Source organism: Pongo pygmaeus, chromosome 1 (genome assembly GCF_028885625.2).
Source record: "Pongo pygmaeus isolate AG05252 chromosome 1, NHGRI_mPonPyg2-v2.0_pri, whole genome shotgun sequence".
In the NCBI taxonomy this organism is placed as follows: Eukaryota; Metazoa; Chordata; class Mammalia; order Primates; family Hominidae; genus Pongo; species Pongo pygmaeus.
The window spans coordinates 194,278,043-194,537,656 of NC_072373.2; the positions used below are offsets into that span (position 1 = coordinate 194,278,043).

A 259,614-nucleotide genomic window follows, 5' to 3' on the forward strand; every position below is an offset into this window, starting at 1 on the left:
AGGGCAAAATCCGTCTCAAAACAAAAAGAAAAAAATAAATGATTGGGAGGTCTTCGGAACAGCGTCGAGGAGGAAACTCCCCAGAGCCCCCAGCGCGCATCCTCTGGGAGCTGGACACACGGGGACGGACGGGACTAGTTTGCTTCATGGAGTATGAAACCAGGAGGGGCTTCGCTTCAAGTAAACTTTGGGGAGGCGATGCAAATGACTCAGGACTTCTGATCCTTCCCCCGTCTAAAAGAAAAGTCAGTTACCATTTTTACTGAGTGCTTTCGGGGCCTTTCCATGATCTCACTGATTCCTCTCAGCCGCCCTGTGATGTGAGTGCCAGCTCCATGTTACGTAAGAGGAAGCCAAGGCTCAAACCCTGCCCGAAGTCACACAGCAAGAAATCACGAGCCGTGATTCCAACCCAGGTCCGTCTGACCCGAGCCTGCTCTAATGCCGTTCTGCCTGGACTTTCCTGTTATGGGAACCTGAGGCCCCGCGCCAGCGGCCGGGGTCCCAAGCGCCGGGCTGGCTGTGTCGTGACCATCCCTAGCCCTGGCCCGGCCCTCGTCCTTTCGAGGGAAACCTAGTCTCAGAAGGACAGCTCCCCAGCCGCGGCCAACGACGCGCCGGCGTCTGGCTCGGACCAATCCCCCCGGGACGGTCAACCACCCAGACCAATTAGCTCCCGTCCTCAGGGCACCTCCCACCAAACCGCCTTCTGATTGGCTGGCTCTTCCCGTCGCGGCGTTGCCCCAGCAACCAGACTATTGGGACGCTGCGGCCTGGCCTTCAGGCCACCGGCTACCGAACCCCGGGGCTCTTCACCAGTCCAGCTCGTTTCCAGCACCATGTCGGTGCGGACGCTACCGCTGCTCTTCTTGAACTTGGGCGGGGAGATGCTTTACATCCTGGACCAACGGCTGCGGGCCCAGAACATCCCGGGAGACAAGGCCCGCAAAGGTGAGAGGCCCCCGGCCCGCTCAGCCAGACCCGCAGCCAGCAGCCCGGCCCTCTCATCATCGCCCTAACACCCACAGCCAGACCCGCACCCCTACACACTTCACTCTTATAACCAGGGACCTTTCTTACAAGCCACATCCATTTGGAGCCCCTCGGGAGTCAAATCCCCCAAAAGCTCTTTTCACAGCAGAGGAACTTAATACTCCCAGTGGACACTAGGGTGCCTGATCTCCCTAATTTCCCCATCTCTTCAAATGGGAGAGGTGATTTCTCAGTCTCTCTTGTCAATCAGTCCCTTCCAAATGTAGGGGTCCCAGCTGCCCACCATCTAGTATCATACCCCTTGCTAGTCCAAGCATCCTCTTTACCCCCAAGGAACAGGTTCTGATTCTTTTTTTTTTTTTTTTTTTTTTTTGAGACAGAGACTCGCTCTGTCGCCCAGGCTGGAGTGTGTGGCACGATCTCGGCTCACTGCAACCTCTGCCTCCTGGGTTCCAGCGATTCTCGTGCCTCAGCTTCCCAAGTAGCTGGGATTACAGGCATGCACCACCACGCCCAGCTAATTTTTGTATTTTTAGTAGAGATGGGGTTTCACCATGTTTCCCAGGCTGGTGTTGAATTCCTGGACTCAAATGATCTGCCCCCCTCGGCCTCCCAAAGTGCTGGGATTACAGGCGTGAGCCACCGCGTCCAGCCCAGGTTCTGATTCTTCATTCCTTTATGGTAGTATCTTCCCACATAAGCTGGAGATTGGTCTTACTCATCTCAGAAGTATTTCTAGAAATTTGGTGTTCTAAAATAATATAGATAAATATGAAAAAATAAGAAGGTTATAAATCTCCTCACAAGTGTTGGAGGGGAATACAATTGTAAAAATAATTCTATGAGAGCTTCGAAAATGCAAAATCTGGCTCCCATGGACACCACACTAATCCTCAGAAAAATGACGACTCAGAACACTCTGCCACTCTGTTCCTTTTCCTCTTTTCCTCCTTTCTCGGCAAACAACTTGCTTATACCAAATTTCCTAGGATTAAGTATGAAGGAAATATTATATTTCACAAATTTCCTAGGATTAAGTATGAAGGAAATATTATATTTCAAAGTAAAGGAGGAAAAGTTGAAAAGGCAATTGACATGGCCGCCAATTAAAACATTCTGTCCATTAATCTTTGTATGCTCAATTGATATTCAACATACATATTCAGATGCTAAGCATACATATTCAGATATTAACTATTGTGTGTGTGTGACTGAGTGCGAGTCCATGCATAAAGAGCTGAAAATAACTCCCTATAACATACCCCCTCCATTCATTCTGCACATTGCCTCCAATGAGCTTTCTAAAATGTGTATCTGTCCATACTTACCCCTGCCTAAAACCCTTTGTCAGCTTTCCACTGCCGTCTGGGTTAAGACCAAGTCCTTGCACAGGCCATTTCAGGGCCCTTCCTGATCTGATTTCTGTCTTCCTCTGCAGTCCCTTCTTCCACCACTACCTGCCTCCTGTTTCTCAATAATACCAAACTGCTCATAGATCTCCACTTAAACCATGTTTGTTCGTGTTTCTGTGCTAGTAATTCCCATCCCTACATTCTTCCCCTTCAATCCTGCATTATTTGGCTTAAGAATCATCTCCTTCAGGAATCCGCCCCATATGCAGAAAGGGCCTGTGCATGCTCTCATAGCACCCCGTGCTCCCATAGCACCCCATGCCTGCTCCTCGCTACCTTATCACTGGCCATGCTATACTGAAATGATCTGTGTATATGTCTATCTCCCGCTTGATTGTCTTATTCATCTTTGTACTCCAGCACCGGCCATAATTCCTAGACCAGAATAAATTAGTGATCAAAAAATGTTTTTTGAACTGATTATCTAAATTGGCAGTTTTATATAGCATTGTCATTTTTCCTTTGAGAGGGTTCTGTTTTCCTTGGTGCCTGTGTGATCTGATTTCATTCAGGCTAGTGGCACCAATGAGGTGACATGCTGGAGTCCTCAGACTGGTAGGTAGTCTGCATCTTGGGAGATAGTGTAAATTAGCAATTAAGAACGTACTCTCTAGAGTCTTACAGACCTGGGTCCCAATTCCAGCTTTACCGTTTAACTAATTGCATGACCTTTGGGTGTAACCTCTATAAACTTGTTTCTCCATAAAATGGTAATAATACATATATGTTAAAGCAAAGTTAACACAATGAGTAATAAGTATCTTTCAAGAGGAGGGCTGGACAAGGCCCTTGGAATACTAGGGGACAGCTTTACCTTTAGGAGTTAGTTATAGCCTTTATTCTGGTTTTGCTAAATATGGTTTTAGGGAGTTTCGGCCATCTTTAGTAATTTACATTCGCAAACTCATTCATTCCACAGATTTTGACTGAGTGTCAAACACTGTGTGAGATACTGTATGGAGCCTGATGCAGCCCTTCTGGACATTCACTGGAGGTAGGACTATTGATCAGTCCACTCCAGTAACTGATTCTAGTGACAGCAATCAACAATAAAACAATGAAAAATCAAGCACTTACTTTGTACCAAGGGCTCCTCTTAAACACCTTAATCCTCCCAACTATTGTAACACATAGGTAATATTACTATCCCCATTTTACAGATGGAGAAACTAAGGCTAATTTGCCCAGAGTTACATGGCTGGTAAGAGGAAAAGTAAAGGATTTGAGCCCAAGGCATCAGGCTCCAAAGCTCATACTCAGCCAATGTCCCCTTAACCACTATACTCTGCTGCCATACCTTGGGGACTATATCAGAATCTTTGTGGGGGTTGGTAGGTCAGGAGGAGAGGGAGGAGTTTGAAAAATATATATCCAATATACCCACTGATTTTATCAAATAAATGACAAAGTAGTTGGCTGTTAGAGATCTGTAGAAGATAGAGTGAGAAAACCGAGTAGAGAGCATAGGATTCAACGGGCTGAGAAACACTCATGTCTTCCACCTATTCCACCATTTAAAGTTGTTGTGGCCACAGGAGCAAGAGCCCCGGTAACAGATCCCTGTACACAGGAGCCTATAAAACACTAGACTTGGTAAACTAGTCCTCTTCGAAGCTTTGAGTGGAAATCATATTTCTTCTAGATGTTTTCATTATCTTATATAACTAATTGGTCTCCTGGAGGCCATCCCTATTCCCACAAGGCTGAGGCAGATGTTGCAGCTTCCCCCACAACGCAGCCTCTAGTTTAGCATTCAACAGAAAGGAAGTGCTCTCTCTATGAGGCAACTATCGAGTGTTGCATATTGAATGTCGTCTCCTGTTTTAAGCAATGGCGAGAATAATAAAAGCTACCTTTGCCTCTTAAAAATATTTATAAATAAGACCTTATTATCTTTTGCTTACATTCCTCATTTTACAGGAGAGGAAACTGAGGCATGTGGCCACAAAGTGATTTTTCCAAGACATGCCAATCACCGTGTAGCACAAGCAACCAAAGGGCAGTGAGACTCTGGTTTTATTTTTCTAGTTCCAGTTTAACGACTAGCTCTGAATAGCCTTGGGCCTGCCCCCGCTCAAAATAGAACTAAAGTGGAGTTGTCACAAATAAGTCATCTGGAGAAATAATAGAAAAAGAGAGTGTTTCTCTTCCCTGTATTCTCAGGAGGAAAGGAGTAGGGGAGCACACAGCACTACAGAGACCCCTGCTGGCGTTCAGCCTGCCTGCCTTCGGGAGCATCTGCCAGTTCCATTTTATCAGCGAGAGTCACTGTCCTTCAGAGATGACCCCCTTGCAGCACCACTATTCCCCAAACACACCTGCAAGGGGATTAAAACTCCACCTCCTTGAATTCCCACAAGTCTATCACACTATACCACCAGTTAAATAAATGCTGCAGGGGCCAGGCACAGTGGCTCACGCCTATATTCCCAGCATTTTGGGACGCCAAGGTGGGTGGATCACCTGAGGTCAGGAGTTCGAGACCAGCCTGGCCAACATGGTGAAAACCCATCTCTACAAAAAATACAAAAATTACCCAGTTGTGGTGGCAGGCGCCTGTAATCCCAGCGACTCAGGAGGCTGAGGCAGGAGAATCGCTTGAACCCGGGAGGCAGAGGTTGCAGTGAGCTGAGATCGCGCCACTGCACTCCAGCCTGTGCGACAAAGCAAGTCTCCCTTTCAGAATAAACAAATAAAAAATAAATGCCAGGCCGGGTGTGGTGGCTCACGCCTGTAATCCCAGCACTTTGGGAGGCCGAGGTGGGCAGATCACCTGAGGTCAGGAGTTCAAGACCAGCCTGGCCAACATGGAGAAACCCCATCTCTACTAAAAATAAAAAATTAGCCGGCATGATGGCAGGTGCCTGTAATCCCAGCTACTCGGGAGGCTGAGGCGGGAGAATCGCTTGAACCCGGGAGGTGGAGGTTGCAGTTAGCCGAGATCACGCCACTGCACTCCAGCCTGGGCGACACAGTAAGACCCTGTCTCAAAAATAAATAAATAAATAAATAAATGCCACAGAAAGATAGATGTGGACATTGTGCCAAAGAAAACAGTAACTGCCAAACTTTTGGTGCTGCTCTCCCAGTATTTTCTTTTCAAAAGCCCATGATTCTTGGTGGGCGAAGATGGTGAATTTTCCCAGAGGAGTGTGATCTTGCAATGGAAACCCTTTGCAGCCAGTTAGGACATGGCACTGGGCATGCTTTCAGACTGCTCTCTTGGGAGCTTTTGGTATTATGTATGGAAGCCATGTGTATACTTTGATTATAACTTCAGAAATCACCCCTAATACCACAATCTAGTAGCAAATGTTTCCAAAAGAAACTATTAATTACAAAATGGTTTTGGGTTTTTTGCTTGTTTGTTTGTTTTTGTTTTTTGAGACGGAGTGTTACTCTGTCGCCCAGGCTGGAGTACAGTGGCGTAGTCTCCACTCACTGCAACCTTCACCTCCTGGGTTCAAGCAATCCTCCTGTTTCAACCTCCCAAGTAGCTGGGACTATAGGTGTGCACCACCACACCCAGCTAATTTTTTTATTTTTTGTAGAGATGAGGTTTCACCATGTTGGCCAGGCTGGTCTCGAACTCCTGACCTCAGGTGATCCACCCACCTTGGCCTCCCAAAGTTCTAGGATTACAGGCATGAGCCACTGTGCCTTGCCAAAATGTTTTTGAAATACAGATGTGTATAGAACTTTTTTATCTAGGGGTGGTTCTTCTAGATTGAAATCTCCACCAAAAATTAAGGAAAGGAAAAAAAGTCAATCTTCCATCCTTTGTGGGTGGTGTCTAATGTCCCTCAGTAGAGGAAACAGAACTCAAAGGGAAGCCAGCTAAGTATTTGATGTGTGTTATGCTTTATCCCCACAATAGGCCTGTGAGATAGGTGCTATTATGATCCCTATTTTACGAATGAAACTGAGGTCAAACAAGTTGCTTAAAGTTTATATAGCCAGTAAGTAGAGCTGGGTTTCAACCCATAGAGTCTTGATTCTCACCGATTTCTCTAGCCAACTGCATTTTTCCTTATTTGGTCTCCTCTTGGTATCTCCCCAACTGCATTTGTCCTCAGAAGCTTTCTTCATAGTGGTCCCATAATTATTCCCTTCTTTTTACATGGAAATCATGCATCTTTATATATAAAAAGTAAAACAGAAACAAATGCTGACATTTTCCTTTTAATTCACATTTCAAGTTTTCTAATTTGAGCAGATCCATCTGTCCTCTAGAAAGGGAAATCTTACATTAATAAAAAAAAAAAAAAAGAAAAGAAAACTCAGATTGTATACAAAGAAACTCTTTTCTCTGCCTGTTCTTGGAATTATTCTTCCTCATGGAGGCTAGCGTCTTTAAAAGCCTACAACTGAATGATATGTATTCTTGTAGCATTAGAGATTGGGGCTTCTTGGGCCTTTCAAGATGAACCACAGAATAGCTAATCCTCCTCAGTTTACTCTCTTCTTAGGCAAGTCTCTGTAAGACATAGCCTTTCTTGAGCTTTTTTGAAATATGTTGTTTATCCATCATCCTTTTAAAGGTTTCAAATAGAAGGCAGTGTGCTCACATTAGACATTAAATGCCAACGTGAAAAGTAAAGTTTCATAGATAAGATCATTGGAATTGGTATGTTTAAAGCCTCCTTGAAAATAATGTTCTTGCTTCATGAACTGGTGTTTTCTTTTTGTATGCTTCATGTAGATGAATGGACAGAGGTGGACAGAAAACGAGGTATGCTATCTCTGGGCTGCATGTGTTCAGTGTGCATCCACAGGTTCACTCAGGCCTTTATCAGCAGGGCTTAAAGTGGGACCACTTGAAACATTTCAAAGTCAAAGTAAGAAAATAGGCATGAGTTTGTATTTAGCTGAGATATTGGTTATACATTTGAATCTTTTACTTAAGAGGAATAAATATAGCATGTAAGATGAAAACTAAGCAAACTCTGACCAAAAAGCCACACTGTACCTAAGGGATCTATCTCCTTTTCTCAGTTCCAAGCTTTGCTGGGACAGCTGGGGCAATAGCCATACTTTGGGGTATGTCATCCTATTTGGTAGTCCTTAAAACAACTTTGTTAAAGTGTCATGTAACCAAAGAATTGTGCTTCAACATGAGTGACCCTCCTTGAGCCATTCTCCTAAGCTCACAGAGCAACCGAGAAAAATTGAAGCATGTAACTGCATGGCTGCCAGGACTGTGGGCAGAAGGCATGACATCATGCATGCAGTGTGGCCTCATCATGTGAAAGCTTCAGTTTCCCCTTACCTACTGCAAGCAGGAAACCTGAAAAAGTTGTCGACTCCTCAGAATAAAGCCTTAGACTTTCTCAGCCTTTAAATAAATCTCAGGTACCTTCTGTCATTTGACATTTGGGTGTGGTGTGTGCTTATCATCAGTCATCCTCCTCAATATTTTAAATGCTCTCACCACACCAAGTATGCTGAGAAGATAACCTATATAATATTTAAGAGGCCAGGTGCAGTGGCTCACACCTGTAATCCCAGCACTTTGGGAATCTGAGGCAGGAGGATCACTTGAGGTCAGGAGTTCGAGGCCAGCCTGGCCAACATGGCGAAACCCTGTCTCTACTAAAAATACAAAAATTAGCTGGGCGTGGTGGTGGGCGCTTATAATCCCAGCTACTTGGGAGACTGAGGCAAGAGAATCACTTGAACCTGGGAGGCAGAGGTTGCAGTGAGCCGAGATCATGCCACTGCACTCCAGCCTGGGTGACAGAGCGAGACTCCACTTCAAAAATAATAATAATAATAATATTTAAAAGCACAGGCATTAAATCAAACACCTAATTCTAATTTCAGCTCCATCACCAGCTGTGTGGCCTTGGACTTTAAACTCTCCGATTCAGTTTCCTCCTTAATAGAATGAGGAGAATATAAAACGATAAGTGGTCTGGCAGGAAAAAAAAAAAAAAGAATGAGGATAATAATTCAGAGTTGTCTTGGAGTTTAAATGAGATAATGCATATAAAGTTCTAAGCCCAGTGCCTGGGACATAGAAAGGATTCAAACCTGGTAACTATTCAGGAGGGTTTCCTAGCCTCTCTCTAAATTCTTGGCTCCAAATTTCATATTCCCATAAACAAGTCAATTTAGAGCAGAGGTAATTGGTAAAAACTTGATTGCTTTCATCAAGATAATTATTTCATCAGACCAGCCTCGAAAAAAAGCCCAATTGAAGTACTTGGTACACTTTATTACATTTCACAACCATCCTTTGACACTTCTCCTTGAGCAATTTTTGACCCATCCCTCCCTTGATGCATGGCAGAATTTCAGGTATGAAGTGTGGATTTTGAGAGCTTTTCATATACATAATTGAATCATTGAAATTTATTTTAACATAAATGTTCAAAAATAATGAACAGAAACTGGCTTCATAATCTGAACCCAAGACTAGAAGCTTGCTATGTTGAGAACCCAGTTACCAACTTTCTGAAGCTCCTGTGAAAAATCCCTTCCCTCCCCTGTGTTAGCCTCTTGCTTTTTTTTTTTTTTTGAGACGGAGTTTCGCTCATTGTTGCTCAGGCTGGAGTGCAGTGGAGCAATCCCAGCTCACTACAACCTCCCGCCTCCCAGGTTCAAGCAATATCTCCTGCCTTAGCCTCCTGAGTAGCTGGGATTACAGGCATGAGCCACCACACCTGGCTAATTTTGTATTTTTAGTAGAGATGGGGTTTCTCCATGTTGGTCAGGCTGGTCTTGAACTCCCAGCCTCAAGTGATGCACCCACCTCGGCCTCCCAAAGTGCTGGGATTACAGGCGTGAGCCACTGCGCCCGGCCCCCCTTAGCCTCTTCATATTGAAATCCGGCTCCTAGTATATTCCGGCCTCGTGAAAAGTATGCAGAACTCATTTGCATGCCAAAAACCAACACTTAGACTAATGGGCGAGTCTGATTAAAACTATTTCTTCAGGGATGTTAGGATGAAGGGAAAAAAATTAAAAACAAATTACTTTTTTTTTTTTTTTTTCAGCCGGAGTCTCGCTCTGTCACCCAGGCTGGAGTGCAGTGGCGCGATCTCGGCTCACTGCAAGCTCCGCCTCCCGGGTTCACGCCATTCTCCTGCCTCAGCCTCCCAGTAGCTGGGACTGCAGGCGCATGCCACCACGCCCGGCTAATTTTTTGTATTTTTTTTTAGTGGAGACGGGGTTTCACAGTGTTAGCCAGGATGGTCTCGATCTTCTGACTTCGTGATCCGCCCGCCTCGGCCTCCCAAAGTGCTGGGATTACAGGCGTGAGCCACCGCGCCCGGACACAAATTAAATTTTTTAAAAAAACTATTTCTCAGGTTTAACCTAAAGATGATGTGCTGCTTCTCTAGGGCCGGGATAACATCTCCTTCCTCTTTGTGCCTGTGGTGTTTATTTCAGTGTCTGGTACCTAATAGGTCTGCCTCAACCAAGGGCTGGGTGAAGCAAATTGTAAGACAAAAACATGTTAACGTGTGCCTCCATCTTATTTCCAAAGAATGAAACGAGAAGAGGGAGCCCTAGGTGTCGTGGCCCAACCATTAAGCAGCCATTTCCTCTTTGGGGGCATTTGTACTCACTGCTCTGCCCACAAGGACAGACCCTGCCGTCCTCTTCCCAGCAGGTAAACTTCTGGATGCTCCGGCGCCAGGGGCCATGGTGCTCCAGAGCTTCTTCACTTCCCACGGGGAAAGACTTCATTTTGCTTTTCACTTGGCCTGAGTAGCTAACAATCACCTTGGGGTATTCTTTCGTCCAGAACTGATTTATCTGAGTGTAAGCTATTTCCCTAGTTCCTAATAAGGGCTCCAAGACCCCAGAGAAATGACTCAGCACCTAGGTGAATAGTAGCCCTTTGTAAGCATTAACCTAACCAGAGTTGATGTGGTGCTTTAACTTGAATTCTTCTTTGGCACGCCTCCTCCCTGGCTTACGTAAGTCTGTGGAAAATTCTTCATATTCTCTCTTTTGAGGACTTATGTGTGGCTTTTCAGTTGTGCCTGTTTCCTTGCAAATGCTGCATTTTATGTAGGCTATGGTAAGAAAAAGGTTGGAAAACCCAGTTTATTGCAGGTTCTTTCTTGTTTCAGTCCAATGGAGGTGGTCAGGCATGAGGCAAACCTGACAGAGTTCTATGTCTCTCCCAGCTGTCCACGGTGGGGAAATGTTAGGGCACATCAAGGGCAAGCTGGGATGGTTTGAAATTGTCAGATGTCAGGGACAACCTGTGTTGGTAATGGATTTGGTTCTCCCTCACTGAGTAATAGGATCAAGTCTAGAGTAAAATCTAAAGGTCAAGTGTGAGTTTAGCATTTCTGTATGGAGCCACAGTCAGTTCATTTGTGTCACTGGGGGTGTGTGTGTTGGGGATGTATCCCCTCTCCCCTCTCTCTGTAGCTCTTCCATTTAAGATTTAAGTACAACCAGCCCTCAGCTCCCCTTTCCCCCATAAAATGTGTTGAAATGCTCTAAAATGCGGGCCTGAGCCCTCCGGGTACTTCTGTCAATTACTTACAGGTTGAGAGTGCCTAAAATAATCACTTCACTGCTCTACCTTGCCTCTGCTCTAAAGAGACATGGCCACAGGCAATCATCTGGAGTGTCCTTTGTGTTCAGCAAAAGAAGGAGGAATTTCTATATTTCAATAATAACCACTCATGTTTAATAAATGATTTTGTATAATTATTTTAAGTAACCCAGTTTTCTTTCAAATTTGAATTTCTATAAGTGTATGTTCTCGGTATCCACATATGTTCACATTTAGGCCAGGATAACTGGTTTAATTAAGGATAATCTATGTTCAACCATATCTCTCCCTATTTCTCATACCTGAGGGTTTTCCTGGCCCTTAACTAGTGATATTTCATTTCAGTAGTGCAAAATATCTAGATGAATGAAGACCTAAAACTATGGACACTTTGGTTTGTACACTTCTTTCTCACCAGAGGGAAATTTTCCATTTGAACAGCAGTGTGAGATATAGCACTACACTGTAGTATCAAGATTATAGATCAAATGTGGAAATTAAGGCATTCAAAAATGGTGCTATTCAAAGTACATGTCTTGTAGCAACATTACAAGTGTTTTAATCTCTAACCAGTGGGTAGACTTGTCTGTTTTCAGGAGGTGTTATTAAGAGTCAATTACCATTGTTGGTCCCATTTTTATAATATTTAATTTTAAGTAAAAATGTTTAGATTTGCTTTTAAAAATTATAGGAATTTTTATTTTTATTTTATTTTTTTAGACAGGATCTCCTTCTGTTGCCTAGGCTGGAGTACAGTGGCACAGTCAGAGCTCACTGCAGCATTGAATTCCTGGGCTCCAGTGATCCTCCTGCCTCAGCTTCTAGGCCCGCCACCACACCCAGCTAATTGCTTTCAATTTTTTGTAGAGACAGGGTCTAACTGTGTCGCCCAGGCTGGTCTCAAACTCCTGGCCTCAAGTGATCCTCCAGCCTTGGCCTCCCAAAGCGCTGGGATTATAGGCGTGAGCCACCACACCCAGCCAGTAATCTTTTTTAAAGAAAGAAGAAATATTCCCCTTATCATCAAGTGAGATAATATTTATATAAGGAGTTTATAATCTCTGAAGCACAACACATTAGTGCCTTGTCTTCATTTATGTCTTCCCTGAAATGGTGTCATAAAGCACTCTCAGAGCCCTGCTTTCTACCAGGACACCTGTGTGGTCCCCTCAGGGAGCTGATCTCACCAAGCATACAGCATCCCAATTCTGTACTGTACACGCTCAGCTCCTGTACCTGTACACAACGAGCATTTCGGGATAGGCTTGCTTCAGTACTTTGCTCAGCTGTGTTCTCTCTTGTCTCTGCAGTTCTGAATGACATCATCTCCACCATGTTCAATAGAAAGTTTATGGAGGAATTATTCAAGCCTCAAGAGCTCTACTCCAAGAAGGCCCTGAGGACTGTCTATGAGCGCCTGGCTCATGCCTCCATTATGAAACTGAACCAGGCCAGCATGGATAAGGTGAGCAGACAGCTGCCTTTGTCATCTTGGTTGCATTTTTTGTACCTTTTGTGGATGATCATAGACTGGGGTCACATGAGATGATGTATGCAATGGTTCCTTGCAAGAAACAGGCATGTGTAAATACTAGTAGTTGTTGAGTTTCAGAGTGGGAAAGACCTCAGAAATCATCCACAACAACCCGTCTGTTGTTTATGTCATTCCACCCGCCCAAAGAGAGTGCTGGGTTTTATTTGTTTGATTTGTTTTGGGTGTTTTTTTTGTTTTTGAGATGGGATCTCACTCTGTTGTCCAGGCTGGAGTGCAGTGGTACAATCGTAGCTCACTGCGGCCTTGATCTCCCAGGCTCAAGCAATTCTCCTGCCTCAGACTCCCAAGTAGCTGGGACTACAGGCACATGCCATCACACTGGCTAATTTTTTTTTTTTTTTTTTTTTTTTTTGAGATGGAGTTTCGCTCTTGTTGCCCAGGCTGGAGTGCAATGGCATGATCTCGGCTCACCACAACCTCTGCCTCCTGGGTTCAAGCGATTCTCCTGCCTCAGCCTCTCAAGTAGCTGGGATTACAGGCATGCACCACCACGCCCAGCTAATTTTGTATTTTTAGTAGAGACAGGTTTTCTCCATGTTGGTCAGGCTGGTTGCGAACTCCCAACCTCAGGTGATCCACCCGCCTTGGCCTCCCAAAGTGCTGGGATTACAGGCGTGAGCCACCGCGCCCGGCCACACTGGCTAATTTTTAAATTTTTGTAGAAATGGGGTCTCACTTTGTTGCCGAGGCTGGTCTCGAACTCCCAGGCTCAAGCAATCCTCCTGCCTCAGTCTCCCAAAGTGCTAGGATTACAGGTGTGGGCCACTGCACCCAGACAAGAGTGCTGGCTTTCATGCCCATATTTATGAACCCCTGGAATACATGCCTTAACACAATAAAAGCACTCAACCCTGACTGGGCGTGGTGGTTCACACCTGTAATCCTAGCACTTTGGGAGGCCAAGACAGGCGGATCACTTGATGTCAGGAGTTCGAGACCAGTCTGGCCAACATGGTGAAACCCCATCTCTACTAAAATTACAAAAATTAGCTGGGTGTGGTGGCACGCACCTGTAATCCCAGCTACTCAGGAGGCTGAGGCAGGAGAATCACTTGAACCCAGGAGGCGGAGGTTGCAGTGAGATGAGATCACACCACTACACCCCAGCCTGGGCGACAGAGTAGAACTTCATCTCAAAAATAAATAAGTAAAATAAATAAAAAATTTTAAAAAAGCACTCAACCCTAAAACTTTAATTCTGCTCATTCTTCACAAATCTCAGCTCTGCAATGTAGAAACCAGATATTTTTTAGAGCAAGTTCAAAAACAGTCTTTACTCATAATGTGAACATATCTATTTCTTTGGGAAACAAAGTATTGGGATGCTGTGATTTTTTAAATAATAATTCCTTCAAGAATATATCTACCTCTGAATAACAATGATAATAATAATAATAATAACAATTCCACATAAATAAATGGCAGATGACAGACAAGTCTGTTTAGAAGAATTCCAAATGATTTATGCAGATACTCTGCCCTCAGGGAGGGAGAGTGTAACTCCCCCTCCTTAGGTGGGGGCTGCACTTCAAAGAGTACAGTATGGAAAGGAGGGAAGAAATAATTAGCTTTACAGTAGAGAAACTTGATAAACTACCCCAACCGGATGGTCAAGGTAACATCAACAGTGATGAGTCATGTTGCCAGTATGTACCCTGACATGATGTGATGAAAATGGAACTTCACCTCAGTGGTCTTCCTCCCCGAAACTCCAAACCCCAGGCTAACCATAAGAAAAACATCACACAAATACTGTTTGTTGGCCATGCTTACAAAATACCTGACCAGTACTCAAAACTGTCAAGGTCACCAAAGTCAAGGAGAGTCAGAGAAACTGTCACAGCCAAGAGGAGCCCAAGGACACAGGACAGCGGAATAGAATGTGGTGTCCTGGATGAGATTTCAGAACAGAAATAGGATGTCAGGGGGAAACTAATGAAATCTTTGAAGTTTGGTCTTTACTTAATGTAAAATATAATAATAATTCCTTTACAACTTCCCCCCCCCAATGTGAAAGAGGACTACCAGGCACAGTGTCTTGCAGCTCTAATATCAGTGCTTTGGGATTGAGGCCAGGAGTTCAACACCAGCGTGGGCAACATAGCAAGACCAAATCTCTACAAAAAAATTTTAAAAGGCCAGGTGTAATGGCGTATGCCTGTAATCCCAGCACTTTGGGAGGCCAAGGCAGGAGGATTGCTTGAGCCCAGGAGTTCAAGACCAGCCTTGGCAACATAGCAAGACCCTGTCTCTAAAAAAATAGAGAGAAGGCCGGGCGCGGTGGCTCACGCCTGAAATCCCAGCACTTTGGGAGGCTGAGGCGGGCGGATCACGAGGTCAAGAGATCAAGACCATCCTGGCTAACATGGTGAAATCCCATCTCTCCTAAAAATACAAAAAAAAAAAAAAAAAATTAGACAGGTGTGGTGGCAGGCACCTGTAGTCCCAGCTACTCGGGAGGCTGAGGCAGAAGAATGGCGTGAACCTGGGAGGCGGAGCTTGCAGTGAGCCGAGATCATGCCACTGCACTCCAGCCTGGGGGACAGAGCAAGACTCCGTCTCAAAAAAAAAAAAAAAAAAAATAGAAAAATTTTAAAAATCATGGTGACTGATGGTGGAAGTTAGATTTGCAGAGTCAGCACTCACTTATTACTGGTACTTAGAAGACTCAGGGAGACAGACTGCCTTTAACTGTGCCCTCTTACCTCTTGCCACTTACCTTTGGAAAGTCACTTTAACTCGGCCAGGCGTGGTGGCTCATGCCTGTAATCCCAGGACTTTGGGAGGCCGAGGCAGGCGGATCACAAGGTCAAGAGATCGAGACCATCCTGGCCAACATGGTGAAACCCTGTCTCTACTAAAAATACAAAAAATTAGCCGGGCATGGTGGCAGGCGCCTGTAATTCCAGCTACTTGGGAGACTGAGGCAGGAGAATTGCTTGAACCCGGGAGGCAGAGGTTGCAGTGAGCCAAGATCGCGCCATTGCACTCCAGCCTGGGCAAAAAGAGCAAAACTCTGTCTCAAAACAAAAAAAAAAGTTACTTTAACTCTCTGAGCCTTCATTTTCTTATCTGTAAAATGAGGATAATAAATGCTACTTCATCAATTATTAGGAGAATTAAGTGAGAAACATACCTAGGCCTGGCATATAGCTGTTCAATAAATATTAATTATATTTTCAGTTCTGCTTGCTCTTCTCTCTCTGCCTTTAAAAAAGTTTAGAGACTGAGCACAGTAGCTCACACCTGTAATCTCAGCACTTTGAGAGGCCCAGGTGGAAGAATCACTTGAGCCTGGGAGTTCAAGACCAGCCTGGGCAACATAGCAAAAACCCATCTCTAATATTTTTTAACATATTTTAAAAAACCATAGTGAGACCTCATCTCTACTAAAAATTAGAAGAACTAGCTGGGCACAGTGGCACACAACTGTAGTCCCAGCTACTCAGGAGGCTGAGACAGGAGGATAGCTTGAGCAGGGGAGATTGAGGCTTCAGTGAGCTGTGTTCACGCCACTGTACTCCAGCCTGGGTAACAGAGTGAGACCCCCATGTCAAAAAAAAAGAAAAGAAAAGAAGAAGAAGTTTAAATTTCCATAGAGGAAGGACACAGAACTTAGAATTAAAAAACTGAGTTTAAGCCTTAGCTCTACCAGTTACTAGCTGTGAGACCCAATTTACTGAATTACTCTGAACTGGCATTCCTTTCATCTTATACCTGTTTTTATTCTTTATTTCTAGCATGGTTTCCTATATACGAGCACTTAATGTTTGACAATGATGGCAGAGTCTCAAATCTGTATCTCCAGTATTGTACTTTCCCAACCCCCACGCACACACACCAGGCTATTCCTGTTTTCTGGGGCTTGTTTTAATTTTTTTTTTTTTTTTTTTTTGAGACAGAGTCTCACTCTGTCACCCAGGCTAGAGTGCAGTGGCACTAACTCGGCTCACTGCAACCTCTGCCTCCCAGATTCAAGCAATTCTCCTGTCTCAGCCTCCTGAGTAGCTGAGATTACAGGCACGCACCACCACGCCCAGCTAATTTTTGTCTTTTCAGTAGAGATGGGGTTTCACCATGTTGGCCAGGCTAGTCTCGAACTCCTGACCTCAGGTGATCCACCCGCCTCGGCCTCCCAAAGTGCTGGGATGACAGGCGTGAGCCACTGCACCTGGCCAGCTATTCTGATTGTATGCCACCTTCTAAGTGGAAATGTTTGGCTGCAGGTAGGAGAAATGGGATTGTGTAGCAGGGTCCTGGCAAGTGCCTTAGAATCTGATAGTCTTGAGGTCAAATATCATTCTGCGCTTACCAGCAATGTGAAATTAGGCAAGTTTCCTCATTATTAAACTGGGCTAATACCTACCTCATAGAGTTCTTGTGAAGAATAAATGGGATCAAATGAGGTAATATATATCCATGTGCTTGGCATGACACTCAGATGGTAGTTGTTTATCGTTTCAGTCCTGCCCCAGACATGTCCTTAAGTTAACTGTCCATCTTCTCTCCTGGCTCCTCCGCTCCCACATCCCTCAGACGTCCTTTCCTCCATCAATAGCATCATCCCTCCCCACCTGCACTAGGCTAAAAAGGCTGCAGTCCTTCTGGACAACCCTGATCATCATCCCCTCAATCTAGGCAGTCACCACCTACTGACAGCTTTTCCTTCTAAATATCGCGTAATCCCCAAATCTAGGCAGTCACCACCTACTGACAGCTTTTCCTTCTAAATATCGCGTAATCCCCAAATCTAGGCAGTCACCACCTACTGACAGCTTTTTCTTCTAAATGTCACGTGATCTTCCTTTCCCTGACTTCTCCGTTCCCACTATCTTTTTTCCAGGCCTTAAGTCTGGATTGCTCCAGCAACATTTCTTTCATTCATGCAATCAGTAGATATTTACTGTAATCTTTTTAGGAACCAGGTGCTAGCTACTGCCCCTAACTAGTCTCTCTCTTCTGTCACAGCTCATCATTGCCAGATCTCGTTCAGTCACCACTTTGATCATGTCAGCTCAGAAAACTTTAACCCCCTAACTTCTACTACATCTAGTCTAAATCTGATTGTGTATCTCCCCAAAAACTTTATTCTATTTTTAATAATTCAGCTTTTGTTTTATATTCAGGAGGTACATGCACAGGTTTGTTACATGGGTATATTGCGTGATCCTGAGGTCTGGGGTACAATTGAGCCCATCAGTCAGGTAGTCAGCATAGTACCCAATAGTTTTTCAACCTTTGACCCCTTCCTCCCTCCCTCCCTCCCCATTCTTGAAGTCCCCAGTTTCTATTGTTGCCATCTTTATTTGCCATACTTACCCAACTTTATTACCTGCCATCCCCAACATAAACTGTCCTCAGGCCATTCTCCTCTTTCTCCCAGAAAAATAACATACTCATTGCTGCCTCCAGGCCCTCACGTGTATTGTTTCCCTCAACTGGAATGCCTTTCCTCTGCCCTCAGCCAATTTAAATCCTGCAGCTGCCTGGAGGGCTATATAAGGCCACTTGTGCCACAAAGCTTGCCTTCACCACTTTGGTCCCCACCAGTTCCTCCCTTCTGATCTTTCATGTATGGTCATACCACACCTATGTGGAGATGGCTTGTTAATATCCACATAGTTCATCACTTAAAATGATTCTTATAAAGTTGTAGAACTCTATACTTGCCACTTGCACACATATTGCCTCATTTATTGCTCTCAGCACCTCTGCAACATTGGGAAATTAGAGAGTATTTTTTTTACAGATGAGAAAACTCAGGCCCAAAGAGGTTAAGAAACTTGGCCAAGGTTATACAATAAGTTAGGAGGAAAGGAGTACTTAAATTTGCATTTTCTTTCTCCAGATCCAGTGCTCACTTTGGGACTCTGCTGCTGCCAATATTATTTCAGACGTATCCCATTAACAATACATATCAGGTGACCAGAAATCCTGGTTTGCCCAGGAATGTGCTGGCTTACTCCTGTTTTCCTGGCTTAATTATTAAAAGCACCCGCTTTGACCCTCAGAAGTGTCTTGGTTTGAGTGATAAGTGATATAGTCCCCCAAGCTGTATGGCAAGCCCAGAGTTGGTTTTCAGTAAATGCTTGACTGAATCACTGGAGATTCTCACACCTGATTTTGATATGATCCCATTTCTTTTGCTTGTGTGTGGGTTGGCAGCTCTATGACCTGATGACCATGGCTTTCAAATATCAAGTATTGCTGTGTCCCCGACCCAAGGATGTGCTGCTGGTCACTTTCAATCACTTGGATACCATCAAGGGATTCATCCGAGACTCCCCAACCATCCTGCAGCAAGTGGATGAGGCTTTCCAGCAGCTGACAGAAGTAAGAGTGCCATCAGTTTCTCGCCTCTCAGCCCCAGTACTTTTTCTCATCCCTCTGTTAAGAACAGGTAGATTCTATGACAGAGAGAACAGGATGAGGAATGGCAAAGCCTGCCACTCTCCCAGAACATTCTCAAAAGCAATCCGTGTCCATTTTGGTAATATAATAGGGATCATCATCTTATGTCTTCTTACTGATGCCTTCACAATTGGAAAAGCAATATACAGAACATAGCCATTTTCTCCTCACTTCTCTGAAAGGGATTTGGTGGTGGATGTTCTGCTAAATCTTGGGGAACAGGCTCTCCAGGTCTGTGGAGAATGGGAGAGAGGAAGTGTACCCCTGCTCAGGTGTGGGGTAACAGGCTTTGTCACCGTGGAGAGGGAGCACTGCTGGTCTTCCCGCTGCCCCTCCTGCCCAGCAGCCCAGTCCTCTCCTTACCTATCTGGCTTCCATCCCTGAGCACCCATCTGCCCTGCCTGTGCGTATTACTCATCCCTCTTGGAAAGTGAAGTGCTGCTTTCTGCTTGCCTTTGGCAGATATATGGTGGTCTCTCTGCAGGGGAGTTCCAGCTTATCCGGCAGACACTCCTCATCTTCTTCCAAGACCTGCACATCCGAGTAAGTCAATGGGCAGCCCCGGGAACACTCAGGAGCTGCTGTACCAGGGAAACAACCCTGGTAGTCATGAGGGCAGACAAGGACGGAGATTTTGCCCAGTTAGTGATGTCCTCAGGGTTTGCCTCTCTAATGATAAAGATATTGATAATACATCTCAGCAGTTTTTAAATGGACCAAGGAAGACAGTGATGCTGCCATTCTTTTTTGATTACCTTGTGAGTTTCTTGGAAATATAGTTTCTTCTGTTACTTCTCCAGAGGAAATATGCTCTCAAGTCACCAGCCTGATCTCAACTGCAAAACCTTTTCTTGAGCTTTATCCTCCTTGACCTCTCCAGTATCTGACACTGTCAGGAGGCTGCCCCTATTCCATGGAATTCTCACCTTTCCAGGTCTTTCATGGCTCTGTACCATCCTGGGCTTCTCTTCCCTTCCCTCTCCCATCTCAATGCCTTTTACTCCTTCCTCTCCCGCCATCTGTCTCCAAACCTTCCTTCTGTCGCTATCCACCTCCTGCTAATTAGGCATCTCCTTCCTCACCCTTTTGTCTACCAACTCCTCTGCCTGTGACTCCTGAGTCTAACCTCTACTCTACCCTGGCCCCACCCCTGCCCTCCAGACTCACATCTCCACCACCTTGCTGAAACCTCCCACCAGGATGCCCACCAGTGCCTACAAGTTGATGTCTGTAGCTAAGCTAATCCCCACAGTTCAGGTGCTGGCCTGGCTTTCTCACTTCTTTTGAGGCACCACCACCATTCTCCCACTCACTTAACCCAGAACCAGATTCCCCTTCCGTGATCTTTCTCCAGTTGCTTCTAAGACCCAGAACCAGAATGTCACCTTTGATTCCCCTTCCGTGATCTTTCTCCAGTTGCTTCTAAGACCCAGAACCAGAATGTCACCTTTGATTCCCCTTCCGTGATCTTTCTCCAGTTGCTTCTAAGACCCAGAACCAGAATGTCACCTTTGATTCCCCTTCCGTGATCTTTCTCCAGTTGCTTCTAAGACCCAGAACCAGAATGTCACCTTTGATTCCCCTTCCGTGATCTTTCTCCAGTTGCTTCTAAGACCCAGAACCAGAATGTCACCTTTGATTCCCTTTCCGTGATCTTTCTCCAGTTGCTTCTAAGACCCAGAACCAGAATGTCACCTTTGATTCCCCTTCCGTGATCTTTCTCCAGTTGCTTCTAAGACCCAGAACCAGAATGTCACCTTTGATTCCCTTTCCGTGATCTTTCTCCAGTTGCTTCTAAGACCCAGAACCAGAATGTCACCTTGATTCCCTTTCCGTGATCTTTCTCCAGTTGCTTCTAAGACCCAGAACCAGAATGTCACCTTTGATTCCCCTTCCGTGATCTTTCTCCAGTTGCTTCTAAGACCCAGAACCAGAATGTCACCTTTGATTCCCCTTCCGTGATCTTTCTCCAGTTGCTTCTAAGACCCAGAACCAGAATGTCACCTTTGATTCCCCTTCCGTGATCTTTCTCCAGTTGCTTCTAAGACCCAGAACCAGAATGTCACCTTTGATTCCCCTTCCGTGATCTTTCTCCAGTTGCTTCTAAGACCCAGAACCAGAATGTCACCTTTGATTCCCCTTCCGTGATCTTTCTCCAGTTGCTTCTAAGACCCAGAACCAGAATGTCACCTTTGATTCCCCTTCCGTGATCTTTCTCCAGTTGCTTCTAAGACCCAGAACCAGAATGTCACCTTTGATTCCCCTTCCGTGATCTTTCTCCAGTTGCTTCTAAGACCCAGAACCAGAATGTCACCTTTGATTCCCCTTCCGTGATCTTTCTCCAGTTGCTTCTAAGACCCAGAACCAGAATGTCACCTTTGATTCCCCTTCCGTGATCTTTCTCCAGTTGCTTCTAAGACCCAGAACCAGAATGTCACCTTTGATTCCCTTTCCGTGATCTTTCTCCAGTTGCTTCTAAGACCCAGAACCAGAATGTCACCTTTGATTCCCCTTCCGTGATCTTTCTCCAGTTGCTTCTAAGACCCAGAACCAGAATGTCACCTTTGATTCCCCTTCCGTGATCTTTCTCCAGTTGCTTCTAAGACCCAGAACCAGAATGTCACCTTTGATTCCCCTTCCGTGATCTTTCTCCAGTTGCTTCTAAGACCCAGAACCAGAATGTCACCTTTGATTCCCCTTCCGTGATCTTTCTCCAGTTGCTTCTAAGACCCAGAACCAGAATGTCACCTTTGATTCCCCTTCCGTGATCTTTCTCCAGTTGCTTCTAAGACCCAGAACCAGAATGTCACCTTTGATTCCCCTTCCGTGATCTTTCTCCAGTTGCTTCTAAGACCCAGAACCAGAATGTCACCTTTGATTCCCCTTCCGTGATCTTTCTCCAGTTGCTTCTAAGACCCAGAACCAGAATGTCACCTTTGATTCCCCTTCCGTGATCTTTCTCCAGTTGCTTCTAAGACCCAGAACCAGAATGTCACCTTTGATTCCCCTTCCGTGATCTTTCTCCAGTTGCTTCTAAGACCCAGAACCAGAATGTCACCTTTGATTCCCCTTCCGTGATCTTTCTCCAGTTGCTTCTAAGACCCAGAACCAGAATGTCACCTTTGATTCCCCTTCCGTGATCTTTCTCCAGTTGCTTCTAAGACCCAGAACCAGAATGTCACCTTTGATTCCCCTTCCGTGATCTTTCTCCAGTTGCTTCTAAGACCCAGAACCAGAATGTCACCTTTGATTCCCCTTCCGTGATCTTTCTCCAGTTGCTTCTAAGACCCAGAACCAGAATGTCACCTTGATTCCCCTTCCGTGATCTTTCTCCAGTTGCTTCTAAGACCCAGAACCAGAATGTCACCTTTGATTCCCCTTCCGTGATCTTTCTCCAGTTGCTTCTAAGACCCAGAACCAGAATGTCACCTTTGATTCCCCTTCCGTGATCTTTCTCCAGTTGCTTCTAAGACCCAGAACCAGAATGTCACCTTTGATTCCCCTTCCGTGATCTTTCTCCAGTTGCTTCTAAGACCCAGAACCAGAATGTCACCTTTGATTCCCTTTCCGTGATCTTTCTCCAGTTGCTTCTAAGACCCAGAACCAGAATGTCACCTTTGATTCCCCTTCCGTGATCTTTCTCCAGTTGCTTCTAAGACCCAGAACCAGAATGTCACCTTTGATTCCCCTTCCGTGATCTTTCTCCAGTTGCTTCTAAGACCCACAGAGTCGGCTGGGCACAGCGGCTCACGCCTGGAATCCCAGCACATTGGGAGGACGAGGTGGGCAGATCACCTGAGGTCAGGAGTTCGAGACCAGCCTGGCCAGCATGGTAAAACCCCATGCCATCAGCATGGTGGCAAGCACCTGTATTCCCAGCTACTCAGGAGGCTGAGGCAGGAGAATTGCTTGAACCCAGGAGGCGGAGGTTACAGTAAGCCGGGATCGCACCACTGCACTCCAGCTTGGGCGACAGAGGGAGACTCCGTCTCAAAAACAAAAAAACAGACAAACAAAAAAAGAGAGTCGGCCTTGTCCATATCTACACCCTCTTTTCCTTTTTTTTTTTGAGACAGTGTCTTACTATGTTTCCCAGGCTGGTCTCTAACTCTTGGGCTCAAGTGATCCTCCTCCCTCAGCCTCTCAAAGTGCTAGGATTATAGGTGTGAGCCACCATGCCCTGGCACACCTTCCTCTCCATCCCTGTTGCCACCATCCTGGCTCAGGCCCTCATACTCTTGTGGGCTATGCTTCCCAACTGGGCCCCTCTCCTCCTGCCATGCCTACATAGCCAGGCAATTCTACATCCTAACTTTTAAAAACACATTTTCTAGCCAGGCACAGTGGCTCATGCCTGTAATCCTAGCACTTTGGGAGGCCAAGGTGGATGGATCACTTGAGCCTAGGAGTTTTGAGACCAGCCTGGGCAACATGACAAACCCCATCTCTACCAAAAATACAAAATTAACTGGGCATGGTGGTGCGTGTCTGTATTCCCAGATATTTGGGAGGCTGAGGTGGGAGGATCATTTGAGCCCAGAAGGTCAAGGCTGCAGTGAGCCAAGATCATGCTACTAGGCTGGGCACAGTGGCTCACACCTGTAATCCCAGCACTTTGGGAGGCCGAGGCGGGTGGATCACGTGGTCAGGAGTTTGAGACCAGCCTGGCCAACATGGTGAAACCCCGTCTCTACTAAAAATACAAAAATTAGCCAGGCGCCTTTAATCCCAGCTACTCGAGAGACTAAGGCAGGAGAATCGCTTGAACCTGGGAGGCAGAGGTTGCAGTGAGCCGAGTTAGTGCCACTCGCACTCTAGCCTGGGCGACAGAGCAAGACTCCATCTCAAAAAAAAAAAAAATCATGCTACTGTGCTCCAGCCTGGGCTGAGACCCTGTCTCAAAAAAATAAATAAATAAATAAAAATAAAATAAAAACACATTTCTGAAGCCAGGGCAACATGGTAAAACCCCGTCTCTACAAAAACAAAAATTAGCCAGGCATGGTGGTGCATGCCTATAGTCCCAGTTAGGAGGCTGAAATGGGAGGACAGCTGCAGTGAGCCATGATGGATCCATGATTCAGACCAGGTGTCAGAGCAAGACCATGTCTCAAAAAAAAAAAAAAAAAAAAAAAAATTCTGAGCTTCTGAATTTTGAATCTGTCTCTCTTGGACAGGGCTTTGTTTCTTGCCACAATTTAACCAACTGATGTGGGAAAGATGGTATGATATGGTAAACAAGCCCAGGCTCTGGAGCCAGACATGTTTCTCTCTTTTTTTTTTTTTTTTTTGAGACAGGTTCTCATTTTGTTGCCCAGACTGGAGTATGGTGGCACAATCATGGCTCACTGCAGCCTCAATCTTATGGGCTCAAGTGACCTTCCACCTCAGCCTCTCGAGTAACTGGGACTACAGGAGCATGCCACCACACCTGGCTAATTTTTTGTATTTTTTGTAGAGACAGAATCTTGCTTTGTTGCCCAGGTTGGTCTTGAACTCCTGAGCTCAAGCAATCTGCCTGCCTTGGCCTCTCAAAGTGCTGGGATTACAAGTGTGAGCCACTGTACCCAGCTTCACCTTTCTCTTTGAATCTCAACTCCAGAGCTGGGCACAGTGGCAAGTGCCTGTAGTCTGAACTACTTGGGATATTGAGGCAGGAGGATCACTTGAGCCCAGGAGTTCAAGACCATCCTGGGCAACATAGGGAGACTCTGTCCTTAAAATAAAATGTTTTGTTTTTGAGACAGAGTCTCACTCTGTCTGGAATGCAGTGGCACAATCTCGGCTCACTGCAACCTCCACCTCCCGGGTTCAAGCAATTCTCCTGCCTCAGCCTCCCAAACAGCTGAGATCACAGGCGCCTGCCACCACGCCTGGCTAATTTTTGTATTTTTAGTAGAGATGGGGTTTCACCATGTTAGCCAGGCTGGTCTCAAATTCCTGACCTCAGTTGATCCGCCCGCCTCAGCCTCCCAAAGTGCTGGGATTACAGGCATGAGCCACCATGCCCAGCCAAAATAAAAAAATTTTTAATTAAGAAAATGAATCCCAACTATAGGACTAGCTCCATGACCTTGGGCAAATAACTTCTCTTAAGTCTTAGTTTCTTCATCTGAAAAATGAAAATTATAATACCTAATTTTGTTGGCAGGATTAACTGAAACAGCATATGTAACATATATGTATTTGTTTGTACATATACAGAGAGAGTGCTTCTGGAAGCATATGCAAGAAACTGTTCACAGTGTTGCCTTCCAGGAGTGGGGAACTATATGGAGGACAGGAGAAGGAGACTGACTTTCCATTATGTATACCCTTTTGAGACCTTTGAGTTTTGTACCTGGGCAAAATAAAATTTAAAAAGGGGAAGAAATGCAATGTATTTAGTGCCTTATTGTATTTCCCCTCCATGGACAAAGGAAGATAAATAGATTTCAATTCTGATGCCAAATTTTTCTTTTTCTTTTTTTTTTTTTGAGATGCAGTGTGGCTCTGTCGCCCAGGCTGGAATGCAGTGGTACCATCTCGGCTCACTGCAACCTCCACCTCCCTGGTTCAAGCAATTCCCCTGCCTCAGCCTCCCGAGTAGCTGGGATTACAGGTGCACACCGCCACATCTGGCTAATTTTTTTGTATTTTTAGTAGAGACGGGGTTTCACCATGTTGGCCAGATTGGTCTCAAACTCCTGACCTCAGGCAATCCACCCATCTCGGCCTCCCAAAGTGCTGGGATTATAGGCGCGAGCCACAGCGCCCGGCCTTATTTTTAACTCTCATGAAGAATTGTATTTGCTATGGATGAAGCAATAGTAACATCAATATAAATTAAGATCTCTGTCATTGATTAAAATAAAAAATATGAAAGTACAAATAAGATTAAGTTTTTCATTAAATTTAAAATAATTTTGAAATATTAAAAATTCCGTATCATATTGTTATCAGGGCTGCATATTTGGGTATTATTTTATGAATTGGTAGTAACATAAACAGCCATATTGATTTCCCAGTTCCGATAAGATAAAATTCATTATAATGAAAAGGCTTTCAGCTGGGTGCAGTGGCTCATGCCTGTAATCCCAGCACTTTGGGAGGCCAAGGTGGGCGGATCACAAGGTCAAGAGACGGAGACCAGCCTGGCCAACATGGTGAAACCCCGTCTCTACTAAAAATACAAAAATTAGCTGGGCGTGATAATATTCTGCCACTGGGCATGATGGCTCATACCTGTAATCCAAGCACTTTGGGAGACCAAGGCCGGAGGATTCCTTGAGCCTAGGATTTCAAAGCTGCAGTAAGCTACGGTCATGTTCACTGAACTCCAGTCTATGCAACAGAGCAATACTCTGTGTCAAAAAAAAAAAAAAAAAAAAAAGGCCAGGCGCCATGGCTCACACCTGTAATCCCAACACTCTGGGAGGCCGAGGCGGGTGGATCATGAGGTCAGGAGTTTGAGACCAGCCTGGCCAAGATGGTGAAACCCCATCTCTACTAAAAAATACAAAAATTAGCCAGGCGCGGTGGCGGGCGCCTGTAATCCCAGCTACTCAGGAGGCTGAGGCAGGAGAATCGCTTGAACCCAGGAAGCAGAGGTTGCAGTGAGCCGAGATCATGCCACTGTACTCTAGCCTGGGCAACAGAGCAAGACTCCGTCTCAAAAAAAAAAAAAAAAAAGAGGCCAGGCACCGTGGCACACACCTGTAATCCCAGTACTTTGGGAGGCTGAGGCAGACAGATCACTTGAGGTCAGGAGTTCGAGACCGGCCTGGCCAACATGGTGAAACCCCGTCTCTACTAATAATACAAAAATTAGCTGGGCATGGTGGCACACGCCTGTAGTCCCAGCTATTCAGGAGGCTGAGGCAGGAGAATCACTTGAACCCAGGAGGCAGAGGTTGCAGTGAGCCGAGATTGCACCACTGCACTATAGCCTGGGCTACAGAGCAAGACGCTGCCTTAAAAAATTAAAATAAAAAAATACAGCAGGCAAGAAGGAAGGCAGGGAGACCAGACAGGAGGCTTCTGCAGTGGGGCAGGCAGAAAACAGTGAAGGCCTGCGTGGGGAGCAATAGTTGGGGTGGAGAGGAAAGGCTTGGCAACTGAACAGACATGGGAAGGGTTGAGGAAGAAACAAAGATGGGCCCTGTTCTGAGCAGAGGGAATTTGAGGTACATCCTAGGGAACCCGTAGATGGAAATGTGTGACAGGCAGTGGGATGGATGGGTCAGGTGCCAAGGAAGGAGCTGTAGTGGGACCTTGAGATCTGGGAGCCATGAGCTCAGAGGTGAGCCCTGGAGTATGGGAGGAGACGAGATCACCTGGGAAAGGAAAGGGTGGAGGGAGAAGAAAAGGCCAGCAGAGGGGCTAAGCAAGCAGACAGACCTAACAGTCCTCTCCAGCCACTGGCAGAGTCTCAGGCCAAACACAGACACACACATGACCTAAATTTGTACATTTCAGATCTACCATGCCATAGACAACTTCATAAGATTAAGCTAACAGAGGTTCTAGCACATATAAATATTCTCAATTCTCCCTCTAAATTTTCTTTCTCCTTTCCTGTACTCACATCCCTTGGTCACAGAATCTTGAGGCTAAAAATGTCTTAAACGTCATCCAGCAAACCCTCTGACCAAACCAGTTTACACATTCCCCTGAAAACGTGACTCATACCTGCTCATCTCCATCTCTGAAGTGTCTCTACACCTACCTTCTTCCTCCAGGCTCAGCTCCAGACCCACAGTCACGCCTGCCTCCCCCCAGACTCCTGGCATGCCAGCAGTCATTCTCCTCAGCAAGCTTCTATGCACCTGCTATGTAGCATGTCCTGCTTTAAAGTGTTATTTTTCTCCATTTTATGCTTGTGTCCTGTGTCTGTGTCCAAATAGACTTATAATACCATTTATTGAGCACATAGTCTATGTGTCAGCCTTTGCTTTTTTTTTTTTTTCAGATAGAGTCTTGCTCTGTTGCCCAGGCTGGAATGCAGTGACAAGGTCTCAGCTCAATGCAACCTCCACCTCCTGGGTTCAAGCGATTCTCCTGCCTCAGCCTCCTGAGTAGCCAGATTACAGGCACATACCACCACACCCAGCTAATTTTTTGTATTTTTAGTAGAGACAGGGTTTCACCATGTTGGCCAAGCTGGTCTTGAACTCCTGACCTCATGATCCGCCCGCCTCGGCCTCCCAAAGTGCTGGGATTACTGGCGTGAGCCACCGCACCCAGCCGGCTTTACTTTTTATACATTGTCTGATTTAGTTGTCACAGTAACCCACCAAGTTATCTATTATTATTACTGTTATTACCCCCAGGTTACCAAAGGGAAAACTGATGCACAGAAAGGTTGTGTAATTTCCCAAAAACCCAGAAGTGGCCCGTCCAGTATTTAAGCCTACAGAGTCTAACATCAGTATGCCAAGCTGCCAGCTCACACATTCTTACCACTTTGCATTTTCACTGCCTTTCACACAACAAATGTTTATTCTTTCCTTTTTTTTTTTTTTTTTTTTGAGACAGAGTCTTGCTCTGTTGCCCAGGCTGGAGTGCAGTGGCATGATCTCGGCTCACTGCAACCTCCACCTCTGGGGTTCAAGCCATTCTCGTGCCTTGTCCTCCTGAGTAGCTGGGATTACAGGCATGAGCCACCACACTCTGATAATTTTTTTATTTTTAGTAAACACAGGGTTTCACCATGTTGGCGAGGCTGGTCTCGAACTCCTGACCTCAGGTGATCCACCCGCCTCAGCCTCCTAAAGTGCTAGGATTACAGGCGTAAGCCACCACACCCAGCCTAAGATGCTTATTCTTGATTATGTTACTAATATAACCTTATAGAATATTAGAGTTGAAGAGATCTTCAAGCTCATCTCTTATTTTACAGATAAGGAAGCCAAGACCCAGTAAAACTGATTAACTGCTACTATCTTTATGAGATTTAATCTGTGAGTGACCGAAATCTCTATACAGGGTACACGAACCCAGGAGAAGGAATAAGTGTAATGTGTTTTCAGTCACCTAAAAGACCCTCAAACTTAAATGCCAGCTGGATCCCCCTGCCCCAGCCCCATCCTTCTTTCTAGTCCAGCATGTGGATAAGGCTCGGGCTCCAAAGTCAGAATCACAGGAGTTTGAATCCTCAGCTCTGCCCCTTACCAGCTGGCTGACCTTGAGGAGGCGTCCTAACCTCTGAGCTGCCTCATGTAGAAAGTGGCCATATGAGGTTCTTACAGCTCAAGGCCTGCAGCTGCATGGAAAGTAGGCAGGGAACCAAAGAATACGGGTGGAATTTGGAGTCACCTTTGGTTTTGAATCCTGGCCCTGCCTCTTACTGCTCTCTTTGGGCAAGTCACTTCACTCTCTACTTTAGCTTTCTCGTCTTTAAAATGGGGGTAATAGGACTCACCTGGAAGGTTTGCTGCGCTGCTCAAAAGTAGTTCTGTTTGTAGCCGAGCACGGTGGCTCACGCCTGTAATCCCAGCACTTTGGGAGGCCGAGGCAGGCAGATCACTTGGGCTTAGGATTTTGAGCCTGGCCAACATGGCAAAACTCCATCTCTACAAAAAAATATAAAAATTAGCTGGGCACAGTGGCTCACACCTGTGGTCCCAGCTACTTGGGGGCTATGACAGGAGAATCGCGTGAGCTGGCGGGGCTGAGGTGGCAGTGAGGCAAGATCGTGCCACTGCACTCCAGCCTGGGTGACAAAGTGAGTCCCTATCTCAAAAAAAAATAGTTCTGTTTGTTAAAATACAGTTAACTCTGCAAGTGTAATTTTTTCTCTCTCTTTTTTTTTTTTTTGAGAGGAGTCTTGCTCTGTTGCCCAGGCTGGAGTGCAATGGCACGATCTTGGCTCACTGCAACCTCTGCCTTCCAGGTTCAAGCAATTCTCCTGCCTCAGCCTCCTGAGTAGCTGGGACTACAGGTGCCCACCTCCATGCCCGGCTAATTTTTTGTATTTTTAGTACAGACAGGGTTTCACCGTGTTAGCCAGGATGGTCTCGATCTCCTGACCTCATGATCCACCCGCCTCAGCCTCTCAAAGTGCTGGGATTACAGGTGTGATCCACTGCACCCGGCCTCTCCCTTCTTATTGTTATAAACTCATAGGTCATGTTCCCAAACCATTACGCACTTTCCACCCTCAGAATATTGATGTCTATGAAAATATACCAAGAAAAATGACAATAAATATATTTTTTCCAGGTATCCATGTTTCTAAAGGACAAAGTTCAGAATAATAACGGTCGCTTTGTGTTGCCGGTGTCCGGGCCTGTTCCCTGGGGAACTGAAGTTCCAGGACTCATCAGGTGAATTCCCAACAATGATCAGAGCTGTGTTTGGGGTGCTAGGAAATCAGCACATGGGCCGCACACAGAATGCCGCACTGCCAAGCCACTCACAGTCTGCCCAGCCCTTCTCTTTCTTCAGTAAAACAGCTATTGAAAAAGTCAGGTTCTAATCCCCACCTTGTCACTTAGTAGAGGGACTTGAGGCAAGTTACCCAATTCCCCAGGACTAATTTCCTCATCTGTTCAATGGTTACTGTGTGGATGGATAAGATAATAGCGCTCTAACGTGTTTACAAAGCAATTGGCACATACATATGCTCAATAAATATTATTGTATTATTATTATTATTATTATTACAACCAGCACTTTTATCTTGAAGGAGAGCATATATTCCTTTTTTGTTCTGTAGTACAAAGAATAAAGAAGCCTTCAGGACTACCTAAGCTTGGAGAACATTCCATCATGTCATACTTTGTATTGTAGAATGTTCAACAACAAAGGTGAAGAAGTGAAGAGGATAGAATTCAAGCATGGTGGAAACTATGTCCCTGCACCCAAAGAAGGTTCTTTTGAACTTTATGGAGACCGAGTCCTGAAACTGGGAACTAACATGTAAGCAAATTCTTCTCTGAGTGAATTCGAGTCCAAGGGAGGTCACTTCATTTAAAAAAAAAGAAAAACAGCCAGACTTCTGCTATGAAAATCCCTGCCAACAATAGGGGTAATTTCCCTTTAGGTACACTGCATACAGAGGCCTGACGTTTCAAAGGGCACCCAGGAATGCCAAACATAAGGCAACTCAACAGAATGAAAAGATACATGATGTTCAATAGCCATGCAAGAGAACTAGCCAAAATCTGTGTTGCAGTGGAAATCCAGAAAGACTTACCCGTTCTGTAAAGCTGCATGTCTTTTCAGTGATGCGTGTTACTCTTCACAAGAGGAGGCATTGCCACCCAGACTCCCCAGGTGTTTTTCTTTAGGAAGAAGTGAAATGTGAGTGGTTAACACGCACTCAGTTGCATTCTGTACCCACAGCACCTTTCTGGATGCTATTTAATGTCTCAGAATAAAAGCTACAAACTATGCTTACGAGTTAGAGGGAAGTCCGTGGAAAGGGGCTGGATAATGTCACCATTTTCTATTGACACACCAGGTACAGCGTGAATCGGCCTGTGGAAACCCATATGTCTGGATCATCAAAGAACTTAGCCTCACGGACCCAGGTGAGCTGCTGCCTTCCTTGTCTACCCTCACAGCTTCTCTCTAGATATAGAAGTCTACATAAAGAGAGAGGTGAGAACGCTTTAGATTCCAGATCTAGCCAACATTTCCCCTGTTGTGTGCAATCTTCTCCATTCCACCTTATGAGCACACAGGTTTTCATTGTAGCTTTTCATGGAGACTTCCAGTGATCTCACTAATTAGGTAATTTTAGGCTTGGCTCAGCCACCATAATTAAGAGGAGCCACACACCAGGACATATGCGGTAGCGTAGGACCAATGCCATTAGGTCCGTGATTGCTGACATCGGCACTCGTGTGTATTCTGATCATTAAAACATTTCTTTTGAATGTTGCCCTCTATAGCGCCGTGGTAGCTAAGTCAGAGTGGGGGGTTTTAGTTTCTCTGAATTCCATCCTGACAAGTTTTTGCTGAACTGGCTCCCAGCTAGCCGTAGGAGAGACCACAGACTATTACATTATTCAGCAAACATTTATTCAACTGCTTCTATGGGCTGGGGACCCAGGGACACGAAGCCGACGTAGATGTGGTCCCATCCTGAAGGGGCCTGTGGTACCCTGGGAAAGACGGCGAAAGAAACAACTCAAATGAGGTGAAGGAAGGACTGGCTGGGGATCCTGAACAAAGTGCTGTGCCAGAGGAATTCATGTCTGTCCAGTGGACAGGGATCACAGGGATCAAGAAGACATTTCAGAGGCGGGGATATTGAAGTGGGGCTCTAGAGTAGGTAAACCATGAAACAGCAGAGAGGGAGAAATGGGCACACGGACCAAGGTGACAGAGGGGCAAGAGTGTTCCCGGGAGGACGATGGCAGTGTCTCCCACGAGGCTTACGTAATGGATCACAGCATCATGGAGGCTTGCTGGCAGAGACTCACCTGGACAGGGACACTGGGGCCTGACCAGGAAGGGTCGTAAACAGTTTGGGCTTTGTTCTTTCGACAGGAGGCAGAGGGGTTTGTTTCAAGCCAGGGAGAAATGAGACAAAAACTGCATTTAGGTAACTGGTGGCAGAGTGAGGGGAGAGGCAGAACAGGGGAGGCCAGTCTAGAAGGAAGAGGGGTGCAGGATGAGGCAGGATGAGGACTGTGAGAGGAGGGAATGGACTCGAGACTGTGTTCCCGGCCGTCACCACCTGAGGGCAGTGTGGCAGCGCCTCTGGAAGGAGACTGGACTGAGGCGACTTGTAAATGCTGAGGGAACCCGATTGACAGGAAAGGAAGCCATACACTTCTCCTTCAAGGAGGAAGGTAGTGAGAGGAGAAATGTGGATCCCGGGGGCTTCCACTCTTGCGGACAGTATGAAAATCTCTGGTTTGCAAGGTTGCTACATTCCCTCTGCTTCTAACGTGATTGTTTTTCTTTTGGTTAAGCCTGCTTTCTACACTTTATTTGGACCCAGAAATAATTTAAATAGCAATTGTTCCACCTTATTTTATAATACCTACCTGTGTCTCTAAGGTTTTAGCAGGAAATGTGATTGCCTTCATGTGGCTAAAAATCATGCAACTATTTCTGCAGGAAAGCATTGCTCCAAACCCTCTTGCTAAAGAAGAGCTGAATTTCTTGGCCAGGCTGATGGGAAGGATGGAGATTAAGAAACCCAGTGGCCCTGAGCCCGGATTCCGGTTGAATCTCTTTACCACCGATGAAGAAGAGGAGTATGTGTTAAACCTGTTTTGTTAAAGAGAGATAAAAATCCCAAGCATGACAAGAACACAAAATGGCTATTACAAACCAGTGGCACTTATAAATATTTGTGTAAATATCACAAATAAAATACCAACAAATTTAATAATCTAAATAGCCCACCAGGATGAAATGGCCTGAACCTTCCAGAGTCATTCAAAAAAAGAGATGGGGCCGGGCGCAGTGGCTCACGCCTGTAGTCCCAGCACTTTGGGAGGCCAAGGCAGTGGATCACAAGGTCAGGAGGTCGAGACCATCCTGGCTAACGTGGTGAAACCCCGTCTCTACTAAAAAAAAATACAAAAAATTAGCTGGGTGTGGTGGCACGCGCCTGTAGTCCCAGCTACTCGGGAGGCTGAGGCAGGAAAATCACTTCAACCCAGGAGGCGGAGGTTGCAGTGAGCCAAGATTGCGCCATTGCACTCCAGTCTGGGAGACACAGCAAGACTCTGTCTCAAAAAAAAAAAAAAGAGATGGTGTGATGGTGCGTACCTGTAGTCCCAGCTACCCACAAGGTTGAGGCAGAAGGATCGCTTGAGCCCAGGAGTTTAAGGTTAAGCAAGCTGTGATCATGCCACTGCATTCCAGCCTAGGAGAGAGAGCAACACCCTGTCTCTAAAAAATGATAATAAACAAAACAAAAAAGGAGTTATATGTTTTACTTATCAGAGAACAGCTGAATGAGCAGTGTTAGAAGCCAGGATGACCAGATTAAGACAGTGTGTTAAGAAACCAGAGTGAGGTTGGAGCTTGATTTCCCTGTATTAGACAGTATCACCCAAAACCAATAGCAATAGTAAATCACCCACGGTGATTTATAGTGCTTTACAGTTTACAGAGCACTTTTGCATGCGTTATCTCATGTGATCCTCCTCAAAACCAAGTATTTGGCGTGAGTGTCACCTTTCATTGAACTATTAATAACTTCTTTTGTTTACTTCTGTGTGACAGGTACTATGTAAAGTCCTGGGGATGCAAAGATGGAGTGTAAGACCTAGAGCCTGTCCTCAGGAAGCTCTCAGCTTAGTGGGAGAGTGAACATGTACAGATATAAGTTATTTCAGTGCCGTGTCATGAATGCGCTAATTGAGGACAGTGACTGACTTTGCACTGGCAGATTGAAGGGGCTGGCATTTGATCTAGGTCTTGGAGTTTGCCAAGCAGAGGAAGGGAAGAAACATCCTTGGCAGGGCTTATAATGTGCAAAGTCACAGAGACATAAAAGAACTTGACTTTCTAGATCATAGGGAACATTGGTGGGAGATGGGGTAGAAAGTTTAAGAGAAATGGCAGAAGATGAGGCAGAAAAAATAGGTTGCCAACTGATCAAGAGCCAGTTTGCCATGCTGGCAGGGAAAGAACCCTAACCTTGCACCCATTTTCTTTACCATCTCATCCAGACAAGCAGCGCTAACCAGGCCAGAAGAGTTATCCTATGAAGTTATCAACATACAAGCCACCCAGGTACGTATAGGGGATTACACAGGGTCCAATCTTATTCCCTTCCTCATCTTTTTTTTTTTTTTTTTTTGAGACAGGGTCTCACTCTGTCACCCAGGTGAAGTGCAGTGGCTCGATCTCAGCTCACTGCAACCTCCATCTCCCAGGTTTAAGCAATTCTCATGCCTCAGCCTGCCGAGTAGTTGGGATTACAGGTGCCCGCCACTATGCCCAGCTAATTTTTTTTTTTTTTTTGTATTTTTAGTAGAGATGGGGTTTCACCAAGTTGGCCAGGCTGGTCTTGAACTCCTGACCTCAAGTGATCCACCCGCCTCGGCCTCCCAAAGTGCTGGGATTACAAAGGTGAGCCACCGTACCCAGCCTTCCTTCCTCCCTTCCTCATCTTATATAACGTTGAACTTCAGAGACCCTCTTTTTCAAGCAGGATTCAGACTACAATATAGCTGTTAAGTGCTGTATTGTCATTCCCCCTGCTCAAATTAAAGTTGTTTCTGAACTATACCCATCTGCTATTCTGTAGCAGCCAGGGATGCTTGGTCACATACATGTTGATTAAGAAAAAAAAAAAATAGACCCTCTTCTCTCTGATCAGCCTGTAACTACAGTCCCTTTTCGGACAAACAGGTGTGCAACTGAAACATAATCAGTCGTGGGACAAAAAACTAAGTGCCTAGTGCACAAAGAGGCGTCCTGCCAGCACAGCCTCTTCATGCCCTTTTACCTCTCATTTGCCTCATAGGATCAGCAACGGAGCGAGGAGCTGGCTCGAATCATGGGGGAGTTTGAGATCATGGAGCAGCCAAGTCTGAGCACCAGCAAAGGGGACGATTTGCTCGCCATGATGGATGAGTTATAGCTGTTCTGACCAGGCGTCCTCTGCCCCCAGGGAGAGGCTGCTGGATGGTGACCCCTGGGGAATGCCCCATGGCCCAGAATGATGCTGCTAGTTTTCTACTGAGTGAAGCCATTACGTCTAGTTCTTGTTTATGCTGTAAGGAACTGTGTGAGTCTCCCTTGGGGAGCACTCACTCTTGAAGGCACACACATACACATATTTTCAGTGAAATATATTCTGACTTTTAAACTTGACCTTTCCCATTTTATTCTTAATTCTGTGGCAACCACCGAAAGCCTCCTGAGCCATAGGTTTGAGCCCCAGAGTGGGTAAGGGGTCACCCCTACTGTCATTATCAGGATTACTATTTCAGCTTTCCTGTGGGGATCTACAAAGGCCTGTAAACATTAACAAAATCCTCGGCTTTCTGGGATACATTCTGCATGTAGGCAAGTTTGAAATCAATGACTGTTCGAGGCAGTTTTCATAAACAGTGAGGGCTCAGTGTAAAAGACCCTCTTCTCCATGGCTCACTAGGAACAGTAACCTCAGAGGAAGAGTAAGCAAGGCCAAGATGGGGAACACTCAGCTGGCCCCAGGAAGGACATGCCAGCATCAGTACTTCCCACACGTCCATCTATCCATGCGGTGTCAGTTTATCCCATACTGACATGTATACCAAGAGAATATTTTCTTCTTTTCAGCATGACATGTACTTCTTACCCCCAGGGTCTTCCTCTACCCCTGAGTGTGCTTTGCCTTCTAAAGACACCCAGCATAGGTCGGGCACGGTGGCTCACGCCTATAATCCCAGCACTTTGGGAGGCTGAGGCGGGCGGATCACGAGATCAGAAGATCGAGACCATCCTGGCTAACACGGTGAAACCCCTTCTCTACTAAAAATACAAAAAAAAATTAGCCGGGTGTGGTGGCAGATGCCTGTAGTCTCAGCTGCTCTGGAGGCTGAGGCAGGAGAATAGCATGAACCTGGTAGGCAGAGCTTCCAGTGAGCCTAGATCACGCCACTGCACTCCAGCCTGGGCGACAGAGCAAGGTTATGTGTCAAAAAAAAAAAAGATACCCGGCAGGATGCACTGTGACATCGGTCTCCTCTGCGTCACCGTGAGTCACCAAACAGCACCCTAGATTGGGTGCATGGGAGGCATGTGTGGTATGCCCCTTTCCCTTCCACATTCCAGCTGAGCCGCTTCCCTGGGCAGGAGCAGACTTTGCAGGATGCAGCAGGAGGCCAGGTCTCACTGGAATCCATGTAAAATGTCTCCAGCCAGGGCTGCCCTTACTGCTTCAGAAAGGCACAGCAGCCCTCTGCCATGGGCTCCCTCCCGGGACTGAGTAACTGGCAGGTTCAGACCCATTCAGTCCTATGGAAGGAATATCCAGAATGGCAGAGGGCTGGAGAGAAACTAAGTTGAGCTGGTCATTGCCTGAGATTGGGCCAACTACAGGAACCTCTCCATCCCCTCACACCTGGGACAGATCAGGTGAACATCATTCTAGAATGTAATGGAAGCTGCCCTTTGGCTTTTCCAAAGACAAAGTGTTTGGATACAGAATGTAAATCACCAAGGGCTGGGCATGGTGGCTCACGCCTGTAATCCCAGCACTTTGGGAGGCCGAGGCAGGCAGATCACTTGAGGTCAGGAGTTCGAGACCAGCCTGACCAACATAGAGAAACCCTGTCTCTACTAAAAATACAAAATTAGCCAGGCCTGGTAGTGCATGCCTGTAATCCCAGCTACTCGGGAGGCTGAGGCAGGAGAATCGCTTGAACCCAGGAGGTAGAGGTTGCAGTGAGCCAAGATTGTGCCATTGCACTCCAGCCTGGGCAACAAGAGCGAAACTCTGTCTCAATAAAAATGTATATATATATAAATCACCAAATAAATGTTAATTGCTCCCTACCCATTAAAGTTACACTTCCTTACCTATAAAGACACCCTCCCCCTCCACATACTCACGAAAAGTCTGTTGGGGAGGAGAAGCATATTGTGCTATAAAACACCTGTTGCATCAGAGGTACAAAGTGCCTTTCGTTTTAGTCTCTTTTCAGCAATCTGGCCACCATTCAGGGGGGCCTGACTGGGTGACAGATGAATGGGAAGGTTCTGACCTGTTTTGAGTCCGGCTCCCACCTTGCTGTCACATGTCGGAATGTCACCGCTCTGAGTGTGTCCCAGAGCCTTGGAGGTGGGCCATGAGGTGCCGAGAAGTAGCCGCAGCCTCCTCCCTCCACCAATCCCAGAGCGATGCTGGTGATTTCAAACGTGTCTGTCCTATCAGTAAATAAACAAGATGCAGATCTCTGGTATGACAGCTCCATGATGAGGCAATCTGTGAGTTTCATGTCTCTAGACTTGCACAGATATTAAGAAAAACACGTTTATGGCCAGGCACAGTGACTGACGCCTGTAATCCCAGCACTTTGGGAGGCCGAGGTGGGCAGATCACGAGGTCAGGAGATCGAGACCATCCTGGCTAATGCGGTGAAACCCCGTCTCTACTAAAAATATAAAAAATTAGCCGGGTGTGGTGGCGGGCGCCTGTAGTCCCAGCTACTCGGGAGGCTGAGGCAGGAGAATGGTGTGAACCCGGGAGGCGGAGCTTGCAGTGAGCCGAGATGGTGCCACTGCACTCCAGCCTGGGCGACAGAGCGAGACTCCGTCTCAAAAAAAAAAAAAGAAAAACAAGTTTATTTGCTTGGTGGTTCAGGACTTCCAGAGAAAGCATGGGAGTCAGTAGGAGGCAAAGTAGATAAAAAGTAGGAGGTCGAGGCTGCAGTGAGCCATGACTGTGCCACTTACTCTAGCCTGGGTGACAGAATGAGACCCCATCTCAATAAAAATAAATAAAAATTCTAAAAAGATTTTATTTTCTGCCTAAAATGTGGACAAAGTACTAAAAAACACATATATTCATTTAAAACCATGGCAAAGGGGCATAAGCATGTAATCCACCAATGCCCAGTGAACTTAAGAGGAAGGTATATGATCAGAATCACGACACTGCACTCTGGCCCCATCCCTGCCCCCAATTCACCATGTCATCTTGGACCACTAACCCTCACCAAGCCTCGGGTCCCTCAACTATTAAAAAAGAAAAAGAATTCAAACTCAGCTTGCACAGATAAGTTCCTGAGTTTATAGCTTCCTGGGCCCTGCCCCAGGCGGGACCTAAGAATGGGAGTCTTACCCAGGCTGCCCTCCCCCGCTGCTTTGGGGTATATCTGCTCTCTTTCAGCTCTTCTGTGACTGTAGCCTCTTCTCAACTAAGTATCAAACCACCCCACTCTTGTTCTTAGGGTGTTAGAATGCCCTGTTGATTAAGTAAAGCAATGCTGTAGAAAAGCCAAAAACCAAAGGACTTTAATGGCTCCCAGAAGAAAGAAGTAATAAAAATCCAGAGCGGAGGAGGAAGAAAAAAGGAGGAAAATGTATTTATCTCTGAATTCTAAGAAGAAAGTCATCCCATTGTTCCCGAAACACCAGGCGTTTGGTCTAGGTCCTGCTGCTCACCGCACAGAAAGCCGATCACTGAGATAAGTATTGCCAAGGAAGAAGCCTTTAATCAGGTGCTGCAGAGAAGATGGGAGCTCAGTCTCAAATCCATCTCCCTGATTGACTAAAGCTAGAGGTTTACATAGCAAGGAAGAAATGTAACAATGTGTAACAAAATAAGAACTAGGGAGGAGCAAGGGGGCATCTGGTGCCCCCATCTGGTAAGTTTCAGTTCTCTGATCCCCTTTTTTAGAGGCCTGAAGGTCCTTTCCTGAGAAAGGAACTTGGATAAAACAAATACAAGTTTCAAGCTTTTACAGCAGAAGGATCAATGTCTATGTTTATCCAAAAGAACAGTCTATGGGCCCATTTCACCATGTAGTCCCCGTGAGTATCTAACAATTTTTATTTTTGAAACGAGGTCTCATTCTGTCACCCAGGCTGGAGTGTAGTGGCACAATCACCGCTCCCTGCAGCCTCGACCTCCTCAAGCAATCCTCCCACTTCAGCCTCCCGAGTAGCTGGGACTACAGGCACGTGCCATCACACCTGGTGTCACTGTGTTGCCCACGCTGATCTCAAACTCCTGGTCTCAAGAGATTCTCCTACCTCAGCCTCCGGAAGTGCTGGGATTACAGGCGTGAGCCACCACGCCCAGCCTTCTAACAGTTTTTTTTTTTTTAGATGGAGTCTTGCTTTATCACCCAGGATGGAGTGCAGTGGTACAATCTCGGCTCACTGCAACCTCCACCTCCTGGGTTTAAGCAATTCTCCTGCTTCATCCTCCCGAGTAGCTGAGATTACAGGCACGCACCACCATGCCTGGCTAATTTTTGTATTTTCTTAGTAGATATGGGGTTTTGTCATGTTGGCCAGGCTGGTCTCGAACTCCTGACCTCAGGTGATCCATCTGCCTCGGCCTCCCAAAGTGCTGGGATTACAGGCGTGAGCAACTGCACCCAGCCCTTCTAAGAATTTTTAAATTCTTCCCTCAGATATCCCAATAGGAGAGAAACAGACCAGCATAACCAGATCCTGGAGATGCCCAGATCTAAACTGGATCAGATTCCGTCATCCACATCCACCTAGTCTATAACCATCTGGTTTGTCACTCTGGATTACATTCAGTATAGAGCCACACTGTCCATTCTGGAACCATCTCAGTATAGAGCCACACTGTCCATTCTGGAACCATCTCAGTATAGAGCCACACTGTCCATTCTGGAACCATCTCAGTATAGAGCCACACTGTCCATTCTGGAACCATCTCAGTATAGAGCCACACTGTCCATTCTGGAACCATCTCAGTATAGAGCCACACTGTCCATTCTGGAACCATCTCAGTATAGAGCCACACTGTCCATTCTGGAACCATCTCAGTATAGAGCCACACTGTCCATTCTGGAACCATCTCAGTATGGAGCCACACTGTCCATTCTGGAACCATCTCAGTATGGAGCCACACTGTCCATTCTGGAACCATCTCAGTATGGAGCCACACTGTCCATTCTGGAACCATCTCAGTATAGAGCCACACTGTCCATTCTGGAACCATCTCAGTATGGAGCCACACTGTCCATTCTGGAACCATCTCAAGCTACCGGAAACCATAGAAAGAGAAATGCACATTTTAGGAACTATGTATTTAGCATAATACCTAATCTTAAAGACCCAAATTAAAATCAGAAAACTAATACCACCTTTACCTACCTCTTATTCTCTCCAAATTATGCCCTGGATAACTCCTTTTCAGCTGCTAAATTCCTGGACAGGTGACAGTAGAGGGAATTACAGGACAGGCTTGGGATAAGGAAACCTCCACATTGAATCTTCCCTGTATAGCTTCCTGATTTGGTGTGAAGTAAATTCTCAGATCATAACTTACCCCTTTGCAAGTGAGAATGTCAAGATTCATTCCAAGGGTCAATGGAAATTATTTTTGATTATTTGATTACCTTAACACTTCCACCACCACCACCTCCATACACGTGTACATTCTAGATTCTTTTTGTTTCTGGCCCGTGGTGCCTCTGCTGACAAAAATAACATTACCTTCTCTGTTAGTTCCTAAGACAGCATGAAAACTCAACTGCATGGCCGGGTGTGGTGGCTCACGCCTGTAATCCCAGCACTTTGAGAGGCCAAGGCAGGTGGATCACCTGAGGTCAGGAGTTCGAGACCAGCCTGGCCAACATGGTGAAACCCTGTCTCTACTAAAAATACAAAAATCAGCCAGGTGTGATGGAACATGCCTATAATCCTAGCTACCTGGGAGGCGGAGGCTTAGGCAGGAGAATCACTTGAAGCCGGGAGGCAGAGTTTGCAGTGAGCCGAGATGGTGCCACTACACTACAGCCTGGAGGACAGAGCGAGACTCTGTCACAAAAAAAAAAAAAAAAAAACTCAACTGCATTAGGCCCGATGGAGCCACACACCACCAGCAGTGCCAGCAGTGCAAGAGGCAGGCCGCAGGGCCTAGATGTGCACAATCACCTCAGATCACTGTGCCCTTCATTCTCTTTATAGAGCTCCCTCACTTCCTTTTGAAACATCGAGGCCAGCAGGTTTCCCAGCAGGGGGTCCCGTGTCAGCAAAGGACATTTGACCCCAGTTTTCTGGATATCCTCAAGACCTCTCAGCTTAGGTTACAACTGACAAGAAGCTAATATTTGTTTTATACTGATTAATATTTCATGTGTCCCTCATCTCTCCTCCCTACCTCAAGTATATTTTGCTTCAGGTGTTTATCTGAGTGGCTTCTAAGGCTCTCCTCCTCCTGTACAAACGTTCCCAGCTGAGGCAGGAGAACAGGGTCTGGAGACAGGAACCTAAGGCCAATTTGCGCTGACTTCCTAGAACTGAATCAAAACGAAAACCCCACCTCTCCACACCCAAGTAAGGAAAGGATCAGAAGCTACTCCCTTTGCAAGCCCCCGTTTCCACTGCCTCACAGATGAAAAATGGAAAGTACCTCTGATTGGTCCCCTCCCACAACCAATCTGACTGGTCGTGGGGCAGGTTTCATTTACATAGGGTGTAACCAAGTAACCAATGGGAAACCTTTAGAGCATATTTAAACCCCAGAAAATTCTGTAACCAGGGCTCTTAAGCTGCTAGCTCGAGCCCACTCCCACTCTGTGGAGTGTACTTTTGTTTCAATAAATCTGTACTTCTGTTTTGCTTCTTCTCTCGTTGCTTTCTTTGTGCATTTTGTCCAATTCTTTGTTCAAAATGCCAAGAACCTGGATGATTCATAGTCAAGACCCTCAACCAGTAACACAGCTACTCCTTCGGCCCCTGCTTCTCCAGGGGCTGCTTCTCTCCATCTTCATTGTTCTAGCCATTTTCCTCTGTTCCTCACCATGTACTCATCAGCTTCTCGGCTATGGGGCCAGCACTGCACTGCACAGATCTCAACTCTCAGGTCTCCAGGTGCCAACATTGCTATTAATAGATCCAATAGCCTTTTCTCATCACCATGCTCCTTGGCTTTTTGGTTTTCTGTTTTGTTTTTGAAGCAGGGTCTCACTCTGTTGCCCAGGCTGGAGTGCAATGGCACAATCATAGCTCACTGAGCCTCCAAACTCCTGGGCTCAAGTGAACCTCCCGCCTAGGCCTCCCAAAGTGCTGGGATTATAGGCATAAGTCACCACGCTTGGCTTCTTGGCTTTTTGAAAGCTCTTGGCCCTGCTAAACACCCTTTTCTTCCTAAAACTCTCTCAACCGTTCACCTCTGTGGCTCTAATCACATCACTTTCTTTTTTTTTTTTTTTTTTTTTTTTGAGAAGGAGTCTCACTCTGTCGCCCAGGCTGGAGTGCAGTGGCGCCATCTCGGCTCATTGCAAGCTCCACCTCCCAGGTTCACGCCATTCTCCTGGCTCAGCCTCCTGAGTAGCTGGGATTACAGGCGCCCACCACCACACCCGGCTAATTTTTTGTATTTTTAGTAGAGACGGGGTTTCACCGTGTTAAGCAGGATGGTCTCGATCTCCTGACCTCATGATCCGCCTGCCTCGGTCTCCCAAAGTGCTGGGATTACAGGCGTGAGCCACCGCGCCCAGCCTAATCACATCACTTTCTGACCATACATCCTCTCTCTCCCTCAGTGCCTTCTGATTGAGGACTGCTCTGTATGATACAGAGTTCAACACAGCCATTTTATAAAGTCTGTCAAAATAGCCAAGTCAATGGCAGAGGATCATTATTTCATCCCTGGCTGTCTTTCCCATTCCTTTCCCACTCCTTCACCTTACCTGTCACTGTCACTCCATTTCTCATCCTCAGCCTATTCCTTATTCTCATCCCATTGCTGATCCCAATGTCTGATGTGCCCAGCAGGGTTTACACCCCTTCTGAAAGTTATTCTGCATCACTTATTTTTCAAAAATGTCACTACCTTCAACACTTACCTCTGTGTTGTCATCCCATGCCCACCTGTGCTGCAGGCTGTCTTTCCCCGGATGGTCCACATCACCTCACACTCCGGTGTCTGAAAATGCAGTCATTTTCATTGATTTAGTACATTTACTTCACTTTCAAAAGGCCTGAAGAGGTCAGGCGTGGTGGTTCATGCCTGTAATCCCAGCACTTCGGGAGGCTGAGGCAGGCAGATCACCTGAGGTCAGTAGTTCAAGACCAGCCTGGCCAACATGATAAAACCCCGTCTCTACTAAAAACACAAAAATTAGTTGGGTGTGGTGGAATACACCTGTAATCCCAGCTACTGGGGAGGCTGAGGCAGGAGGATTCCTTGAACCCAGGAAGTAGAGGTTGCAGTAAGCCAAGATTGTGCCACTGCACTGTAGCCTGGGTGATAGAATGAGACTCCATCTCAAAAAAAAAAAAAAAAAAAAAAAACTTGAAAAATTTTTAATTAAATGTAATACAAAATAGGACAGTTTTCCATAGAAAAGAACTAGAAGCAGCTGCCAGAATAAGTGTCTTTCTCCCTTCTTAGAACAACAAAAAAAAAATGATAATGCTCACATTTGACATTTGTGCATTGGATTCCCTTCTGAATGAATAAAAAGGAAAGGGTTTGATATAATTCCTGTTGGGTGTGTGTTGTTTTTCATGCCACCGTTTGTCATTGTGGTTTCCCATTTTACTGTCATAACTGGACAGACATTTTTGTAAATTCAATAAAAATATAAAGTAGGTTTTAAAAAACTGGAAGCACATGGGTAGAAGTTACCAAAAGCTTCCTGACCATGAAGTAGATCAGCTGGCAAAGAAGCGAGTTGCTGTCACTGGAGTGGTTCAGATAGAGGTTGGGGGGAGCATCACAGAATGTCATAAAGGGTATGTTGGTACTGGGTGGTAAATTGGAGCAGGTGACCTGGGACTCGACCCTAACTCTCAGGATTTTGTGATCTTCTGACAATTAGAAACAGAACCACAACAGAGCTCACCTAAAGAGAACAGAGAGGCTGGGCACGGTTGTTCATGCCTGTAATCCCAGCACTTTGGGAGGCTGAGGCGGGTGGATCACGAGTTCAGGAGTTCAAGACCAGTCTGGCCCAGATGGTGAAACTCCGTCTCTACTAAAAATACAAAATTAGCCAGGCACAGTGGCAGGTGCTTGTAATCCCAGCTACTCGGGAGGCTGAGGCAGGAGAATTGCTTAAACCCGGAGGGCAGAGGTTTCAGTGAGCCGAGATCGTGCCACTACACTCCAGCCTGGGCGACAGAGTGAGACTCTGTCTCAAAAAAAAAAGAGAGAGAGAATAGAGAGGCCGGGCATGGTGGCTCACGCCTGGAATCCCAGCACTTTGAGAGACAGAGGCAGGCAGATCACCTGAGGTCAGGAGGTCGAGAGCAGCCTGGCCAACATGACAAAAACCCGTCTCTACTAGAAATATAAAAATTAGCTGGGTGTGATGGTCTACTCCTGTAATCCCAGCTACGTTGGAGGCTGAGGCAGGAGAACTGCTTGAACCTGGGAGGTGGAGGTTACACTGAGCCAAGATCACGCCAATGCACTGCAGCCTGGGTGACAGAGAGAGACTCTGTCTCAGAAAAAAAAAAAAAAAAAAAGAGCAGAGAAATTCAAGTCTCCTGGAATGAACTCATTTCAAGTGCACCTTGTACTAGTTAGGATTTTGGCTACAACAAAATGAAACCAATTCTAGCTATTTCAATAGAAAAGGAATTTACTGAAAGGACATCAGGCAACTCAAGGGTTGTCAGTAAGACGGGAGAACCATCAGAAAATGTCCAGGAACCAAGGAAGGGTGGGCAGTGGAGGGAATAATTCCAGCACTGGAACCACCATCAGGAATGCAGCTCTGGATGACGCATACACCAGGACAGAGCTTGAACAGTTCCTGCTGGTTTGTGTCACTTGCTCCCGATGTAAACTCTGATAATGCTTGAATTTATGTCACAAGCCCACATCACAGCACACAAGAATCAAAGACAATATCTGGCCTTTAAATCATCTGTTGTGATGAGATTCTCCCACTGAAGTCCATAGAACGTCAGATTTCCCCAAACATAGGGAAGGAGTTCAGTTGCTGAGTAGCCAAACAGTGAGATCTCCTCCACAGGCAGCAACCCCAACTCCGCCCCTCTTATTACTAACGATCTCTCTGGATACCCAGTGTTAATTTTTTTTTCTTTTTTTGAGACGGTGTCTCTCTCTGTCACCCAGGCTGGAGTGCAGTGGCGTGATCTCGGCTCACTGCAACCTCTGCCTCCCAAGTTCAAGGATTCTCCTGCCTCAGCCTCCTGAGTAGCTGGGACTACACCGCCACCACGCCTGGCTAATTTTTGTATTTTTAGCAGAGACAGGGTTTCACCATATTGGTCAGGCTGGTCTCAAACTCCTGACCTTGTGATCCGCCCACCTCGGCCTCCCAAACTGCCAGGATTATAGGCGTGAGCCACCAGGCCCGGCAATTTTTTTTTTTTTTTTTTTTTTTTGAGACAGAGTCTCACTATGTTGCCCAGGCTGTAGTGCAGTGGCGCAATCTCGGCTCACTGCAGCCTCGACCTCCTGGGCTCCATCAAGTGATCCTTCCACCTCAGCCTCCTGAGTAGCAGGGACGCCCAGCTAATTGGCTAATTTTTTAAACTTTTGTAGAGATGGGGTTTTGCCATGTTGTCCAGGCTGGTCTCAGCCTCCTGAGTGCTAGGATCCGCCCATGTCATCCTCCCAAAGTGCTAGGATTACAGGCATGAGCCACCGTGCTCAGCCTCAGTGTTAAAATTGATTCCTCCTGCTTCCACCCACATTCCAGATGTGATCAGCCTCCAAGGATTCTGACTGGCTCTTGTCATGGATCTTTAACATTCATCCCTCCTTTCCATTCCCACTGCAACTGACCATCTTCATTTAGATCCTGATCACCTTTTCATCACATTCATAAAACTAGTGTTTCTCATACAACTGCAGTTTACAGTGTGAAGCATCTGAGCCTCCTAAGGTCTTCTCCCTGACCCAACATTCAGGAGACTAGCAGAGGAGGCATGATTTATGTATTAGCTGGGCATAGTGTTGCGTGCCTGTAGTCCCAGCTACGCAGGAGGTGGAGGTGGAAGTATCGCTTGAGCTGGAGAGGTTGAGGCTGCAATGAGCCGTGATCTCAGCCTGGGCGACAGTGAGACCCTGTCTCAAAAAAAAAAAAAAAAAAAAAAAAAATATTTGCGTAAACAACTATGGTGAATCTGCATGCAACAAGCAAACTAGGAAAGGTGTGAGCAATATGCTATAGGGGTCAGAAGACAGACATCGCTCCCAGCTCAGGCAGCAAAGGCAGAGGCGAGAGTGTCGGGTTCCTCTGTGGATTGCTGAGTGGCTGAGTCTGACTAGAGAGTAGGTCAGTGGGTTTCAAATTTTAGTGTACATTGTTAGATGTGCAAATGCATAGGCCCTACTTCGGATTCCATAGGTCTGGGATTGGGTTAACAAGCATTCCAGATAGTGTTGAGGCAACCCATTCTCCTACCACACTTTAAGAAACACTGAATCCCAGCATTTTGGGAGGCCGAGGCAGACGGATCACGAGGTTAGGAGTTCGAAACCAGCCTAGACAAGATGGTGAAACCTGGTCTCTACTAAGAATACAAAAATTAGCCAGCCATGGTGGTGGGTGCCTGTAATCCCAGCTACTTGGGAGGCTGAGGCAGGAGAATCGCTTGAACCCAGGAGGTGGAGGTTGCAGTGAGCCAAGATCACACCACTGCACTGCAGGTTGGGCGACACAGCAAGACTCTGTCTCAGAGGAAAGAAAGAAAGGAAGGAAGAAAGGAAGAAAGAAAGGAAGGAAGAAAGGAAGAAAGAAAGGAAGGAAGAAAGGAAGAAAGGAAGGAAGGAAGGAAGGAAGGAAGGAAGAAAGGAAGAAAGGAAGAAAGAAAGAAAGAAAGAAAGAAAGAAAGAAAGAAAGAAAGAAAGAAAGAAAGAAAGAAAGAAAGAAAGAAAGGAAGGAAGGAAGGAAGGAGGGAAGGAGGGAAGGAGGGAAGGAGGGAAGGAAGGAGAAAGGAAGGAAGGAAGGAAGGGAAAGAAGGAAGGAAGGGAAAGAAGGAAGGAAGGAAGGAAGAAAGACTGGGGAGTTTGGGCAGAGAACCTAACAGAGATCCAGCTAGAAAATAAAATCAAATTATGGAGGGCTTACTTAAATGTCAGCATTAGAATCTATTCTGCTAGTAAATTGAAAGTGTTCTTAGCAGGTAAACGATAGAATCAGAACTGCATTTTGAATCTGTTGGCAAAAAATTGTAAGCAACACAAAGACCAGTGAGATGGTTTTGATAATAAATTAAGGCCAGGCACGGTGGCTCATGCCTGTAATCCCAGCACTTTGGGAGGCCGAGGCGGGTGGATCACCTGAGGTCGGGGGTTCAAGACCAGCCTGACCAGCATGGCGAATCCCCGTCTCTACTAAAAAATACAAAATTAGCTGGGTGTGGTGGCTCATGCCTGTAATCCCAGCTACTCGGGAGGTGGAGGCTTAGGCAGGAGAATTGCTTGAACCCAGGAGGCAGAGGTTGCAGTGAGCCGAGATTGCGCCATTGCACTCCAGCCCGAGTGACAAGAGCAAAACCCCCATCTCAAAATTAGCCAGGCATGATGGTGTGCACTTATAGTACCAGCTACTCAGGAGTCTGAGAAGGGAGGATCATTTGAGTCCAGGAGTTGGAGACGGCAGTGAGCTATGATCACTCCACTATACTCTGGGCTGTGCAGCAGAGCAAGACCCTGTCTCTATTAAAAAAAATAATAATAAATAAGTAAATGATGGCAGAGATACTTCAAAGAATTTGCAGGGCTAGTGACTGAGTGATTGTGACAGGTATGGGGGAATCAAGAAATTATAGAAGTTATCGGCTGGGTGAGGTGGCTCATGCCTGTAATCCCAACATTTTGGGAGGCCGAGGCAGGAGGACCTCTTGAGCTCAGGAGTTTGAGACCAGCCTGGGCAATGTGGTGAAACCCTGTCTCTACTAAAAATACAAAAAAAATTAGCCAGGTGTGGTGGTGCATGCCTGTAGTCCCAGCTACTCTGGAGGCTGAGGTGGGAGGATCACTTGAGCCTGGGAGGTGGAGGTTGCAGTGAGCCAAGATCATGCCCCTGCACTCCAGCCTGGGTGACAGAACAATAACTTGTCTCAAAAAAAAAAAAAAAAAGGCAAGGAAGAAAAAATTATAGAAGTTATCAAGGTTACTCAAGGTGCCCAACTTAGGTAGCTGAAAAATGGTGGCAGCAACTGCAGAAATGGAAAAATTCAGAGCAGGAACTGATTTGGAAGGGACTTGATGAATTTTTCTCATAGACCTATTGGGTTTTGAGTAGCAGTAAGACATCTGGGGAATGAGCAACGTAAGACATGGGAAAATGGAGATCCAGAGAGCAGTGTGGGCTGGGGCACAGACCCGGACTCAGCAGCATAGGAGGAGACAGCTCAAGACAGCTACCCTCAGGTAGAGGAAATACAGCCCCAGAGGAAACACGCACGTTAGGGGACAGGAGAATGAAGTGGGCTTAAAAAGAGAGAGACAGAGAAATGGAAAAGAAGCAATCAGAGAAATGCATGAAGATAAGTGACACAATGCCCAGAAAAAACAAAATACCAAGGAGGAGGGTGATCAGAATGCTTGAGCACTGAGGGGGATGCCAGAAGTAAGGACTACAAGAGGGGATATGGGGTTTAGGAACAGGGATATTATTAGCAACCTTTGCTGAAAAAGTTAGTGGGGTCTTGGGAGTAGAAACCAGGTTCCAGTAAGCAGAGCCATTGGTGTGAGAAAGTGGAAGCCTCGGCCAGGCGCAGTGGCTCACGCCTGTAATCCCAGCACTTTGGGAGGCCGAGGCGGACCTGATTACGAAGTCAGGAGATGGAGACCATCCTGGCTAACACGGTGAAACCCTGTCTCTACTAAAAATACAAAAAATTAGCTGGGTGTAGTGGCAGGCGCCTGTAGTCCCAACTACTCGGGAGGCTGAGGCAGAAGAATGGCGTGAACCTGGGAGGCGGAGCTTGCAGTGAGCCGAGATCCCGCCACTGCACTCTAGCCTGGGCGACAAAGCCAGACTCCGTCTCAAAAAAAAAAAAAAAAGTGGAAGCCTCACTGTACAGCAGCAGTTCTCAAACTTCTTCCTGGTCTTGGAACCTCTACATACTCTTCAAAATGATTGACAGCTTATGTGGGTTATATATATTTTCTGTCATATTGGAAATTAAAATAAAAACGTAATATTAATTCATTCAGAAATTAACTCATGAACATAAATTTATATTATATATAAAATATATAAACTCACTAACATTTTATATATAAAATATATAAACTCACTTACAAATTTATATATATACATGTATAAAATATATAAACTCACCAGCATAATTTCATATATATATAAAATGTATAAACTCACTAACATAAATTTATATATATATATATAAAATATGTAGGCCTGGCGTGGTGGCTCACGCCTGTAATCCCAGCACTTTGGGAGGCCAAGGAGGGTGGATCACGAGGTCAGGAGATCAAGACCATCCTGATTAACACGGTGAAACCCCGTCTCTACTAAAAATAAAAAAAAATTAGCCGGCCCTGGTGGCCGGCGCCTGTAGTCCCAGCTACTCGGGAGGCTGAGGCAGGAGAATGGCGTGAACCCAGCAGGCGGAGGTTGCAGTGAGCCGAGATGGAGCCACTGCACTCCATCCAGCCTGGGCAAGAGAGCGAGACTCCGTCTCAAAAAAATTAATAAATAAATAAACAAATAAATAAAATAAAATATGTAAACTCACTAGCATAAATTTATATACATAAATTATGTAAACTCACTAACATAAACTCGCTAACATAAATTTCTATATATATAAAATATAAAAACTCACTAACATAAATTTGTATATATATAAAATATATAAACTTACTAACAAATTTATATATATAAATTATATAAACTCACTAACATTAACTCACTAACATAAATATGTATGTATATAAGTTACATAAACTCACTAACAAATTTATATATAAAAAACATAAACTCACTAACATAAATTTTATATAAAATATATTAACTCACTAACAAATTTATATATATAAAACATTAACTCACTAACAAATTTATATATATAAAATATATTAACTTACTAACATAAATTTATATATAAAAATATAAACTCATTAACATAAATTTGTATATATAAAATATATAAACTCACTAACGTACATTTGTATATATATAAAATATATAAACTCACTAACATACATTTGTATATACATAAAATATATAAGCTCACTAACATATATTTACATATATATGTATATATATATATTATATGTATAAAATATAGGCTGGATACAGTGGCTCATGCCTGTAATCCTAGCGCTTTGGGAGACCGAGGCAGGTGGATCACCTGAAGTCAGGAGTTCGAGACCAGCCTGGCCAACATGGTAAAACCCTGTCTCTACTAAAAATACAAAAATTAGCCAGGCATAGTGGTACGCACCTGTAATCCCTGCTACTTAGGGAGCTGAGGCAGAAGAATCGCTTGAACCTGGGAGATGGAGATTGCAGTGAGCCAAGATCACACCACTGCACTAGCCTGGGCAACAGAGCAAGACTCTGTCTCAAAAAAAAAAAAGTATATATATATATATATACATATATACATATATATAAACATAAACTCACTAACATAAGTTTAAAACTTATGTAAGTAGCAGTATTATCAACAATGAGGTTTATCTGAGGCAAAATTCTCACTCACTGAAAAATCCCAACACCCAGCCATGAAAACTCGCAATATAGTCGGCATTGGCAACTTTTGACAGTCTCTATGAAGACTGAATATTTAAAAGAAGAGAAGCAAATCCAGTCTCACATAGATAGCTGGAAAAGTGATCATACTTGAGGAAAGGCTGGCATAAGGGCCTTTTGAGAAATTTGACTGTGGAAAGTAAGAAAACAGTAGATTGCATGGAGGAGAAAGACAATTTTATTTTTAGAATAAGAAGAGCCCAACTGTGATTGCTGATAAAAAGGGAAGCCTCCTAGGGGAGATGGAAATCAGTGAATGAGAGAGTGAAGGAATGAAAGAAGCCTCTTTTTTTTTGTTTTTTGTTTTTTTTCGAGACAGGGTCTTTGTCACTCAGGCTGGAGTGCAGTGTGCAGTGGCACAATCATAGCTCACTGCAGCCTCAACCTCCTGGGCTCAAGAGATCCTCCAGCCACAGCCTCCCACATAGCTGTGATGGCAGCAGCGGCCCATCTGGAGCAGCCAGCTTCAACCACTTCATGCCAGGCAGAGGTGCAGCTGGGGCTGCGTGCTCTGTGGAGCCAGCAGGGGCCAGAAACAGGTGATACCAGCAGGAGCCCCACACCCTACCAAGTTGGCGGGGCATGGAGCCCTCACTCCTGGGCACAGCTGCAGCAACCCAGCCATGGCTCCAGACCCGGGCATCCCTGTGCTCTTGAGGGCCCAGAAAGCCCCTGCCCCCGCAGGCTCAGAAGTGCCTGCTCCCACTCCCTGGCGTCTCCCCACTCTTGGCGCCCACTCCAGTGCAGAGCAAAGTTGTGGCTAAGCCCGGGCACTGTTGTGACCCAGCTTGATGTGCGTGCACTTTGGGCGACACTGACACACCAACCCCTGCTGCCTCAGCACCCCCCCAGACTTTGGGCGCCAATAAGCATGGGATGGAGGCCAGGGGACTGAGGGTGGCTTGGTGCAGACCTGCAGGCACCCATCAGCACAGGCAATCTGGGCACCAGCCGACAGCATGTTAATAGTTCCAGGAGGCAGTCAGGTTCCTAGGCAGAAGGGGCAGATCCCCAGTGAAGCCCCACCTTCAAGCCAGGAGTGGCCTGAAGCCTGGGGGTGGGGCTGCCAGTTCCAGGTGGACTCCAGGACAGGAGTAAGAACTTCATTGATGCCTTCCAGCCAATTGGATGGTACTTTTTCCAGGCCCACCCATGGCCGCCCATGGGCCAACCAGCATGCACTTCCTCCATTCTGCGCACATGAAAACCCCAGACTCAGCCAGCCTCAAGACACTCCACAGGACCTGCCTGCGGAAAGCAGCCACCCGCTTCAGGTCTCCTGAGAGCTGTTCCGTCACTCAATAAAGCTCCCTCCAGCTTGCTACCCTCCAGTTATCCACATAACCTCATTCTTCCTGGATGCCAAACAAGAACTTGGGACCTGCCAAACAGCGGGGGTGAAAGGAGTATAACATATTCCCGGCCAGCTCACTGGGCTGCGGGTGGTGACACACTCCCAGACTGCAGGAGTGAAGAGTGGTGACCCTTCCGGGGGCCCACCCTCCACCAGCGGGTAGCTGCGCCACATGACAAGAAGCGGTGGCTGGGCCCAGCCAGCCCAGGAGCCACGGGCCAGAGCAGGGCGGCACAGGGTGGTGGGACTGAAAGAGCTGTAACACATATGGACTGAAACACGCCCCCGCCCCCCAAGATGCCCCGTCCCTGCTCCTCGTGTGGTGAAGAGCTGCAGTCCTTCTTGGGGCCCAGACCTCCGGGCTCCACAAGCCAGGGCTGTGACACACTGTAACACCCTCTTTGTGGCTCTGTGGTTCCTGGTGTCTCTGAGCTTTCGGCCACCACTGTGTTCCCCTTGTCCAGATGCTGGTGCCCACAGCAGAAGCCACTTACGGTGTGTCTGGTCCAGCCGCAGCCTTGCACAGAGCCAAAGCCTGTGCCGGCGCCTGGAGCTGCCAGTACTGGCGCTTGGAGCTGCCCACCCGCTGCAGCAGCCGGCCTATCTGGCTGTGTATAGTGGTCGGACCCTGTGCTCACTCGCTCACACATCCCTCACTGCTCCACACCTGGCACGCCTTTGGCAGGCGTGGAATCCGAGCCCGTAGTGCAAGCTGAGCCCAGCCTGCCAGACTGAGTGGGCAGAACGAGCCCAGCAGGCACAAGCAAAAGTCAAGCACAGGCGCTGCTAGCCACAGAGGTTTCCGGATGGCAAAGTGACACCCTAAGTTTCTTGTGACAGCTGGGACTATAGGCACACCCACTACACCCAGTTAATTTTTTTTTTTTTTTTTTTTTTTTTTGAGAGGGAGTCTTGCTCGGTCACCCAGGCTGGAGTGCAGCGGCGCGGTCTCAGCTCACTGCAAGCTCCGCCTCCCGGGTTCACGCCATTCTCCTGCCTCAGCCTCCCGAGTAGCTGGGACTACAGACGCCCGCTGCCACGTCCGGCTAATTTTTTGTATTTTTAGTACAGACGGGGTTTCACCGTGTTAGCCAGGATGGTCTCGATCTCCTGACCTCGTGATCCGCCCACCTCGGCCTCCCAAAGTGCTGGGATTACAGGCGTGAGCCACCGCTCCCGGCCTCACCCAGCTAATTTCTTAAAACATTTTTGGCCGGGCTCGGTGGCTCACGCCTGTAATCCCAGCACTTTGGGAGGCTGAGGCGGGCAAATCACCTGAGGTCGGGAGTTCGACACCAGCCTGGCTAACACGGTGAAACCCCGTCTCTACTAAAAATACAAAAAATTAGCCGGACGTGGTGGCGGGCGTCTGTAGTCCCAGCTACTCAGGAGGCTGAGGCAGGAAAATTGCTTCAACCCCGGAGGCGGAGGTTGTGGTAAGCCGAGATCAGGCCATTGCACCCCAGCCTGGGCAACAAGAGCGAAACGCCATCTCAAAAACAAAAAAAAATTTAGAGACGGGGTCTCACTATGTTGCCCAGGCTGGTCTCAAACTCCTGAGCTTAAACAGTCCTCTTGCCTTGGCCTCCCAAAGTGTTGGGATTACAGGTGTGAGCCACCACCCCAGCCAAGAAGCCTAATTTACTGAGCTGCTTCTCTGTGCCAGATGCTTTCACACATTAATGAAGGTCACTTAAATCTTACAGTTCTCTGAGAAAGGCCTTATTTTTTGTTTTCATAACAAGCAAATTGAGGCTGAGGAAGAAAGTAATTTTTCCAAGGCTATAAAGAGTGACTTTTAAAAAATGTAAATCAGGTGGGGCACAGTGGCGTGTGCCTGTAGTCCCAGCTATTCTTGAGGCTTGGGTAGGAGGATCACTTGAGCCCAGGTAGTTGAGGCTGCAGTGAGCTATGATCACACCACTGCACTCCAGCCTGGGTGACAGGGTGAGAGCCTGTCTCTACAAGTAAATCAAATCACGTCGCTCCCTTTCAATAGCCTGTCATAGCACTTCTAGTACTAGATGAGAAGATTGAGGCACAGAGAAGATAGCTAACTTGCCCAAAGTCACAATTAGCCAGGAGTAGATTTGAACCTAGGCACTGTATCCGGAGGCTGCACTCCTAATCATGAAATCTAAACTCCTTACCTTGGCTCACAAAGCCCTATATGCTCTGGCTCCTGCTTCCTCTCTGGCCTCTTGTTATACCACTCTCCCCAGTTTCCCTGGCCTTTCCTGTGTTCCTAAATTGTCAAGGTCATTTCCCCCAGGTTCTTTGCATGAACTGTGAAAAGAAAAAATTTAACTTTTAATTGGTGATTTGACTTTTTTTTGCCAAATTTGTTAAATTTGACTTTTATTTGCAACTCTGGAATCGGGCAACACTTCGTTCTATAAAATGGAATGAGTGTTCACATGAGCTGAGCAGAGGAGACTGGTTTTACAGACAGAAAAGGGCTGAGGAAAGTAGAAACAGAAAACAAAAAGATTGGTTGTTTCAAAGTTACTTTCCTTGTAACTTTGAAAGCTAAAGCAGAGGGGACTTCCTTATCCTGCCAGCTAAAACGGGATGGTTTGGAGATCTAGCTATCTCTCACTCTTCTGATTTATCGGAATACCAGATAAACAACTTAATTTCCACTTGGTGATGTAGAACTTTAGCATGAGTGACTCCATTTTGGTTCTGTCTGTTGGGCTTGGTGCAGGAGCCCTGTTCAAACCAATGGCCTCCAATTTTTTTTTTTTTTTTTTTTTTTTGAGACGGAGTCTTGCTCTGTTGCCCAGGCTGGAATGAAGTGGTACTTTCTGAGCTCACTGCAGCCTCCACTTCCTGGATTCAAGCAATTCTCCTGCCTCAGTCTCCTGAGTAGGTGGGACCAGAGGTGTACGCCACCACGGTGGGCTAATTTTTTCTATTTTTTGTAGAGACAGGGTCTCCCTATGTTGCCCAGACTGGTCTCGAACTCCTGGGCTCCAGTGATCCTTCCGCCTTGTCCTCCAAAGTGCTGGGATTACAGGTGTGGGCCTCCGCACCCGGCCCTGCCGCCTATAAATTTTATTTAACAAACTGTTCCCTCTAATTGCAATGCTCCTCCCATAGTTTTCACAAGCTTGGCTTCATGTCACTAATCTCAACTCAAATGTCACCTTCTCAGGGCACCCCTGACAATCCAATAAAAGACCACCTAGTCACTATCACATCACACTTTTAATCTTCTGAAGAACTTTTTCCCTATTTTTCTTCTTTGTTTTCTTAAGACTCTCTCCCCTGCAGCGCCATCAGCTCAGGGAGCCACTTGATCTTGGTCACCGCTCTATGCCGGAGCCTGGGAAGGAGCCTGGCCCAGGGTGCCGGTTCAATGAATGCGTGCGGAATGAATGAACGATTCCAGTGAAAGAGACTCCAATGACGCAGGCCAGGAGTTGCGGAGCACGAGCCCCGCGCCGCGAAGCATTCTGGGGATTGTAGTTTCTCCGTGCCGCTGTGACTCGCAGAGCACTGACGCACTCTGCGCCCGGAGGACAGAGCGGCCTGGTCGCCGGCATGGTTTCTCTGTCCTGCTGCAGCCGGCGGGAGTCAGCCAGTCCAGGCGCCCGCTAGCTTCGGCGGCGACCCAGACGGGGAAAGCGGAAGGAATGTCGCGTGGTGGGTCCGGGTCGGCGGTGCAGGGAGCCCCGGGGCGGAATGCGGGGGATGCCAGGACCTCCGGAAGGAGGTGCCGGAGCCCAGGAAGCGTTTGCTTCCCCATTTACCGAATATAGCTCATTTCCCCAGACCCGCTCCCGCTGCTCTGAGTAAGCGGTGCTCATCCTGTTTTACCGGTAGCTTAGCTAGCTTGGAGAAGCTAAATGGTTTGCTAAGTGATCACCCTCCTAGGAGGTGGCAGAGCCTGTTCTAGAACCCGGGCCTGACTCGAGGTCCGGTGACTGCTCTTTGCAGTCGTAGCAGTAGGCTCATACCTTTGCTTGATCTCAGATTCGTCAGGCTGTAGCCGGGTGGCTGGTCGTTAGGCCCTGCCCAGGGACCTAGCTCCCAGCCCCCCTCATCACTGGCCTAGTCTGGCTTGCCACGCTCAGTGCCACACTGCACAGCCCTGGACGGGATGCTGAGTGAGGTCGTAAAGAGAGAGCGTTCCACCCCCTTTAACTCAGGGGTTTGAAAATAAGGGATAGGTAAGACATAGTGCACTAATACAATATCAGGGCATGTTGAAATCAAAGGAGAGTACCTTCAGTGGAGCGTGATTCTGGTAGCTTTGTTTTGCCTGTAGTTGAATAAATGTGGAAACAGGTTCAGAGACATTAACTTTTCTAGGTTTTCATAATTAGGGGTGGAGTGGGGATTCCAACCTAGGTTTCTCTACCTTCAAAACCTATGTACCTTGTATACTACCGGTTGGGGGGTTTTTCCCCCAATTCATTATCTAGATTTATTTTCTTTTTTTTTCTGAGAGTCTCGCTCCATCACCCAGGCTGGAGTGCAGTGGCACAATCTTGGCTCACTGTAACTTCTGCCTCTTGGGTTCAAGCGATTCTCCTGCTTCAGCCTCCCAAGTAGCTGAGATTACAGGCGCGCCCATGCCCAGGTAATTTTTGTATTTTTATTAGATACTGGGTTTCACCATGTTGGCCAGGCGGGTCTTCAACTCCTGACCTCAGGTGATCCACTCGCCTTGGCCTCCCAAAATCCTGGGATTACAGGCGTGAGCCCCTGCGCCCAACCTCATTACCTAAATTTCTATTTAACGTAACAGCCTAATGGTGTAAACCAATAGTTCCCAGAGTGTGGGCCCCTGACCAGCAGCATCAGCATCAGCATCACCTGGGAACATGTTCCAAATGACTTTATCTCTGGGCCTCACCTCAGACCTGAGTCAAACTGGGAGTGGGGCCCAGCAAGCTGAGATAACAAGCCCCTCAGATGATTCTGATACACACTAATGTTTGAGAACTACTGGTGTCAACCAATGATTCTCAAAGCTTAACGTGTATCTAATTCACATGGGGGTCATGTTAAAATGCAGTCTGTTTCCAGCCAGTGTGGAAGATGGCAGTCAGCCACTCAGTGAAGGAGTGGATTATCTCAGAACAGGCCTGGGGAGAGACCTGAGATTGCGCATTTCTAACCAGTACCCCTCAGCACTTTGGAGTTACCTGGGGAGCTTTCTTTTTTTTTTTTTTTTTTTTTTTTTTTTGAGACGGAGTCATTCTGCTGCCCAGGCTGGAGTGCAGTGGAGCGATTTTGGCTCACTGCAAGCTCTGTCTCCCAGCCAGGTTCACACCATTCTCCTGCCTCAGCCTCCCGAGTAGCTGGGACTACAGGCACCCGCCACCACGCCCGGCTAATTTGTTGTATTTTTAGTAGAGACAGGATTTCACCGTGTGAGCCAGGATGGTCTCGATCTCCTGACCTCATGATCCGCCCGCCTCGGTCTCCCAAAATGCTGGGATTACAGGCGTGAGCCACCACGCCCAGCTGGGAGCTTTTACAAAATAGGATACCTGGGCCCACCCCTCTAACCAAACGAATCAGAATCTCTGGGGTGGGGAGGTTGGGTTAAAAACTCGCCAGATGATTCTAATGTACACCTGGTATGAGGTTTGGAGCCAGACGGCTATGGATTTTTTTTTTTTTTTGAGACAGAGTCTCTCACTGTTGCCCAGGCTGGAGTGCAGTGGCGTGATCTTGGCTCACTGCAGCCTCCACCTCCCGGATTCAAGCGATTCTCCTGCCTCAGCCTCCGGAGCAGCTGTGATTATAGGTGCTCACCACCATGCCCGACTAATTTTTGTATTTTTAGTAGAGACGGGGTTTCACCATATTGGCCAGGCTGGTCTTGAATTCCTAGCCTCAAGCGATCCACCCACCTTGGCCTCCCAAAATGCTGGGATTACAGGGGGGAGCCACCACGCCCGGCCTGTGGCTATGGATTTGAATTCCAGCAATTCCACTTATTTACTGTGACCTTGGGCAAGTTACCTCTCCTAGCCATATTTTTCTTTTTTTTAATTATTGATTTTTTAAATTAATGTATTATTAGGAATTATACTGACTTTTGTTGTTAGTCCTAATAATTTGTCTTGCATTCTCAATGTAGATAATCATATAATTGACAAACAAGGACAGTGATCTTCCTTTATAATTATTGTTTCTCTAAATTCTTTCCTTTCTTTCTGTAATTGTTTTTCGAACATTGCATTGACCATTACCTACATTTTACTGTTGATTAGAAGCCATAAAAGGCATCCTTTTCTTGTCTCTGACTCAATAGAAATGCTCACCATTTTCTTTATTTTTTGAGACAGAGTCTTGCTCTTGTTGCCCAAGCTGGAGTGCAATGGCACGATCTCAGCTCATTGCAACCTCTGCCTCCTGGGTTCAAGCAATTCTCCTGCTTCACCCTCCCGAGTAACTGAGATTACAGGCGTGTGCCACCACTAATTTTTTTGTATTTTTAGTAGAAACAGGGTTTCACCGTGTTAGCCAGGCTGGTCTTGAACTCCTGACCTCAGGTGATCCACCCGCCTCAGTCTCCCAAAGTGCTGGGATTGTAGGCATGAGCCACCGCGCCCGGCCAGTGCTCACTGTTTTCTTATAGGTTTTTTTTTTTTGAGACAGAGTCACTCTGCCGCCCAGGCTGGAGTGCAGTGGCGCGATCTTGGCTTACTGCAAGCTCTGCCTCTCAGGTTCACGCCATTCTCCTGCCTCAGCCTCCCGAGTAGCTGGGACTACAGGCGCCCGCTGCCACCATACTCGGCTAATTTTTTTTTGCATTTTTAGTAGAGACGGAGTTTCACCATGTTAGCCAGGATGGTCTCAATCTCCTGATCTTGTGATCTGCCCGCCTCAGCCTCCCAAAGTGCTGGGATTACAGGCGTGAGCCACCACGCCTGGCCTTCTTGTAGGTTTTTTTAAAAAATTAGAGCTGGGGTCTTGCTATGTTGCCCAAGCAGGTCAGCAGAGCTCTTGGGCTCAAGTGAAGCTCCTACCTCAGTCTCCTGTGTAGCTAGTACCACAGGTGTATCCCACTGCGCCTGGCCATGCTAGCCATATTTTTCTCATTCATAAAATGAGCATAAGTAATCCTTGGCTTGCAAGTTGGTGTGAGGATTCTATGAGACATGTGCGGAAAGCATCTGTGTCCACAGATACAAAAATTGCAGAGGTGGTCTGTGCTGGGAATTTTGTTTGAGAACCTGGTGGAGGTGAGTTGGCAACTGTACCCCCTACTCTGCTATAGCTGCCATCTGTGTGCTCCTATCCACAGCAAGCAGGCAGCTGGTGTGGAAGAATGGCGGTGAGCCATTCAGTGAAGGAGCGGACCATCTCTGAGAACAGCCTGATCATCCTACTGCAGGGCCTCCAGGGCCGGGTAACCACTGTGGACCTGCGGGATGAGAGTGTGGCCCACGGACGCATAGACAATGTCGATGCTTTCATGAACATCCGCCTGGCCAAAGTCACCTACACGGACCGTTGGGGGCATCAGGTCAAGCTGGATGACCTCTTTGTGACAGGCCGCAATGTCCGCTACGTCCACATCCCAGATGACGTGAACATCACCTCGACCATTGAGCAGCAGCTGCAGATTATCCATCGGGTGCGGAACTTTGGTGGCAAGGGCCAAGGCCGGTGGGAATTTCCCTCCAAAAACTGTAAGTGAGGCCCTCAGCAAGCCCTGGCCCCAACTCGGAGTCCTCCAGTGGTCTCCGGAGCCAGCTCCCTGCCTTCACACCCTGTCTGGAACCCGAGAAGAGAGCAGGGCCAGGCCAGAAGCTGGTGTCCAACAGACACCACCTGTCAAAGCTGCCTTTCACAGGGTTCCACCTCCCAGACTCACTCTGGGACCCAGAATCCTATCTATCTGTGGCCTTGGGGTAGGTGACAATCCCTCTTTTTGATGATCTGAATCTCTGACTTATTGATAATGGAACCTGTCAAGTAGTTTTCAACTCTCCCAGTGAGGATAATTAAACATGCTCAGCCTGAGCCACCTCTCAGTGTCTCCATTTCTCTTGCAGTTGTGTTCATTTTCTCATGAAACCCAACTTGGATACAAACAGGTCCATGCCCCAGGCTTTGCCTTCTGTGTGCTGGGCTTCCAGACCGTCCTGTGTAGTCGGGGGCAGACTCAAGCTTGGCTGCACATTGGAATCACCTCTCCCACCCTCAGAGATTCGTATTTCATTGGTATGGGGTATGGTCTGAGGGCCAGGAGTTTTTTAAATTTCCCAGGCAATTATAATATGTAGCAGTTTGAGAATAATAGGAGAGTACTTCAGTCTGGTCAGGTGGAAAATGGCTTTTCTATTCAGAGTCCCTGTTGAAGAGGCTGTTAGTCTCGTTGCTGTTTCCTGAAGGAGAGAAGTTGGAGTATCCTGGGCCTTCTTCCCCTGGGGTGTGGGAGCTTGGCCAACAGCAGGAATTCCATCTCTAATCTGAGAGTTATTGGGTTCTCAGGGTTAGAACCCACGTCCTTGTAGTAGCTGCCTTGTTGTCATTCTAGGCCTGCCACAGGCAAACAACCGTCTTAGTGAAAGTGGCTCACTTGAGGTCAGGAGTTCGAGCCCAGCCTGGCCAACATGGTGAAACCCCGTCTCTACTAAAAATACAAAAAAAATTAGCCAGGCGTGGTGGTGCACACCTGTAATCCCAGCTCCTCAGGAGGCTGAGGTGGGAGAATCGCTTGAATTGAACCAGGAGGTAGAGGTTGCAGTGAGCCGAGATCGCACCACTGCACTCCAGCCTGGGCAACAGAGGGAGACTCCATCTCAGAAAAAAAAAAATAAGAAAGAAAGAAAGAAAGTGGCTTTCTTCTGTGGAACCAGAGAGTTTGAATTCATCAGATATCCACACCACACCTGCCATGTGCCAAGGCCTTCTGCTAAGCACACATCATCTTTTTGTTTTGTTTTGTTTTCAATAGAGACGAGGTCTCACTATGTTGCCCATGCTGGTCTTGAATTCCTGGGCTCAAGCCATCCTCCTGCCTCAGCCTCCTTGAGTGGTAGGATTACAGGCGTGAGCCACCGGGTCTGGCCAAGCACACATTATCAAGTGAGATTTGAACCTTTTTGCATAGGAGCTTATACCCTAGTGGGGGAGGTGGTCAAAGAAAACAAAGATGAGGCTGAACACAGTGGTTCACGCCTGTGATCTCAGTATTTTGGGAGGCTGAGGCTGATGGATCACTTGAGGCCAGGAGTTTGTGACCAGCCTGGCCAACATGGTGAAACCCCATCTCTACTAAAAATAGAACAATTAGCCGGGCATGGTGGCATGCGCCTGTAATCCCAGTTACCTGGGAGGCTGAGGCACAAGAATTGCTTGAACCCAGGAGGCAGAGGTTGCAGTGAGCCAAGATCACGTCATGGCACTCCAGTCTGGGCAACAGAGTGAGACTGTCTCAAAAAAAAAAACAAACAAAAAAAAAACCGAAGATGAAATCAATCTAGCTTGAGAACTGCTGTGGCAGAGTTTTGAATAAAGCAGGGCCCCTGACCTTAAGATGCTGTCATTCTTGAGGGAGATTTGAGAGGAATGTTCATGTGGACGTTAGCAGCCCAAGGGCACTGCATTCACATTCGACTTCAGTCTGTGTCAGGTGTTGTCTGCAGACCACCTCATCAGGACCAACTGGGATGTGTGTAGGAAATGCACTTTCCTGGCTCCTCCTTATCCAGGCTTGAACTGGAGTCTAGCACCCAGGAATCTGCATTCACATCCACCCATCCACCGTGATTCTTTTGCATACTGTATTTATTTTATTGCCTACAGGTCTAGAAGCCCCTTAACTCTGCCCTTTGCCTCCAGGGAGAACAGAGGGTCCTAGCAGGGAGAACTTCTGAATTTTCCAGCCCCTCTGACAACTGGAGTTAAGAGGACTGACTGACACCACAAAGTGACTGCTGGAAAGAGAAACCAGAGGGCAGGTGCAGAGGGAAGGCCTTCGCTGTGGGAACGTCACCATACCCTCGCAAGTGGGGAGAAAGATGAGGAACTGGTAGGAGTCCCACAGCAGCTTCCCTTGCAGACCTCTTCCACATGTGTGCCCGTGTGTGAGAAATGGAAGAGGGCTTAGCTGGGGGTTCGGCTTAGGGATGCAGGAAAGGTCGAGCTCTGAGGCTGTGATGGCACACCAAGGGCTTCTCCGTCTTCAGCAGAGCAGCAAGGGAAGCAGTAAGGCTAGTGTGGGTTGCTGAGAAGAGAGGCTCAAGACATGTTCCTTAAGTGTCGTGTGCCAGACCCCAGTGGCCCTCTGTCATTCCTAGGCAAGGTCTTGGGAAGACAGATGAGAATGAGGGGAACCAGGCCCTGCAGAGACACATTTTTGCCAAGCCCCTGGGTTAGAGCACAGCTGAGTCTTTAAACCCCAAAGATGGGTCTTTTGTAATCTGGTTTTGGCTTGCTGGAAAAGGCTATCAGGGGCCCAGGAAGGGGTTGAGGGAGCCCAGTGCCCACCAGCCTGTGGGAAGCCAGGAACTCCCCAACTGCCACTAGTCAGCCATTCCACAGGTCAATCTTGAGCACCAGCTATGTACCAGGCACAGTGGTAGCAACTGGGGAACATCAAGATGAACAAGGGTCTTGCCTCAGGAAGTGAACATTCTAGTGAGGGAAACAGATAAACTAAAAAAGTAAAAATATTTACAGGTGCCCTGAAGGAAATAAACAGGGCCTTTTGAGAGACAATAACAGGTAGTTTTATTTTGGAAAATGTAGTCTGAGGAAGTGAAATTTTTTTTTTTTAGACAGGGAGTCTTGCTTTGTTGCCCAGGCAAGAGAGCAGTGGTGCGATCATGGCTCACTGCAGCTTTGAACTCCTGGGCTCAAGCCTCAGCCTTCCAAGTAGCTGGAACTACAGGTGCATGCCACCACGCACCTGTGGTGTCTTAATTTTGTAACTTTTTTTTTTTCCCCTAAGAGACAGGGTATCACTATGTTGTCCAGGCTGGTCTCAAACTTCTGGCCTCAAGCAATCCTCCTGCCTTGGCCCCAGTCACTGGGATTAAGAGCTTGAGCCACCCCACCCAGCAGGAAAGTAGTTAAACTGAGAAGGAGCCTGTCATTTAAAAAGCCAGGACAAGGCAGAGGAAACTGCCTGTATAAAGGTCCTGGGATGGGAAAGCTTGGGGATTTGGGACAATAATAGTAACACGGTGGCTATTGGGGGAGAGAGAGGCAGATGAAAGTGGAGAAATGGGAGGGGGTGGGGCATATGACACAAAGCCTATGGACAGAGTGTAGCTGGTTCCAGTTTCTGGTGTGCAGGAAACAGAACTTGAATTTTCTTTAACTCACTTGAATTCCTGTATTTTGCCCTACTCAGCCAGAGTGGCAGAAAGTTAATTGCAGTCAATTCACAGTTTCCCCATTTTCCTTGGCATTATGTTGGAATTCTAGGGCTCTTCCTTTCAAGGTGCCAAAGCATGGGAAGCATAGTCTGATTTGGTCATCCAGTCACACTAGCATCCACTGAGATGTTCTCATTTGGTTGTGACCTTTTGTCATCAGCCCATGAAGGTTGCTGCTGAGTTGCTCCCCATCCCCCCACCAAAAGACCCCTCCAAGTGTAACCCATACCCCTCTCAGGTGTGCAGAGTTTTGTTTTGTTTTGTTTTGTTTTTCTGCTTTCCCCAGGCCATGTTAGGCCTAGGAAATTCTTGAGTCTTAGGGGAGTTAGGCCCTGTTTGTCCAAAATGCAGCATGCAGCCATTTCTCCAGAGGGTTTTGTGACTTCCCTGGTGCCCCACCCAGGAAAAGGAGCACAGCTCCTCTCTGCTTCTCAATCCCTTGGACCCAGATGATATTCCCAGTTACAAGACTGAGGAGAAGCTTCTCTCTTCTCAGGGACCCCCCTCCTCAACCTCAGACTCCCAGATCCCCGTTATACAGTTTTCTAAATGTGTATCTGCACAGAAATTCTGTCCATTCCTCGCTGAAAGCTAAGCTTTTGGAATTCAGAAGCTAAAAATGGGCTCTGCATTCTGTTGTATCATTTGTTTCCCGAAGTAATGAATACAGAGTAACTTATCTGTGTAAGAGAAGGGAGAAAACCAAGGAAAAGATGAAAATGCAAAGTGTTACTGTCCCACCAGATTCTGGATAGTGTGGAGGCAGAGGGAAAAAGACTAAAAAAGGCTTTGAAGGTGGGAAAGTTGGGAACTGCTGCTACTGACCCAGTCCAACTCTGTCATTTTACAGCTGAGGAAACTGAGGCCCAGAGAGGGAAAGGGGCTCTCCCCAGGTCCCATGGCTAAGTTAGAGGCAGAGTGCCAAGATGGGCACCATAATGGTTATGAAAAATAGCTACTGGCCAGGTGCAGTGGCTCACACCTATAATCCCAGCACTTTGGGAGGCTGAGGTGGGAGGATCACTTGAGCCCAGGAGTTCAAGACCAGCCCTGGCAACACAGTGAGACCCTGTCTCTATAAAAAATTTTTTAAAAATTAGCAGGATGTGGTGGGACACACCTGTAAGTCCCAGCTAATCAGGAGGCTGAGGTGGGAGGATCTCTTGAGCCTGGGAGTTTGAGGGTGCAGTGAGCTGTGATTGTGCCACTGCACTCCAGCCTAGGCAACAGAGCAAGACCCTGTCTCTAAAATAAAATAAATAAAAAATAGCTACTCTTGGTTGAATTTTACTGCTTGCCCTGTGCTGGGTGCTCTGATGCTCCGCGAGGGCAGAGCTGTTGTCTGGTTATGCCGAATCTCCGGCATCTAGCTCAGTGCTCTGCACATAGTGGGCACTCCATCAATCTTGTGGAATGAAAATAATCCTTTTTTTTTTTTTTTTTTGAGATGGGGTTTCGCTCTTGTTGCCTGGGCTGGAGTGCAGTGGTGCGATCTCGGCTCATTGCAACCTCCGCCTCCCAGGTTCAAGTGATTCCTCCCACTCAGCCTCTCAAGTAACTGGGATTACAGGCACCAGCCGCCACGCCCAGCTAATTTTTGTATTTTCAGTAGAGACGGGGTTTTGCCATGTTAGCCAGGCTGGTCTCGAACTCCTGACCTCAGACGATCCACCCACCTCGGCCCCCCAAAGTGCTGGGATTACAGGCGTGAGCCACTGCGCCCGGCCCTGAAAGTCATCTTATTGTATCATTATAAAACCCCCATATATTAATAGTACCATTTTACATTTGAGCAAACAGGCTCAAGGAAGTTATGTGGCCTGCTCAAGGTGAACAACAGAATGGGGATTTGAACTCAGGTCTGTGTGACTCCAACTCCATGATCTTAACTGCTGTGCTATTCTGTTTCCCAGCACTCTTGGCATCATACTGATGACAGAGTATGATAAGAGGTGCCTTTGTTCACCACAGTGGTGGTACCTAGCCACAGAGTGTAGGTCTGCCACTCAAAATTTGCCAGATTTAGGCCTTGTGATTTGGTGACAAAGAGAAGCCAGAGCCAACCAGTAATGGAGACGGGGGTTCAGAAGCCTGAGGAAGCCCCTGGGGGTTGAAGGTCTCTTTCCCTCCTGTGATAGGCAGATCTGCCTATACCTCATCAAGCCACCATCTCATGCTGTTGTGACAGGCGTCACTTTGTTATGGCAGCACCGTCTGCCGTAAGCCTACAGTTGGAGAGCTGGCAAGAGTATGTCAGCATGAGTGTGTGTGTGTGTGTGTGTGTCCCAGTGTTCTCATGCTGGTGTCCTGATGACAGTTTCTCATTTCCTCTGGCTGGCACCTTTGGTTTCTATTCATTACTTCTTCTCCTCCTAGCTTTCTGTTCCTCTTCCTGTCCTTTGTTAAAATCCTATATTTTCAATCAGCTGAGAGTCTCCTGGGGGTAGGAATGGTGGTGTCAGCGCAGAGTGATTCATCTAGCTGATAATTAGAACTCTGGAAAACCCAAAACTCATTTTTGTCAGAGTCAGGGCTTCCGGAATCCCTAGGCTTTTTGTTTTGTCAGAGAGAGGAGCTTGGTGGGCTGGGGCCTTCTTTATGCCTGTCTTTTGGTCACCCACCTCATTGAAGCCCTTCAACTGAGATGAGTATGAGTGCTCACTGGGTCTTGCAAAAAGCTGTTTCTATAACTCCGAGTCCTCACAGTGATCCCCCAAGCGTTATCCCTGTTTGGACAGAAGTGGAAGATTGGGCAATTTGCACATAGTCGCCCAGCTTGTAAGTGATGCAGCAGGGATTCAAAGCCAAGCTTTTTGGAATCCATCAGACTCGATTTGAATCCTAGCCCTGCCATTATTAGCTGTGTGTGTTTGGGCACATTAATTTCCTTCTCTGAGCACTGGCTTCCTCAGCTATAAACAGCCTCCTACCTAATACTAATGTCTCAAGTGCTCCATGCAGAGTGTGGCACAACGGTGGGAACTGTCCTGATTACTCGTTAGTCAGCCCCATCAGCAGCTCAGTGGGCACCAGGCATTCAGAGACAAAGGACACAGGTAGAGGCAGCCAGACTTCACTCATATCAGCTCTTGTGTCCTGGCACTGCCTATGTGGAGATGACAAATGCACATACACACAAGTGGCCACACACCCTAGGAAAACCCAGCAGTGCACACAAGCTTAGACACGTGTGCCCACACATGGATATAGAGTGACCCAGGCGACAGCTGGAAAGACAGCCAAGAGTTAGACATCATAAGCAGCAAACACCCTGACTCACACCTCTGGGACAAGGGAGTGGGGCTATGGCCGCTGGTGTTGCTGCCACTGAGCCCTTCTAGCTGCTTCTGCATGCCAAGGGAGGGAAGCCAGGCTCTTAGAGGGCCCCAGTGAGTCACTTGCCTGATGCAATCCCTTTAAAGGGCTCATCTGCTGGTGCAAGAAGCTGATTCATGGAGGGCGTGGTTGCTGGAGGAGGAGGAGAAAGGGACCGAAACTGCAGCAGGAGGAACTGAGGTTAGATAGCTGTAGTCGCTAATAGGAACGCTTCACTGTAAACCTCCCTGGTCAAGGCTTCAGGGATCTCCAGGTTGAAGCTTGCCATCCTCGGGGTTTCTACAAAGACGAGAGACCTAGAAGGAAATGAATTATGAGCGCTGCGACAGGAATTTCTGTCTTTTATTGAGCCTAACTGCAGCGCTTTCCTCACAGAGTTCCACAAACCGGGAAATGGGGATCAAGGATGAGTCACTTTTCTGATAAATACACTACAATTGGCCGATCTTCCAACCGCTGGGGACTTCAACCTCGGCAGGGGGAGTGTAGGGCCAGCGAGGTTCTGTGGGGTCGGGCGGGGCGGTGCCTCCGTCCCAGCCTCGCCGCAGATATAGATCAGCAGTAAGTACCGCCCCATTAGAGCCTCGGCCTCCAATCGTGTAACAGGTTTCGCCCAGACCCCACCCTAAACCAATCCTCAAACGGACTCTGGCCTCTTGCCTGAAGTCTTCCGCCCATCGTCAAGATGGCGCCCCAATCCGAAAGCCATGGGGCTGGAGACGCAGGCGGAGGGCGGGGCCCGGGAGGGGCGGGGCAGCGGCTAAGGCTGGGGAGGAGGGGGGCGGTGCGTCACTTCCGTTGTCAGGTGGCGGCGCCGCAGCCATGGAGGGAGGCGGTGGCGGCGGCGGCTCGGGTGGCTGCGCTGAGAGGCGGCGGTGAGAGGCTCGCACGCCTCCAGCCCGGCCCCGGCCCCCCGGGACGGAGAGCCGAGCAGCCCCGGCTCTGGGCTACGGACTATGGGCGAACAGCTCTGACCACCCGGCGAAGGTGAGGGCAGGGGTCCAGGAGCGGGGAGCCGGGTGGGGGTTGCGGGTAGGCGGGGCGGGCCCCGGCGGCCGCGGCGGTGGAATCGGAGTGACAGCCTGAAGCCATCTGGGTGCAGCAGAAATGGCCCCGGCGAATGCCCCCTCCTCCGCTGGGGGCTCTTCCCTTCCCCGGCGGCAGGGGCAAGGGCTGCCTCGCGCCGGGTACCGGGAGGCCGCGGGAGCGTCAGTCCCCGCCGCAGCTCTGGGAAGTGGGCACTGCCAGCTTTGCCCAGAGTCACCTAGCCAGTGAGTGAAGCAACCGGCGTGTGAACCCAGCTAGATCTTCCCAAAAAAACACCTTCTGCCTCTCCGTGTTTCCCTCCTAATCGCGAGGGTGACTTGATAGTTAGAACGAGTCCCCAGGGAGGGCCAGCCAGGGCTTCCTCCAAGAGCCCTCACTCTGGCACGGGCGCTACCGCTGCTGGGGAATTTTCATATCCCGGGCGGCGTTCAGGTACGAGTCACAGCTACCTGCTTGCCAAGGCCACGTTTGGCCGGCCTTTTCCAAGGAGAGCTTGCTGTGGTCAGTGTTTCACCTGCCGAGCCGGTCAGGCCCGCCCATGCCCACGCCACTGGGCCCCGCCTTCCAGCCAGTAGGTAGGGACATTCGGATTCCCGATGCCGAGTTTTCTGCCCACCCCAATCCCCAGGTTTGAAGCCCTTTTGTTAGCGGAAGGAAGAGATGACAGCCGCCCTCTGTGTGGCAGGATAGACTTTGCTCTGTTTTAAGTCACTGGAGGAAACCGGTTGGCTTTGCTTTGGTTTTGAGAACCAGTGGGGAAGAGGGTAGGCATACTGGGCTGGGCGCCTTTCCCTCTTTGAGTAGTTTTGCGTGAGATAAGGAAGAGTAGAATGTGTAATTGTAGGGCCAAAATAATCTTGTTTGTAAACAGTGCCTGTGAGCTCCTTTAGTGCTTCCTAATGGCCGTGCTGTGCAAGTTGTTGGTTGGGTTAGACAGTCCTCATTCATTCATTCATTCATTTCTCACATTACCAAGACAAGAGTCCTTGCCTAGAGGCAAGTGCTAGACAGCATAGTGGTTAAGAGTAGGCTTTGGAGCCAGACTTCCTGAGTTCAAATTCTGGCTCAGCAACTTTCCAGCTGTGTGTACCTGGGCACATTGCTTAGTCTCCCTGTGCCTCAGTGTCTTCATCTATAAAACAGGGATGATAACATAGAGACATATTATGAAGAGTAAAAAGTTAACATGTAAAACATACAACCGTGTTTGCCACGTAATAAGAATTCAATAAATGTTATCTATTTTTATTTCAAGGAGCATACAGTCTAATTAAGGGAAATTGACCTGTAAACAAATGGTTGAAATGTGGTCTAAAGAAGCTAGTAGTGGCCGGGCGCCGTGGCTCATGCCTGTAATCCCAACACTTTGGGAAGCCGAGGCGGGCGGATCACCTGAGGTCAGGAGTTCGAGACCAGCTTGGCTAACACGGTGAAACCCCATCTCTACTAAAAATAGAAAAATTAGCTGGGCGTGGTGGCACAGGCCTGTAATCCCAGCTACTTGGGAGGCTGAGGCAGGAGAATTGCTTGAATCCGGGAGGCAGAGGTTGCAGTGAGCCGAGATCGAGCCACTGCACTCCAGCCTGGGTAACAGAGTGAGACTCTGTCTCAAAAAAAAAAGCAGCAGCAGCAGCTAATATATTGCAGCAGCAACAGAGTACTGTGGGAGCCCAGTGGAGAAAGGGAGAAAGCTGCGAGCTCAGCCTTGGGGGTGGGGTGGGGACGGGAGTGTGCCATGGAAAGGCTTGGCAGAGGTGATGCTGGAGCTGAGTCTAAAAGGAGAGGAGGAGAGGCTTAGCCAGGTGAAAGTGAATACTTTGAGAGTGAGATAGACAAATAAACTCATAGTTTATTCCAGAAATCTCAGATTGTTCAATCTAGTGGTATGGAAGTTGATATGGTGCAAGTGAAGCAGTATAGGTTGATGAAAGAATGCCATATTAACAATTTGAGATATCATGCCCAGGGCAGCCGGGAGCAAGTGAAAAGGTCTGAAGCAGAGGAATGACATGATTGGTTACATATTTTAGAAAGATTTCACTGGAGTCCCAGTAGAGGAGGGAAGGAGGAGGACAGGAGCGACTGAAGGGCTGGAGAACTCTTCAGAGACAAACCTAGGCTTCTGAGAGAGGAGAGTTGGTGCTGGGGCGATGGATCTTTGCTGAGGAAGCACCATGTGCAACCAGTGCCAGATGGCAAGCTCCTGCATTGGCCTGGGCTTCTCTGCCTGGCGCAGAAGTGTCTGGCACATGTGGCCCTCTCTTCCTGGGATTGTAGGTTGCTTGAGCAGCTGGGGAGATAAGACTGCCCTCTCAGAAGGCCAGTTGTAAAGGGTGCTGTGTTTGCTAACTTGTGCTTTTAATTTGACCTTTGGGGAAGCAGTAGATTGTAATAGTTAAGAGGTTATTTGAGGCTGGGCATGATGGCTCACGCCTGTAATCCCAGCACTTTAGGAGGCCGAAGTGGGCAGATCACCTGAGGTCAGTTCAAGATCAGTCTAACATGGAGGAACCCCTTCTCTACTAAAAATACAAGATTAGCCGGACGTGGTGGTACACGCTTGTAATCCCAGCTACTCGGGAGGCTGAGACAGGAGAATCTCTTGACCCGGGAGGCGGAGGTTGCGGTGAGCCAAAGTCGCACCATTGCACTCCAGCCTGGGCAACAAGAGTGAAACTCTGTCTCAAAAAAAAACAAAAAAACCTTATTTGGCTCTGCCATCAGACAGATCTGTGTTCTACTTCTATCCCTGTTGGTCACTAGGGGTTACTTATTCTCTCCATCCCAGCTTTCTCATCTGTAAAATGGGGACAATAAGAGTACCTTCCTAATAGGGCAGTTGTGAGGCGTAAGTAAGATGTTACAGGATGAGTACTTAGCAGACACTGAGTAGTAAATGTTAGCTCTTATTACAGGCTACAGGAAAGAACTTTTAGGAATTAGTTGCAGCAATTCATGGCAACTAGAACTATGTCCCATTGAGCTGTCAGAAGTGTCCTGAGGGATCACAGGATCACAGAATTTTATTTTATTCTTTCTGAAAAGAAAATCTAAGGGGAGTTTACCCAGTCTGTATGGGAGCCATGCAGATGATTCAGCTTGGCTCTTTAAAAGAACTATTTTTAAAAATAGAAGTAGGACTGCTGAGAAAAAATAGTACTTTAAAGTATACATGGGTTGGCCAGGCGCAGTGGCTAACGCCTGTAATCCCTTCACTTTCGGGGGCTGAGATGGGCGGATCGCTTGAGCCTAGGAGTTCAAGACCAGCCTGGGCAACATGACGAAACCCATCTCTACAAAAAATACAAAAATTAGCTGGGCATGGTAGTACGCATCTGTAGTCCCAGCTACTAGGGAGGCTGAGGTGGAAGGATCTCTTGAGCCCAGGAGATCGAGGCTGCAGTGAGCCAAGATTGCACCACTGCACTCCAGTTTAGGTGACACAGTGAGACCCTGTCTCAAAAAAAAAAAAAAGTATACATGGGAGTAAATGTATTTAGAATTTCTTCTCTGTGTGTCCCTGCTAGCAACCCTAGTCTGGTACCTGAATAAGCAGCATCAAGAGGCATCACACACACTGATGAGTGTGGTAGCTCAAAATACAGAGCCCTGATTCCACATACATGAGCTCCCATGTGTGGCTGGGGCTCTGCTGGGTCCTGGGGGCAGGAGGAGGATGGAGAGGCAGGCCCTACCATGGAGGAGATTGTGATCTAGGGGCAGGTTCCTAACCAGTTAACATGTGCGCAGTTTGGCAAGTCTCTCACAGAAGTCTGTAGCATGTGGGGGAACCCAATGGAAGAAGTGATTGAGCTCTAGGATGAGGAGGAGACTGGGGAGAACTTCAGAGAGCCCTTAGAACTTGGACTGGGCACAGCAGCTCACGCCTGTAATCCCAACACTTTGGGAGGCCGAAGCAGGAGGATCGCTTGAGCCCAGGAGTTGAAGACCAGCCTGGCCAACATAGTGGGACCCCATCTCTACAAAAATTAAAAAAGAAAAAAATTAGTTAAGCGTGGTGGCATGTACCTGTAGTTCCAGCTACTTGGAAGGCTGAAGTGGGAGGATCACTTCAACCTGGGAGTTCCCAACTCCCAGTAAGCTGTAGTCACACCACTGCACTCGAGCCTGGACAACAGAGTGAGACCCTGTCTCAAAAAAAGAACTTGAATTGGATCTTGAAGAATGAATAGAGTTTTCTGGGGGTCTATGAAGCCCTCTAGGCAGGAGGAGCAGCCTAGCACAAGCATGGATATGTGGTAATTTGTGTGGCACTTTAGGAACTACAGGAGTTCTAGCCCAGAGTTTGAAGGGACTGACTGCAGGATGTGCCTGAGAGGCAGGCAGGCACTAGGGCTCAGATGCTTGAATTTTGTATTCTGTTGGTGATGGATGCCTTGCATTAAGTGGAGGAAACATACCATTGGACCTGCATCTGCTTTGGAGGATGGAGTGGGTCGGGGAGAGGTTGGAGTCCCCATAGGAGGCTGTTGCAGTAATCCCAGCAAGGGCTGAGAGGGGCTTGGATCAGGACAAAGGCAATGGGGTTGAGAAGAAGAGCAGAGATGAGCTGTTTAGGGGGAAATCAACTGGACTCTGGGAGTGTTTGGAAGTGATGCCAGAGGGAGGAGGAATGGTGAGAGGTAACCTTGAGGTCCTTGGTTTGGGTGACAGAGTGAATGATAATGCAGAGATAGGGTTGGCTCAAGGAGAAGATAATGGCCAGTGAAGTCTGCCAGCTTCGTTCAGTAAACCCTGGGCACACCCTCTCGGGAGAGGATCAGTTGGAAGGTCTTGTAGAACCCTGTCTGGACTTGGGCCAGGCTTCCCTTTGCTTTCGCCTGAATCAGCACCTGGGAGAAGGGCAGCTTTCCTTCCTTCACCTTTCCTCTGCCCAGATTTAACCAGGGAGGTGAACCTCTTCATGTTTCACATCTATAAAACGATAAATCTTCAGCCTTCCAATGGCCCTAAGAGCAACCCTTCCCTCTGGCAATATCCACCCTGATTCAGCATACTACAGCCCACTGATGGGGTCCTGAACAGCAGAGACCCTCAGGGGAGAGAGGCTTTCTCAGTGCCCCCTGGAGATCTTATCTAGAGAGAGGTCTGGAAATTGGATTTGCTGCTTGATGCTGGCTCAGCAGATTCAGTCCTTCTTCTCAGGAAGAACTGATATCTGCCAGAGGCCACCCAGGACTTGCTCAGAACCTTTAGAGAAGGGAGAGAAAGCTGCCCAGTGTCCTTGACCCTTGAAGTTCTAAGGGAGCCAGAAGCTGTCCCCCAGCTGGATTGGACTATAGTGAGGGGTGTGCTGGTGGGTGGGCCTTCAAACAGGCCCTTTGGAATTTGGGAGATTTTTTTACATGATTTATCCTTGGGTTTGTGGTGTAAAGAAAGTAAACGAGAAAATGATCTGAAACAAGAGCATTTCTTTCTCCTCCACCTGCTCAGGTGAGACTCTGGCCTTGAAGGTAGTCGAGGGCCCACAGCAGCCCCCGTGTATCCTCCCAGGCTCTGTAATCAAGATCCAAGAGGAGAAAGGATGGAATTGCTTGCTGTGATTTACTTACTATCTTAGAGATAGTTCCACTTTGGCACATGCAGGTCTGGGTCATTTGTGGCTATGATGTGTCCCACTGTGAGTGTAATTTATTCAACAAGCTCTCTGCTAACAAACACTTGGGTTATTTTCTGCATTCTACTCTCTAAATACTTCTGCTGAAGTGCCTTCTTCATACATATGATTTTGCCCATCTTAGGTATCATCTGCAGGATAAATTTCTAGAAGTGAATTGCTGCCTCAAAGACTATCCTTTATTATTGTTAAAGAATTTCTAGGCCTCCTTTTAATAAATTGGGGCAGCCTTATTTTTCCCCCAGCAAGTGAATCTATTCTTTTGGGTTGAGGTCGTACGTCCTGAGGGGAACACAGGTGTTCCCTCTCCCTAAAGAGGCTACAACCCAGGCCGGGCGTGGTGGCTCACACCTGTAATCCCAGCACTTTAGGAGGCTGAGGCAGGCGGATCACGAGATCAGGAGATCGAGACCATCCTGGATAACACGGTGAAACCCCGTATCTACTAAAAATACAAAAAATTAGCTGGACGTTGTGGTGGGCGCCTGTAGTCCCAGCTACTCCCGGGAGGCTGAGGCAGGAGAATGGCGTGAACCCAGGAGGCGGAGCTTGCAGTGAGCCGAGATCGCGCCACTGCACTCCAGCCTGGGTGAGAGAGCGAGACTCCATCTCAAAAAAAAAATAAAAAGAGGCTACAACGCAATGGTGTTCATTCTTTCCTGGCCATGACAGTCAGTCTTGGGTGTGAGTTCAGGCTCCCCAGAACTTAGCAGTCTACAGGCCTGATGGCTTCAAAGGAACTCTAGTTGTTGGAAAGCACCAGAGGTAGAAAAACTGAGAAGGGGTCTTGGCATGCAGAATAAAGCTGTCGCCTCTAAATATGTTTACACATTGCCACCTACTTGGCAAAAGAGATAGATCTTCAGCCTTTAGGAAGTCTGGATGCAAGAGTCCAGAAGGAAGAGAGAATGGACTGGTCATTGTAGTGGGAATTGGCAAGAGCAGGACTGCCGGGCACAGTGGCTTACGCCTGTAATCCTAGCACTTTGGGAGGCCGAGGCGGGCGGATCACCTGAGGTCAGGAGTTCGAGAGCTGCCTGACCAATATGGTGAAACGCTGTTTCTACTAAAAATACAAAATTTAACCGGGCGTGGTGGCGGGTGCCTGTAATCTCAGCTACTCAGGAGGCTGAGGCAGGAGAATTGCTTGAACCCAGGAGGCAGAGGTTGCAGTGAGCCGAGATCGTGCCATTGCACTCCAGCCTGGGAGACAGAGCAAGACTCCGTCTCAAAAAAAAAAAAAAAAAAAAAAAAAAAAAGAGCAGGACTGATGTGCTTGACTGATGTGCTTGTCATTTCTCTCTGGGGCAGAGCTGATGTGAGGTGTGTTGAGGGCATAGCAGTGCTCTAGGGAGAAGCTCGTTTCAGCGCCTTGGGGACCTTGGGCCTGGTGTAGCCCAGCATTCCATGGGGCTTTTGGAATCCTGTTGCTGGCATCTGCCAACCCTGGGGAGCAAGAGTCCTGCTACTTTTTGCAATAAGTATGGCACTTCAGCATTACTGAGTTTGGGGTAAGTTTCATAGTGTATGTTCTTTTCTGACTCCTGGAGTGGTCCCTTCTGAAAAAACAGGAAGGAAACCAGCAAAAAAAAGGAGGCCTGGCCGGCACGGTGGCTCACGCCTGTAATCTCAACACTTCAGGAGGCCGAGGCGGGCAGATCATGAGGTCAGGAGATCGAGACCATCCTGGCCAACATGGTGAAACCGCATCTCTACTAAAATACAAAAAATTAGCTGGGCATGGTGGCACACGGCTGTAGTCCCAGCTACTCAGGAGGCTGAGGCAGGAGAATCACTTGAACCCAGGAGGCGGAGGTTGCAGTGAGCCAAGATCACGTCACTGCACTCCAGCCTGGTGACAGGTCAAGACTCCGTCTCAAAAAAAAACAAAAGCCCCACCACCTCCCAGATCCTTTGCAATACTGCAATGCATTATTGAATCTAAGGAAGTAAGGGTTGTCTCTTATTTTACAGAGAACACTCAGGCTCAGAGCGGGGTTAAAAGACTGTCTGCTATTACACAGCCAGTAAGGGCAGAGCTGGGATTTCCAGCTCACATTTGTGTGACTCTAAAGCCCATGTCCCCTTCCTCCATCCTGGCTAGGCTCTGGTCCCAGGGAGTCCAGCCCACATAGAATGTTGGGCTCATAGAGCCAGCCCCAAAGCTGAACCAGTCCCTTTTTTTTGCCTGAAGAATGGAAACTGCCACTGCCTTGAGACAGGTCCCTCCCCGACCTGCCCTATGGGTAGTGGGCAAGGAGACTTGCAACCATGTCACCCAGCAGTTAAGGGCCTAGGCTTAGATCAGATGTGGCTTCAGAACCTGAAGTGAGTGACCTTGAACAAGTCACTTCCTGTCTCCAACCCCAGCTTCCTCCTCTGTAAAATGGGCATGACAGTTTTTGCGCTTGAGGTAGTCATGAGACACAGGGCTTTATGGCCTCTACCATGTTCAGCCTAGTGCATGGCAGGCAGGGAGGACCCAGGGGCCAGCTCTAGCAAGACCCAGGTGAGCTCTTGCCAGTGAACCTGTGAGTGTCCCAAAAGAGGCATCCTGAGCTAGTTTTCAGCCCTTATGGATGCCAGGCAGCAAGCAGGAAGTTCCTTATAGGCATGTTTGCAGTCTACCCGGAGAGCTGCAGGGGTGTTGGCTTTGTCCTTCTGCCTCTCACTCTTTTGCTGCACCACTGCATTGGCACACAAGCTCACATATCCAGGGCACTTATGCTTACACCTCTTCCCAGGCCATACTCTCTCAAGTCTGCCTTCTCTGAGGCCCAGCCTCCCCTGATCCCACTACTACTTTTTTTTTTTTTTTTTGAGACAGAGTCTCACTCTGTTGCCCAGGCTGGAGTGCAATGGCATGGTCTGGGCTCACTGCAACCTCCACCTCCCAGGTTCAAGCAATTCTCCTGCCTCAGCCTCCTGAGTAGCTGGGACTACAGGTGCATGCCACCACACCCGGCTAATTTTTGTATTTTTAATAGAGATGGGGTTTTACCATGTTGGCCAGGCTGGCCTTGAACTCCTGACCTCATGATCCGCCACCTCGGCCTCCCAAAGTGCTGGGATTACAGGCATGAACCACCACGCCTGGCTCCACTACTACTCTTAATAATTCTAATGGGTTCAGAAAATCTTTAGATTTTAAAAAAGTATTGTTAGTTTAGTAGTTTATGGTACAATAGTTAAATAATATGGGAGAATATAAAATAAAGCTCTCCCTCCCCTCCTTGGGCCCTTAGTTCTATTGACTGGAGGTGTCCACTTAAATTTCTTCTAGGCTGGGCGCAGTGGCTCATGCCTGTAATCCCAGCACTTTGGGAGGCCGAGGCAAGTGGATCATGAGGTCAGGAGTTCAAGACCAGCCTAGCCAAGATGATGAAACCCCGTCTCTACTAAAAATACAAAAATTAGCCAGGTGTGGTGGTGAGCATCTATAATCCCAGCTACTCGGGAGGCTGAGGCAGAGTATTGCTTGAACAGGGGAGGTGATGGTTACAGTGAGCCGAGATTGTACCACTGCACTCCGTCTCAAAAAAAAAAAAATTTCTTCTAGAAGTTTCCTATGCTTATTCAAAGGTGTGTATAATCTTTTTTAACCCAAATAGGATTATGTTGTACATATATTCCTGCAGTGTGCTTATTTTGGTAACATAGACATCTTTATCAGCAGGTGTGTACCTAGTGGGAAAGGCTGCATAGTATTCCATTGTCTAGATGAACATAATTAGTTAACCCGTCCTCTCTGGATGGCCATTTAGATAGTTTCCTGCCTTGGGGGCATATGTGTGTGTGTGTAGATTTTTATGGTTTTGTTTTTTGCTGCTACACGTGGCCCTATAGGGACCTTTGTTGAGCACGTTGTCTTTGTGAACCTGTGTGAGTATATCTGCAGGATCCATCCCCGGAACTGGCATCGCTAGGCCCGAGGCAGGTACATTTTCTTTTTCTTTGTTGGCTATGGTTTCACACCTTTTTTCTGCATACGTTCTGGGCTTGTGCAGAGCCTGGGACACCTGAGGTGGACCAGACCCTTCTCGAGACCTGTGTATAAGCAGACATGTAATGAACACATCCTCAATGCATGGACACAGTCTTTCAGTGGTGGCTCCTGGCCCTCGTGATCTGCCGTGTCCAGCTCTTGGTGATTCAGAGCAGGTGAGGCCAACAGAGGGGCACTCTGAACGGACCGCCTGCTCTTGGCTTTTCTAATCATACCAGGCAGCCTGTTGCCCCTCTGAGCAGCCATAGCCCTCAACATTCAGTCAAACTTCAGAAAGTGAATTGTATTGTTCGCTGTCAAAGTTGTGAAATTTTTTTTTTTTTGAGATGGAGTTTTGCTCTTGTTGCCCAGGCTGGAGTGCAATGCGCGATCTCAGCGCACTGCAGCCTTCACCTCTGGGGTTCAAATGATTCTCCTGCCTCAGCCTCCCTAGTCACTGGGATTATAGGCACGCACCACCACGCCCAGCTAATTTTTGTTGTTTTTAGTAGAGGCAGGGTTTTGCCATGTTGGCCGGGCTGGTCTTAAACTCCTGACCTCAGGTGATCCACCCACCTCAGCCTCCCAAAGTGCTGGGATTACAGGCGTGAGCCACCGCGCCCGGCCTAAAGTTATGAAATTTAATTTAATTTTTAACAGAGACAGTTAAGGAAAGGCAGTTTGCTGGCCCCAATCCAGACTGCCTTTCTCACAGGATAATTGTGGTGATTTTTGCTGTTGAAAACAGTATAAAGAGAAGCGCAGCACCTAGGCCTGGCCTGGCTGGGCTTTCCTCTCTGTCACTCTGGAAATCTGGGATAGAAAGAAGGAAACATAACATTTCTTTTTTTTTTTTTTTTTTTTTGAGACAGAGTCTCGCTCTGTCACCCAGGCTGGAGTGCAGTAGCATGATCTCGGCTCACTGCAGCCTCCACCTCCTGGGTTCAAGTGATTCTCCTGCCTCAGCCTCCTGAGTAGCTGGGATTATAGGCACCCACCACCATGCCCGGCTAATTTTTGTATTCTTAGTAGAAATGGGGTTTCACCATGTTGGCCATGCTGGTCTCAAACTCCTGACCTCAGGTGATCAACTTGCCTTGGCCTCCTAAAGTGCTGGGATCATAGACGTGAGCCATCACACCTGGCCAGGAAACATAACATTTCTAAGTTAAGCATCTAGTGCCTTCTATGTACTGGGCCCTGGGAATCCTGAAGGGAACCCTTTTTGGGAGTAGTGCTGTCCCTGTCCTCCAGATGAGAAGACTGCAGAGCAGAGAAGCATGTGTCCATGTCACACAGTGGACAGAATGGTGGCTTTTAGAATCAACCAGTTGTTCTGCAGTTGCTTGCTGCTTTCTCCTTGCCTGATTTGGGCTATCGTGGGTGGTAAGAACTTGAACTCCACATGGGACCCCATGACAGACCTTATTCCAGGACTGAGTCACTGCACAAAGCAATAACTGATGGTTGGAGCTGAGGGGACTCTTAGTCACATGCCCATGCCAGGATCTCCCTTGTTGCAATCTCCTCTTCTAGTCCAAATGAGCCAGAGCAGGCCAGTATGACAGGGAAGACCTGCCAGTGACTCAGTCTGCCGTCACTGCGCATGGCAGAAGGCACCCTGAAGAGCAAGGGGCCACCGCAAACATCCCTAAGCCAGGGTGCTTGGCTGCTTTCCCAGGCTACCTCTCTGGATGGAGATGCCAGGCCAGTATGGCCCAGAGAAAGAGCTTGTAAGTCTGTCCCTTCCTCCTCTGACACCCACACACAGTGACGGATTATTTGTTGTCACATCAGCTGCTTCCGGAGGCCCTTGGGAGGGGAGAGCTGGTGGCAGGGCTGGCAATGCTGCCCTGGATTCTGCTCTGGTGGCTCTCAGCGTGACTGCTGGTGAAGCCCTTTGCTCCCAGGAGCAGCCGGCCTTGTTCAGGGCTATGGGGACCGGTCTCTAACTCCATTTATTTTTTCCCCAGAAGAGCCTGCAGAGAAAGCTTCTCTCTAACTCTGTGTGCACAGCCCTGAGACTTTTCTTCCAGAATTTCTCTGGGATGCATCCCCTTGGCCAGGGGCCTTTAGCTTCTAGGCTTTCTTTGCAGCCTCCAAAGGAGTCACAGAAAAGCCCAGTGGGGACTTCCTCGGGGTAATGGGGTGAGGAGGGATGTCACTGATTACGCAGTCTCCTTATGTGGGGCTAACTCATGAACCTTGCTTCCTGGAGGAGACTAGAGCTAGGTGACCAAGCTGCAGACCCTGGACTTTCAGGCCCTGCCTGGCCCCCAGGCCTGCTGTGCTCAGCACATTGGAGTCCTGCTGAGGAAAGGCAGCAGTGGCAGAGGATGTGCTGGGGGAGCAAGCTGGGCGCAGAGCCCTCTTGCTGACTGCCCCTCCCACTTCCCACTGGGCTGAGTCACTTCCTCTCTGGCTGCAGCAGGTACTCTCCCACAGGCTGGGAGCAGAGCAGGCCTCAGGGTGTGGGGTCACCCTATACAAAGAGAGCTCCGGTTGGAAGAAGCCAGTTCACTTATAACCCCCAAGGCAATAAAGTGCAGCATTTGGAGATGTGATATTGTGCATTAAATGATGTGATATTATGTATTGACAAATTGGAGCTATACATGTCCTGTGTTTTAAAAATGAACAAAATCATCACTCTGTTTTGGAGCAGTGAAGATGACAGCACATGCATGAATCCTTGTCATCAGGGAGTCCTGGCTGAAATCGAGGGATTACTAATCCTCCTCTCTATCCGCCTCCCCAGCCTGTCAGCATCTGTCCTGAGCACAAAGCAAATGGCTTCCAGTGGGTTCCTAAGAGATTGCTTATAGCCACCAAGCTCCCGGGGAGAGGGTGCATGCCTTCTTCAGGAATGGCTGTCATTCAGACTCAGCGGAAAAGCCCTCACCAGAGCCTCTACCTGGGCCACAGTCTTTAGGCTTTGCTTTTTCAATAATAGAAGGGGAGAATCCACATCAGAAAGTGGTGCGAGTTAAAGAGAGAATCTGGGAAACACTGGGAATGGTTTCTGGCAAGCGGTGGGTGCCCATCAAATGATAATGAAAAAAGGCATACCTGCAGAGACTTGCCACAGGGAAGTGGCCTCAGCACGGAGCAGGGAGCACCCACTCTTCACCCAGCAAAGACCTGGTGACACCGCCAGCCACAGCATCATTCAGCTGTCCTGTGAAGGCATATTACCATCTCTGTTTTACAGATGAGGAAACTGAGGCCCCTGAAGGGTAGGTGACTAGTGTAGAGTCACAAAATAAGTGAGTGTCAGAAGTTGAAATTTGAGCCCGGACCTCCATGACCCCCAAATCCATCTTGCTATCCCAGTTGGCATTTGCGTAACTGGTCCATGGCTTGAAACCCTTGGTTCTCTGAGCTGTGAATTCCTCTGGGTTTCCTGGACTGCCTTTGTGGATGGAGAGCAGGTCTGTAGGTATCCCTGGTAGAAGCATCTACATGTGAGTATTAAGTGTACCAGGGGTGGCACCCAGAGTGTTTGTGTCAGGGAAGGGTGGGGGATGCTGCCTGTTGGCTAGTGGAGGGATATCTCAGTAACCGACCTTTGACTCAGCCCTTTTCTCCAGAGAGGCCCCACTCAGCAGCCCCTGAAATGCCTCCTTCTGAGGGAAGCATGACCTCTCTCCCTCCCTGCTCACCTGCAGCTTTCTGGCTTGACAGCACCCTGGTTCCAGGAGAATGATTGTTTATAAGTAAGTCTGTGCTTGGCATGCCTGGAACCATGCATACATTGGGTGGAGAAGGAGCAATTGAGGAAGCAGTGTAGTCAGGGGAAAAGAATATGGAATTCAGCATTGAAAAAGCTGTGTTTATATCCCAGCTCTTCCAACAGCTAGCCAGGTGACTTCAGACAGGTCTCAGAGCTCTGAGTCTTAATTTCTTTTTTCTTTTTCTTTCTTTCTTTTTTTTTTTTTGAGACAAGGTCTCACTCTGTTCCCCAGGGTAGAGTGGTGCTGTCATGGCTCACGCAGCCTCGAACTCCTGGGCTCAAGCAATCCTCCAAACTAAGCAAGCTAAAACGCCCAAATAGCCGGGTCTACCAGCTGCGCCAGCTTTGAACTCCTGGGCTCAAGTGATCCTCCCACCTCAGCCTCCCAACATGCTGGAGTAACAGGCGTGAGCCACCGTGCCTGGGCTCAATTTCTTTTTCTAGAAAATTTTGTGTTCTGTGTGTATGTTGTGGGGAGGTGATCAGTTATCATTATGTACCAGCCCTCCACATCCGTGGGTTCTGCGTCTGTGGATTCAACCAACTGCAGACCAAAAATGTTCAGGAACAAAAAAGGATGCTTGTGTCTGGTGTCTGGACTAAACATGTACAGATGTACAGACATTTTTTTCTTTCTTTTTTTTTTTTTTTTTTTTGAAACGGAGTCTCGCTCTGTCACCCAGGCTGGAGTGCAATGGCGCAATCTCAGCTCACTGCAACCTTCGCCTCCAGGTTCAAGCAATTCTCCTGCCTCAGCCTCCCAAGTAGTTGGGATTACAGGCAAACACTGCCACGCCCGGCTAATTTTTTTGTATTTTCAGTAGAGACGGGGTTTCACCATGTTGGCCAGGCTGGTCTCGAACTCCTGACCTCAGGTGATTTGCCCTCTTCGGCCTCCTAAAGTGCTGGGGGATTACAGTTTTGAGCCACTGCACGCAGTCCTTTTTTTTTTTGGAGACAGGGTCTTGCTCTGTCACCCAGGCTGGAGTACAGTGGCAGGATCACATGATCCGTGATTACATAGGCATGACCCATGGCACCCAGCCAGACTGTTTTTTCTTGTCATTATTTCTTTTTTTTTTTTTTTTTTTGAGATGGAGTCTCACTCTGTCACCCAGGCTGGAGTGCAGTGGTGCAATCTCGGCCCACTGCAAGCTCCGCCTCCCGGGTTCACGCCATTCTCCTGCCTCAGCCTCCCGAGTATCTGGGATTACAGGCGCCCACCACCACTCCCAGCTAATTTTTTGTATTTTTAGTAGAAATGGGGTTTCACTGTGTTAGCCAGGATGGTCTCGATCTCCTGACCTCATGATCCACCTGCCTCGGCCTCCCAAAGTGCTGAGATTACAGGCGTGAGCCACCACGCCTGGCCCTTCTTCTCATTATTTCTTAATACAGTATAATAACTACACAGCATTTTCGTTGCATTAGGTATTATAAATCTAGAGATGATTTAAAGTATATGGGGCTGGGCATGGTGGCTCACGCCTGTAATCCCAGCACTTTGGGAGGCCGAGGTGGACAGATCGCTTGAGGTCCAGGAGTTTGAGACCAGCCTGGTCAATATGGTGAAACCCTATCTCTACTAAAAATACAAAAATTAACTGGGCATGGTGGCATGCACCTGTAATCCCAGCTACTCATGAGCCTGGGGCATAAGAATCACTTGAACCCAGGAGGCGGAGGTTGCAGTGAGCCAACATCTTGCCACTGCACTCCAGCCTGGGTGACAGAGCGAGACTCCATCAAAAAAAAAAAAAAAAAAAAAAAAAGTAGTACAGGAGTATATGCACAGGTTACATGCAAATACTACGTTATCTTATATTAGGGACTTGAGCATCCTTGGGTTTTGGTATCTGTCAGAGGTCCTGGAACCAATCCCCCATGGATATTGAGGGATGATTATATTCACAAATGCTTTGTAAACTATAAAGCCATGTGTAAAAATTAGTTCTGATAGTTAATCTGAGAGTGTGAGCCGCCCTTGTGAGTTTTAAGTCTGAAATTCACCACCCAGAGAGGCGCGCAGGAATCTACAAGAGACCTGGCAGCCACCTAGTGTGCACGAGTGGTCTGCGGAGCATGGGTGGTGACCTCAGTTGCATTGCTCATTCAGATTTCACATCACTCACCTCGAGTGTCATCATTTCACCCCAGGTGTAGTCAGATAAATGCATAGTTAGGCCAGAAGTTCTCTTTTCAGAGAAGCGAAAGTGGTTGGAATTTTTCTGACCAGCAGAAGGACCTTCACACCACAAACCTGGAGTGGCCTGGAGGACCTGTCACCAGTGTGAAGGGACAGGCCAGGCTGCCACTCACACACTCCCCACATCTTGCCACAGGAAAGCAGATCGTTTGGCTGGATTTGGGGGATTCTCCCGCACAGGGCCTGGTCCATCCCTTCATCAGTGAGGGCTTCTGCACAGCTGCAGGCATGTTGTGAACAGGTTTAATTCTTCAGTAGGGGTTGCTCTCCAGCAGCAAATGCTGTCTAAGCAAAACCCCTGGTGATCAGCCAGCTTAGACCCCATTCTGCCTCATGCATTTCTGACATGGGACTTTTCCTGGACAGACTATCCAGTGCAGCCCCAGTTACCTACGGCTGTGGCACCCTGTCTCCAGCCATGAGTTGGCAGATACTGGCTAGTCTGACCATCTGTACTTTCTTCAGGGTCCCACTCCAGCCACTGGCCCCTCCTAGGACAGAGTTTTCCTGTGAATCACACCTTGTACCTCTTTATTCAACTGCCTCTGTCTCCTGCCCCAGCAGGGACCATGGTGCCTTATAGATGCCCAGCAAACAGCCCCACACTGTGTTCTCTTCCAGCTTTGCGCCAGGCAGTGGGCTGGGTGCAGGGAGGCAGCGGTGGATTGGAGTTGCTCCCTCAGGGGAGCCCACAGCCTGAGATGGGGGAGTCAGACAGATAAACCAATGGTTGTAGCACAGTGGGAGGGGACGGAGGTGTGCTCAGGTGCTCTGGGGGTTGGAGGAGGAGCAGCCAGCTTTGGCAGGAGGCCTTCTGTGAAGACTTTCTGCAGCAGGTGACATTTCAGTGAGGACCAAGGGAGAAGGATGTGCCAACCAGGGAGAGTTGGGCGGGGCAGGGATGTTCATGGCATACTCGGGATTGTGTCATTTGGTGTGGCTGGATTTAGGGTGCATATAAAGGCAGTGAGGCTGGAGAGGTATTGTAGGTGTAGTTAGGCTCACTGAGGAATTGGGGTTCTTCCTGAAGAGCATGGAGCCCTTGGAGGACCTCCACAGCAGGCAGAGAGACGGCAGTCTCCTGGGATCTGATTGCCCAGCCCCATTTACACAGGTGGCTGAGGTGAGCTCTTCCCATGGAGTGCATCCTTCCTGATCAGCCTGAGGAGAGCAGGGCCCCACCATCCTGCACCTGATGCAGAGAAACCCTGTGAAGCTGCACTACAGAAAGACGCCACCAGGTGGCAGGCCTGGAGATTGCATGGAGGCCCCCCCACCCACCAATTCTTTGATAATAGCACAGTGTTGAAGAGAGGGGGCCATACAAGACTGAATTCCTGTTCATGCCAGGCTGGCTCTGCCCAACATATATGAGACTGCAAGTTCTGCCACTGCGGGCTGTGTACCCACAAGCCACAGGTCCCTCTGAACCTGTGAATCGGGTCTTGGGAGCTATTCGAGCAGGTTGGATTTTCTCCTCTGCCTTGGGGGACCTGAGAGTAAGTTGCAGACTTCATGACCCTTCACCCCGAAACACTTGAGTATGTATCACCTAAGAACAAGGGCATTCTCCTGTAGAACCACAATGCAATTTGCAAGTTCAGGAAATTTAACTGATACAATACTATTATCTAATAAACAGTCTATATTTAGATTTTACCAGTTGCACAATCATGTCTTTTATGCCTTTTTTCTCCAAGATCACCCATTGTATTTCTTTGTTGTATGTCTTTAGTCTCCTTTAATCTAGAATCATTCTTCAGCTTTTCTTTAACTGCCTGACATGGATGTTTTTGAAACATACAGGCCTATTATGAATGTCCTTCAATTTGGGTTTGTTTCATGATTAGATTGAAATTATACATTTTTGGAAAAAAAAAATAGCATGAGTAGATTGGGAGCGGTGGCTCATGCCTGTAATCGTAGCACTTTGGGAGGCCAGGGTGGGAGGATCACTTTAGCCCAGGAATTCGAGACCAGCCTATGCAACATAGCAAGACCTCTTCTCTACAAAAAATTTAAAAAATTAGCCAGGTATGGTGATGTGTGCCAGTGGTCGCAGCTACCCAGGAGGCTGAGGTGGGAGAATCACTTGGGCCTGGCAGGTGGAAGCTGCACTCCAGTCTGGGTGACAGAGCAAGACCCTGTCTCGAAAAAATATATATATATAGCATGAGTAGTACATGTTTATTAAGGGCATCATGTCAGGAGGCGTGTGATGCCACTTTGTTCTGTTATTGGTGATAGTAACTTTGACCACTTGGTTAAGATTGCAGCTTGCCTTTTAAAAAATGTGGGTATATTTACACACAGTGATTTCACATGTCTTTTAACTGTACTGTTCAATTGTTTTGACCAGTGCACACACCCAGAAGCTATGTCCTTCGGCAGTAAAAGTTTTATAGCACAATATATGTGCTCTGCTCTCCTCCCGCAATCCTGCTCCAAGAGATCTTAAGCTGGAGGCACCAGGTCTGAATTCCAGACTCCTCCCCACCACCCACACTTCACCTCCAACTGGAGCATGACCACAGACCTATTCAGAGAGGCTGGCAGCCTCTTCATCCTGGACAGTCCCTTACTGTATGCCAAGTAGGTAATTACCAGCATATATGTGCTCCTATGTGGCCGCCTGTGGGGATGCTTCTCAGTGTAGAGTGGAGGACCCTCCATGCCTTGGCCAGGCTTCAGCTGCTTTGTAGTTGGGTAGACATGAGGACAGACTGAGCTGGGGAGATCAGTGGCAGCGTTTCATCTGCTCAGTGCCGTCTTTGTACCGCTCATCCCTTTGGAGATTGGTGTGTCTACCAGGTGGAACCATGGGGTAGAGCTATCCCTGCCAGCTCTCCTGGACCTGGTCACACTATACCACTGGACTCTAGGCATCTTCAGCCTTGGAACCCTTATGTGGCTCTGATGGCCTGGCTTTCACTGCCTTGCTGGGAGATCTGGGCTCACATTGCTCGGTAGCTTTAGGGTGAGATGACTTTAGCCCCAAATTGACAGAGTAAGATCAGGTACCCCCTACTCAGGCCATGAAGTGGGAGCTGTCCCACAGGTGAGGCCCTCTCACACTGAGGCCCACAGTTGCTCCCCAGGCTTGGCAAAGCAATGGAACCCCCTGCTTTCAGAATCGGGCACAGCTACAGCCTGTGGACGGCGGAGTGCCAGCTGGGCTGTCTTGCTCTTTCCTGGCCTCCTCCCCTCACCCTCAATGTTGCCTCACTGAGCTTCCCATTGAGTTCAGGTTCTAAGGGGACTGGTGCTGACTTGTGAGGATAGAATGTAGAAGAGTTGGCCAGGTGTGGTGGCTCATGTCTGTAATCCCAGCACTTTGGGAGGCCAAGGCAGGCGGATTACCTAAGGTCAGGAGTTCGAGACCAACCTGGCCAACATGGTGAAACCCTGTCTCTACTAAAAATAAAAAATAAAAAAAAAATTAGCTGGGTGTGGTGGTAGGTGCCTGTAATCTCAGGCACTTGGGAGGCTGAAGCAGAAGAATCACTTGAGCCCGGGAGGCAGAGGTTGCAGTGAGCAGAGATTGCACCATTGCACTCCAGCCTGGGCGACAGAACAAGACTGTCTCAAAAAAAAAAAAAAAAAAAAAGAAAAAAAAGAATGTAGAAGAGTTAACAAATTGAAAGCTCCAGAGACTGCTAAGCAAGAACTGTTGAGTTCCTGGGGCACCGAGTAGTGGGCCCTGCACCCCAGCCTGAGGACCAGGTGTCTGGGGGGACCTGGGCTCCCAGTCTTCCTGAGACCAGAGTAGCTGGGGCATCACAGATCTCACTGTGAAGCCGGGGTCCCTCTGAGCAGGCCCCCTAGAGGAGTGTTTGTGGACCACTTGCAGGCGTGTCTCTGGAGGGACGCACAGCCAGATGATTGGAGGATGGGGCAGGGAAAGGAGGGTCTGTCCCTGGGAGCTGTGTCTTTGCTCACCCTACTAGTAAGCCTGCAGCAGCTTCCAGTTTTCTGGGCCTGCCTCTTCATGACGCTTCCTTTGCTTCAGTCAACTCTGGGTAGCATGAAGGGTGGCAGGAAGGGAGGCAGCCTTGCTCCCTCTTCCCCCGCGAGCATCTTTTTCATCTCCCTGCCCGTCTGCTGCCATCCTTCTGTCGGCCTGTGTCTTGGAGCAGTTCCCATGCCATTTGCTTGAGTCGAATCCTGAGTGGGGGGAGGGGCGGGTCAGGCTGAGCCCACTGATTGTCTGTGCTGCAGCTGCTCCTTGCAAACTGTTGTCTAGACCATGCCTGTGCGTAGGCGTGTAGGCAGCGTCTACACAGATGTTACGCGCCTCCATGGTGCTCTCCAGGGACCTGGGAAAGAAAGAGGAGGCTTACTGCTCCCGGGAAGACGGGGAACAGGATCAGAAGGGTGGTGATATCAACTTACTACTGGAAGCAGTGGGCAGTGCAGGACACGCCCAGGGCCACTGACCCTGGCAATGACTGTCACCAACTGGAGGGAAGGTATCCGTTCACTCATGGAGTATCTGCTGGGCCTGGCAGTGGGCTGCAATGGTTTTATATATATGTTTATACATTTGTTTTTCCTTGTGAAATTTTTAGTTGTGGAATTTTTCTGGTGGAGGGGGGCAGACATTAAGCATATAAACACAAATAAATACATAGTTACAAAATCTGGAAAGTATTATGGAGGAAAATTACAGACCACCATGAGTGAGACTAACTGGGACCCACTGGTCATGAGGCTATCAAGGAAGACTTCTCTGAGGAAGTGATACTTAGATTGAGAAGGATGCGTAGGAGTTAGCCAAGCAAAGAGCAGGAACACAGTGCCAGACACATTACTGCCCAGCTTTTAAAGATATTTCTAGAAGCAGTTTTACCCTTCTCTGCTTTTATGTGAATGACATTGAATCTGCTTCCAGCATGAGCCTCTTTGGCAGAAGGCCCAGCCAAGCCTAACTGTGGCTTCTGCTTCATCTGGGGACTGTTGGGGCTCAGTGAGTTACACAATCCTAGTTATTCTCAAAATTAAGTCATGGCTGTGCTCCCCAGTGGCACAGCTCTGAAAACAAATTGGGATGATGGGAGGTGAGCCTGGTAGATTAGACCTGCAGTGCATTGGATCATCCCTCCTACTTTCTGGTTCACCACATATAGTCAGTCTCCTAGGGTTTAGAATAAGGGCCAAAACAGGCCGGGCGCAGTGCTCATGCCTGTAATCCCAACACTTTGGGAGGCCGAGGCGGGCGTATCACCTGAGGTCGGGAGTTCGAGACCAGCCTGACCAACATGGAGGAACCCCATCTCTACTAAAAATACAAAATTAGCTGGGTGTGGTGGCACATGCCTGTAATCCCAGCTACTTGGGAGGCTGAGCAGGAGAATCACTTGAACCTGGGAGGCGGAGGTTGCAGTGAGCCAAGATCACGCCATTGCACTCCAGCCTGGGCAACAGGAGCGAGACTCCATCTCAAAAAAAAAAAAAGAATAAGGGCCAAAACAATAGCATGTGAGGATTTCACCTTACTGGTGAAGACACACCTGTTCTCAGAGTAGGAGATGGCTTCCAGGAGTATCAGCAAAAACAAACTAAAGGAAAAGACAGAAATATTTAACTACATAAAAAATCAACCTTATTTTTAATTTTAATTAAAAAAATTTAAATGTTATATTAATTTTATTGAGATGGGTCTCGCAACATTGCCCAGGCTGGTCTCGAACTCCCGGGCTCAAGCAATCCTCCCGCCTCAGCCTTCCAAAGTGCTGGGATTACAGGCGTGAGCCACCGCACCCAGCCCTTAACCATTTCTTAACCATTTCTTTTTATTTTTTTAATTAAAAAAAAAAAGATGAAAAAGCTGTATGTCAGTTACATCCTTACATAGAAAGAGTTTCTAAAAATCAGCAACACTAATACACACATAGCAGTAAAAAACAGAAGAAGAATATAAAGGAAATTAATAAAAGAAATAATAGACACAGCCAGTAAGCATATGAAACAAATTCAACCTCAGAAATAATGAAAGAATTGTGGATTTTAAAATGCTATGCTTTTTGTTGCCCACCAAATTAGCCATTTATAAGAATAAGGAAATAACTCAGTCCTGGTGCAAGTTCTGGAACTCACTGGACTGTAAATTGGCATGGCCATCCTGGAAGCAGCCTGGCAGCATCTGTCAGATACCTTAAAAACATGTCCCCCTTGTATTAGCCTAATGGGGATTTTTTTAAAATGTGCCCCACTTGACTCTGCAATTCTGCTTCTTGGAATTTATCCAGAGGGAGACAGATAAGTATGACAAGATGTATACTTGTTTTTTTGTTTTTTCTTTTTTTTTTGAGACGGAGTCTTGCTCTGTCACCCAGGCTGGAGGGCAGTGGCGCGATCTCGGCTCACTGCAAGCTCCGCCTCCCGGGTTCACACTATTCTCCTGCCTCAGCCTCCCGAGTAGCTGGGACTACAGGCGCCCACCACCACACCCGGCTGATTTTTTGTATTTTTAGTAGAGACCGGGTTTCACCGTGTTAACCAGGATGGTCTCGATCTCCTGACCTCGTGATCTGCCCTCCTTGGCCTCCCAAAGTGCTGGGATTACAGGTGTGAGCCACCGCACCTGGCTGACAAGATGTATACTTGTATGTGCGTGACCATTAATTCTTTTTTTTTTTTTTTTGAGACGGAGTCTTGCTCTGTCACCCAGGCTGGAGTGCAGTGGTGTGATCTGGGCTCACTGCAAGCTCCGCCTCCCGGGTTCACACCATTCTCCTGCCTCAGCCTTCCGAGTAGCTGGGACTACAGGGGCCCGCCACCATGCTCAGCTAATTTTTTTTTTGTATTTTTAGTAGAGACGGGGTTTCACAGTGTTAGCCAGGATGGTCTCAATCTCCTGACCTCGTGATCCGCCCGCTTCGGCCTCCCAAAGTGCTGGGATTACAGGCGTGAGCCACTGCGTCCGGCTAATTCTTTTTAAATGGAAAGAACCTAGATGTCCATAAATAGGGAATGGTCAGAGAAATCACTGTATATTTGTACCAAGGAGCCTGTGTAGCTATCTCAAGTGATGTTGCAAAAGAATATTGTGATGCAGGGATGTTAATGGGTTTTTGTTTTGTTTTTTATAGCTTTATTGAGATGTATTTCACATACTATAAAATTTATCCTTAATGGTTTTTGTTTGTTTTGAGATGGAGTCTTGCTGTGTCCCCTAGGCTGGAGTACAATGGCGCCATCTCAGCTCATGCAACCTCCGTCTCCCCAGTTCAAGCGATTTTCCTGCCTCAGCCTCCCGAGACAGGCGCCCACCACCATGCCCAGCTAATTTTTTTTTTGAGACAGAGTCTTATTCTGTTGCCCAGGCTGAAGTGCAGTGTCATGATCTCAGCTCACTGCAGACTCCGCGTCCTGGGTTCAAGCGATTCTCGTGCCTCAGCCACCAAGTAGCTGGGATTACAGGTGTGCACCACCAGGACCAGCTAATTTCTGTATTTTTAGTAGAGACAGGGTTTCACCATGTTGGCCAGGCTGGCCTTGAACTCCTGACTTCAGGTGATCCACCCACCTTGGCCTCCCTAAGTGCTGGGATTAAAAGCATGGGGTCAATGCGCCAGGCCTCCCTTAATGTATTTTAGGTGGGAAAAAAGGAAACATAAAATAGTATCACAGCGTGGTCCACATGTTTGTAATAATAAAACTTTATATAAGCATACACACAGTCACACACAGAAAAAACATGCTTGAATGTTAACAGCAGTTATATCTGGGAGGTAAAGTCATGGGTACCTTATTTTCTTATTTTTGCATATGTGTATTTTCTAATGTTTCTGCAGAGAACATCAGTTACTTTTATATGAAGAAAAATACAGGAACAGGCTGGAGTTCTGTGTTTTTGAGTCGTTATGGAAGGGTAAAGGCTACACACCTAAGGTGGGTGTCAGGCCTCTATCCTGGGCCACCTCTCACCACTCCCTGCCTCGCGTTGGATGCTTCAGCAACACAAACTACCTGGAGTTGGTGGCTTGCGTGCCATTTCTTACCTGGGCGTGTTTGCTCACTGAGGCCCTCCTACCATGAAGGTCCTTGCCCTTTGCCCACTCCTGTATCCTTAGGGAAGTTTTCCCGGAGCCCCGCGCCCACACTGGGCATCCTGTGACCCTGACCTTCCCCATGTGGAACTCGTCTGTACACATCTGTTTCCTTGTCCCCCCCAGACCCTGCTTTGCCGAGGTGTTTGACTTTGGAGAGCTGGAAGAGACAACTCCTCTTTTGTGTTTTTATCTGTTATTTTTTAATCTGTGTCCAGAGGTGTCTTTTAGCCTCTGGCCCCAATGTCCGCCTTTCATTTTTACGCAGGAGGATCTCAGGATTATCAGGCAAATCAGAGTGCTCAGTGATCTTCAGTAGTGTTCTTTAACTGACTCTTAAATACACAATGAATTTTCTTTTTCTGAAAAGTAAGAGTTTATGAGGGAAGAGAAAGTAAACCCTGCCATTGACAACTTTGGGGGGTTCTTTCACCTGAGAGGACCAGAGAGTCAAGGAAAGATGGGGAGAGGGGTTCTCAGGGCTGTAGTCATCAAACTCCGTGGGCATAAGAAGCCCCCAGGCCTCATGTAACAAGCATCCCATTCCTGGGGCCCACTGTCCAGATACGGGCCAGGAATGGGCACCTCGGGTCATTAGGCTGTAGGTATTTGGAGAGCAGGTCTCACTTTGGGAATAATTGCTCACCTCAGGGCTGGGGTTCAGCTGGATGGGGCTGGCTCTCCTCTCTGTCTCTGTGGTAGTCTCTTGGGGCTCTGTTTGCCATTAGCATCTGCACAAAGCCCAGTTTTCTCCTCTCTGAATTTAACTGGCCACTTGGTGGTGGTGTGTTGGCTCCCCGCCTCTGTACCCTGTATATGCTGCCTTAAAGGATGTCCACCTTTAGCATCTAATTAACCCCAAGTAAAGGAGCTGTGGTTCTTTGTCACTTGGAGCCTTGGATGCTCCTCTGGGAGCAGGAGGAGGTGGAGGCTGCAGCGGAACAGCAGCAGTGGCAGCTGTGTGACGCATCCCAAGTCAAAGACCTGCAGGCTGGGTTAGCATAAGGAAACTCGCTGACTTACTCAGTGAGAAGGGGTCTTTCTGTCTTGTCTAGAGCTGAGAATGAAGCGGAGAGCATCAGACAGAGGAGCTGGGGAAACGTCGGCCAGGGCCAAGGCTCTAGGAAGTGGGATTTCTGGAAATAATGCAAAGAGAGCTGGACCATTCATCCTTGGTAAGCCTCTGACCTTTGGGAAAAATGGGTGGGCTGGGAGGCAGGGGCAGGGCACACTGGCTCGCATGATCTGACCCTACAGACATCAGAGTGAGGTGGCCCACCCACAGTAGTGCGTGGTCCTGCCCTGCCCCAGGCCTGGGCACTACTTGAAACGGAGTATGTTTATATCAGTGGAAGACCCAAGCCTTGGGTCACTCTGTACCAGGGGCTGTCAGTGTTTAAGCCATACCAGCCTTAGATCAGCCTTAGCCAATAGCTAGGCTCCCACTCTCCCCACAGAGAATCCTATGTGTGCCCATAGAATGGTGATGTGCCCACAGGAAGCACACCCATTAGAAGTCATTAGCTGCATTAGAACCCAAGCTCTGGCCAGGTGCAATAGCTCACTTCTGTAATCCCAGCACTTTGCGAGGCTGAGGTGAGAGGATCACTTGTGGCCAAGAGTTCAAGACTTCGCAAGCTTGGGCAACATAGTGAAATCCCGTCTCTACTAGAAATATATAAAAATTAATTAGGCGTGGTGTCACATGCCTGTAATCCTAGCTACTTGGGAGGCTGAGACAGGAGGATTACTTGAGCCCAGGAGTTTGAGGTTACAGTGAGCCGTGATCACGCCACTGCATTCCAGCCTAGGCAATGGTGCGAGACTCTGTCTCTAAAAAAATAAAATAAAATGAAAACCCAAGATCTATCATCCAAGGCACTGCTTTATGCCATTCTTGGATGACATAATTTCACAAAGCATTTTGTATAGCCCCCCAGATTTATTTAAATTGGCACAGAAATCCTGGCACAGGTGTTAGCAGTTGGCCAGAGAAGCAGCAGAGCATTTCTGCATGATGCATAAGGACCAGCAGTCCAAATTGCTTATAGTCAGGGTTGCGGCCAGAGACCGGGCATGAGTTTTACTTTGGGACAGCATTTTGGACTTACAGGCACAGGGTAGTTCCAGCTCCAGTCATTCAGTACATAGTTAATGGTGTGTACCTACTACATGCCAGGCCTGTGCTGTTTGCCAGGCATGCAGCAGTGAATAAGACAGACAAGTTCCTGCCCTCACAGAGAAACAGAGTAAACAACTCACCAGTCATCACTGGTGGTGCAAGTGCCTTGAAGGAAGTTCCACGATAACGTGAGATGAGAAGGGCCCGTAGGTAGGGCAGGCAAGAAAGGCCTGTCTATGAGGAAGCACCATGTGAGCTGACACCTGAGGAGAAGCAGCAACTGTGGGAAAAGCTGGGGAAGAACATTGCAGACAGAAGAAACAGCACTGCAGAGGCCCAGCAGCAGGAAAGGGCTTACCATGTTGGGAACTAGGAGCCCAACATTAGGAGCTGGAGTATGGCATGGGACAGGGAATGGAACATCCTCAGTTAGAAAGGTGGGCGGGAACTGAATCATGCAAGGCCTTGGGGGCCAGACAAGGGAGTTTGGGTGGTATGTTCAGAGCAGTGGGTCTATGAACATTGCACTGGTAAAAAGGAAAACAAAGAGCAGTGGAGCTTCGTTAAGAGTTTTTCACACAGCAGAGGCACTGTGACATCAGATTTCCACTCTCAAAGCTTGGGCAAGGCGCTGTCACGGGACAGTGAGCACTGTGCATCTCCAGAAGTACAGAAAGTCCCCAAAGCTGGCACTTGAACAGGGGCCAGAGAGCTGTATCAGAATCACCAGGGAACCTGTTGCAGCTCTAGTTTCCTGGATCCTCACCCTGAAGTTGCTCTTCAGAGGATCCAGTATCTCTTGGGTTTTGTTGACTTTTTTGAGGCAGGGCTTTGTTCTGTTGCCCTGGCTGGAGTGCAGTGGCACAAACACAGTTCACTGCAGCCTCAACCTCCTGGGCTCAAACGATCCTCCCACCTCAGCCTTCCAAGTAGCTGGGTCTACAGGTGTGCTCCACCATGCTCAGCCAATATTTTATTTTTTGTAGAGAAGAAGTCTCACTCTATGTTGCCCAGGCTGGTCTCAAACTCCTGGGCTCAAGCAGTCCCCCCACCTCAGCCTCCCAAAGTGTTGGGATTACAGGTGTGAGCCACCACACCCAGCCTGGATCTCTTGTTTTTAATACATGCTCCCTAGAGATTCCAGCATGCACCCAGGGTTGAAAACCTGTCTTTGGGAAATGTGTCTGCAAAAGCTGGATGTGCTCCAGGCAGAGCACACATACCCCTCTATTTTTGGAGGGGAGATCTTGAAAACTCTCCACCAGGAGACCTTGGAGGGTCAGTCCAGTGCACGTGAGCTATGGTGCCCTCCTGAATAGAAGGTCTAGTAAAAGACCATGTGGTGACCTGGCGTCGTGACAGCCAGGGCTTCTGAAAAGTAGACCAGCAGCTCTCTGTGCCGTAGGTCCCCGTCTGGGCAACTCACCGGTGCCAAGCATAGTGCAGTGTTTGGCGAGGAAAGATGGCACAGATGACTTCTATCAGCTGAAGGTAAGTGAGACATGGGGGTGAGGGTGCCTCAGGAACAGGGCCTGTCATGCCAACCCACTCCTCCCTCCTCCACCTTCACACCTGCGTCATTGTGAACAAGGGTAGCACCATTTCTTCCCGAGAAGCAATCAAGTTCACAGTCTCCCTCAGAACAACTTCTGATTTAAAGAGTTTTGTCTGTGCACAAATTACATCGCCATCATATTAAGAAAAACGATTTCACTTGGTGTGTTTGTGTGTGCATTGTGCACAAATGTCATGTGGTAGAAAGCCCCCTGCTTCCCCCGTTCTGGTTGTTCTGCTGTGTAAAGTGAGGTGTTCTGGTTTTGGTTTTATTTTTATGCTTTCCTAAAGATCCTGACCCTGGAGGAGAGGGGAGACCAAGGCATAGAGAGCCAGGAAGAGCGGCAGGGCAAGATGCTGCTGCACACCGAGTACTCGCTGCTGTCTCTCCTGCACACGCAGGACGGCGTGGTGCACCACCACGGCCTCTTCCAGGTGAGCGGCCTGCCCCCTCACCCTTCACGCCCACCTCTGGCTGGCTATGGGGGCTGCCACTTGCTGGGGCCACAGCCATACGAGGAGCTCACGTGACCCTTGGGTGTCCCTGCCATGCTGGGTACATCAGGACTTCCAGGGTGGGTGGGATGGGCTGGGCTGGAAGTCAGGCTGGGCCACACTAGCTGTGCTCCTGTGGGGATGGTTATAGCCTAGCCAGGAATGCACACAGTTTGCATCTTAACAGCAGCCAGGCTTTCTTTGAAGAGCCACTTTTCTGAGAAAAGAGGAAAGCAAGAAGTCACTTAAAGACACCTGGGCCCAGGCTGGGCACGGTGGCTCAAAACTGTAATCCCGGCACCTTGGGAGGCTGAGGTGGGCGGATCACAAGGTCAGGAGATCGAGACCATCCTGGCCAACAAGGTGAAACCCCGTCTCCACTAAAAATACAAAAATTAGCTGGGTGTGGCGGCGCACACCTGTAGTCCCAGCTACTCAGGAGGCTGAGGCAGGAGAATCTCTTGAGCCCAGGAGGTGGAGGTTGCAGCGAACCAAGATTGTGCCACTGAACTCCAGCCTGGGCGACAGAGCAAGACTCCATCTCAAAAGGGCCCCCTTGTCCTTTTTTTTTTTATTATTTTTATTTTTTTGAGACATTTGCTGGACAAACTGAAATGCCTGAGCAGGCGGAAGAACAGGTGGTCAGGTCCCTTAGGAAAGGTATTGATTAACAGTGTGTACCTGACAAGAACCATTCTGGGGGCAGCACTGAAGTTGTGTCTCCAGAAATGAAGAGTTGGGTTCAGAATGACCGGGAGGCCTCCTTCACAGGCCTGGGAACAGCCCCATTCCTCAGCTGAGCATCCGCTGAGCCCTCAGCCGTTTGCTGGCCAGGACCAGGTGTTGCTAAGACAGACCTGCTGTTTGAGAGGCAGCACAGTGCCAGAGAGAGCAGTCACATTTTGATGCTGACAGTCCTGGATTCAGCTAGTATGACCTTGGGCAAGTCACTTAAGGTCTCTAGGCCTCAGATTCCCCATCTATAAAATGGGGATAGTGATAACAGTACCTATCTCCAGTGGTGGTTGGGACGATGAATGAGATTGTGTCAAGCACTGAGCTGCTCCTGGAACACTGTCATCATCATTGCTGTTCAGGCAATAAAAACTCCTTGTCAGCTTGAGTTCCTGAAATGAAACAAATGGAAAGCACTCTTCACCCCCATGTATACACCCCACCAAGGTCTTTGTTCTTAGATTTGCAATTAGAGGTGACTCAGAGTATTTTTAGGCAACTCCAAAAATTAGAGTATCCCCATAAACATGAAATCAAATTGAGGGTGATTGTGGTTTCTTGGTATTTTGTCTCTGATATCTTCAGAAGCTTGGCCTTAGTTCATGTCATTTTGGATGAGAGAACCTGGGTGATCAGAAGTGTTTCTAGTGTACTGTTTGTGTGCCAGACACTGTGCTAGGAAAAGCAAATATGAGGTGTGGTCCTGCTCTTAAGAAGAAATGTGGAGGCCGGGCGAGGTGGCTTATGCCTGTAATCCCAGCACTTTGGGAGGCTGAGGCGGGCGGATCATGAGGTCAGGAGATTGAGACCATCCTGGCTAACACGGTGAAACCCCATCTCTACTAAAAGTACAAAAAATTAGCCGGGCATGGTGGCGGGCGCCTGTAGTCCCAGCTACTTGGGAGGCTGAGGCAGGAGAATGGCGTGAACCTGGGAGGCGGAGCTTGCAGTGAGCCGAGAGCACGCCACTGCACTCCAGCCTGGGCAACAGAGTGAGACTCTGTCTCACAAAAAAAAAAAAGAAAAGAAAAAGAAGAAGAAATGTGGATATTCAGTCCTTCAGGAGTTCCCCAGAGGGGACAGTCAGTCTACCCCGCATGACACCAAGGACTTCCTCAAGCTGGTCAGATGAAGTCCCCCTGTTTTTTGTCTTACTCGAAATACTTTTCAGCAAGGAAAATGGGTCTAGAGTTTGCTACCATTGTGTCCATCTCGCAGCCACAACATTGGTGGCAGTACCCACAACATTGGTGGCAGTATCCACTTACTGAGCCCTGGCAGTGCATGACCTAAGCACAGGACATGGATTGTCTTATTTACTTCTCTTGGGCTGTGGGGGAAGGATTACTAGCTCTCTTTTACCAGTGAGGAACTAGAGACCTGGAGAGGGTAAGCAAACTGCCCCAGGTCCCACAGCTAAGACAAGGTGGCTGGGTCCTGAACCCAGCAGTCTGAGGTCAGAGTCACTCTTAGCCACCATGTGACTGTCGGGAGTACTGCGTCCTGACAGTCCTCTTTTCTGAGAAAAGAGGAAAGCAGGAAGGCACTTGAGGAAAACATGTGTCCTGGATACACAGAACCTGTGTGGCCTCTGGAGCCTGCCAAGATTGATCTCCTTCTAACTTCCACCATCTTAGACATCAGAAGGGGGTTCTGTTGGTGATTACTGGAATCTGGGTGCCATGGAGGGAGGATTCCCATTTTTGCTGCTTGAGCACTGAGCTGAGAGGGCCCTTGGGCTCTAAATACCCAGACCTGATCTGAATCCTTTGCATTATGATCAAAGCATTAAGCCTTCACCTGAGATGTTTTAGCTTCAGCCTCTTGCTGGTCCTGGCATTTGGCACACAAGAGGCTGCACAGTGCTGAGCCGCCCCATGGTCTAGGCTGCCTAGGCCTCAGTCTTCTATGGCCCGCACATGCAGGCTAATTCCAGGCTCCCTCATTGGTTTGAGTGTCCAACTCCAGAGGAGAGTCCCAGGCCCTGGCCTTGGCCCTGCCAAGTTCACAGCCAAGCCCTGCGCTGCCCCGTTGCCTCCCAGGACCGCACCTGTGAAATCGTTGAGGACACAGAATCCAGCCGGATGGTTAAGAAGATGAAGAAGCGCATCTGCCTCGTCCTGGACTGCCTCTGTGCTCATGACTTCAGCGACAAGACCGCTGACCTCATCAACCTGCAGCACTACGTCATCAAGGAGAAGAGGCTCAGTGAGAGAGAGACTGTGGTCATCTTCTACGACGTGGTCCGCGTGGTGGAGGCCCTGCACCAGGTGAGGCCACACCCTGCTGCTGCGCCTTCTGGCCACAGAAAGCCACCTTTCTTGCTGCTGCTGAGCAGAAGGCAGCTCTGTCCTGTGCACCCAGGTATGCTTTGCAGCTGGGAGTGTCCAAAAGAAGAGTGACTGAATGGCAGGTGCACAGGGTGAGGCACAGTGCCACCCTGCAGGCCACCTTCCTGTTGAGGGCTGACCCGCAGCCCAGCTGTGGTAATTACCACAGCCAACTGTGTTAATTCCCCATCAGTTAAGAGGCCTGGTGTCCACCCCCATGTAGTGATGACAGTGAGATACCCACCCAAGCACGTCTAAGCTTTTTGTAGGATTAGAGGTGTCAGGCACGCTGGGACAAAGGATAGGAGAGCCTGAGCCTCTTCCCGGTGCACCGCTTCTGTGGGCCAAGCCTGTGGTACTTAGTCACAAAGCCAGGACAGCTCCTCCCCGACCCCCAGATCCATCCTGTCCATGGATTGTCTAATGGAGGGGAAAAAATGAGTGACTTTCCCCACCAGCCACTGCCCTGAGGGAAGAAAGAGCTAAAGAAGCTGCCACAGATGGGGAGACACTGACTAGGTGCACATTCATTCCCCATCCAGACGCGTAAGTCATGCTAACTTGGAACTGTCCTGATCTGCCTGTGCTTGGAGCCTAAAGAGACACATCATAGAATTTTTCCCGCCTTCTCGAACACCTGGAGAGCCCCCATCTTACAGGGTGGGCCCTGACCCCACCTCTCACATTGACAATATAAACCATACGCCTGTTGTTTTACAGAAAAATATCGTGCACAGAGACCTGAAGCTGGGGAACATGGTGCTCAACAAGAGGTAAGATCCCTGTCTCTACATCCATATAGTTACCCCGGGGCTGGGGCGGGCTACACATTGCAACTCTCCAGTGCCCTGAAGTGTCCTCATGAGGATTCCGACTCAAAACAACCCACTTCCTCCAGGAATCCCAGGGCTCAGGGATGGAATGAACATGGGAATTGGGGGCTTGCTGAGACTGGGAGTTTTGAGCCACAGAAAGGGAGCTCTGGGAAGACCTTTAGGTCTCCTCCCTGGTCCATTTATTTGTCATGCCTGGCTCCTAGTGGGTACTCAGAAAATTACTATAAGAATGGACTAAATGGTCAGGCGCAGTGGCTCCCGCCTGTAATCCCAGCACTTTGGGAGGCTGAGGCGAGAGGATCACTTGAGCCCAGGAGTTTGAGACCAGCCTGGGCAACATAGTGAAGACCCCATCTCTGCAAAAATATATATATTTTTTGAATGGACAAATGGGGTGAAGGAACGAGCAAAATGAGGCCTTGCCATAGGTCAATTTCCTCAGGAAACAGACTCTGAGGTTTACGTGCAGAAGGTTTACTGTGAAGTGCTCTCAGGGTGAGGGGGTGGAATTAGGCAGAGGGAGAAGCTGAACCGCAGTAAAGTCCCAGCAGGGCCTCAGCCTGAAAAACTCGAGAGTGGGATGGCCTGCAGATGGCCCGCACGTGGCCTTTGTGCCCCCACAGCAATCCGTCACTGAATGTCTGCTGTCCTTAGGGAGGGGCATTCCCTTAGGCAAGGCAGCTTCTTTTGGCTAAGAGGGCCTCCTGGAGAGGGATGCAGCTGTGAGTGGTTACCTGTAAAATGCCACCAGCTCTCTCAGCAGCAGGGAGAGCATGCCTTAGACTTGGAGGGGATCTGGCGGCCCACCCTTGTCAGGGTGAACCAGCAGCAGAGGGACATCAAGCGCGTCCCTGGTTTCAGGTTGTCATCCCGCCTCGACAGAGGGTCCTGGGCCTCTTTGGAGTGATCTGGGACAGTGCTACCACTGTCTCACCGTGTTGGAGGGACCACCAACCATGTAGGAACCCAGGACCAGCAGGAAGTGGGCCCACTCTGTGGGCTACCATGATCCTTGAAATGCAGGGCTGAGAAGGGCACATCTCCCCCACTCCGCCCCCACCCATTATTTCTGAGCCTCCCTCCCTCACCTCTCAACTCAGCGTTGAGCAGGTTGGAGAGCTTACAAAGGCAGCCTGAATCTCACAGCAGCAGTGTGGTGGTGGGTGATTCATTCCATGATGTGGCCAGCCCAGCCCAGGAAGGGCCTGAGGCCCACTCCTCTAAAGAGGCCAAAGCCACCGTGGTCAGAGGGAAAGAAGCTGCCTGGAGGTTGGCCTCCGGGGAGGGGGCATTGCCTTGTGCCCCATCTCAACTGATGGGGAATTACTGCTGGGGGCTCCAGATCCCATAGCTCCAGCCTGAGAGGCCATCGGGACGATGCTGTGCACCTCAGCGGCTAAGCATTCTCCGTCCTTCGACTAGCACACCTGGTGCTGGGGCTGCAGACAGAAACTCTCAGTGGTCCCTTTGGAGCCCACCATCTGATGGGGTACTGACCAGAAGATGGTATCGTGTGGAGGACTGGCGTGCAGCCGGCAAGGGACATGTGGAGGGACAGTGGCTGCCACCTGAGTCGATTTGTGAAGGATGAGTTGGGATTTGCCAGGCTGAGAAAGTGAAGGGATGAGAACCTTGCCCTGCTATGCTCTGCAGGGGGAAGGGAGGGAAACAGGAAATTCCAGAGCTGCTTGAACCCTGGGCTGGCTGAGTGAGTGAGTTGAGGAGGACGGAAGCAACACTGACATGGGGGTCAGACCTGGCTCACTTCCCAGTGCCACCTCTTCGTTATCTTGGAGACCACGAGAGTGTGGTCATTTGGTTACTCATTGATTGAATTCATATGTTGAGGTACCAAGCACTTCTCGAAGCTTCCATTTCCTCATCTGTGAAAGTGAAGGTCATCCTGGCTTCCTGGGAAGATTGGCCTGAGATGCAAATAAGTGGGTGTGAGGCTACCTAATGTGATGGGGTTTGGCACATCACAAGCACACCCCAGTGCTAATCTAGCCAGGACTGGAGAGCCTGTGGCTGAGAGACAGGAGAACAGGACCCATGGGCTGACATCTCTGGAGATGAGGCCTGCTGCGTGTTGAGCGGCCAACGAGGACACCCCTGGTGAGGGCCCAGCTGTCCCCCAGCCATAGCTCTGCATCATGAGAGGAGGTGGTGGGGAGCCCTGAGCAAACCAGCCCTGGGCTGTGGAGAGCCAGTTGTCATAAAGTTGGGAAATTAGGTCCTGCCCCTTCCCCTGGCCCTCTCTGGGGGCCTTGGGCCAGTCCCATCCTGCTGTGGACTACAGGCTTACTGTTCACAAAAAGAGAGCATATTTTTTGGGCACCTAAATCCATCTGGCCGCAGAGCCCGTGTGCCCTCCAGCTGGACTAGAGAGCTCCCAGGCCTTCCACAGCAGCCATTCATTGGCTGTAAATGAACATCCCAGGGTTGTCATGGGAACTTGCCGTGCTCATGCCTGCTAACCACACCAGCACTCCTGGCCCTTTGTGTCACTGGGGGATTTGCTTCCAACTCTCACTTCTCCAGGCCCCCTTGGTCCTGGGAGTGTAGTCAAGGGGTCGCACCTCCCTGCATACGCCGGCGTGGCTGTAGCAGCTCTGCTGTGAGTGTGAGTGCTTGCTCCTCAGGGTGCAGAATGCCGATGCCTCACTCATACCCAGTGTCCTGGTTGTACTTCCTGAATCTGATAAATCCCCCTTTTTGTGTCTTGGGGCAGACAGAGGTTCTGGCTGCCTTTCACTTGAGTCATGGGCGCTCTAGAGTGGCAGGGTAGTGTGGTGCAGAGAGACTCACTGCTCCGTGTGTGTCCTCTGGCACACCCTCCGCTCTGGGGCCCCACTCTCACCTCGTTCAGTTGACCTGAAGGAGCTCCAGCCCACTCCAGCCCCTTCCCACCCATCATGCCAGGCTATAACTCCACTGGAGCAGCAGGCGGACCAGCTGGAGGCCGTCTCAGCAGAGCAGAGAGCTCCCAAGGAGCAGACAGGGGGAGGTGTTGGCAAGGCAGCTGCAACAACAAGTTCACCCCGCTTTGGATTTTAAAAGGATCGAAATTCGAAATCCTCTTCTGGGGTTATGTGAGGTGCTGTGGGGTCTTTCTGCTTCCTCCTTTCTTTTTGGTAGGCAAGCAACATACCAGGTTCCTAGAAAAGGAGAAAAACACTGTGGCAGCCCAGAGGGCCATAGCTAAAGCATGACTCACTCAGAACCGATCCTACTGACACACGTCCCCTCCCTCCGTCCCACTCTGCCCTTGCCCCCTCCTGTCAGGACCAGACTAGGGGGTCTGGGACTCCCAGGGAGCCATGCACCTCCCCCTTGGGTGGTGGTGGAAGGGCAGGGAAGTGTTGCCAAACCTCAGGAGGACTTGGAGCTGCCCGTGCCGCTTCCTGTGGAGAGACTCCAGTGCGCCTGCCGCTCAGCCCTGCAGAGCCTCAGCTGTGCCTGCCCGTGCCCCCCACCAGCAGTGTTGAGTTGAAAGCTCAGCCACGCTGGCATGTGCTCTCCAGGGCCTGTTGTCACACCATGGCACCTCTCCCCTACCGCCTCCAAGACAGAGTCTTTCCTACCAGGTGTGCCAATCGTCGGGGATAAGAGGACAACACCAGCTTCTACTATTTGCCAGGCATTGGGCTAAGTGCCCTCCATGAGATTATCTTATCTTGCTGAATCCTAACCCAGTTCTGGAGTTTGGTGCTAGGATTTCACTGTTGTACACATGAGGAAATTGAGGTTTAGCAAGAGATTCACACAGCAAGGAAGTGGCAGAGCCAGGACTAGGAACCTGACTCCCAAACCCACCATAATCTCCTGAGCTGTCCTCCTCCCAGCCTCAGAGACCCACAGGATGCATTTGCAGCTTCTGCGGCCATCTCTGACCAGGGGAGAAAACCCACAGTGCCTCTGCTCTGTGGGAACCTTCTGGACAAGAGGCCTGAGCAGCCCCATATTCAGGGCAGCGGCACTGGAGCTTCAGAGCTAGAGCAGCCCACTCCTTGACGTGCAAGTGACCCCTCGCAGTGACCCTTCACCTGTGCGCTCAGGCTCTAGCTGCCCGCGGGCCACCAGTCAGATTCCTATGGCAGCTGACAGGGCAGACCTATGTAGGCACTGGAGTCAGCGTTTCCATGGGGAATCCAGAGGACAGGCTGGCCTTTGTTTTGCATCAAGCCCTTTGCCAGCAGAATTCCCCAAGGTCACCAAGGGTCTCAGAGCCTCCTGGACACAGCTCCTGGGGAAATCCACCAGCAGCCACACATGCCCTGTGCCTCTGAGAGTTGATTGTAGGGAGAGGCAGCCCAAGGCCCCCATGGAGCTCACCTTCCTGCTGTCCTCCCAGCTTCTCCCCCTAGCTTCTCCACCCAGCCGTCCGACACAGGAGCAGGGCAGTTGAGTAGAGAGGCACCCTTCCTCACTGCCTGCCCCAGTGGGCCAGGAAACCTTTCCCAGGCCTCTTAGACAGGGCCTGCCCACCCTCCCAGCCCCCAGTGTGGTGTAAGGTGTAAGGGTCCTCTCAGGGCACTTCCTTTTGTCCACATGTGAGTTTTCTCCAAAGGATCAGAGCCCAAAGCTGCCCTGCCGCACGCCTTTCAGAGGGAGGGTCTGTGATGTTCTAGCCAGGGCAGAGTCACAAGTACGAGGTAAGGGATGAGTCAGCTTTGATGGAACAGAAGGAAAAGTCATTTGGGGCCTGGGGCCCTGCCCAGGGACACATCTCAGCATGAGGCAGCTGTCAGTTGTGTGCGCAGCTCTGGGGCCCTGCAGACCTGGGCTTGGATCCTGCTCTTCTGCTCACCAGCTGCGTGACCTTGGCCAAGTCCTTTCACTTCCCTGTGCCTTTGTTGTATCATCTGAAACAGGACAGTGAGAAAATCCCCCTCATTGGCCACTGTCAGTTTCTTCCTCTGCAGTGGTTGTGGGGCCAAGTGAGAACTGACATATTCCATGGTGTGGAGGTGGCTCGGGGCCAGCTCTTGGGTCACCTTCCAAGGTGGAGTCACTCACCTCTGCTGGACTTCCTTTTCCTCATGTGTGAATGAGGAAATTGAACTAAATCTCAGGTCACTCCCAGTCTAGAATATTACATGAGGCTGTTTGAGAAATCTCTGAAAGTTGTTCTAAGCCCTAAGCTGTACCCCGAGATTCAGCCAGGGCAGCAGGTCCAGGGATGGCCTGTGCAACACTCAGGTACCTGGGAGAGAAGCCGATCCCTGCTGGAACAGCTCGGCTGGTGGCCAGAAAAGTCTGGGGCCTGATTCCTCTGCTCTGCTCCCTGGAGAGGGGATCGGGGCAGCTGCTTCACCCTCTGATGAGAAGCCCACCTCCTATTGTTCAGGATTGGGGGTTGGCCTGGCGAGGTATGCCCTGCCCGCGTGTCTTGTGCCTGTTGCTATAGACACTGAGGTTTGTTCACTCTCTCTCTCCCACTCCTAGGACACATCGGATAACCATCACCAACTTCTGCCTCGGGAAGCATCTGGTGAGCGAGGGGGACCTGCTGAAGGACCAGAGAGGGAGCCCTGCCTACATCAGTCCCGACGTGCTCAGCGGTATGTGTGTGTGCCAGACAGTGGGCCTCTAAGCTCAATACAGCCAGGTTCTGTGACAATCCACTCAGCAAATTTGTGGGCAGGCCCTGGGCAAGGTGCTGGGGCTTCACTGGGGGCCCAGACCAGTACTGTCCCCTCCCATACAAAATGTTTGGTCTGTTGGAGGTGGAAGACATAATGATAACATGAATGCATGTTTAATTCCTCTGAGATTAGTGCTAGGGAGGAACGGGATTGCTGTGAGAGTGGATGAAGGGTGCTTGGAGGACTTTCCCCACGAGGTGACAGTTGAGCTATGATCTTAAGGGGAACTAGGAATCCCCTGGGTGTGTGTGACTGGGCTGAGGCTGAGGGTCCCAGAGGCAGCACAGCACGTTGGAGCAATTGCAAGCTGCTCAGAAAGTGAGCCTGGTTCAAGGGGAAGCCAGAGAGGTGCGCAGGGCCCAGATCAGGCAAGGCCTGACATAGGCCTCTTTAAGAGATGTCATCCTTTACTTCAAGTGCAAGTGGAAGCCATTGAACAGTTCTTAACTGAGTGTGCCGCTGTGAGTTTGTGTTTCAGAGCCCTCTCTCCTTGTCTGTGTTTATTCATTCTGTTACTGTTTGCTGAGGGCCACCCAGGCCCAAAGCTCTGTTCTAGACACTTTGGAGACAACAGGGAACAAAGTAGACAAACGTTGCTGCCTTCATGGAGCTGACTTTCTAGTGGGGATGAGACAGATAATACACAAAACAAATAAATAACTCACAGGCCGGGTGCAGTGGCTCATGCCTGTAATCCCAACACTTTGGGAGGCTGTGGCAGGCCTCCCAAAGGTCAGGAGTTCGAGACCAGCCTGGCCAATATGGTGAAACCCTGTCTCTACTAAAAATACAGAAATTAGCCGGACGTGGTGGTGGTTGCCTGTAATCCAAGCTACTCAGGAGGCTGAAGCAGGAGAATCGCTTGAACCCGGGAGGTGGAGGTTGCAGTGAGCCAAGATTGTGCCACTGCACTCCAGCCTGAGCAACAGAGCGAGACTCCACCTGAAAAAAAAAAAAAAGAAAAAAAAAACCTCATAAAGTTACTGCCCACAGATCTGATTTCCAAGTTCCAGACACTGTGCTGAGCGTGACTCACATTATCTGTTTAAACCACACAGCTACCCTGTGAGGCCAGTATCTATCTTAAGTCCTTTTTTCACAGATGAGGAAATTGAGGCTCAGAGAGATGACATCTCTTGTCCAAAGTCATAGCTAATAAATAGTAAACTGGAAAATGGAGGCACAGCCCCAGGGCTGCCTCCCACTAAAGCTCATTCTCCCAACTCTTTCACTGGCGACTCTGTTGCTTCCTCTTTCCCCCTGTCCTTGGCCCAAATCCTTTAGGGAACCGGGGCTTACACCAGCTCCTATCCCTCCAACATGGAGAACTTGGGGTTGTCTCCAAGATCCTTCATCCCCACCCCACACATGAGTGCCCCCTTTCCGTGCAGTGGCCGAGCCAGCCTCGTCCCAGGTCTTCACACACGTCGTGGTGAGCAGGCTGCTGTAATACAAGCACTTACAACTCCCTTGAAGGCTCCCCCAGCTGCCGCTTCTGCTGGAGAGCCAGGCCTGTCCCTAGGGCTGCCCGTGTGCAAAGACAGTAGCACCATTCCTCAGACCTGGGGGTTTTGGTTAGAGTCACTACAGCCTCTGCTAGAGGGACCTGGGTGCCAGGGGTATACCCTAACCCTTGGGGCACCACCCCCATGGCCCGGCACAGTCTGGCACCCTCCACAGTAATCCCCAAAGCATCCCCATAGGAGATAGAGCCAGGCTCCTCCTTCCACCCAGCCCCTGTGAGTGGGGCTGTGCCTGTTTGCAGGGCTCGAGCTGCGGGCTGGCCCTGGTTGGGACTCCGCTCTTGCAGCACCAGCCTAGAGTGGCCTTCATTTGCAGTCTGAGGTTCTGTGGCCCTCCCTGCTGTTGCCAGCAGCCTATCCTTCTGGCTCTTCCAGACTCGTGCCAGTCTTGGAGGATGAAACAAAGGAATCTGACTGAATCAGAGAGAATCCTCAACTGGGAGACCAGAGACCTGGGTTCCCATTCTGGCCTTGCTGTTGAACCAGCTGTGTGATCATGGCCTCCAATCTCCTTCTGACTTCAGCCTCCTCCCTCCTGGGTTAGAAGCTGAAGTACCAGCCCTACCATGTGGGTTTCGGACCCAGGTCTGCCCTTTCATTTATTCTCCATGTGCCCAGTATGGGCATGGGGCATGGAGCTGTGAAAAGGCAGGCCTGGTCTGGCCCTCATGGAGGTGATAGTCTGGCTAATAACTGTGTGAATTTGGGGAAGTTACAGACCTCTCTGAGCCTCCGTTTTCTCATCTATAAATTAGGGATGGCAGTAGTAGTACCTGAGGGATTAAATAATGCCCTTAACCAGCCAGGCGCGGTGGCTCACACCAGTAATCCCAACATTTTGGGAGGCCGAGGTGGGTGGATCACGAGGTCAGGAGATCGAGACCATCCTGGTTAACACAGTGAAACCCTGTTTCTACTAAAAATACAAAAAATTAGCCGGGCATGGTGGCGGGCGCCTGTAGTCCCAGCTACTCGGGAGGCTGAGGCAGGAGAATGGCGTGAACCTGGGAGGCGGAGCTTGCAGTGAGCCGAGATCTCGCCACTGCACTCCAGCCTGGGCAACAGAGCGAGACTCTGTCTCAGGAAAAAAAAAATATATATATGTATATGTATATATATATACACATATATATATACACACATATATATGCACATATATATACACACATATATATACACACATATATATACACATATATACACACATATATACACATATATGTACACATATATACACACATATATACACATATATACACACATATATATACACATATATATACATATACATATATACACATATATACATACATATATATATATATATATATACATGTAATGCCCTTAACCTAGTGTCTGGCATGATCGTTGCTGAAAGGGAAGCTTGCGGGTACAGTGTCCCCTCAGAAGCCAAAGCCCAGGGAAGGTCGCCTGCCCAGGTCAGGCTCCCAGCGAGTTTGTCTGGGGAGGGGCCATTCATACCTCCAGGTCAGGGCAGAGGCTTGGGCTGAGGGAACCCTACACAGGTCCTGAAAGCAGATCTTCCTGCCTAAGCCAGCAGGACAGCTCAACAGGAAGCATCTTCCAGACACGGGAGGAGAGGGAGCACCTTTTTTGGAGCCATACAGAGCTAAGAATGGTGGTACAAGTAATAGATTCTGTACTGGCAACCCCACTTGGTGGAGCAAGTTCTAGGAAAAGGGGGCTGTCCTCGAGTCAGCCATGGGGTCAGCCACACAGTCACCGCAGCTGCTCTTTGGCACCGGGCGCTGGAAAGAGCCGAGGATGACACAGCCTGGAAAGAGCTTGGGAGAAGTTCATCTTCCACAGAACTACCTGCTATACCAGCCAGGGCAGGTGCTTATTCCCCACAACAGCCCTCTGTGGTAGGTGGCAGTGCCATCCTAAAGGTGCCGTGGTACCTTCTGAAGACGCAGGCTGAGGCCTGTAATGGCACTGCCATGCACACATGGCACACCCTCTCCCGGTTAAACTGTTTACCCTTCACTGGGCCCTGGTCGCCCAGGGAGATGACGCTAGGGTGCCTGGCAGCATCTCTTCCACGCCCATGGAGAACGGAGTTGTGTTCTGGGGTCCAGGCTGCCACAGCCTGCTGGTGTGCTGTAGGGTGCATCGCAGGGAGTGGGCAGGGCCAAGGGCTTTCAAATGCTCCAGAAGTCTTCATATTTCGCATTTGGGGGAGTGGGTCAGACAATGGCTGGCACATGGGAAGTGCTATATTGCTGGTGGGTGGGTGGACAGGTTGCCCTGAAAGCAGGCAAGCAGCAGGGCCTGACAGTCAGATGTGGGTCCACTGAGCAGCCATGTGGCCCTGGACAGAGCAGATCACTGGGCCTCAGTGTCCTCAAGCTGTGGAGCACAGTTAGTGAAATAAAAGTGTTTCTTCCCGTGCTGTCCTAAAGCGGGTGCTCAGTTAGATGTCTGCTCCTTTTCGCTTTACACATGAGGAAACTCTCACAGAGAGGTGAATTAAGTGGCCATCCTTCATTTAGCAAATACTTGGGTCCATGCTGGGCACTGGGGCTCAGCAGTGAACACCACAGGGAGGCACCTGCACCTGAGAACTTCCCTTCTAGAGGGGAGACGGGGAGTCACAAGTAGACAAAGGAGGGGACCTGCAAGTGGTCATCGGGGCTGTGAAGGAGGCAGGCGGGGTGTGGGGACGGTGACAGGCGGAGCGGCCAGCTCATCTGAAGCCAGCTGGTTATCTGCTGTGCCAGCGTTCTTGACCCCCTGCTTATGAGCTGCTGTGCTGGGTGCTGGGGCTGCAGACCCAGGCCTGGCTCCCAGGCGCTCGCCATCTGGCCGGGCGGGGCAGGTGCTGTGAGCAGGTGCTGAGTGAGCCCTCTCCTTGGGGCAGGAGAGGCGCATCCTGAGGAACAGGGGAGCGGGGAGCACGGGCAGGAGCTCAGAGGACTCTGGTGGGACCGGAAGTGAGGGTGGCAAGTGGAGGGTCCCGGGTGGGATTCCAGGCTGGTGAGCCGCGGTGGTGTTGTGGCGTGAAGACTGAGTGTGGTGTGTGTGCCCGTAGGCCGGCCGTACCGTGGCAAGCCCAGTGACATGTGGGCCCTGGGCGTGGTGCTCTTCACCATGCTGTATGGCCAGTTCCCCTTCTACGACAGCATCCCACAGGAGCTCTTCCGCAAGATCAAGGCTGCCGAGTATACCATCCCTGAGTGAGTCCTGCCTCCCGGGGGGTCGGGGGGCAGCCAGCCTGATGGGCTCAAGGCAGGGAAACGGCACAGTGAGCCTGGGCATCCTGGCCACAGACCCAGCACCACTCACTGAGCCCTCCTCCCCAACTCCCTGCCTCAGGGATGGACGGGTTTCTGAGAACACCGTGTGTCTCATCCGGAAGCTGCTTGTCCTTGACCCCCAGCAGCGCCTGGCCGCCGCCGACGTCCTGGAGGCCCTCAGTGCCATCATTGCATCATGGTAAGTGGACAGGTACTTGACCAGGCACAAGGCTGCGTCCTCAGGGCCTCTGCCCATCCTACCCAGAAAAGCAGCCAGTAGTCAGCGTGCTTCTCTGCCAGTTAGAGTCAGACTTCCAGATTCTCTGCATGGGCAAGATTGGGAGGGCATAGGCAGAACTGAAGGTTGAGCAACTATAGGCTGCTGTAGTTACCCAGGCCCTGCCAGCGGGGGATGGGCATTGCCTCACTGAGTTCTCACCACCACCTGTAAGGGAGAAATTGTCCCCCTTTATGGGATAAGAAAACTGAGGCTCAGAGAAGCAGTCTCTCATGGCAGGAACACAACCCAGGTGTGTCTGACTCCAGTTAAGTCTGGGATCAATGGACCTGGTCTCTCTGGGGCCAGCCTGACCTGTCTGCCTCCCTGCAGGCAGTCCCTGTCATCTCTGAGTGGGCCTTTGCAAGTGGTTCCTGACATCGATGACCAAATGAGCAATGCGGATAGCTCCCAGGAGGTGAGTTGGGGAGGGCAGATGGGCCATTACCCAGCCCCGAGGGACGGGCTTCTGGGGGCAGGCAGGGCAAGGGCAGAGGTGGCAGCTCCCCGCAGGCCACAGGGTTTCCTTGGTCTTCTTCCCCAGCCTTGGGGTAGGAAAGGGAGACTTCAGTCAGCCTGAGCTGCCTGGGGCCTGCCTTGGGCTTGGTGTAGCTGGAGATCTTTGGCCAGAGAGACCTGTGAGACAGCCGAGCTGGAGCCAGTGCCCAAGTGGCCCAGGCCAGCCCTCTCAGCTTCCTCCTGCTGCCCAAGTCACATTTCTCTGCCTCTCTGACTCAGAGTTCTCTCTCACCCTTCCTGCTTTTCGTTTTTCAGATGATTCATTTCTCCCTATTTCTTTCCTCCCCATTCCCTGCAGTGGAGAAAGTGTTGGGCCTAGGGTGGGGGCAGAGACTTGGGCACCAGGCAGCAGAGGGCAAGTGATCTTAGGGTGCCCCCTGGAGGGCAGGGCTTGGCCGAGCAACAGCATTGCTGGGCCCTGGATATTGGAAGGACCTTCCCTCCCTGGCCCACCTTGGAGCTCCACAGTGAGCAGTGTGCAGGTAGGACCAGGAGGGGCCGTGCCTGGGAGAGCCTCCCAGAGCCTCCTGGCCCCCAAGGAAAGAGAGTTCCAATCCCTACCCACCTCCAGCTTCCACCCTTTAGCTGTTTGGCTAAAATCATCATCACTAGCCCGCAGTGAGTGCCTACCCCGAGGGCACCTCATTCAGCCCTCACTGCGGGCCTGCGTGGCCTGTGTTCTTAGCCCCATGTTACAGAAGAGGAAACAGGGTTAGAGAGGACTTTCCCAAAGCCACACAGCTTAGAAGTAGTGGAGCTAAGCCTTGAAACCAAGTCTGATCCCGAAGCCCTGCTGTCTCCTGTGGTGACTGGCACGGGGACACCACTTCAGCTTCTGTTACCATCTGCCTAGACCATCCCAGGGAGCTCAGCATGGGGCCCTGTGTATGTGGCCCCCCGACGTGCTGAGCCCCCAGCCCAGGGCTTGCTGGTACCTCTTGACATGCATTAGCCGCCTCAGGGCTCAGAGAACCTTTGCGAGGGGCCAGACAGCTGAGGCTTCTGAGGTAAAGTGACTTCTCACGCAGCCGGTGAGTTAGGAAGCCTGAGTCTGTGTCAGTCCCGGGTCGGCAGGGCGGCCTGCAAGGCGAGTTCAGGTTGGCTGGAGGGGGTCAGGGACCCACCCTCAGCGCCACTCCCACCCCCTGCCTTGAGGCCTGAGGGTGTGGTGCCTGGAAGGGTTGACTGCAGGTGCCAGGCTGCCAGCACTCTTGCCTGCCCTCCTGTCTGCTGCGCTGCCTTCATCTGGGTTTATCTTTGTCTCCTTCCCACCCTCCCCGCCTCAAAGGCGAAGGTGACAGAGGAGTGCTCCCAGTATGAGTTTGAGAACTACATGCGTCAGCAGCTGCTGCTGGCCGAGGAGAAAAGCTCCATCCACGACGCCCGGAGCTGGGTGCCGAAGCGGCAGTTCGGCAGCGCACCGCCGGTGCGACGGCTGGGCCACGACGCGCAGCCCATGACTTCCTTGGACACGGCCATCCTGGCGCAGCGCTACCTGCGGAAATAACAGCCTCAGCCGGGGCCACCAGCACTGCTGCCACTTCTTCCAGCCCCAGCCAAAGGCGTGGCTGTCAGGGCTGGGCCCTGTAGTGCTGGACTCTCCCGGGCCGCAACAGGGACAGGGCAGGGACAGGGACAAGGACAGCCCAGGTCACACACGTGGGGTCAGCAGAGGTACCACAAAGCTACCTTTTGGGATGATTGCTCGATTGTTTGGTTTTTAAATCTGAGAAGCCTAGATAACTAATCTGCTTTTAATCATGATGTTTTAATCTACCTCTGTCTCCTTAACCGTGCTGTCTCTGGACTGAGCAAGAGGGAGGAGGGAGCCTGCTCACCCCACTCCAGGGCCTTCCCCAGCGGCCACCAACTGACCTGGGGCGCTGCTCCCCACAGTCCAAATAAGCTGAAAGTGCAGCTCGCTGCAGGCCCCAGAGCGAGCGTCCCCTCCTCCCTGCTCTCCCAGGCCCCTGCCACAGCCTCTTTCCGCCCCTCTCCTTCTGACCCAGGCCCCTCAGTCCAAGCTTTGGAAAACCTTCACCTCATCTTAAACCGAACTCAAATATATTTATTTTTTTACCATATCAACTTCTCTCCCATCTCTAGGTAGCTCAGCCCATGGCCACTCCCTGCCCCCAGCCTGGCTGGACTGTAAGGAGTCCACAGCCCACACGTGGGCTCCCTCCTCACCCCCAGGCAGGGAAGCCCCTCCCGCCAGTCCCTGTCCCCTTTCAGCCCACCAGTCCCTCTCTGCTGCCGGTGATGGGAGGCCTTTCTAGACCTGGCTCTTTCTCTCCCGTCTCAGTGGCTTCTCTGAGGTGCTGTACACGCGCGTTAACCTGTTCCCTTCTCTATCCTTCCCCGTGGTACCGAGCTCACGTGGACTCCCGATGCGAAGGGGCCCATGGGTTGGGCTGCAGGCCTGGCCGTGAGCGGGGGCTGCCTGCACGCTCCCCTAGCCTACTCTTGTGTTTAGGGGATGGTGGGAACATATCCCAGTGCCCTTGCCTCATAATAGATGTGGTGACTCTCCCGGTAGACCCTAGCAAGGGTCCTCCATGGTGGTGGGGGACTCAGGAGAATTGTAGGGATTGGGGGACCCTGCCTGCCTGGCTTGAGAACAGCCCTGCTGCCCTTTTGAGCCGAGATTTTGAAGTGGATGCCCGTCTTGCCAGAAATGCTGTTCTCACCAGGATGCCCCCTCCCCTTGCCCTCACTGGACTTGGCCCTGCCTGATGCCAAGCAAAGACCCTTCCCCAGAGGCCTACCCCCTATATGTCCTCAGAGAGGCTGAGTGTCCCCTCCAGGCAGTCATGGGCCCTGAGGCCCCTCCTGCCTGGCCCTGCTCCCCAGTGGGGAGGTGACTGTGTTTCCTAGAGTGTGAGCCGTTCTCCTCCCCCTAAAAAGCTGACTCACTGTGAGTGACCTTGGGCAAGTTCCCAAACCTCCTTGTGCCTCAGTTTCCCCATCTGGAAAAAATGGGGCCACCTCTTGCCAGCAGTAGCAGGGCTGCCCACGCCCCTTTCTCCCCATGCCCCATCCAGCACTTGGGCGCCTCATGCCTCTGCCTCAGTGGGCCTGTGGGAGCTCACTGGAGCCCAGCACTTACTCCCCCTGAGCAGCGAGCCTGCGTCTGTCTCAGCTGTCCAGCGCTGAGGGCCAGGGTCTTGTGCTGTGGGGCTGGGGGATGCCCTCTTTTCTATATTTATTTCGTAAAAAGTCTCCTGTGGGAGCGGAAATGCAGTCCGGCCTAGGGCTCCCAGCCCTTGACTGTCCTCCTGTGAGGGCCTGAAGCTGGGCCAGGGCCCGTCGCAGCGGAGCCCCCGCTTAGCAGCCCACCGGGTCCCTCCAGGCTGCTGCCTGTGCGTGGTCTTTCTCCTTTTCAAAGCAATAGCCGCCGGGTCTGCAAAGCCCTGTCAGACAGACTGGGCCCTTCCAAGGTCAAGCTATGTGTCTGATTACATTTCTGGTGAAGCCAAGGAGAGGAGGATGGGTCAGCCCTCACTGGGTGTCACACACTGAGAGAAGTCCTATTGTAAAGAAACGGAAAAAGTCACAAAAAAGTTTGTATAAAGACATATTTTTGTACTACATGGGGACTCTTCCTGCATGTCAGCAATAAAACTTCCTGATCTGGAACCACTGTGGCCTGCGTCTCCTGCGTTCTTGCCTTCCCTGCCTGCATCTTGGCCTCTCCAACCCCGGCCCAGCCCCATCCCTCTCCATCCCAGCTGAGTGGTGCAGGATTCCCAACTGGCTTCCTGCGGCTCTGAGTGTGCCCCCGGTCTGCTCCCCACAGCCAGCAGGTGGCACCTGGCACCACCGTCTTGGCGGGGGAGGGGAACCTGAAGTGCCCAGCAGTCTCTTGAGACCTGTGCATCTGCCCACTGCCCAAGTGGGAGCGCCCTGCTTGGCCTGGCCCACCCCCGACCTCGCGTGCAGGAGGCAGCGGGGCATCCCAGCACCACAGCCGCTGAAGGGTATTGATCTTCTTTCTCTCTGCCGAACTCCATCTGGGGTAGGGGAGCTTGCTTCCCCAGACAGACTGCCCATGTGCCCATGTGCCCATCCCGGGCAGCCAGGGAAGGAGAAGGCCCAGCCAGGCCTCTTCCTGCTCCACCCTCCCTCCCCCTCCCTCTCCTCAATAGGAAGCTAAGGGCTTCCTTCCTTCCTTTCTTTCCTTCCTTCCTTTGCTTAAATTTAGACTTTGGGCCGGGCACGGTGGTTCATGCCTGTCAACCTAGCACTTTGGGAGGCCGAGGCGGGTGGATCATGAGGTCAGGAGTTCAAGACCAGCCTGGCCAAGATGGTGAAACCCCGTCTCTACTAAAAATACAAAAATTAGCCAGACATGGTGGCAGGTGCATGTAATCCCAGCTACTTGGGAGGCTGGGGCGGAGAATTGCTTGAACCCGGGAGGTGGAGGTTGCAGTGAGCCGAGATCACACCACTGCACTCCAAGCCTGGGCGATGGAGCGAGACTCCATCTCAAAAAAGGAAAAAAAATTTAGACTTTGCAGATTGCACTTCATTCTAGCAAGGAAGCTAGAGGTAGACTGGCCCCTCCCCCGGCACACCACAGCACCCACGCGGACACACTTCTGTGTCCAAGAGCCCACACTCAGGCCCCTCAAGGAACAAGATCTGTGCAGGCAGAGCCCCTTCCCAGTCAAGGGTCCACAGACCAAGAGGGGCACCTCCAAGATGTGAGAAGGCTCTGATCCTCTGCAGTGCTTCAGAGCACAGCCCCAGGCCCCTCACTCCTCCACCTCACAGTTCCACACCTGCCCCAGCAGCCAGCTGTCCAAAGATTTTGCCCATTTGGCCCATGTCTTACCCATCCTGGATGCTCTACTGGGAGATGCCCCCACTTCCAGCCCACCAGTGCCACTCTCAGCTCTGGACCTTGTCTCTATGTTCAGCCTCACTCCTGTCCCGCCACCCATTAAGCCTCTGTTCAGGGCACAGATACCTCCTGGACACCTACACGTGACACTCTGACATTCAGCAAAACACTAGACAGCAAGCTCCCTACAGGCAGGGGCTTTGTTTTGCTCACCCTTAACTCCTCAGCACCTGGTTCTTGGCCTGGTACACCCTGGCACTCCTGAACAGTTTGGCGTATTGATCTAAACTGTTTCTTGGCTGTGAGTTGGTCAATTTAACGAAAAAATAGTGAACTTCTTGGATTGCTGTTCCTTCACAGGTTTCACTATGAGCCCTGTGGCAGCAAAGGAAAAGGAAAGTACCAGAAGGATGGGTGGGACCAGTGCGGCCACACTGACCACTCGCGTGCTCCTGAAAGGTCAAACCCAATGAGAACTGGGAAGCTGGCATCCCCTTTGGCCACCCTGGTCTCCAGTGTCCCTGGGAAGAGCCAAACTGGACCTATCAAACTAGCGGAAGTGGAAAGGGAGTGAGGAATGGTCTCGGTGGCTGGATTGTTCAGGGATCTGAAGCCAAGTTGGCCTGACTTTCTCTGTCCCTTCATCCCTCCTTCCCTCCCTCCCTCTCATCCTTCTCTCTCACACCCCACATCCAATCCACTGCTACTCCTGTTGGCCCTACTTTCACAACACGGGCAGAATCTGACCACTTGTCACAGCTCCACTGCAACCACCCTAAGCCTCCATCTCTGGCCTCCTGGTCTCCCACTCTTCCCCTGCCACAGTCCAGGCACCACGTGGTAGCCAGAGTGAGCCTTTAAAAACCTGATTGTGTCCCTCTTCTGTTTACAACCCTCTGATGGCTTCCCCTCCATGCAGGAGAAAATCCAAAGGTCTGTGTGGCTTATAAGGCTCTACACCGTGAGTCTGCACACCTGGGTACCTCCCCACCTTCTCAGCCCTTCACCCCTCACTCTATTCCTGCTGCTTGGGCCCCCTGATCCTGAACAAGCCAAGCATGCTTCCACCACACAGCCTCTTTGTAAGGTTAGCCGAGAGAAAGGACGAGTAGGCTCGAAGTCAGGCAAGCAATTTTTATTCGTCCTGCCAGGCTGCTCCTTGACAAGCAGAGGAGGCAGCCCCACTTACAGACTGCAGCAGGGCTTTACAGGGCGAGGAACTGGGTCGGGGTGTGTGAACCGAGTTGGGGGTGCAGGTGTCTTGACTGCATCCTGGTGATGTTTTTGCCAGCTTTGGTTAGCAGGTGTTCTGACTGCATCTTGGAACTGTTTGCCAGTTCAGCTGAAGTCTTCTGGACAAACAGTTACTCGAAGGGTCAGTTGTGGCGGGGGGTTTGCCTTTAGCCCTGGGGGAGCTGTGCAGAGGTCACAAAGGACTGTATTGTAAGACCCATGGGAAAGGAGGAGAACAGTCTGGTCGGGGTGACCCTAACATTCCAGCCTTTTAATAGTTGATAGAAAAGGGGGTGTTGTTCTCATCAGGCTGCTTCTAGCTGAGAGAGAGCGGTGGTTAGGGGGAGAGGCTGGAAGGTAGGGGTTGGTTTGGATTCTGGCTTTGAAATTGTTGGTATTCTTGGAGTAGCATCATGTCTTGTATGGTTCCGTGGATGAAGGCTCGGATGCGCTTCTGTAAAAACTGGGTAAAGAGACCGGGCGCCGTGGCTCACGCTTGTAATCCCAACACTTTGGGAGGCTGAGGCGGGTGGATCACGAGGTCAGGAGATCAAGACCATCCTGGCTAACACGGTGAAGCCCCGTCTCTACTAAATATACAAAAAATTAGCCTGGCGTAGTGGCGGGCGCCTGTAGTCTCAGCTACCCGGGAGGCTGAGGCAGGAGAATGGCGTGAACCCGGGAGGCGGAGCTTGCAGTGGGCAGAGATCACGCCACTGCACTCCAGCCTGGGCGCCAGAACGAGACTCCATCTAAAAATAATAATAATAATAAAATAAATAAATAATAATAATAAAAAAACACTGGGTAAAGAGACATAAGAGGCAGGACCCAAAGATTAGGAGAAGGAGAATGATTATGACAGGTCCAAGGAGTGGGAGTAGCCAGGAGGCCCAGGAGCTGAAGGGGCATAGGGGCCAGGAGGGCCAGATGGAAGAGCTGTTTTCCCTGATTTTTGAGCCTGGTCCTTTAATTTTTTAACTGCATCTTGAACCAGGCCTGACTGATTGAAATAGAGGCAGCATTCTTCATCTAGGAAGACGCAGATACCTCCTTTTTCTGCGGTAAGTAAATCGAGGCCCCTGCAGTTTTGAAGGCCTACTGCGGCTAGGGAGTCTAGTTGGGCCTGAAGGGTTGATACGGTGGATGCTAGGTCATCAGTGTTATCAGAGAGGTCCTTGGATAGGGATTTGTAGTAATAGGGAGAGGCTGCAATTCCTACGACTCTAGTTCTTGCAGCTGCCGTAATGCCTAACCCTATTAGCAGGGGTATGAGCTGTACGGCTCGGCGTCTGCGGGATGATGTTTGAATTTGGAAGGGTAGGGGTCGGGGCTATGTCTATTTTTGGACTAAGGAAGACTAGTGTGCAGGTTCCCGTCCAGTTAGTGGGTAAGCAGAGATAGGTGGAGGTGCCGCAGAGAAAGAATATGCCCTGGCTAGGAAGGCAAAATTGGAGGTCTTTGGCAAGGAGGGGCTTTAGGATCTTGTTTTCTGACCGCCAGGCGGACAGAGAGGAAGACAGGGCCTCCCCGGTGAGTGGTTAGAAGGGACGGGTTGAGGTTAGTTGGCTAGCCCTACTGTTTTGTTTTCCCAATGTAGGAGGAAATATTATGTGTCCACTAAAAGTTGTTCCCCAGTGGGGGCTCTGGCTACCTGAGTTGTAGACAATTGGAGGCTGGGCGGGGGCTAGGGCATGGAGTCCATCTCGCAATTATCATACAGGGTTTGTGTCGATTGATGCAGAAACCTGAGTTTACTGCGTTGAGATTAGTGGTTTGTATTTTTGGGGGACCAGAAATTTTGAGTATTTGAGTGGGATTGTATACTGTTAGCGTCTGGATACCAGCAGGTGGGGTGAGTTGTAGGGTGTAGTTACATGAGCCGGTGGGGAGAGTGCCTAAAGGGGTTCCTGAGGGAAGGTCGCGCTGTATACAAAGGGGTGCCCGTTGGTCTAATTTGGTATCAGATGTAAGTGCCCCTAAGATAACTTTGCTCCTGGAGGTGTAGCGGGTGAGGTTGGTTTTATAACTTTTAAGTGCATTTACCCCTCCGAAGCTTCGATAGTGAGGATGGAGTGTCAGGTTGGTAAGGGTCCAATCTTTAAGTGGGACCAGGAAGGCATTTTTTGATACGGTTTCTGAGGGATGGACACAAAACCAGCAGTTATGTGCGAGGTCAAGATTGGTTTGATTAAGTATTGTGTGTGCCTGTTGGATGGTTTGTTGTAGATGGAGTCGTAGTGAGGAGGAGAAGGAAAGGAGGAGTAAGCAGGCAAAGGATAAGACTGAAGGTGAAGAAATTGGTTTCACCTGGGCTAAACTCACATAGGGCTCTTTGGAAGGTGAGATCAGTTACCCAGTTAAGGAGTGCTGTGAGGGTGGGTTGTTCTGGGTAAGAGACAGTGAAGTGGCAAGACAGGGCAAAGGCAGGACATTTAGGAGGGGCAGTCACTTATTAGTGGCCTTTATTCTGCTATGAGGAGGATTATGAAGCTAGAGTTCCACCCTGGGGGTGTTACAGTATATATTCCTATGGCAAAGAGCAGAGTAAGTGAGGCAACTCCTACAAGGGCAGCGCAGTAAATGATTCCCATTAATGAGGGTTTTGATATTTAACAGTAAGGGGTGGTAACTTATCTGTTATGTTTCATGGGGGGGGGGTTGGCGTCTTCTGGGATGGGTGTAAGGCTGAGTCGGGTTGGTCCAAGGAGGGTGCTGGAGTATTTACAGGGAACAGCTGGTTACAGTATTTACAGGGAACAGTCGGTGGCAGGTCAGTTGCAGGAGCCCTTCTTAACCTGGAAAGATGGTACCAAGAGTTATGTCCTGACAGCTTGGCTGCAGTGGGGGTAGTGAGAAGAACTGGAAAGGGCCTTCCCACTTTGGTTTAAGGTTTGTTGGAGTGACAGTTTTTAGGAAGATATACTCTCCTGGGAGGAGAGTTTGGTCGGTGGGACCTTGGTGGGGTTTTGGGAGGGCCTGGTCAGCTTGCTCGCGGAAGAGATGACGGATGAGGGAGAGTGTTGGGAGGTGAGAATTAGTGGGGGTATGTTTTGTAAGAGGAAAGGGTGTCCATACATTAATTCAAATGGACTGAGGAAGGAGGGGGCTTTTGGACTGGCTCTGATGCGGGCCAGTGCTATGGGTAAAAGGGAGGTCCATGGTTTTTTGACTTCAAGAGTGAGTTATTTTGGTTAACTGAGTCTTGAGAATTCCATTTGCCCTTTCAACTTTTCTGGATGACTGGGGTCGGTATGGGATATGGAGGCGCCACTGGATGCCAAGGGACTGAGAGACTTGTTGGGTGATTTGGGAGACAAAGCTAGGGCCATTGTCTGATTGTATGGACCAAGAGAGACCAAGTCTAGGGATGATTTCTGTTATAAGAATTTGAGAGACTTCTGCAGCTTTTTCCGACGGGGTAGGAAATGCTTCTACCCAATCTGAGAAGGTGTCTATGAGGCTAAGAAGATATTTGGTTTTTTTGATGGGATGACGTCCACTTGCCAGTCCTCCCCTGGAAGTGTTCCTCTGAGCTGATGTGTAGGGATGGAGGGAGAGCGGAAGGCCCCTTGGGAGGAAGTAACAGAGCATATAGGACAGTTTAAGGTTGTGTCTCTTAGTGAGGTGAATAGATGGGGGGAGGAGAAATAAGGGCGAAGGAGCAGGTACAGGGGGTGCGCACCAATATGGAAGGATTGGTGAAGAGATGTCAGAATTAGGCCGGGCGCGGTGGCTCACACCTGTAATCCCAGCACTTTGGGAGGCTGAGGCGGGTGGATCATGAGGTCAGGAGATCAAGACTATCCTGGCTAACACGGTGAAACCCCGTCTCTACTAAAAATACAAAAAATTAGCCAAGTGTGGTGGCGGGCGCTTGTAGTCCCAGCTACTTGGCAGGCTGAGGCGTGAGAATGGCGTGAACCTGGGAGGTGGAGGTTGCAGTGAGCCGAGATCACACCACTGCACTCCAGCCTGGGCGACAAAGCGAGACTCTGTCTAAAAAAAAAAAAAAAAAAAAAGTCAGAATTTCCTTGGTCTGCTCTTGGGGGAGGACGAACTCTTGGTTTTTGATTAATCCTCTTGAAGGGAGGCTCCTTGCTGTAGTGGTGAAGTCTTTTCGGTGGGAGAGTACTTGGTTTGGATTGCTGGGGTAACGAGGAGGAGGGGGGCAGGGACAGAAGAAAGGAACTCTTCTTTTCCTGCCTCATCGGCCTTTCTGTTATTTCTTGAGATTTCATCTGATCCTGTTTGATGTCCTCGACAGTGTATAACTCCTGCTTTAGTTGGGAGGTGTGCGGCCTGAAGAAGTTGGTAAATAAGGGGGCCATTAGTGATGGGGGTTCCTTGGGCAGTAAGGAATCCTCTCTCTTGCCAGATGGCGGCATGAGAATGGAGGATGTGATAGGCATATTTGGAGTCTGTGTAAATGTGGACTCATTTGCCTTTGGAGAGGGTAAGGGGTCTGGTGAGAGCTATGAGATCTGCTTTTTAGGAGGAGGTTCCTGGGGGTAGGGGCTTAGCCTCAATTACTTGGTTTAAGGTAACTACTGCATACCTAGCAATTTTGGGAGAGCCGGTGGTTCCGGAAGAGGAGCCATCTAGGAATAGTTGGTCATCTGGATTAGTGAGAGGCTCAGAGGAGATGTTAGGGAAGTGTGGTTGCAGGTGGTCTAGAATTTCAGTACAGGAGTGGGAAGGAGACGAGGAAGATACTGTAATTAGAGATGCGGGGTTAAGGGGGGGAACTTTTGGCAAGACAGAACTCAGGGTTGTCGAGAAATAGGGCATGAAAAAGCTGGATGTGGGTGTGGGAAGGGGAAGAATGCTTAATGCTTGGGAGGAAAGGAGGTCTTATAGATTATGTGGACTATGGATGGTGGTATCTTGACCGAATGTTAGCTTTTTACTTTCTATGGCCAGGGTGGCAGCTGCCGCTAGAGCTCTAAGGCAGGTTGGCCATCCTCAAATGCTATTGTCTAGCTGTTTGGAAAGGTAGGCTATGGGGGCAAAAGATGGAGGACTTCGTTCTGGTTGGCCAAGTATGCCAAGGGCTATTCCTTGGCTTTCAGTTGTGTAGAGGGTGAAGGGCTGGGAAATATCAGGCAAAGATAGGGCTGGAGCGATTATAAGGGCAGTTTTAAGTTTGTGGAAGCTAGGGACTATGTGGTCGGAGGGATTTAGGGGCTCCTTTAGGGGGCCTTTGGCTGCTTCATAAAGGGGGTGAGCTAAGGGGGCATAGTTGGGGATCCATATTCTGAAAAAGCCTGCTAGCCCTCGGAAGGAAAGAATTTCACTTTCTGAGCAACATGGAGATAGGTTGCCCATTAAGGCTGCTCATGCTGAGGTCATGGCTTGGGACCCGGTAGAGAGTTGAACTTCTAGGTAGGTCACACTAGGGGTGGAAAGCTGTGCTTTGGACGGGGAGACTCTATAGCCTTTAACAGCAAGAAAATTGAGAAGGGTGGCGGTGTGGGCATGGGAGTCTTTTAGGGAGCAGCTGCAGAGAAGGAGGTCATCTACATACTGGAGAAGGTGGCTGGGGGATAGGTTTAAGGAGGCAAGGTCTTGGGTAGGGCTTGCCCAAAGAAATGGGGGCTATCCTTGAAGCCTTGCTTGAAGATCATTAGCATGTGCCTGAGATGTGAGCCACACTTTTTCCTTCTCTTCCAGGAGGATAGTGGAAGAGAGGACAATATAGAGGTCATGTCAAGTGAGTTCTTAAGATTGGGTAAGGTATTTGAAGTCTTTAATATAAGTGTTGAGATCGGAGGAAAAGGACCCGAGATGTTTTGCAATTTGGGAAAGGTCAGAGAGGGAGAAGGGAACGTGGACACGAATGATTCCTTCAACTCCAGCAACCTCTCGGAGGGGAAGTATGGGGACTGGTTGTTGGACATGCTGATTTCGAGAGTGGGTATGGGGTGGAGATGGGGAGGAATCAGATTCAGAAGCTGGGTGGTTAGAGAGGGGAGGGGAGAGAGATAAGGCAGGAGCGGGAGCGTATGGTGGAGGATCGTGATGATCTGATGGAGGATTATGATGTTGCCAGGGAGGACGAAAGCCGGCGGGGTCAAAGGAGGAGTTGTCAGTTGCTGCGAAGGTGGTTCTGCTGAGAGTAAATTGGGCTTAGAGTGGGTGAGGAGGATTGGCAAAGTGAAAGGCGGTTACAGAGGGTGAAGAAAGCCTGAACATAAGGAATTTCAAACCATTTTCCATCGCAATGGCAAAAATTGTCTAAGTCCCTGAGTATATTGAAATAGAAAGTACCATTTTCAAGCCACTGGGAGCCAATGTCTAATTTATATTGTGGCCAAGCCGTATTACAATAGAAAATAAGCCTCTTGGGACGAACCTTTGCACAAAAACTGAGAGTCTCAAGGTTGCACAAGTGACCCCAGGGGGGTTGCTTTAGACAGAGTAGCTCGATAGGCTCCCATGGTGAATGGAGGAGGTGGTTGAGGAAGGAGACTGCCGGTGGCAAGGACTGCGGGAGAGGGCGTCCCCAGTCCTGTGGGCCTTGTTTAGTACACAGAAGGCAACCACCGAGTCAGGCATCCCTGAAACAGAGGAGTCGGAGGCCTAGAGGCCGGAGGGAGCCCTTGGCCCAGCACTGGGTCTTTTGGGAAGACAGAGACAGTCAAGGGTCCCAGGTAGATGGCAAGAGTCTCTCTTACTCACCCCTTTGCAGACTATAGTGATGGATGAAGTCACCAACGATGGGAGGGTCCCAGAAATCCTCTGGATCCTCTGGGAAGGGGGAGTTCAGCCAAGGGAAGTGGGGGTGGTGGTTAGGAAAGAGGAAGAAAGGGAGGCCGAACTCTACCACCTTCCTGGGTTTTGGCACCATAATAAAAGGTTAGCCGAGAGAAACGATGAGTAGAACCAAAGACAGGCAAGCAATTTTTATTTGTCCTGCCAGGCTGTTCCTTGACAGGCAGAGGAGGCAGCCCCGCTTACAGACTGCAGCAGGGCTTTACAGGGCGAGGAACTGGGTTGGGGTGTGTGAACCAAGTTGGGGGTGCAGGTGTCTTGACTGCATCCTGGTGATGTTTTTGCCAGCTTTGGTTAGCAGGTGTTCTGACTGCATTCTGGAACTGTTTGCCAGTTCAGCTGAAGTCTTCTAGACAAACAGTCACTGGAAGGGTCAGTGTAGGGCAGCAGTGGGGGTTGCCTTTAGCCCTGGGGGAGCTGTGCAGAGGTCACAACGGACTGTATTGTAAGACCCATGGGAAAGGAGGGGAACTGGTCGGGGTGACCCTAACACTCTGCACCGGTTATTCTTTCTCGAAGGCTCTTCTCCCAGGTAGTTCTGTGACTCCCTGCCTCATTCAGGTGTCTGCTCAAAATACCACCTCCTCAGAGAGGCCTTCCCTCACCTGTCCACCTGGTCTTCTCTAACCCCTTACTCATTTTTTTTCATTGTATTCATCACAACCTGACATATATCCAATTATTGATCATGCATGTCTCCCCTGTTCAAACGCTGAGCTCCATGAATAAGGGTGGGAAACTTTCCTCTTGTGGCCACTGTGGGGGAAGGGATGAGGGGACTGGTCATCACAATGACTGGCAGTTACAAGGGTGGCGCCAGGGACTCCAGACAGCCCTGGAAGGAAGGCAGATTCTACATCCTGCACAACATAAGTGAATGGCTTGTTTTGAATTACCAGAGCCAAGGCTCTAACTCCATTTTGCATATAAACACAAAGAGTGTATGCATTCTAGTATACACTGAATTTTCCAGGAATGCAACTACTGTGTAAAGAGGAGGAAACGTGCACTTCATTGTGTTCAGAACTTCACCAAATTCATCGTTTCAGACGTTGACACCACCACACTCCAGCGTCAGTCTGTACACACAGCTGTGACCTCCCCAGCAATTGGGCACTTCACAAACACATTATCATTACCTTTTATTTCTTATATATTAATAAGGACAAAAAAACCATTGGGTGACTTTTAATTAGATGTAAAGGCTGGCATATTGGCCATAAGTTTCATTTCAGGAGCATAAAGGGAGCAACAGCAAGCATTATGAAAAGGCAGCTTTGGGTCTGAGGGGTGGAGAATCATGGCCTAGAGTTGCCCCGTGGAAAGCGGTGGGCAGCATGCGCTCTGCAGTCCAGTCCAGGCCACACTTGCAGCCATGTGACTCCACAGGCACTGCTTAACCTCGCTGAACCTCACTTCCTTCTTGGCAAATGTGAGCCATGCTACAAACTGCACAAGATTACTGGGAAGACTGAAGGGTAGGAGCGTGCACAGCATTTGGCAAAGTGCCAGGTGCCAGAAAGGGTACTCAATGTCCCTATTATTGTTTTCTTGTTGTTGCTGTTGTTTTGTTTTCAGACAGGGTCTTCCTCTGTCATCCAGGCTGGAGTACAGTGGCACGATCACGGCTCACCATAGCCTTGATCTCCTGGGCTCAAGCGATCCTCCCACCTTAGCCTCCTGGGTAGCAGGAACTATAGGTGTGTGCCACCGTGTCCAGCTAATTTTTGTAGTTTTCTGTAGAAATGGGGTTTCGCCATGTTGCCCAGGCTGGTCTCAAACTCCTGGACTTAAGTGATCTGCACACCTTGGCCTCCCAAAGAGCTGGGATTACAGACGTGAGCCACTACACTGAGCCTATTATTGTCCATTTGCAAATTTTTGCCAGTACCCTCTTTCCAGCAGCTGTCCCGGGTGCTGGGGCCGTGGGGACACTCAAAGGACTCAGGAGGTCCCCGGTGACTCTCTCTCTTCCCTCCATCCAAGACCTATCCCCGTGGTAGGGTGAGGCCCATGTCAACGGCAGAATAGCCAGGGCCAGCCTTCAGTTTGGCCACTGGGGCCGGGAGCAGAGCTGTGCTTGGGTTTGCACTGGGTCCTGAATATGCCAGCACTCCCAAGGCCCCGCCCATAGGCTCTAGATCTCTCAGTCCCCCGACCTTCCATCAAGGCCTGTCCTTCCCGTGTTTCATCTTAGGAGTACTCTCCGTGCTTTCCAAGGTGACAAATCTCTAGTCTCACAGGCAGATAGGAGGGCAGAGAAGCAGTCAACAAGCAGGCGGTTGAGCAGATAGCAGATAAGTCTGGGCAGATAGGCAGTGAGGAGGTAGGGAGGAGATGGGCAGGTGGATAGTTGGGATGAGGGCCAGAACAGCAGGTGACACACCTGCAGAGATCTGAAGCAGGTGGCTGGGCTGACCCACGGACAGGCTGGTGGGCTGGGGAGCAGCAGGCAGTCAAGCAGCTAGGCAGGGGGTGGGGAGGGCATGGGGACCATGGGGACAGCCACATTGGCCAAAGGTTTCAGGGACCTTCCCCAGGGCCTCCAGGAGCAGCGCTTCTCAAAACCCTCCAGGGCAAGGCTGCCGCTTCTCCCGCCTGGCCTGGCTTGGCCACGGCAAGCCCCTGGAGGACAGCACTCTGGTTAATGTGCGCCCCTCTCTCAGAAGCGACCAGCAACCATCTCAACCCTCATCCTGCTCCACTAGGGCTGAGTCATACCTGACCCACTCCCAACACATATGTCACATACCAACCCAGACACAAACATACTTTTGCCTGCAGGCAGAGATACAGAGAGCTGCGTAGTACAGAGGTGCATGGAAACAGCTTGAGAGCAACAGCACATAGAGGAGCACACATGTGGACTCTCACAGACACAGGTATGTGCCACATGAACTGAGGCACTGAGGCACACAACACACGTAGTCATACAAGCACACCGTAGCACACACCGATATTCCTGTGGATGGCAGGCATTAAACATGCTCATGCACTCCCAGCAATGCTGCACATAAATAAGCTACCTGTGCAAACAGTCAGTGACATACACCCCTTGAAAAAATAGGAATACAACCCACAGAAACTCAATATTGCTGACGGTCTTCAAATCTCGGCCAAGGCAGTGGGCAAATTCTGGCCTCATCTTCACCTCTCAGCCCAATCACACATGGCTGATCATGTCCCTGTTCTGGCCTGGTTCTCCTTGCTGACTTCACCTCCAGGAGACCCCTCAATGGGCTCGAGCTTCAGACCCTTCTCTCACTGCCCCCTTACCCCAGATGTTCGGTCTCATCCACTTCTGGGGTGGTAAATCCATCGTATGTGGTAAGGACTCTCAAATATCATTTCCAGCCAGATTCCTGGGGGTTCTACTTGCCTTGCCAACACCTGCACCTGGATATCTAATGGACATCTCAAGTCTAACCTATCTACAGTGAAACTGACTCCCCCCAAACCTGCTTCCCCACATGGGCTTTCCTCAGGTGCCCCAGCGCAGTATGAAAGTGTTCTAAACTCCTCTCTCCCTCACATCCAAGTCCAGTGCAGGAACTCCCTTCAGAACACCACCTGAGTCTGAGCCCTCTCGCCTCTTCACCGGCCCCGCCCTCACTGGCTTGGACAGCTGCCAGCCTACTCACCACCCTCCCTGCTCCCCTTCTTGCCCACAGTGGCCCACCCTACACTGAGCCACTACAGGGATCTTTCCAAAATGTGTCACGGGACCATGACACTCCCCTGCTCAACGCTCCAGGAGCTCCCCACCACACTTACATTAAAAACCAAGCTCCTGGCCGGGCACAGTGGCTCACACCTGTAATCCCAGCACTTTGGAGGCCAAGGTGGGCAGATCACCTGAGGTCAGAAGTTCGAGACCAGCTTGACCAACATGGAGAAACCCCATCTCTACTAAAAATACAAAATTAGCAGGGTGTGGTTGTGCATGCCTGTAATCCCAGCTACTCAGGAGGCTGAGGCAGGAGAATCGCTTGAATCCGGGAGACAGAGGTTGCAGTGAGCAGAGATCACGCCTTTGTACTCCAGCCTGGGCAACAAGAGCGAAACTCCGTCTCAAAAAAAAAAAGAAAAAAAAAAAAAGAAAGAAAAAGCTCATCAACAAGGCCAGCGAGTCCCTGCATGGGCAGCCCCTGCCACTCTCCCCTGCACCCACACGCCATCTGCATGGTTTTCTTCCCTTGGAGGGAGGTATCCCAAGCACGTTCTTAACTCCTGCTCAGACACTCTCCCCAGATCCTGGCACAGCTGCCTCCTCCTTAGGAGTCAGGTCTCACTGTGGATGTCCCTGTGAGAGCCACTCCCAGGTGTTTTCCATCACATTACCCTATCCTGTCATGCCCCCCCAGCACTTAGAAGCATCTGAGATTATCTTCTATTGTTCCTCCAATTTAGTGTCAGCTCCATGAGGGCAAGGATTTGTGTCTGTTCTGTTTGTTAAATCCTCATTAAAACTATCCCTCAGGGCCGGGTGCGGTGGCTCACGCCTGTAATTCCTGCACTTTGGGAGGTCAAGGCAGGTGGATCACGAGGTCAGGAGATTGAGACCATCCTGGCTAACATGGTGAAAACCGGTCTCTACTAAAAATACAAAAAATTAGCCGGGCGTGGTGGCGGGTGCCTGTAGTCCCAGCTACTTGGGAAGCTGAGGCAGGAGAATGGCATGAACCTGGGAGGCAGAGCTTGCAGTGAGCCGAGATCGCGCCACTGCACTCCAGCCTGGGTGACAGAGCAAGATTCCGTCTCAAAACAAAAACAAAAAAAAAAAACTGTCCCTCAGTATTCTCAGGGGATTGGCTCCATGACCTCCCTCCCATAGACACCAAAATCCAAGGATCCTCAAGTCCTTGATGTAAAATAAATTGGTTCAGTATTTGCATTTAACCTACACACATCCTCCTGTACACTTTAAATCATCTCTTGATTACTTATAATATGTAATATAATGTAACCGCTATGAAAATATACTATTGGCCGGCACGAGGGCTCACAGTTGTAATCCCAGCACTTTGAGAGGCTGAGGTGGGTGGATCACTTGAGCCCAGGAGTTCAAGACCAGCCTGGGCAACATGGCAAAACCCCATCTCTACAAAAATTAGCCAGGCATAGTGGTGCAAGCCTGTGGTCCCTCCCAGCTACTTGGGAGAATGAGATGGGAGGCTCACTTGAGCCCAGGGGGTAATGGTTGTGAATGAGCTGAGATAGCACCTCTGTACTCCAGCCTGGGTGACAGAGTGAGACTCTGTCTCAAAGAAAAAAAATTAAATATATATATTGTTTAGGAAATAATGATAAGAAAAAAGTCTGTACATGTTCAGTACAGATGCAATTTTGGTTTTGAACATTTTTCATGCAAAGTTGGTTAAATCCACAGATGCTGTAGACTAGACTAGGAAGTGCTAGGCATACACAATATTTGTTGACTAGTGGCTGCACAGATTTATATACAGACATACTCGCCCCCACAACAATACTCAAATACATCACATTAATAGACAAATATTCAGATGTGGGCAAAAATACCTACCCGCACATTCACAGAACACACTAAACAGTCACAAAGACACCCAGGAGTCCCCTTTCCATCCCCATAGGAGTCAGTCCTAGTCCTCCCCCATCTAGATCTGCCCTCCACTTGAACCCAGTCTCGGGACTGGGGGAGTAGGGGTCTGCAGCCCGGACAGGGAGAGGGTCGCTGGCCCACAGGCCTCAGGCAGCGCCTTCAGCTATGTCTGCAATTTCCTCTCCCCCTTTCCTCCTCCGCTCTAAGGCTCCCGCCAAGGCGGCCTCCCCCTCATTCTAGCTCCAGCAAGGGAGGGGAGGCCCATGATGGGGGGCCCCGGGGAGAGAGGGCAGAAAGAAGCCCCCCGCCACACACTCTGATCACACACCACATTGCATGCACAAGCCCAGGTGGGAAATGCGTGTGTGAGCACAGGCAGGTTTAGCCTTGGGGTGGGGGGCGGGATGGGGTGGGATCTGCCACAAGCCGCCACAAGCTGCTTGGTGCACAAGAGCGCAGGAGCTCGCAGGCACAGAGGCCCCACGCTGGGGTTCGCGAGACTGCTGGCCGGGGCCTGGCTCAAAGCTGGAGTCCAACAATCATTAACCCTGCGTGACTAGATCAGAGCTCGGCCAGGGGACACATTCAAGCCTGGGCCCTGGGAGGAGGGGTGGACAGTCCCCTCCCTTCCAGTCCGGCATGGGTCTGGGGAAGAGGAGCAGCTTTCCCTGGATGGGGCCTCCTAGGAGCGGGAGCGGTGGTTTCTAGTTCAGGCTTTAGGGTCAGAGAGCAGCAGGTTCAAATCCTGACGGTTTTGGTAAAGTCAATTCAATCTGTCCAAGACTCCGTTTATTTGATCTGCGAAGTGGGGATAATGGTATCACGTCGCAGGGTTGTCAGGCGGAGTAAGTGAAAGAACCTGTCCAGGGTTTAGCCCTTGGCCCGCACGCAGGCAGAGCTCCAGCCTCGCTGTTGTTGTTGTTAGTGGCCTGGGGGCGGTTTCCTGTGGGGGACGGACGGCCCGCGGGCCGGGCTCTCCCTCCTCCCGGCTGCCCGCTCCTCTCCCCTTCCTCTCCCAGCCCTTTTCCTCCCCGCCTCCCCCGCCCGCCCCGCCCCGCCCCGTCCCGTCCCTCCCCTCCTCTTTCCTCGGAGGAAACTTTCCGCCGGCTGGTCCCTCGGTCCTTGTCCCGCCCGCGCTGCCGCGGCCTGGGAGCCCAGCGGGCCCGGAGGGGCGGCGGGACCCGAGAGGGCGGGGGCGGCCGGACCCAGTGTATGCGGCCGCGGGACGCGCCGGGGCCGGGCAGCCGGGAAGCGGGGCGCTGACGGTGAGTGGGCCCGGCCCCGGGCCGGTGGGTCCCCGCGGGGCGGGCGGGCGAGGAGAGAGGCAGCTTCCCTTCCCGGAGCCCGCCTGGGGCGTGGAGGCTCAGCGTCCCTATCCTCCATCCCGCCCCGGGACGGCGGAACCGGGCCTCAGCTGGGGACCTCACCAGGGGGCGGGGCCTCCCGCGGTCCCCGGCGCTGCTCCCCGGGCTGGAGGGGCGTCCGCGCCCGGGAGAGGGGTTCCCCCGCGGCAGGGCCCCGGGCCGCCACGAAGTTAGGGAAGCACTCTCTCCAGGGTGGAACCTGGGGCCGCGGCTCCTGGGAGAAGAGCTGCCTGCGGAAGGGATCGGGGTGGGCTCCAGGCTGAGAGAAGGATCTGACTTTGCTGACCTCGCAGGCTGGCAGGGGAGCTGCCCCCCAGAGCAGCATGGATGCCCCGCGAAGGGACATGGAGTTGCTCAGCAACAGCCTGGCTGCCTACGCGCACATCCGCGGTGAGGGCGGGCGCCGGAAGACTGGGGGCCTGAACCCTTCCCTGACCACCGAACCCTTCCCTCCCCAGCGCCTTGTCCGTCCCCTCCGCCCCGCTCCCCGCCCCCTTGCCCGCTGGTGGTTCCCTAATGCCCTTCGAGTAGGGGTTACAGGCCTCGCCCCCCACACCTAGAACCTGGGGTCTTTTGGAAGTGGGATGGGTCTTTTGGAAGTGGGACAACCCCCACCCGCCCGGGCCCCTCCGTGATCCCCGCCCTGTGCCCCGCAGCCAACCCCGAGAGCTTCGGCCTCTACTTCGTGCTGGGCGTCTGCTTCGGCCTGCTGCTCACCCTCTGCCTGCTCGTCATCAGTATCTCGTGGGCGCCCCGCCCGCGGCCCCGGGGCCCGGCTCAGCGCCAGGACCCCCGCAGCAGCACCCTGGAGCCCGAGGACGACGACGAGGACGAGGAGGACACGGTGACTCGGCTGGGCCCCGACGACACGCTGCCGGGCCCCGAGCTGTCCGCAGAGCCGGACGGGCCCCTCAGCGTCAACGTCTTCACGTCGGCGGAGGAGCTGGAGAGGGCGCAGCGGCTGGAGGAGCGCGAACGGATCCTGCGGGAGATCTGGCGCACCGGGCAGCCGGACCTGCTGGGCACAGGCACGCTGGGGCCCAGCCCCACGGCCACGGGCGCGGGCACCCTGGGCCGCATGCACTATTACTGATGGGCCGCGGCTCCCGCTGCAAGGAGCTTGGGGTACCGGACCTGCACATGAGCTCAGAGCTGCCCCAGACCTTCGGACTGCCTCGGCCCCCACAGCTCCCAGGTGCTACTGGGCGTGGACGGCCACCCCGAGAGGCTCCCTTCCCCAGTCCTGCCAGAAGACCCCGGGGGCGGGGAGGGGGCAGGATGGAGGGTCCCCACTCCCTCTCTGGGGTCGATGAAGAGGTGAAGTGACCAAATGAAAGAAAGCTGCATTCTCAGTGACTCAGTCTCTCCCTCTGTTACTCCTGCCCCCAGCGACCCCCAGGCTCCTGCCACGCAGAGGCCCCAGGGCTGAGGCCCAGCTTGACTCCCTTACCCTAGCTGCACCACCCCCACCCACCAACCCGACGACACAGCACACCTGCCCGCATTCACTTCTCAGCCAGCAAACAGGCAGAAGCCCACAGGCCTGCACCCAGCCTCACACACAGAGCAAGTGCACGCGCATTCCTTATTCAAAACGCATTCCTTACCGGCAAACGCCTGGACACACGTCGCCCTGTCCCCACAGTGCCCTGGGTTCATACATTGCAATGACACACACACTAGGCCTCGGGACCCTGACCTCCAGGCTAAGGTGCTACTAGTCCCGGTGTAAGCATGTGTACTTGGGCTGGACGGTGGACTTCACGTCTGCGCCGAGGTGCGTTCAAGCGAGAGGGCAGGAGTCCCTCTGAGCGGACAGGGAGGCCAGCTGGGAGGGGTCCGAGCTGGCGAGAAGGCCCGCCCGGCTCCTCCCCGGCCCACAGCTGGATTCCGGAATCTAGGCCGGGCGTCAGAGCCCGACCCCGCCTGGGCCCCTCCTGCCCGCCATTTCTCCAGCGCGCGGCTGGAGTCCGAAGGAGACACCCTCCCCCGCCCCTCACCATCCGGTGGATAAAAATAGCCGCGCGCAGGCCTTGGGAACGGTAATGGGAGCCACATGTTGGCCAGATGTGCCTGGGAGGGACCGTCAGGAATGCGGAGGCCCAGGCCCTGCCCCCGCGCAGGCCCCGCCCCCAGCGACCAGACCGGCGTGGCGCCGTGCTAGGCAGAGTTTACTTTCTCGCGTTTCCCAAAGTCGTGTGCAAGGACGTGGGTGGCCCCAGCCAGGTCAGGCCGCGGTCTCTTCCCAGGCCCACCCTCAGTAGGTCTGCGTCTGCGTGTGGATGATGCGCGGGGTCTGGGACTTCTGGGTCCCCTGCATCACCTGGACCTGGTCGGGAGTGAGGTGGAGACTTTGTCAGGGGGCCACCCGCTGCCAGCCCCCTCCCGCCGGGACCCGCGCCTCACCTCCAGCTGCCGGCGCTGCTCCTTCTCGCTCTTCAGCTCCTCCCAGATGTCGGTCAGCTTCCTCCTGCGGGCCGAGGCGTAGGTGAGGGGCTGCGCAGGTGAGGGCTAGGGGGGACCCTACCTTCCACAACCCCCGCCACTGCCCACTCACTCCAGCTGCACCTCCATCAGCTCCAGCGCCCTCCTTAGAGACTCCACCTCGCCCCTCAGCGACGTTACATCGACTCCCTCATTCTTGTTTTCCGTGTAGTTTTGCGGGACCAGGGAGGGGAGGGTGAGCGTCTCTTGGGAGTCTGGAGACGGCTTGATAGGACGTGTTTTTTGGGCAAAGGCTCTTTCTATAGGGGGCACCTCCTCTTTTGGAGCCACTTCCTCTTTAGGGGGCACCTCTTTTGGGGGTAACTCCTCTTTCGGGGTTACCTCCTCCTTGGAAGCCACTCCCTCTTCGGGGAGCACCTCCTCTCTCAGAGGCCTCTCCTCGTTGGGGGGCCCCTCCTCTTCAGGGGTCCTCTCGTCTTTGGAAGGTGCCTCCTCTAGAAGGGTTGTAGCCTCTTTGTGGGGGTGGGGCTTCTCAAGGGCAGGCCTGGACGCTGGCCCAGACTTCAACTCAGCCTGGCGTGGGGAGCTGTCCGCTCTAACTAGGGGACATTTCATCTCTCCCAGGCACCTCTCTGAGGAAGGAGGCTGGGGTGGGGGTGCCTCTGGCGTGTGGGCCTCCTCCTGGGATGATGGATCCTCTTTGGCTACAAAGTACTTGACCTTCTGCAGGGTTTCCTCCGAAGAGAAGTGATGGAATTGAATGTCATCTCTGGTGGACACCTCTTCTTCAGAAAGCTCTGGAGTCAAGACCTTTTCTAGGGTGGGGACCTGATCCCCCAGAGGGGCCATCTTTGGATCAGGGACTTTATCCATAGGTGGGACTTCTAGGGCAGGGGCCTCTTCCACTGAAAAGACCCTCTCTGGAGTGGAGGGTTTGTCCACAGTCAGGGTCTCCTCTGGGATGATGGAGTTCTCTGGGATAGAAGACTTGTCCTCCGGAGTCACCATCTTCTCTGGGGTGGGGACTTTGTCAGGAGCTGGGATCTTCCCCGAGGTGGAGTTCCCTGGGATAGAGGCCTTGTCCCCTAGAGTGAGGGTCTTCTCTGGGGAGGGGACTTTGTCAGGAGCCGGGATCTTCTTGGAGCTGGGGGCGTTCTCTGGGGTGGCAGTCTTGTCCAGCATGGGGGTTCTCTTCACAGAGGGGGCCTTTGCCGGGCTGCTGTGCTCTTCCTCCTGCCGTGATGGGAGATGAAGTCTCAGCTGAGGTTGAGTCTGGTTCCCTTTGGCCTGGGAGACTTCACCCATGCACACCACAGCTGGGAACCAGCCTCTGCCCAGCATCCCCACTCTCCCATGTCTGCCGCCCCTCACCTGACTGGACACACAGCGTTGCTGGGGAGTCTGGGTTTTGGATCGCTTTCGGCCAGGCTGACACGAACCCCCACTTTGGAAGCCACCATTGGGGCCTAAGAGAGCAGAACCTCAGGGACCCAAGCCTACTCTGACCCTCAGTCTCTTCCCACCTCTGTCCATCCGCACAGCCACCCCATCCCTGTCCTCCAGTCCTCCCCGCACTGGAGGAAGGCAGCCCTTGCCTGAGTCTCGGGAGGTGAGCTTCTGACTGTCCCTGCTGGGTGTCTGAGATGTCCTGGAACATATCTTCATCAGGCCCTCAGGGTGGGGCACAGGGAGGGGTGTTGCCTCCTACCCTCCTCCTTCCCCCAACCCCCTCCTGCTCCTTACTTGGCTTTGCTGGGCCCAGTGGTGGCTGTTGCTAGCTTCTTGACTGTGGGGAGGGATGTTTTGGGCATCAACTTTTTTGGTTCCTTAGTAGGAGCTGGGAAGAGAGGAGTGGAGCATTCATCCATCTGACAGTCGCTGGCCCTGTTTTGTGTTGTGTGCAGGGGACTATGGGCAGGAGGTTAATCTTGTTTGACTATGTGCCACCGTACCCAGCTAATTTTTGTATTATTATTATTATTATTATTTTACCCGGCTAATTTTTGTATTATTATTATTATTATTTGAGATGGAGTCTTGCTTCTGTCGCCCAGGCTGGAGTGCAGTGGTGCGATCTCAGCTCACTGCAAGCTCCGCCTCCCGGGTTCACGCCATTCTCCTGCCTCAGCCTCCCGAATAGCTCAGACTACAGGTGCCCGCCACCACACCCGGCTAATTCCTTTTTGTATTTTTAGTAGAGATGGGGTTTCACCGTGTTAGCCATGATGGTCTCGATCTCCTGATGTCATGATCCACCTGCCTTGGCCTCCCAAAGTGCTGGGATTACAGGCGTGAGCCACTGCACCCGACCAATTTTTGTATTTTTAGTAGAGACGGGGTTTCACCATGTTGGCCAGGCTGTTCTCGAACTCCTGACCTCAAGTGACCCAGCCTGCCTCAGGCCTCCCAAAGTGCTGGCATTACAGGTGTGAGCCATCACGCCCAGCCCACCCTCAGAATTGTTTATCTTCACTCTCATTTACTCTCTAAGAGATCTTACCCAGGCTTATGGGTTTAATTTTCATCAATAAGTCAATGACTCCCAAATTTTCATCTCTAGCTCCTTTCTCTCTGACTCCAGACTCATATCTGACTTCCCTCTCAATATTTACACTTGGAGAGCTGATGGGCATCACACTCTTAACATATCCCAAACCAATCTCTTGCTTCCCAAACCCATGCCCCTTGAACCTACCCCTTTCCCCACGGTCCCTATCTGGCTCATTTACCCACTTGTTTGGATGACAAATGACTTATTTCCTTATGAGGCACATCCAAACCATCAGCAAATCCTGTCCACACTACTGTCCAAATATTTCCTGAAGTCAATCACTTGTCACCACCTCCACCACTAAGTGCTCTAGATCAAGTCACCACCACCTTCACCTGGACATTCCAACAGCCTCCAACCTGGGATTTGGCTGTACCCATCCAACCTAGAGTGTGTTCTTCCCACAGCAGCCAGACTGAGCTTGTGTTCTATTGGGGAAGCAGACATAAATACAAGGAGTAAAATACATAGTGTGTTAGAGAGTTATTAAGCGTGACTGACAAGACTAGGCAGAGGGGCCAGGCGCGGTGGCCCACACCTGTAAACCCGGCACTTTGAGTCCAAGGTAGGCAGATTACTTGAGGTCAGGAGTTCAAGACCAGCCTGGTCAACATGGGGAAACCCCGTCTCTACTAAAAATACAAAAATTAGCCAGGCATGGTGGTGTGCGCGCCTGTAATCCCAGCTACTCCGGAGGCTGAGGCAGGAAAATTGCTTGAACCTGGGAGGGCAGAGGTTACAGTGAGCCAAGATCGCGCCACTGTACTCCAGCCTGGGTGACAAGAGTTAAACTCCGTCTCAAAAAAACAAAACAAAACAAAAAAACACTAGGCAGAGGAAGGAACCATTTTAAATGGGGTGGCCAGAGAAGGGCACACTAAGGTGACATCGGCATCACCTGAAGGCAGTTACACACAGTGACATTCAGATCCACAGAAAAACAGCCACTATGGCATGTGCACAAGTGCTGATGTTAACTCCTACATATAATCACACACAGATACGTATACAAATCCACAAATCTGACAGTGGGTGGGGGCATGGATCCCACAGCCAGACACCAGGCTCTGAATTTCAGCTCCACTCCTTGCTAGTTGTGTGAGAACTTGCTAAATGATCTATGCCTCAGTGTCCTCATTCATAAAACATGGACAACTAACACACACCTTGTAGGGTGGTTGTGAGGTCTGAGTGACTTTTAATACATGTGAGGTGCTTAGAAGACTGTTTGGCAGCCAGATGGTCAAAGCTCAGTAAATGTTAACTTTGACTTCTTACATTCTTACAGTATGGCTGATTAGGTGCTCTGTAGGGCGCTCCCACTAGGAAGCAATTATATCCTGCTGAGGACACAATTTTGAGGCACCATTGGACTTAAAAGAGGTAAAGGAGGTCTACAAAAGAGAGGACTGGGCCGGGTGCAGTGGCTCACACCTGTAGTCCCAGCACTCCCAGTGGCTCACGTCTGTAATCCCAGTGCTTTCAGTCCCAGCTACTTGGGGGGCTGAGGCAGGAGAATCACTTGAACCTGGGAGGCGGAGGTTGCAGTGAGCCAAATCACGCCATTGCACTCCAGCCTGGGTAACAAGAGCAAAACTCAGTCTCAAAAAAAAAAAAAAAGAGAGAGAGAACTGAAGTCAGAAAGGCAGAGGGAGGGAGGGCAGCTCTGTTCTGTGGCTACTGAGCCGGGGCCCTGTGATGTGATGCCAGGGCCTTGGGCTCTGCTCCCTCAGCTCACCACAGGCCCCAAGCTCAGTACCACACAGCAGTGCTACCTTTCTTCAGGAGGACTGAAGCAGCTTCTGGTGGGTGGTGTTCTCGGGCTACTGGAAGAAGTAAAAGCAAATTCTCGGCCGGGCGCGGTGGCTCACGCCTGTAATCCCACACTTTGGGAGGCCGAGGCAAGTGGATCACCTGAGGTCAGGAGTTCGAGACCAGCCTGGCCAACATGGTGAAACCTCATCTCTACTAAAACTACAAAAATTAGCCAGGCGTGGTGGCGCGTGCCTGTAATCCCAGCTACCGGGGAGGCTGAAGCACGAGAATTGCTTGAACCCGGAAGGAGGAGGTTGCAGTGAGCTGAGATTGCATCATTGCACTCCAGCCTGGGCGACAGAGCAAGACTTCATCTCAAAAAAAACAAAACAAAACAAAAAATAAAAGCAAATTCTCACTGGAAGAAGTCTTCTTCTACTAAGGCCTGCAAGAGTCCCACAGATTAAAATCCAGCTATCAGCTCATAAATAAAGGTCATAAAACACGCTAGAGGGCAGGTCACCAAGAATGGAGTCAGCAGACACAACACACAACAGATAGTGGAACTGTCAGGTAGAGAACACTGCACAGTTATATATAAAATATTTGAAGAAATTCAGGATGTGCATGCAACAAAGGACAATCAGGAATAACCACGCAGGTTTGGAAAATTATCACACAGAAAATGGAATTATTAGAGATGAAAAATAGCATTCTTGAAAAAGAAATGCAACATAAATCCACTTATTTACATGTATATTGCTTATGTTACCGGTACAGGTTACAGAGCAGAGTAAACAGAGCCAAAAGGCTAGAGAATTTGTAAACTAGAGGTGCAGTGAGACAAGGCATGAACAGCGTGACAGCAATGTTAGGAGGGAGGAATGACAGAAGCAGGGTTTGGCTCTGGCTGAATGAGGTGGCAGACAAATCCTCTCTTCACAAGGCAGCTATGAAGCTGGACAAAAATGATCCAACAGGCCGGGTGCGGTGGTTCACGCCTGTAATCCCAGCACTTTGGGAGGCTGAGGTGGGCAGATCACCTGAGGTCAGGAGTTCGAGGCCAGCCTGGCCAACATGGTGAAACCCCCTCTCTAAAAAATAAAAAAATTAGCTGGGCATGATGTTGGGTGCCTGTAATCCCAGCTACTCAGAAGGCTAAGGTGGGAGAATCGCTTGAACCCAGGAGGCAGGGGTTGCAGTGAGCTGAGATCATGCCATTACACTCCAGCCTGGGAGACAGAGCGAGACTCCTTCCCCCCACCCCCCCAAAAAAAGAAAAAGAAAAATCCAACAACCATTTCAATGCTCTGGAAATTATCCAAAGGCATGAGATAATTTGCAAAGGATTTTTTTTTGAGACAGAGTCTCGCTCTGTTGCCTAGGCTGGAGTGCAGTGGCGCGATCTTGGCTCACTACAACCTCCACCTCACAGGTTCAAGCGATTCTTGTGCCTCAGCCTCCCAGATAGTTGGGATGACAGGTGCCCGCCACCACGCCCTGCTAATTTTTGTATTTTTTGGTAGAGACAGGGTTTCGCCATGTTGGTCAGGCTGTTCTCAAACTCCTGACCTCAAGCAATCTGCCCACCTCAGCCTCCCAAAGTGCTGGGATAATTTGCAGAGCATTTTGTATGCTTGATAATGTTCTTGCCTAGGGCCATTTTCATCCCGGACCCCTCAGCTTGGTCCACATGGATGTTCTGCAGGGTAGGGCAAACTGTGAGGATCAGCAGCTTAACTGGCTAAGTTGAAGGCAGCTCAATTTGGAGTGTAATCTTGGGATTTGACATTGGTTCTAAAGCACAGCCAACCAAAAACATAGATAAATGGGACTTCATCAAAATTTAAAACTTTTGTACATCAAGGGACACCATCAAGAAAGTGAAAAGACAACCTAAAGAATGAGAGGAAAACTTTGGGAGGCCGAGGTGGGTGGATCACAAGGTCAGGAGTTCAAGACCACCTGGGCAACATGGCAAAACCCCATCTCTACTAAAAATACAAAAAATTAGCCAGGTGTGGTGGCGCACGCCTGTCATCCTAGCTACTTGGGAGGCTGAGGCAGGAAAATCGCTTGAACCCAGGAGGCGGAGGTTTCAGTGAGCTGAGATCACGCCACTGCACTCCAGCCTGGGTGACAGAGCAAGACTTAAAAAAAAAAAAAAAAAAAAAAAAAAGAATGGGAGAAAATATTGCAAACCATATATATATATATGCATATATATGATTACGGACTTTTATCTAGAATATATAGAGAACTCTTCTAACTCAATAGTAAAAAGACAAATAATCCAATTTTTTAAATGGGCAAAGGATCCAAACAGACATTTCTCCAAAAGAAATAAGCACATGAAAATATGCTCAGCATCATTAGCCATCAGAGAAATGCAAATCAAAACCACAATGAGATACCACTTCATACCCACTAGGACAGTTTTCATTAAAAAGATAACAAAAACAGCTGAGTGAAGTGCCTCACAACTGTAATCCCAGTATTTTGGGAGGCCAAGGCAGGAGGCTCACTTGAGCATAGGAGTTCTACATTAGCCTGGGCAACATAGCAAGACCTTTTCTTTACAATAAACTTAAAAACTAGCCAGGTGTGGTGGTGCACACCTATAGTCCTAGCTCTAGCTACTCGGGAGGCTGAAGTGGGAGGATCACTTGAGGTTTGAGGCTGCTGTGAGCTCCCATTGTGCCACCACACTCCAGCCTAGGCAACACAGCAAGACCCTATCTCTCCAAAATAAAAGAGTATACTATGAACAACTTTAGTTAAAATTTCTTTAACTATTAAAGAAATTGAAGAAGTTGTTTAAAATAATCCCATAATGAAAAAAAATATGGCAAGATGAATTTACAGCCAAGTTTTACCAGCTTTGCAAGGAAAGATGATTCCCATCTTATTTATGTATTTATTTTGAGACAGAGTCTCACTCTGTCACCGAGGCTGGAGTGCAGTGACGCGATCTCAGCTCACTGCAACCTCTGCCTCCTGGGTGAACAAGCAATTCTCCTGTCTCAGCTTCCCGAGTAGCTGGGACTACAGGCATGTGCCACCATGCCCGGCTAATTTTTTGTATTTTTAGTAGAGACGGGGTTTCACCGTGTTAGCCAAGATGGTCTCGGTTTCTTGACCCCATGATCTGTCCGCCTCAGCCTCCCAAAGTGCTGGGATTACCGGCGTAAGCCACCATGCCCGGCCCATTGCCATTTTATATAAGATCCACCAGATAGGCCAGGTGTGGTGGCTCACATCTGTAATCCCAGCACTTTGGGAGGCCAAGCCGGGCGGACCACAAAGTCAGGAGTTCGAGACCAGCCTGGCCAACATGGTGAAACCCTGTCTCTACTAAAAATACAAAAAAATTTAGCCGGATGTGGTGGCGCACACCTGTAGTCCCAGCTACCTGGGAGGCTGCCACAGAATTGCTTGAACCCAGGAGATGGAGGTTGCAGTGAGCTGAGATCACGCCACTGCACTCCAACCTAGGCGACAGAATGAGACTCTGTCTCAAAAGAAAGAAAAAGGAAGAAAAGGGAAAACTAGATTCAAAATCAGGAACATGACAATGATGTTCACCATCACTACTTCTATTTAATATTGTATGAGAGATCCTAATAACTATAATAAATTAACAAAATGAAATTAAAAGGCAGGAGTGAAGAGAATGACACAAAAATTATTATTCACAAATGATTTGCCTGTCTTCACAGGAAACTTATAAGAATCTACAAATGAATTGCTGGAAATAATCAGAGTTTAGCACCATGGCTGGCTATAAAAACAATATACAAAAATCAATGCATTTCTGTATTCCTGCAATAAACAGAAGAATGTCTATTTTTTAAAAGACACAATAAAAACTCTGAGATACCTAAGAATATCTGGGAATAAACCTTATGAAAATTATAGTCTTATGGCCGTGTGCGGTGGCTCACGCCTGTAATCCCAGCACTTTGGGAGGCCGAGGCAGACGGATCACAAGGTCAGGAGATCGAGACCATCCTGGCTAACATGGTGAAACCCCGTCTCTACTAAAAATACAAAAAATTAGCCGGGCGTGGTAGCGAGCGCCTGTAGTCCCAGCAACTCCAGAGGCTGAGGCAGGAGAATGGCGTGAACCCGGGAGGCGGAGCTTGCAGTGAGCAGAGATCTCGCCACTGCACTCCAGCCTGGGTGACAAAGCAAGACTCTGTCTCAAAAAAAAAAGAAAATTATAGTTTTATGTATAAAACTAAGCCAGGCACCATGGCTCACACCTCTAATCCCAGCACTTTGGGAGGCCAAGACAGGAGAATTGCTTGAGCCCAGGAGTTCGAGACCAGCCTGGGCAACACAGTGAGACCCCATCTCTACAAAAAGATTAAAAGATTAGCTGCACATGGTGGCTTGTGCCTGTGGCCCCAGCTACAAGAGAGGCTGAGGTGAAAGAATCGCTTAAGCCCAGGAGGTCGAAGCTGCAATGAGCTACAATTGCCACTGTACTCCAACCAGGGCAACAAAGACCCAATGACCCTTTCTCAAAAAAAAAAAAGAAACCCCCAAAATTGTATAAAACTCACATGTAGAAAATAATAAATGATGCTGGAACAACTCATTATCCATAGGGAAAAAGGTATAATTGTATCACTCATTAAAATCACTACTACATGAATAAAAGCACTAATATGAAAAGCAACATTTTAAAGGTTTTAGGCCGGGCACGGTGGCTCATGCCTGTAATCCCAGCACTTTGGGAGGCCAAGGCGAGCGGATCATGACGTCAGGAGATTGAGACCATCCTGGCTAACACGGTGAAACCCCGTCTCTACTAAAAATACAAAAAATTAGCCGGGCGTGATGGCGGGCGCCTGTAGTCCCAGCTACTCTGGAGGCTGAGGCACGAGAATGTCGTGAACCCGGGAGGCAGAGCTTGCAGTGAGCCGAGATTGCACTACTGCACTCCAGCCTGGGCAACAGTGCAGACTCCGTCTAAAAACAATCAATCAAACAAACAAACAACAACAACAAAAAAACCCAGCAAATCTCAGCCAGGCACGGTGGCTCACGCTTGTAATCCTAGCACTTTGGGAGGCCAAGGCAGGTGGATTGCCTGAGCTCAGGAGTTCAAGACCAGCCTGGGCAACACTGTGAAACCCCGTCTCTACTAAAATACAAAATATTAGCCGGGCATGGTGGTGGGTGCCTGTAGTCCCAGCTACTCCGGAGGTGGAGGCGGGAGAATCGCTTGAACCTGGGAGGCGGAGGTTGCAGTCAGGGGAGACTGCGCCACTGCACTCCAGCCTGGGCAACAAAGAGAGACTCTGTCTCCATAAAACAAACAAACAAAAGAACCCAGCAAGTCTCAGAAGACTATAAACATGCTACCATTTTTATGAAGCTCAAAACCAAAAATGAATTTAGTGATACAGTGTTTAGACACATACTTTTGTAAGAAAACTTAAAAACTTGGGGGAACCATAAACATAAAATTGAAGATAGTGGTTACCTTTGGGGTGAGGGAAGTGGTAGAATGGGAAAGAACAGGCAGTGTTCTAGTCCTTAGGTTTAGGTGACACACCATGAGTGTTCGTGGGTGTTAATTTTTTTTTTTTTGGAGACACAGTCTCACTCTGTCACCTACGCTGGCGTACAGTGGCATGATCTCAGCTCACTGCAACCTCCCCCTCCCTGGTTCAAGTGATTCTCCTGCCTCAGCCTCCCAAGTAGCTGGGATTACAGGCATGCCTACCACGCCTGGCTAATTTTTGTATTTTTATAGTAGAGACAAGGTTTTGCCATGTTGGCCAGGCTGGTCTTGAACTCCTAACCTCAGGTGATCCACTTGACTTGGCCTCCCAAAGTGCTGAGATTACAGGCGTGAACCACTGTGCCTGGCCCGTGGGTGTTAAATTTTATAACATATGTGTTATATATACTTTTGACATGTGTCAAATATTACATTAAAAGATAAATAAGGCTGGGTGCAGTGGCTCACGCTTGTAGTCCCAGCACTTTGGGAGGCCAAGGCGGGTGGATCACGAGGTCAGGAGATTGAGACCATCCTGGCTAACATGGTGAAACCCCGTCTCTATTAAAAATACAAAAAATTAGCTGGGCGTGGTGGCGGGCGCCTGTAGTCCCACCTACTTGAGGCAGAAGAATGGCGTGAACCCAGGAGGCGGGGCTTGCAGTGAGCCGAGATTGAGCCACTGCACTCCAGCCTGGGCGACAGAGCGAGACTCTGTCTCAAAAAAATAAATAAAAAAAGATAAAAGACATCTCACAGATACACAGACAGAGCTATTCACTGACACATAAGACACGTGAACATACTCAGCCTTATATATGAACAGATTCATGTTTCCTTACAAAATGAAACAAATCTATACCCACCAATAGCCACATTCTCAAGACACACAGAGAAACACTGAAATATTAACACACACACAAACTGACCCACATATTGATTCACATACATTCCTACCCAGCTTTTGACCCACAGGTGAGGGGGCTCCTATAGGGGCATACTGGACCACTGGGGTGCTGTGGGTGTTTATAAGCAACTGGACTGGTGGGTCTCCCAGAGAACACCCCCCAATCCCAGGCTCCCTGGGCACTCACCTGATTCCCGAGATACCACTTTCCGTGGGACCAGCTTCTTGATCTATGCAGAAAAGAAGTAAAGGTTGAGCATCCTAATCTAAAAATCAGAAATCCAAAATGCAGGCCAGGCGTGGTGGCTCACACCTATAATCCCAGCACTTTGGGAGGCCACGGTGGGTGGATCACTTGAGGACAGAAGTTCGAGACCAGCCTGGCCAACATGGCAAAATCCCGTCTCTACTAAAAATACAAAAATTAGCTGAATGTGGTGGCATGCACATGTAATCCCAGCTACTCTGGAGGCTGAGGCAGGAGAGTCGCTTGAACGTGAGAGGGGGAGGTTGCAGTGAGTGGCGATCCTGCCACTGCACTCCAGTTTGTGCAACAGAGCAAGACTCTGTCTCCAAGAAAAAAAAAAAATCTAAAATGCTCCAAAATCTGAAACTTTTTGAGTGCCAACATAATGCCTTAAGTGGAAAATTCCACACCTGACCTAACTCATGTAACAGGTCTCAGTCAAAATTTGTTTCATGCACAAAATTATTAAAAATACTGCACAAAATCACCTTCAGGCTATGGTTTAAGGTGTATATGAAACATAAATGAATTTCATGTTTAGGTTGGGGTCCCATTCCCAAGCTATCTCTCTCTTTTTTTTTTTTTTTTGAGATAGAGTCTTGCTCTTGTCGCCTAGGCTGGAGTGCAATGGCACAATCTCGGCTCACTGCAACCTCCGCCTCCTGAGTAGCTGAGATTACACATGCATGCCACCACGCCCAGCTAATTTTTGTATTTTTAGTAAAGATGGGTTTCACCATGTTGGCCAGGCTAGTCTTGAACTCCTGACTTCGTGATCCACCTGCCTCGGCCTCCCAAAAGTGCTGGGATTACAGGCGTGAGCCACTGCGCCCGGCAGCTATCTCATGTATATGCAAAAATTCCCAAATCCGAAACACTTCTGGTCCCAAGCCTTTTGGATGAGGGATACTAAACTGGTATTAGAATCCAAAAGGAGCCCCCACATGTCTAGGTCTGCCCTCATTTAGTGACTCTCCAGCTAGGTCTGGAGAGTGCCCATGATCCCCACCTTTGTCCAAAATAGCCTGCCCCCACCACCTGAGTGTCTTGGCTCTGTACTCACGGGGGGTGGTGGGAGTACGAAGTTGTCTGGAAAAACTCCTCTTCGTCCTTGACACTCTCCTTCCCACCAGCCCTTATCCTCTGTGGTCTGGAAAAGAAACACGCCAGTAGGGAGGTGAGCCAGGTCCCCCAAGGTCCTTTCCGGGGTCCCACTCCTTCTTATAGATATAATTTCAACATTTATTTTACATTCAGGGGGTACATGTGCAGGTCCACCCTTTCTCAACACCCGCTTCCCTGGGCCCCCCCACCCTGTTCCTCTCACACCTTGCTGAGTACTTTCACCACGTCCCCCCTCCGCAGCGCCAACTCGTCTGGGGCCTCAGGCTGGTAGTCAAACAGGACCCTGTAGGCCTCAGGGTGGGAGACTGGGAAGAGGTCAGTCCACTGTCCTCTGAAGCCAAGCCTCCCCCATCCATCAGCAGCCCCCACCTCCATCAGCCTAGCTGGCCCACCGAGTCACAACCTTGGGAGTGGCTGAGGGAGTGGGGGACCCTTTGGATGGGTGCTCACCTGTCTGCAGGTAGTCTGGAGGGCTGTCATAGGCCAGGCTGCTCAGCTAGTGGGGGAAGGGGCAGGGAGGAACTAGATGAGCCTCCAACCACCCCAAGAGGAACTCACCACCTCTGTGCCCACTCTGAGCCAACTTACCTTGGGAGGCTGCTGGGGACCAGGGCTGACTGAAGGCATGTCTGGATTACCAAGGCCTGGTGGGGGACAGTGAGGTTAGGGAGGGTGCTAATTCACAGGTTAGGTCATGGGAGAGGGTCAAAGGGGTCACAGGGTCAGGATATGTGAATCACAGGCTCATGCCACTGGGAGGGTCATTGGAGATTGCGAGTCACAGGATCACAGGGTCGAGGTCTCACTTGGGGGCCCACTGTCCAGCAGTTCCACAAAGTTGGACGGGAAGGCTCCCAGCTGCCCGTTCTTCTTCCCCAGCCACCAGCCGTCCTCAATCTGAGGAGAGGGGAGGACGCAGGGGCATCTGGTTCTGCCCCAAGGGTCCCTAGGATAATCTGCCACCCTTGGTTCTGCCCAAGCGCCCCTTCCTCCCTCCTTCTCTCCCGCGCTTCCCCATATCTGCGCCGTCGCCATTCCCACCGTCCAAACCCTCACTTCCCACCCCACTCACTTGGGAGGCGTGTTCCATCATCTTCCCCCAAACGGTCGCATCACCTCAACCCTCACCTCCTTTATCATTTCCACGATCTCCCCAGCTTGCAGCTTCAGCTCGTCCGCCTGCTCTGGGCTGTAGCTGAAGTTCACTTTGCACCATCTTTGGGGCCTCGGGTGTTTGGCAGGGTGACCTAGCACCGGACAAGCGCGGCTGAGCTCCAGCCGGATGCCCCAGTCAGAGGAGCTGGGGGAAGCGCAAGGCGCGCACGTAGCCTTGGTACCTCCAGCCCCGCCCCAGGGCGGAGCATTGTACCCTAGAACCAATCACAGGCCGCAGGGCAGCCCCCGAGGTCCCGCCCAGAGCCGCGCCCGTCACTAAGAGCCGGAGGCGCCGGGGTCGCACTGACTCCGCGCACCTGCCCACCGACGCCCATCCCGGCCTACCGACGCCCATCCCGGCCCACCGGCGCCCGTCCCAGCCCTTGCGCTCACCTCGGCGGCGCGCACAGCGCGGCCTCCGCGCCTCTCCGGAGCCCCGCAGGGTCTCTGGGATCTCCTGGGAATCAGGGCACGGGGAAGGTGCTCTCAGCTCTCGGGGAGCGCGCGCTGAGACCCCACAGCCCGCCCCTGGCTCGGCCTCACCTGCACCAGGCGTTCGGGAAAGAGGCCATAGCGGCCCCCAAACTCTCCGCGAAGCCAGCCCCGCGCGGGCACCCAGCGCACCTGCCGGACCACGTCCCCGGGCGCCAGACTCAGCTCGTCCTCCTTCTGCGCGCGGTATCCGGCCAGGACGAGGACTTCTGCGGGCGGAAGACGGGGCCGGCGCGCGGCTCAGAAAGGCCCAGCCGGGGCAGCCTGGCTAGGGCGGGCGTGTCCCCATGCACCGTAGAGGGCAGCGGGGGTCGGGGGGTGGTGTGGGCTCTTGCTATGTCCACGGTTGCAGAGAGAGGCCACCTCAAAGCCTCCGCACTTACCCATGGTTTCCGGGGCGACCTCCAGAGCCCGGCAGCTCCCTCTGACGGCCGAGTACTGGGCCCGCGCAGGGTGCGACCTGAGGCAAGACAGTAGGGTAAAGGAGGCGTAGCCGCCATCCGATAGGTCGGGCCAGGTGCTGGGAGTGGGTGTGGAGAGGGGGCGGCCAGGCTCAGCAGGTCCGGCCCCCAACCCCGGGGTGAGGAGGACTCCAGGGTCTCTGGCCTGTGCAGCGGTCAAAGCTCCGTCACAGGTTCTTCCCGCCCACCTAAATTTTAGGCCAGCCGCCTCTCCCTTTCGCTCAGTTTTTGCCCGGAGGCTCCCAGCTACAATTTGCACAGAGCCTTTCCAGGCCCACCCTCCCCCCGCTCACAAGCTTTTGGCTTCAGGGGAAAAGGTGGGGAGAGGCACATACCAGGGTGGGGCCCCCCAGCAGGTAGCAACCGCTCTAAACCGGCCTTGAGTGAACGAAGTGGCTGCCCTTGTACCAGCAATAGCTTTGAGTGGGCACTTCCAGTCTGCTTTCCTTCAAGGCGTACTCCTCTCTGGGCCCGTACCCACCATCTACCCCCATATATAGGAAGGAGACAGCACAGACCCCTGATTTGGGGCCAGAGGTCTAGTTTGGTTTCAGAAAACACCTCCAGGTTCTCCCTGGGAGTTAGGCCGGGAGAATGAATTTTACGAGCTTCCAAGATTTCTGCTCACAGTTGAGTCCCCAGCCGGCAGGAGTCTGAAGGTTAGGGCCCACCCTATGGCCAGTCCTTGTGGGATAGGCTCTTTCAGGCAGAAGGCTGAGCCTACTAACCACATCCCTTGATCCCTGCCCCACCACCATGGAGGAAGCCAAGGTCCTTGCCTATGACAGGAAAAAATCTGTTTCTCCTGGGGTGTCCAAGGTACACAGTGCTCCTCCCAGGAACGACTGCCTGTCTGGGATTCCAGCAGCCTGCGCAAGGTCCCACAGGCTCTTTGTCTTTCAGGTTTTCTGAAACTGCCGTGGGAAGTTATCTACCACCCTCAACACACAAACACACTCAGGGTGACAATGAACAGAGCCCGTTTACATCTGCCACTTCATTTATTTTATTTGCAGGAGGAGTTGAAACAAATTTTAAGGGAGATTTTCATTTTCCCCCAAACATGAATCATTCAAGTAAAACCAACTTAACTATAGAAATGTAGCAAAGTAAGGGGAAAGCAGCACAACAACCCAAGAGGCAAAGGCTGGGGGGGAGAGGTGGGTGCAGTCCGCATATAACATATGCATAAATGCCTTATGATTCACCTGCTCAGGACCGCCTCCCCAGAAGGCAAGCACAAGGACCCATTTTAAGAGGATGTTTCCCCCCAAACATCTGAGAATGCTTCAACTTAAACAGCTTAAGGTTAAAAAGACAAAGAAAAAAAAAAGAAACCCAAAAAAACCCCATGAACCACCCAGCCATAACCACCTTCCTTAATCGATCATAGGAGTTTCTTTTCATTTTATAAAAAGATTAATAAAAAATATTGAAAAAATTTTCTCATCTTATATTTGTAAAGATAATAGAATTCATAAGTTTCTTAGAAAACAGACCAGACACTGCCCTCCAGTTTCCACCCCGTTGCTGAGAGGATCAGCAGGACTAGAAAGTTTGGGATACTGGAGCTGCTGGTGGAGAACGGGGAAGTCCAGCCCAGAAGAACTCAGGAAATAGGGCTCAGGGGCACGTGAGGTGTGGTAAGGAGCAACTCCACGTGATACATGGCTGCGCAGAAAAGGGGAACACAAGGTGGTCGGAAAGGCCTTAAACTCCTCCTTGACATACAAAACCGGTTTTTACAAAGATCCAAGCAGTTTGGTCCCAAACTGAGGTGAACACTTCAAAGTTTATTCACATGCTTTTGTTTTCTCTTTCAAGAATCAAAGTTTCCCAAATTAAATGTTTCTAATATTACTACATATGCCTAAAAAAAGAAAAAAAAAAAAGAAAAGGAGGGGGCTTTTAAAATCAGGACGGGGGAAAAGAGATCGAAAATCATCAAATTAGTCATCTTAGCTCCAAATGAAATGAAATTAGAACAAAACTGTTGGTTTCTAATAGGAAACAAAAATCCAAGCATCGCTCTCCCGCCCTACCCCTGCCCCCACCCCACACACCAACAACAAATGAGAAAAACAGCTAAAGCCCAATGCGTTGTGTTCTGCTCAAAAGCTGGGCCTGACCCCCGGGCTCCACGGCCAGCCTCCTCTGTCCAGTGGGAGACAGCGCCAGGGATGCCTTTCGTGGTAGTACAATATGCGAGGCTGGTAGGGGGTGGGGGGTAGGATTTTCAGAATCTTCTTGAGGTTCCTCTGTTAAGCTCTCACCAGCCATCTTCCCAGCGCCTCTCTCCCCTGGGCAGGAATCCCGTCAAGGGTGGCCCCTACTCGGTTGTGGGCTGTATATTGTCCTTCTCTTCTCGGTTCTCTGTCCCACTCTCGTCGTCTTCAATCTCCCCTTCCTCCCCACTGAACTTGTCATGGGCCCACTTTGGACTGGTACTTGATTTCCGGAACATGAACCGGCCCCGACCCCGAGGAAAGGCTCCTCGGCCCCGGCCCCGGCTCACCCACTTGTCACTGCCTTCACCTTCACGGTCATCATGCTGAGGGGAAAGAAAACTGCCATCAGTGCCAGAGTGAACAAGATGTGGCCAGAGCTCTCTTCTCTGCACCCACCCAAATGTGCCTTTCCCAGAAGAACCTGTGCCCTAACCCAGCCTTTTGCTCCTTTTCTGCACTTCTCCCTGTCCCCCACTCCAAAAATGCCAGTGGTTCAGATCCACGAGAATATCAGTTAGGTGATTTAGGAATTTTAAGGTAACAGCTTGGGCATTGTAACAATGATTGACAATGATGATGATTCACTGAGCATGAACCCTTAATAGTTTAAAGAAAATAAAAACGTTACCAAACACTGAAGTAAGACATTTATGTACTATCTCATTTAATCCTCATATCTACCCTATCATTATCACCTCCCACTCTGCAAACATGGAAACAGCTTAGGAACTTTAAGCAACTCCATATGATTTGGTATATCCTCTCTCAAAGGATGGGTTTGAGAAAGCCAATCACACCAAAACGTGCAACTCCATGTGAACTGGGTTGTTAGGCAGCAAAGAAAGGAGGCAATGCGGCTGGGTGCAGTGGCTCATGCCTGTAATCCTAGCACTTTGGGAGGCCGAGGCGGGCAGATTATCTGAGCTCAGAATTTCAAGACCAGCCTGGGCTACACGGTGCAAACCCCGTCTCTACTAAAATACAAAAAAATAAAAAATAAAAAAAAATAAAAAAAATTAGCCAGGCATGGGGGTGTGCACCTGTAGTCCCAGCTACTCAGGAGGCTGAGGCAGGAGAACTGCTTGAATCCAGGAGGCAGAGGCTGCAGTGAGCCGAGATCATGCCACTGCACTCCAAATGCTCAGAATCCAATGCTGGGGCTGGGGCTTTCCTGATCCTCCACCTCCACACTCTCATTTTGTATCTCCCCTGTTTTATGCAAGGAGGCAGTGTGACAGGGTAGGAAAAACACTTAACCTACATTTCATTTTTTCTTTTTCACTTAGTTCAAGGAAAGGATTAACCTACATTTCAAACAATCCTTGCTCTGACAATCTCATGAGACAGAAGGAGGGATCCAATCAAACAATGAGAAAGCATTTTGAAAACCAGCAGTCATTACCTTATCAGCCCCATGACTTCAGAGTCTAAACCACCCCCCACACAAGCTAGGCTGTTGGAGCTCAGCTCAGCAGAAGTGTCAGCTTCTTCTGACCATGGCTGCTTGTTCGCACTAAATGAATCAGGCTGGCAATACTCTCTCAGGTGGCAGATAGGGGCAAGGGAGAGGGCCTTTAATCTTTCCCCTACAGCAGTCCCACTCCAGCACCTAACCCGGGCCCAGCCAACTACAATTCCCTAGAGATAAGTTCAAAGGTCCTCTAGTAGCCTCAAAGCAGTTTCCAGCAGCAGCAACCCTAGAAAAGGGGTGGTGGCCACACACAGCCATCCACACACAACCTGTTTCCTAGCTGTCCAACTGACAATACAGATCCATTCCAGCCATTCTGGCAAGTGATAGAGATTCAGCTGCTCCTTTACCTTAGTTATAACACTCATACCAGCTTGGATTTTAGCCTGCTGTTACATACCAAGGCCAAGAGAGCTCACTCAAGGCCAGGTACTTCAGCCTATAAAAGTATTAATCTGAGGGAGGCCCAGAGTGCACGGGAATGATCAACAGCCTAGATGAGAGAAGCCCCAGTGGCGTTTCATTTTGGGGAGACATCCCTTTCCTCAAAGAGGTCCTGCGCGGTCTTTCTTGTCATTCTTGCATGAAGGAGTGGCAGAGAGGGACAGCAGCATCAGGGAAGGGTTATGGCTCTATCCACAGAAATGAGGGAGGCTGAGGTCGGTGGTGGGTGAGCAGTAAAACAAGTTCACAGACTAAAAAGACAAGACCAATGCTTCTTGCTTATCTTGGAATCCATAAACATCTTCAGTGATAAACCCTTTGAAGACCAGGACTGCCTCTGTAGAGGACACCCATCTAGTTAGCACTATGCAAGTACACACGCCCCAGTGCAATATTCCTGCACATACATTTAATCGCAGTTTTGGACAAACTAATTAAGGCCTGGTATCAGCTACTGTGTGTGTCAAAGGCCCTCTGACCCTCCCTGGTTATCCCCAGACACATACCAAGTAATACTTCTTGCTTTTGGGTGTATACTCTGGGTCCCACTCCTCTTCCCGGTTTCTTTTTTGAAAATCATTGTTGCTGTTGTTGTTATTGTTCCCAGAGTAGTTGCCTCTGCCCCAGCCTCTTCCTCTGGCTCGAAACTGCTATTGCAATAAATGAGGGAAAAAGGAACAAAGGATCACGCCCAGGAATGGGGAACAAACCCCCCTGCTTTCTGTTCAGAACACTTTTCTGGTGTGGAATAGACAGCTGTCTTCCAGTCATATGCTGGTCAGCTGGTTTCCAGCCATTCCCTTTCTGCTCATCTCAAGTCTGTAGCCTACATAGAGGACAAACCTGCCCCAAGGGCCTCCCTATAAACAGCAGTAGTCAAGGTAAGTGGGGGAAGTTCTGGGACCAGAAGCCATAAGAGGCTTTCTAGCTAAGTGTGATTATGAACAGAAAAGTAACAAAAAATGGAAAGGCCAGGAAATGTGGGAAGGAGAACCAAAGATTCCAGGGTCTTTGGATTGGATTACTTATGTCAAAGGCAACAAAACTGGTATTCTGATGAAACATAATCAGAGTTGGTAGAAGCAAGGGGCTTAGAGAAAGGGGGAGATGGGAAGGTCTTACAAAGGTTCCTCGAGCTCTGCCACCTCCTCTTTCACTTGGACCCACAAAGTCTTTGGTCCCCAGTCTTGATTTGTCAAAGCCCGTGGTGCTCTCCTCTCTTTCCTCTGTCTCTTCAGTGTACTCTTCTGCTTTGTAGGAGTGAGATGACTGGGAGGAAGAGGAGGAGGATCTGGACCTGTCTCTTGCTCTCCGATGCTTCCTGTGAAAAGAGAAGAGCCAGGGTGATCAATCGTCTTCTAGGGGACACTGCTTGGCTGGGGCCTCATGGATAAGCACAGGACAATCAAAAGTGTGCCTGTGATGGAAGAAACTGATGATGAGTAACCTTATAAAACCAGCTCACCCCCAACCTGCCCACCCAAGATACTTCCTCTCAATTCTGTCAGTCATGTTCAGTGACATATCTATGTCTGAGTCTGTGATAAACACATGACATACACAGAAACAGAACAAAACACAGTCCTTGGCCTCTAGTAGCTCAGTCTAAGATACAGGCATGAATTAATAAGGGAGAAGGAAATTAACACTATATTGAGAGCTCCAAAGTATCTGGTACTGGGCCAGATAAATAGCTTTGTATATTATCGTCTGTTAGTGCTTTCTATTACTTTTATTTCTTACAGGAATGCTACCTGTCTTACAGCGTTCTCTAAATAAACACTGTGTTTAAACACCTTACACCAACATAGCTGGCATGCAGTAAAGGGCAATACGACTCAGTATTATTTCCCTCATTTTACAGGTAGGAGGCTCAGGTGAGAGAACCGAGCAGAGCCCGGATTCTAACCTAGCTCGGACTAATTATACCACGACTCCACATATTACCTCCCACTGAGCTCAAACAGGTTGTGTGACTAAGCCTAGGATCTGGCATAACTCTCCCAGAGTTATTTCCCTTCCCTTTCCTTCATCTAGGGGAAATTACAGACTAGGGCAAATTAGCTTAATACGATGAGTCATTATCTATGTTCTAAAGTCAGTACCAGCCCTGCCATGTGATAGTGGAAGTTACTGAATACCTCTAGGGGGCAGCAAGGCCAGGATCCCAGGAGTAGAGGAGTAGCAGAGCCAGCCAAATGTCAGTAACCTATCATTGTCCTTCCCTCCCTCAGTCTTCCATTATGAAAGGCATCATGCTCCCTGCTCCTCACCCACAAACACTTACTCATACAAAGGGGAAATCAAAGTTACTGTCATAGGATTCATGTAACTTCAACTTTGACCCCACTAAACATCCGTGCTATTTCAAGAGGTTTTCAAAAATAAGACTCTCTGGCTGGGCGTAGTGGCTCTCTCCTGTAATCCCAGCACTTTGGGAGGCCAAGGCGGCTGGATCACGTGAGGTCAGGAGTTCGAGACCAGCCTGGCCAACATGGCAAAACCCCATCTCTACTAAAAATACAAAAATTAGCTGGGTGTGGTGGAAAGCATCTGTAATCCCAGCTACCCAGCTACTCAGGAGGCTGAGACAGGAGAATCACTTGAACCCAGAAGGCAGAGGTTGCAGTGAGCCAAGATCATATCACTGCACTCCAGCCTGGGCGACAGAGCGAGACTCTACCTCAAAAAAAAAAAAAAAAAAAAAAAAAAAAAGACTCTCAAAAGGCCTCAAATTTGAGTCTTTGCATTGTCTCTTTTTTGTTGTTGTTGAGATGGAGTCTCACTCTGTCGCCAGGCTGGAGTGCAGTTGTGCGATCTTGGCTCGCTGCAACCTCCACCTCCTGGGTTTAAACGATTCTCCTGCCTCAGCCTCCCGAGCAGCAGGGATTACAGGCACCCACCACCATGCCCAGCTAATTTTTGTATTTTTAGTAGAGACAGGGTTTCACCATGTTGGCCAGGATGGTCTCAATCTTCTGACCTCATGCTCCGCCCACCTCAGCCTCCCAAAGTGCTGGGATTGCAGGCGTGAGCCACCGCACCCGGCCAGCATTGCCTCTTATTAGCTGTGTGACCTGGGTAAGTCATTCTTCAGTTATATAAAAAAAAGTTCTGGCTGGGCACAGTGGCTCATGCCTGTAATCACAGCACTTCAGGAGGCCAAGGCAGGCAGATTGCTTGAGCCCAGGAGTTCTAGACCGTCCTGGGCAACATGGCAAAACCTCAAATCTACAAGAAATACAAAATTAGCCGGACATGATGGTGTACACCTGTAGTCCCAGCTGACTGGGAGGCTGAGATGGGTAGATCACTTGAGCCCAGGAGGTCAAAGCCGCAATAGGCCAGTGATCGCATCATTGCACTCCAGCCTGGGCGACACAGCAAGACCCTGTCTCAAAACGGGCCAGGTGTGGTAGCTCATGCCTGTAATCCTGTGCTTCGGGAGGCCAACGAGGTGAGTGGGAATCACGTGAGGCCAAGAGTTCAAGACCAGCATGGGAAACATAGCAAGCCCTCGTCTCTACAAAAAATTTTAAAAAATTAGCCGGGCATCATGGTGCATACCTGTACTCCTAGCTCAGCCTAGTTGGAAGGCTGAGGCAGGAGGGATCACTTGAGCCCAGGAGTTCGAGGATGCTGTGAGCTATGATCGTGCCACTGCACTCCAGCCTGGGTGACAGAGCAAGATCGTGTCTCCAAAAAAAAAAAAATCACAGAATACTGGGGTTTGCAGGGAACTCATTCAAAGTCACATAGCAAGTCAGAGGTAGGCATGTGTTCCAGGGAGAGGAAATCAGGGTTAGTTATTCAGACTCAACTCTGAAATGCTTGAGGGGTTCATGTTCCACTTCTAACTGGCAGCCCAGGCACTACTGTACTACCACTTCCATTCCCTGCTGAGGATTCACAGGTTCTTTATCTATGGGCAGCCCCAAAAGCTGCCAAGGCTCCTAATGCATAAGTAACACATTGGAATGGGAGACAAAGTAGAACAAAAGATCTGTGTTTGAGGTCAGCTGATACTTGTGATTTTTTTTTTTTTTTTTTTTGAGATGAAGTCTCACTCTGTCGCCTAGGCTGGAATGCAGTGGTGAGAACTCGGCTCACTGCAACCTCCGCCTCCCAGGTTCAAGCGATTCTGCTGCCTTAGCCTCCCGAGTAGCTGGGACTACAGGCACACGCCACCATGCCCGGCTAATTTTTTTTTTTTTTTTTTTTAAAGTAGAGACAGGGTTTCACGATATTGGCCAGGCTGGTCTCCAACTCCTGACCACGTGATCTTCCTGCCTCGGCCTCCCAAAGTGCTGGGATTACAGGCGTGAGCCACTGCACCCGGCCAATACTTGTGATCGTAAGGCACATTATTCTAAGCTTGGCTTATCTTTCAAATGGGCAAAATGGATATCACACCAACTGTTCAATTTATCTCAAGGGGTTATCAGAAAATTGATAGAAAAACGCGGCCAGGCATGGTGGCTCACGCCTGTAATCCCAGCACTTTGGGAGGCCGAGGTGGGTGAATCATGAGGTCAGGAGTTCAAGACCAGCCTGGCCAACATGGTGAAACTCCATCTCTAAATACAAAAAATTAGCTGGGTGTGGTGGTGGGCACCTGTAATCCCAGCTACTCAGGAGGCTAAGGCAGGAGAATCGCTTGAACCCGGGAGGCAGAGGTCGCAGTGAGCCGAGACTGCACCACTGCACTCTAGCCTAGGCAACAGAGCAAGACTCCGTCTCAAAAAAAAAAAAAAAAAAAAAAATGCTTGCCAGCTAAAGTTCAAAATCAGCAGAAGTGTTGCTTCTTACCAGAAGGTATGGGGCTTCAACTGTGCTTTTCGTGACACATGATTAAAAAGTCATGGAACATTCAAAAACGTAAACAGAAACATCAGGACATAAGCATGAATGTTGCCCCACAAAGTTCAACAATACCACCTTTGTTTAAGGAGTACCTGGAACACCTCTCTTGGAACTGTCTGTAAAACTAGTTTAAAAGGCACTTAAGATCAACAATCATGTACTATCTAGTTCCACCCTGTTTCTTTGACTAAACAGTGTTATTACTTGACAATGACTTTGGGCCATTTCTAAAATACAACTTCCCCATGAAAATGTGTGATGAAAAAGGCACATGTAAGACTGCAAAAGGAATTCCCAAATGATTTTAATGATTCTCCACACCATCCCTGTGGTCTATTTAACAGATTAACTTCTCTCATGAAGCCTTCTTTGGACAAAGATCACACCTATTTTGATGTAGAAATTGTTTTCAAACTAGGGACCCTACTTGACATTTACATGGATTAAAAGAAGAAACAGGTTGCTATAATTACTAACCCTAAACTCCTCTGATTTGAAAGTTCTGGTGTATAGCCCAAAGGGGGCAGACAAGAAGCTTAAGAGCCTGAAAGGGGTGACAGGGGCTTACGTACTTCTGTTTCTTTGATCCTTTATGAGTTTTCTCTGTTTTTTCAGCTGACCTTTCCCTTGAGTGGCTGGAGTCTCGGGAATCCACTGATTCTCTCGATTTACCTCGTTTAAGATCTCTCTCCTTATGTTTTTTACGACGTTCAATATCAAGGCGGAGATCAACAGGATCATCTTTGTATTTTCCCTCAGCCTATCAAAAGATAAGCCAAAATTAAGGTTTCTGGGATTCAGAGCTGTCAACTCAACCATCCCACAAACTGTGGTTTTTACTCCAATGGAGGGGTGCAGAGGAAGCACTGGGAAATGTGAGGCATCTCACCCAAGCTTGGAAGGGATGCAGGATGTCCCACAGAAGTTACTCCATAAGGATCCCTCACAGAACCCAAGCCAGTTCTCCAAAACAATGATGCTGGCCTTCTGAAAATGCTATGCATTGATCTCACTTTGTTTCCTTTCTGGCCCAGTAATGACTCTGGCTAGTTTAGAAGTTGAGAAGGCTGGCCGGGTGCAGTGGCTCACGCCTGTAATCCCAGAACTTTGGGAGGCCAAGGCAGGCGGATCACTTGAGCTCAGGAGTTCGAGACCAGCATGGGCAACAACCAAAACCCTGTTCTCTACTAAAAATACAAAAATCAGCCGAGCGAGGTGGCGTGTGCCTGTAATCCCAGCTACTAGGGAGGCTAAAGCAGAAGAATCGCTTAAACCTAGGAGGTGGAGGTTGCAGTGAGCCGAGATCGCACCACTGCACTCCATCCCGGCCAATACAGCGAGACTATCTCTCAAAAAAAAAAAAAAAAAAAAATGTTGAGAAGGCTAAAATTAGCTCTGGAAAAGTAGGTGGTTGGGCTGGCTCAGGATTAGCCACCACTAAGAGTAGAAAAGCTCACCTTCCCCTACCTATACTGTAGGATCCACGCATGGCTTATCCTCCACTTGGAATTATCTCTGAGTATTGAGTCCAAAGAGGGACAATGGAAGACTTAAGCAGCCTTCAAAATCCTGAGTTATACTGAGAAATTTCTCTAGAAAGGGAATATCAAAAACTATGGGGAATTCATAAACTGGTATTACCAGGTGAAAGGAAAGGGAAGGGAAGGGGAAGGGGTAAAGAAAGCAAAGAAACAGGGAGGAAGGGAGGGAAGAAGGAAGGGAGGGAGGGAGGAAGGGAGGAGGGAAGGAAGGGAGGAGGGAAGGAGGGGAGGAGGGAAGGAGGGAAGGAAGGAAAAAACTTCTCTGCTGGCTTCCTAAGCAGTTCAGCTATGAAGGTATGTTTTGCAGCAGCAACAGCACACCTGCTCAGACCACTGCAGCAAAGGCTTTCAACAATTCTTGGGAAACTCAGTGGGGCAAAGGTGCATGGTAGTTCAGGACATCCCACACTAGGATTTGTCTCATGGAGGTAACTCAGGGAGGAAGAAATGAGCAGTTCACTCTGCATTAAGAGTTTACATATATGAACTACTAAACTTAAAAAAAAAGTTTAACAGCAGGAGTGGCAGAAACTAGGTTTATTTATTTATTTATTTATTTTGAGACAGAGTTTCGCTCTTGTTGCCCTGGCTGGAGTACAATGGCGGGATCTCAGCTCACTGCAACCTCCACCTCCCAGGTTCAAGTGATTCTCCTGCCTCAGCCTCCCAGGTAGCTGGGATTACAGGCATGCACTACCACACCCGGCTAATTTTGTATTTTTAGTAGAGACGGGGTTTCACCATGTAGGTCAGGCTGGTCTCAAACTCCCGACCTCAGGTGATCCACCCACCTTGGCCTCCCAAAGTGCTGGGATTACAGGCTTGAGCCACCTTGCCCGGCCGTTTATTGTTTTATCACTTAATTTGTTTCCTAACAGAGGGAACTGGGCCTCTGCATCCTCCAAAGAGCAAAAAAAGACAAAAAGACAAATGCAACACTGCTCCCAGGGGTAACACCTCCAATGAGTTGGCTTTCTTTGGGCATGGTGGGCAAGATCTCTTCTGATGTTTTAAAGAAAACCTTGGGTTTTACATGGCTAGTGCCAAGCTGGAGAAGGGGTACTCGGAGGAGGAAAGAGGGGTGGGGAGAGAAGAGAGACTGCCCAGAAGCACCTCTCATCACATTCAACCAACAAAACAAGTACTTTTTAGAAAAGGTTTCAGCAGCATTGGAATAACCATCTGTTATTTTAAATTTCAACTGTATATGTGAATGAAGATCAATAAATACTAAGATTTTTTTAAAGCCCAATTTAGTTATTTCACAGTAAAAGATTGTATACAAGCTTTAACCTCTTAATAACAGTGTTTACGTGCACATCACTGCAAATGTAGCTGGGCCATCAAAGTAATCTTTAGCTTTAAAGTAACAGTAATTGACAGATGATAGATATGGTACAATGTTAGGAAAAAAAACTGGACCAGCTGTTTAAAAACAGTCTACTTAAGTTAAGACATGAATATTTCACTCTTCTCTGACATGCATGTCTTTCTGAAATCATGGTTGGAAATAGTGCATGTATACAGTTGATTTGATAATACTTACAAGCAGAAAAATATCACAAAAAGTTTCTTCTCTCATCATGGGCACTTGTTCCAAAACTCCTCTCTTTTTTTTCTCAAGCTCACCTCAATAGACTTTGGGGTCATTTACCATATTCTAACCACTTCACAAAGGTTGTTGATACATTTAATAAAAATTAACCCTTTGTAGTTCATTTTTAGAATTATGCCCATCCTTAAAAGAAAAACACAAACTTAAGTAGAGAGTAATTTAAACAAACACATTTCTGTCAAGTTCATGCCCAACGCACTCATTTTGTTGGAATTACTGATCAAATCAACAGTTCACCTTGTAGCCAGGTTCCCGGGGACTTTTCATTTCATCATGAGCCAAACCATGTTTTCTGAATGTACTGGGGGAAATGTCTATTCTCCTAAAATTGAAAATACAAAACGATATAGTATTCCATTGTGTGAATATGATACTGGTAATATTCTAGCTCCTAAGTTGGCTAACAGATTCACAGGCATTATTTTTCCTTACGTTTCATGACTTATGTATGTATTACTTTTACTCTTATATACTTACACTCTCCCATAGGCAGACACACACACACACAGAGTCCCAGGTTCCCAAGGTGTAACAGAAGTTAGAAGTTTTTGTTCTCTCCTGGTTTTGCTACACACAAAAAGATGGACTCACCCATAGCCTTAAAGGTAAGGCCAACTTTGTTTCTAGTCCCTGTCCACTGAACTGACTCCCACAACCACATGGAATAGTCTTTAAACCTGCTGGGCCTTAAAATTCTGTGAGATAATCCTACAAGCTCCCGCCTCTAGCCCCCAGGCAAATTCTTCCAAAAGAATCCAACTACCCATGATTAAACTACCATGAAATATTAATATACAGGCTTACCTAAAGAAACTAGCATTAGGCTGGGCGCAGTGGCTCATGCCTGTAATCCCAGAACTTTGGGAGGCTGAGGCAGGCAGGTCACCTGAGGTTGGGAGTTCGAGACCAGACTGGCCAACATGGTGAAACCCTGTCTCTACTAAAAATACAAAAATTAGCTGGGCATGGTGGCGCATGTTTGTAATCCCAGGTACTTGGGAGGCTGAGGCATGAGAATTGCTTGAACCTGGGAGGCAGAGGTTGCCCTGAGCCGAGATTGCACCACTGCACTCCAGCCTGGGTGGCAGAGCAAGACTCCATCTCAAAAAAAAAAAAAAAAAAAAAAAAAAAAGGACAAGAAAATAAACTAGCATTTACTCTACCTACAGAAACTCACAGTAATTTCAGGCTAACATTTGCCAGCTTCCAAGAATATAGGAGTTAATCTATGTCAAGAGAGCTGTTTTCCTCAGGCCCAATGTGAGAGACTATTATCCCAAAGCATGTCCTGTACACTCTCAAATATAAATGCCTATAGCTCTCTTAGAGTCTGAAAGATGTTACCGTAAATTTTGTATTAAAGGTGCATCAAGCAGCAGAATTTAACAAAGTGAGTTTAATGTCTGATACAAAGTCTTTTATTACAACCTCCAGTATAAGGCCATGGTCCTTACCTGTGTATCTCTGGGCTTTTCTTGTTTTTGGCTGCCTCCTGCTCAGTTCCTCTCTTTAGGTATTTAGTAAAGCGTTCATGTAATGTCATTCCTGAGGACCCAAAGTGATGCTCTGTTGGGATTAAAAGAAACACATTATGGGCCAGGCACGGTGGCTCAAGCCTGTAATCCCAGCACTTTCGGAGGCCGAGGTTGGCAAATCACGAGGTCAGGAGATCGAGACCATCCTGGCTAACACAGTGAAGCCCCATCTCTACTAAAAATACAAAAAATTGGCGGGCATGGTGGCGGGCGCCTGCAGTCCCAGCTACTCCGGAGGCTGAGGCAGAAGAATGTCGTGAACCCAGGAGGCAGAGCTTGCAGTGAGCTGAGATCCCGCCACTGCACTCCAGCCTGGGCAACAGAGCAAGACTCTGTCTCAAAAAAAAAAAAAAAGAAAGAAACACATTATGTTATCAAAGGCAGACACAATGTTTTAACTCTTTTGCAGGAACCAGTAACCACAGAGATGCAACTAAAGTAGTTAAATCCACACAACAAACATACTGAGAAGAGGAAGCAAAAATGGCTGGTTCAAACACAGTCCCATATTGGGCACTAGATTTCCACTGTAGCTCCCATGTCTTAGGACAGAGAAACTTGAAGCTTATTCTCCTTGGAAGCACAGCACCAACTCTTGCTTGAGTTTATATTCAGATGGAACCTGCAACTGGCCCAACCCAGCTTCTCCATCACTTCTCTTAGCCATTCCCTAACCTGCTCAACTCCATTTGGCCAGGGGGATGATAGAATAATTTGGGGAAGAAATTCACACCACAAGGTCTGTAAGAGATCACTTAGAGGGGAGAAGACAGAGATGCTAGAAAAGTCATTTTGCTATTGGCTTCTCAGTTTTCAACCATTCTAAATCTTTGTGTCAAGGATTTAACCCGTTCTCTTGGTCACAGGTTACTAGCATTTCAAAATGCTAAGCTCTGCAATTAAAATATGGAAACTGCTTCTTGAACGGAATTTCCTTCAAGCCAGCCCCTAGCTTCAAAGGCCCTTTAGATGAGATACAAGGCCCCCCAAACTCCTTATCCACTCATCATTCATCCTTCTTCTAAGTGTGGAACACGAGCTTGAAGCAGGCCAGGGTCTGGACTCACCTTTAACATGGTGAACAATGGTCACTATATGTTGGGCAAACAGTTCTGAGGGGCTACGCTGAGACTGAGCTGATTGTATGTGCTGGAAAATGGAACGAAACTCCTGTTCCTTTTTGTTGCTATGAACTAGATCTCGGCAAAGCTTGCGTTCCTGAGCCAATAAGCCACTGGGTCTGAAAAAGAAATACGGGGAGGCCCAATTAGAACACAATATACAGAAAGAACATTAAAACCATAAAAATACTTTTTTGAAGAGTTTTAAATCTATCCATAAACTTCTTTTCTTCCTACCGGAGTTGAAAGTAACCTCAATGCACTGTAACTATGGAAAAGGATATACAAAATCTCTCTCTTCTCTTTCTTACTGGAATCTTCAAGTGGAGTGAAGTGTTAAACCTTAGTCACTGCTGGTTTTAACACATCCAACAAATGAGAAAGTATTTTAAAAGATGAACTACAGCTGGGTGCAGTGGCGCACGCTTGTAATCTCAACACTTTGGGAGGCAGAGACAGGTGCATCACTTGAGCCCAGGAGTTCAAGACTCCATTTCAATCAATCAATAAAAAGATCAGCAAGCATGACCAGCCAAGGCCATTCAGGGAGGTGATGTCATGAAGCGGGAGTGGGGTGTGGCTGGAATGCTGTTCACACAGACTTCCAGTTGCCTGAGTAGTTTACACCAAGTAAAAAACCAGTCAGCCTTGGCCTCCCAACTCTTTCCTAAAGTTCAGGGGACGAAGGGTAGATGTATTGCCTTCCTTAACTCTAAAATTGTGGCCAGGCACGGTGGCTCATGCCTGTAATCCCAGCACTTTGGGAGGCTAAGGCAGGCAGATCACCTGAAGTCAGGGGTTCAAGATCAGCCTGGCCAACATGGTGTAACCTAGCCTCTACTAACAATACAAAAATTAGCCAGGTGTGGTGGCAGGTGTGTGTAATCCCAGCTACTGGGGAGGCTGAGGCAGAAGAATCGCTTGAACTCGAGAGGCAGAGGTTGCAGTGAGTTGAGAGTGCACCACTGCACGCCAGCCTGGGTGACAGAGAGAGATTCTGGGCTGGGTGCGGTGCTCACGCCTGTAATCCCAGCACTTTGGGAGGCCAAGGTGGGCGGATCACGAGGTCAGGAGATCAAGACCATCCTGGCTCACAGGGTGAAACCCCATCTCTACTAAAAATATAAGAAATTAGCTGGGTGTGGAGGCCTGTGGTCCCAGCTACTCGGGAGGCTGAGGCAGGAGAATGGCGTGAACCCAGGAGGTGGAGCTTGCGATGAGTGGAGATCGCGCCACTGCACTCCAGCCTGGGTGACAGAGGGAGACCCCGTCTCAAAAAAAAAAAAAAAGAAAGAGAGAGAGAGACTGTCTCAAAAATACAATACAATAAAATTGCTACATTATTTGATGGGGAAGGGCTGTACTACAGACTTTGGTGACCCAGCTAGGAAGGAAGAAGTGGATCCAGGATGGCTTCACAGGCAAAGCTATCTTAAATACTAGAAACAGTATTGGACTTGGGGGTGCAGTGATGAACAGAGAGTGAGCCAGTCACTAAGGACTGAAGAGATAGTTCATCACCCCAGGGATACTGCCCCCCTTCAAAGCACACAATCACTCTGTGACACATACTCTCCAGTGAACACAGGTGGACATGAAAGTCACCACTGAAGCTTAAGACAGAAGGGGGAATACAGCAGAATGTCCCCAGGGAGAAAGGCTAGGAGACACCACTTAGGCCACTAAAGCACTGAGGATCAAGAAGGAGCACATCTCACCGTGCGAGGTCCTCATCAAAAGAGTCCATCCGGACATTGACCTGTGCCTCTCGAGTAATGGAAAAGGAAGACTTCCCTGTGGGAAAATCTCCTTTCGCTCCCAGCTTGTCTCGGCTCTCAGAGGTCTTTCTTGGGGGAGGTGATGAGCTTTTCTCCTGGACTGCTTTATAAGCAGTCACTCGGAAATTCTTCTCAGGCACAAAGCCCCTGTGCCCACCTTCGCTTCTCTTGCCCCGATCTTCCTTTTTGGATCTCTCTGGGAAAGACTCCTCCTCCAGCTCCTCTGTTTTCCTCTGCTTTTCCTTCCCTGGAGGTGCATATACCAGGCCCTCCCATTTGCCTGACTTCTCCTCCTCCTGGTTTTTGTTTGCACCTATGACTTTAGACATAAATTTGGGTTCATCATCAAACTCAGATTCCTTCCTTCCCTTAGCTTTGTCCTTATCTTGATCATCCATCTCCTCCTTGTGGAAGTCAGTCATCTTCTTCTCAAAGTCATCTCGGAGCTTATACCTTTTGGGAGACTGACTGCCCCGAAAAGGCTTCTCAGAATCAGTTTTGGGAGCAAAAGAATCAGATTTCATTTTTCCGTCACCCAAGCCTGTGTCAGAGAAGCTCCCTTTCTCTTTTATTTTTTCTTTATCGGTATTTGTTTGTTTCTGTTCCTTATCTTTTCCATTCTCTGTCTTCTGCTCTTCTAGATACCTATTTATAAAAACATAAGAGAGACACACAAGAGGCTTCTTAACAACTTGCTCTAAAATAGCGCCTTACCGTTTTTGGTTTTTGATTCTCTGAAAAAAACATGTCTTATGGATTCCAGTATTACCAAAAGACTTATTATGTGGTTACTTCGTAATAATTTCTGAAAACTGCCATTCACAGTTCTATGAACTTGGCAATTAAGAGAAAAATATATGATCCATGGAGTTGTGTCTTACAAAAGCAACTAAAGAGAACAACGAAAGTTATTTTTAGGATACTAAAAAACAAAAACAAAAACCTACTTACCTGTAATGTGATCTAGGGCAAAAAATAACTTAAGGTCTTACCCAACCTTCACTCAGTCACTTAAAATCTGCTTTCAGCAAAGTTAACATAGAATGTTCAACCTTGGACTGTTTTGCTTTTATACAACTCACATTTGGAAATACAAGTCTAAAAAGAGACTTCAAATTTGCTTCAAGTCACCTAGAAGATCTAAATACGAAATATACTGTGAACACAAATAAAAACAAAATACATGTTAATGGGGGAGAGGGTGACAGCAGCAAAAATCATCATTCTCTTTCTTATGGAAAAGCAGAGCTCATGCTCAAGTCTTCTAAAGAGATTCACAGTCCTGGCATGGAACAAAACTTACGTTTTAAAATAGACTTACTTGGGAGCTAAACTATGAGGACCCAAAGGCATAAAAATGATATAATGAACTTTGAGAACTCAGGGAGAAGGATGGGAGGGGGCAAGGGATAAAAAACTACACACTGGGTACAGTGTACACTGCTCAGGTGATGGGTGCACCAAAACCTCAGAAATCACCATTAACAAACTTATCCACGTAACCAAACACCACCTATTCGCCCAAACACCTATTGAAATAAATAAATAAATAAAACAGACTTACTGAAGGCAAGTACAGATTCAAAACATCTCATCTGTACCATTAATGCAGAAAGCTTAATCAAGTCAAAGTTGTATTAATACAGCCAAGAAGAATCAAGGGATCAAAAAATATGCTAAATACAATAAAAGAAAAAAAAAAAGGGGGAGCCACTTGCTGGGTTAGTCCCTCTTGACCACAACCTGGTCCCAATGCAACTTCCCTGTAACCTCTCTGCCATCCCAATCCATCCAACCATACAAACAAAGATTCATGTTCCAACTCACCGTGTCCCCCAGGGGAGAAAGACGGAAGCACTGTCATGTCCTCTCCTAACACGCAGCCGTGTTGGCTTCTACTGGGACATACACCCACCTTGTGGTTTTAAAACAAGGCCTTCCTGGACTAAGCCTTGGCCTTTCCCATTCTGCCCAGTCTCCTCAACTGGAGGGTATTGAGGGTGCAGCTCTTCACCATGATAGGCTGATGCAGATCGAACATAGTAGATGGTGGGTGCTAGAGGGTCTAAGAGCTCCAATTGCCATTCATTTTGGCAAAGACCATACTTTTTTTTGATAGCTGACCCACAAATCTCTACTGTTCTTTGGCTTACATTGGTAGAATCCAAGGCAAATTTTAAATGTGAAAACATCATTGCAGAGTAGTCTAAAGAAAGTTTATGCTGCAATACAAATTCAGGAAGGTAGGAAAGCTAGAGTTAACCTAAAGGTTTCCTTGGGTGATGCTTTTAATGTTTACAATGAAAAGTCTAGGAAATAGGGATTACCTTTTACCATTAATCAGAGCTCTAACTTAGATCACATTATAATTAAACTGCCAGCTAGTGAGATGAAAACACAACCAGGCAGGGGAAATGAGATACTTGCCTCTTTGTATAAGCTGCTCCTCCTGAAGCAGCACTCTCCTCCTTCTGAGATGAGCCATACGTGGAGCCAGTGGATGGTGGACTCTTACCCACAGGGCTCTTTTTGGATGGACTCAGGGACCCAGAACCATGGTCAAACTGACCTTGGTGTGTCCCAGACTGATACCCAGCACCACTTGGCTGAGTTGAGCCCATCTGGGATGTGCTGGAAAGTGGAGGACTAGGTTTTGGCACGGGGCTAGGACGGGGTGACCGCCGCCTCACCACCACAGACTGGAGGGGGCTTTTGAGAGCTGGGCTTCGCTCCCGAGGACTCAGCTCAGAAACTGCGGAGGCCCGTGATGCAGAACCAGTGCCGTAGGTGGCATCTGGCCATGGTTTCGAGCTCTCAGATGCTTTTGTATCTTGAGAGGTGCCTCCAGAGAATGTCTGCTCCTTGGCCTCATCTCCCTGGTTATCCCCGGCAGCCTGAGATGGCCGGCTATCCTTGGAAGAGGACTTTTTCTCCTTTGCAGACTTGCGCTTAGAAGATTCAACTCGGCTATGGTTGGAGGAAGAACGGGAGGATGAGGAGCGCCTTGACCGGTCAGAAGACGACTTATCAGAGTTTCTAGAATGGCTCCTGGACCTTGGTGAAGGGGACCTTCTCTTTGGGGACCGGGATCTTGAACGGCCTCGACGAGGACTATATGCTTGCCGGTAATTCTGCCAATTTGAACGGTAGTTTCCATAGCCTCCTCGGTTATATTGGCCCCATGGATAAAAGCCTCTGTTGCGCCCACGGAAATAATAGGGCCTTCTATAGCCTCTGTTGTGACCTCGGAAATCCCGATTCTGATATACTCTTGGGTGGTTTCTTTCTCTGTTATGAGCTGGAGAATATGATCTGGAACGAGACCTAGAACTGGAATGGAAAGGAAAGAGACAAATGTTTGAATTTTTGACACAAGCATTTTTATTCAAGGAAAATCTGTTCTGAAATCCCTGCCCTTATGTGTCATTCACTTTCAGTTTTGTTTTCAAAGCAAGGGCACAAATATTTAATCCCACTACGTATGGCCCTTACTAAGTACAAAAACATGGATAAGAATCATCTGAACAAGTGATGAAACACAGGTCACTTCATTCATATTGCAGCACATTTAAAATGGAGGTGTACTTCTACAGTGACTGAGAAACTATCAACATTTTCTTAAGGTAGTAAACTACACAAAGATCATTTTAATATACCATAATAATAGCTTACAGTTTCACAGGCACGGGGATTTTAACAGGGCTCCAGGTCATTGGAAATGAGAGAAAAACTGCAAGCTGTGGTACCTAGACAGGTACTCTGACCCCTACCTACACTGTGGTAACACTCCACACTCTATCCTAGTCAGCTCTCTCACCCTTGTGCGGGATGAACTTCTTAGATACCACTAAGGCTTGGGATCGTAAAAGTATAGTTACAACAGGTATACACCAAAGAAAACTTGGAGAATGCATCTGCTCAAGGCTTAAAAGAACTTACTAAAATCACATAAGCAAAACATAAAATATTGTTTTTTTAAATGGAAATGGTCTGACTACTTAGGTCATATTTCTGTGGCTGAGCTACATGATCTTAACTAGGTGCCACAAGAGGGCACTATCTGACCATAAAGTACCCAAGGACACATGAAGTTAGCAAAGAGTAACTAAAAAACACCCCCACCCCGGTGTGCACAGAAGGCTAGTGTTGTGTTCTTCTCCATTTAACAATATATAACTCTGGTAGAGCAAGGTGAATTTCCAGAACCACAGGGACTTGATAGTAACCTAACTGTACATTCCTGAGTGTCAGACTTGTCAATGATGAGAAACTTTGTTTCCATCAAAAAGCCAAAAATTACGTATGTTGGTGTAAAAATCTATTGGGGGTCTTGGATCCACTTTTCCTATCTACTATGATATAGATCATTGACATTAACCACTACTCCTAAGCAGCTGGCTACAAATAAGTAAAATTTACTAGAAAACTCTTTCAAATAATATTTTCTTTACATATAGAATAAAAACTCTTAAGTTAATCAGCAGGCTTTCTCATATCTGACTGGGAACAGATGTGTTTTTGTTTTTCCAAATAACTCCATTTAGCAAATATACCAGTTTTTTTTTCAGGATTTAACAACTAAACAAAACAGTATTTTTAAGAAGAAAGTACATTCAATTTAATCTAAAGATAAAGTGGGATTGGTTTTCCATTATTTATTGCCCACTGTACTCAGATTTTTTTATCTACACCATGAATAAGAGCAACTGGTAAAGACATATCTTACTGCTGGTTGTTACTGTAATTAAGTACAATTAAAAAAAAACTTACCTTCCACACTTTTCATTTGAAAACAGTAACAATATAAGAAAAGAAGGGAGAGGCAGATGCAGATTATGAAAGTGAATACGACCCGATTAAAGGGCTATGCTTGAGGGAGGTGATCCACCACCAGCACTAAGGAGGGTTTAATTCATGTTCCCATCCTCACAGGCTACTGCTGCTTCTGTTACCAATTACTAGTGAGGGCCCTGGGCATACTGCATTCAAAACTCGCAGTCATTGCACAGATGCAGGAAAATGAGTCTCTGCAGATTGCAAATGAAGTTATTTAAGAGATGTCACTTAAAAGGATACAGTCTGTGAAATACAAGGAAATAATCAATTTTCTCCAATTCTGTAGAACTCAGCAGTTAGTTAATTTAAAGGCATGGTTTCTCAAACTCTCTGGATAGATACTTTCCTTGCAGGAGAGGGAAAACAAAAGAAAAAACCATGAAACAGATAAGCCAGAAATAAAAACTGAACATCCAGTGGCAAATTTATCTGTTTCTAAAAAACAGAGAAGTCAGACTACAATCAAGTATAAAAGCATACTTTCTAGTGGAGAAATTCCTCCAGAAAAGTCTCTTCTAGGTATATGATAGCATGTAAAGTGTCTCTAGACCTACCCCAGCACATACTGCCTTCCTAAAATATTTTTTCCTCATTTGCCAAGTCAGTGAGCAAGTGCCAAATGATTTGCAGAACAAGGAGAAAAGAACTGCCTGGAATTCCAGCTGTCATAAATACTTCAGAGTTGGCTAACATTTTTCAATTCAATTTTGTCTCTCAGTTTTGGCTGCCTCTTGGTTTTGAACCAATTATTTAGTTTCTTCTAGTTACTAGATTAAATTTTAAAAAGGTATCTTTCATAACCAAATGAGCTAAAACTGAAGGTTAAACTCCCTAAATCAAGATTCTGGGTACAGGGCAGAAGTTACTAAGAGTCTTGCTTGTCCCATGGCTTTAAAAGCAATTTCCTGAGGTAAATAAATTTAGGGTTTCCCTTTTCAATATTTATGCATACCTACTTTTTCAGGCTGGCTTCTCACAGACTCCATTTAATATCTACCTTGTTTTTGTTAAATGGTAAAAAAACAAAACCACTAATCCTTTGTTTAATAGACACCTTAAAAGTACTATAGGGCTCTGGAAATCATCAAGAGTAAAAGTTTAATCACTGACTTCTGAGGTTTATTTAAAATGTCGTAATCAATTCATCTAAGACAAGGATTCTAGATACTCATCTGAAATAAACAGCAGGGTTTTCCAAGTGTGAAAAACGACAAATCATCTCCTTGCTAATATACTTGTGAGAAAAAGAATGAAAATGTACAAAGATTCCCCTTTAGCACACCAATTTAAATACACCAATATTTCCCAAACTCACATATAGAAACTTGTATCTACTGAAAGCTTCTTATCTATCCACAAAAGAAAGTTTAAACACTTTTAAAGAATGAAAAATCCAACTCACAACACACCAAGAGAGGAAAGACGCTGGAGGTTTGGCATCCTATTCCAAGACATAATTAAAATAGAGAAATCCACCTGAAGGTGTGAAAACTGACTGAATTAGGAAATATTGGCAATAAATTCAAAAGAACTGTTCTCATATTTAGTAAGATAAAGTGATGTTTTCAACAATGATTTTTAAAAAGTTTTAAGATACATTTACTAAATAGATGCAGCTTGTTAGTAACTGGCACATTGTATACAAATTACTCCTGGTTAAGTTTCTGTAAGTTTATTTTAGTGAGTTGAAGCTTCTTTTCCTTGCCATGTTATTCATATTATTAATTCTCTTAGCTATCCTTTCTTTGCAGTGATGCAAATAAACTTTGGTTCAAGCCTTCAAAAATACTTTGGTGAAAAATAATCAGCTATAGAGATTTGAAGCAAGCAGCTCAAATAAAAATAAAATGTTCTTTCTTCCAAAGTGGGTGGGAAATACTATGTGCTGGCAGAGGAAAGGAATCAGGCAATCAGCATGGCAGTCAAAGCTGATCTGGATTTGTAGTTTAAAGAGACCTGGAATATCTTATAGCCCCACCCTGCACCTCAAGCCAACCCCCCAGTCCATTTGACACTCGCAGGAAAAGTCTAACAAAAGATCTTCAAACATCCACATCGACTGATTCAATGATTATCTCAATATACAAAGTCACACCCCCTTACCTCAGCCTGCGCTTCCTTGAACGAGAGAGAGATCGGCTTCGGGACCGAGACTTCGAAAATGAACGAGAACGAGATCTTGATGCAGATCTTGAGCGAGAAGAGCGAGATCCAGACTTGGATTTGTTTGTTTTTGACATCTCTGAAGAGAGGATCACTTTTCAATTACACCTAATGTAAGAAAATGCATTAGAACAAATGAGTGAGTTCCTCTGCAAATGTGAACCTCTTTGGACATTTTAGAAACACATTTCTTTTAATCTGGGCAACTTGAGAAGACCCCATATCTAAAAAAAAAAAATTTTTTTAATTAGCCAGTCATGGTGGTGCGTTCCTGTAGTCCTAGCTATTTGAGAGGCTAAGACAGGAGGGAGTGCAAAGTTACAGTGAGCTGTGATCATGCCTCTGCACTGCAGCTCTGGAGGGAAGAGCAATACCCTATCTCCAAAAAAAAAAAAAGAGAGAGAAAGTGGCTGAGCACGGTGCCTGTAATCCCAGTGCACTGGGAGGCCAAGGTAGGAGGAGGACTGCTTGAGTCCAGGTGTTCCAGACTAGCCTGCAACATAGCAATATCCTGTGTCTACAAAGTAAAAAAAAAAACAAAACTTTTTTTTTTTTGAAATGGGAGTTTTGCTTTTGTTGCCCAGGCTAGAGTGCAATGGCTCGATCTCGGCTCACCACAACCTCCGCCTCCCGGGTTCAAGCAATTCTCCTGCCTCAGCCTCCCAAGTAGCTGGGATTACAAGCATGGGCCACCATGCCCGGCTAATTTTTTTGTATTTTTAGTAGAGACAGGGTTTCTCCTTGTTGGTAAGGCTGGTCTCCAACTCCCGACCTCAGGTAATCCGCCCGGCTTGGCCTCCCAAAGTGCTGGGATTACAGGCTTGAGCCACCGCGCATGGCCTACAAAGTAAAAATTTTTTTAATTAGCTGGATGTAGTGGTAAGGGCCTGTAGTCTTAGCTACTCCAGAGGCTAAGGTGGGAATGGCCTGAGGCCAGGATTTTGAGACCAGCCTAAGCAACACAGGAAGATTCCCCCACCTCTACAAAAAAACAACTGTTTAAATAAACTTTAAAAACAGAAAGTAACGTTAAAAAAAAAAAGATGAAATGACTGATCTTTAAAGACCACTCTGCTCTTTCATCAAAAGGGATTTCTTAGTAGTACAAATCCCAAACAGACCAAGCCACAGCAGCAAATGGAAAACCTGACATGTAACCCTAACTGGGTAATACTGTAAGAGATCACCAAGAATGAGGGTGCTTATTAATTTTGGTGCATGCAGTCTTTTCTCAGTAAGCAAAGAAGCTTTGAGACTAAAGTCAGCTGTTAATAAAAGTACTGAGGAGATGTGAGACAGGTTTCCCAGTTCCAAGAGAAGAAACCCCATGCAATTTAACTTAATTACAGAGTATGTGGCACATCTAGTCATAAAGAACCATCATTTGTTCCAGCTCTTTATTACAAAAGAGTCAGCTGGGGGCGGTGGCTCATGCCTGTAATCCCAGCACTTTGGGAGGCTGAGGCGGGCTGATCACCTGAGGTCAGGAGTTTGAGACCAGCATGGCCAACATGGTGAAACCCCATCTCTACTAAAAACACCACAAATTAGCCGGGCGTAGTGGCGGGTGCCTGTAATCCCAGCTACTCAGGAAGCTGAGACAGGAGAATCTCTTGAATCCGGGAGGCAGAGGTTACAGTGAGCTGAGATCGTACCATTGCACTCCAGCCTGGATGACAAGAGCAATACTCCGTCTCAAAAAAAAAAAAAAGAGTCAACTTTCTTTCAGGGTCATTTTCCCACCAAGAAACAAATAGTCTTTTTCCTTTTTCCCCCTCCAGGAAAGAAGAGCGCCTCTAAGTTGCCCTGAGAAGTTAACGCCTGGTCTACAAGGTATACTTCTCCTTTATACTCTATTAGCGCCTTGGACATTTTCCCAGCAGTAAAAACTTTAAGTGCTAAAGTATATGTCTATCAAAGACAGTAAGAGTAAGGAATCTATCAAAGATCACAAAGCTAATTAATAGCCAAACCAGGCCCAAACTCCAGGGCCTATTCTATCACACTTCGCTGCCTAACAAGATTCTGCCAAGTAATGCTGCCTCTTGTCTGTGAAGGGAAAATAATAATCAAATATCTCTCCCCTCCTACCCCTCAGAATTTGAAGATCTCAGCTCAAAAGCTATCTCCTCGGAGGTTCGCCCTGACCACCCAATCAAAAATAGCCACCAGTCATTCTCTAGGTCCAGTACATATCTTATTTGTTTCTTCAGAGCAAAACTCAGTATGTGAAACTATCTTGTTTACTTGTTATTCTGTCTTTAACTAGAATGTAAGCTCTATATCAACAGAAACCTCATCTTTCTTTATTTAGTGCTGTATACCCAACACCCAGAATAGCAAATGCTTAACCAGTGTCTTTATTAATTCATTTTATCCTTGAGGAGGGCATTTTTAATCCCGTTTTACAGATAAGAATTTTAAGGCCTAGAGAAGGTAATTAACTTGCCCAAGGTCATACTGCCAAAATCCAAACCACGATCGACTCGCTCATTCATTAATTCATTCAGATGGAGTCTCCCTATGTTGCCCAGGCTGGTCTCAAACTTCTAAGATCAATGGATCCTCCTGCCCTGGCCTCCCAAAGTGCTGGGATTACATGCGTGAGCCACCCCGCCCAGCCTCACCGTTGGCACATTTAACCATTACGTTATATTGCCTGTCTAGAGCAGTGTCTGGCATACAAGGGGTACGAACGAACTTATGGAACCAATGAATGCCAAATGTCCACCCTTACCAAGTTTACAATCTGATAAAGGTGACAAGATATAGATAAACCGAAAGGTAGTATTTATTTTTGTTATATTCAAATAAAATACTTGAATTTCAAGAACTTTCCGAAAGACAAAAAACTCCTTGGAAGCTGGTATAGCTCCAGCTCACAGGGGAAACAAGCAAAATCTTAGAGACACAATTTAGAGGAGAACTGAGAAGCCAATAGGAAGTCAGAGACAAAAGGTGATGAGTAAAAGACTGCTAGATGAGGATGCCAAGAACCCACAGTTTTAATCCTGCCAAAAAGATCACACTGTTGCAAGCTCTAGCAAGGTCAAAGATATTTCAATTTGGAGCTGTTTTTAGCAGTAGCGTCACTATATGAAGTCACAATAAAGGAGTAAGTTATTCAGGAGCGGGAGGTGGAGGTGTAAACAAACAATTTACAATGAGAATATTAAAAATAAAAATACATTTTGTTTTTTTGGTTGGTCTTAAGCATTATTTTGGGGTTCTCTGGGTTCACTCTTGCCAAATGGAGACCTTTATTTCTGTCACAAGTTCAGGGATACCTATCTATGTCTGCCTAGTAACAGACTGTCTAACGTTCTATTTTAACTTGGATCAGAAATAAAAATCCATCTAGATGACTTACACAACAGGTGGATATTATCAGACTTTAAAAGAATAAAAAAGGGCAACAAGTTAGTGGAAAAGGAAACACTCATTTCAACACTCAGAAACTAGAAAACTAAGAAGCTAATTTTCATTAAGATGAAATTTAAATACAAATGTAATTACAAACAGAGCCAAACTTAACACTTCTGCACATATTAAGCTTACTAGAATTGACAAGTGCACTCAAGAGCTGCAATACAGTGACGCCCCCCGACTCCCATTCCTAGAGTTTCCTGTTTAATGTGAATCGAAACTAATTATTTTATTTATGTATTTATTTTATTTTATTTTTATTTATTTATTTTTTTTTTTGAGACAGAGTTTCGCTCTTGTTGCTCAGGCTAGAGTGCAATGGCATGATCTCAGCTCACTGCAACCTCTGCCACCTGGGTTCAAGTGATTCTCCTGCCTCAGCTTCCCAAGTAGCTGGAATTACAGGCGCCCAGCACCATGCCCAGCTAATTTTTTGTACTTTTAGTAGAGACGGGGTTTCACTGTGTTAGCCAGGATGGTCTCGATCTCCTGACTTCGTGATCCGCCTGCCTCGGCCTCCCAAAGTGCTGGGATTACAGGCGTGAGCCACCGCGCCTGGCACAAGGACAGAATTTCAAATAGCCTTTTGAATTGATTTCAGATATAATTCTGTCACTAGGAGAAAGAATTTATTTTCAAAATGTTCTGCAGAGACACTTGAGAGGGTAGCACAAGCCCATCATCCTTTTCAGAAGCCCAAGCCTTCTTGACTCAAACTACTTGTCTAATTACCAAGCAGATCAATGGTCTTTGATCTTGAAAACAGATGCGTTTTACTTAAAACACAATTGTGTTTAAAAAAATTTATCCTTACATTTATGGTCAAAACCCGATTGATGCCTGGTGCAGTGACTCACGCCTGTAATCTTAGTACTTTGGGAGGCTGAGGCAGGTATATCACCTGGGGTCAGGAGTTTGAGACCAGCCTGGCCAACATGGCAAAACCCCATCTCTACTAAAAATACAAAAAATCAGCCAAACGTGGTGGCAGGCACCGGTAATCCCAGCTACTCAGAAGGCTGAGGCAGGGAGAATTACTTGAATTCGGGAGGTGGAAGTTGCAGTAAGCAAAGATCACGCCAGTGCACTCCAGCCTGGGCAACAGGGCAGGACTCCGTCTTAAAAAAAAAAAAAAAGGGCTGGGCTCATGACTGTAATCCCACTCAGCACTTTCAGAGGCCGAGGCAGGTGGATCACCTGAGGTCAGGAGTTCGAGACCAGCCTAGCCAACATGGTTAAACCCCCTCTCTACTAAAAAAAAATACTAAAATTAGCTGGGTGTGGCGGCAGGAACCTGTAATCCCAGCTACTTGGGAGGCTGAGGCAGGAGAATCGATTGAACCTGGGGGGTGGAGGTGGCAGTGAGCCTAGATTGTGCCATTGCGATCCTGCTTGGGTGACAAAAGCTGAATTCCGTCTCAAAATAACAATAATTAAAAAAAAAAAAAAACCCAATTGACCATAAATATAAAAACTCATTTGGTTTTTCACCCTTGTCAAAAACCAACTGACCATAAATTTACGGCCAGGCATGGTGGTGCATGCCCACAGTCCCAGCTACTTGGGAGACTTGAGGCAGGAGGATTGCTTGAGCCCGGGAGGTTGAAGATGCAGTGAGCCATGTTTGTGCCACTGCACTCCAGCCTGGGTGACAAAGCATGTATCTGTCTCCAAAATAAAAAATAAATAAATGTGAGCCAGGCATGGTGGCTCACACTTGTAATCCCAGCACTTTGGGAGACTGAAGCGGGTAGCTCACCTGAGGTCAGGAGTTTGAGACCAGCCTGACCAACATGGTGAAACCCTATCTCTACTAAATATACAAAAAGTAGCCAGGTGTGGTGGCAGCTGCCTGTACACCACTGCACTCCAGCCTGGGTGACAGAGCAAGACTCCATCTCAAAAAATAAAATAAAATAAATGTGAGGCTGGGTGCGGTGGCTGACGCCTGTAATCCCAGCACTTTGGGAGGCAGAAGTGGGCAGATCTCCTGAGGTCAGGAGTTCGAGATCAGCCTGGTCAACATGGTGAAACCCTACCTCTACTAAAAATACAAAAATTAGCCAGGCATGGTGGCAGGCGCCTGTAATCCCAGCTACTAAGGAGGCTGAGGCAGGAGAATCACTTGAACCTGGGAGGCGGAGGTTGCAGTGAGTCAAGACCGTGCCATTACACTCCAGCCTGGGCAATAAGCATGAAACTCCATCTCAAAACATAAGAATAAAATAAAAATTAAAAAAAGTGTGGATACAAGTCCCTTGTTAGATATATGACTTGCAGGTATTTTCTCCCATTTTGTAGGTTTTCTTTTCACTTTCTTTTTCTTTGTTTATCTTTTTTGAGATGGAGTCTCCCTCTATTTCCCAGGCTGGAGTGCAGTGGCGTGATCTTGGCTCACTGCAGCCTCCACCTCCCCGGTTCAAGTGATTCTCTTGCCTCAGCGTCTCGAGTAGCTGGTATTACAGGGGTGCAACACCACACCCAGATCATTTTTGTATTTTTAATAGAGACGGGGTTTCACCATGTTGATCAGGCTGGTCTCAAACTCCTGACCTCAGGTGATCTGCCTGTCTCAGCCTCCCAAACTGCTGGGATTACAGGCATGAGCCACCACGCCCAGCTTTACACTTTCTTGATGCTGTCCTTTGAAGCACTTTTTTTTTTTTTTTTGAGACGGAGTCTGGCTCTGTCGCCCAGGCTGGAGTGCAATGGCACGATCTCAGCTCACTGCAACCTCCGCCTCCCGGGTTCACACCATTCTCCTGCCTCAGCCTCCTGAGTAGCTGGGACTACAGGCGCTCGCCACCACGCCTGGCTAATTTTTTGTATTTTTAGTAGAGATGGGGTTTCACCGTGTTAGCCAGGACGGTCTCAATCTTCTGACCTCATGACCTGCCTGCCTCGGCCTCCCAAAGTGCTGGGATTACAGGTGTGAACCACCACGCCCGGCCTTGAAGCATATTTTTTTTTTTTTAACTCTGCTGAACTCTATTTTTCTTTTGTTGCTTGTACTTTGTGTGAAATGTCTAAGCAGGTTTTGTCTAACCCAAGGTCACAAAGATTTACTCCCAGGTTTTCTTGTAAGGGTTTTCTAGTTTTAGCACTACGTATGTCTATGATCTATTATGATTTAATTTTTATGAATGTTATCAAGTAAGGGTCCAACTTTATTTAGAGACAGGGTTTCACTCTGTCACTCAGGCTGGAATGCAGTAGTGCAATCTCAACTCACTGCAGCCTCAATTTCCTGGGCTCAAGTGATCCGCCCACCCCAGTCTCCTGAGTAGCAGAGACTACAGGCATGTGTCACCATGCCTGGCTAATATTTGTATTTTGTAGAGACGGGTCTCCCCATGTTGTCCAGACTGGTCTCGAACTCCTGGGCTCAAGCAATCCACCCACCTCGGCCTCCCAAAGTGTTGGGATTACAGGCATGAGCCACCACACCTAGTCCAACTTTGTTGTTTTGCATGTGGCTATCTAGATCTAGCACCATTTGTTGAAAAGACTATTCTTATCATGCTGTTGCACTCCAGCCTGGGCAATAAGAGTGAAACTCCATCTCAAAAGAAAAAAAAAAAAAAGACGACTTCTTTTTTTTTTTTTTTTTTTTTTTTTTTGAGATAGAGTCTCGCTCTGTTGCCCATGCTGGAGTGCAGTGGTGCCATCTCAGCTCACTGCAAGCTCCGCCTCCCGGGTTCACACCATTCTCCTGCCTTAGCCTCCCGAGTAGCTGGGACTGCAGGTGCCCACCACCATGCCCAGCTAATTTTTTGTATTTTTAGTAGAGACAGGGTTTCGCCATGTTAGCCAGGATGGTCTCGATCTCCTGACCTCGTGATCTGCCCGCCTCAGCCTCCCAAAGCGCTGGGATTATAGGCATGAGCCACCACACCCAGCCTGTTTTTTTGTTTTTTTTTTTTTTTTGAGACAGACTTTCGTTCTGTCACCCAGGCTGGAGTGCAGTGGCGCGATCTCAGCTCACTGCAAGCTCCGCCTCGCGGGTTCACGCCATTCTCCTGCCTCAGCCTCCCAAGCAGCTGGGACTACAGGCGCCTGCCACCACGCCCAGCTAATTTTTTTTGTGTGTGTATTTTTTAGTAGAGACGGGGTTTCACCGTGTTAGCCAGGATGGTCTTGATCTCCTGACCTCGTGATCCCCCTGCCTCGGCCTCCCAAAGTGCTGCGATTACAGATGTGAGCCACCGCACCCAGCCAAAAAAGACTATTCTTTCCCCACTGAATTGTCCTGGCACCCTTGTCAAAAACCAATTAATTGGCCAGGCACAGTGGCTCACGCCTGTAATCCCAGCACTTTGGGAGGCCGAGGCGGGTGGATCACGAGGTCAAGAAATTGAGACCAGCCTGGTGAAACCCCGTCTCTACTAAAAATACAAAAATTAGCTGAGCGTGATGGCACATGCCTGTAATCCCAGCTACTCAGGAGGCTGAGATAGGAGAATCACTTGAACCCGGGAGGTGGAGGTTGCAGTGAGCTGAGATTGCACCACTACACTCCATCCAGCCTGGGTGACAAGAGCAAAACTTCATCTCAAAAAAAAAAAAAAAAAAAGCCCAATTAATCATAAACGTAAGGATTCATTTCTGGACTCTCAATTTTACTCTACTGACCTGTCTGTCTCCTTATGTCAACACCACAGTCTTAATTAGTGTAGCTATAGTACATTTTTAAATCAAAAAATGTGAGTCCTCCAACTTTTCTCTTTTTCAAAATAGTTTTGGCTATTCTAGGTACATGTCCATATGAATTTTAGAATCAGCATGCCAATTTCTGCAAAAAGACCATCTGGGATTTTGACAGTGTGTGTGCTGAATCTGTAGATCAATTTGGAGAATATTGCCATCTTAACAATAGTAAGTCTTCCAAATCCATGAACATGAAGTATCTTTCCACAATGTTTCACAGTTTTCTGAATATAAGTTTTACACTGGCCTTTGTTAAATTTATTCCTAAATATATTATTTTGTTGCTATTGCAAATGAAATTACTTACGATTGATTTTCACTTGTTAACAATTTCATTTTATTGTTCATTGCTACTGTATACAAATACAGCTCATTTTGTGTGTGTGTGTGTGTGTGACAGACACACAGTCTTTTTTTTTTTTTTTTGAGGTGGAGTCTTGCTCTGTTGCTCAGGCTGGAGTGCGGTGGCATGATCTTGGCTCACTGCAGCCTCCACCTCCTGGGTTCAAGCAATTCTCCTGCCTCAGCCTCCCCAGTAGCTGGGATAACAGGCATGCGCCACCACGCCCATCTGATTTTTTTTTATTTTTAATAGAGATGGGGTTTCGCCATGTTGGCCAGGCTGGTCTCAAACTCCTGACCTCAAACGATCTGCCACCTCGGCCTCCCAAAGTGCTGGGATTACAAGTGTGAGCCACCACGCCTGGCCTCATTTTTGTATATTGATCTTGTACCTGCAACCTTGCTAAATTCATTTATTAGCTCTAATTGGTTTTTAGTAGAATCCTTAGGTTTTTCTTTTTAAGATTATACCATCTGCAAAAAGAGATGATTTTACTTCTTTACCAATTTAGATGCCTCGTGTTTCATTTTCTTGCCTAACTGCTCTGGCTGGAACATCTAGTACACAATGGTAAATAAGATGGTGAGAGTGGACAGCCTTGTCTTGTTCCTCATCTTAAGGAGAAAGCGTTCAGTCTTGCACCTTTAAGCATGATGTTAGCTGTAAATTTTTCATAGATGCCCTTTATCGTATTGAGGAAATTCCCTTCTATTTTGTTGACTATTTTTATAATGAGAAGGTGCTGGACTTCATTGAGATGTGTCTACTGAGATTTTCTTATCTTAAAAGAATGGGAAAAGTTCCTGAGAACTGACTCCATGTGAGCCTGCACTCCTTATCCCTCTAACCAGGCCTCAGGACGAAGTCTCTACTCTGCTGAGAAGACAGCATGCTTTTCCAGATTAGATAATGCTACATTTGATGACTGTTAGGTAACACAAAAGAGTGAACTAAATAAGTTTAACAATTCAGGATACCAAAGCCGGGAGGCTACAAAATGAACCAGAGACCACATCTGATTTGTTCTCCATTGCAACTTCAGTGCTTTGCGTTTAGCCACAGAGTGGACACTTTGTACTTGCTAAATGAATAAACACACTCTTTCACGCTTCCTCTTCAATCTCCATTCTCTTCACCATATAAGCAGGAATAATAATTTTAAAAATCAGTTTATCAAATATTAACAATACAGCCAAGGAATAAAATTATGTATGTATCACAGTTCTGCTAAGCTAGAAATTGAGATCATTCTTATCCCTTCTACACCTTATTCAAAGGCACATAAGACCAAACTGATCTCGTTAGGGAGACACACTTCATTTACTAGTGCCACGTTTGAACAAAACTTCACTGCCACCAACATCCAGTCAAGAGAGACATGCTTTCAACAGTCACTAAAGGGAAGAAGCAGGAAATTCTTGGTGAACAAGCCATCAACTGATAGAGATAAGACAGACAAAAATACCAAGAAAGAAATACCACCACCCATAAAGCGTTTTAGACAAAGCAGTGGGGTGGGCTTGACTTGTGTTCTGAATGCCTCTGGACAGTTATGGGAGGAAAGCTGAGCTCAGGTGAAATATGAAACATGTTTACTATTTTACTCTTTTCTCTGGAGATCATCCTCTCCTGAGTAAAAGACACAGAAACAGAATAGAGGGCAGCTGTGATATCTCTAGAGTAACACTCTGCCAAAGCTTCATACTCCACCCCATCCCTGAATAAATCAAATCAGAGACCCCTTCATGACATGTACTCTGCTATTAAGTGGCTCTCAAGTTATTAAGTAAGGTAAATCAGTAAATACTAATTTCAATTCTAAGGTCTTAAATTTATAGAAAAGAATATCCACATGTGCATTGGGTACTCTCCTAAAAAGTGGAGGTGATGTCCCTCTGGGGAGAATGATCATTTAACTGTTTAAAACATTTAAAGATACAGGCTGGGCGTGGTGACTCAAACCTGTAATCCCAGCACTTTGGGAGGCTAAGGAAGGAGGCTTGCTTTTCAGTCCAGAAGTTCAAGGCCAGCCTGGACAACATGGCAAGACCCTGTCTCTACAAAAAAATAAAAAATAAAAAAATTATCCAGGGCCAGGCACAGTGGCTCAGGCCTATAACCCGAGCACTCTGGGAGGCCAAAGGGGGCGAATTACTTGAGGTCAGGAGTTCCAGACCAGCCTGGCCAACATGGTAAAACCCCATCTCTATTAAAAATACAAAAATTAGGCCAGGCGCAGTGGCTCACGCCTGTAATCCCAGCACTTTGGGAGGCTGAGGTGGGCTGATCACCTGAGGTCGGGAGTTCAAGACCAGCCTGACGAACATGGAGAAACCCCTTCTCTACTAAAAATACAAAAATTAGCCTGGTGTGGTGGTATGCGTCTGTGATCCCAACTACTAAGGAGGCTGAGGCAGGAGAATTGCTTGAACTCGGGAGGTGGAGGTTGCAGTGAGCCGAGACGCCACTGCACTCCAGCCTGTGCGACAGAAAGAGACTGCATCTCAAAAAAAAAAAAAAAAAGACAAGAAAAAGCCTGGGCACAGTGGCCCATGCCTGTAATCCCAGCACTTTGGGAGGCCAAGGTAGGCAGATCATGAGGTCAGGAGTTCGAGACTAGCCTGACCAACATGGTGAAACCCCGTCTCCACTAAAAATACAAGAATTAGCCAGGTGTGTTGGCACGCGCCTGTAATCCCAGCTACTCTGGAAGCTGAGGCAGGAGAATCGCTTGAACCCGGGAGGCAGAGGTTGCAGTGAGCAGAGATCACATCACTGCACTCCAGCCTGGGCAACAGAAAGAGACTCCATCTGGGAGGGAAAAAAAAAGTTTGCCTGTGTTATAAAAACAAAATTATCCTGGAACTTGGTACTGAAATTCTTAAAATTTTAAATACTGAATTCTGTGGAATTTGGTAGAACTTACTTTAAAAATACGAAATCTGTAGTTACAGATGTACATATAAGACATATCTATATAAGAACATACAGCAAACTGTTATCAGTGATTATTTCTGCAGAGCAGAAAGAAGCTAACAGGAAGGGAACAGGAGAAGGAGGGATATGAGACGGAAAGAAAGGGCAGGAGCACTTGCTTCTTTCTTTAATTTTTTAGGCAGATTTCTCCCCCATTATTCTAAAAAAAAAAAGTTAACATTCCATGAGTTGTGTACATTATTTTATTTTTAATATGAAATCAAACATCTACCTGCTTTTTTCTGATATTAAAAAAACCTGGCTGGGCGCAGTGGATCACACCTGTAATAATCTCAGCACTTTGGGAGGCTGAGGCAGGCGGATCACCTGAGGTCGGGAGTTCGAGACAAGCCTGACCAACGTGGAGAAACCTCGTCTCTACTAAAAATACAAAATTCGCTAGGCGTGGTGGTGCATGCCTGTAATCCCAGCTACTCAGGAGGCTGAGGCAGGAGAATCGCTTTAACCCAGGAGGCAGAGGTTGCAGTGAGCCAAGATCACGCCGTTGCACTCCAGCCTGGGCAACAAGAGCGAAACTCCATCTCAAAAAAAAAAAAAAAAACCTAAACAAATAGAACTGTATTTTTAATTATTTAGAGTCCATGTCCATTTTGGAAATCTTCTCACAGTAAAGCTACTTTGCCTTTTTATGACTTTAAAGAAGGTTTAAAAGGGCCTGTCTTATAGCTGTGCGAGCAGGCGTGCACGTGTGTGTGTATGTGTGTGTGTCGGGGTCTCACCCTGTTGTTTCAAACTGGAGTGCAGTGGCTCCATTATAGCTCACTGCAGCCTCAACCTCCCTGACTGGCTCAACCGATCATCCCACCTCAGCCTCCTGAGTAGCTGGGACTACCGGCATGTGCCACTACAGCTGGCTAACTTTTCGTATTTTCTGTAGAGACAGGGTCTCGCCATGTTGCCCAATCTGGTTTCAAACTCCTGGGCTCAAACAATCCTCCCTCCTCAGCCTTCCAAAGTGCTGGGATTATAGGCATGAGCCAATGTGTCCAGCCTGTTTACTTTATTATAGAAGTACTGATTCAAACATACACAAAAGTAGAAAGAACAGTATAGGGAATCCAAGTGTTTCCGTCATCCAGCTTCAAACATTATCAATACTCTGCAGGCAGACTGTATTCTTGGTCAAAATCCTAACAAGTGTGGATAGATAAAGCCAGTTTCTGCAGCTCCTTTCGTGTATTTTCCTCCTTAAAAAAGACTTTATTTAAAAAAAGAGACACACAGCCGTGAACACTGGCTCACACCTGTAATCCCAGCACTTTGGGAGGTTGAGGGGTAGGACTGCTTGAGCCCAGGATGTCGAACCAGCCTGGGCAACATAGTGAGACCCTGTCTCTACAAAAGATTTAAAAAAATAAATAAATTAGCTGGGCATGATGGTGAGCTCCTGTAGTCCCAGCTACTTGGGAGGCTGAGGTAGGAGGATGGCTTGGGCCCAGGTCCAGGCTGCAGTGAGCAATGATTGCTCCACTGCACAACAGCCTGGGTTATGTGCTTTTCCATGTGTGTGCTCTGCAAATACATCTAAAAAGAGAATCAATTACAGCAAATAACATTCTGATTCAAACTCAAACACATCTAAAGTAAACTCCAAAGTACAACCTTAAACTCTCCCCCAATTACAGGACATGAAGTAGTCCAAAATGTCATTCCCAGTGGAGGCTGTTCCATCAACTTGTTTTTAGACATGAGAATACTTCATAACCACTGAGAAAAGTATCATGAGAGGGGAGAAATACATAGTAAACTACTTTTTTTCATTAGCAACCCCAAAAGGCTACAGCTTCTAACTCTATGGTGTCCAAAATCCACTGTAACAAAAAATGAGCTCACTTCAACTGTTTGTTTGGCATCTGGGGAACCAGTGGAACCAGCCTGGCAAATTTCATCACCACCACCAACAAAAATCAGCAAAAACACTCCTGTGTGTTCAGAAACTGGAGGGTTAAGGGATGCCAGTAAAGTCCATGCCTTCAGGAAAACAATACTTGGTCCTTAGCTCTTGTCAAGATAACGGCCAAGACAAAACACCCAATTCTGTGTATTGTTTTCTCCAGATTAAAAAACAAACTCGGCTGGGCGCGGTGGCTCATACCTGTAATCCCAGCACTTTCAGAGGCCGAGGCAGGTGGATCACCTGAGGCCAGGAGTTTGAGGCCAGCCTGGCCAACATGGTGAAACCCCATCTCTACTAAAAATAGAAAAATTAGCTGGGCGTGGTGGCGGGCACCTGTAGTACCAGCTACTCGGGAGGCTGAGGCAGGAGAATTGCTTGAACCTGGGAGGTGGAGCTTGCAGTGAGCTGAGAATGCGCCACTGCACTCCAGCCTGGGTGACAGATAGAGCGAGACTCCGTCTCAAAAATAAATAAATAAATAAATAACTCATGTTGGACACATGGATTACTTTTCTAAGTAGCCATTAAGAAATGTCTCTCCTGGGCACAGTGGTTTGTGTCTATGGTCCCACGTACTATGGAAGCTGAGACAGGAGTATCGCTTGAGCCTACGAGTTCAAGGCTGCAGTGAACTACCACTGTGTCGTTGCACTCCAGCCTGGAGGACACAGCAAGACGGGTCTATCCTTAAAAACAAAACAGTTTCCCCCAAAATAACCTCTGAAATACTTTACAGCAATTAAGGAATGGCAAGCCTGGCATAACACTGCCAATGTAACAAATACTGGACCAGCTCTTATCCATGGAGGTTCAATTCCAAGCCCTCCAAAATGTCCAAAATGTCAATCTCTGTTCTTCCTTTTCTAGTCTAGTATCTCTTTGGATGATAAAAAAGCACACTGCGTCATCTGTTTCTCAGAAAATTCATACTAAACTGCACAGAAAAAAAATGATGCTGACCTTTTTTCTGTCACCTTCAATGCAAGAAAAAGGGTAATTCCCTTATTTTTCCTTTGAGACAGAGTCTCGCACTGTTGCCCAGGCTGGAGTACAGTGGCACATGATCTTGGCTCACTACAACCTTCATCTCTTGGGTTCAAGTGATTCTCCTGCCTCAGCCTCCCGAGTAGCTGGGATTACAGCTACGTGCTACCACACCCAGCTAATTCTTGTATTTTCAGTAGAGATGGGGTTTCACCATATTGGCCAGGCTGGTCTTGAACTCCTGGCCTCAAGTGATCCACCTGCCTCGGCCTCCCAAAGTACTGGGATTACAGGCGTGAGTCACCGTGCCCGGCCTAGGGTAATTCCTTTCTAAAAGTACTGCTATTCACTCTGGATGTTTTGGATTCCCAGTTGTAAAACAGACCTGTTCTAACAGAACTCAGTCTCCAAAAGCCCCTGGATGCCCCGTATTCTGTGAGTGGGTGCGGGGAATATGGGCTCCCGTCTATCCAGCAGGGAGCCCATCCTACCTCTTCTTGACTTACCTCCTTTCAAGCCCTAGTATCAGTTAACAAATAACAAAAGAAGCTGCTCTGGCCTCCTGTTTGACTATTACTAATTGCATTCTTCCCTCTTTCTTCTCCCCACAAAGTATCAATACCCCTGGAATTGGGTGGAACTGATCTCGCTACACTAGTAGGTAAGAAGCTGAAAAACATAACCACTGCCAAACAAGTGTTCAGGCTCCCTAAATGAGAGAAATTTACCAAAACTAAGGCTCCTACTGAATAAACCACAAACTCTTATTTGGGGCATGTGTTTTTACCTCTATTTTTTCATCAGTAAAATGATGATTTGGAACAGCTGTATTGCTGACAAAAAAAACTTAAAAATTATACACCAATAGAGTGGGACATTCCTTTTTTTACTACTTCAGCCATGTCCTAAAAAATGGAATTAGGTGGTAAAGAAACTTTGCTTTTAAAGGAGAATCACCCTCACCCACACATACACTGTGACTCTGAAATTAACTGCAGAAGAAATTATTTAAGATTCTTATTATAGGCAGGGCGCGGCGGCTCACGCCTGTAATCTCAGCACTTTGGGAGGCCGAGGCAGGTGGATCACCTGAGGTCAGGAGTTCAAGACCAGCCTGACCAATATGATGAAACCCCGTCTCTACTAAAAATACAAAAAAATTTAGACAGGCGTGTTGGCATGCAAATGTAATCCCAGCTACTCGGGAGGCTGAGGCAGGAGAATTGCTTGAACCCAGGAGGCGGAGGCTGCAGTGAGCTGAGATCGCGCCACTGCCCTCCAGCCTGGCCAACAAGAGTAAAACTCTACCTCAAAAATAAATAAATAAATAAATATTCATATTATAATCTACTCCTTTTTTACAACAAGCCAATCTGCCTGAAAATAGGTATCAACTGTCCAGGGACTTGGCCACTTACCTTCTCTGACTGTACTTAAACTTATCACTTGCACCTGAGACAATCCAAATTCAGGTAGTACCAACCTCACTTGGAAATGAGAGGTTCCAGAGCAAGTTAGAGCTCGGCTACAGAATCCTACTGGGGTGATGGACACTGTGCTGCTGGCTTCTTTCCATCAGAACCAGCAAGAGATCACATTTCCTTCCCCCTTTTCAGCGAGTGAATTAGTTTCTGCTCATATCATATGGCAAATTCCACTTCTTCCATCATTTACTTTTTAAAGGAACAGGACCACATTACTTCTCAGTAACTTAGAGAGGTGGAGAAAATTCAATGAGAAATGTATTTTCCATGGGTTCCAAAATACAGCAGGCAGAGGGGCACTGCTTATCTCAAGGATGATTTCCACACAGTAACTGGAATTTTTCTTCTTGTTTGTTGTTGTTGTTGTTTGTCGTTTTTGAGACAGAGTCTGGCTCTGTTGCCCAGGCTGGAGTGCAGTAGCTCAATCTTACTGCAGAGGTGACTGCAACCTCTGCATCTTGGGCTCAAACAATCCTCCCACCTCAGCCTCCTGAGTAGCTGGGACTACAGGTACGCCACCACGCTTGGCTTTTTTTTTTTTTTTTCTTTTTTTGAGAAGGAGTCTTACTCTGTACCCCAGGCTAGAGTGCGGTGGTGCAATCTCAGCTCACTGCAACCTCCGTCTCCCAGGTTCAAGCAATTCCCCTACCTCAGCCTCCCGAGTAGCTGGGATTACAGGTTCATGTCACCATGCCTGGCTAATCTTTGTATTTTTAGTAGAGACGCGGTCTCACCATGTTGGCCAAGCTGGTCTCAAACTCCTGACCTCAAATGATCCGCCCGCCTCGGCCTCCCAAAGTGTTGGGATTACAGGTGTGAGCCACCACATCTGGACCATTTCACAATTTTAAAAAATAATTTTTGGGGGGTGGGGGGCAAGGGGAGGGAGAACATTAGATTAGGACAAACAGCTAATGCATGCGGGGCTTAAAACCTAGATGACAGGTTGATATGTACAGCAAACCACCATGGCACACGTATACCTATGTAACAAACCTGCACTTTCTGCACATGTATCCTGGAACTTAAAATTTAAAAAATAAATAATTTTTGCTTTCTCATTAAAGCAGATTTCACAATTGCTATACTTTACAGTTATTTGGTAAGATTGGAGTTTATGCTTCAAAAATATGGCCCAGCAAGTACCAAGAGCATTCTTCTGTTCATCTTATCAAGATTTACTGAACACTTACTGTGCCATGCATGCCATGGGCACTAGATGCAGCCAAAAAAAAAAGTTTCCTGTCTTGTACCTAACTGTAAGTAGAAAATTATTTTTTAATCTTTTCAGGCTCATACTGTGACTTTGGAGGTTTTCATTTGTATTGGTTAACAGTGTAAAAAGGCACCAGAGTAAAGTCAAAAAGATCACTAGTAAGATCTTTTCCAAGTTGCTTCTCTTTGAACTAAAGTTTTCTTATATGCTCATAACAAGGATGATACTTTAGTTAATAGTAAGGTTTCACACTGGTTCATTAATTGTGACAAATGTACCATACTAATGTAAGATGTTATTTACAGTGGAAACTGGGCATGGGGTACATAGGAACTGTTATGGGTCCAGTTGTGACCCATCTACCCATTCAAATCATATATGGGAAGTCCTAACCCCTAGTACCTCAGAATGTAACCTCATTTGAAGTTCAGGGTCTTTACTGAGGTATATGATGCTTATAAAAAGGGGAAATTTGGAACCTGATATGTGGAGACACAGGGAAGCCAAGGAGAGGGGCCTGGAACAGATCCTTCTGTCACGGCTCTCTAGAAGAACCAATCCTGCCGACACCTTGATTTTGAATTTCTAGCCTCCAGAGCTGTGAGACAATAAAACTGCTGTTGTTGAAGCCTCCATTTGTGGTACTTTATTATAGCAGCCCTAGCAAATATAAACTGTATATCTTCACAATTTTCAATAAATCTTCAACTATTCTCAAACAGATATTAAAAAAAAAAAGATAAGGGTAATGTTACCCATATTTCACAGTTAAGACCAAAAGAGATAGATAACTAGCAAATCTGTGCATAATCTCAGCACACAGTAAGCAACTGAGACTAGAATCCACGTTCCATTCCGGGCTGTCCATATGTCCATAACAATACAGTGTTACTTCAAGAGGGGCACTAAGGTGGGTGTTAGGTGAGGAAATACACTAAAGCAAATTATCAATCTAAAATGCCCAGTCCTAAATGGACAAGTCACTTTGTAATACTGGGCCAGGTTCGGCAGTTAAGTAGAGGCTTTGGAAGCAAAAACGAACTGGGTTCAATCTTGGCTCTGCCACCCATTCCTGGACAAAATACTTAAGTCTCTCCATCTTCCAAATGTGACCTACACCTTACAGGACTGCCATGAGAATTAAGGAAGTACATACCAAGTGCCTGACACACAAGTGAGTAAACACCTTAAACTATGTTTAGCCACAGAACCAGAGTGGTTGGAGGGAGATATTTAGGAACTTCCCTGGGAGTAAACAGATTTCATAACTGATTCTATATTCTTGCTATTTATTAAAACCTGCCTACAAGAAGGAGAATGGTGTGAACCCGGAAGGCAGAGCTTGCAGTGAGCTGAGATCGCGCCACTGCACTCCAGCCTGGGCAACAGAGCGAGACTCCGTCTCAAACAAACAAACAAACAAACAAAACAAATCTGCCTACAAGTAATAAGTGATCAGGTATCTTCCTACACAGCAATAAAGCATTTTATATCTTTACTGGCTAAATTAGCATGTGTCATACTGAAGAGGTGTGCTAGAAGGAAAGGTCGTATTATCAAGAAAGACCTAAGTCAAAAGGTCACATTCACCTTTGGAAGACAAATCTGTTCGATACTGGATTTTAGCAGGGAAAATCAACAGCAAGCTAAAAGTTCATTTAGAACTTTTTCATCACAACATCCCCAGTGTAAGCAACTTGAGATACTCCTCTGAAAATTCAGTCAATGGGTGTCTATTAAGCTCAGGATCATCTATGCAATTAATCATTGGGGAAACAAAATGAATAGTACAGCTGGCAGCTTAAAAAAAATCTTCAATTCACCCCAGAGGCTCCTCTCCTATGTCTCTCAGGGATGGTAACGGTAATTTTAGTTCCCATTTTAAATGAGTATGTTACCATTGGGGAATATTTTCTTCTCAATTCTTAAGAGAAATTCTCAGCTTTCCTAACTTAATAAAGACACTATAATCTACATTAACGACCTGTGGTTTCCTTCCAGCTCTCATTATGATAAATCTTTTCTAAGCTAAATTAAGCAGCTAATCATGACACTTAACTATTTTTAAAAATGGAATTACTGTCCAGGTGCAGTAGCTCACCCCTGAAATCCTAGCACTTTGAGAGGCCAAGGCGGGTGGATCACTTGAGCCCAGGAGTTTGAGACCAGCCTGGGCAACATAGTAAGACCTCATCTCTATAAGAAATACAAAAATTAACAGGGCATGGTGGCTTGTGCCTATGGTCTCAGCTACTCAGGAGGCCGAAGCAGGAGGATCACCTGAGCCTGGGAGGTCAAGGTTGCAGTGAGCCGTGATCAAGCCACTGCACTCTAGTCTTGGCAACAGAGCCTCCAAAAAATAAATAAAATAGGCCGGGCGCGGTGGCTCACGCCTGCAATCCCAACACTTTAGGAGGCCGAGGTGGGCAGATCACGAGGTCAGGAGATAGAGACCATCCTGGCTAACACGGTGAAACCCCATCTCTACTGAAAATACAAAAAAAAAAAAAAAGTTAGCCTGCCTTGGTGGCGGGTGCCTGTGGTCCCAGCTACTTGGGAGGCTGAGGCAGGAGAATGGCGTGAACCCGGGAGGTGGAGCTTGCAATGAGCCAAGATCGCGCCACTGCACTCCAGCCTGGGAGACAGAGCCAGACTCCATCTCGAAAAAAATAATAATAATAAATAAATAAAATAAAATAGAAGTATTACTATTAAAGCCTTGGGCTAAACACTGATAAATACTGTAATCACCTACAGAACTTTAAAAAAATGTCCATCCATCAAGATTCTAATTGAAGAAACTGAGAATGGGATTCAGGGCCAGTGGGCCATGGACATTCTTTGCAGATCACCCCCGTACTGATATACAGACATCTACTGTTTACAAAGAGTTCTACATAAAGCCTGGATAGAACTACAGTAGGAGAAATAAGCTGTTTGACAGCTTTTACAGACAATGGTCTTTTTAAGATCAAATCATTTTCCCAAAGATGATCACATGGAGGTTTAGAGGAGGAAAAAAACGTGTGTGTTAGATTTATTTTGTTTTATATTACTACATCACTGTTTTGTATTATGTTTGGAATGTGGCAGGCCATTATTCATTAACTTAATCATACTAGTTTATCTGTTCCTTCAGAAGTATGAACTCTTAGAACTGTACCATCCAATACATATGTAAACTCAGCACGTGAAATGTGGCTGATCTGAACTGGGATGAGCTACAGGTATAAAATAAACATGGGATTTCTAAGGCTTGGTATAAACAGAAAGTAAAATATCTCACTATTCTTTATATCAGTTATATGTTGAAATGAGAATGTATTGGATATATTGAATTATATAAAACATATCGTTCAAATTTATTTCATGTTTTTTTAAATGTGACTACTAAAAAATATTAAATGACATGTGGCTCACATTCTTCTTTTGAGCAGCACTGTCCTTGAGAACAACGATGATTATATCTTTTCAAATTGAGAACCCAATCTAGTACTGTCCAGTCACTTTTCGATTTGTCACTTATTTTTGCCATTTCTAGTCTCTACCCACTAAGCCTTTCCTGTTGCAGTAACTCTCCACATGAGTTTGGGGGAGCAGGCGGAGATGTCTTAAATACAAACACAACTCTACATAAGAGACCAAAAATGATTTAAAGATCTACTACCATTTTGGATCATACTAATCATCTAAGTTTACAAAAGAAATCAAGGAGAACCCGACCTGCTGCTTCCACTTAAAATTATTTAAAATACTACTCGAAGCTATCTAGAGACACTGACTCCACCTCAGGTAGATCCACACACTCAACCAGAACTTAGTCCAGATACATGGATCAGTGTAGCTCGTCTCTCTGGGATTTCCTTCTGGAATAGCATATGAACTGCTTACAGAAATGGCTCTAATTTTTTATTTTATTTTTTACTTTTTTTGAGATGGAGTCTCGCTCTGTTGCCCAGCCTGGAGTGCAATGGCGCGATCTCAGCTCACTGCAAGCTCCACCTCCTGGGTTCACACCATTCTCCTGCCACAGCCTCCCGAGTGAGTAGCTGGGACTACGGGCACCCACCAGCACGCCTGGCTAGTTTTTTTGTATTTTTAGTAAAGATGGGGTTTCACCATGTTAGCCAGGATGGTCTCGATCTCCTGACCTCGTGATCTGCCCGCCTTGGCCTCCCAAAGTGCTGGGATTACAGGCGTGAGCCACCACGCCCGGCCTAATTTTTGTATTTTTAGTAGAGATGGGGTTTTACCATGTTGGCCAGCTGGTCTCGAACTCCTGGCCTCAAGTGATCTGCCCTCCTTGGCCTCCCAAAGTACTTGGCTTACAGGTGTGAGCTACTGCACTTAGCCCAAGATAAAATTTATAATATAGCCAAAATGCTTAAATGTACTGTGGAAGATTTACACTTATGGTTAGAGTTTAGGGAGAAATTACTGATAAAGACATAGAAACTAAGCAAAATAGACAAAAAGATTATTAAAAACAGAAAACAAATAGTTGTACAAAAAAGGAAAAGTAAACACAACATGTAAAATGACTGGGCTGTGAATAATCACTACGTAATCATAATAATGTTGTAAACCATGACACTGCCATGACTAAAATTATATTATAACCAGAGTGACTTTTTTTTTTTTTTTTTTTTTGAGACAGAGTCTCGCTCTGTAGCCCAGGCTAGAGTGCAGTGGCGCGATCTCCGCTCACTGCAAGCTCTGCCTCCCGGGTTCACACCATTCTCCTGCCTCAGCCTCCAGAGTAGCTGGGACTACAGGCACCCGCCACCACGCCCGGCTAATTTTTTGTATTTTTAGTAGAGATGGGGTTTCACCATGTTAGCCAGGATGGTCTCGATCTCCTGACCTCGTAATCTGCCCACCTCGGCCTCCCAAAGTGTTGAGATTACAGGCGTGAGCCACGGTGCCCAGCCCCAGAGTGACAATGTTGGCATGTGAGGTGGTCAGGTAAGCCTAACAAAAACTACCACTATCTAAGGAGTGAAGTTAATAAATAATAACAAACACTGTAAAGCAAAAGAGGCTTATGATTTAGAGAGATATACCAAAAGGAACTGGAGAGTTGAAAATGACTGCTTCTAAGGGGCTGGGAAGGGGAGTGGGGAAGGAATGCTGTTTTTCATAAAAAGCCCTAGGGAGCTGATGGTCTGGTATGTCTACTATAGTGTTTTTGCACATATATAAAGCTTTTGTTTGTTTTTGTTTTTCTAAGACAAGGTCTTGTTCTGTTGCCCAGGCTGGAGGGCAGTGGCAAGATCTCGGCTCACTGCAACCTCTACCTTCTGCAGTGAAGTGATTCTCCTGCCTCAGCCTCCCAAGTAGCTGGGATTACAGGTGCCTGCCACCATGCCTGGCTAATTTTTGTATTTTTAGTAGAGACGGGGTTTCACTACGTTGGCCAGGCTGGTCTCGAACTCCTGACCTCAGGTGATCACCTGTCCTGGCCTCCCAAAGTGCTGGGATTACAGGTGGAAGCCACCACGCCCGGCCCCCAATTTAAATTAAAACAGGTATACATCCAAGTAACATAAGCATGAAAAGGGACTGCTTCCCAAAATATTAACAATGATTACAGATGTCAAGTTTACAGACAACCTTTTTCAAACAAATACTGTTTCATAAGAACCCAGAACTTCCATTAACGAATCGTCTGGATAATCAATTCTTTTTCTTTTCTTTTTTTTTTTTTTTGAGACAGGGTCTTGCTGTCACCCAGGCTGGAGTGCAGTGGCATGAACATGGTTCACTGCAGTCTCCAACTACTGAGCTCAAGCTATCCTCCTGCCTCAGCCTCCCAAGTAGCTGGGATCACAGGTGTCTACCATGAGGCCTGGTTAAATTTTTTTATTTTTTGTAGAGACAGGATCTCACCATGTTGCATAGGCTGGTCTCGAAATAATCAATTCTTAAGATTGGTTTTACAAATTAGTGAAGTTATTAGTTTCTTTTACCACCATGCTTTTACCTTATTTGAACAATGATTCAACTCGTACTGGATCCCAGACACTACCCCAAAAGAACACCCGCAGCACCACTGGCTTCTTCACTTTACAAGTCAGGATACACTTCTGAAATGAGAGAAAATAAGTAGTGATAAAATGGCTACCCAAATGCAGATTCTGTTACTGATGCTCGAAATCTATAAACACAAACCCTACTTTAGCCCTCAGCTTTACTCCAAAAGGACCCAAGCTTTTCTCTCAAAGTATGAGATGGTCTGCCTCTGTCTGACAGGTTTTCATTCATCTAACCTCCCACAGTATGGAAAGCAAAAGCCTTCCTTACTGTAACCTGATACTTTCACTGGCAATATTTCAGATGCTAAGGTTTTCATTATGCAAGACTAATTCACAAGCTCCACAAAACTTAACCTGGTGAACCTGACAAAAATCAGATGTTTAAAATAAGAAAGCAATGAACAGAGGCATACTAAAATGAATTTAATAAACGCATTTCAAGGTAAAATAACTCCCCGTACCCACCCATAAAAGCACAAAAATTCCCTTCTGCTCCAGTTGTCTATTCCCAGATCTATGAACATGGTCACACATCAAAGCTGTGTCCAGCGTTTTCCAAAACAAACAGGAAAACCAAGTTCCAAGACCAGCAAGCTCACGTAAGTAATTAGATGTCCTCACTCCTGGCTTATCAAAGCTTTGTTGTTATTCATATTAGAGGGGCAGTGGCTCACGCCTATAATCTCAGCACTTTGGGAGGCCAAGGCGGGCGGATCATGAGGTCAGGAGATCATCCTGGCTAACATGGTGGAATCCCGTCTCTACTAAAAATACAAAAACAAAATTAGCCAGGCGTGGTGGCAGGCACCTGTAGTCTCAGCTACTCAGGAGGCTGAGGTGGCAGAGTGGCGTGAACCCGGGAGGTGGAGCTTGTGGTGGGCTGAGATCGCACTACTGCACTCCAGCCCAGGGGACAGAGTGAGACTCCGCCTCAAGAAAAAAAAAAATTACTAACAGGATAATAGTTTTATCCAGATGAGGCTTAGTATTCAGATCCTTTACCAAATAACGATGTCGATATGTGTTTATTTATTAATATAAGTACAAATATAGCACTTTTAAAAACTCACTCAAAATACTTTTTCATGTCTTCTCGCTATGTATTCTTCTAATTCAGCCTAGGTTACATCAGCCAAAACTTCTTCCCCCGATTCCTCACTCCAGAGGCACACGGGGCTCACATCAGTCAGCTCTGCCTAGCTAGTGAGGGAAATCCCATGTCTGCTACAGGACTGCAAACTGCTCTTACGCTGTAACATGTTGAATTTAAAAAACAACCTATTCCAAGCCGGGCGTGGCGGCTCACGCCTGTAATCCCGGCATTTTGGGAGGCCGAGGCGGGCGGATCACGAGGTCCGGAGTTCGAGACCAGCCTGGACAACATGGTGAAACCATGTCTCTACTAAAAATACAAAAAGTAGCCGGGCGTGGTGGCACATGACTGTAATCCCAGCTACTCAGGAGGCTGAGGCAGGAGAATCTCTTTAACTTGGGAAGCAGAGGTAGCAGTGTGCCAAGATAGTGCCACTGCACTCCAGCGTGGGTGACAAAGCGAGACTCTGTCTCAAAACAACAAAAAAACACAATCTATTCCAATACATCCATCTTTCACTCTAATTCTAACCAGATGGCAAAAGTACACACACATAAATCTCCCATTTTATTACTCCATCATATTTCCTATTGATTAACCTCTTCTTGGATATCGGCAAGAATTTTATCATTCCAACAAGTCTTCAATTCCCCATTGTTGCGATGAGTGAAGAAGCAAATCTGAGGCTCTGGCCTTTAGTTACTCTGTGACGGCGAAGAGACACCTGAAACCCTGAGTCACCCCTGCCACCACAGTTGCCCTCCTCCCGCCTAGCCTGTCCTGCATGTCATCTGGCCAGCCACAGGCATACTTGTCAGCCTCTATTTCCTGAACCTCCTTTGGCCAAACAGCAGTGTATTAGCAAGGAGACTTCACAATAGACCCTCTTTCCTTCTACACATTACTAATTGTCCACTTATTCAACAAATAATTTATTAAGTACTGACTACATGCCAGGCACTATTCTAGACACTGGAGGTTCAATAATTTAAAAGTCCCTTCATGCATGGAACTGACATTCTAGGGAGCAATGGGGGCCACATGGAGGAGTAAAAGTTACACAATTTTATATCACGCATTAAGGGAAGGCCTCTCTAATGAGACAGCCAGCAGAGACGGAAGAAAAAGAGTATACTGGGCCTTATCTGAGGAAACAGCAAATGCAAAGACCCTGGGGAGGAAACATGCTTGACTGTCTGAGGAAGACACAAAAATAAGAATGTCTGCAATGCTGGCCAAGCGTGGTGGCTCACACCTGTAACCCCACCACTTTGGGAGGCCGAGGCAGGGAGATCACCTGAGGTCGGGAGTTCAAGACCAGCCTGACCAACGTGGAGAAACCCCGTCTTCACTAAAAACACAAAGAATTAGCCAGGCGAGGTGGCTGGTGCCTGTAATCCCAGCTACTTGGGAGGCCGAGGCATGAGATCACTTGAACCTTGGGAGGCAGAGGTTGTGGTGAGCCGAGATCGCACCACTGCACTCCAGCCTGGGCAACCATAGCGAAACTCTTGTCTCAAAAAAAAAGAATGTCTGCAATGCAAAAAGTTACCAATGAGCTGTTGGTAGATCAGGTCAGAAACATGGCTGAATGGACAGGGCCTTGCAATCATCGTAAGGACTTTGGTTTTCCTCTGGGTAATGAGGGCAGCCACTGGAGTGTTTAGAGCACAAAATAGGAGCATAATTATGTTTCAAAATACCACAAACTGCAATGACACATGCTCGCTGCTGAGTGGAGAACAGATTTTAATGGGTCACGAATAGAAGAAATTAGTAGATAATGCCCAAAATAATCCAGGCAGGGCCAGGTGCGGTGGCTCACGCCTGTAATCCCAGCACTTTGGGAGGCCGAGGCGGGCAGATCACAAGGTCAGGAGATCGAGACCATCCTGGCTAACACGGTGAAACCCCGTCTCTACTAAAAATACAAAAAATTAGCCAGGCATGGTGGCAGGCGCCTGTAGTCCCAGCTACTCAGGAGGCTGAGGCAGGAGAATGGCATGAACCCGGGAGGCGGAGGTTGCAGTGAGCCAAGGTTGCGCCACTGCACTCCAGCCTGGGGGACAGAGCGAGACTCTGTCTCAAAAAAAAAAATAATAATAATAATAATCCAGGCTGGCCGGGAGCAGTGGCTCACACCTATAATCCCAATATTATGGGAGACTGAGGAAAGAGAACTGCTGGAGCCCAAGAGACAGAGACTGCAATGAGCCATGTTCACACTACTGCACTCCAACCTAGGTGACAGAGCAAGACCTTGTCTCAAAAAAGAATAAAATAATAATAATGATGATCCAAATAAAGGACAACAGTGCCTTAGACCAGCGTGTCACTCAGAACGCTCCCATGTTCCACACATTAGTAGACCCTAAACAACGATATAGTTTCCAAATCCAAACAAAGGGTAAACGCTAACATTCTAGGACCATACCATTTGTATCTCCTATGGTAAACAAGACTGAATTTTTTTTTCCTTATCTCACCTCAAGTACCCCTGGCAATCTTTCTTTTTTTTTTTTTGGAGACAGAGTCTCACTCCCTCGCCCAGGCTGGAGTGCAATGGTGCGATCTCGGCTCACTGCAACCTCCGTCTCCTGGGATCAAGTAATTCTCCCGCCTCAGCCCCCCTAGTAGCTGGGATTACACGCATGCACAACCACACCCAGCTATTTTTTTTTGTATTTTTAGTAGACACAGGGTTTCACCATGTTACCCAGGCTGGTCTCAAGCTCCTGACCTCAAATGATCCGCCCACCTCAGCCTCCCAGATCCGCCCACCTCAGCCTCCCAAAGTGCTGGGATTATAGGCATGAGCCACCGCGCCCGGCCTGGCATTCTTTTTTTTAATTAAATAGAGACAGGGTCTCACTATGTTGCCCAGGCTGGTCTCCAACACCTGCCCTCACATGATCCGCCAGCCTCAGCCTCCCAAAGTGCTGGGATTACAGTGTGAGCCACAGTACCCAGCCCCTGGCAATCTTTTATTGAGAACTACAGAACATAAGGAAACACTTTGCCCACTCTTGTGAACCTGAGGTCAAAGATAGTCCTTTAAGCCACCAGGCGTAACAAGCAAGCTTATGTAATACTTGAGGACTAATGTGTTCTTGTTTCAAAAGCATGATGATAGCAATTAAAAGTGAAAAAAAGAAGACAGTGTCAAGTTAACCCAAAGTATCTAATGAATAACAAAATGTAATCTCAGCCATTCCCCAATGGAAAACAAAATACTAAGAATAAGATGACAGCTGAGCAAATAAACCTTTAGTTTTTACCACAGAAAACTGTGCAATGTCTGCTCCAAGTAGTTTTCATGGTATCAGTGGAAACCAAGATTGATCCAAGACTGGTGAAATTACTATAAATGAGTTTGGAGAGAAAACAGATCACTTCCAAATAAGTCATGTATACAGAGCCTTCTATAATAGGGGATGGCAACTATGGCACACAGACCAAATCTAGCCCATTGTCTGGTTTTGTACCATCCATGAGCTAAGAATGGTTTCTGTTTAAAAAAATTTTTTTAATCAAAAAAATACTTCAATACAGGTAAAAATTATACAATATTCCAACTTCTTTTTTTCCCCCATATTAGCTGCTGGGCTGGGAAAATGCCAATTTACACACCTATAAACAATTTTATAGGAACAGTCACATTCATTTACATATGGCTACTTGCACACTAAGGAGATCTGAGTAGCTGCAACAGGAACTGCCTTCAGTGGTCTCACTGCTTTGCTCTGCTACAAATTGCAGTGACACAGTTATAACTCAACAGCATTTCACATACCATGCCTAGGCAGTATCACATTTTATTATTATTTTTAATTACCAGTGCATATCCATCACATCAAAACAAGAAAAGCAGACGTTGATGTTACCTTTTTAAGGCACAGTGTGAAGTGTGAATCATTTTGTTACTGAATTTGATGGCAAATCATTGTGTTTATTATGAAATGACACCACAGATATGCCAAGAATACAACATACATTGATATTACCAGACTAAGCACTCATCACAATATTCCCAACTTACAGAAAAGCAAGTGATGGCAAAAATATGCGTGGAGAAGAGAAGGACTTAGTTGGAAAAATTGGCAAACGTTGTGAAAATGTAAGGTTATTTATCAGCAGTTTCTCTGCAGACTTTTTTTCTTGAGACATGGTCTCCGTCACCTAGGCTGGAGTGCAGTGCTGAGAAAAAGAAGGTGAATATCCTGACTTGCCCTACCCCACAGTTTGATGAGTTAGAAGCAGAAAAATTTTGTTTCTTGAAAAGCTCAGGGCTGAGTATGAAATTTTTCAACAAGAACCACCCTTAACCACTATTACTGTTGTGGATACCAAATAGCTTTGAAGTTAGCTTTTGCTGCAGACTTGATAATGTCTCTTAATGATTTCAGTTTAAAATTACAAGGACCTGGCACAGTAGCTCACATCTGTAATCCCAACACTTTGGGAGGCCAAGGTAGGACAGCTTGAGGTCAGAAGTTTGAGACCTGCCTAGTGAACACAGCAAGATCCGTCTCTACAAAAACTAAAAAAAAAAAAAAATTAGCCTGACTCAATGGTGTATGCCTGTGGTCCCAGCTATTCAGGAGGCCGGGACCGGAGGCTCGCTTAAGTCCAGGAGCTTGAAGTTGCAGTGAGCTATGATCTCATCACTGCACTCCAGACTAGCTGACAGAGGGAGACTCTGTCTCAAAGAAATAAAATAAAATTAGAGGACAAAACAGCACTTCTATGGGAAACACGTACTGTGATAAAATAATACTAATGACAATAAATGTTTCAATTTTAAGAAATGTCGAATTACTTTATTCACTTCTCATACTATCAAAAGTTGAACAAGAAGTGATATCTCCATCCCCACACAAGAGCACATCTTCTGAGCTCAAACTACAGTTCCAGCATATTTCCAACCTTAATGCATGGGTAACGTAAATCTCCATATTTCAAAATATGTCTAACTGTGCAGCTAAGGAGCTTCCATCTAATCTTCAATTGGAAGCGATTTATCTGCAATGTTATGGTATGCTAAAAGACAAATATCAAGAATCTAACACACTTCTGTGCCTTCCAAAAGATAAATCTGCTCAATTAAAATCACATGCTCAGGGATTAATATATTTGGCAGTACCATCTGTGTGAAGACATTTTCAAAGATGACACACATAAAACTTCACGACAGATCAGCATTAACAAATAAACATTTGCCATCAATTTTGAAAGGCAATGTTAACTTGGAGCCCCAATTAAGTAAAATTGTACTCCCCAAAAGCAGAATTCCAGTCTTACAGACCTGTTACTACAAAAATTATACTCATTATTTACATTTATAGATATATATAGATACACATATCTATATATATTTTTTGAGACAGAGTCTCACTCTGTCACCCAGGCTGGCATGCAGTGGCACGGTCTTGGCTCAGTGCAACCCCTGTCCTCCGGGTTCAAGAGATTCTTGTGCCTCAGCCTCCTAAGTAGCTGGAATTACAAGCTTGCGCCACCATGCCCAGCTAATTTTTGTATTTTTAGTAGAGACGGGGTTTTACCATGTTGGTCAGGCTGGTCTTGAACTCCTAAGCTCAAGTGATCCGCCCACCTTGGCCTTCCAAAGTGTGGAGATTACAGGTGTGAGTCACCGCACCTGGCCTGAATGTTCTTAATGTCACTGAACTGTACATATAAAAATGGTTAAAATGGGTAGTTGTGTGTTATGGCACTGGAGATATAAAAAGGAATTTGATCTGATACCTGCCCTCAAGGAGTAGTTTACTTTAGTAATAGTGCATGACCACTGGTTTTCAAGGAAATAGAGGCTCGAGTGATAAGGAAATGCTGGTAGCTTATAAAAGTTTTGTAATGTGATAAAAAGATAAGTTCTGGGAAAGTAGTCATTATGAGTTCTTGACAATTCAGTCTGATCTACTGGGCCGGGATAACTCAGATGGGAAAGTTACTTTGCCCCAACCTCTCTGCACAGCCTGAGAGCATGAGTTTAAAAACCATTGGTCTAGGTAGAAACGTTCAGGTGCGTCAGTTGGCATGTTTGATTCCTCTCTGTGTTGTACATTGAGAACTTGAGGCACAGAATGATAGGGTTATTTAAGGAGCAGACTCATTCAACCTGGAATTAGGCATAGGCTTGGGTTTGTTGTTGACAGAGCCTACTGCTCTTTTTACAGGTTTTCAAGATGGAATTAGTGTCTTACATTCTGAGTTTGCCATAAAGCTAAATTCTGAATTCTCATGAGAATATAGTTGTTTAATGACCACATGACTACCCAAACCAGCTTGTTGAAGTCGCGTCTTTTCACTGTCATTTTGATACTGGCCCAATTAACAATATTTATTGAGTACTCCTTTGTGCCAAGCACTTTTCTGAGAACTTTATACATATATTAATTTATTCAGTGTTCAACAACGCTGTGAAGTAGGAACAGTTTTATAGATAAGGGACAACAGATAGTGAGATTTAATTAAGTAACTTATCCAGGGTCTCACAACTAGTAGTTGGTGGAGTTGGGAATCAAACATAGGCTTCAGAGCCAGATGTGCTCTTATTATTTATTGAGGAGTTGCTTTGGAAATTGTTTTGGGATGACTAATTACTGACTTTTATTTGCTTTACTATGAGTTGCTGGGCATAAATATTAAAAAATATCAGTTCCTACCATTTGGGAGTCTTACAGTTTTGAGAATTACTATTCATTAGGGTTTATTTTTATTTTTATTTATTTATTTTTGAGACGGAATTTTGCTCGTTGCCCAGGCTGGAGTGCAGTGGCGCGATCTTGGCTCACTGCAACCTCCGCTTCCCGGGTTGAAGCAATTCTCCTGCCTCAGCTGCCCAAGCAACTGGAATTATAGGCGTGTGCCAACATGCCCCGCTAATTGTGTGCTTTTAGTAGAGACGGGGTTTCACCATGTTGGTCAGGCTGGCCTGGAACTCCTGACCTCAAGTGATCCACCTGCCTTGGCCTCCCAAAGTATATGTTTACAGGCATGAGCCACCGTGCTTGGCCAAGGTTGATTCTTACTGGCCATCTGCGCTAAATGCATTTGTTAGACAAATGATGAAGGGGCTGATAACCTTTCCAAAGGGTCAGATGCTTTAGGCTTTGCTGGCCAAGAGGCAAAGTTGAGGCTACTATGTGGGTACTTACATGACAAGAGAGAAAACAAATTTGCACAAAGTTTTTATTTCAAAATACAATAATCAGGCTAGGCACAGTGCCTCACACCTGCAATCCCAGCACTTTGGGAGGCTAAGGCGGGCAGATCACCTGAGGTCAGTTCGAGACCAGCCTGGTCAACATGACGAAACCCCGTCTCTACTAAAAATACAAAAAAATTAGCCAGGTGTGGTGGCGGGCACCTGTGGTCCCAGCTACTCGGGAGGCCGAGGCAGGAGAATGGCGTGAACCTGGGAGGCAGAGCTTGCAGTGAGCGGAGCTTGTGCCGCTGCACTGCAGCCTGGGCGAGAGCGAGACTCCATCTCAAAAAAAATAAATAAATAAATAAAAGGGACTGTGCTGGCTGGGTGCGGTGGCTTGCACCTGTATCCCAGAACTTTGGGAGGTCCAGGTGGGCAGCCTGTAGTCTGGAGTTTGAGACCAGCCCGGCTAACATGGTGAAACCCCATCTCTATTAAAAATACAAAAATTAGCCGGGCGTGGTGGTGCATGCCTGCAGCCCCAGCTACTCAGGAGAATCATTTGAACCCAGGAGAAAGAGGCTGCAGTGAGCTGAGGATCACACCACTGCACTCCAGCCTGGGAAACAGAGCAAGACTCTGTCTCCAAAAAAAAAAAAAGAAAAAGAATAGGGACTGTGCCTTATATTTATCTTGTATCTCCTCCAACACCTAACGCAATGCCTGGTACATGGTAAATTTCATCATGTTTGCTCAATAGGTAAGTTTGAGCCCCAAGATAATAAACATCTGAGCAAGCATGGCAACAGTGAAGACACAAGTATAAATCAAGTGAGCCCTCACATACATAAGAATTTACTGAAATTAGCACGACTACAGAGGATACAAAGAAAAATGCTAGAAGCCAGGAGTTCAAGACCAACCTGGGCCACAAAATGAGACCATCTCTACAAAAAAATAAAGCATGCCTGTAGTCCTTGCTACTCGGGAGGCTGAGAATCGCTTGGGCCCAGGAGGTCAAGGGTGCAGTGAGTCATGACTGCACCACTGTACTCCAGACTAGGTGACAAAGCAAAACTGTCTCAAAAAAAAAAAAAAAAAGAGGCTGAGCTGGGTGCGATGGTTCAGGCCTGCAATCCAATACTTAGGAAGGCCAAGGTAGAAGGATCACTTGAGGCTAGGAGTTCGAGACTAGCCTGGACAACAAACCAAGACCCCCATCTCTACAATAAAAGTATTCAAAACTCAGTCAAAGCCACCAACAAATAAAAATATGGCAGGGTCAGACCAGTTAACAACCGAGGAGATTAACAAAAATGAAGGCCTGAAAGAAAAGAATAATTTTTTTAAATATTAAAAGATGAAGGAGGCTGGGCACTGTGGCTCATGCCTGTAATCCCAGCACTTTGGTAAGCCAAAGTGGGCGGATCACCTGAGGTCTGGAGTTCGAGACCAGCTTGACCAACATGGTGAAACCCTGTCTCTACTAAAAATACAACAATTAGCTGTGCATGGTGGCATGTGCCTGTAATCCCAGCTACTCGGGGGGCTGAGGCAGGAAAATCACTTGAACCTGGGAGACGGAGGTTGCAGTGAGCCAAGATCGTGCCACTGCACTCCAGCCTGGGTGGGGCGACAGAGCAAGACTCCATCTCCCAAAAAAAAAGATGAAGATGGGAGATGTGGTCAAAAGATACAAAATTTCAGTTAAGAGGAATAAGTTGGGCAACATGGTTTTTAAGTGTTCTCACCACACACAAAAAAATGAGGCAATACATATGTTGATTAGCTAGATTTAATCATTCCACAACGTATACATATTTCTTGTATATCATAATTGACAATTAAAAGTTAATTTTTAAGGCTGGGTGTGGTGGCTCACGCCTGTAATCCCAACACTTTAGGAGGCTGAGGCGGGTGGATCACTTGAGGTCAGGAGTTCAAAACCAGCCTGGCCAACATTGTAAAACCCCATCTCTACTAAAAATACAAAAAACTAGTGGGGTATGTTGGCACACGCCTGTAATCCCAGTCACTGAGGAGGCTGAGGTGGGAGAATAGCTTGAACCCAGGAGGCAGAGGTTGTAGTGAGCCAAGATCACGCCACTGCACTCCAGCCTGGACGACAGAGCTAGACTCCAACTCAAAAAAAAAAAAAAAAAAAAGTTAATTTGTTTTTTTGAGACGGATTCTCGCTGTCACCCAGCCTGGAGTGCAGTGACTCCATCTCAGCTCACTGCAACCTGTGCCTCCCAGGTTCAAGAGTTTCTCCTGCCTCAGTCTCCCAAGTAGCTGGGATTACAGGCGCCCGCCACCACACACAGCTAATTTTTGTATCTTTAGTAGAAACAGGGTTTCACCATGTTGACCAGGCTGGTCTGGAACTCCTGACCTAGTGATCCGCTCACCTCAGCCTCCCAAAGTGCTGAGATTACAGGCGTGAGCCACTGCACCCGGCCAAAAAAGGTAATTTTTTAAAAAAGACTAAGAAAGGCCCTTGAGAAAACTGAAGCCCTCAATATTTTTGCAAAAGTTATAATGTGAACAATGTATGTTATCAATTTTTTCAGAAAATTAGAAAAAGAACTGTTGATACAATTTTGATAAATATGCAGTTATGCCTGTAATTTTATTTATTTATTTATTTATTTATTTATTTATTTGAGACGGAGTCTCACTCTGTCGCCCAGGCTGGAGTGCAGTGGCACGATCTCCACTCACTGCAAGCTCCGTCTCCTGGGTTCACGCCATTCCCCTGCCTCAGCCTCCCGAGCAGCTGGGACTACAAGTGCCTGCCACCACTCCCAGCTAATTTTTTGTATTTTTAGTAGAGACAGGGTTTCACCATGTTAGCCAGGATGGTCTCGATTTCCTGACCTCATGATCCGCCTGCTTCAGCCTCCCAAAGTGCTGGGATTACAGGTGTGAGCCACCGCACCCGGCCCATGTTATTTATTTTTTAAAAAGAAAAAGGCTGGGCACAGTGGCTCACACCTGTAATCCCAGCACTTTGGGACGCCAAGGCAGAGAGATAACTTGAGATCAGGAGTTCGGGACCAGTCTGGCCAACATGGTGAAACCCCGTCTCTACTAAAAATACAAAAATTAGCTTGGCATGGTGGTGTGCACCTGTAGTCCCAGCTACTTAGGAGGCCGAGGCAGGAGAATTGCTTGAACCCAGGAGGCAGAGGTTGCAGTGAGCCAAGATCGCTCTACTTGTCTCCAATGACAAGGCCTTACTCTATACATATTCCTATATACTGTGCTTGAAATTCTCACAGATATAATACTGTTTATTCTCTCATGCACCAGTCTGCCTGCCCCAGGTGCCTTGGAGTTCCATGAAAAAATGGACAAAGATTTACATGCTCTACAGCCAGACTCTGGGATTGAATCCAGCTCTACCCACTTTACTAGCTGTGCAATCCTGGATCTGTTTCATCTTTCCTTGCCTCACTTACATCTGTAAAATGCAGATTATAATCATACCTCCCCCTAGGATTGTAGGGAATAATTAAATGGTTAATACATGGAATGTACTTAGAACGACTGTAGGCACAGATATGCACTCAGGTTACCTCTTATTATCAGATGTACTATAATCTCAAATTTATTCAAAATTGCTACTGACTGAAAGATACGTGATTTTGGTAGGTGTGGGGAGGAGGTAGCGAAATATAAAAAGTCCTAGCTGGAAAAGCAAATATAACTGTTCAAGGGCTACTAAAATGCAATGATCAAGAGACAAGGAATGAGAGACACATTCCCCTGGGATGTCATACCCAGGGGAAGAACCAAAACATAGCTAGCCTTAAATGCCAAGTAAAAAGAAAAATGAACTTTATCTCTGCAAACGGGAAGCCATTGCATGTTTCTAAGCAGGCAAACTGTTGGGATAAGGGGATGGATCAGGATGGGGGAGATAAAGTTAGGAAGCTATCACGTTTGAGGTGAACAGACCCTGGAACAGAATCATTCAGTCGGCAAGACATGCACCTATCATATTTAAGGTCTTTAAGGAGTTTGTTTACCTGTAAGATTGGGGGAGGGACCCAGGCGTGGTGGCTCACGTCTATAATCCCAGCACTTTGGGAGGCTGAGGTGGGGAGATCACCTGAGGTCAGGAGTTCGAGATCAGCCTGGCCAACATGGTGAAATCCCATCTCTACTAAAAGTACAAAAAAATTAGCCGGGCGTGATGGCGCGGGCCTGTAATCCCAGTTACTCAGGAGGCTGAGGCAGGAGAATCGCTTGAACCTGGGATGTGGAGGTTGCAGTGAACCAAGATTGTGCCAGTGCACTCCAGCCCGGGCAACAGAGCGAGATTCCGTCTCAAAAAAAAAAAAAAAAAAGATTGGGATGGGGTGTCATATGCAGAGATCTATATAATACATGTCAGAACTGAGCACCACCAGAGTGGTACAATGGCAAAGGCCACTTACAACTAGAGGAACAAAGTAAGGTTTTCAGGAGGAAGACTTAGTAGTTAACCTGGCTCTGGCCAGGCGTGGTGGCTCACGCCTGTAATCCCAGCACTTTGGGAGGCCGAGGCGAGTGGATCACGAGGTCAGGAGTTCGAGACCATCCTGGACAACATGATGAAACCCTGTCTCCACTAAAAATACAAAACAAAATTAGCTGGGTGTGGTGGCGTGTGCCTGTAATCCCAGCTACTCAGGAGGCTGAGGCAGGAAAATCGCTTGAACCAGGGAGTTGGAGGTTGCAGTGAGCTGAGATGGCGCCACTGCACCTCCAGCCTGGCGACAAAGCGAGACTCTGTCTCAAAAAAAAAAAAAACAAAAACCCGCAAGTAAAATTGTACAGGTAGATATGAGAAAAGGAGCTTTCCTCACTAGGCATCCAATAGCAATGGAAACAGAACTCACAGAAGTGAAATCTGAAACTGCTTTACACATACATGGCATTCAACAAATAACTGACTAGACGTAGAAGTAATAGAGAGGAAAGGAACCAAGGTTTCAAAATTAAGTGACTATGAAATCTAAGAAATCAGTTTGACACTAAGTATAGTAAAGCTAAGAAGAAGGTATAATTTAGATGAAATTTTTAATTCAGTTTTGGATACTTTAGTTTGCTCATGCTGGAGAATCCATGAAGGCACATTCAACCTTTGAAGACTTTTTCTTTTTTTAATTACAAATTGGAAGTAGCTACTAGATTTGACACAGAATTCAGAAACTTATTTTCAACCAAACTTCCTAATTAGAAATAACATTACCAATTTTGGAAATATTTAGAAAATTAAAAAGATGTCTATCCAAAATGTCCATATTATCTGATTCTCCTAGTTAAAGAAAATAAATTACTAGCTGCTTTGCAGCTTATACTAATCCAACAGCAATTTATAAACACCATTAACAAATGGCAACCCTCTTCCTTCCCACAAAGCCACTTGGTCATTCTTAAGTAGAAAGTTCCTCACAAAATGAATCTTATTTCCAAAGCACTTATAAGCAACATTAGCAGCTTACCACAACCAGCATTCTATTTTTGTTTTTAGAGATGGGGTCTTACTGTCACCCAGGCTGGAATGCAGTGGCATGATCATAGCAATCCTCCTGCCTCAGCCTCCCAAAGTGGTGGGATTACATGTGCAAGCCACCATGCCCAGTCTGTCTCAAAATAAAATAAAATAACCAATTAAAAAAAAAAACTAACTGTGAAAAGCTTTAAAATTTTTAGAAGAAAACAGAAGAGAATATCTGTATGAATTCAGGGTGAGGAAGGATTTCAAACAAAATTCTGTAAGTATAAACCATAAAGGTAAAGACTGACAAATCTATCTATATGCCTTAGAAAATCAAAACAGAGGCTGGGCATGATGGCTCACGCCTGTAATCCCAGCACTTTGGGAGGCCGAGGCAGGCGGATCACAGGTTAGGAGATCCAGACCATCCTGGCTAACATGGTGAAACCTCGTCTCTACTAAAAATACAAAAAATTAGCCGGGCGTGGTGGCTGGCACCTGTAGTCCCAGCTACTCGGGAGGCCGAGGCAGGAGAACAGCGTGAACCCGGGAGGCAGAGCTTGCAGTGAGAGGAGATCATGCCACTGCACTCCAGCCTGGACGACAGAGTGAGACTCCATCTCAAAAAAAAAAAAAAAAAAAAAATCAAAACAGATGTCTCACACCTGTAATCCCAGCACTTTGAGAGGCTAAGATGGGAAGCTCACTTCAGCCCAGGAGTTCCAGATCAACCTGGGCAACATGGCAAGACTTGGTCTCTACAAAATATAAAGAAAATTAGCCAGGCATTGTGGCACACACTTGTGGTCCCAGCTACTCCGGAGGCTGAGGCAGGAGGATCATTTGGGCCCAGGAGTTTGTATGTTCGTGCCACTGTACTCCAGCCTGTGGGACAGTGAGACCTTGTCTCAAAAAGCAAATAAATGAACAAACAAAAAAATGAAAGCAGAATATATAACTTGAAAGTAGAATGTAGACCTAAATACCCAGAAGCTCCATCAGTTAGGTTTATAATAAAAATTATTATGAATGGAAAAATTAATTCCAGCGGGATTGTGGACGCATGCAGCACACCAGTGTTAGCAAAATGGCAAAATCCATACAGCATTAAAGTTGTACTTCAAAAGCTAAGACATCTAATGACATCCAAAGAAAATAAGTAGCTTCCACAGCCACCAGAAGTAAAACCATGACAACTAATTTTAGCAGATCTTGGCCAGGCATGGTGGCTCACACCTATAATCCCAACACTTTGGGAGGCCGAGGTGGGTGGATCACCTGAGGTCAGGAGTTCGAGACCAGCCTGACTAACATGGTGAAACCCCATCTCTACTAAAATTACAAAAATTAGCCAGGCATGGTGGTGGGTGCCTGTAGTCCTAGCTACTCTGGAGGCTGAGGCAGGAGAACTGCTTGAACCCAGGAGGTGGAGATTGCAGTGAGCCGAGATCACGCCACTGCACTCCAGCCTGGGCAACAGAGCAAGACTCCATCTGGAAAAAAAAAAAAAAAAAGAAAGAAAATTTTAGCGGATCTTAAACTTAAGTCAACCTTCTACTCATATTAATGTCTTAATTAAATATCACAATGCAAAATACCCACACATTAAGAATTTCTGCTGGTAAACATGACCTGGACATTTGTAAGAATATATATTTATTTATATATGTATATATATACATACCCATTATCATTTCAGATAATGGGAAGAAAAATACAGCATAATTTTTTTTTCTCTTGTTAGGGCACTGTCATTTAAACATAAACCTGAGGTACTCTAAAGAGAATTCAGGTTTACAAAACAAAAGCGTGGTGAGAGGTGTCAGGTGGCAGCGGCACGTATTTCTGCAAAGTAAAAATCTTTTTTTTGAGACGGAGTCTCGCACTGTCACCCAGGCTCAAGTGCAGTGGCCTGATCTCGGCTCACTGCAAGCTCCGCCTCCTGGGTTCACGCCATTCTCCTGCCTCAGCCTCCCAAGTAGCTGGGACTACAGGCGCCCGCCACCACGCCCGGCTAATTTTTTTGTATTTTTAGTAGAGACAAGGTTTCACCGTGTTAGCCAGGATGGTCCCAATCTCCTGACCTCGTGATCCGCCCGCCTCAGCCTCCCAAAGTGCTGGGATTACAGGCGTGAGCCACTGCGCCCAGCCGAAAAGCAAAAATCTTAAGAAGGAAAAAACAGAAATGGCACGCTTTATTTTGCTTAGTGAAAAACTGCAGCCAAAATTGTTTAAAGTAGCAGGTAAAATAAATATTATCACAAATTATGTTAATTTTTGAAGTGGTGCAGGTGCTGACTTCTAGTAGTATCCAAAATATGCACAACAAAAAAAAATCCAAAATATGTCCAGAATTATTTTGATACCTATATTTATACCAAAAAAAATGGTAAGGGCTGTGACGGTTAATATTAGGTGTCAACTTGACTGGACAGAGGGATAGCTATATGGCTGATGAGGCAATGTTCCTGGGTATGCCTGTGAGGGTGCTGCCAGAGAGGACTGACATGCGAGTGAGTGGACTGTGAGAGGAACCAGCCCACGTGTCCAGCTGGACCCTCAATGTGGGTGGAACACCATTCAATCAGCTTTAAGCACAGCTAAACAACGCAGGCAGAAGAAGGGGGATAAGTAGATTGCTTGCTGAGTCTGCTCACTCTCTCATGCTGTGACAGATGCTTGGCTTCCTCTCCTCCTGCCCTTAGACATCAAACTCCAGGTTCTTCAGCCTTTGGACTCTGGGACTTGCACTGGAGGCCTCCCAGGGGCTCTCGGGCCCTTTCACTTCAAACTAAGGGCTGCACTGTTGGCTTCCCTGGTTTTGAGACTTTTGGACTTGGACTGAGCCACGTGACCAGCTTCTCTCTTTCCCCAGCTTGCAGACAGCCTATCATGGAACTTCACCCTGTAACTGTGAGAGCCAATTCTTCCTAATAAACTCGCTTTTATTTATACATATATCCTTTGGTTCTGTCCCTCTGGAGAACCTTAATATAGGCGGGTTGATGAATTTCTGCTACAAGCTGTTCTTATGTGTTACATGTAACAGACATGGTAAATATTTATATTCTTTGTGTAACAAACCATGCCTTTACGTGAAGTCAACAAAAAAACAAACACATAGGGATATGTGATTCTGAGATCAAGGTTCGTCTTAAAATGTAAATAAACTGTGAAACGTATCCACAAAAACAAATGATTAAGATGATAAAATTTTATCTTATACATATTTTACCACGAAAAAAGTAAAATGAGTTGATTAGTGGAAAGAAGTGACAAAGCAATTAAGCAAATGCTAACAAATGTAAAATCTAGGTGATGGACATATAGGTCTCACTGTACTGTACAATTGTTTCAACTTTTTTGTATGCTCGAAATCTTTCATAACAAAATGTTGGAGGAAAACAGAAATCAAAGATATTGCCATCCCTGCTAGAATACACTTGATACAGAGTGATTAACTTACCCAGAACCAGGGAAACAAAGGCCTTACAGGGATGATGAAATGTAAAAGCCAGTTTGGCCAGGTAAGGTGGCTCATGCCTGTAACCCCAGCAATTTAGGAGGCCGAGGTGGGAGGATTACTTGAGCACAGGCATTAAAGACCAGTCTGGGCAACATGGTGAAACCTCGTCTCTACTAAAAACACAAATATTAGCTGGCCATGGTGGCGCAAACCTGTAATCCCATCTACTTGGGAGGCTGAGGCAGCAGAATCGCTTAAACCCGGTGCAGGGGCAGCGGAGGTTGTAGTAAGCTGACATTGCGCCACTCATCGCGCCACTGCACTCCCGCCCTGGTAATAGAGCGAGAAGCTGACTCAAAAAGAAAAAAAAAAAAAAAAAAGACCAGCCTAGACAACACAGGGAGACCCCGTCTCTACAAAAAATAAAAAACAGGGCCGGGCATGGTGGCTCACGCCTGTAATCCCAGAACTTTGGGAGGCCGAGGCGGGCGGATCACCAGCTCAGGAGATGGAGACCATCCTGGCTTTGTGGGCACCTGTACTCCCAGCTACTTGGGAGGCTGAGGCAGGAGAATGGCGTGAACCCGGGAGGCGGAGCTTGCAGTGAGCTGAGATCGCGCCACTGCACTCCAGCCTAGGCAACAGAGCAAGACTCCGTCTCAAAAACAAAATAATAATAATTAAAAAAGAAAAGAAAGAAAGAACGAACGAGCAGCTGGGCATGGTGGCATGCACCTACAGTCCCAGCTACTTACTTGTGAAGCTGAGGTGGAAGGATCACTCGATCCTCTCAGGATCAGGAGTCACCTTTCAAGCCCAGGAGTTTGAGGGGCTGTAGTAAGCTGTGATTGCACCACTGCACTCCAGCCTGGGCAATGAAATAAGACCTTGTCTCCAAAAAAACAAAACAAAACAAAAGCCCGAAAAGCTCGCTCATTACACTAAATCTTCTAAAAGTGTTGCTGACTAAAAGTCCATTTTAGCTACATTCAATGAGATCATCACAACAGCTGTAATAACACTAACCAGTGGGAAGAGATCTGCCTACCATGGCCCCAAAATAGACACTAAACAAGCTTTAGCTCACTCATCATAAATATCCAGTATCCTGAAGACAACACTTGAAGCCCCAATCTAAGCAATAAATTAGTCTACCCCTAAAAAAATAATCTGGATAGGAATTAAATCTGAAAATGATACCAATCAAAAAAGATTTTTCATACCACATATTTCCATTCCAATAAATGCCTAGCACTCATAGGCAAGTACTTAATGCCTAATTTCCAAATTTCCCACAAACAGAAAAATCAAGTAACATCAAATGTGGTACTTAATCTAAATTCTAGTTCAGGCTAAGCACGATGTTTTACCCATATAATCCTAGCACTCTGAGGAAGCTGAAGTGGGCAGATGGTTGGAGGCCAGGAGTTTAAGACTAACCTGGGCAACAAAATGAGACCCTGTCTCTACAAAAAATTTGCTAAATCGCCGGGCGCGGTAGCTCACACCTGTAATCCCAGCACTTTGGGAGGCCGAGGTGAGTGGATCACAAGGTCATGAGATCGAGACCATCCTGGCTAACACGGTGAAACCCCGTCTCTACTAAAAAAAAGAAAAAAAAAATTTGCTAAATCACCAGGCATGGTGGTACACACCTGCAGTCCCAGTTACTCAGGAGTCTGATGCAGGAAGATCACTTAAGCTCAGGAATTTGAGGCTACAGTCAGCTATGTTCATGCCACTGTACTGAGGCCTGGGTGACAAAGCAAGGTTGTCTCCAAAAAAACACAAAAAGAAAAAAAAAAAACCTATTTCCTACCTAGTTGTTTTTTTTTTTCCAGACAGTCTCACTTTGTCACCCAGGCTGAAGTGCAGTGGCATGATCTTGGCTCACTGCAACCTCTGCCTCCCAGGTTCAAGCAATTCTCCTGCCTCAGACTCCCGAGTAGCTGGGATTACAGGCGCCCACCACGATGCCTGGCTAACTTTTGTATTTTTAGTAGCGAGGGGGTTTCACCGTGTTGGCCAGGCTGATCTCGAACTCCTGACCTCAAGTGATCTGCTCGCCTCGGCCTCCCAAAGTGCTGGGATTACAGGCATGAGCCGTCGCGCCCAGTCTTTTTTTTTTTTTTTTTGAGATGGAGTTTCACTCCTGCCACCCAGCCTGGAGTGCAGTGGAGCAATTTCGGCTAACTGCAACCTCTGCCTCCTGGGTTCAAGCGATTCTCCTGCCTCAGCCTTCTGAGTAGCTGCGATTACAGGTGCTTGCCCAGCTAATTTTTGTATTTTTCGTAGAGACAGGATTTCACCATGTTGGCGAGGATGGTCTTGAACTCCTGACCTCAGATGATCCACCTGCCGCAGCCTCCTGAAGTGTTGGAATTACAGGCATGAGCCACCATGCCCGGCCCCTACCTAGCTGCTTTTTGTTTGTTTTGAGATGGAGTTTCACTCTTGTTGCCCAAGCTGGAGTGCAATGGAGCGCAACCTCCACCTCCCAGGTTCAAGCGATTCTCCTGCCTCAGCCTCCCCAGTATCTGGGATTACAGGGATGCGCCACCACGCCCGGCTAATTTTGTATTTTTAGTAGAGACAGGGTTTCTCCATGTTGGTCAGGCGGGTCTTGGTCTCCTAACCTCAAGTGATTTGCCCACCTCGGCCTCCCAAAGTGCTGGGATTACAGGTGTAAGCCACCACACCCAGCACTGTTTTTAAAGAACAGAAACTCAAAGTTATGTATATGCATACTCCAGAACTAACAGATTCAGTAAAATTGTCCCCAAATTGTTTACTTTCAGCATAGAGGTAACAGCATTCTCTCTGCATTCTGAACATGTCCATTGTGGGCTAAGAGGTAGAGTTTAATTAGTTAATATGAAAATGGTGATACATAAATGACAAAGGAAATTCGGAAACTCTTCTGTGAAATCTAAGGATGGAAAACTGCATGTACTAGCAGGCCCCGGCAGAAGATGCTGACAAAGATATGAAGAGGCAAGGTAGACTGGTACAGCGGTGGCTCAAGACTGTAATCCCAGCACTTTGGGAGGGGGAAGTGGGAGGATCAGTTAACCTCAGGGGAAGGGAGGGGAAGGAAGACTGGAGTGGGGAGAAGGAAGGAGGAAAAGGAAAGGGGGAAGAAGGGAAGAAAGGAAGAAAGAAAGGGCAATGTATACCAGCACTGTCTACTAGAACTTTCTGAGAATGAAATGTCCTATATCATGTAGTTCTATATAGCCAGTATGACTGAGGAACTAAATTTTTAGAGCTCAATATATACTTAATAGACACTGATCAAGGCAGAAATGGAGAGCCATAAAGGTTTGGTTTTTGCGCCCAGTCTGTCATAAAGGTTTTTTTTTTTTCTTTTGAGAGAGAGTCTCGCTGTGTCACCCAGGCTGGAGTGCAGGGGCGCGATCTCGGCTCACTGCAACCTCTGCCTCCCAAGTAGCTGGGACTACAGGCACCTGCCACAATGCCCAGCTAATTTTTTTTTATTTTTAGTAGAGACGGGGTTTCACTACGTTGGCCAGGCTGGTCTTGAACTCCTGACCTCGCAATCCGCCCACCTCAGCCTCCCAAAGTGCTGGGATTACAGGTGTGAGCAACCACACCCAGTCCGACATAAAGGTTTTTAAACCAAACAAAAGCATTAATTCTGGACTTTTTTTAAATTCACTGTATTATGTCAATAAACATGACTTTCCAGTCTCCACCTCTTTTCTACCTAGCATTCCACTACATGAATGTACCATAAGCAGTCCCATAGTGGCATATATTTAGGTTGCTATCAGTTTTTCACTTACATAAATAATACTGTAATGATTATTCTTATCTCTAAGGACCTGTCCAATAGGAATCCTTAAGGTGTGTTCCTCGAAGTACATAGTGTTGTCCTCTAGAAAAGGCTACAGCAATTTATACTGCTACCAGCAGTGTTTGAGAATTTCCCCAAACCTTCACCAACAATAATCATCATATTTTTTTGTCATGGTGGAAATCTCAGGAAGAAAACGGTATCTCAATTTCATTTGCATCTCTCTGGTTTTCATATGAGACTTATTTTGTCAGTATTAATAATCTAATTTTCAAAATGGTCAACCAATTTTTCTAGAACCATTTATTGAATAATTACACCATCCTTCACTATCTTAAAATATTGCCTTTTTGGTATCCTTTGTTCTTTCCAACTGCTGTGGGTTGAGGGTTCTGAGTGTTTCTCATTGTCTTTTCAGATTTAACTTCTTATGACTACTTTCCTTTTCCAAATAGCTACCAAACAACCTATCTTCTTGTTTCCATATACAATAATATTATTATCTAAAGTGTCAAAATCTTCACAGAAAAAAAAAAATAATAATGATATTCATGTGCTGAATACCTACCACGTGCCTGTCAGTGGGTTAATCATCTAACCATCACAATAACCCCCCCTGCAGCTAGACAGAGATTTCTACCTCCATTTAAAATTGAACAGGCTGGTTATAGTGCCTCACACCTGTAATCCCACAACTTTGGGAGGCCAAGGCGGCCGGATCACCTAAGGTCAGGAGTTCGAAATCTGCCTGGCCAACATGGCGAAACCCCGAATCTACTAAAAATACAAAAATTAGCCAGGCGTGGTAGTGGATGCCTGTAATCCCAGCTACTCCGGAGGCTGAGGCAGGAGAATTGCTTGAACTGGGAGGCAGAGGTTGCAGTAAGCCAAGATCGTGCCATTTCACTCCAACCTAGGCGACAGAGCGAGACTCTATCTCAAAAAAAAAAAAAGACTGAAACAGAAATAAAGGAAGAGAAGAGGCAAGCTAGGTTCTACACTACGAATAAGACAAAGCATTCACCATTAACCCAAGAATTAATGTCACCTTCTAAATTTCCAAGGAAAAGACGAATTATCAGAACAGGCTTTTACAATTTAAGTTCTTCTGAAGCAAGATGCTAAATATTAAGCTTTCATAATAAACAAACCCACGAAGTGCATCCCTATTTCTCCTCCACAGTTCCTATTTATCTTTACTATTCAGAAATACCTTCATCTAGTACCAAAGGAAAAAATATATATACATATGACGCACCAAAACAGTAAAAATCTCTTCTATATATCCAAACACTGGCCTGAAGAATGACATTATGAGAAACTTTTACTTTCTACATTACCTATTTCTGTAATGTCTGAATTTTTTCAACCAGCATCTGTCTGTGAGCAGGGGGGAAAAAATGAAGACACCTCCCTGCCCCACCAGGGCTTTCATAAAATGTGTGCTCTGCTTGAATAAACCCTGGGGTAGTGTACAAGGGTATTAGGGGACTTATCAGTTTTATCTTTTTAAAAATAAAATGTTGGCCGGGTGTGGTGGCTCACACCTGTAATCCCAGGACTTTGGGAAGCTGAGGAAGGAGTTCAAGACCAGCCTGGGCAACATGGTGAAACCCTGTCTCTATAAAACTACAAAAATTAGCCAGACATGGTGGTGGGCACCTATAGTCCTAGCTACTCAGGAGGCTGAGGTAGGAGGACTCCCTGGGCCCAAGAAGTCCAGGCTGTTGTTAGCCATGATCACGCCACCATACTCCAGCCTGGGTGACAAAACAAGACCCTATCTCAAAATAAAAATAAAAACAAAAAATGAAATGTTAAGCAGAGCCTCAAAGTATAAAATATAAACGCACAACTGTTCTGACTGAAGGAGGAGGACAACTCAGAAAACTATCATTATCACAACCTACTTACTATAGTTACCTACAGTTCTGCAGAATAGCCTTGATAGAATGGGTTTTGAATACAAATTTTTATTTTATTTTTTATTTTTTTGAGACAGGGTCTCACTTTGTCACCCAGGTGAGAGTGCAATGGTGCAATCTTGGCTCACCAGAGCCTCAACCTCCTTGGTTCAAGCAATCCTCCTGCCTCAGCCCCCTAAGTAGCTGGGACTACAGGCTCATGCCACCACCGGCTAATTTTTTATTTTATTTTATTTTGTAGAGGTGGGGTTTCATCATGTTGCCCATGCCCAGGCTATGAGCCACTGTGCCCAGCCTTAAATCAACTTTTTTTTTTTTGAGATGGAGTCTCACTCTGTCACCCAGGCTGGAAGGCTGGAGTGCAGTGGCACAATCTCAGTTCACTGCAAGCTCCGCCTCCCGGGTTCATGCCATTCTCCTGCCTCAGCCTCCCAAGTAGCTTGGACTACAGGCGCCCACCACCATGCCCAGCTAATTTTTGTATTTTTAGTAGAGACGAGGTTTCAACATGTTAGCCAGGATGGTCTCGATCTCCTGACCTCGTGATCCGCCCATCTCAGCCTCCCAAAGTGCTGGGATTACAGGCGGGAGCCACCAGGCCAGGCCAAATCAACTTTTTAATTCACACACAACGTATGTACACATCTTAAGAATACAGTTCGATGGCCAGGCGCAGTGGCTCATGCCTGTAATCCCAGCACTTTGGGAGGCCAAGGGGGCAGATCACTTGAGATCAGGAGTTCAAGACCATCCTGGCCAACATGGTGAAACCCTGTCTCTACTAAAAACACAAAAATTAGCTGGGTGTGGTGGTATGTGCCTATAATCCCAGCTTCTCAGGAGGCTCAGGCGGTAGAATTGCTTGAATCTGGAAGGCAGAGGTTGCAGTGAGCCAAGACCGCGCCACAGCACTCCAGCCTGGGCAACAGAGCGAGACTCTGTCTAAAAAAAAAAAAAAAATACAGTTCGATGAGTTTTGACAAAACATACTGTGTAACCACCACCACAACCAAAACAGAATATTTCTATCACTCCAGAAAGTACCCTCTTGCCCCTTGGCAATCTACTCACCTACCACTGTACAAATTATTTTCAACTGCTAACTTAAAAGAATCTGAGTGAACCAGGACTTGACAATGGCAGCACTTCAGAGAACGCCACCAAGTCAGTTATTTACTTATTCCCATATTAACCCATCCTTTTTTCAATATTTACTACGCCTTTTCTACATGACTCAATGTCCTAGGTAGTGACTAGATTCAACATTGAATAAAAGAAATCCCTCTTACTCTCTAAAGACATGAAGGATGAAACACGATAGATTAAAAATAAATATCATGTTATATAGTAATAATGTAGGGTTGGGGAGGGAAACAACAATGATTTTTGAAGAGGAGTGCTATTATAGAGGAGTCAAGAAAGGCCTCTTTCAGGACATTTCCCAGTGTAATAGATACATGTGTACAAAGATACATCAAAACTGCCAAAGCCAAGCTGATACAGCAACTCTTTAACACTTAAATAATAAGAACTTATGAGTATACAAGGCAAGCCTATGTAAAGAGTCATCTTATGCCTGAAACAAAAATTTCTTATATTTAAAAATTTAACTTTTTTCTTTTTGAGATGGGGTCTCCTCTGTTGCCCAGGCTAGAGTATAGTGGTACAATCTCAGCTCATGCAACCTTTGCCTCCCGGGTTCAAGTGATTTTCCTGCCTCAGCCTCCCAAGCAGCTGAGATTACAGGCGCACACCACCACACCTGCCTAATTTTTCTATTTTTAGTAGAGATGGGTTTCGCCATGTTGGCCAAGCTAGTCTCAAACTCCTGACCTCAAGTGGTCCAACCACCACAGCCTCCCAAAGTGCTGGGATTACAGGTGTGAGCCACCACACCCAGCCACTAAATCTCTTTTTCTATTGGGCAACTCAACACCGGAATCTGACCAATTCATCAATCACTTTTATATTAAAAGTTTTTTTCTGATAGCCGACAGTCTTTCAAGTCAAAGGAATTAGTCAAGACTCTAGGACATAGTCTTTAGATAAACTGGGACCATCTTCTGTGAAGCCCTGATATAAAGGAAAGCCCTTGAGTAAAGAAACTTCCTCGTTAACTTTACAATACAGTCTCACCTCTATGCTTCCTCTATCAATCCTTTATTCATGCCATCCTTTTTACTAAAATCGAGAAAAAGGAAATTGAGTTGTTAACCTCACATACACACAAAAAAATCACATGGCACTACTGAAAACAATGCAATGGACTTCACAGTAGTCTATTATTTTAAAAAATAATAGAATAACCTTAGTTGTTATGTCTCAGGACAAGAGCCAAAAATCTTATACTGAGACATTCAACAACTCTGCTTGGCCTTCTGAGACAGGCCAAGCTATGCAGTGACAACACTGCAGATGCTATAAAGCAAACCAAGCAGAACAAAAGTGAGGACACTGAACACATACCAGCTAAACAAGGCACAGGCAAGGGTGAGACCAATACCTCTATGCTCTCCAAAAGTCTGTTTTTCTTCAATTTGGAAACAAAGTAATTCAGTGTTTTGGGGGTTCCCCCTGCATTGCTTCAACTCTATCTTTCAAAGCTGCCTAAAATCTTTTTTTTTTTTTTTTAAGAAGAAACTAACGAAGGATATAAGGTACCAAGACAGAAAAAAAAGGTCAATGATGATGTAAGACAGTAAAGTGACTTTTAATGGGGGTATCAGAGACTTCTATGATATATCCAGAACAGGTAATAAAAGATGGAAAATAGACAAGTAATATAAAGGTATAAAATAGTAAATACCAACTGACACTCTGTCCAGGTCAGGGCTACATGTCAGACTGTTGGCAGGGTCTAGGGCAAACTGGAAATGACATGCCCCAACTATAAAAGATGGTTGCTGCAAAGCAGAAAAGCAGATCCATGGCTGCCAGATCTGCTTTTTCAAAAGCAGCCTGAATCCACATTTTTATACAAAATCTCCTTTTTAAATGTTGACAACTAATTCAAATTTACAACACTGTATGAGCCAAAGAAAATATATCTGCAGATTGGATTTAGTCCATAAAACTTTTTAGGCAGAGGTTGAAAACATCTGCCTAAATACATGCTTTTTTCAGTGGTATATAACTCAACTCTGTGGCAGAAAGCACATCACATCCTACGCTTCCAAAGAAACACTATTATCTGAAAATACACTACAAAAGATATGAGTATACATCTGACAAACTAAATCACTGAAGGAAAGCACACTTAAAATGCTCCTTTTCTAGGTCGGGCGTGGTGGCTCAAGCCTGTAATCCCATTACTCTGGGAGGATGAGGCGGGTGGATCACCTGAGGTCAGGAGTTCAAGACCAACCTGGCCAAACTGGCGAAACCCCACCTCTACTAAAAAATACAAAAAAAATCAGCCAGGGCTGGGGGCGGTGGCTTATGCCTGTAATCCCAGCACTTTTGGAGGCCAAAGCGGGTGGATTACCTGAGGTCAGAAGTTCGAGACCAGCCTGACCAACGTGGAGAAACCTCATCTCTACTAAAAATACAAAATTAGCCAGGCATGGTGGTACATGCCTGTAATCCCAGCTTCTCGGGAGGCTGAGGCAGGAGAATCACTTGAACCCAGGAGGCAGAGGTTGCGGTGAGCTGAGATCGCACCATTGCACTCCAGCCTGGGCAACAAGAGCGAAACTTCATCTCAAAACAAACAAACAAACGAACAAACGAACAAACAAAAAGCTCCATTTCTGGAGCACCTAAAATATGTATTGTAAACAAAATTCAATGAAAGAAAACATTAGAAAATGAATTTTTGTCAAATTGGACTCACCAAATTTCAGCTTCCTCACTTATAAGCAAAACCAGACCCTATCTTCTAGACAAAAAGAAACTAAGATTTCTACAGCACATCATTAAAACATACTACTTATCCTCACAAAAAAACACTGTAGGCCAGGCACGGTGGCTCACAGCTATAATCCCAGCATTTTGGGAGGCTGAGGCGGGCAGATCATGAGGTCAGGAGATGGAGACCATCTTGGCTAACACGGTGAAACCCTGTCTCTACTAAAAATACAAAAATTAGCCGGGTGTGGTGGTGGGCGCCTGTAGTCCAAGCTACTTGGGAAGCTGAGGCAGGAGAATCACTTGAACCTGGGAGGCTGAGGTTGCAGTGAGCCGAGATCGCGCCACTGCACTCCAACCTGGGCAACAGAGCGAGGCTCCATCTCAAGAAAAAAAAAAAAAAAATTAGTTCCCTTGAAAAATTAATAAGGTCAATCTTTTAGAAAGGGTACCCGTGTCTCTTACTGCCTTGGTAAGCAAGCCTTGAGCAATTACCTTTTTCTTCCTTAGAGACAGGGTCTGGCTCTGTCGCCCAGGCTGGAGTGCAGTGGTGCAATCATAGCTCACTGATACCTTGAACTCCTGGGGTCAAGGGATCCTCCCACCTTAGCCTCCCAAAGTGCTGGGATTATAAGCATGAGCCACTATGCCCAGCCTACATTTTTATGGATTATAAAGCTGCATTATAGGGTCTAGAACATTATTTCTTAACTTTTTTGAAACTCTAACGAATATGGTAGAAGGAGAAGACATTTTCCCTGAGAAAATGCACCCCTACTCAAAAACATTTTACAGAGTTCATGGGCTCCCTGGAGTCCACAGGCCATAGATTAAGAATGTAATGTCCTGCTGCAGGCTGGGCGTGGTGGCTCACGCCTATAATCCCAGAACTTTAGAAGGCCGAGCCCGTTGGATCACCTGAGGTCAGGAGTTCAAGACCAACCTGGCCAACATGGCAAAACCCCGTCTCTACTAAAAATATAAAAATTAGGCCAGGTGTGGTGGCTCACGCCTTTCCCGACACTTTGAGAAGCCAAAACGGGCGGATCAATTCAGGTCAGGAGTTCGAGACCAGCCTGGCCAGCATGGTGAAACCCTGTCTGTCTCTACTAAAAATACAAAAATTAGCTGGACATAGTGGTGGATGCCTATAATTCCAGCTATTTGGGATGCTGAGGCTGGAGAATCGCTTGAACCCTGGAAGCAGAGGTGGCAGTGAGCCGAGACCATGCCATTGCACTCCAGCCTGGGTGACAAGAGAGCAACTCTGTCTCAAGAAAAAAAAAAATACAAAAATTAGCCAGGCGTGGTAGCAGGCCGCCTGTAATCCCAGCTACTTGGGAGGCTAAGGCAGGGAGAACTGCTTGAACCTGGAAGACAGAGGTTGCAGTGAGCCAAGATAGTGCCACTGCATTCCAGCCTGGGCAACAGAGCAAGACTCCACCTCCAGAAAAAAAAAAAGAGGCCATGTGTGGTGGCGGGTGCCTGTAACCCCAGCTACTTGGGAGGCTGAGGCAGCAGAATCGCTTGAACCCAGGAGGCAGTGGATGATGCAGTGAGCAAGATCGCACCACCACACTCCAGCCTGGGCAACAGAGCGAGACTCCGTCTCAAAAAAAAAAAAAATGTCCTACCATGCAGAATATGTTTACTTGTTTTGAATCCAGGTATCACTCTGTTGCCCAGGCTGGCATGCAGTGGCATGATCATGGCTCACTGCAGCCTACAGAGACTATTAAACCTACTTACCCTCCAATCTCTGCTTCCTGCTCTTCCATCTCTATTTTCTTGCTCTGTCAGGTAACTACCATCTTCAGTCTCTTAACTGACATACCTCACAATCCATTTTCCATACTTCCATGAAATGATTTTAAAACATAAATCACCCCTTAAACCCCTTCCTTCCTCCCTCCTTCATCTGTTGTAGGCTGGGCGCAGTGGCTTATGCCTGTAATCCCAGCACTTTCGGGAGGCAGAGGCAGGCGGATCACTTAAGGGCGGGAGTTCAAGACCAGCCTGACCAACATGGAGAAACCCTGTCTCTACTAAAAATACAAAATTAGCCAGGCGTGGTGGCACATCCCTGTAATCCCAGCTAGTTGGGAGGCTGAGGCAGGAGAATCGCTTGAACTGGGAGGCAGAGGTTGCAGTGAGCCAAGATCGCGCCATTGCACTCCAGCCTGGGCAACAAGAGCGAAACACCATCTCAAAAAAAAAAAAAAAATGTTGTAAATAATTTTATATATGTATGTGTCTATACATATTAGAGAAAGAGAGAGATGGCAATCCTTCCTACCATCAGAAGGCTTCAATGGCTTCCCTAATAACCTTTTCTCTCCAACTCATCTGTAATCACTCTCCAAAGTGTCAAACACAATTGGCCTCCTTTCAGTTCTGAAAGCACACTAAATTCTTCCCATCTTCCAGTTTGGGCACTTACTGTTTCCTCTACCTGGATACCCTCTCCTTGACATCCTACAAATTGGTTCCTCACTCTCCCCAAAAAGAACTTCACTGACCACCCTTAGGTCTCCCCCTTTTCAGTGTCTATCAGAGTCCTGAACTGGACACCTCTATGTTACTTTTCTCAATTTGTAGTTTATTTGCTTACCTTTTGTGTTCCCCACCCCCAACAATCCTGTTAAGTTTCCAAAAGACAAGACCTCAATCTGTCATCACACCCCAATATATTCACAGGCCCACAACAGGAGCTGGTAAATGATAGGCTCTCAAGTACTATTTGTTGAATAAATTACCCAATCAACCAGAGTCAAACAGTGAACAGATCTTAGATGTTTATAGAATATGTGTGAAAAAATCCACCAAAACCCTGTATTTGAGAGAATAGCATTAACCAGACTTCTTTCCATTCAGGATGTCACTATGCCCTACAGAAACAGGGTAGCGCCCTAAAATGCTTAGTGGTTAGGACTATCCATTCCAAAAATAATAAATCGTGGCCGGGAGCGGTGGCTCACGCCTGTAATCCCAGCACTTTGGGAGGCCGAGGCAGGTGATCCCCTGAAGTCAGGAGTTCAAGACTAGCCTGGCCAACATGGTGAAACCCCGTCTCTACTAAAAATACAAAAATGAGCCAGGCGTGGTGACACACACCTGTAATCCCAGCTACTCAGGAGGCAGAAGCAAGAGAATCGCTTGAACCCAGGAGGCGGAGGTTGTAGTGAGCCGAGATTGTGCCGCTGCACTCCAGCCTGGGCGACAAAGCGAGACTTTGTCTCAAAAAATAATAATAATAATAGTAAATCTTATGTCTGTGTGCCCTCCCAGTCATCATCATTTCCCAACTCTGTGTTAATCTCAGAAATATTCCAAGCTTCCTCCCTCCAATTCCTCGGAAGAAAATAGATCACTCTTTCTGTAATCCATATTTTGCAGGCTAAACCAAATTCAAAAGTACCTATATACTTGGTATTAAATAAATACACAAAGGTGGTACCACTACTAACATCACCACTGCTAAAATTGAACTGTACCTAGTCTACAAAACTAAAAACATCAGTCTCCAAAATTGGAGATCTTTCTCTGGTGCTAAAACGTTTAAAAAACAAAGAGATGGAATTACACTGGATATAGAGGTTTTTAATCAAATCACTTCTTACAGAAACCTCAACACAACTCTCTTACAAAATGCAATTAAGCCCAAATGGCTGCAGTAAAACTTATCATTAACGTATGAACATTGGTTCACAAAATACATCTCCCGGCAGAGAACAAACTGAACCCGATTTGCTCCACAAGTTGTTCATGACAGCAGCCGGTTTTGGCTATTTAACAAGCTTCTAAATCATAACACACACGTCAAACTGTCTAGAATAACAGGACAGACTACAACAGTATTTCCACAAACGAAAAAAGTCAGGGTCATCTGAAACAGAAGTAAAATAATGGTGTGATACACGCCTTACCTCTCTCGGCGCACACTCTAAAAAAAATCCTATAAATGATATTACGTTTTAACAGTGGCTAAGTGATTTTTATTTTATCTCATTTAGTCTCCACAATAACCCTGTAAAGGGGTCACTGTTACTCATTGCTGTTTTAGTGATAAGAACACTGAGGCACCTGGAGATGAAGACTCTTGACCTAAGATCAAAAGATAGCAGGGCCAAGATTTGAACTCAAGCCGACTGGTTCAGGATACTTCTGTTATGCTCCCAACAGAAGCTTCACTGCCTCTCTCCTGCCAGGTCCTTCTATACTCTCAGAGGCTTTCCCTTCAATCCAATTAACAAATTCCCCATAAACACTGTACTGCCACTGATGGCTTCCAACTTCTGTGCACCATTGCTGCTTCCCAGCTTCTGCTGCCATGCTCCACCCCTAAGATTTGTAAAGTCAAAGTCAACAGTTGATAAAAGTTGCTTAGGTGCTAAGAGAAGCAAAATAATTCACCTCATATAAACAGAACTCACGCCGATTGCCACTGGAATGCAAGCCGGCCTCAGCTCCAGCCCAAGAAAAAAGTGAGAACTCTAATATTCCCGTAGGAGACAAATTTGGACTATCCCTTTTTTGGCCACCAGGCTGGAACGAACGGAAGTGGTACTAACATTTACTGAGTGGCAGCCACATGCGCCCTAGGAGAAGACCGAACCAGGCCAATGGGGACTGGGTGGGGGGAAGGGCACTCAGGAGTTCCGGGAAAAGAAATCCAAATAACGGGGTTCATACGGCCAAAAGGGGAGGAGTAGGGAGTGGCCGCCCCCAGGCTGACTGCAAGATAAAGCGGCGTAGGAGCTGCTCTGGAGAGAAGGCTACCCAGAGCCTCGGGAGCTAGGCCGGGGCCAGGGGAAGCCCTAAAGGGCGGAGAAGGGGAGGAGCCGGAGGGAGCGGAGCCCGCTCAGAAGAGGCGAGGGTGTAAGCTGGAGGGAGCGACTCCACGCCAGGCCTTCCCCGAGCCCCTGACCCAGCAGCTGGGGAAAAAAGATAAGAGACGAAACCACCAGAGCCGGTTAAGCTGCCCTAACTTCCATTGGAGGCGCTCACTTACCTGGGCCTACCACAGCGATCGCAGCTGCAGCTCGCAACGGCACAACCAGCCCGAACCTCGCCCCCGCCCCACAGCGCGCCCAGCGTCTCCGCTCTCCGACGACGGCGACGGCGTAGACCCGCTGCCTTCTGGGAAATGTAGTCCTACGCCCTCCTCTCCTCGCCGACTTGGCTGCCATCAGAACTACGTTTCCCAAAAGACAAGGCAAGCGTTGGGCCCGCCGCTATGCGTCACGCGCTCGGTTGTCGGCGGTCACGTGGGTTGCTCGGGGCCGTCCCCTCCCCCCGCCTGGGTGGCCTGGAGATGGAGGAGGGCGGTGGACGGAAGGGGCGGGGGCGTTGCTGACGCCACTGCCCCCACCATTTTGGAACCGGCCTGGAGAGAGAGTCTGAGCCCCACCCACTCTGGGCCAGCTTGCCTTGTTGAAAAGCTTCCGAGTTGGGAGTCGAGTCTCCCGGTTTTTGGTCTCTGCTGTGCTCCCTTCCGCTTTGTGACCTTGAGCAAATTCATCCCTCCTCTCTAAACCTGTTTTCTCCCCTATGAAATGAGACTTGTAATTTCTACCCCACAGCGTTGTTGCAAGGCTCCGACAAAGTAAGGCACAGGAAAGCCTCAAGCACCCTGAAAGCGCGACGCAAATGGAGGGGTTAGTTTGGTTTCGTTTTTTTAATTTTAGTTGTGTGACCTCATTCGGAGACCCAGAAGCCGCCTCTCCCCAGCTTCTGTAACTATGATTTCAGAACTATGTAACTATATCTTCTGTAACTATGATTTTCTGACTGTCGTCCTGGGAAGTTTGTTAAAATGGGTGTTACCTGGGTATTGAACCAAAAGTTTACCGGGGAGTGTATCCCTGCAGTCTACATTTTAAACCGACCTCTCGGGTGATTCTTACCCACCTACAAGTTTGAGAATCCCTGCGTTTATCAGTTTTGCACAGGCTGCTTTCCTCCGGAATTTCTGCTCCAGTGCCTCTGAACATTTAAGACTCATCTCATATGTCACCTGTGATACTTTCAAAGTTGGCTAGCTCCTCCCTATGCCTGTGTTCCCGCAGTAAGTTTGCATCTTACTCTGTAAGTATCGGGGCCTTCCCCGACAAGACTGTGAGCTCTTTGAGAGCCGAGATCAGTTTTGATGGATTTCTGCACCTCCAGAGAAAAGTAGACACAATACACATCAATTAATAAAGAAATCTAATGCTCTTCCTAAGAGAAAACCTGCAAGGCTCAACTCAAGTAGCAGACCACGCCACATCAGCCCTTGCCCTTAGTTGGCTTCGGCAGCATTCCTTCCACACGGCTTACTCTTTCTTCCTTCTCTGATCACTTCCTGTGGTCCACGTACTGTGTAGTGCTTCTTAAAACGTTCTAATTTAATTGATTTTATTTTTATTTATTTATTTTTATTTTTATTTTTTTTTAGATTCTCCCTATGGCGCCCAGGCTGGAGCGCAGTGGTGCGATCTCGGCTCACTGCAACATCTGCTTCCCAGGTTCAAGCGATTCTCCTGCCTAAGCTCTCCTGAGTAGCTGATTTTACGGGCATATGCCACCACCCGGCTAATTTTTGTACTTTTTGTGGAGACGGGGTTTCGCCATGTTGGCCAAGCTGGTATCAGACTCCTGACCTCAAGTGATCCACCTGCCTCGGCCTCCCAAAGTGCTGGGTTTAAAGGCGTGAGCCACGGGGCTGAGCCAATGTAATTTTAAATTCAAATATTTCTGGGTGTCTACTGTATACCATGCCCAGTGTAAAATACTGAGAACACGGTAGTAAACTAGATGGATACCAAAATACATAATTTTGGCTCCCCTTTTAAGAAATACAGGCGTAGGCCGGGGGCGGTGGCTCACGCCGGTAATCTCAACACTTTGGGAGGACCGAGGCGGGCAGCTCACCTGAGGTCAGGAGTTCGTGATCAGCCCAGCCAACATGGCGAAACCCTGTCTCTACTAAAAATACCACAAATTAGCCGGGCGTGGTGGCGGGCACCTGTAATCCCAGCTACTCAGGAGGCTGAGACAGGAGAATCGCTTGAACCCAGGAGGTGGAGGTTGCAGTGAGCCGAGATCACGCCACTGCACTCCAGCCTGGGCGACAGAGCAAGACTCCATCTCAAAAAAAAAAAAAAAGAAAGAAAGAAAAAAGAAATACAGGCATATCTCAAACATTGCAGGTTCAGTTCCAGAACACCACAATAAAGCAAAGATTGCAGTAAAGTTAGTCTAAGTTTCCCAATGCATATTAAAGTTATATAGTATCTTTACATTATACTGTAGTCTATCGTGTGCACTAGTGTTATGACGTAAAATATATATACTTTAATAAAGAATATTACTTAAAAATGCTGTCACCCTGGCGTGGTGGCTCACACCTGTAATCCCAACACTGGGATGCCAAGGCGGGTGGATAACCTGAGGTCAGAAGTTCGAGACCAAGGCAGGACGCAGTGGCTCACGCCTGTAATCCCAGCACTTTGAGACGACGAGGCGGGTGAATCACCTGAGGTCAGGAGTTCGAGACTAGCCTGGCCAACATGATGAAACCCTGGTCTCTACTAAAAATACAAAAAATTAGCCGGGCATGCTGGCGGGCGCCTGTAATCCCAGCTATTTAGGAGGCTGAGGCAGGAGAATCGCTTGAACCCAGGAGGCGGAGGTTGCAGTGAGCCGAGATCGCGCCACTGCACTCCAGCCTGAGCAACAAGAGCAAAATTCTGTCTCAAAAATAAAAAATAAAAAATAAGTTCGAGACCAGCCTGACCAACATGGTGAAACTCCATCGCTACTAAAAATACAAAAGAATTGGACGTGTTGGCACATGCCTGTAATCCCAGCTACTCGGGATGTTGAGGCACGAGAATCGCTTGAACCCAAGAGGCGGAGGTTGTAGTGAGCTGAGATCGCGCCATTGTACTCCAGCCTGGGCAACAAGAGCAAAACTCTGTCTCAAAAAAAAATGCTGTCATCTGAGCCTTCAGCAAGTGGTCATCTTTTTGCTGGTGGAGGGTCTTGCTTTTATGCTGATGGCTGTTGACTGACCAGGGTGGTAGTTGCTGAAGGTTGGGGTGGATGTGGCAGTTTCTGATAATAAGACGGCAATGAAGTTTGCCACATCCATTTACTCTTCCTTTCTTTTTTTTTTTTCCTTTTCATCCACTAAGAAAATGAAAAGTTGACTCTTTCTTTCATGAAAGATTTCTCTGTAGCATGCAGTGCTCTTTGATAGCATTTTAACAGCAGAACTTCTTTCAAAATTGGACTCACTCGTCTCACATACTGCTGGTGTCTTATCAACCAACTTTATATAATATTCTAAATCCTGTGTTGTCACTTCAACAATGTTCACAGCTGTTTTTTTTTTTTTTTTTGAAATAGGGTCTCATTCTGTCACCCAGATTGCAGTGCAGTGGCCCACAGTATGAGCACACTGCAACTGCCATCTCCCAGGCTCAAATGATCCTCTCGCCTCAGCCTCCCAAGTAGCTGGGACTACCAGTGCATACCACCATGCTGAGCTAAAATTTTAAAAATTATTTTGTAGAGACGAGGTCTCACTATATATATATATATATATATATATTTTTTTTTTTTTTGGAGACAGTCTCGCTCTGTTGCCTGGGCTGGAGTGCCGTACCGCAATCTACGCTCACTGCAATCTCCACGCCCCCGGGTTCAAGAGATTCTCCTGTCTCAGTCTCCCGAGTAGCTGAGGTTACAGGCGCCTGCCACCATACCCGGCTAATTTTTTGTGTTTTTAGTAGAGACAGGGTTTTGCCATGTTAGTCAGGCTCGTCCCGAACTCCTCACCTCAGGTGATCCACCTGCCTCAGCCTCCCAAAGTGCTGGGGTTACAGGCGTGAGCCATTGCGCCCAGTTGAGGTCTCACTATATTGCCCATTCTGGTCTCAAACTCCTGGGCTCAAGTGATCTTCCTGCACTGGGTTTCTAAAGTGCTGGGTTCATTTATTCATTTTTGTCATTCATTTACAGATATGAGCCATTGCACCCAGCCTTCACAACATTTTCAACAAGAGTTGATTGTATCGTAAACCATTTTTTGACCAGGCTGATCTTGAACTCCTGACCTCAAGTAATCAGTCCACCTCAGCCTCCCAAAGTGCTGGGATTACGGGTGTGAGCCACCACACCTGGCCACAAAATGTATTTCTTAAATAAGACTTGAAAGTCAAAATTACTCTTTTATACATGGGCTATAGAACAGACGTCATGTTAGGAGGCATAAAAACAACATTAGGGCCGGCCACAGTGGCTCACACCTGTAATCCCAACATTTTGGGAGGCCAAGGTGGGCAGATCACTTGAGGTCAGGACTTTGACACCAGCCTGGCCAACACAATGAAACCCCATCTCTACAAAAATACAAAAAATAGCTGGGCGTGGTGGTGTGCACCTGTAATCCCAGCTGCTCAGGAGGCTGAGGCAGGAGAATCGCTTCAACCAGGGAGACAGAGGCTGCAGTGAGCTGAGATCGCACCACTGCACTCCAGCCTGGGCAACAGAGCAAGACTCCGTCTCAAAAAAATAATAATAGGCTGGGCATGGTGGCTCACACCTGTAATCCCAGCGCTTTGAGAGGCCGAGGCGGGTGGATCACCTGAGGTCAGGAGTTCAAGGCGGCCTGGCCAACATGGCGAAACCCCGTCTCTATAAAAATACAAAAATTAGCCAGGCATGATGGTGGCAGGTGCCTGCATTCCCAGCTACTCGGGAGGCTGAGGCAGGAGAATCACTTGAACCCGGGAGGCAGAGGTTGCAGTGGGTCAAGATCGTGCCACCGCACTCCAGCCTGGGCGAGAGAGCAAGACTCCATCTCAAAAAAATAAATAATAAATAAATAAATAATATTAATAAAAATACAGAAATTAGTCAGGCGTAGTGGCAGGCACCTATAATCCCAGCCACTCAGGAGGAGGCTGAGGCAGGAGAATCGCTTGAACCTAGGAGGCAGACGTTGCAGTGAGCCAGGACTGTGGCACTGCACTCCAGCCTGGGTGACAGAGTGAGATTCCTCTCCAAAAAAAAAAAAACCAACAACAAAAACCATTAATCTCCTTGTACATCTCCATCAGAGCTTTTGAGTGACCAATTGTATTGTCAAGGAGCAGTAATATTTTCAAAGGACTCTTTTTTTCTGAGCAGTAGATCTAAACAGTGAGCTTAAAATATTCAGTAAACTGGCCAGGCACAAGTGGCTCATGCCTGTAATCTCAGCACTTTGGGAGGCCGAGGTGGGTGGATCATTTGAGTGCAGAAGTTCGAGACCAATCTGGCCAACGTGGTGAAACCCTGCCTCTACTAAAAATACAAAAATTAGCTGGCTGTGGTGGCAGGCGCCTGTAATCCCAGCTACTCAGGAGTCTGAGGCAGGAGAATTGCTTGAATCTGGGAGGCAGATGTTGCAGTGGGCAGAGATCTACGTGAGCTACTGCACTCCAGCCTGGGCGACAGAGCCAGAATCTGTCTTAAAAAAAAAAAAAAAAAATTAGGAGACCATGCTGTTAAAAAATGTGCTGTCAGCCGGGCATGGTGGCTCACACCTGTGATTCCAGCACTTTGGGAGGCCGAGGCGGGCAGATCACCTGAGGTCAGGAGCTTGAGACCAGCCTGGACAACATGGCGAAATCCCGTCTTTACTAAAAATACAAAAAATTAGCCAGGCGTGGTGGCAGGAACCTGTAATCCCAGCTACTCAGGAGGCTGAGGCAGGAGAATCACTTAAACCCAGGAGGTGGAGGTTGCAGTAAGCCAAGGTCACGCCATTGCACTCCAGCCTGAGTGACAGAGTGGGACTCCGTCCCAAAAAAGAAAAAAGTTCTGTCATCCAGGCTTTGTTGTTGTATTTGTAGAGCATAGGCAGATTAGACTTAGCATAATTCTTAAGGGCCTTAGGATTTTCAGAATGGTAAATGAGCATTGGCTTCAACTTAAAATCACCAGCTGCATTAGCCTGCAAAAAGAGAATCGGTCTGTCTTTTGAAGCCTTGAAGCCAGGCATTGACTTCTGCTCTCTAGCTATGAAAGTCCTAGATGCCATCTGCTTCCAATGGAAGGCTATTTCATCTACATTGACAGTCTGTCAGGGGCCCGGCACGGAGGCTCATGCCTGTAATCCCAGCACTTTGGGAGGCCGAGGCAGGCAGATCACCAAAGGTCAGGAGTTCGAGACCAACCTCGCCAATGTGGTGAAACCCCGTCTCTACTTAAAAAAAAAAAAAAAAAGTTAGCTGGGCATGGTGGCGGGCGACTGTAATCCCAGCCTCTCGAGAGGCTGAGGCAGGAGAATCACTTGAACCCAGGAGGCAGAGGTTACAGTGAGCCGAGATTGCTCCACTGCACTCCAGCCTAGGCAACAGAGTGAGATCCCATCTAAAAAAAAAAAAAAAAAAAGAAAAAGAAAATTTGTTGTTTAGTTTAGCCACCTTCATCAATTATTTTAGCGAGATCTCCTGCAAAATTTGATTCAGTTTCTACATCAGCACTTGCTGTTTCACCTAGTACTTTTATGTAATGGAGATGGCATCTTTCCTTAAACCTCACAAACCAACCTCTGGTAGCTTGAAACTTTTTTTCTGCAGCTGCCTCAATTCTTTCAATCTTCACAGAATTGACAAGAGTTGGAGCCTTGCTCTAGATTAGGCTTTTGTTTAGGGGAATGCTGCGACTGATCTGATCTTCTTTCTAGGTCACTAAAACTTTCTCCATATCAGCAATAAGGCTGTTTTGCCTTCTTATCATTCACTTATTCCCTGGAGTTGCACTGTTTTTTTTTTGTTTTTTTTTTTTTTGAGATGGAGCCTTGCTCTGTTGCCCAGGCTAGAGTGCAGTGGCGTGATCTCAGCTCACTGCCACCTCCACCTCGTGGGTTCAAGCAAGTATTCTGCTTCAGCCTCCCAAGTAGCTGGGATTACAGGCGCCCGCCACTGCGCTTGGCTAGTTTTAGCATTTTTAGTAGAGACAGGGTTTCACCATCTTGGCCAGGCTGGTCTCGAACTCCTGACCTCGTGATCCACCCACCCCTGCCTCCCAAAATGCTGGGATTACAGGTGTGAGCCACCACGCCCGGCCTGGAGTTGCACTTTTAACTTCCTTTTTTTTTTTTTTTTGAAATAGAGTCTGGCTCTGTCGCCCAGGCTGGAGTGCAGTGGCACAATCTCGGCTCACTGTAAGCTCCGCCTCCTGGGTTCATGCCATTCTCCTGCCTCAGCCTCCAGAGTAGCTGGGACTACAGGCGCCCGCCACCACGCCTGGCTATTTTTTTTTTTTTATTTTTTAGTAGAGACAGGGTTTCACCATGTTAGCCAGGATGGTCTCGATCTCCTGACCTTGTGATCCACCCACCTCGGCCTCCCAAAGTGCTGGGATTACAGGCGTGAGCCACCGCGCCTGGCTATTTTTTTTTTTTTTTTTTTTGAGACAGAGTCTGACTGTGTTGCCCAGGCTGGAGTGCAGTGACGCGATCTCTGCTCACTGCAGGCTCTGCCTCCTGATTTCAAGCGATTCTCCTGCCTCAGCCTCCCGAGTAGCTGGGACTACAGGCGACTGCCACCACGCCTGGCTAATTTTTGTATTTTTTTTTTTTTTTAGCAGAGACAGGGTTTCACCATGTTGGCCAGGCTGGTCTTGAACTCCTGACCTCAAGTGATCCACCCACTTCGGCCTCCCAAAGTGCTGGGATTACAGGCGTGAGCCACAGTGCCTGGCCTAATTTCCTTCAAGAACTTTTTCTTTGCATTCACAACTTGGCTAATTGACACAACAGGCCTAGCTTTCTGCCTGTCTAGGCTTTTGACATCCCTTCCTCATTAAGCTTAATCATTTCTAGCTTTTGATTTAAAGTGAGAGACATGAACACTTAGAGGCCATTGTAGGGTTTTGTAGGGTTATTAATTGGCCTAATGTCAATATTGTTGTGTCTCAGGGAACAGGGAGACTGGAGGAGAAGGAGAGAAACAGGGAATGGCCAGTTGGTGGAGCAGTCAGTACACACACAACACTTACTAAGTTCACCATTTATATGGGTGCAGTATGTGGCACTGCCAAACAATTAAATAGTAACACCACTGATGTTAATTGATAGGAATATCACTGATCACCATAACAGATATAATAATAATGAAAAAGTTTGAAATATTGCAAGAATTACCAAAATGTGACAGGGACACAAAGTGAGCACATGCCTTTGGAAAAATGGTGCCAACAGACTTGCTTGACACAGGGTTGCCACAAACTCGCAGTTTATTAAAAAAAAAAAAAATGCCATATCTACAAAGCACAATAAAACAAGATCTATCTTGGATCTCTTCTAACCTCTCTACCAACCTCTGCCCCTTCCCTGGCCCAGAAACTTACCCCAAGGTTCCAGTCTCTGCCCTCTCCTCTCCTCATTCAGCCTCTCTCCCTGAGTGACCTCTATCCCTGAGTGATCTGACATACTCAGGTAGCTTTACATCTCTTTTAAGCATCTTATTCCCTTATCTACATCTTAGAGTCAACTCACTTAGTTCCAGATATATAGGAGCCACCATACCCTGATTTCCCACTGGTATCTCAAATTCACCCTGCCAGAAACCGAACTCTTCTTCCCTCCAGTACAGCATTACCTAGTTAAGTGTGTAGTTAATTGTTTGTATGTCTGCATTCTCCATGAGGCTTTGAGTTCCTCTCAAATCAGAGAAAACAGTATCACTTCATTCATTTGGTGGGCACATACCATGGGTCAGGCCCTGTACTACAATGCTCAGGAAAAAAAAGAGTAAACAAAACAGAGATGTGGTCCCTTCCCTCACAGAGCTTACCTCCAACTGGGGAGATAGCATTAGGAAGTCTATCACATGCATGATTAATTACTAATGGATGAGTGCAATGCAGGAAGAGTATATGGTATATGGTATGATAGCACAGAACAGAGGTCAGCAAACTACAACCTATGGGCCAATTCTGGCTCATCTCCTGTTTTCATATGGCCAGAAACTAGGATTATTTTTACATTTTTATTTACTTATTTGTTTTTGAGACAGAGTCTGGCTCTGTCCCGCAGACTGGGGTGCAGTGGCATGATCACAGCTCACTGCAGCCTCCTGGGCTCAAGCAATCCTCCTACCTTAGCCCCCAAAGTAGCTGGGACCACAGGCATGCATGACCATGCTCAGCTTTTTTTTTTTTTTTTTTTTTTTTTGGCCAGGTTGGTCTTGAACTCCTGACCTTGTAATCCGCCCGCCTCGGCCTCCCAAAGTACTAGGATTATAGGATTATAGGTGTGAGCCACCACACCCAGCTTTTTTTTTTTTTTTTGAGACGGAGTCTCACTCTTTCACCCAGGCTGGAGTGCAGTGGCGCGATCTCCACTCACTGCAACCTCCGTGTCCCAGTTCAAGCGATTCTCCTGCCTCTGCCTCCTGAGTAGCTGGGATTACACGCCACCAAACACAGCTAATTTTTGTATTTTTAGTACAGACGGGGTTTCACCATGTTGGCCAGGCTGGTCTTGAACTCTTGACCTCAGGTGATCCACCCACCTCAGCCTTTCAAAATGTTGGGATTACAGGCGTGAGCTACCGTGCCCAGCTGTTTTTTTCTTTTTAATTTTTTGTAGAGACACGGTCTCACTGTATTGCCCAGGCTGGTCTCAAACTCCTGGGCTAAAGCAATCCTCCTGCTTAAGCCTTCCAAAGTGCTAGGATTTCAGATGTGAGCCACTGTGCCCAGCCTATTTTTACATTTTTTAATGGTTGGGGAAAAAAAAGAAAATTTTATTGGCCGGGCGCAGTGGCTTATGCCTGTAATCCCAGCACTTTGGGAGGCTGAGGCGGGCGGGTCACCTGAGGTCGGGAGTTTGAGACCAGTCTAACCAAAATGGAGAAACCCCATCTCTACTAAAAATACAAAATTAGCGGGGCGTGGTGGCACACACCTGTAATCCCAGCTACTCGGGAGGCTGAGACAGGAGAATCGCTTGAACCAGGGAGGTGGAGTTTCCGTTGAGCCGAGATCGTGCCATTGCACTCCAGCCTGGTCAACAAGAGCAAAACTCCGTCTCAAAAAAAAAAAAGAAAATTTTCTTTTTGTGACATGCAAAAAGTATATGAAATTCAAAGTTCAGCATCCATAAATGCATTCATGTTATTGCCTATGGCTGCTCTGACTGCAGAGTAGAGTGGTTGCAGCAGAGACTCTGTGGTCTGCAAAGCCTACAACATGTACAATTTATCCCTTAAGAAAAGGCTTGCTGACTTGGTATAGAATCTGGAGGTCCTGTTCTAGGCTAGAAGTTTAGGAGATGCTTCCTTAAGGGAATGACCCATAAACGATATAGTTAGCCAGGCCAAGAATTGGGGAAGAGCAATCCAGACAGAAGGAACAACACAGGGAAAAGCGCTGTGGCCTGAAGGAACGTGGCACATCCTAAATGTTGTTAGGCCTGCCGTTGACTCTGGAGTGTAATAGGAGAAGAAGCTTAATAAGGTCGGTGAGGTCCTAAGGAGCCGGATCCCACTGGGTCTGACAGTCCACATTGAGGAGATTGGATTTTATTCTGAGACCAATGGGAAACCATTGAAAGGTTTTGTTTTGTTTTTTTTGAGACAGAGTCTCACTCTGTCACCCGGGCTGGAGTGCAGTGGCACAATCTCGGCTCACTGCAAGCCCCACCTCCCGGGTTCATGCCATTCTCCTGCTTCAGCCTCCCAAGTAGCTGGGACTACAGGCGCCCGTGACCACGCTCGGCTAATTTTTTTTTGTATTCTTAGTAGAGACTGGGTTTCACCGTGTTGGCCAGGATGGTCTCCATCTCCTGACCTCGTGATCCGCCCACCTCGGCCTCCCAAAGTGCTGGGATTACAGGCGTGAGCCACCGCGCCCAGGCCATTGAAAGGTTTATAAGCAGGGGAGGGACGTGATTCTCATTTCCTTTTTTATTTTTATTTTACTTTATTTTATTTTATTTTTTTGAGACGGAGTTTTGCTTTGTTGCCCAGGCTGGAGTGCAATGGCGTGATCTCGGCTCACTGCAATCTCCACCTCCTGGGTTCAAGCGATTCTCCTGCCTCAGTCTCCCGAGTAGCTGGGGTTACAGGCATGTACCACCATGCTCGGCTAATTTTTTTGTATTTTTAGTAGGATGGAGTTCACCATGTTGGTCAGTCTGGTCTTGAACTCTTGACCTCAGGTGATCCACCCACCTCGGCCTCCCAAAGTGCTGGGATTACAGGCATAAGCTAATGAGCCTGGCCCACATTTCCTTTTTTAAAGGATTACTATGGTACAGTGTGAGAACGGATTAGAGCAAACCAGAGTGAAAGTGGGGAGACCAGTGAGGAAGTTATATCACAGTATTCCAGATGAGACGGGACAATGGCATGGTCTAGCGTATTCTCAGTGGGGATGAAGAAAAGTGGGAAGATTCAAAAGAGAGAGGACATTTAGGAGATCATAGCTACTGGCTTGGTGATTGGCTGGCTGAGAAAGGGCAGAAGGAGTCAAGGTTGATCCCCAGGTTTCTGGCTTGAGCAGCTAGGTACTACCTCCCTAGCCCATGCTGCTTATACAGGTCTCACCACACCCATCACAATGTGTTGAAATCACCCATCTGTGCCACCTACAGAGAGCCAACTCCTGAAAGGCAACAACCGGTTTGTTCTTTGTCTTCCTAGAACCCAGCAGTTGGCTAAGCACAGAATTGACAGCAGTAGGTGTTTATGTATGGACTTTCCTTAGTTTTTTCCTGTTTCTGTTAGGAGTTGTTTCTTTCTTTCTTTCTTTCTCTTTCTTTCTTTCTTTCTTTTCTTTCTTTCCTTTCTTTCCTTAGTTTTTTCCTGTTTCTGTTAGGAGTTGTTTCTTTCTTTCTCTTTCTTTCTTTCTTTCTTTTCTTTCTTTCCTTTCTTTCCTTAGTTTTTTCCTGTTTCTGTTAGGAGTTGTTTCTTTCTTTCTTTCTCTTTCTTTCTTTCTTTCTTTTCTTTCTTTCCTTTCTTTCCTTAGTTTTTTCCTGTTTCTGTTAGGAGTTGTTTCTTTCTTTCTTTCTCTTTCTTTTCTTTCTTTGTTTCTTTCTTTCTTTCCTTCCTTTCCTTCTTTCCTTCTTTCTTTTTCTTTCTTTCTTTTCTTTCACAGAGTTTGGCTCTTGTTGCCCAGGCTGGAGTGCAATGGGGCAATCTTGGCTCACTGCAACTTCCGCCTTCTGGGTTCAAGTGATTCTCCTGCCTCAGCCTCCTGAGCAGCTGGGATTACAGGCGCACGCCACCATGCCCAGCTAATTTTTTGTATTTTTAGTAGAGACGGGGTTTCACTATGTTGGCCAGGCTGGTCTTGAACTCCTGACCTCAGGTGATCCACCTGCCTCGGCCTCCCAAATTGCTGGGATTACAGACGTGAGCCACAGTGCCCGGCCAGGAGTTCTTCTGTCTTTCTGATCGCCCAGCTTCAAAATCTCAGAGGAATCTTGGCTTCCTCCTTCTATCTTATCTGCCATATTGCATCAGTCACAACATCCACTGTATTCTGCCCCCAGAACATCTACTGAATCTTCTACCATCCTGTTTTAGGCCTTTACGTGTCTCAAAGAACAGAACATGTCTTAGAACAGCGCCTAGGCCAAAGTAAGGAATATGAAGTGTTGGCTGTGATAAGATCTCCCAGGCCTCCTTGTTTTCTGCCTCTCCATCCAAGTAGAGAGGTATCCTACAAAAGGTAGTCAGAGGGTTGTTCCTCAAGTACAACTCTGATCCTATCAACCCCTGTCTCCAGTGCCCTCAGGATCAAACCCTAAACCCTCAGTGTAGTCTACAAGGCCCTGCGTGGTATAACCTCTGATGATCTCACCAGCTTCAACATCACCTTCCAAGGCCCTCCATTGCCATCAGAATGAAGGACAAGCTCTAAACCTCTAGTATCTCCATGTCGTACCAGCCTTGGCTTCTTCATAACAATGTTCCAGTCATGTGTTCTTGTCTTGACCATACTCTGGATTTCCTGCTTCCTCATGCCTGCTCATGCCCTTCCTCCCCAGCAGCCCCACCTATCAAAGGCCTATCTCATCAGTTCAGAATCTGCTTCTTTTAGGAGTACCCCAACACCAACTGCATTTGTCAGACTCTGCCTTGCATTGTTGTAATTTCTGCACATGGCATCCCTCTGCTGACCTAGGAGCAGAGTGGCATCTGTTGCTCTGCCTGTTCAGCACCTTCCACTCCTCTTCCTCCGGTAGCAGCACTCTGATAATCCATTGTAAAGTTATCCCTGCTGGGTGTGGTGGCTCACACTTGTAATCCCAGCACTTTGAGAGGCCAAGGTTGGCAGATCACTTGAGGCCAGGAATTCGAGACCAGTGTGGCCAACATGGTGAACCCCATCTCTACTAAAAATACAAAAATTAGCCGAGCATGGTGGCACGCACCTGTAATCCTAGCTACTCTGGAGGCTGGAACAGGAGAATCGCTCGAACTCAGGAGGCGGAGGTTGCATTGAGCCGAGATCGCGCCACTACACTTCAGCCTGGGCAACAGAGCGAGACTCGGTCTCAAAAAAAAAAAAAAGAAAGAAAGAAAGAAAAGAAAAAGAAAAGCTATGGCCCCCCACTCTCACTTCAAGGTGAGCATGTGACTGGCTGATAAGTACATTTCATTTCCTTGGCCCCCGGTGATTGGCAGATGGCTTAAACTGGGATAGCAGACGGAATGAGCATCAGCCTGAGACCTTGGCTGAACCACTGAGGAAAGGGCCCTCTCTTTCTCCTGGCATTGCTAAACTGGAAAAGCACCAACCTGGACTTGTTATTGTTGTCTCTGCCACCATTTAGAGGCAGCAATCCTGAGAATGAAGCCAACACAGCTGGAGAGCAGAGCATGAGTTGAGAAAGACATAATCCCAGCTATACCAGTTAAGCTCTTCGATTCAGCCATGCCTGACATTAGCAGCACCTATGGATTTTCCCATGCCATGAGCCAATAAATGAGTTGGTTTGGGTTGGGTTTCTTCTACACTGAAGTCATGACTAGAAGAGCAGCTGTTAGAGCTATCTCTTGTGTACAAGAGGCTCTCAGGACAGAAAGGAAGCTGGAAAGGGAAATCAGTAGAGACTGGAACCAGCAGCATTGTCTGACCCTCTACGCTTGAAGGGCCACCTATGAAAGACAGGAGCAGTTACCTTTGCTATTGCTCAGACTGACCAAGGGGGCGTCATCTCCATCTCTGCTTTCCAGAAGCAAACCAAACACTCTAGTCAGGGGAACAGTGGCTTGTTTGCTATTGATCATTGGCAAGAGGCAGCCCCTCACTGCTGAGCTTCAGCAGAAAATGGTTACTCCCTCCCCAGTCAGTGAGTATCCACCCACAGGAATACGCTAGTCTAGTGGTTACCAAGCTTGTTTGGATATTGGAGTAATCTCAGGATGTTTGCTTTTTTGTTGTTTGTTTTGAGACAGGGTCTGGCTTTGTTGCCCCAGCTTTAATGAAGTGGTACGAACATGGCTCACTGCAGCCGCCACTTCCTGGGCCCAAGTGATCCTCCCACCTTAGCCTCCCAAGTAGCTGGGACTACAGGCATGCACCACGAAGCTCTGCTAATTTTTTGATTTTTTTTTTTTTTCTTTTTGAGACATGGTCTCACTCTGTCTCCCAGGCTGGAGTACAGTGGTGTGATCACAACTGACTGCAGCCTCGACCTCTTAGGTTCAAGCAATCTTCCCACCTTAGCCTCCCTAGTAGCTGGGAACACAGGCGCATGCCACCAGGCACAGTTAACTTTTTTTTTTTTTTTTTTTGATAGAGACAGAGTCTCTCTATGCTTCCCAGGCTGGTCTCGAACTCCTGGGCTCAGTCCTGGGCTCAAGTGATCCTCCTGCTTTGGCCTCCCAACGTGTTGGGATTACAGAAGCGTACCACTATGCCCGGCTTTTTTATTTTTATTTTTGTAGAGACAGGGTCTCACTTTGTTGCCCAGGCTGGTTTTGAACTCCTGGGCTCAAGCAATCCTCCCTCCTCGGCCCCCCAGAGTGCCAGGATTACATCATGAACCACCACACCTGGCCCATCTCAAGATGTTTTTAAAATTCCAACACTTAGACCACATCTCAAACTAAGCAAATCACAGTCTCTGGATGGATCACAGACATCATTATTTTTTTGAAGTTGATTCAGGTGATTCCAATGCACAGATAAATTTGGGAACCACTGCCAAAGGCTCCCATCTTTTTGTTTCCAAAGCTGACACTTTAAAATTATATATATGATGTATACATACATACATATATATATATATATATTTTTTTTGAGACAGAGTCTCGCTCTGTCACCCAGGCTGGAGTGCAGTGGAGCAATCTTGGCTCACTGCAACCTCCACCTCCTTGGTTCAAGCAATTTCCTTGCCTCAGCTCCCGAGTAGCTGGGATTACAGGCGCACGACACCACATCCAGCTAATTATTTCGTATTTTTAGTAGAGACAGGGTTTCACCATGTTGGCCAGACTGGTCTCGAACTTCTGACCTCAGGCAATCTGCCCGCCTCAGCCTCCCAAAATGCTAGGATTACAGATGTGAGCCACCGTGCTCAGCCTATAATTTTAAAATAATTTCTTTCTTTTTTTTTTTTTTTTTTTTGAGATGGAGTCTCGCTCTGTCGCCCAAGCTGGAGTGCAGTGGCGCGATCTCCGCTCACTGCAAGCTCCGCCTCCCGGGTTCAAGTGATTCTTCTGCCTCAGCCTCCCGAGCAGCTGGGACTACAGGTGCCTGCCACCATGCCCAGCTAATTTTTTGCGTTTTTAGTACAGACGGGATTTCACCGTGTTAGCCAGGATGGTCTTGATCTTCTGACCTCGTGATCCGCCCACCTCGGCCTCCCAAAGTGCTGGGATTACAGGTGTGAGCCACTGTGCCCGTCCAAAAAGAAGTTTTTAAATGCTCTCAATTCACTGGGGACCAGATAAAAACCAGTGTATGGACCACACTTTGAGTAGCACTGTTCTAGAAGATACTTGCAGCCCCTCCCACTTCCCTCTTTACCTCCACCTGTGGAAAAGCAGGATGTGGCACCCACTAACTGTTGCCACTCGTTTTCCATGCTTGACTCCAAGCAAGTTCCTCTTGTACTTGGGATGTCCCCTTTGGGGTGGCAGTGAATGTAACATCACTGACTCCTCTCAGAATTAAATTGGATAGTGTTAGGCCCCTGCAAAGCCAGTTATTCCCAGGAAAGTCAAAGGTCAGTCCTCAGAGGATCCATCCAGGCCCTGCTGAGGACTAGGATTCAGATTTTAGAAGCTGCTTCCCTAGCCCCTCTTGCATCAGAAGCAAGAGCCTGGACCTCACTGATCTATCTCCTCCAAGCTACTTGCTGGCACGTTTTATTTACTCCCAAGACCTGCTTCGTTGAAACAGGCACTTTATTATCTGGTCTAATTCAGTGTTTCCCAACCAGGGCAATTCTATCCCCCAGAGGATGTTTGGCAATGTCTGGAGACATTTGTGGTTGTCACAACCCCGAGCATGGGGGAGTACTGCTGATATCTACTGGGTATTGAGGCCAGGGACGCTGCTAGACATCCTACAATGCGCAAGACAAATCCCTCACAACAAAGAATAATCCTGCTCAAAACAGCAGTAGTGCCAAGGTTGAGAAACTCTTTATCTTGCTTAGAGAGGAAAAGTTCAGTAACACTAAGCTTTAAAATATGATGATGTTGGGCCAGATGCAGTGGCTCACTCCTGTAATCCCAGTGCTTTGGCAGGTCAAGGTGGGAGGATCAGTTGAGACCAGGAGTTTGAGACCAGCCTGGGCAATATAGCAAGATCCCATCTCTACAAAAAATTTTAAAATAAGCCAGGCATGGTATCAGTGTGCCTGTAGTTCCAGCTACTTGAGAGGCTGAGGTGGGAGGATCACTTGAGCCCAGGAGTTCGAGGCTGCAGTGAGCCATGATTCCATCACTGCACTACAGCCTGGGCAACAGAGCAAGACTGTCTCTGAAAAAAAAAAAAAAAAAAAAAAGGCGTGGTGGCTCACGGCTGTAATCCCAGCATTTTGGGAGGCCAAGGCGGGCAGATCACTTGCAGATCACTTGCAGTCAGGAGTTCGAGACCAGTCTGGCCAACATGGCGAAACCCCGTCTCCACAAACAGTACAAAAATTAGCTGGGCATGGTGGTGCACGCCTGTAGTCCCAGCTATTCAGGAGGCTGAGGCGGGAGAATTGCTTGAAACCGGGAGGTGGAGGTTTCAGTGAGGTGAGATCATGCCACTGCATACCAGCCTGGGGTAACAGAGCGAGACTCCATCTCAAAACAAAAAAAAAAGTATTATGTTGGTTACGTGGACATGCCAAAAAGAAAACTACAAAATAAAAAGAGAATATTACTATGGTTTATTCAGTAATAACTAACATAATTCTGTTGTTTTGCAGTTCATCAATAAATTCATGCTTTCCTTCCCCCACCTTCTTTACACCAGGGGGCAGAGGGGTGATGGAGATAGTGGTGGGGGAGGCTGCAAAAGGTAGATTGGGGTGAGATGGAGATGAGAGGTGAGGTCAAACAGCCGGAAGAGCACACAGATTTCGATGCCAGATCTGACTTCACATTCCCACCCTTGACTACTGCTTTAGCTGTGTGCCTTCAGCCAAGTGACTTATCCTCTCTGAGTCTTAGTTTTCTCATCCATATGACAACTCCTACCTTACAGGGAAGGTCCAGGCACTCAGCCATTAACAGGACTTCATCCTGAGGCAGTAGGAACCATGAGAGGAAGCTCAGTGAGCGTGGGGGAGGCTGTCAGCTTTGAGTGCTCACATGGGCAGCCTGGAGGGGAGCCGACTTACCCTCACAGTGCCTGTGTTTAGTCTCCCTCCGGGTAGGCTAAGAAGTCTTTCTTGGCCGGCTGCGGTGGCTCATGCCTATAATCCCAGCACTTTGGTAGGCTGAGGTGGGTGGCTCACCTGAGGTCAGGAGTTCAAGACTAGCCTGGCCAACATGGCGAAACCCAGTCTCTATTAAAATTACAAAAATTAGCTGGGCATAGTAGTGGGTGCCTGTAGTCCCAGCTACTCAGGAGGCTGAGGCAGGAGAATCGCTTGAACCCGGGAGGCTGAGGTTGCAGTGAGCCAAGATCGTGCCACGGCACTCCAACCTGGGTGACAGAGTGAGACTCTTGTCTCAAAAAAAAAAAAAAAAAGTCTTCAGTCTTCCTTGAAGTCCAGCCAGAATCTCTCCTTTCCTAGCCTGAACTCTTCTTTTTGTTTAGTTCAGAGCCTCAGGTGGTTGTTGCTAGCACCCTGGTCTGTCAATGCAGCAGAGAAACGTCTTGAGGTTGTAATTTGCATTTTGGTCTCCTTGCTGTGAGTGTTTTCTCCTTCCTGCCTGGGGGTGGGGACTGCGGTTGTTACAGGCTTTGGGATTGCCAGGCCAAAAGCAGAGGTTGCCAGGCACCAAAAGACATCCCCCAGTCAGGGCTCTTGTTTACCAAGGCCCAGCTCCAGGAGCCGGTTACTCCACAGCACAGGGCTCCCAGCTTGGGAGGGGCGGAAGCGGGACCCATCAGGAAGCCTTGACGAATTTTCCCAAGCCAGAGAAAGCAAACAAGGGTCTGGGTGTCTTTGCTGCTGCTGTTGTCTTTTCTTGAATAATAGCAACTTTGCACCACTCCCATTCAGATCTCCCAGGACCTCTGCTAGGCGCAAAGTTGCTGTTTGTGGGGAGGGGACGGTTGTGGGAGCACGAAGTGGTCTTGGGAGTCACAGCAACAGGCCTCTATGGCTAAGCCAAGCCGATCCAAGAGGATAGAATTGACTGAAGACCAGCAAGTCTTCCTCTAAATATTCAAGACTGGGTAACTCCCTGGGAATTATACTCAGGGCTTCAAAGGGGTGGGGGCAATATAAAAAATTTAATTACGGCCGGGTGCGGTGGTTCATGCCTGTAATCCCAGCACTTTGGGAGGCTGAGGCGGGCAGATCACTTGAGGTCAGGAGTTTGAGACCAGCCTGGCCAACATGGTGAAACCCCATCTCTACTAAAAATACAAAAAAAAATCAGCTGGGCGTAGTGGCGGACACTTGTAATCCCAGCTACTCGGGAAGTTGAGGCAGGAAAATCACTTGAACTTGGGAAGCAGGGATTTCAGTGAGCCCAATTCACACTGTTACCAGTTGAAGGTGTCTAGGTTCTTGGCGTCTTGAAAAAAGAATTGGACAAAACACACAAAGCAAGGAAAGGATGAAGCAACAAAAACAGAGATTTATTGAAAATGAAAGTACACTCCACAGTGTGGGGGCGGGCTGACATAGGGGCTCAAGAGCCCTATTACAGAATTTTTGGGGTTTAAATATCCTCTAGAGGTTTCCATTGGTTACTTGGTGTACCCCTATGTAAATGGAGAGGCTATTTCCTGTCATAGCTGAAGTGTTTTCATTTGATTTAGCTCTAGGAAGTCAGTGTGAATCAGCCTTAGGTTTCCTGCCTCTAGACCCTATTCTCCTGCCTCAGCACCACTGCACTCCAGCCTGGGAAACAGAACAAGACTCCATCTAAAAAAAAGAAATTTAATTATAAACTTAAAATTTAATATAGCATATTCAAGGCCACTAACACTCAAAGTGCATCATGTCCTAATTACTTTCCTACATTTTACTTTTTTTTGAGACAGAGTCTTGCTCTGTTGCCAGGCTGGAGTACAGTGGCGCCATCTCAGCTCACTGCAACCTCTGCCTCCTGGGTTCAAGCGATTCTCCTGCCTCAGCCTCCTGAGTAGCTGGGACTACAGGTGCACACCACCATACCCAGCTAATTTTTTTGTATTTTCAGTAGAGACAGGGTTTCACCATGTTGCCCAAGATGGTGTCGATCTCTTGACCTTGTTATCCACCCGCCTCGGCCTCCCAAAGTGCTGGGTTTACAGCGTGAGCCACTAAGCCTGGCCTTTTTTTTTTTTTTTTTTTTTTGAGACAGAGTCTCGCTCTGTTGTCCTGCCTGGAGTGCAGTGGCACCATCTCAGCCCACTGCAACCTCTGCCTCCCGAGTTCAAGCAATTCTGCCTCAGCCTCTCAAGTAAGTGGGATTACAGGCATGTGCCACTGTGTCTGGCCAATTTTTTTTTTTTTTTTTTTTTTTGAGACAGAGTCTTACTCTGTCGCCCGGGATGGAGTGCAGTGGTACCATCTGGGCTCACTGCACCTGCATCTCCCAGGTTCAAGCAATTCTGCCTCAGCCTTCTGAGTAGCTGGGATTACAGGTGTGTGCCACCACACCCAGCTAATTTTTGTATTTTTAGTAGAGATGGGGTTTTGCCATGTTGGCCAGGCTGGTCTTGAACTCCTGACCTCAGATGATCTACCCACCTCAGCCTCCTAGTGCTGGGATTACAGGCATGAGCCACCGCACCTGGCCTAATTTTTGTATTTTTAGTAGAGACAGGGTTTCACCATGTTAGCCAGGCTGGTCTCAAACTCCTGACCTCAAGTGATCCGCCCACCTTAGCCTCCCAAAGTGCTGGGATTACAGGCATGAGCCACCACACCTGGTCCAGTTTACTATTATCAATGCTTTTAAAGTTGTTGGCATCTGCCGGGTGAATACCCTGTGTGACAGTGTGCCATTGCTCACTCCTCCCTGCTCCACCTGCACTGACATCATGTTGGCAGCTTGAAATTGGCCATGGTGGGAGTGTTTACATCATGGAAATCAGCAAATGTGACAAATCAAGTCCCTCCCTAATGCACCCCAAGCCATTTGTAAACATTCACCAGCACACCACTGGGTAGAGATTCCCAAAACATGACTGTGATTTAATTTCTCACCAGCCAGCCTGGCAGGGGGTTTTGGAGCAGATCATCTGGTTTAGAGAATTAAATAAATGGGACATTCCTTTTTTTTTTGAGACAGAGTCTTGCTGTGTCGCCCAGGCTGGAGTGCAGTGGCGCGATATCGGCTCACTGCAAGCACCGCCTCCCGGGTTCACGCCATTCTCTTGCCTCAGCCTCCCGAGTAGCTGGGACTACAGGTGCCCGCCACCATGCCCGGCTAATTTTTTTGTATTTTTAGTAGAGACGGAGTTTCACCATGTTGGCCAAGATGGTCTCAATCTCTTGACCTCATGATCCGCCTGATTCAGCCTCCCAAAGTGCTGGGATTACAGGTGTTAGCCACGGTGCCTGGATAAATGGGACATTTCTTACATCTAAGCATCATGGAATAAAATGCATACTTGCTACCTGTATCTTGTCCAAACATACTTGGGGGCCCATCTCTTCTTCCTCCCTTAGAGACAAGAGTGCACACCCACTCATGAAACACCCCTAGCACATCCCAAAACACACCTGGGATGCCTTTTGGGTGGAATAAGAACAGAAGCTCCATGAGGGCAGGGACTTCGTTGCTACTGTACCTAGACTGCTCTTCAGTCTCAGTGGCTCTCCTAGTTTCCCCGGCTTCTGACTTAGGGCAACTTAAGCCATGCTAGAGCCAGGGGGCCCTGTGCACACGGGCCGAAGGAAGAACCAGCCAGACACCCTGGGGTAGCCTCTTCTCAAGAACCTGAACCTACTTGGGGGACGGTTCTCAGTCGGGAGCAATCCCTTCCCAGGAAACATCCGGCAATGTCTGGAGGCAGTTTGGACTGTCACAAGAGCAGAGGAGTTGGGGGAGTGCCAATGGCATCTGGTGGATAAGGGCCAAGGAGGCTGCTAAGCATCCTACAGGGCACAGAACACCCCCCACCGTCCAAGATTATCCTGTCCCAAACGTCAATAGTGCTGAGGTTGAGAAAGCCTGGGATAGGGACACAGCGGGGAGGAACTCAGACAGGATGGGGTCAGGGAAAAGACAGGAAAAGGTCAGCCTGCCCTGTAGCTACTGATCCCTCCCTCCCCACAACCCCCTTGCTCTGTGTGGGCCTTTGGTCTCTTCTTTTGTCTCCCGCCCTGCTTCTCTCCTCTGTCTCTTTGGTGTTGTCCCTGTTTATTTCTGTTTATCTCTCGGTCTCCATTTCTCACTCAGTCGTGCCATCGGCTCTGGCTGGATCCCTGTGTTCTGAGACATGAGACAAGCCTTTGGCATTCGTACTCCTTCACCCACACTAATCACTCCAGCTGCCTCTGCCTGGGAGCGGAGCCAGGAGGTTGACAAAGGGGGAGGGTACAAAGAGGGGGGTTGGGGATAGCGGGTAGCACACACTCCCTGCTATCCTCACCACTCTTCTTGCCCTAGTTCCTGGGGGCCCACTGTCTGCCACTGAGAGCCCTAGAGATCCAGCCACTGTCTTTCTCTCGCCCTCCAGGGCCTGGGACCAATCCAGCATGCCCGAGTGGCCTTGCCCTGCCCACTGACTTCTTCCTCCTTACCTCACCCCCTGGCTCCTTAAATTTCCCTCCAGCCCAGTCCAGCAGCTGTTACTAAACAACTGGGGGCTGGGCATCTCCTTACCCTCGGCCCTGCCCTGGGCAGCAAGTCATGACTGCCACTTAGCCCAGCACCCTCCGCCCAGAGATAAGGGACCTATGGTCTCTGCTCTGGTCCTAGTTTGTAGGACCCAGAGACCACTGCCCTGAGCCAGGAAATGATTTCTTGTGTTAGGACCCAGTGCTCAGTGTCCAGATTCAATTGCCAGTGCCTGTCCCCAGGACCCAGGACTCAGCCCTTTGTGCCTGAGGCCAGAGCTGCCTGCCCTGTTCCTACCACACACCTCGCCTGGCAGAACGTGGTGGCCTAGGCTGCTGTGTTTTAGGCGTGGGCATTGTGTGAGACCAGGAACCCTGCAGGTGACATTGCAGAAAAGTCTGGTGGCAATTTTTAAAACAGAAAGTTGAGGGACTTTTGGCCAGGCATGGTGGCTCATACCTGTAATCCCAGCAGTTTGGGAGGCTCAGTCAGGAGGACCACTTGAGGCCAGGAGTTCAAGCCAGCCTGGGCAACATAGTGAGATCCTGTTCCCATCACTATTTTTTTTTTTTTTTTTTAAGATTCCATTCCTTTTGGGAGGCTGAGGCGGGCAGATCACTTGAGGTCAGGAATTCAATATCAGCCTGACCAGTCATGTTGGTTTTAGTCTCTACTAAAAATACAAAAATTAGCAGACATGGTGGCAGGCGCCTGTAATCCCAGCTACTTGGGAAGTGATTCAAGGAGAATCGCTTGAACCCGGGAGGCGCAGGTTGCAGTGAGCCAAGACCGCGCCACTGCACTCTAGCCTAGACGACCGAGTGAGACTCCGTCTCAAAAAAAAAAAAAAAAAAAAAGTGTTGTAATCCCAGCACTTTGGGAGGCCGAGGCAGGCAGATCACCTGGGGTCAGGAGTTCGAGACCAGCCTGGCCAGCATGGTGAAACCCCATCTCTACTGAAAAATACAAAAATTACCTGGGCATGCCCGGGCGCAGTGGCTTACACCTGTAATCCCAGCACTTTGGGAGGCTGAGGCTGGCGGATCATGAGGTCAGGAGATCAAGACCATCCTGGCCAACATGGTGAAACCCCTTCTCTACTAAAAATACAAAAATTAGCTGAACGTGGTGGCATGTGCCTGTAATCCCAGTTAGTCTGGAGACTGAGGCAGAAGAATTGCTTGAACCAGGGAGCCGGAGGTTGCATTGAGCTGAGATCGCGCCACTGTACTCCAGCCTGGCGACAGAGCAAGACTCTGTCTCAAAATAATAATAATAATAATAATAATAATAATTGTTATTATTATTATTAAATTGAGAGACTTTTTTTTTTTTTTTTTTGAGTCGGAGTCTTGCTCCTGTCCCCCAGGCTGGAGTGCAATGGCGTGATCTCAGCTCACTGCAACCTCCGCCTCCCACCTTCAAGCGATTTTCTTGCCTCAGCCTCCCGAGTAGCTGGGACTACAGGCACCCACCACAAACCTGGGTAATTTTTGCATTTTTAGTAGAGACAGGGTTTCACCATGTTGGCCAGGCTGGTCTTGAACTCCTGACCCCTGGTGATCTGCCTGCCTTGGCCTCCCAAAGTGCTGGGATTACAGGCATGAGCCACCACGCCCGGCCTTTTTTTTTTTTTTTTTTTTTTTTGAAATGGAGTCTCGCTCTATCACCCAGGCTGGGGTGCAATGGCATGATCTTGGCTCACTGCAACCTCCGCCTCCCAGGTTCAAGTGATTCTCCTGCCTCAGCCTCTCGAGTAGCTAGGATTAAAGGCATGTGCCACCAGGCCCGGCTAATTTTTGTATTTCTACTAGAGATGGGGTTTCACTTTATTGGCCAAGCTGATCTCGAACTCCTGACCTCAAGTGATCTGCCTGCCTTGGCCTCCCAAAGTGGAGAGATTTTTAAAGTAATATTAACCATTCTCCAGCCTGGCCAACATGGTGAATCCCCATCTCTACTAAAAATACAAAAATCAGCCAGGCATGGTGGCACATGCCTGTAATCTCAGCTACTCAGGAGGCTCAGGCAGGAGAATTGCTTGAACCTGGGAGGTGGAGGGTGCAGTGACCCGAGATCATGCCATTGCCCTCCAGCCTGGGTGACAGAGTGAGACTCCATCTCAAAAAAAAAAAAAAAAAAAAAGGCGTGGTGGTGCACGCCTGTAATCCCAGCTACTCCAAAGGCTGACTGAGCCAGGAGAATTGATTGAATCCGGGAGGCGGAGGTTGCAGTGAGTCGAAATCATACTACTGCACTCCAGCCTGGCGACAGAGCGAGACTCCGTCTCAAAAAAAAAAAAAAGAAAAGAAATCATTCAAGATAAAATTTGGGGAAGGGACTAGCAGTATAGTCAGAAGAAGAAAAGTCAGTGGGTATAGTTGCCAGATAAAATACAGAATGCCCAACGCAAGGTGAATTTCAGGTAAACAATAAATAATTATTTAATGTAAGTATGTCCAATGCCATATTTGGGACATACTAAAAAATTATTCATTGGTTTTCTGAAATCCTCCATTATAACAGGGACCTGTGTTTTGATGTTTGCAATCCAGCAGCACTGTCCAGAGATATCTTCCAGGTTATTTTCCAGTAGCTTTAAGTGGGGAAGTGGAGTGTTTCTCTTTTTTTCCCCCTTTTTCTGTTGAGACAGGGTCTTGCTCTGTCCCCCAGGCTGGAGTGTAGTGGCAAGATCTTGGCTCACTGCAGCCTCGACCTCCTGGGTTCAAGTGGTTCGAGTGATCCTCCCACCTCAGCCTCCTAAGTAGTTGGGACTACAGGTGCGTGCCACGATGCTGGGCTAATTTCCTGATTTTTTTGCAGAGACAGGGACTAGCTATGTTGCCCAGGCTAATCTCAAACTCTTGGGCTCAAGTGATGGTCTCGCCTCAACCTCCCAAAGTGCTGGAATTACAGGTGTGAGCCACTGCAATCAGCCCCCAGTTCTCAGTGTTTCCTTCCAGGCACTTTTTACTGCCATGACTTCTTTTTTTTTTTTGAGACAGAGTCTTGCTCTGTCCCCCAGGCTGGAGTGCAGTGGCGCGATCTCGGCTCACTGCAAGGTCCGCCTCCCGGGTTTATGCCATTCTCCTGCCTCAGCCTCCCAAGTAGCTGGGACTACAGGTGCCCGCCACCACACCCGGCTAATTTTTTTGTATTTTTTAGTAGAGATGGGGTTTCACCGTGTTAGCCAGGATGGTCTCGATCTCCTGACCTCATGATCCACCCGCCTCGGCCTCCCAAAGTGCTGGGATTATAGGCTTGAGCCACCGCGCCCGGCTGCCACGGCTTCTTAACTGGCTCCCTGTCTCCAATCTTGCCCACCTGCCGCCACACCCTGGTTGGCTGGTGCTTCACCTGCAGTCATATCACCTCCCGACTGAAAACCCTTCTGTGGTTTTCCATGCCACAGGAGGAAAAACAAGCATCCCAGCCTATCAGGATACAAAGCCCTCAGTGCCTGATTCCTGCCCAGCTTCCGGGACATTTGGCAACATCCCTGCCTGCCTCACACTGCACCAGAAAAATGTTTCTTTCCTGTTAGTCTCCCCAACTCCTGCAATAATTCTGGCTCCCACGTCTTGCATTTCTCTCCATCAGCTATGTATTATACACAGACAGCACCTACTGCGTGCCAGGCACTGGGCTAGGAAGGACACAGTGGAGAACACGACAAATGTTCCTGTTCTTGTGACTCATATTTTGGCAGAGGCGCATTTAATAGATAAACAGTTACAATGAGGTGTTTGTTGGGCTGGGGTAGGTAAAGAACACTGGGGTTTAAGAAGGTCTCCTAGAAAACATGGTATTTAAGATTTGAACAGTCATCAGCCAACTAAAGTGGGACAGCAGGAGAGAGCATTCCAGGCAGAAGGAACAGCTTGTGCAACGGCCCTGAGGCTTGGAGAGGAGGTGAGGAGGCAAGTCCAGGATGGTGGGAATACAGAGAAGAGAGGAAGAGAGCAACAGGGTGAGGAAGCCCCAGGAAGCCGCCAGACAGAATGTGCCTTTTATTCTAAGAGCAATGAGAAGGCCCTGGGAGGAATTTAAGCAGGGGAGTGTCCTGAACAGGCTTGTGGCTACTGTGCGGAGACTAGATTGAAGACCTTGTTTCTCTTTTCAGGATGGCAGAAATGATAGCAGCCTGGGTTAGGTGAGGGCACTGGGGACGGAGTCACAGATATGTCAGAGGTGTCAGTTTTGGACTTGTTGAGTTGGTGACGCTAGCAAGACATCCAGTCCATATGCTGTCAACCTCAGGAAAGAAGTCTGCACCTGAGAGATTCTTTTTTTTTTTGAGACAGAATTTCGCTCTTGTCGCCCAGGATGGAGTGCAATGGCGTGATCTTGGCTCACTGCAACCTGTACCTCCTGGATTCAAGGATTCTCCTGCTTCAGTCTCCGAAGTATCTGGGATTACAGGCATGCGCCATCATACCCAGCTAATATTTTGTATTTTTAGTAGAGATAGGTTTTCACCATGTGGGCCAGGCTGGTCTCAAACTCCTGGCCTCAGGTGATCCACCCCTCCCCCCATCCCCGCCTCCCAAAGTGCTGGGATTACAGGCTTGAGCCACCTGTGCCTGGCCTGGACTGGATAGATTCTTATTTGAAAGCCTAAGATGACATCAGCTTAAAGATGACAATGAGGCCGGGTGCAGTGGCTCATGCCTGTAATCTCAGCACTTTGGGAGGCTGAGGCGGGTGGGTCAGGAGTCCGAGACCAGCCTGGCCAACATGGTGAAACTCAGTCTCTACTAAAAATACAAAAATTAGCCAGGTGTGGTGGCGCATGCCTGTAATCCCAGCTACCTGGCAGGCTGAGACAGGAGAATTGCTTGAACCCTGGAGGTGGAGGTTGCAGTGAGCCAAGATCATGCCATTGCACCCCAGCCTGGGTAAGAAGAGTGAAACTCCATCTCAAAAAAAAAAAAAAAAAAAAAAAAGACAATGAACGCTATTTACCACTTCTTGAGAACTTACTGTTGGATCTTTATATACACTTACTTATTGATTCCTCACAACAACCCTATGAGGTATGTGCCTTCACTCTTGCCATTGCCATTTTACAGATGAGGGAACAAAAGGTTGTGTGCAGGTCAGGTGCAGTGGCTAATGCCTGTAATTCTAGGCAGTGCCTTGGACAGTATAAGACTAAAAAACAGTTGTGTACAGTAATCAAATTTACACAATTTCTAAGTGCCAGAGCCAAGGTTCCAACTCCAGTACTCCAGCTCCGGATCTATGCTCTTAACCACACCATACAGCCTCTCACCAAGGCAGTACTTTAAGTCCTCAGAATTGATGTGATTAATTTCAGAATTGTGAGTAAGAAGAGCAAATGATTAACCCTGAGGAATACCAGCATCTAGCCGCGTGAGGTGGCTCGCACCTGTAATCCCAACACTTTGGGTGGCCGAGGCAGGTGGATCACTTGAGGTCAAGAGTCTGTGACCAGCCTGGCCAACATGGTGGAAACCGGGTCTCTACTAAAAATACAAAAACTAGCTGGGACTGGTGGCGTAAACCTATAATCCCGGCTACTTGGGAGGCTGAGGCAGGAAAATTGCTTGAACCCAGGAGGCAGAGGCTGCAGTGAGCCAAGATTGCCCCACTGCACACCAGCCTGGGGGACAGAGTGAGACTCCATCTCAGACAAAAAAAAAAAATAGCATCTAAAGCCAAGGTGGCAAACAGGTGGCTCAGGGGTTGAATTCTGCTCTCTTTTTTTTGAGATGGAGTCTCACTCTGTCGCGCAGTCTAGAGCACAGTGGCGTCAGCTCAGCTCACTGCAACCTCCGCCTCCCAGGTTCAAATGATTCTCCTGCCTCAGCCTCCGGAGTAGCTGGGATTATAGGTATGTGCCACCACGCCTGGCTAATTTTTGTATTTTTTAGTAGACACGGGGTCTCACCATGTTGGCCAGGCTGGTCTCAAACTCCTGACCTCAAGTGATCTGCCCACCTTGGCCTCCCAAAGTGCTAGGATGAATCCTGCTCTTGAACAAGTTTTCACACTAGTGAATTTTTAACAATTAATTGCCATACACAAATGAACCCAAAATGATCAAAGACCTAAACTTAAGAGTTAAAACAATAAAACTCTTAGAAGAAAACAGGGGAAGGCCAGGAATGGTGACTCATGCCTGTAATTCTAATGTGTCCGGAATTGGTGGGTTCTTGGTCTCACTGACTTCAAGAATGAAGCTGCGGACTCTCGCGGTGAGTGTTACAGTTCTTAAAGGCGGCGTGTCCGGAGTTTGTTCCTTCTGATGTTCAGATGTGTTCGGAGTTTCTTCCTTCTGGTGGGTTCATGGTCTTGCTGGCTCAGGAGTGAAGCTGCAGACCTTCGCGGTATATTACAGCTCTTAAGGCGGCGCATCTGGAGTTGTTTGTTCCTCCCAGTGGGCTCGTGGTCTCGCTGGCTTCAGGAGTGAAGCTGCAGACCTTTGCGGTGAGTGTTACAGCTCATAAAGGCAGTATGGACCCAAAGAGTGAGCAGTAGCAGGATTTATTGCAAAGAGCAAAAGAACAAAGCTTCCACAGTGTGGAACCGGACCCCAGCAGGTTGCCGCTGCTGGCTCCGGCAGCCTGCTTTTATTGTCTTATCTGGCCCCACCCACATCCTGCTGATTGGTAGAGCTGAGTGGTCTGTTTTGACAGGGCACTGATTGGTGCGTTTACAATCCCTGACCTAGACACAAAGGTTCTCCAAGTCCCCACCAGATTAGCTAGATATAGAGTGTTGACACAAAGGTTCTCCAAGGCCCCACCAGAGTAGCTAGATACAGAGTGTCGATTGGTGCATTCACAAACCCTGAGCCAGACACAGGGTGCTGATTGGTGCATTTACAACCCCTGAGCTAGATATAAAGGTTCTCCACATCCCCACCAGACTCAGGAGCCCAGCTGGCTTCACCCAGTGGATCCCGCACCGGGGCTGCAGGTGGAGCTGCCTGCCAGTCCCGCGCCATGCCTGAGCCTCCCACCCCCTCCGTGGGCTCCTGTGCGGCCCGAGCCTCCCCGATGAGCGCTGCCCCCTGCTCCAGGGCGCCCAGTCCCATCGACCACCCGAGGGCTGAGGAGTGCTGGCGCACAGCCTTGGCCAGCCCAGAAAGGGACTCCCACAGTGCAGCCGTGGGCTGAAGGGCTCCTCAAGTGCAGCCAAAGTGGGAGCCTAGGCAGAGGAGGCGCTGAGAGCAAGCGAGGGCTGTGAGGACTGCCAGCACGCTGTCACCTCTCACTAACACTTTGGGAGGCTGAGGCATGAGGATCACTTGAGCCCAGGAATTCGAGACAAGCCAGGGTAACATGGTGAAACACCATCTGTACAAAAAATACAAAAATTAGCCAGGCATGGTGGTGCATGCCTGTAGTCCCAGCTACTCGGGAGGCTGAGGCAGGAGGATCACTTGAGCCTGAGAGGTTGAGGCTACCGTGAGCTGTGATCGCACCACTGTACTCCAGCATAGGCGACAGAGTGCGACCCCATCTCCAGGAAAAAAAAAAAAAAAAAAAGGAAAGGACTATCAAGAGAGTGAAAAGACAGCCGGGCACGGTGGCTCACGCCTGTAATCCCAGCACTTTGGGAGGCCAAGGCAGGTGGATCACGAGGTCAGGAGATCGAGACCATCCTGGCTAACATGGTGAAACTCTGTCTCTACTAAAAATACAAAAAATTAGCCAGGCAAGGTGGCGGGCGCCTGTAGTCCCAGCTACTCGGGAGGCTGAGGCAGGAGAATGGCATGAACCTGAGAGGTGGAGCCTGCAGTGAACCGCGATCGTGCCACTGCACCCCAGCCTGGGCGACAGAGCAAGACTCCGTCTCAAAAAAAAAAAAAAAGAGTGAAAAGACGACACACAGTGTAGGAGAAAATATTTGTAAATCATATCTGATAAGCAATTAATATCCACACTATATAAAGAACTCCTGAAACTCAACAACACAAAAACAACCCAATTAAAAAACAGGCAAATGACAACTTAAATAGGCATTTCTCCAAAAAAGATATACAAATAGCCCATAAACACAGGAAAAGATGCTCAGTATCACTAATCGTTAGAGAAATACAAATCACAGGCTGCGGGCGGTGGCTCATGCCTGTAATCCCAGCACTTTGGGAGGCCACGGCAGGCAGATCACGAGGTCAGGAGCTTGAGACCAGCCTGGCCAACATAATGAAACCCTGTCTCTATTAAAAATACAAAAAAATTAGCCGGGCATGGTGGCAAGCACCTGTAATCCCAGCTACTTGGGAGGCTGAGGCAGGAGAATTGCTTGAACCCGGGAGGCAGAGGTTGCAGTGAGCCGAGATCGTGCTGCTGCCCTCCAGTATGGGTGACAGTGCGAGACTCTACCTGAAAAAAAAAAAAAAGAGAAATGCAAATCACGGCCACAATGAGAAACCACTTCATACCCATTAGGATGGCTATCATCATCCCAAGGAAACAAAAACCAGTGTTTTTGAGGATGTGAGGAAACTGGAATCTTTGTGCATTGCTGGTGGGAATGTGAAATGATATAGCCATTATGGAAAACAGTATGGCAATTTCTCAAAAAATTGAAAATAGAATTACCATATGATCTAGTAATTTCATTTCTGGATGGATGCCCAAAATAATTGAAAATAGGGACTTGGACAGATATTTGTACACGCGTGTTCATTGCAGCATTATTCACAGTAGCCCAAATGTAGAAACAACCCAAGTCCCCACAGACAGAAGAATGGAAAAACACGATGTGACACATACATACAATGGAATGTTATTCAAACTTAAAAAGGAATGAAACTCCGACACATGCTACAACATCGGTAAACCTTGAGGACATTATGCTGAGTGAAATAAGCCAGTCACAAAAAGACAAATATTGTATGATTCCACTTACATTAGTTACCAAATTAGTAGTCAAAGTCATAAAGACAGGAGGCTGAGGCTGGTGGATCACTTGAGGTCAGGAGTTCGAGACCAGCCTGGCCAACATGGTGAAACGCTGTCTCTACTAAAAATACAAAAATTAGCCGGGTGTGGCGGCAGGCACCTGTAGTCCCAGCTACTCAGGAGGCTGAGGCAGGAGAATCGCTTGAACTCAAGAGGCGGAGGTTGCAGTGAGCTGAGATCGCACCACTGCACTCCAGCGTGGGCGACAGAGCAAGACTCCATCTAAAATAAATAAATAAATAAAAATAAAAAAGTAAAAAAATGAAAAGGATAACTTTTTTACTTTTTTTTTTTCAAGACGGAGTTTTGCTCTTGTCACCCAGGCTGGAGTGCAGTGGTGCAATCTTGGCTCACTGCAACCTCTGCCTCCTGGGTTCAAGTGATTCTCCTACTTAATCCTCCCGAGTAGCTGGAATTACAGGCGTCTTCCACCACACCCGGCTCATTAACTTTAACTTTTAAATATATTATTTAAATTTGGTAAAACACTTCATGTTTGAATTAAAATTTGCTCTTTCTTTCTTTTTTTTTTTTTTTTTTTTTTTGAGACTGAGTTTTACTCTTGTTGCCCAGGCTGGGGTGCAGTGGTGCGATCTTGGCTCACTGCAACCTCTACCTCCCAGGTTCAAGCAATTCTCTTGCCTCAGCCCCCCAAATAGCTGGGATTATAGGCATGTGCCATCACACTTGGCTAATTTTTTGTATTTTAGTAGAGACAGGGTTTCACCATGTTGACCAGGCTGGTCTCAAACTCCTGACCTCAGGTAATCCACCTGCCTCGGCCTTCCAAAGTGCTGGGATTACTAAAATTCGCTCTTAGCAAACAAAAATATTGCACTTTTCAGTTCTGTTTTCAATTTTAAACACAAACTTCTGGTCATCGTTGAGTTTTTTTGTTTTTGTTTTTGTTTTGTTTTTATCTTTTTTTTCCAGGCTGGAGTGCAGTGGTAGGATCTTGGGTCACTGCAACCTCTGCCTCCCGGGTTCAAGTGATTCTCCTGCCTCAGCCTCCCGAGTAGCTGGGATTACAGATGTGCAACACCACGACACCATACCCGGCTAATTTATGTATTTTTAATGGAGACACGGTTTCACCATCTTGGCCAGCTGGTCACAAACTCCTGACCTCAAGCAATCTGCCTGCCTCGGCCTCCCAAAGTACTGGGATTACAGGCATGAGCAACTGCGCCTGGCCCATCATTGAGTTTTAATAATACTTGTAAGTTTTAAATTAGCACAAGACCCAGGCATGGTGGCTCACCACTGTAATCCTAGCATTTTCAGAGGCCGAAGCAGGAGGATCGCTTGAGCCCAGGAGTTCAGACCAGCTTGGGTAACATAGTGAGACCCTGTCTTTACAAAAAATTTAAATATTAGCCAAGTGTGGTGGCACGTGCCTATGGTCCCAGCTACCTGAGAGGCTGAGGTGGGAGGATCGCTTGAGCCTGAGAGGTTGAGGCTGCAGTGAACTGTGATCACACCACTGCACTCCAGCCTAGGTGACAGAGTGAGCCCCTGTTTCGAAAAACAAACAAATAAATAAATAAATTAGCACAAGTGGTCACACAGAATTGAAGTAACTTAAGGTTTGTTTCTTTACCTTTAAAATCACTGTGTCATCATTGCTTATTCTGCAATAACTGTTTAATCTCAGGAATATGTTGCATCATGGAGTTGGAGACCCCCACAGAGCTCAAAGCCAGCTTGAATGATTCCAAACTATGAAAAAATTACTTTCAAAATGAATATGTGTAGCTGAGTCTGTGTGTGTCAAGAGGCCAGTTATACAAGTGGGATTTCTCCCAACTGACTTTGGCACACATTTTATTAAAAGCGAAATACGGGCTGGGCGCAGTGGCTCATGCGTGTAATCCCAGCACTTTGGGAGGCCAAGGTGGGCAGGTTGCCTGAGGTCAGGAGTTCGAGACCAGCCTGACTAACACAGTGAAACCCTATCTCTACTAAAAATACAAAAAATTAGCTGGGCATGGTGGCATGCGCCTATAGTCCCAGCTACTCGGGAGGCTGAGGCAGGAGAATCGCTTGAACCCAGGAGGCGGAGGTTGCTGAGAGCGGAGATAGCACCACTGCACTCCAGCCTGGGAGACAGAGTGAGACTCCATCTCAAAAAAGAAAAAAAAAATGCTAAATAC

The 259,614-nt window shown here is 47.8% G+C and overlaps 6 protein-coding genes and 1 non-coding gene across 19 annotated transcripts; 5 read left to right on the plus strand and 2 right to left on the minus strand.

Moving 5' to 3' along the window:
• The first annotated feature begins 373 nt into the window (after positions 1 to 373).
• Positions 374 to 35,665, plus strand: OSCP1 (organic solute carrier partner 1). Of its 5 annotated transcripts, XM_054437070.2 has the most exons (12): positions 914 to 951; positions 7,108 to 7,137; positions 9,898 to 10,023; positions 12,237 to 12,391; positions 18,647 to 18,814; positions 19,355 to 19,435; positions 30,095 to 30,198; positions 30,665 to 30,793; positions 31,338 to 31,407; positions 32,948 to 33,087; positions 34,516 to 34,579; positions 35,316 to 35,665. In XM_054437070.2, the coding sequence occupies exons 4-12, from the start codon at positions 12,260 to 12,262 to the stop codon at positions 35,430 to 35,432; spliced, it is 1,005 nt and encodes a 334-aa protein (XP_054293045.1). In that variant the 5' UTR covers positions 914 to 951; positions 7,108 to 7,137; positions 9,898 to 10,023; positions 12,237 to 12,259; the 3' UTR covers positions 35,433 to 35,665. The 5 variants fall into 5 exon arrangements, with proteins under 5 accessions (XP_054293028.1, XP_054293050.1, XP_054293018.1 ...); XM_054437043.2 differs by lacking the exon at positions 9,898 to 10,023 and having other exon boundaries at positions 711 to 951; XM_054437062.2 differs by lacking the exon at positions 7,108 to 7,137 and having other exon boundaries at positions 724 to 951.
• LOC129023581 (small nucleolar RNA SNORA63) lies at positions 34,995 to 35,123 on the plus strand. The gene has a single exon (XR_008496850.1). It is a non-coding gene; the product is annotated as a small nucleolar RNA SNORA63 (small nucleolar RNA).
• Positions 35,666 to 56,018: 20,353 nt separating the features above from the next.
• LSM10 (LSM10, U7 small nuclear RNA associated) lies at positions 56,019 to 60,547 on the plus strand. Its single transcript, XM_054495712.2, has 2 exons — positions 56,019 to 56,203; positions 59,826 to 60,547. The coding sequence occupies exon 2, from the start codon at positions 59,850 to 59,852 to the stop codon at positions 60,219 to 60,221; it is 372 nt and encodes a 123-aa protein (XP_054351687.1). The 5' UTR covers positions 56,019 to 56,203; positions 59,826 to 59,849; the 3' UTR covers positions 60,222 to 60,547.
• Positions 60,548 to 68,052: 7,505 nt separating this feature from the next.
• On the plus strand, positions 68,053 to 114,843 carry STK40 (serine/threonine kinase 40). 4 transcript variants are annotated; one of them, XM_054495739.2, is made up of 12 exons: positions 68,053 to 68,235; positions 91,654 to 91,750; positions 92,964 to 93,083; positions 95,421 to 95,521; positions 95,876 to 96,019; positions 98,857 to 99,084; positions 99,865 to 99,917; positions 105,429 to 105,544; positions 110,204 to 110,348; positions 110,488 to 110,607; positions 111,019 to 111,103; positions 112,493 to 114,843. In XM_054495739.2, exons 3-12 carry the CDS (start codon positions 92,972 to 92,974, stop codon positions 112,709 to 112,711), a joined length of 1,323 nt encoding a protein of 440 aa, XP_054351714.1. In that variant the 5' UTR covers positions 68,053 to 68,235; positions 91,654 to 91,750; positions 92,964 to 92,971; the 3' UTR covers positions 112,712 to 114,843. The 4 variants fall into 4 exon arrangements, with proteins under 4 accessions (XP_054351714.1, XP_063521866.1, XP_054351703.1 ...); XM_063665796.1 differs by having other exon boundaries at positions 95,436 to 95,521; XM_054495728.2 differs by lacking the exon at positions 91,654 to 91,750.
• A 16,018-nt stretch (positions 114,844 to 130,861) lies between these two features.
• On the plus strand, positions 130,862 to 132,355 carry EVA1B (eva-1 homolog B). Its single transcript, XM_054495856.2, has 3 exons — positions 130,862 to 130,900; positions 131,293 to 131,389; positions 131,656 to 132,355. The coding sequence occupies exons 2-3, from the start codon at positions 131,323 to 131,325 to the stop codon at positions 132,090 to 132,092; spliced, it is 504 nt and encodes a 167-aa protein (XP_054351831.1). The 5' UTR covers positions 130,862 to 130,900; positions 131,293 to 131,322; the 3' UTR covers positions 132,093 to 132,355.
• Positions 132,356 to 133,037: 682 nt separating this feature from the next.
• On the minus strand, positions 133,038 to 147,857 carry SH3D21 (SH3 domain containing 21). Of its 5 annotated transcripts, none has more exons than XM_054495828.2 (16): positions 147,575 to 147,857; positions 147,324 to 147,400; positions 147,093 to 147,156; positions 146,673 to 146,791; positions 146,351 to 146,441; positions 146,133 to 146,188; positions 145,995 to 146,040; positions 145,749 to 145,849; positions 145,483 to 145,569; positions 144,360 to 144,402; positions 135,188 to 135,281; positions 135,040 to 135,092; positions 134,816 to 134,910; positions 133,568 to 134,677; positions 133,406 to 133,469; positions 133,038 to 133,328 (listed from the first exon to the last, which is right to left on the minus strand). In XM_054495828.2, the coding sequence occupies exons 1-16, from the start codon at positions 147,576 to 147,578 to the stop codon at positions 133,171 to 133,173; spliced, it is 2,262 nt and encodes a 753-aa protein (XP_054351803.1). In that variant the 5' UTR covers positions 147,579 to 147,857; the 3' UTR covers positions 133,038 to 133,170. The 5 variants fall into 5 exon arrangements, with proteins under 5 accessions (XP_054351803.1, XP_054351781.1, XP_054351792.1 ...); XM_054495806.2 differs by having other exon boundaries at positions 147,243 to 147,400; XM_054495817.2 differs by having other exon boundaries at positions 133,557 to 134,677; positions 147,243 to 147,400; positions 147,575 to 147,854.
• Positions 147,858 to 148,634: 777 nt separating this feature from the next.
• On the minus strand, positions 148,635 to 226,374 carry THRAP3 (thyroid hormone receptor associated protein 3). 2 transcript variants are annotated; one of them, XM_054495792.2, is made up of 12 exons: positions 226,148 to 226,374; positions 194,285 to 194,387; positions 171,188 to 171,355; positions 166,676 to 167,578; positions 164,189 to 164,893; positions 162,417 to 162,589; positions 161,269 to 161,380; positions 160,052 to 160,136; positions 157,231 to 157,418; positions 152,918 to 153,116; positions 152,302 to 152,442; positions 148,635 to 150,203 (listed from the first exon to the last, which is right to left on the minus strand). In XM_054495792.2, the coding sequence occupies exons 3-12, from the start codon at positions 171,322 to 171,324 to the stop codon at positions 149,982 to 149,984; spliced, it is 2,865 nt and encodes a 954-aa protein (XP_054351767.1). In that variant the 5' UTR covers positions 171,325 to 171,355; positions 194,285 to 194,387; positions 226,148 to 226,374; the 3' UTR covers positions 148,635 to 149,981. The 2 variants fall into 2 exon arrangements, with proteins under 2 accessions (XP_054351767.1, XP_054351754.1); XM_054495779.2 differs by having other exon boundaries at positions 152,302 to 152,445.
• Between the last annotated feature and the right edge of the window lie 33,240 nt (positions 226,375 to 259,614).

What these genes read in the sequence shown, in the direction of transcription:
- OSCP1 (XM_054437043.2), top strand. Translation starts at nt 840, where the DNA reads ATGTCGGTGCGGACGCTACCGCTGCTCTTCTTGAACTTGGGCGGGGAG. An exon ending in ACTTAGCCTCACGGACCCAG is followed by an intron (nt 31,408 to 32,947) that starts GTGAGCTGCTGC and finishes CTATTTCTGCAG; the next exon opens with GAAAGCATTGCTCCAAACCC. An exon ending in TCAACATACAAGCCACCCAG is followed by an intron (nt 34,580 to 35,315) that starts GTACGTATAGGG and finishes TTTGCCTCATAG; the next exon opens with GATCAGCAACGGAGCGAGGA.
- STK40 (XM_054495739.2), top strand. Translation starts at nt 92,972, where the DNA reads ATGAAGCGGAGAGCATCAGACAGAGGAGCTGGGGAAACGTCGGCCAGG. An exon ending in AGCTGGACCATTCATCCTTG is followed by an intron (nt 93,084 to 95,420) that starts GTAAGCCTCTGA and finishes GTAGACCAGCAG; the next exon opens with CTCTCTGTGCCGTAGGTCCC. An exon ending in ATGACTTCTATCAGCTGAAG is followed by an intron (nt 95,522 to 95,875) that starts GTAAGTGAGACA and finishes GCTTTCCTAAAG; the next exon opens with ATCCTGACCCTGGAGGAGAG.
- EVA1B (XM_054495856.2), top strand. Translation starts at nt 131,323, where the DNA reads ATGGATGCCCCGCGAAGGGACATGGAGTTGCTCAGCAACAGCCTGGCT. An exon ending in TGCCTACGCGCACATCCGCG is followed by an intron (nt 131,390 to 131,655) that starts GTGAGGGCGGGC and finishes TGTGCCCCGCAG; the next exon opens with CCAACCCCGAGAGCTTCGGC.
- SH3D21 (XM_054495806.2), bottom strand. An exon ending in AGTGGTATCTCGGGAATCAG is followed by an intron (nt 135,282 to 144,359) that starts GTGAGTGCCCAG and finishes CTCTCTTCCCAG; the next exon opens with CTCCTACTAAGGAACCAAAA. An exon ending in GGGCGCTGGAGCTGATGGAG is followed by an intron (nt 133,470 to 133,567) that starts GTGCAGCTGGAG and finishes CTCGGCCCGCAG; the next exon opens with GAGGAAGCTGACCGACATCT.
- LSM10 (XM_054495712.2), top strand. Translation starts at nt 59,850, where the DNA reads ATGGCGGTGAGCCATTCAGTGAAGGAGCGGACCATCTCTGAGAACAGC.
- THRAP3 (XM_054495779.2), bottom strand. Translation starts at nt 171,324, where the DNA reads ATGTCAAAAACAAACAAATCCAAGTCTGGATCTCGCTCTTCTCGCTCA. An exon ending in TCAAGGAAGCGCAGGCTGAG is followed by an intron (nt 167,579 to 171,187) that starts GTAAGGGGGTGT and finishes TTTCCATTCCAG; the next exon opens with TTCTAGGTCTCGTTCCAGAT. An exon ending in GCAGAGCTCGAGGAACCTTT is followed by an intron (nt 152,446 to 152,917) that starts GTAAGACCTTCC and finishes TTATTGCAATAG; the next exon opens with CAGTTTCGAGCCAGAGGAAG.